At 45.8% G+C, this 218267-nt stretch overlaps 5 protein-coding genes and 1 non-coding gene across 8 annotated transcripts; 2 read left to right on the top strand and 4 right to left on the bottom strand.

The window, feature by feature from the left end:
- The first annotated feature begins 1833 nt into the window (after window positions 1-1833).
- Window positions 1834-18552, top strand: TMEM198 (transmembrane protein 198). 2 transcript variants are annotated; one of them, XM_060262292.1, is made up of 5 exons: window positions 1834-1868; window positions 10471-10721; window positions 11544-12119; window positions 14351-14541; window positions 16959-18552. In XM_060262292.1, exons 2-5 carry the CDS (start codon window positions 10559-10561, stop codon window positions 17103-17105), a joined length of 1077 nt encoding a protein of 358 aa, XP_060118275.1. In that variant the 5' UTR covers window positions 1834-1868; window positions 10471-10558; the 3' UTR covers window positions 17106-18552. The 2 variants fall into 2 exon arrangements, with proteins under 2 accessions (XP_060118275.1, XP_060118276.1); XM_060262293.1 differs by lacking the exon at window positions 1834-1868 and adding an exon at window positions 2108-2205.
- A 2230-nt stretch (window positions 18553-20782) lies between these two features.
- Window positions 20783-109318, bottom strand: OBSL1 (obscurin like cytoskeletal adaptor 1). Its single transcript, XM_060261610.1, has 28 exons — window positions 108244-109318; window positions 103542-103811; window positions 102789-103049; window positions 96886-97191; window positions 95204-95473; window positions 88194-88472; window positions 86017-86289; window positions 79445-79717; window positions 68962-69234; window positions 64724-65002; window positions 64029-64301; window positions 62457-62732; window positions 59341-59616; window positions 47724-47999; window positions 45041-45316; window positions 42061-42336; window positions 37856-38131; window positions 35205-35471; window positions 34644-34913; window positions 33654-33920; window positions 33027-33293; window positions 30125-30237; window positions 29741-29894; window positions 28080-28241; window positions 23691-23795; window positions 22973-23239; window positions 22493-22762; window positions 20783-20988 (listed from the first exon to the last, which is right to left on the bottom strand). The coding sequence occupies exons 1-28, from the start codon at window positions 109283-109285 to the stop codon at window positions 20981-20983; spliced, it is 7605 nt and encodes a 2534-aa protein (XP_060117593.1). The 5' UTR covers window positions 109286-109318; the 3' UTR covers window positions 20783-20980.
- Window positions 109319-119817: 10499 nt separating this feature from the next.
- INHA (inhibin subunit alpha) lies at window positions 119818-123062 on the top strand. The gene is made up of 2 exons (XM_060262111.1): window positions 119818-120103; window positions 122233-123062. The coding sequence occupies exons 1-2, from the start codon at window positions 119818-119820 to the stop codon at window positions 122988-122990; spliced, it is 1044 nt and encodes a 347-aa protein (XP_060118094.1). The 3' UTR covers window positions 122991-123062.
- Window positions 123063-127841: 4779 nt separating this feature from the next.
- On the bottom strand, window positions 127842-136739 carry LOC132589740 (gap junction gamma-1 protein-like). Its single transcript, XM_060262462.1, has 3 exons — window positions 136723-136739; window positions 130055-131215; window positions 127842-128686 (listed from the first exon to the last, which is right to left on the bottom strand). Exons 2-3 carry the CDS (start codon window positions 131196-131198, stop codon window positions 128679-128681), a joined length of 1152 nt encoding a protein of 383 aa, XP_060118445.1. The 5' UTR covers window positions 131199-131215; window positions 136723-136739; the 3' UTR covers window positions 127842-128678.
- A 34610-nt stretch (window positions 136740-171349) lies between these two features.
- Window positions 171350-213042, bottom strand: STK11IP (serine/threonine kinase 11 interacting protein). Of its 2 annotated transcripts, none has more exons than XM_060262826.1 (25): window positions 212788-213042; window positions 212335-212398; window positions 210220-210422; window positions 205059-205133; window positions 203974-204069; window positions 202979-203086; window positions 202651-202722; window positions 197420-197549; window positions 197170-197273; window positions 196807-196896; window positions 195090-195131; window positions 194188-194358; window positions 193687-193768; window positions 193230-193553; window positions 188963-189153; window positions 184637-184747; window positions 184281-184455; window positions 177855-178289; window positions 174606-174718; window positions 174357-174454; window positions 173801-173979; window positions 173235-173319; window positions 172974-173059; window positions 172634-172863; window positions 171350-172242 (listed from the first exon to the last, which is right to left on the bottom strand). In XM_060262826.1, the coding sequence occupies exons 1-25, from the start codon at window positions 212866-212868 to the stop codon at window positions 172102-172104; spliced, it is 3486 nt and encodes a 1161-aa protein (XP_060118809.1). In that variant the 5' UTR covers window positions 212869-213042; the 3' UTR covers window positions 171350-172101. The 2 variants fall into 2 exon arrangements, with proteins under 2 accessions (XP_060118809.1, XP_060118810.1); XM_060262827.1 differs by lacking the exon at window positions 212788-213042 and adding an exon at window positions 212651-212669 and having other exon boundaries at window positions 184275-184455; window positions 212335-212388.
- Window positions 187281-187347, bottom strand: TRNAL-CAG (transfer RNA leucine (anticodon CAG)). Its single transcript has one exon. It is a non-coding gene; the product is annotated as a tRNA-Leu (tRNA).
- Window positions 213043-218267: the final 5225 nt, after the last annotated feature.

Below are 218267 nucleotides of genomic sequence, written 5' to 3'. Positions count from 1 at the left end.
CATCATGCGGAATGCTGGCCTGGATGAAGCACAAACCGGAATTAAGATTGCCGGGGAAAACATCAGCAACCTCAGATATGCAGATGATACCACTCTAATGGCAGAAAGTGAGGAGGACCTAAAGAACCTCTTGTTGAGGGTGAAAGAGGAGAGCACAAAAGTAGGGTTGAAACTCAACATCAAAAAAACTAAGATCATGGCATCCGGCCCCATCACACCTTGGCAAATGGAAGGGGAAGACCTGGAAGTAGTGATAGTCTTCACATTTCTGGGATCCAAGATCACTGCAGATAGTGACTGTAGCCATGAAATTAAAAGACATTTGCTCCTTGGGAGGACAGCTATGGTGAACTTGGGCAGTATAATAAAAAGTAGAGACATCACCCTGCCAACAAAAGTCCGTATAGTCAAAGTGATGGTATTCTCAGTAGTAACGAATGGCTGTGAGAGCTGGACCATAAGGAAGGCCGAGCGCAGAAGAATAGATGCTTTTGAGCTGTGGTGCTGGAGAAAAATCTTGAGAATCCCTTGGACTGCAAGAAGATCAAATCAGTCAGTCCAAAAGGAAATCAACCCAGACTGTTCCCTGGAAGGTCAGATGCTGAAGCTGAAATACTTTGGCCACCAAATGAGAAGGGAGCACTCACTGGAGAAGATCCTGATGCTGGGAAAGACAAAAGGCAAAAGAAGAAGGGGACGGCAAAAGATGAGATGTCTGGACAGCGTTACTGATGTAACAAGCACAAATTTTAGTAGACTTTATGAACATATGAAGCTGCCTTATACTGAATCAGACCATTGGTCCATCAAAGTCAGTATTGTCTTCTCAGACTGGCAGCGGCTCTCCAGGGTCTCAAGCTGAGGTTTTTCACACCTCTTTGCCTGGACCCTTTTTTGGAGATGCCAGGGATTGAACCTGGGACCTTCTGCTTCCCAAGCAGATGCTCTACCACTGAGCCACCGTCCCTCCTCCTGGAGGATGGAAGGCAGGAGGGCCTGGCATGACTTTGCCCATGGGGTCGCAAAGAGTTGGACTCGACTGTGCGACTGAACAACAAATGCAGTCCTTTCCAGGGCATCAGTATCACCTGTCTTTGTGGATTCAGCTCAGCGGGCTAAAACAGATGTCATGAAAGAACCCTGCTACCTTATTTCTAAAGTGTGCCATACTTACACATGGTTAATACAAATCTGATCTCAAATCAGTGGGTAATCTCAAATCTGCAGCATTCAACACAATATATGAAGCCAGCATAGTGCAGCAGTGAGGCTGTTGGACGAGGATCTGGTAGGCTTGAATCCCCACTCTACCTTATAAGCTCACTGAGCGGACTTTGAGACAGCACTTTGAATCGAAGCTGGAAGATCGCAGTAGCCTACCTCATAGGGGGGGTGGTTGTGAGTATAAATCGCAGAAGGGGAGAATGATGTTCTAAGTTTGTCCTCACTGGAGACAAAAAGCAGGTCATAAATACCCAAATAAATGCAAAACATGAGTCGAAAGTGCCCAAACATTTATAGCGGAAGCGAGCTAAGGTGGCCGAACAGGGAAGCAGAGAATGCCAAGCATAACAGGAGCAATAAGAGCGGGTGCAGAGCAAAGCAAACGGTACACAGTTGCTGGAAATGGAAGAGCGGGGGGTGGAGGAGGAGAACCAATAGGACGACTATAAACGCCGCGCAGTTGCAGCCAACCAGAGCCATGAGCCAACCAATGCCCTGCGCTGGAGGCGGGTAGTGTAAAAAAGTCAATGCAAAACAATGGAAAAAATCAGCCGGAGATGGTTCAAGCAGGGCCAGTCAGCGCGTTCTCCTGCCTTAAGGGCGCGGAAGGGAGGCTGCGCGGGAGCCCCACGCATCCGGCAAGGGTGAGTGTCAGCGACAGACGCTCTCGCGGGCGCATTCCCGCCCCCTGCGCCGCCACGCGCTCCGGGGTCATAAGTGCGGGGAGGGAGTTGGGGGCGGCCAGCGGGAGGAGGGAGGCGCGTGCGAGGGAAGGAGGCCGCTTATTTGTTGACCGCGGCGCGCGAGAAGAAGCTCGAGCCTCTCCAGAACCGGCGTCTCGCGAGCGCAAGGAGAAGAGGGGGGGGAGAGAGAGAGCGCGCGCGGGGAAAAAGAGAAAAGCTGCGCGGTGACGTCACGCGGAGCTGTCCCTCAGCACCGGGCCGGCCGGGCCCCGTCCGGGTTGGAGAGCGGGTCGCGCAGGTAGGGGAATCGCTCGCTGCAGGGGCGGGGGGAGTTGGCTCCTGCGAACGCTCGACGCCTTCCTTGCAGCGCCCCTTATCGGCGGGAGCCGTCCGCCACGCCGGGTTGGGGAGCGGATGGTGGATGGTGGAAGGGGGGGGGGAGGTCTGCAAACACAAAGCAGCATTGGCCTGCGGGCTGCGGCCGCTCAGGAGGACCGGGTGCGTGCACGAAGGGTGGCCGGGCGCCCCTCTTGCTCCGAGGCAGCTGCGACTGGCGGCTCAGGCGATGCGAAGAAGTTGGGGAGGAGCGGGGTAGAGCCCATCGCTGTGCGTGCTTCCACCTCTGCATGGTATCCCATTATATTTTACACTGCGCCTTCCTTTATTGCACTTGGTTCTGTATTATTGTATTCACTCCAGATGTGGTGCGATGCGTCTGATCCTTTCCAGCACTGATGCGCCCCTGGGAGCTTGGTCTAGCTCTGGCGACGGAGTGGTCCTGAGGAAGCCCCCCTACACACACACACACACACACGCATGTACACAAAGGCTTCTCTTTGGCTCAGTTTCACGCGAGCCGCAAAGCCCCCCTTTCCGCTAGCCTCCGGGGTTGTAGTACTGTCGAGCTTGGCCCCTTCAGAGAACCGAAACTCTGCTTAGAGGCCCTTCTCCCTTGGGTTTCTACATAGCATTGACACAGCTCCAGGAGGGGGGGAAACATTCTGCCCCTTACTAACTACCGCTGATGTATGTAAACAGAAGCAGAGCAAAAGAAACCCCTCCCCCATTTCCTTGGCTGCATGGGCAGTAGCAGTGCCCTCTCTCAGAAGGAAAACCAGAAGTGCTGATAGCCAATGTAGTACTGTCCTGGCATCTTGCAGGTCCACAAGCCCAGAAATCCTCTGGGGACCCCCTCATCCCAAACAAAGGGAGTCTGATGGGTTCCCCAGAAGGCTTTGCAGCTCTGTTTCCTAGCAACCCTGCAGCTTCTGCCAGTCCCAAACAAGGATGCAACCTGGTCTGGCTTGCAGAATGCCAGGAATAAACTATTAAAGTGGAGGAAGCAGGAATGATGGACAAGGACATAGATGTGGTGGGCAAAGGGAAGGAATGAAGGCAGAGGCCATGATAATAGGAAAATGGGGGATATTGGGCCACTGTGGATTGATGTAGGAGAAAGCAGACTGAAACATTGTGGAGAGAATGGAGATATCACAGGCTTGTTAAATTGCCTTTTTCTTGATAGAAGTGACAGGACAAACACCTGGCTGAGCTAATGGATTTCAGCTACCTTACTGCCACCACTTCCTGGGCCTCTGAGAAATGGAGCTTCCTAGAGTTTGGAGGGCTCAGTGGTAGCTTATTCAACACTACCAGTGCAACATCACTTGTGCTAAAACTGCCAGTCCATTTTGATTTATAGCAATCAGTTCTCTGTGTGGTTTCTGGATGCTAGGCTGGTTCAGCAAATGCAACACTTTGCAGATACTTTGCTAGATAAATACTTTGCAGACTGGGGGCTGGGTGGGCAAGTTTTATACTTTGCCTGGAAAGGTGCACTGTGCCTAGCTATGATCAGTTAACCAGATGGTATTGGATAGGTGGTGCAACATGGGGCACAGTAGTGTAAGGGGAAGATGTGGTGTGATGAGTATCAGAGAGATTTAAGTTGAGCAGGGCAGCGTCAAGTAAAAATTCAGAGATCTGTTTTCCATCATCCCAACCATGCCTCTGATGTTAGAGACCACTGAGTATTAAAAACTTGTGGACCCACTAGATGCCTGGGCAGTGTCTTCCTGTTGTCACCCTGTCCTCATATTTGAGACCCAATGATTACATACAAGCACAAAACACCCCTCTCAGGCTGTGCGTGTGTGTGTAACCCACATCGTATCTTTTATACTAGGCAGAACTGATGCAGGTGCTTTCCATTACAGGAAATTAACTTAAAATAAATAAATAGCTGCAAAATCAGTTGAAATGTTCAACCCTTCCCTCTCCAAACAAACTGCATATCAGTTCTAGCTGCTTCATTGGAAACTGCACAATGTTTTTTTTCCCAGAGTGGCATCAGCCCCAGGGTCTCCTCCTTACTTGCGGAGCATCTGGCAGTCAGCACCCCATGCTACAGCTGCTCCTCACAGTACCACTCCCCTGGGTTGCTTCCAGGTTAATAGGATTCTTTCATTAGGAGCTTTTCTGCAAGCTGTCAAGAGTAATCCCACAGGCAAGAAGAGAATAAGGCATGGAGGATTCCCTTCTACATAAAATGATCCTATCAACAGGTGTGCCGAACCCTCAGGAAAAGTTTGCTGGGATGGCAGCATGCCCTGGCACTGTTCCCTTAGAAGTGCATGGGCTGGCTCCATCCTGGTACATTCTGCATTAATACTCTTTGTTAGGAGAGGCTGAGTCTTACCTTATGCTCTGATAGCTTTTCTTGTCTCACGCCTACCCTGTGAGATTCCACCTTCTCTATAGAGCCTTTTGTTGGTGAAATCCTTACTACCTTTCTTGTCGAAAAAGAAAACCAACCTCTCACTTTTGGCACATATAATAACTCTGGCAATATAGTTCCCCTGTCCCCACCTTGCTGAGAAAATCTCAGACTGTGGTAGCTGTGTAAAACTCCAATGAGTGTGTGACTTGATTTCCAGGACTAACAACAGAGTTCCCTCGTCTCTTTGTGGAATCATCTACTGCTTCTGTATCAAAAGGTCATTCTCACAGCTGTGTTTGAGGAATAAAGTCTGCCTTGGGTGGACATAGCACTTGAAGGGAGCCTGTGGAAAAGTAGGAATTCTAGCCTGCAATCACAGTGAAAGGGGATTAACCAGGGCTCAGCCAACTCCTGGAGTGCAGCCAAGCTGGCTGGCCTGGAACCCACAGCAGGGCTAGTCAGTTTCTCGCACACACACTCAAACACACAAGTGCCTCTGCAGAAGGCTCAAACTTGATTAACGCTAGCAAGCGGTAAAGAGCAGCATTTCACAGGGACATGGACAGTTCTGTCTGGTGTTGGCCAGATCAGAGCTTTCTCTGCTCAAATATTTACTTACAGGTAAAGAGCTCAAGAGCCCCACCCTACAAAGTAGATACCTGGGGTGGTTGTAGAGCCAGTACTGGGCCCACTGCATGCATTAGCTAGCTGCAAACTGCATTGGCCTTTTCCCTCCCTAAGCAACAGCAACATATGCAAAAAAAGATTAGGATAAAAATAGGGGAAGCTAGTGGGGCTTTGCGACAGAGAAAATCAAATGTAAAAGTGGCTGTTTGGAGCTGAACTTTCTACATTTAGGTTTGGACTTATTTGGGCAGATAGATTCTGGCATGGCATTAAATGCTGTGCATAACAGTTTGATAGATTTGTGTTGTTTTTAAGAGATATAAAATACAGGTAAAGCTCTCTGTTTTTTTATGTAACCAGCATCTTGGTAATGTAAAAATATAATGTAAAATAGTCATGCAAAGTTTCAAGATAAATGTGAAGAGTTCTGTGTAGCTCAATGTCTTGCGTACTTTTATACCAACAAAAGGTTGCTTTAATGTTTCCTTTTCTGTGGAGACCTATTTGGCAGCAGTTACGTTACTTACATCGTGCTGCATTTTATCCTCACAACAACCGTGTTAGATAAGTTAGGCTAAGAATGGGTGTTTTCGCATGGTGACTGGTTGCAAGTGGATTTTGCTATTCTTACATAGTAAAAATCCAGTTGCAAAGCGCATTATTTAACGTATGTGAATGCACCCATAGGGGGAGCGGCCCAAGCTCACTCAAGCTTTCATGACTGTGTGGAGATTTAAACCTGAGTCTGCCAGATCCTAGTTTGCCACTCTAACTATTACCAAGCACTGTCTCTAAATGTTTTATTTATTTATCAAATTTGTAGACCACTGCTCCACATCCTGCTTGAGGCGGCTGATAATTAAAATAATAAAACTATACAAAAATAAAAACAACTTAAGCCAATAAAAGCAATAAAAATAGGTTAATAAAACAGACAAAGGCATAAAAGCAGCATAAAGCAACAGAAATCTAAAATTATATTAATAGGATAGTTGTCTGGCCTAGAACAGACTATAAAGCAGGTAAAAAGAGTACAGACAGGAGATGGCTGTTTCACTTAAGACACATTTTTAGCTTTTTCAGTGGCATCTAGCTGGCCGCTGTAGGAAATGGGATGCTGAACTACATGTACTGTTGAGCTGATCCAGGAGAGCTGTTCTTATGTCTGATAGAGGAGACATTTTTCACTTGATAATAGTATATAGAGTTTTGTGAGATATACAAGTTTGTATAGTAACTGCCCTGTAATGATGGCCTAGTATGGATGTCATTCTGTCCAAGAGGTGCTCAGATCACAGGACTGTGATCAGCTATCTAGGCTCATTGCTAATCCAGTAGCAGATACAGGGCTTTTTTTTTAGCAGGGGCGCAGTTCTAGCTGGCTTGGCGTCAGGGGGTGTGGCCTAATATGCAAATGAGTTCCTGCTGGGCTTTTCCACCAAAAAACCCTGTGTGAAACAATGGTGACATCAGAGAGACGATAGCTGTACACAGTGATGCAAACTTGAGCATTTCTATCTTGTCCTCTATGATTATTACTTCTTGATTGTAAATTAGGATTCCTGGTACTTTGAAAAAAGTATCTTGTTCCCCATGTTTAGAACACTTTAGCAAATACCACACCTATCTCCATCTTCCTTTAGCCACGCCGGCTTCACAATCTTGATGTTTGGACTTAGCCTGATAACTCTCAAGTTTGGGCCCTGGTTAGGGTTGCCAGGTTCACCCTGGGCATGGCAAGGGGATTTAGTTGCCAGGTCCAGGTTGAGAAACTCCTAGAGATTAGGGGGTGGAGCCTGGGAAGGACAGGGTCTCAGTGGGGTACAATGCAATAGATTCTACCCTCCAGAACATCCATTTTCTCCAGGGGAACTGATCTCTGCAGTCTGGAGATGAACTATTATTCCAGGGGACCCCTAGGTCCCGCCTGGAGGCTAGTGTCCCTAGTTCATGGTCACTGGTTTTGTGTTTGCTCAGAGGCTGCTGTGATTTTGCCCATTTTACTGTTGTCATACTGCCCTCTAATAACATGTAGGGAACCAGCTTTCTGCTATGCTTGACATAACCTTCCTCATGAATAGTATATTGCTATTGTGACCCTCAGCCCTATTGTATGAACACTGTTTTGGAGTACTTAATTGATTCCCTTGTCATGAGGGCATCTAACCCAGATAGTAATTAGATACAGAGTTGACTTTTTCATCAGTTTCTAAATCACTTGTCTAAAATATCCTTCAATACAGTGAAATTGATTTTACTACTCCGTCCAGCTTCTCTGGATTTCTGACAGAGAGAGAATGTAAGGCAAAATATTCTTGACCATGTGGCAGAATGTTATAAATGACTACCGTGTGGATCAGAAACAAAGGAGTCATGTGGCATCTCAAAGACCAATAGATTTATTGATTCATAAGCCCGTGTGTGCCAGAGACTATAACAACGTAGGCTGTAATCCATGAAAACATATACTTCTGTTAGTCATTTCAGGTGCCACATGAGCATTCTCTTTGTTTGAGAGCTAGCAGACTAACATGCCCAACCCAAGTGGTTACATACTCACTGTAGGACATTACCACTTGGTAGTTGATTGTCATCCTATAGGAATTGCATTACATTGGTTAGGTTAGTACTTTCATTCACTTTTTGGCATTGTGCAATGGAGCAGGCTGCGTTGACTTCAGACATCAGAAACTGAAGCTGCACTTACACATACGTTGAACAGTAGAGGAAAGGGGATCAAAGTTCTTCTCCACTTTGCATGTGGCTTTGCATCCGTGAAAGGTTTCCTTGCAGATCTCCAAGTGTTTTTATCCCAAACAATTTTTGTAATGGACCCCTTACCACCCAGTTGGGGTCCACAGGGGTTAGCATGATGCTGTTGCTCTCAGTTGCTGCAATTTAGATTTGAAAACAGGCCTTCTGATTTTGTGGCAGGGATCGCCAACACTTAGCCTGGCATGACATGAGGCACAGGGATATGGTGAATTGACAACAGTATGATAAACTGGCCAAGATTTCCCCCCCCCCCCCTTTGGTCACAGTGGTAATATATTACAGCCTTTTTATTCTGATCCACAATGATAAAGAGGAAAACTTGAGGCTGGAGTGTCATGAGTTGCAGGAATCTAACTGGGCAGTACAGTTTTGGCATAAGGGGCATTAAAAAAAAGGTAAAGGTAGTCCCTTGTGCAAGCACCAGTCGTTTCCGACTGTGGGGTGATGTTGCTTTCACAACGTTTTCACGGCAGACTTTTTACGGGGTGGTTTGCCATTGCCTTCCCCAGTCATCTACACTTTCCCACCAGCAAGCCGGGTACTCATTTTACCGACCTCGGAAGGATGGAAGGCTGAGTCAACCTGAGCCGGCTACCTGAAAAACCAGCTTCCACTGGGATCGAACTCAGGTCGTGAGCAGAGGACTCGACTGCAGTACTGCAGCTTTACCACTCTGCGCCGCGGGGCATTAGGAGACTATTGAGGAGCCTACAGCTAGGATCAAGGCTGAGGGGGGGGGGGGGATCAAGCACATACTGGGGCAGAGAAGCCAGAGACTGTGTGGTTTTGTGAAGCCATATTGCAAGGGATGGCAGCAGCGGGGCGGGCGGGCTGCATGTGCAAGAAGCAGAGTTGTTGAAACAAAGCAAAAAGATGTAGCTTGGAAGAAAGGCACTCATTTGGTAATTTCCCAGCAGCCAATCAGAAAATGTCTTTGCTCCCTTAGCAACAGAAAGTGCACCAATCACCAGATGGCATGCTTTCTGTACTAGTGCTCATTGGAAGATGTGGCATGGGTGGTGGTGGGGGAAAGAATGAGGGACATATGGAAGATATGAGAGATTTCCAGGCTGCTGCTGACCTATTCCTGGGCAGCAGGGGGAGGGGGGAGGGGCTAAGCCTTTTCCCCACTAGTCCTTCTTTAGGGGCCTCTGTTGGCACTTTCCTCCTCTTCCATCACCCTGTGTGGTAGTGAGCTTAATACTGTGAAAGGGGTTTTCCCTCGTTGAAAGGGGGCATTGTCTGCAATCGGCTTAAAAAAGTGGACACAGACACCCCTAAAACTGTGGATGGATTGGCTTGGTGTTGTTTCCTTTGCCTGGGGAGGGGAAGTTTCTCTGCTACTTGCTCTCTTATCCTGCGTGATCAGGATGTAAGCAGGGAAGAGTTAACACAAAGGCTTTTCTGTTGAGCCTCTTTGCCTGTAGTTCGCCAGTGCTGAGAAAAGGGGGGTGGGGAGCGTCACATGCTCCCCACAGCAACATCCAGATGCTTCTTTTTGGTTTTACAGCTGTTCTTAACGGTATGTGGTGGAGTAGTCAGTGGGTTACTGTAGCTAGTCAGTCCTCTTTTGCCCTGATGGCTGGACGTCGAGTCAGCTAGACATATACATGCATAGGGTTAATGAAATAGGATCTCTGGCAGATGCTTTTCCAAACTGCTACACCACCCCCCTTTAGTGACTCACTCCCCTACCTCACTGGCTCTTGCTGCGAGAAACTGGGGGGGAGGAGTGGAGAGGGGGTGCATGCATGTTGTCAAAAGTATCATCTGTTCTTTCCTCGGTTGCCATGGAAAACATAGGGTGGTGATTCTCTTTATAGCCACTCCCCCCCCCCCCCCCCCCCCGCATTTTGGAAAGTTGTGGCCTCATCCCTTCTCAGCACCTTTCTCTCCCAGAATTGTTCTGAATCTCTTCCATATGATGTAAAGCTGGGTTTGCCTTACTGAAAAGACAGAGGTGGAGAAAGATCTCCATAATTTCCCATGCCATACAAGAACGCTCATGGGGAGCTGAGGGTAAAGACACCCACTGAATGCCTGGGCTCCTCTATGCATTTGTTATAGCCTCAAGACTAAAAAAGGCTTCTTCTGCCTGCCAGTAATGTCTGGTTGGATTTGGCCAAGGTCCAGGGAGTTGGTGGGTGTTCCCAGCTCTGATCTTGTCACGTATTTAGTCTTCCTTATTGCTTGGCTCCTCTCACAGCTTCTATCCAGAAAAAGGGGAGGCATTTGATGTGCTTCAGTGGAGCAGCCCTGAGGAGTATGGAGAGGGGTTCTGTCTTGAGGTCCTGCTAATAGACTTTCATTTTTCTCACTGAGACTGTGTGGTTTTGGTCTAGGGGTAGCTGTGGAGCTCATTTGAGTAGGTCACCCTGCTAGCATGTTTGTCCCTGGAAGCTTGTGCCTCATTTTTTTTTTTGTCCTATCTTCTCTCAACAGATGGTGACGACACCATGAAGCAGTATCCCCTGCTGGCAACGGGGAGGGAGTGGGGAGCCTGATGTCACCTTGAAGATCCTGCAGAGCCATGACGTCAACTGTACAGACTCTGCGCTTTCCACTCCTGCCACATGCACCAGGCCAAGACCGGACACACAGCTGTGACCAGGAGATTGAGCGGCGCTACCAAGTGGTGCCCTCAGTAGTGTGTGCCATGTGCTGCCTCTTCGGAATCATATACTGCTTCTTTGGTGAGAAGGGTTGGAAACTTTGGGCCTTGCTAGGGGTATAGCAGATAATCAGGAATGAGGCATGGGGACTGGAGGCAATTGATTATCTGAATGTCATCACCAGGTCCACAAAGCCCGTTCCGTGTTAGTTTGCCATTTGTCACATTGTCTGCAATGCTCTTGAGGCTGCAACCACAGGCATATGTCAAAAATTTGAGGGGTGGGGGAAAGTATGTTTTTAATAAATAATTTAACGTTGAGCTGCATAGGAGAAGGAAGATGCTGGCTGCCAGCTTTTTTCGAGGCAGTAGTACAACAGCAGGATTCTAAAGGGCTGTTTCAGTGCTTCTGATTCTGCCATTCTGAACTGAAGGATAGCAAAGGTCCCAGTAGCTCATAGCGGGCTTTGCAACTACATCATGGGGCAGTGCCCCAGTAGAGAGATTAGGAAGGTTTCCTGGGCTTCCAGCTAGATGTTACAGAGCTCAAATAGGAGTGCAGAAAGCTGCCCACTTAGAGGGACATGCCTTGGATGTAAAGACTCCACCATCCCCTATTAGATACCTCTTTGTGATATAAGAGCAAAGCCACTTGAGGAGGAGGGTTATGCGTTGGGTAGGTCCCCTGCATTCCATAGAGTGTGTTCCAGTAGAATGGGGATGGTCCTACCCTGCTGGAATGAACAGACAGTTGGATCTGTCTTGTGACTTCATCCTACTCTTAAGGTGCTAACATTTCCTTCCTTCCTTCCTTCCTTCCTTCCTTCCTTCCTTCCTTCCTTCCTTCCTTCCTTCCTTCCTTCCTTCCTTCCTTCCTTCCTTCCTTCCTTCCTTCCTTCCTCAGGATACCGTTGCTTCAAGGCAGTGATGTTCCTGACAGGGCTCATGTTTGGCTCAGTGATCATCTTCATGCTGTGCTACAAAGAGCGAGTGCTGGATACACAGCTGAGTGTGGAGGCCTCCGTGGGCATCGGTCTGGGCATTGGGGTGCTCTGTGGGCTGGTCACCATGCTGGTGCGCAGCGTTGGGCTTTTCATGGTGGGGCTGCTCCTGGGGCTGCTGCTGGCTGTGGCCACGTTGGTGGTGATGGAGCAGTTCTACCACCCACCCACGGTCTGGATCCCTATTGGCCTGCTGCTGGGTGTGGGTATGCTGTGCGCTGTGCTTACTTTGCAGTGGCAGCGCCTCTTTACCACACTCTCCACCGCTGTCTTTGGCAGCGCCGTCATGACAGCCACTGCCGACTACTTCGTTGAGCTCTTCCTGCTGCTGCAGTATGTCTATGAGCGCGTCAAAGTGGCACCTGCCAGGCCCATCTGCTGGTACAGCTGGGTCATCCTAGGTACTTGGCCTGTCCTGGCATTGTTGGGCATCCTGGTGCAGTGGAAAGTCACAGCCGAGGGATACTCGCACACAGAAGGTGAGTGGAGCACTCATTGGACGGATGGGGAGAGGGTTGGAGGTGAGCCAAATTGGATCACTCTCACTTGCAGCATTACCCCGCCATTGTCTCCAGTTCAGATACCAGTCCATTGTGTTTGGGATTATGTTACATTCCAGCTCCGCATCCTCCTCCCATCTAATTGAGGAGAATTCCATTAACTCATAAATGGCAAAATCTTCAGGGCTCGAGTAGTAATTTCTCTCCTTCTAAAAGATTGTGCAGTTGTTTAATGATAGTTTAGTTGAGTACAAATACACTCTTGAGAGTGGTTAAGATGTTATTTGTCAGTTGTCACTGGTGGTGCATGGGATGTGCACGTGGACAGACACTCCACATTATCGTAGCATCCCAGAAAGGCAGCATGCATGATGAACAGGGATCTTTACCAGCTGTGGTCAGGGCTGTGTTGGCCAACACAGGCCTAACTACTGTATACCAGGTTCTGTATAATAGGAGTAGATTTATCTTTGCAATCTGTGGCATGAACAGGCCTTACTTCTGGAAATGGGCAGCCCTTTATTTCTTATGTAGTCATGCCTGTTCAGTCAAAAGTAGGGTTTCCATCTTTTCTGGATCCCTATTGGCTTGCTGCTGGGTGTGGGCATGCTGTGTGCTGTGCTTATTGATCCAAACCCTACTTTCTCACATCCCTTAATGACAGTTCCCCTGAGTAAAATTGACTGGTTTATACCCCAAACAGGGTCTCCATCTTTTCTGCCAGCCTCTGTAGCTGTACTCTTAACAGCATCTCAGTGTGTAGACCCTTTGCAGGTATCTACAGGTAGTTTTTTTCTTAGGTTGCCTAGTCTTACAGACACTGCCTTTATACAGATTTTACAGATACTGCCGATAGTAAATATGATTGCAAAATGCTGAGTGTTGATGGCTTTCTTCCAGGCCAATAAAATATAAAGATTGCAGGTTCACAGTAAACTTTTCAAATCAATTTCTTTGTTTAACTGATAATTGTTTAGTTGTTTGACTTTTAATCAGCCGTATTTTGATACATTTATATATTGCAGAACCCATTGGGCAGCTTTGGTACAAACAGGATACTTCCTTGTAAATGTGTGGATAATCTGAAGTTTAATAAGCAGAAGCTGGTACCCTTGTTTTAGAAGAAAGGCACTCCTTAATGTTTTCATCAGTTTTGGAAATGTGGTATACACTGTTATTGTTAAGAAATCAGGTTTCCAACTGAATAAGTTCAGGATCATCAGTATTTTGAAAACTTCAGGTTCACAAGTTGTTCTCAATTCAGCAGTGTCAGCTTCAGTTGCCTTGGTCGTTGTCACTAAAAGTAAAGCCAGAGAACTTCACTCCACGAGACAAGAAGTGTGTTGACTGCTTTCATACTGAACGGAAAAGCCACCTTTGCTTAACCAACAAATTTGGCTAATGGAAGGGTGGGGGGAGGCACAAAAGTTCCTACTGATTAATTAGAACATATTGTAACGTGTGATAAAAACTTTGATCAATGCAATGAAGATTTCAACGCTTTTGTCCTAATTCAGACATAGAGTATTGTTTATCCTAGAGTTAAACTCCTTATTACATTATGTAAATTGTTATAATTGTAGCTCATCAACCCTTTTTTTTTTTAACTTTAAAACCCACTTCGCTTTGGGAGTGCACAACGGATAGGAGAGGTGACCAGTGTATGTACATGCATGCACTCTTCTCTGCCTGCCATTCTTTCCATTGTTTTTCTGCCTTCAGTGTCAAAAGTGTGCATTTGCAACAGACATGGATGGATGGTTGTTTTTCAGCAGCCTACATTTCCCCCAATAAGTGCAGGTGGCTGGTTAGTAGGTACTGGAGAGGCCACTTCCACTCAGCCATGCTTAGCCTCTTCCTACAGAGTGAATAAGCTCTCCGCTAAGGCAGGGAATACTGCTGCGTATTCATGGGTACCTGCTGGTCTTGACCTCAGGAAGGAGAGAGAGGATTATGCACCTTGCACCTCACATTCCCTTCATGACAGTTCCCCTGAGTAAAATTGACTGGTTTATACCCCAACCACCTTTTAAATTCTTTGTGATAGTTCTGCCAGCTAAGGATGTATCTGAAGGGTTTTTAAAATATCTCAACTGTATTTTAATTTCACAGCGAAGTGTTCAAGCGGTGCCATCTACTAGGCACTTTAGGCCATCTGTTTGTCAGGCTAGGTTTCTTGTCTCACTTCTCTCTTTCTCCCCCCCACCCAGTGATTATCAGCCGACAGCAACGCCGTGTCCAGCTAATGAGGATAAAGCAACGCGAAGAGCGCAAAGAAAAGAAGAAGAAGCGGCGACCGTATCCTCACCCACACCTGCAACATAAGGCCCACCCGCCAGAGCCTGCCTACCGCCGCAAGCCAAACCCTGTGCGTCGCTTCGATGGTGATGTTCTCTCCCCAGTGAGTGAAGGCCCTTCTGTGCATGGACAGGGCAGTGAGGATTTGGGAGTCACAGCTACATTGGGGGAGGGGAATTCCGTCTAGCAAGACATTTATGGAGGGAGTCAGCTGCGACCTTCCTGTCTTCCTCTGCCATCTTGCTCACTCTTCACCCCTGCATGAAACAAATGGGGCACCAGTTTTCTGGAAGTTATTCACCTAATGCTTCCCCAGTTCAGTAACTGTTCTGTACATGATTAGAAAGGCTTTTTGCCTCTGTGTCCACTGTGTGTGGATGAACTACTTGTATGAAGTTCCCATAAACAGTAGAATAAACCAAAGATTAGCATGACTCCAGAACTGTAGACCAATTGAATGAATGCTGCCGCTGTATGCAGTATAACTAGAGCTAAGCCAATAAGGCATAGTGAACATAAGAACTTAAGAGAAGCCATGTTGGATCAGGCCAATGGCCCATCCACTCTGTGTCACACACTCTGTGTCACACAGTGGCCAAAAATTTCTTTATATATACACACTGTGGCTAATAGCCACTGATGGACCTCTATTCCATATTTTTATCTAACCCCCTCTTGAAGCTGGCTATGCTTGTAGCCGCCACCACCTCCTGTGGCAGTGAATTCCACATGTTAATCACCCTTTGGGTGAAGAAGTACCTCCTTTTATCCGTTCTAACCCGACTGCTCAGCAATTTCATTGAATGCCCACGAGTTCTTGTATTGTGAGAAAGGGAGAAAAGTACTTCTTTCTCTACTTTCTCCATCCCATGCATAATCTTGCAAACCTCTATCATGTCACCTCGCAGTCGACGTTTCTCCAAGCTGAAGAGCCCCAAGCGTTTTAACCTTTCTTCATAGGGAAAGTGTTCCAAACTTGTAATCATTCTAGTTGCCCTTTTCTGCACTTTTCCCAATGCTATAATATCCTTTTTGAGGTGGGGTGATCAGAATTGCACACAGTATTCCAAATGAGACCGCACCATCTATTTATACAGGGGCATTATGATACTGGCTGATTTGTTTTCAATTCCCTTCTTAATAATACCCAGCATGGCGTTGGCCTTTTTTATTGCAATTTTAGTGCTACAGATATGGGGGAAAAGATGCATAGAGCACCCATCTCCTGTTTCCAAGTTCTTGAAAGCCAGAACTGCAGAGAAGTGTCTCCAACTTCTTTTGCGATCTGTATGAAAGTTCTCTTCAGCCACAGAGGGATCTTTGCCTGTGTTCGGTAGTGTTGCCTTGGGGCCCTTGTGGAGCTGTGAACACTGCTGATGGGTGTAGGGGACATAAAGTGACTTTCTCTTGGTGTATGTAATAGTGGAGCTGGCATCTCTCATATGAGGTGTGGAATTGTCTTACCTATGAACATATGAAGCTGCCTTATACTGAATCAGACCTTTGGTCCATCAAAGTCAGTATTGTCTTCTCAGACTGGCAGCGGCTCTCCAGGGTCTCAAACTGAGGATTTTTACGCCTACTTGCCTGGACCCTTTTTTGGAGATGCCAGGGACTGAACCTGGGACCTTCTGCTTCCCAAGCAGATGCTCTACCACTGAGGCACTGTCCCTCCCCTGCTCTCCAGGGTCTCAAGCTGAGGTTTTTCACACCTATTTGCCTGGACCCTTTTTTGGAGATGCCAGGGACTGAACCTGGGACCTTCTGCTTCCCAAGCAGATGCTCTACCACTGAGCCACCGTCCCTCCCCTGCTCTCCAGGGTCTCAAGCGGAGGTTTTTCACACCTATTTGCCTGGACCCTTTTTTGGAGATGCCAGGGATTGAACCTGGGACCTTCTGCTTCCCAAGCAGATGCTCTACCACTGAGCCACCATCCCTCCCCAATGCTAACCATCGGCCAATATATCTTTATACCTAGTAAGCCAGTGCTAATTCATTTCCCTAGAACTCACCAGAACACAGCCTAGGACAAGCTGTGGTTTCCAACACCCACTCCCCCCCTGAGATTCCCAGATGCACGGAGAACTGTAGTACTGTGGCTTGGTCACAACTCCATTTTTCTGGTCTGCCAAGGCTGAGCGCTGGCACGTCAAGCCATAGCCTCTCTGACACTCTTTTTCCAGGATTAGGAAAAGCCCTCACCAGGAAGTGCTGTTAGCCTTTCCCAGCCGTTCTCTGTGTGCAAGAGAGAACCCACAGGGCTGAGAAGGAATCCCGTTAACAGCTCAGGTTGGCACGTGGAGGAACCGCATGACCTTGCTTACAAGGCAGGAGCCAAGGCTGAAGTGTTTGGCCAGGCTACTATACCCCCAGCAGATAGTAGAGCCATGCACTTTCTGCCTGAGAGACCTCTGGAACAAGCCAAGGGTAACCTTTCTAAGTTGTGAAGCTACAGCTGGCCACGGGGGAAGGAGGATGGAAGGCAGCGCCATCATTTTCTCTTTTCCTCCATCTTGCAGAGCTACATACAGAGCTTTCGGGAGCGGCAGACGGGCTCCTCTCTCAACAGCCTCCTGGCCAGTGCTCATGCTGCCATTGACATGGACTATGACTGTGGCTCCACCGTGCCCCTGACAACGGGCTCCGGCCCTGCCATGCGGGTATAGTTCAGTATCTGCCACAAAGATGCTGTCTTCCACAGTCACACAGATCCGGCTGTGTGGGTATCTTAGCGCCTGTGCTGCCATCCGGACTTGCAGATGCTCTTCCCTGGCATTCGTGGGTTTGGCCCGGAGCTGCAGATGCAGTCCAGTATCTCTCAACATGCATATGTTGTTATATGTGGATTCTTCCCTAGTGCTACATTGACTCTAACCAAGCGGCCATGGAACAAGGAGCAAGGGAGGAGTCTGAGCATGTGCTTGGGGCAAAGGGCTGAAGAGAGACCTGGTTGCAATCCACCTAGGCAGGGACTGTGGAATGCGGGACTCAAGAGGGAGGCCAGAAAGATGAACAATTGATCATCTGCACCCACCTTCGTGGAAACGACAAGAAACTGCCAATATTCCCCACGCACCTCAACTGGAGCAGCCTGAAGACTGGGTGTTCTTGCGGTGTCTTGCTGCACAATGGACCCAGTCCTTGTCCTGGAGCTTGTCTTTTTTTTTTGTGAACTGACCTCAAGAACTGTCATAGGGGCTTGAGTGCCATTTTGTACTGATGGTGGCAGGATTGGATTCAGTTCACTCTAGTCTGACTGGAGCTAGCCAGCTCAGGGAAATGGGGCCCTCTAGCCCTGGGCCCTTAGCCCACACCAGTGCCTGGCATTCTGTTTAAATGGGCAACTTAAGGAGGGTGGGGAAGAGGGGGGGCATTGGCACCTGGATTGGGCTGCATAATTGTCAAAGTGTGCAAGCGTGCGAGTGTATGGTGGAGCTGGAGTATGTATGGGCATTCTGGCTGGCATCCAGGCAACAAGCCTTCTGATGCTCCCTTTCCCCCTTCCACTACCCTCCGCCCAGCTTCTCATCCTGGAATGGGACAGTGAGGGGCTGGGAGGAGAAAGAGGTGGGGGTGGGGAATACCCATGTACATATCCTTGTTGCCGTTATTTGTATTAATTTATTATTGACAAAGAGCTGGGCCTGAGGAGCTCTGCTGGACTGTCAGAAGTAGGGATACAGAGAGGGGAATAGCTTTCTTTCCCCACAGGCCCATACTTTGGCTCGCCTTTCCTTCCGCCTGTTCTCACGGAGCTACAGGATGAACATGCGCAGGGAGTAAGAGGTATTCCCCTGCATGGTCATATGTTAGAGCTTATTGTTTTGCTTACCTGCCATCCCTATGAGGGATGTCATCTCCATCTTTAAAGGGACTTGGGGGGGGGGGCAGGATCAATCTATGAATGGAATGGGATTTGGAAGAGGATCCAGCACAGCTCAGCAAAGCCTTTCTTCCATGGGGAAACTGCATGTTTCTATCACCAATTGCCACTGTTGTCACCACAGAAAACCTTGCACTCTCGTTTTGTTTCTTTGTTTTGTCTCTTTTTTTGTATATGTGCCAAACGCTGCCGGACTGCGGCTGCGCAAGTAAAAAAATAAGAGCCTTTCAGATAATTGCCTCCGTGAATGAATGTACCACAAGAGATGGGCTGTGGGCAAGAACACAGTATATGCATGTATACTGGAAGTGTGGGTGAGGTATGCCCGACTATAGAATAAGGGAGAAGGAGAGGAACACTGTAGAGATGTGCATCCTACTGCAGGCGGAGGAGCTGTGAGCCGTAATGTGAGTCATCACATGCAATAAGCTCCCCACAAAAACATTTTATACTGTCACTTATGCTTGCTTGGTAGTGGCAAGGTCGTGTCACCGTGTCTCTTAAATCAAGCGCATGCTCAACTCAGAGGTAGTTATGGGTCTGTCAGTCTCTGGCCAGCATTTGGAGCTGTTGTACCTTCTAGCATCTCCTTTTGACAAGGCTCAAATCAGAAAAGCCTTGGGTTTAGCGGTGGGGCGGGGCTCTGGACCCTTCTCCTTCTCCTGCCAGCTACCTTTCGTGAGATAGGTCTGGCCCTTCATGCCTGGTTCTCCCAGGAATTACCATTTAAAGAGCTCCCCGGAGGCAAGACACTTCTGACTCACCAGCGCCTCTACCTCAGGGGCAGGACACACCAGAGTGACAGGCTTACTGACCACTAGGGTGCCTACCAGAGTTTCCAGCGTTCCTGCCTCTCCCCTCCTGTCTTCCTCTGAGGGGCTGTGTTCTCAGTCCACATGAGGCTAAGAAAGCTTTCCATCACCTGCACCTTCCCCCTCCCCTTTGGCCCAAAGTCCTGGGAGGTACTGGCCAGTTGCTGTCTTACACCTGGCCACTTCTTTTCCTCTGCTGGCTTCTGAGGCTCCTGCCAGGCTCAGGAGGCCTATTGCTGGTTGCCTTCGCCCCTGCTCTGACCTCCACATGGAGGACTCTTTGTTGCTGCACTGTCTCTATCATGGCCCCCAGCAGCTCCAGCTGGCTCACTGCTTTCTTCCCCAGCTTGCCTGGCTGCTCTGAGAGCGTGTCAGGCCACCGCACGGTTTCTCCATCACCAGTGGTCTAGGTGACTGAGGCCTTCCCTTGTCTCTCACGGCATGACTCGCAGGCTGCACTGTCAGCAGCAGTAAGTGCAGGGGCATTGTAAATCAGCAAGCCATGTTTTTCTGCCCAGACAACCCCGTCGTCCTAGCAATGTGTGGTTTCTCTCCGAAGTCTACAGACTAGCTTTGCATCTAACGGCATGCAATTCCAAAGACTTAAGCCCTCTTCTGTATTTGGAAGAGCAGGCAGACATTTCTGCTGATACCCACTGCATCCCTGCACTTTATTCCATATGCTGTACCTGAAGGTTCACAGACTCCCAGGAACAAAACTTGGGGGGCTCAGTGGGTTGCAGCAAGAGTGAAAAGTCCTCCTCTAGGAAGGGTTCTGTTTAGAGGCAAGCCTCCCTTTTTGACCCTAGTTTCTCTGCAAGGGGGTAAGCTTGGAAATGCACATACGTATGCACCTGTTCTGTACATGCCCCAGCTTGAGGCTCTTGCCTTGTGTATGTAAAGCTTGATGCTGCCTCTGCAAAAGTGATGACTCGTCACCCTACCAGCTGTGCTGTGGATGGTGCAGTGCAGCTGGACGTGGAGTTTCAGATCTTAAGCTAGGGTGCATTCAAAGATGACAAGCTGGGGTCCTCCACTTCTCCCATGGGTCTACTCAGTTGATGGGACAGGGTTGGCAGTGGGGAGAGCCAGTTTGGTGTAGTGGTGAAGTGTGCTGACTCTTATCTGGGAGAACCGGGTTTGATTCCCCACTCCTCCACTTGCACCTGCTAGCATGGCCTTGGGTCAGCCATAGCTCTGGCAGAGGTTGTCCTTGAAAGGGCAGCTGCTGTGAGAGCCCTCTCCAGCTCCACCCACCTCACAGGGTGTCTGTTGTGGGAGGAGAAGATAAAGGAGATTGTGAGCCACTCTGAGCCTCTGTCCTTGAAAGGGCAGCTGCTGTGAGAGCCCTCTCCAGCCCCACCCACCTCACAGGGTGTCTGTTGTGGGGGAGGAAGGTAAAGGAGATTGTGAGCCGTTCTGAGACTCTTCGGAGTGGAGGGCGGGATATAAATCCAAAATCTTCATCTACCTCACAGGATGTCTGTTGTGGGGGAGGAAGGTAAAGGAGATTGTGAGCCGCTCTGAGACTCTTCGGAGTGTAGGGCGGGATATAAATCCAATATCTTCTTCTTCTTCTTCTTCTTCTTCTTCTTATACCTTGCCTAGCATAGCAGTCTCACAAAACAGCACCAGTGGGGGGAAAAAATCAGGAATTGAACATTTAATAAAGCAGAACCTGTTTCCCTTGGCATGCAGAACAGAGAGACAGTAAAAGGAATTGTCTGTGTGTCCATTCTTCTGTTTGTCCACGCAACCATTAAACTTGCCATCTCCACATTCTCCTGGCAGCCATGACCTTTCTATATCCACATACAACTCTCCTGAAAGCGGGCCGTTCCCAAAGCTAGCACTCTGTAAAGAGAAGAAAACATTAGGGGACATGTGAGATGCAGGTCTCAACCCAGGCCCAATATTGGCTTCCCAGTGTGGGGAGTACAGGTCACTCCCCCTTGGCAGGGTTCTTGGTTGGCCACAATTTGGGGAAACAAGTGCTAGTAAGCCTTATGCCAGCAGTCCGCCCTCAAGGGGAGTTGACCATCAGGCAGTCAAACTGTCCATCAGTTTGCCTCCACCATCCCAATGTGAAGGTAGGGTCAGCACTGAGGGAGGGAACACTCCTTAAAAGAGCTAGTCCAGAACCACTAGGGGCAGATGAAGAAGGAAGACAGGCATGTGGATCAGGAATGGGAAAAGGAGGTGTCTGCCAGCCCTTCAGAGGCTGAGAATGGAAGACAAGGAAAGCCCCATGGAATGGCAACACCAGACAGAGAAGAAAACAGTTGGGAGTGAAGAAACAACCCCAAAGGAGTGTTCGTGGTGGCACATTTCATGATGGAGCACTTAGCGCCTTCCAGCTTCAGCCGGCTGAGAGTTGTACCTACCACAAAATGATTCTGCCAACTAGTTTTGGTTAAAGCAGTTGTGTTGGGTGTTAAACCGCTGAAGCATTTCCCCAGCTGAGTGTTTTTTTTATTGGGGGGTCTGTACCAGTCAAGGATGCCTGCATCTATGTGTTCCTCTTCTGCCGGAGGACATCAAAGAGAAATACAAGCAGAACAGGGATGGAGCAGAGGTACAGTTCAGCAACCATCTTTCTGTCAAAAAATCAAGGGCATTGCCCAGATCCCTCTTAAGAACATAAGAGAAGCCATGTTGGATCAGGCCAATGGCCCATCCAGTCCAACACTGTGTCACACAGTGGCCAAAAAAATTATATATATATAAAAAAAAATTTTGGCCACTGTGTGTATATATATATACACACACACTGTGGCTAATAGCCACTGATGGACCTCTGCTCCATATTTTTATCTAAACCCCTCTTGAAGGTGGCTATGCTTGTGGCTGCCGCCACCTCCTGTGGCAGTGAATTCCACATATTAATCACCCTTTGGGTGAAGAAGTACTTCCTTTTCTCCGTTTTAACCTGTCTGCTCAGCAATTTCATCGAATGCCCACGAGTTCTTGTATTGTGAGAAAGGGAGAAAAGTACTTCTTTCTCTACTTTCTCCATCCCATGCATTATCTTGTAAACCTCTATCATGTCACCCCGCAGTCGACGTTTCTCCAAGCTAAAGAGTCCCAAGCGTTTCAACCTTTCTTCATAGGGAAAGTGTTCCGGCCCTTTAATCATTCTAGTTGCCCCCTTCCTCCGTCAATAACCCAATGCCATGATCAGTCATTACCACACCTTGACTCAGCCTTAGAGTCCAAAGCCCACACAAGCTATAGATTTGGCCCATTTCTCTCATGTCATAGGACAGGGATCTGCAATCAGTTATGTCAGGATAAGAAACTTTGCATTTTCATATTCTGGGACTCCATCCCATCCAACTGTGCTGCAGAGCACTTGTACCTCGAACTGTGAGCCGGGCCTTGGAGCGGGCGCTGCCAACAGTAACCTTCACCATCCCACTCATGCCAGGAGTGGTCCGGCACAGCCTTAACCTATGTATGTATCCCACACTCTCCATTTGCACTTGTGAACTAGGTCGTAACTCTTCCCCATTGAGGCTCCACTGGGGGGTGCATGACCCTGGACCCGATATTTCACATTCAAAGTGTGCTTCTGAAGGAGCCACCACTTCCACGTTGCGCAGGGCCCGCACCACCTGGATCCCTTCAGCTGCAGGGAAAGAGTAAACAGCATTAGTCTCCCCGTGTGACACACAGCAGCCTTTTCTCCACACCCGTACACAGAGCGTCCCATCTCCTCTTTGTCCTCCTGCCCAGTGGGAACACTTCTATGCTTGACCACATCTCCGCTGCTTTGATTGCCAACTCCCTTATAACCAGCCCTGTTGTTTGGCTATTCCACACACATACTCCCACGTACCCTCCACCAGGAGATGTGCTGTGGAGCGATCATCCAGTGCATCGCAAGTATACAGGCCTTCATCCGCGGGCTCAACGCAGTGGATGACAAGAGTTCGGTAACAATCCAAGTTGCAGATTTCATATTTCTGGCCAGCAAATATCTCTGTGTCACCGCGAAACCAGCGCACTCGCCCACGAGACTGAGACACGGTACATTCCAGTGTAGCTTTATGCCGCGCTAACACAGTCTTGTCCCGCAGTGGCTTTACAATGCGGATGGGCAATGCTGTGGAAGAAGCAGATCCTAAGCTTCTGATAATCTTACTCCCCTGGCCCAGACCTTTAACCCTCCCACTTCCATCTACTTGACGATGAGGCTCAGCTCTAGGCAGCAAACCATGAATAGCACCCAGGCCCTTTCAAGGTTTATTTTTTCAGAGCTGTGTGAGTCAAGAGAAGAAGAAATCCCAGCTCACTAAGAGCGAGCCCCACACCTACCCACGCTTGCACATATTCAATCTTCCCACTTGAACTTTCCCCCTCAGTTCATGTATGTAACATATGCCGGCCGCCAACCTTGCAATGCAAGCTTGCTGTTCATCTCCATCCCCACAAACATCTGCTTATCAACTGGTACCTACCCATTAAGACCTGGGGTCTCCCCTCACTTTTCCTCACCTATTTTCCCCAGCCCAATTCCACTAGCTGAGGCTGAAGGTCATCTGTGAAGCCCTTACCCTCCACTTCCAGGCAGGCTTCCGAAGTGGCTGCCTTGGCCACAAATCGGATTTGCCCTGCATCTTCAGGACGGACGCAGCACAGAAGCAGAAAGTGTCGTGTCCCTGGTGAAGAAAGAAATGAGAAGTTACAGTATGCTTATGAGGATGGGTAGGGCTTTGCTGCAACTCCTAGGAGGAAAGGGAGTGGGATTTAATCCTGGTGACATAAGGCAGTAGCTGGAATGGTGTTGGCTGTGGGCAAAGGCACTGTGCGTCCCTGCTGTATTCCTTGTGAAGAAAATGAAAGAAGAAGAAGATATTGCATTTATATCCCGCCCTCCACTCCAAAGAGTCTCAGAGCGGCTCACAATCTCCTTTACCTTCCTCCCTCACAACAGACACCCTGTGAGGTAGATGAAGATATTGGATTTATATCCCGCCCTCCACTCTGAAGACTCTCAGAGCGGCTCACAATCTCCTTTACCTTCCTCCCCCACAACAGACACCCTGTGAAGTAGATGAAGATATTGGATTTATATCCCGCCCTCCACTCCGAAGAGTCTCAGAGCAGCTCACAATCTCCTTTACCTTCCTCCCCCACAACAGACACCCTGTGAGGTAGATGAAGCTATTGGATTTATATCCCGCCCTCCACTCCGAAGAGTCTCAGAGCGGCTCACAATCTCCTTTACCTTCCTCCCCCACAACAGACACCCTGTGAGGCAGATGAAGATATTGGATTTATATCCCGCCCTCCACTCCAAAGAGTCTCAGAGCGGCTCACAATCTCCTTTCCCTTCCTCCCCCCACAACAGACACCCTGTGTGGTGGGTGGGGCTGGAGAGGGCTCTCACAGCAGCTGCCCTTTCAAGGACAACCTCTGCCAGAGCTATGGCTGACCCAAGACCATGCCAGCAGGTGCAAGTGGAGGAGTGGGGAATCAAACCGGGTTCTCCCAGATAAGAGACCGCACACTTAACCACTACACCAAACTGGCTCTCCAGAAGGCCTTTTCAGGAAATCATTTCAGCATAAGAAACAGAATTATTGCATATGCTCCGGACATATTTTTGCAAAGCTGAGCTTCTGCTGTAATTTCTCAGCAATTTAAACCACACTGTGCAGTTGCTGGGAAAACATATTGTGAGCTGCAAAAAAATCAGGTAACTGGATGGTGCCTGGAACAAGTGACCCAAGTTCCCCACTCCAGCCTTTGTGTGACCTTTAGAAATCAAAGCAAGCACAAACAAACCGTGCAGAATAATCTGGCCATCTGCTCCAGCAAAACAGTTATATAAAATCCATGGGAAAGGGAAGTATTCAAACTTTGGCAGGAGTGCAGTGCAGTGCAGCCCAGTGCAGTGATGAGACTGTCTTTCCCTTCGTGACGAGTCATTAAGTGAACTTTCATTCCCCCATTGGAAAAAAAAATTGTTGTACAAATCTTCTGACATATTTCTAGTAAATTTCTTCTCTAGTGCTAGAATATACATTCCCCCTGAACTGTGAAGAAGAAGAAGAAGAAGAAGAAGAAGAAGAAGAAGAAGAAGAAGAAGAAGAAGATGATGATGATGATGATGATGATATTGGATTTATATCCCGCCCTCCACTCTGAAGAGTCTCAGAGCGGCTCACAATCTCCTTTACCTTCCTCCCCCACAACAGACACCCTGTGAGGTGGGTGGGGCTAGAGAAGGCTCTCACAGCAGCTGCCCTTTCAAGGACAACCTCTGCCAGAGCGATGGCTGACCCAAGGCCATGCCAGCAGGTGCAAGTGGAGAAGTGGGGAATCAAACCCAGTTCTCCCAGATAAGAGTCCGCACACTTAACCACTACACCAAACCGGCTCTCTGCAATATCCTCTGCAAGCTACTGCAAAGCTATCCCATGATTAGGGTTTGTAGAATCTTTCGGGCTCAAGTGCCGTGTTCTACTGGAGAAAGTTTTTCTTCCAGACGTTTCGTTCTCAGCTACGGAGAACATCCTCAGTGGCGTTGCAGCTGGAGCAGGCGCTCTGACCTTCTTGGCTGCTGTGCATAGCAGCCAAGAAGGTCACAGCAGCCAAGAAGGTCAGAGCGCCTGCTCCGGCTGCAACGCCACTGAGGATGTTCTCCGTAGCTGAGAACGAAACATCTGGAAGAAAAACTCTCTCCAGTAGAACACGGCACTTGAGCCCGAAAGATTCTACAAACTCTAATGATGTTACCAGCCGTGAAAACCTGAAATCTTTTATATCCCATGATTAGCAAGGGTATCCATCTCCAGGCATTTACAGAAGGATCAGATGTTGAGCCACTGATGCTAGACTGGAGATGGCATTATTCTGGCACAGAACAAAATAAAATCTTTAGATCTTTTTAAGGGTGAAGACACACTTAATGTTTTTAGTCACGGCAAGTTCTTCAACCTCAGTGTTAGTGCTACTTTGCACCTTTTTTGTTGAAATTCTTGCAACTGGAATGTGGGGTCAGCCCTCAGTCCTGCTTCTTTGTTGTGTTCCAGCAGCATAGTTCATCAATTTGTTTGTTTGTTTGTTTTCTGATTGGTACACATATCTATCAGCCCAGCCTTCACCTTAACCTACCCATCCCCAAAATTGGGGGTGTCGAAATGTGGCCCACAGGCTGGATCTGCCCATCCCCCAGGATCCTATCCATCCTTTCAGCTACTGTCCCTCCTTCTTCCTTCTCCAGTTCTGCTACTGCTGCATTGCTTTGCCAGACTCTCTCAATCTCACAGGAGAGAGAGAGACAGGCAAGCCTCTATTCTCTGCATTGATTGGGGTTCCTCCCCCTCCTCCTTCCATGGAGATGGATGGAACGAATCAGAGTTTGCTTCCTGACCAGGCTCCCTCAATTGCACAGGAGACAAAGGCAAGCCTTTCTTCCCTTCCATTGGCTGAGGCTCCTCCCCTTACTCCCCTTTGTTTGGCTGCTTCAGTCACATGGAAGAAATACAAAGCACCTTTGAAACCAATAAAGTTTTATTCAAGGTAAGAGCTTATGTATGCTTTGCTACAGTGTATGTGTTTTGTTGAGCTTGTTATGCTGTGTGTGTTTTGTTGGGCTCATTATGCTGTAGCTCTCCTGGGTGTGACTGGATTTGCCTCCCCTTTATCACTATATTCATGCCCTCCTGATCCAGTCTTTCTCAATACGAAACCAACTATTTAGATAAGGAATAACAACAAGCCAGTTAGGTGGATTAGGCTGAGAGTGTGTCCAGACCAAGTTCATCCAGCACATTTCTTTTGTAGACTGGGGGTTTTAAACCTAGCTTCCGAGACAGCAGGCTGATGATAACCACTATATATGGCTGTCTCTCTATTTTTGCACAGCCTCACAGGAGTTACAGTTATTTTTTCTGGGAAGACTATAGTTTTGTAAACAAGCACATAGCCCTCACTCTGTGTCATGATGCCTTCACATGTTCTTGACCAGCGCACGAAGCAATTTATGTACAAAAGCTCACAATGCCTGGCTATTTCTTGTTTTCCTTTAGGTCCTAGGCTCAGAGCACTGACCATGAGATTTCTGTAATAAGTGTCAATAAATCAAAATGTAGGTTTGCAGTTTACAGATACACACCTGAACAGCATACTCAAGATTGCTACAGCACAGACTTTTGATGCAATAATTCAGAGCATGAGGTGTCAGTATCAGAGACTGTTAAATAAATAAAATATTGCAAGAGTGCCAATGTTTTAAGCATGTTCTTATTTTAAGTTTAAAAAAAAATCTTAAATCGTATTTGCTCGTGTATTTTATGAAGTTTATTCCTCCGCTACCTAACATTACATTTTATGACACAATGGCCTGGCATGACAAAGTCTCATTTGTGTCAGATCTGGCCCTCATGACAAATGAGTTTGACACCACTGCCCTAAATCATTAAAAAATTTAAATGCTGCAAAACTAAGGGCTGCCAAGAGGAGGAGCTGTGCCAATGAAGTCAGCTACTAGCCAGCAGGTGCCCTCCATGGTTCACCACGACCCCCTTCAACACAACCACCCTGTTCAACATAACCAACCGTGCTAAAACCTTGCAGAACCAGTTTCCTTTCATACATCCCAGAGAAGAAAAGAAGTGCATTTGAACTGAATGTGGTAAAACCCATTTTGTGATTGGCACCACTGCTCCAAATACATTGTATCTGTCTGCATCCTAAGCAGACACAACTGGAAATGCATGGAAGAAGACTCCACAGAAGAAGATACACTATTCAATGAGGAAGTTCCTTGCATCAAAACTGCACCTTAGGTCACCTGTGATGGATCCCAAGTCATCTTCCAGTAGACTTCTGATTTATTTTGAGCAGCTGCAGTTCATACTTATTATAACATGGGATAATCCTGGCCAAATTAGAGAAAGATGTAGTACCTTACCACATCCACCATCACCACTTACCTTCCTGCCTTATTTTCACTGTGCTGGTTACTTTGATTCTCTCCCCATCCAGGAACCATTCACCTTTCACTTCTTCAAGTGACACTTCACACATGAAGACAGCATTTTCGTTCTCCCGAACACGCACATCTTCCAGCTCCCGCACAATCTGAACCTGACGTTCTACAGAGAGGGAAACATCCATGGAGTTGGGACTGAGGACTTCCTAAGGGCAACTCACAAAGGTCTAACTGAGAACACGAAATATGATCAGTCTATAGTGCTGGTCAAGGAACATCCTCCAGTGATTACTGGTCCCAGTAGATGGATTCCCCTCTCAGCAAAATATCTTTCCCAATAATTCCCAGCCATGATTTGTAATTCAGGAATAACAATGAATAAAACCAGCTTCTAAGAACATAAGAAGAGCCCTACTGGGATCAAGTGAAGTCCAGCATCTTGCTTCCAGCAGTAGCCAGCCAAATGTTTCCAAGAAGTCCACAAGCAAGAAATCAAGGAGACAACCCTCCCCTGTGATTTGTTGGCAGCATTTTTATTCAGAGATATACTGTGCCTGAGCATGGAAGCTCCTTTGGGTTATCATGGCTAATCACTGTTCCAAGATCTACCCTCTTTTTGAAAGCCATTTAATCACTTCCTGTGTAGCTGATCACTCTCATCTCTGACAAGCCCAATGGAGTTCCTTGCTCTCCAAATCATGCAGTGGACACATTACACATTTCTGGTGGTTTTGTACTGTTTTTCACCACCTTTGACTTAACCCAGAGAATCCTGGAAATGATGGGCTGCTAAGCAATCTGGAATAGATTCCTTACCCCCTAAAACAGAACTACAGCTCCAGTATTCCCATAGTATGGGGCATGACTACTTTGTGGAGCTGATACGCATCTAAACTTTTCTGTTAAGAGGTAGAATGCTTAATTCTAAAATCAGAGTTGTCGGGGTACCACGTGGTACCACATACACTGATTTGGACGTCATTCCCCCTCATTCCAGATCTGGGGTGGGGAGTGAGGGGAACTGACAATCTCTCCCAAGAAATAAGCATGCTCTGCACAAGCTTAGAGGCATTTGTAATTTAAATATGGCTTCTCATGTGTTGGGGGCAGATATGATATTAAAAGCATGTTCTTTCTTGGCTCACATTAAGTTCTGGGTGGCTAGACGTGATCATTCCACCACAGAGTTGGAAGGGGTCACAGTCTTCAAGTTTATAGTTTTTGTTGTAATCCTATGCTTCAACAAACAAAAAAAACCCCCCAACCCAGCACCATCCTGACAGAGGACTGTCAAATTCTGCCATGAAAGGTCTTAAGGACAGAGATTCCACTGCTTTTCTTTCCTGGGCATGCTTTTCCCTTGATGAAATGTTCTTATAGTTAGAATTTTTAAAAAGAACATTTATGCTAAACCTAGCTTCCTGTACAACTTGTACAGGCTTCAAGAACAAGACTCTGACTCATGGCAGCGCTGAAGATGAACATCCCACCTCCGTGGCACAAGAAGCAGCCATCAGGCTGGCAGGCAAGGACATTACAGCATAAGGCAGAGCCCAGCAGACACCTGAGAACAGGAGGCTGGATGGCAATTTATACGGCCCAGTCCCATCTAAACCCCACCCTCCCTTAGGTTTGCTGCTGTATCTAACAAGCCATACATACCAAAAACACGCAGTCTGGCTGAAGCATGGCAGTCGCCAGCGTCACACATGTACTCGCCTGCATCCTCAAGGCTGCAATGGCTAAGCTGCAAGAGGCGTCTGCGACCCACTGAGTACATGCGACAGTTGGGTCCTATCTGTATCTCCTCCCCATCCTATGATAAGCCAGGAAGACAAAGGTTGATTAACGACTGATCAAGGCAGAAGGAAATGGGTTTGAGTGCCACTGTCAGGTTTGCCAGGGGCACAGGTGGGGCACGTAAACCAGTCCCTTTGGCTCTCTTTCACAAGAAGAGGAAGCAGGAGAACCATGGTTCTCAGAAGCATGAGGGAGATCCAGGGAAGATAAGGGAGGGAAGTGCAGGGAGTAGCACTCTCATCTCACCTTGTACCACTTCACCTCAGCCAGAGGCCTGGACAGCTCACACTCAAAGGTGGCCAAGCCTGTCTCAGGAATGCTCATATCCTGGGGGAAGCGCAGCATAGTGACTGGTGGCTCTACAGGAACAAGGACAGAGGCAGGTGCCGGTGGCACAAAGAGGAATCAGACTTGGAGACTGAAAAGATACCAAAGCAATCAAAGTGCCGAGCTTAGCCAAGCCAGAACGCTACCCTGCTCCAGCATGGCACAGCAAATCGGCTTGCAGTCCTCATCCAAGTTCACTTTGGAGGATTACTGCCCAGCCGCTTAAGCCTTCCCCCATCTACAACTCTCCTAATCTGCCACAGCTCTGAGATTCTTCAGTCTTTGTGCAGCACTACTGGAAAATTAATTATTTTTTTCTGTGTTCAATCCATAAAGTGCGAAGGAAAGATGCAACTATCCTAGAACACAGCAGGTGTGCTTGAGACAGCCGCCAAAAGACTGGCGTTGCTGTTTGAGACAAGGAAGATTCCGAGCACTATTAGTGGAATCTGAGGTTTTGTGTTATTGTTTTGCTCGGCTATTGAAAAGCCCAGAAGCGAAGGCACAACTGGTCAGCAGGAAATATCAACACTGCAATTCAAGGCAGATGGTCCACATAATGCACAACTTAAGGCAGACTCACGCCAGAATTTAGCAGCAAGCCAAATAGCAAATGGGTCACAGACAAGAATAGAGCAAAATAACAACAATACAACAGTGAATCAAACGAACAAATATTTCTGTAACAATAATAAGATGTTAGATTTGGATTTATATCCTGCCCTCCACTCCGAAGAGTCTCAGAGCGGCTCACAATCTCCTTTACCTTCCTCCCCCACAACAGACACCCTGTGAGGTGGGTGGGGCTGGAGAGGGCTCTCACAGCAGCTGCCCTTTCAAGGACAACCTCTGCCAGAGCTATGGCTGACCCAAGGCCATGCTAGCAGGTGCAAGTGGAGGAGTGGGGAATCAAACCCGGTTCTCCCAGATAAGAGTCCGCACACTTAACCACTACACCAAATAATAAAACAATATTTAATGTAATGCAATATGTTGTGTGTCAATTTCATCTGTATACTCTAGTGCAAAATAATATCAAAATACCTTTTCCCCCCTCTTTATTTCAATAGAAAAACATACAACCAGACTATAAAACATAATAGTTTTATACCATCAACACTGTTACAAACCCTAAATTCATAGTTACCAACCATCTAGCTTTAATTGCATCGAGGGAATTATATCCTTATCGCACAAAATCTCTAAAACTGGTTTCTATGTTTCATCATACTCTGATAAGGGAACTACCACACGGGAGTCCCCCAAAAATGGATGATGCATAATCCTGCCCATCAAAAATTGTTCCCAGAGTTTCTGGTACCATTGTCTAAGTAAAGGACTTGTGAGGGACTTCCAATTCCCGGCAATAACCAAGCAAGCAGAAGCAACCAATGTTAATAAATATCAAAATACAACCTCCTAAGACAACTTTAGTGAAGGAGAAAATTAAAAATAGAATGTAGCAGCCTAATCAGAAAAGGAATCAGCGCTTTTGGAATTGTTTGAGGCTGCTATGTTCTATCTTTGATTTTTTCTTTCACTAAGTGGGATTGACCATATACATAGGAGGTTTTCAGCTCCTGATAAAGAGTCTTCTCAAAACAAATAATATTGCACGATTGTCAGGATTCAACCAGCAGATGACAAGTCTTAGCGTGAAGTCTTTCCTGATTATACCACAGGTGGATTCTTTGGATAAGTTTCCTTACTTTATATATAGGGACTTCTGCTTCTACAGACTTCTACTTCAGGTGGCCTCTTCTTGATGCAGACTTTGTTGACACATACTTTGAAGATTTTATACGACACTACGTCTTGTCATCAGATTCACTTGGAAACTGATCGCGATGCATTTTGATACCGTTTTGCACCAACGAAATTGACACAACGCATTGTATTACATTAAATATTGTTTTATTATAGCTATAGAAATGTTCATTCGATTCACAGTTGTATTGCTGTTGCTTTGCTCAGAAATCAGCAGCAGTCAGCTTGCTTTTCCATTCAAGGCCGGTCCTGCCTGCTAAGCAAACTAGGCCATTGCCTTGGGCAGCCCAGCCACATGGCTCAGTGAAGGAGGTCTCCCATCCAAATATTTGCCAGAGTTTGCCCTGCTCAGCTTCCAAGATCTGACAAGATCAGGCTTGCCTGGGCTATCCAGGTCAGGGAGCAATTTCAAGTTTCGTGCTTTTCATTTTCCCCACAATTCATCTTTTTTTTTTTGAAAACTGGTTATTAGTGCAGGGTGGGAGGGGCCAGAAGTTAGCCTTGTCTAGGGTGGCAGCTGGTCTAGGGCTGGCCCTGTTTCCATTGCTTCTCCTCCTCCAATCACTCCTGACTCATTATATGTACACACAACAACAACAACAAAAAATGCAAGCTAGTGACCAATTTGCTAAGAAGTATATAGAAATCAGTCCAAATGTCCAAAACATGTACACTCAAGTCCCAAAGTAGTGTGGTGACAAGCCAATCGATTAAGTACTTGTTTCTTTCCAGTCTTCATCAGACCTGGGACCAATATTGATTCAATTATATAGATTCTTTACACAATTTTCAAAAAAGAGGGACGCAGAGCGTCTCCAGCAGCAATTGCACATCGGCTACAGCTCAGTATGTGGCTTCTTGCACATACATGTTTTGGACATTTGGACTGATTTCCATATACTTCTTAGTAAATCGGTCACTAGCTTGCTTTTTTTGTTGTGTAATCCATTATAGTGACCTCTCTCGGACTGTATTCTATTTCATTATATGTACAAGCAGGCAGTTCCCATCCACCAGAGTCCATTTTTTTCCTTCTCCCTACCCGCCCTAGTACCTCGGACCAGAAGACGGGCACTGCTCCGCACAGTGTCAGCAGTGAAGGCCACAGTACCCGAATCATCTAGGGTGAGCCCCATCAGTGTCAGGCTGTGCACGCAGCCAGTAGCGCTCACTCGGCAGGTGGAGCTAGGCTTCATGCGGATGCCATCCCGTGTCCATATCCCAGGCACATTGGCATGTGACAGCTCCAGCTCAAATGTCACAGTTTCCTTTTCAACAGTCTCCACATCCAGTAGTGGTTTCCTCACTGTCACTCTTCGGGCTGGAGTTTGAGGAAAGGAAACATAAGAGCTCAGCATGGGATCCATTTTCACAGGGAAAGGAGTCTGCTCTCCAGGAGCTATAGCAAGTGGGCAAAAATAATACAGGATCTACATTCCCTTCCCAAGGGATGCAGCCCTGACTCCCAACATATCCCTCTCACTGTCATGGAGGACCATTCCCTGCCCAGCCTAGAAATGGGCATTCCATTCTGGCTGGAGCCATGCAACCTTTTCCTAGTACTTGACATTTAACACCAAGACAAAGCTAACTGCTGTAAAAGACAAAAAAGGGCCACTGTTGATGCCAACGGGACTTCTGCAACAGATAGGACAAGAAAGAACCAGAGATCAACACATACGTTCAACACTCAGCTTGGCTTGGGTGCGGTCATGCAGGCTCTCACAACGGTAGGTGCCTCGGTCGGAAAGTTCAACGTTGTGAATGGTGAGGGCTCGCTGATGCCCATGTGCCTCCATGGAGTATTTGACAGATGGCTGGAGCAGGATGCCCTGCTTCATCCACTGCACCTCAGCATTCTCCAAGCTCAGCTTCACCTCCAAGTGCATGTCCTGACCCTCCTCAACCACCAAGTCATGCAGTGTCTGCACAAACAGCACCTGAGCCTCTGCAGGAAGAAGCATCAAGGGTAAGTGCTCAGCACAAGAAACACCAAGAACAGCTATCTTACCTTTCCCAAACACATCTCAGTCCATCATGTCTGCCTCTCTATTTTGAGGGAACCCTGGATTTGTAAACTCCTATATGCTTTTCGTTAGGCCCAAGGCTGGGCATATTTCATATGTTTGCAAACATAGAATTTGGTTCTGGCTTCAGAATTCAACATCTTGAGAAGCTTAGCTTTAATTTTTAATGAGTTTGAACTCAGAACCAGCAGAGCTACGGTGATAAAAACTTGTATGTGGAGTGCCTGGCATAATCCCAGAAGACAAAGGTAGAATCTAAGGAGGACTTCCAATACATTTTAGTAATGTGTCTTTCATGTTCAAAACAGAAAACTGAATTATATCTAATTAGTAAATACAGAAAACTGTTTTAAATTAAGTATAATTTAGTCAGATGACACAATTTTAATTTTCTTGGTGCAGAATACAGAATTGAAGTTGAGAGGAAACAGAACAGGCACCACCCTGCTTTTGACTCACTGTAAATTTGGGAGTCCCATCTTGTACTTGGTCTATGTGTCCGGCATTGTGGATGGTGAAGGCTCGCTGATGCCCATGTGGTTCTATTGATGGACGGCCGGAACAGGATGCCCTCCCCAGCTAGCAGAGATTCCCTTGACCTTTCCCAAAGCTATACGTCTGGTGTTACCTTGGCTCTTACTTACCTTGTACACTCAGCCTAGCTGTGCTCACCAGGCCTTCTGCACTGACAGTTACAGTGCCACTGTCGCTGAGCCGACACTGTCGTATTGTGAGGGTATGGCACAACCCATTTCTCGTTGTGGTAAACCGTTCACTGGATACCACCTCTTGGCCATTCAACTGCCACTTCGGGGCCACATTGTCAGGAGACATCACGACTTTGAAGGTAGCATCATCCCCCTCCAACACTGTTAAGTTGTGCAGCTCAGAAATGATCTCCACGAACCTGGGGACTGTGGAAGAAGTGCTGGGTCTGTATTGGACTCCTCATGCTTACCTCATGCACCTATTTGCACAATTTCCTGCCAGCCTTTGACCAGTAGCTTCTCACAGAACAGTTATAGATTTTATCTAGGCAGGGCCCCACAATGCTCACCTCCCCATGACGGTACTCTTCAGCTTTATGACAGAGCACAGATGTTACCTGCCCTATGGTGGATCTGCCACATCAGTGATGCATAGAGGAACCTGGAAATGGGTTACTGGAATCAGAGGACTGTAACTCTAAAGACATTAGGACTCACTCTGTACTGTGAGGACAGCCAGGGTGCGGTCATCCTTGGTCTCACAGGAGTACTCGCCAGCATCCTCGGGCCTCACATGGCTCAGGGTCAAAGAACGCTCTCGGCCCTCTGATCGAATCTCCCGGCGCTCATTTGGTTCCAGCTCTTGGCCATCCTTCAGCCACAATACATCACCCTTGGTTTTGCACAATTCACACCAAAACAGCACTGTGTCCCCCTGCAGCGCTGGTACATCTGAGAGACCCCGGACAAACTTCACCGGCAGTTCTGAAGAGGGCAAAGAACAGAGCAGCTGCAGAGAACAGGCAGAACAAACGCTAACCAACAGGAAAAGGGGGAGGAGGTGGTCGTCTGGAAACATGCATGAAGCCCTGATCACACTGTAAGTCGAAGCTTCTTAAGAATCCCAAGATCCGCAATTTCCTTTCTTTCTCAGTTTATAGCCTTCACAACAATAAAGAAAGATTTGAGGCTACCTTGGTAGGATTTGCTAAATCCTCAGAAACCAGCAGGCCTCAGATTCAGTGGCAGCTCACAGGAGCATACCTCCTGAGCCTTTCTGAGAGTTCTGCCTCCTCCTTCTGAGAGTTCCACCTCCTTGTCCATTGAATAGCACTGCAGCTGCATAACAATCCCTGGATGAGCTCCACCACCTACTTTTCTACCATATGACTTCTGGAAATCAGAAAGATCTGAAAAAAAAAGATTCCCTATAATCAGGAGGAAATAACTCGCACTCCTTTCTATTCCTCTTCAGTGTCCCATCCTGTTTGTTTTTGCCATCACGTCACAGCTGACTTATCGTGACTCCTTATGGGGTTTTCAAAGTAAGAGACTGAATAGCAACAACAAATTCCCATCCCAAATACTAGCCAAGGCAAACCTGCTTAGCTTCCAAGATCTGATGAGATTAGGCTAGTCTGGGCTATCCGGGTCAGGGCCTGTCCTTACAAACACATTAATGTCAATTCCCCAACCTGCTAAACAAATAACAAAATCGAATAAGCCTACAAATGCACAGTATGCATGCAGCTGTACAATTCAAGCTCAAGGAACTAATGTATATCTACTGTATATCTTGACTGCTGCGTGACTGAATTGTCCCAAGCTACACACCAAGTCAAAATGTCGGTTGCTGCATCATAAAACAAGACACTGTGAAAAGAGATTTTAACTTTCTTGCAGCTGGCGTAGACTGATTTCAAAGCGGGTGAAAAAACAAATGGGAGGTTTAAAAATCGGTTTCAGCAACTTTACAGCTCAAATCCAGATCTAGAGACCAAAAAAGGAAGAAATCCAAAGGGAGATCACCCCGTGAAAGACATCACTGTACTCAGCTAGAACTTGCTGTTGTTGTCATAAAAACTTGAAATGCTAGCTGGATCAGACGAAAGATCCATCTAGCACTGGAGGCCACTTCACAGGCAGACGTCTCTGGACATTATTCCCAAGGCATGAAGGTGATGGCAATTCCTTAGGATTCTATTGCCTTTATACATGGAGGACCCACTTAGCTGTTGTAGCTAATAACCCTTGACGGCTCCTATTCAGGCTACTTCTAAATCTGCCCAAAGGATTGCTCTTCTGCAGTGGAAACTGACAAAACCGCACCCTAAGTGCACATACATTTCTCTCCTACTGACTCCTCTCTACTCATCACTGCTTCTAGCTTTATTTTTATTTATTTAAAAAGTTCTCAAGCTGCTTTTCATAAGGTTCCAAAATGGCACACACAATAAAATAGCAGCAAAACAGCAGTAAAAAGATAAGATGCATTTATATCAATGACAGCAACACAAATAGCGGCAGTAAAATAACTGACCAGGAAATGAAACATAACAATTAATGGCCAACAGAAATAAACTGATTTCTGGGGCCACAACTGAAAAAGCCCTGCTATGTGTGGGGATCATTATAGTATTCCCATAGGTTGGGATTTAAAACAAGGCCTCTCTACCTGACTCTTAATATCAGGGAGGTTTGCATGGAAGTAAATGTTCCTTGAAATATCCAAAGCCCATGAAGTTAGGCCTTTATAAGCTAAAGTTGGCACCTTGAACTTGGCCTGGAAAATTATAGGTAGCCTAGGCAGCTCTTTCAATAACTGTATAACATGGCTTCACCAGCTAACACCTAGCCAAAATTTGGCTGCAGTATTTCACAACTGTTGAAGTTCCTGGTTATTACCGCATGTAAAGTACATTACAGTAGTTTAATCTACAGGACACAAGGGTACAATATCAGTGGCAAAATCTCAGCCAATAGAAACTCCAATTAGAAATTCTGCTGGAGCACTCCAGGCTACTACTGACGCATGGAAATCCAAGACCAAAATAGGTCCCAGGAGCAACCACAGGCTATGAACTTGGTATTTCAAGGACACCATCTCAGACAAAATTTCCCCTAAGACAGTCCAGTGAGTTTCACACCAAAACTATCATGCTGCAGGAAAAGGCTTCACTGTCACATAAGGCAGAAGTCACACCTGCAGGATTTTCTCTTCAACCCATCCTTTAAAGGTAAAGCCATCTCATTACATACAGAGCCTAATACTCATTTCAAGACAAGCCTCCACACTCACTACAGACTGCTAAAGTATATCCAATCTTATAATGGACTGCATCTCATGTTCCCCAACACAGACCTCTCACCTTTGACACTAAGCTCAAAACGCATCTGGTCATGATGGGAATGGCACAGGTACTCGCCAGCATCAGCCTTGCTCACATTGCTAAGCAGGAGACTGTGCACACGCCCTTCTCTGCGTAGCTGGCAGTGTTCTCCTGCCACCAAGGCACCTCGAGGGCCCTCCCAGGTTACCACAGCCAGCTCCTTGGAGACAATTGCCGAGAGCACTGCACTGCTCCCCTCCAGCACCAGTACCTTCTCTGGATGTTCTAGTTTCGGCACAAACAGTACCTGGGCCTCTGGCAGAAAGGAACAAAAGAGAAGAGGGTAATGAGATGCTAAGAAAGAAGGAAGAGGATCTCTTATCCGTGCCCTACATCATTCGTGCTGAAATCGTTTCCGTTTACTTCTCCTGTCCGCTCCCTTCAATTGTCACTTAGACATTACTACAAATTTCCCATGTAGCAACATGAGACATCCAAATCTGTATCAGCCCTGATACTTTGGTCTATGAGATTCCTCTCTGCTCCAATATGGAGAAACTCCAAGTACAATTTGGGGACCAGATAGCTCACAGACATTGGGCTATACTCTGACTAAATATATGCTGCTCCCCTCATGGCACCAATATGCTCCACCTGTTTTTCTAGACTCCTCATCTTTTCCTTGCAGTCCTTTTCATAGGTTTCACAGCCACCTGATCCACAATCAGAAGAGTGTCACCCTCAGTGCAGTCCCTTAAAAGGTGGGCGATGAGGACAAGGTTGATGCCAAAACCTTCTTCTGCTGCACTACCTGTTGATTCATGCAACAGGATAAGGTGATCAGGTCACCACCATGGATTGGTGTGCATGAATCACATTTCTGAATGCTCCCCTACAGAAAACAAAAAAAATATTGTAAAAAGCTGGTACAGCTTTCACCAGTATTTTTCTAGTTCTTTGACCTGGTTAATGTGCATGTGGAGAACATAAGAACATAAGAACATAAGAGAAGCCATGTTGGATCAGGCCAACGGCCCATCAAGTCCAACACTCTGTGTCACACAGTGGCAAAAAATGTTATATACACACATACACTGTGGCTAATAGCCACTGATGGACCTGTGCTCCATACACTGTGGCTAATAGCCACTGATGGACCTGTGCTCCATATTTTTATCTAAACCCCTCTTGAAGGTGGCTATATTTGTGGCCGCCACCACCTCCTGTGGCAGTGAATTCCACATGTTAATCACCCTTTGAGTGAAGAAGTACTTCCTTTTATCCGTCTTAACCTGTCTGCTCAGCAATTTCATCGAATGCCCACGAGTTCTTGTATTGTGAGAAAGGGAGAAAAGTACTTCTTTCTCTACTTTCTCCATTCCATGCATTATCTTGTAAACCTCTATCATGTCACCCCGCAGTCGACGTTTCTCCAAGCTAAAGAGTCCCAAGCGTTTCAACCTTTCTTCATAGGGAAAGTGCTCCAGCCCTTTAATCATTCTAGTTGCCCTTCTCTGCACCTTCTCTAAAGCTATAATATCCTTTTTGAGGTGCGGCGACCAGAACTGCACACAGTACTCCAAATGAGACCGCACCATCGATTTATACAGGGGCATTATGATACTGGCTGATTTGTTTTCAATTCCCTTCCTAATAATTCCCAGCATGGCATTGGCCTTTTTTATTGCAAACGCACACTGTCTTGACACTTTCAGTGAGTAATCTATCATGACCCCAAGATCTCTCTCTTGATCAGTCTCTGCCAGTTCACACCCCATCAACTTGTATTTGTAGCTGGGATTCTTAGCCCCAATGTGCATTACTTTGCACTTGGCCACATTGAACCGCATCTGCCACGTTGACGCCCACTCACCCAGCCTCAACAGATCCCTTTGGAGTTCCTCACAATCCTCTCTGGTTCTCACCACCCTGAACAATTTAGTGTCATCCGCAAACTTGGCCACTTCACTGCTCACTCCGAACTCTAAATCATTTATGAACAAGTTAAAAAGCATGGGACCCAGTACCGAGCCCTGCGGCACCCCACTGCTTACCGTCCTCCACTGCGAAGACTGCCCATTTATACTCACTCTCTGCTTCCTATTACTCAGCCAGTTTTTGATCCACAAGAGGACCTGTCCTTTTACTCCATGATTCTCAAGCTTTCTAAGGAGCCTTTGATGAGGAACTTTATCAAAAGCTTTCTGGAAGTCAAGGTAAACAACATCTATCGGGTCTCCTTTGTCCACATGTTTGTTCACCCCCTCAAAGAAATGCAACAGGTTAGAGAAGGGTGATCCTGAAGATATAATATACTTGGACTTTCAAAAGGCTTTTAACAAGGCACCTCACCAAAGACTCCTGAGCAAGCTTAGAGTCATGGGATAAGAGCCTGGTCGTTTAAATTTTTTAATTTATTTTATTCAATTTTTAGCCTGCCCTTTCCATAGAACAGGCTCAGGGTGGGTTACATCATAAAAGACAATCAAAAGTTAAAAAACCCAATTAAAATGTATAGGAGCTAAAATTACAGAATGACAGGAGAAACTAAAATGGCAAATTCTGCCTCACAAACATGGCCTATTGTCCAGGTCTAGCAGGTCCTACAGCACTGCGATGGAATGAAAGGTGGGGATTATGGATTAAAAATTGATTAAACAGGCAATAGAGAGTGGGAAGCATAATTGGACAGTTCTTGCGGTGGAGGGATGTGAGCAGCAGATTCTCACAAGAATCAATGCTATTTAATTCAATCATAAATGATTTGAATGGGGTGCACAGTATAGTGGTCAAGTTTATAGAAGATACCAAAGTATTCACAATGGTGAAAAACAAGGTGAATTGTAAAGATCTATTAAAACTGGGTGAGTGGGCCACAACATGGTCAATTAAGTTCGGTGTAAGTGTAAAGCGATATAAACTGGAAAAAAATAACAACTTTAAATATAGACTGATGAGTTTCATACTGACTGAGACCAAGATTGAAAAAGAGCATGTGGTTATAGCGGATAGCTCAATTAAAATGCTGACTCAATGTGCAGCAGTGCTGAAAATGGCAAGTTCCAAGCTGGGATTGTTAGGAAAGGGATTGAAAATAAAATGTCAGATACTGTAATGCCCTTTTATAGATCATTTGTGCAGCCATATTTGGGATATTTGAGCAGTTCTTGACATCATATTGCAGAGCTGGAAAAGGACATTGCAGAGCTGGAAAGAGCACAGAAGAGGGCAACCAAGATTATTAAAGCCAGTTGGCGCACCTTTCATATAAGGAAAAGCTGAAGAACCTGGGACTTTTCAGTTTTAAAAACAGACAACTAAAGGAGGCCAAGATAGAGGTTTATAAAGTTATACAAAGGGCAGAGAAAGCAGACTGAGGGCGACTGAGGAGAGCCAGTTTGGTGTAGTGGTTAAGTGCGTGGACTCTTATCTGGGAGAACTGGGTTTGATTCCCCACTCCTCCACTTGCACCTGCTAGCATGGCCTTGGGTCAGCCATAGCTCTGGCAGAGGTTGTCCTTGAAAGGGCAGCTGCTGTGAGAGCCCTCTCCAGCCCCACCCACCTCACAGGGTGTCTGTTGTGGGGGAGGAAGGGAAAGGAGATTGTGAGCCGCTCTGAGACTCTTCGGAGTGGAGGGCAGGATATAAATCCAATATCTTCTTCTTCATCTTCTTCTTCTTTTCCCCCTGTCCCATAATACTAGAACTAGATGGCACCCAGTACAGTTGATGGGTAATAAGTACAGGACAGACAAAAGGAAATACTTCTTCATTCAATGAGTAATTAAATTGTGGAATTCATTGGCAGTGGAGGTACTGATGGCCATGAGCATATGGCTAAAGGGGGCGAGGCATTCATGGAAGAGAGGTCCATCAATGGCTACTACCCGTGATGACTAAATGGAACCACCATATTCTAAATCAATAAATCTCTGAATTCCAGTTCTAGGAGGCAACATCATGGGAAGGCCTTGGCCTCTATGGTCTGTTTTCTGGCCTGGCAGGGTAATTGGTTGGCCACTGTGTGAGAGAGGTTGCTGGACTAGATGGACCACGGGTCTGACCCAGCAGGCTCTACTTATGTTCTTATCAGAGCAGGTTGGGTCAGAACCATTGTCTCTGATGTGCTGGTGTTTTATTTGAGGGATTCTGCTATCCTGTTTTGCCAGCCAGTATGTGGAATTGGCCTGGAATGACATGCCTGGCTTGGGACGCTGAGCATGGGGGCTGATGAACTCATCTTACCTCGCACGCACACTGTGAAATGCACTTCATCATCTCCAGTATCACAGCTGAAGATGCCACTGTCGCCTGGCTCAGCTTGCCTGATGGTGAGGCTGCGCACCAATCCGTTATTACTAATTATTACTTGTGGTCCAGGATAAATTGGGCGCATGTTCTTCAGCCAATGGACCTGAGACTTCTCTTGTGAGAGCCGGGCCACCAGCGTCACGTTCTCTCCTTCCTGTACTTCTAAAGGCACCTGGGCATCATTTTTATTCACAATGCGCACAGGGGGTGCTGAAAGAAAAGAGAGCCCTGTCACATTGGCAGGGTGTTTTGGATAATCTCTTCAACCAGGTCCAGTCCTTGCATAAGGCTGGGTGCAGGAGGCAGCAGATTCTGGAGTACCATTAAAGGGAAGCAAATTTTCTTGTAAAAGCTATTTTTAAAAAGGCATTATTTAAATTATAGCCATGACAAAGAGATATCCTCCTCAAACAATTATTTGGCGGTGTCATTTAGGGACAGACTAAATTTGCCTGGTACAAATTTAGCACCTCCACATGTAATTTTGTGCAATTAATTATTAACATTTTATACACAGACGTTTGGTGCAGTAAGAAGAGATCCCAGTCACGCAGCCAAGCCCTTCAAGAGCAAATTATTATCATTATCGTTCTACTTTTATAATCAGAGGGAGGGGCGGAAGAGGTGCCGCATGGATTTTCAGTCTCAAGCACTGAAATATCTGGGCTCATCTCTTCACATAAGCACGGAATGTTATGGTGATGCAGCATTCAATAGACAAAGAATCTCAGCTTTAGTTTACAATAAATAAATTGTTTGCAGGATTTATTTATTTCTCTTGATGGCGAGAAAGATAGGCTTGAAAGTATGTGGACGATTAGGGTTTCCGGGTCCTCCTTGGCCACCAGCAGGGGATGGGGGCGGGGGGGAGGTTAGGATGGCTGGATCCAGGTTGGGAAACTCCTGGAGATTTGGGGATGGAGCCTGAAGAGGACAGGGACCTCAGTGGCGTACAATGCCATAGATAGGGTTGTCAATCCCCAGGTGGGGGCAGGGAATCCCCCGGTTTGGAGGCCCTCCCCCTGCTTCAGGGTCATCAGAAAGCGGAGGGAGGGGAGGGAAATGTCTGCTGGGAACTCTGTTATTCCCTATGGAGATTTATTCCCATAGAAAATCATGGAGAATTGATCTGCGGGTATCTGGGGCTCTAGGGGGGGCTGTTTTGGGGGGTAGAGGCACCAAATTTTCAGTATAGCATCTAGTGCCTCTCCCCCAAATACCCCCCAAGTTTCAAAAAGATTGAACCAAGGAGTCCAATTCTATGAGCCCCAAAAGAAGGTGCCCCTATTCTTCATTATTTCCTATGGAAGGAAGGAATTGAAAAGGTGTACCGTCCCTTTAAATGTGAGGGCCAGAACTCCCTTTGGAGTTCAATTATGCTTGTCACAGCCTTGATCTTGGCTCCACCCCTAATGTCTCCTGGCTCCACCCCCAAAGTCTCCTGGCTCCACCCCCAAAGTCCCCAGATATTTCTTGAATTGGACTTGGCAACCCTAGCCATAGAGTCCATCTTTTAAAGCATCCATTTTCTCCAGGGTACTTGATTTCTGTAGTCTGGAGATGAGCTGTAATTCCAGGGAGATCCCCAGGCCCCAGCTGAAAACTGGCATCCCTATTATGGCAGGTAAATTATAATCTGGAGCAGGGTTGGGTACGACTCAGTGGTCAGTGGGGAGGTCTTCCTAATTGTGCAGAATTGCTATTTGTCCTCCTTCTAGCTTGCAGGAACAAAACAAGCTGTGCAAAACATGACGCAAATATAATCAGATCCCTTCAATTTGCTCAATAAACACAGATTGCAAAATTCTGCCGCACTTGGTGAAAATCTGCATCACCCTGAAAAACGCTTATTTTTGTGTTTGTTTATTGAAAGCCGTGTAGGGGGTTATGCTGTAAAGGAGTCACTACACATTACAGGTTAGCATACATCAGACGAGGAAACGAGTGATCGAGGGCGGTGCTTAACCATTCCAGTTGCAGGGGGGTGTGAGTGAGGTGGGGGGGGGGGGGATGAATCCAAATGTTTGTCCCAAGAAGGGATTCCTAGCCATGTTAGAAGTATGTGCAGCTGTCCCAGCATCTTACATTCAGCCTTTGGTTTCTTCCTCTTCTCCCCAAAAAGGCACAATGACCAGTCCCTGATGCTGGAAAGAGCACTGCTAAAGCCTGCTGGCACCCCACCTTGTTGGCAGAGACTCCTAGGATCTGTCTCTGCCTCTCTTCGAGGCACCTGTCCTGCTGGGCCAGGCCCTGCCAGCTCCTTCCTGCGCACTATTTTCAGTCACGAAGGTCTTCCTCTTCCTTTCAGTGAGGGCAGCGCTTGTTGGCAGAAAGCGGCAGAATAGTGGCGTCTCCGACGCAGCCAGTGCTAAACTTAATTCTCACACTGGCTGAATGGGAGCCAGAGAAGCAGCTTGATCGCTTCACTCCTTGTGTGACCCGGCCCTCCGGGCCTAGAGACAGGGACAAAGCTCCAGCTTCCCGTAATAAACGCCTAAATGCGGCCAACGAACATTGGAGCCAACATTTTCTGCAGAAGGATCCTTTACTTTTACCTACAACTTTGATTTACTGTTATGCATGTTATGATAAAATGTATTTAGCATTTTATGCGTCATGGGAATTTTACACCCTTCATCTCAGTAACTTTTACTAAATGGGCTTTACCTATTTCCATAGGCCAGGCAGGGAGCTGAGGATGAGAATGGCTTGCCAGAGGCCACTTCGTGAGTTCACGTCTAAGCAGATGCTTGAATCGGGAAAGGTCTTGTCTTCCATTCTTAGCCGTTTATGCGACCACAACTTTTCAGCTAAAGATGGAGTGAGCTAAGCAGTATTTCTGACAAGTCTCACTGTCTGGTCTACTCTTCATGTTAAACTTAGCCTGCCAGTTTGCTCTCTGAGTAGGTCTCACCTGCAACTTCCACTGTGGACACCATCCGGTCAGTGCCTGCATCACAGACGTAGGAACCTGAGTCTTCTGGTTTGGTTCCAACAATGGTGAGTTGCCGGTATGTTCCATGAGCTTCGATATGAAGACGTCTGCTGGGTACAAGCTCCTCTCCATTCCGCATCCAGTGTACAGCAGCGCTAGGCAAAGACACTTGGCAAGCCAACACCAGAGCATCTCCAGCTGTCAAGGAGTGGTATTCTGGCACCCCTGTATTTCCCACAATGGAGATGGGGGGCTCTTAAGACACACGGAGAAAAAGAGAGAGACGTCATAATGCAAGGCAGGGACAGGGCTAAAGCAGGGCACCCACAACCACTGTCAGATACTCACAAAACCCTGAATGCTGAACACAAAATGGCCCAGGCATGCAGATGGACTAGGCAATGCCAAGGAACGCCTACAAAAACAGGCGGCCGCAGGATAATGTTGTTCTTTTGCCCTAACAAGCAAAAAGCCAGACCCATCATGCTTCATGAGGCTCCATGGGTAGGGGGAGAAACTCTTTAAATGGGCATGTCCCATAAAGCACAACAGTAGCACAGATCTTGCTTCAGAGGAAACGTGAGCTGCTCTACAAAGCCAAGGGCAATTTACTCTGGAGCAGCAAGCATCAGATTGCTTAGAGATGGATTAGTATACTCAGGTGCTCTCACTGCCTGTCATTCACTGGCTTGTGGGATCCATCACTCGACACCTCCTTATAACAAGCCAGATCACTGATTTGTCTAGCTCAGATCACTGGTCCTATCAGCAGTGCCTCGCCAAGGTCTCAAATTGAGGGAAGTATTTTCCAACACCTGCACCAGAAATTTTTCTCACTGCAGATGCCAATGACTGAACGTGAGTCCATCTGCATGCAAAGCTGCTGGGGGACTCTACTACTGGGCCACTGTCCTTTAAAAAGTTTTAGAGTTGCCAGGTCAATGGTGGTTTTCAATCCAGGCTCTTGATCACAGAACGCCCTGGGCTTTAAGAGAAGAAGAAGAAGAAGATATTGGATTTATATCCCGCCCTCCACTCCGAAGAGTCTCAGAGCGGCTCACAATCTCCTTTACCTTCCTCCCCCACAACAGACACCCTGTGAGGTGGGTGGGGCTGGAGAGGGCTCTCACAGCAGCTGCCCTTTCAAGGACAACCTCTGCCAGGGCTATGGCTGACCCAAGGCCATTTCAGCAGGTGCAAGTGGAGGAGTAGGGAATCAAACCCAGTTCTCCCAGATAAGAGTCCACACTCTTAACCACTACACCAAACTGGCTCTCTTCCTCCCCAACAGACACCCAGTGAGGTGGGTGGGGCTGAGAAGGTTCTCACAGCAGCTGCCCTTTCAAGGACAACCTCTGCCAGAGCTATGGCTGACCCAAGGCCATGCTAGCAGGTGCTAGTGGAGGAGTGGGGAATCAAACCTGGTTCTCCCAGATAAGAGTCCGTGCACTTAACCACTACACCAAACTGGCTGAACCTGAAGCAGATTGGAAGGCAAATGTATTTATTTTATTTTTATCCTGCCCTCCTTCGAAGTTGCTCAGGGCAGCAACATAGGTTTTCTATTCCCTGCCCCCAACTTTGTCTTCACGACTACCTCTGAGAGGCCCAAGTCATCCAGTGAACTTCACAGCAAAGAGGGAGATTTGAACCAGCTTTCCCTGGCTCTGATCAAGTTGTCCTGTGCCTCTTTTGTAAGTGGGCAGCTTTTTCAGGTCCCACCATTACATACAACCTGTCAGGGGCTTCCCTCCACTCCACAAAAACCTTGTGCTTTTCTGCCACAACTACTATGCCACAAGTTCCACATGGGCTATGCCAGTTGTTGAGTATGTTGTTGAGAATGGTCCCATGTCCAAAAAAAGCAGATTTTTTTTTTAGAAAAAAGAAATTAGCAGTTCTTTTATTTTCATAATTAGTGCCAGTAGCTAAATTTGGGTTTTCTTGGTGCAGAATTTTGAATATAAACATGCAAAGCCCTTGCTATAAATAGAAACACTAGTAGAAACAAGATATAGTTCAGCCTATCACTCCAGATGATGAAAGGTTAATTGTTTCAAAGACCCAAATTATATTCTCCTGTTAAAGATAAATATTATCCGGTGTTACAATACTGGCATTCCAGATAGATGCTGGATGTAGAATTCTGGGAAGTCCAAGTGGGTCCTTATTGGCAATAGGGTTGATGATAAATTAAATCCCACTGGCAAAAAGGAACCTAGATAAGAAAGGAATTTATTGGCTATGAAAATTTGGTGCTCTCCTTTAGAAATGTTATTAGGATTCCTCCAAGATTCTGTTCAACTGAGACATGTACAACAGGTCATCAACATGATAATAGCAGCCGGAATTATAGTTGCCAGAAATAGGAAATAAAGGTAAAATTCTTCTGTTGGAGACTGGTTTTATATAACACAGTATGCAATGATTGTGAGTTAGTTGACCTTTTACAAATGTATGTGGGAGGACATATTCATATCAAATTCTTTTCCCCCCCATGCAGAATTTAGATTACTAGAATAGTACTGAAGCAATCCGTAAACTGAAACATTATGCTCTTTCTGTGTTAGGAACTGTATTTTTAAATACTAAAAACTGGTATTATTTTAAAAGGAAATAGCTGATCTTTCCTCCTCCTTCTCCCACCAGGCCCAGGCCTTACCCTCTACTTTGACGTAGAAAATGAGGCTGTCGTCACCACTGTCACACAGATACTCCCCTGCATCACAGCGTTCTGCTCCCAGGATCACCAGCGAATGGTGTGCCCCATCCTGCTCCAATCGCACACGGTCTGTGTCCTGCAGTTTCTCCCCATCCTTGTACCACTTCACCTCCCCTTTAGGGCAAGACAATGTCACCGAGAGTACCAGATCCTCTGAAGCCAAGCAGCGGTGATGAGTTTGCAACTCATCACGCCCCACTATCCGTACCGGGGGGTCTGCCAGAAGAAACAGGGAATGCAGTTAATCCGCTTCTGCTCTGGTAATTATTTTCATATTTTAAATGTATGACCTTTATCATCTTTATCTTCACAACACCACTTCCTTGTTTTACATAACTTAAGTGTCATTTTGGTTTACTGGCCATGAAGCGAATGAGTTCACTCTAGGCAACATGACTTCATGGAATTAATCATTCCTATACAATTCTGAAAAACCCCAGCTGGCTCAGCGTGCATGATATGACATATGACCTGGGGATAACATGCTGATTGGACAGTCTAGGATCAGTCTGATTGCCCCCCCCCCCCAAATAAGCATAAGTAAGGCTCACTTACAACGGTGTCACAAAGCAAAAGAACCATTCAGGATCCTGAACAAAGCAAGGAATATCACAATGCCCTTTCTTTTGCATTAACATATTGCTTTGCACCGTCATCAGTTTGGTGTTTTAAGCCAACCGGCGCACAGAATGTTCAAGAAGGTTATGACCAACTGAAATCAATTGCATATAGCAACTTCACTACATATGAGACACAGGACATTTTCACGCATACAGCTTTCAGCCTCTCTCCCACTATTAATGTAAGCTCTGATCACTGTTATGTAAAACATATCACGATCACTCAGGGGCTGTAGCTCACTAGTAGAGAGCATGCTTTGCTTTCCCATCCCTGTCATCTCCATCTAAATCAGACAGCAGAGATTAGGGCCTGAAGTCCTGGACAAGTCTTGCAGGCTTTTAGGCAAAATCGAAGACCGAGATACACAATCTTTGAGTTTATTTATTTATTTAGAAGAAGAAGAAGAAGAAGAAGAAGAAGAAGAAGAAGAAGAAGAAGAAGAAGAAGAAGATGATGATGATGATGATATTGGATTTATATCCCGCCCTCCACTCCGAAGAGTCTCAGAGCGGCTCACAATCTCCTTTACCTTCCTCCCCCACAACAGACACCCTGTGAGGTGGGTGGGGCTGGAGAGGGCTCTCACAGCAGCTGCCCTTTCAAGGACAGAGGCTCAGAGCGGCCTACAATCTTCTTTACCTTCCTCCCCCACAACAGACACCCTGTGAGGTGGGTGGGGCTGGAGAGGGCTCTCACAGCAGCTGCCCTTTCAAGGACAACCTCTGCCAGAGCTATGGCTGACCCAAGGCCATTCCAGCAGGTGCAGGTGGAAAAGTGGGGAATCAAACCCGGTTCTCCCAGATAAGAGTCCGCACACTTAACCACTACACCAAACTGGCTCTCCTTTTGCAGATTTATAGGCTGCCCTTTCCCATAGTGGGCTCAGGGCGGCTTCCAACATAATAAAACAATCAAAACAGTATAAAACAATTAAAACAGTTAAAATAATAATTTAAAATTAAAGCGATTAAGCCACCGCTCACATTAAGGTGGCATGGATGGTGTGGACAGATCAGTGCAATCCAGGCCCACCACAAGGACTGCCGGTCTGACACATGCTTGCCAGTCCCTTGCCGAGGAGTCAGTTCCCAGGCACACGAGGCCTGGTTCAGAATTGGATTAGTACTGTGGCACACAGAGGGTGCACCATTTTCTCTACCTGAAATGGCCAAGAGAGAGTACCATTTCAGTGGGGAAACTTTCATGTACTCCATCATGGAGCTAATAGTGCCCTTCCGGTTCAGGCTGGGGAAATGGTGCAGGGAGGGTAAGGCTGAGGCCACTTCTCCTTGAGTCTTGAATTCTACTTCTTTGAATTTATTTCCCATTAGAGAAACCTGCAAGTGTACACTGTAGGGTTGCCAATCTCCAGGTGTGGCCTGAAGTTCTTCTGAAACTACAACTGATTTCCAGACTAGATATCAGTTCCCCTGCAGAAAATGGCTGCTTCGGAGGTGGACCCTATGGCTTTATACCCTGCTGAGATCCCTCTCTTTCCCAAATCTTGCCTTGCTTAGGCTCCACCCCCAAACCTTGAGCAGTTTCCCAACCCAAAGTTGGCAACCCTAGTGGGAATGAGGAGCTGGGGGGGGGAGAGATGTGTGTAGTTAGGTTCTCTGAGATACCTAGACCAATTGCATGATGGTTCATAAAGTTAAAAGGAACATGAACAAACGTTCCAACCAGGTAGGCTTAACATTCACATTACAAAACTGACTGCTTGAAGCATTTGTGAAAACATTCTGAAGGATGCACAGCATATCGGGGCTACATTTCCTTGCCTTCAATACAGTTATCACACATTAGGATTAATTAATTAATCTCACAATGACTGGACACAAGAAACTTGCAAGATAGCTGCTTTTTAGGTTATGAGTCACAGGTCCATATCAAGTGTCCATCTGCAAGAGTTGCCAGCTCTGGTGCAGACATACCTGGAGATTTTGGGTTTGGAGAAGGGCAGGACCTCCACAGGATACAATGCCATAGAGTCCATTCTCCATTTCCCCAGGGAAACTGATCTCAGTAATCTGGAGATCAATTGTAAAAGTGGGAGTTCTCCAGACCCCATCTGGAGGCTGGCCACACCAATCTGACCACAGCTGTGGACAACATACTTCTTGTGAGTCTTGCAATCTGACTCCATCTCAAATATGTTCCTTTCAGGAGATGTCCTTTGCAGAGCTTTTTTTCTGAGGGATCATGGCAGAACAGAGTTCCAGAACCTTTTTGTGAAAACAAAATTCTAAAAAAAAAGTTCAAAAGTTCATGAGGGGCACCCATGTGTTTCTCCTTCATTCCCCTCTTGAGAGTTCTGACACCTCTTTTTCCGGGGTGGGGGTGGGGGAAGCCTTGGTCCTTTGGGACCGCTATGGCTACTTATTGTCTACCTACATCCTCCAAAAACAAAATGAAACGACATCCTGTCTCCTGGCTTCTGTCTCATATCTGTACATGACTTCTGAGAATTGTCTGATAACCACCTCCCCACTAAAACTGAAAAACAAAACTACTGCCAAGACTATACACCACTACCTCAAACGCAGCTCCACCTAGGGGCCAAATGATCATAGCACAGTGCAGGTTTTTCTGTGCGATTCCTCACTCAGCACTCCAACCCATATTAGCTCTTGCCGTATACACCCAGAGGTATAACTACGGCACCTTCTGAAACGAATGCTTAGTTAGTCCCCCTGAGAATTAAGTATTTTTGCTTTCTTTGCTCCCCCCCTCCCCGCCCAAATATACTTCATGCTGGAAAATATATCAAAAGTATTCCTAGTTCTTAATTTCCTGACAGGAATTTGAATCCTTTACCTTTGCGGTCCTTAGCCATAAATCCCAGATGCATGGGATCTGGCAGAGAGGAAAACACCCTTGTACATGGTCGGCATGAGCGGCAAAGTATAATATTGTGGGCTCCATACAATGATGAGGCGAGGTGGTAGTGCATCATCAGCTCTTTATTGATTTCAGCATGCTCAAGGCTAAGCGTAAGACTGCCAAACTGGGCCAACGGGGCCAACTATATACACATCCGTGTTCCCGCGCAAGCGTTTGATTGGTCCATTCAACCAGTAGGGGGCCCATGATTGGAGCAGGGCAGCAGGGTTTAGGATCCTGCTGCCCATTGTTTCCAAGTCCCCAAGCTCTAGTCGTCAGGCGCCAATGAGCCAGGCAGGAACACTCAACTCAGTTCTCACTTGAGTCCACATACATTACATCCCTCCCCTCCTAGTTCACAAGCCCTGACATACATAGTCCTTTAGGTAAGCAGGATTGCGGTGTTCCCTTGTTGACCGCCTGGGTGCCAAAGGTGGCAGTGCGGTGGCCTCTTCGGGCACAGTGGAGGGAGGGTCCAGGGGTGCAGGAGCTTCTGTTAGTGGTTCCTGGCTCCTGGGTGCTTCCGGCTCTGGCAGAAGGTTGGGGGTCGGGATCGCAGCAGCTGCCAGTTCTGGGGCTGACAGAGCCAGAACCGCCGGTGGGTCCCAAGGCCTGCTGTCTTCCTCCACCTCGTCCCCAGGCGCCTCCCATAACCTCAATTGGTGTATGTGCCCCCGCACTGTGAACCCCCCCTCGGTGGTGACCTCGTACATGACTGACCCCAGCACCCTGGAGACTCTGGCCAGAAGCCATGCTGGACCACCCCCAAAGTTCTTGGCATACACTAAGTTCCCCGTATCGAAACCCCTGGCAACTCAGACCGTTTCGGTCATCTCTTGCAGGTCTGGGGCCCAATCGCGGTGCATGCGGTCTAGGAGCGTCGACAGCTGCCGGTCCATGAGGAGCTCGGCTGGGCAGCAGCCGGTGGCAGTGCAGGGGATGGCATGCTGGGCTAGCAGGAACTCAGCAAGGCAGGCCTCCCAGTCCCCTTGGATGCTGCGGCGGAATGACTCTTTTGTGGACTGCACCATCCTTTCCGTTTGGCCATTGGTAGCTGGGTGAAAAAAGGCTGACCTAAAGTGCCAGATTAGATTCTGGCCACAGAGGTCCTGGAATTCCCCTGACGTGAAGGCAGTCCCAGTGTCTGAGACGAGAGTGTCTGGGAGCCCTTGGGTGGCGAAAATCTTGCGGAGTGCTATAATGGCGGCCTGGGAGGAAGTGGAGGCAATTGGGACTACCTCCAACCATTTAAAGTAGGAGTCCACTATTAGGAAAAATAGCTGACCCTGGAAAGGCCCCGCGAAGTCCAGGTACAAGTGGGACCACAGGTTACGTGTGGACTTCCACTGCTGGGCTGGCGCTCTGGGCGGTGCTGGCCGGGTCTCTTGGCATGGTTGGCACTTCGCTACCCAAGACTCAATGGCGTTGTCGATTTTGGGCCACCAGACATAGCTGCGGGCAAGGGCCTTCATCCACACAATCCCCGGGTGAGAGTCGTGCAGTGCAGTGTGGACGCTTTGCCGCAGAGTGGGGGACACCACTACCCAACCCCCCCATAACAAACAGCCCTTGTGGACTGATAGTTCGTCCCAGTGGGAAGCGAACACTGCAAACTCTGAGCCCACCCGGCCCACACCCAGTTGAAAATTTGGGAGTGGATTTTGTCCCAGGCAGAAAAATGAGCAATGTCCTTAGCATGCACCAGGAGGTCCGGAAGGGACTCTAACAACATAATCTGATGCGCTAGCACCGGATTCGGGTCCCTGAAGGGCAACGGCAACCAACTCAAAGCGTCCACATGGCCCATAGACTTACCCGGATGGTATTATAGGTCGTACTGGTACCCCGCTAGGAAAATAGACCACCTTTAGACCTGGGGAGACAGCATCTCGGGCGTTTGGTGGGCAGGGGCAAACAGGCCTAGTAGGGGGTTTTGGTCAGTGAGTATGGTGAAGGGCCAGCTGTACAGATAATCATGAAATTTCTTAACACCGGCAACAATGGCTAATCCTTCCTTATCTATTTGCACATAGTTGCGCTCCGGTTTTTGCAATGTCCTAGAATAGTAAGCCACCAGAACCTCGCGGCCATCCAGCAGCACATGTGCTAAGACTGCCCCCACCCCATAAGGAGACGTATCACAGGCCAAGACAATGGGCAGCCACTTGTTGAAGTGCGCCAGCAGGCTGTTCAATGTTAGAAGGCCCTTCACCGCTTGGAAGGCGGCGGCCTGTCAGCGGCCCCACACCCACAGCGCCCTTTTGTCCAGCAAATGGTGGAGGGGTTCCGCTACCGCCCCCTTGTGGGGAAGGAAGGTGTGGTAGAAGTTGAGGAGGCCCAAGAAAGCTTGTAGTTCTGCTTTACTAGTGGGGGCGGGGGCGTCACAAATGGCCTCCACCTTTTCCTTCAAGAGATGGATACCGTTCGCATCGACTGAATACCCCAGGAAGTCAGTTTTGGGCACCCCCGGCATACATTTCTCCCTCTTCACCTTTAGGCCCGCTGAGTCGAAACATTGGAGTACTGCGTGGAGGCAGGAGGCGAACTTGTCCTCCATGGCTGCGACGATTAACACATCATCAAAAAATGGCTGGACCCCAGGGATACCTTTCAAAACAGAGTCCATTAGGTTCTGGAAGATCCCCGGAGCCACGCTGACCCCAAACTGGAGCCGCTTGACCTTGAAGGTGCTGAGAAAAGAAAGGCCTGTTATCATGAATCAGATGTGATTCTCTGTGTCAGGGTCTTTAATGGCTTAGGAGCAACAACCTTCTTGAAGTTGGGTTTGGTCAGTGCCTAGGTGGCATATAATACCCCACACTGACTTCTATGGTAGAAGAAATGTGGGATACAAATACATTTCTTCTCAGGCATTTATTTAACTGCAACGCCTTCTGGGATAAAGGATGTTTCCAGATGTTATGATCATAAACAACAGTAGCTAGCCAAGAGGAAGGGTAATAGAAAAGATGTAATTAAAAAGGTGCATCTTGTTGCAAGTATTTAGAGCTACCATTGCTGTTATGGAAGATACTTTGTGTAATGTATGTGGACTCAAGTGAGAGAGTTGGGTGTTCCTGCCTGGCTCATTGGAGCCTGACGTCCAGAGCTTGGGGACTTGGGAACAATGGGCTGCAGTATCCTCAACCCTGCTGCCCTGCTCCAATCACTGAAGAAAATGTGCCAAACAGCAGAGTTAGCACACCAGAGCACAAGTCTTCCAAGCAAAGTAGCAGCAGTTTTCTCACACCTTGTCATAAATATTTCTCACCTTCTCCACATGCTATATGAAGAAACTCTCTACACTTTTCATGGTTCAGTGCTTAGCAGGAATAAAAGTTTCCTGAGAACATCACATCCCACTAGGCAGCTCCTGCCTATGTAATATATTTCAGAGCAATAGAAACTTAAGGGGCTGGAAAGGTCTCCAAAACTCACTGAGGTTGCCTTCTGCCCTGAGGGTGAATCCACAGCACCCCAGTCTCCCCTGTAAACTAATCCCACATCATCGAGAGCAGAAGTAGCCAAGGCATCTCCCATGAAAGATCAGCGTAATTTAAAGGATAGGATAGGAATGCTTTGGAAAAGAGAGAGGATCCATTCCTTAACAGGGTTTGCTCCTCTTCACTGCATCTGAATCAGATATACCACATGTTATAGGTGAAAGGCAGGGGAGGAAAGTTAAATTCTACTTAGGAACTCTAATAGAGGTGACCAAGGAATGAGAATTGAACTACTGTCTATCACCAGATAAAATGATCCTCTGGAGTAAATACCATATTCAACCTCTTCCATCAGTCTATCTGCAACTCTCTAAGCAGTGTTTCCCATTTGCAAGGTCATGACCCGGTACCGGGCCACGGAAGCCTCACTACCGGGTCACAAGAAAAGCCAAAGCTAGCCCTGCCCCCCAGCAAAGCTGGATGGTGTCATCACAATGTGCACACAAAAAAAGTCCCCCACCAGCAGCCAGGTAAGACCTGGCAACCCTAGAAAAAAGTCATTGAGCTTCTCTGGTGTCTTCCTTTAGCAATCCCTTTGTTCCTTTGTCATCCAAAGGCCCCACTGCTCCTCTATTTTCCTGCTCTGGATATATTTTTAAATGTTTATTGTTTGTCTGGATGCTTTTAGCAAGTCACTCCTTAAAATCTCTTTTTGCATGCCTAATTGTTAACTGACATTTCTTTTGCCAGAGCCTCTGGCCCCTCCAATTCATTGAAGCAGACTTTTCACTTTTTAAAAGACACCTCTTTACTTTTTATAGCTTCCTTGACTTGCATCGTTAACCACACAGGCGTTCTTTTAGATCTGGCAATGCCTTTCCTCGCCTGTATTTATTCCATTTAGGCTTCAATCAGTGTAGTTTTAAATGGCTTCCAGGCATTCTCTAAGGATTGGACTCTCTTAGAGCAGGGGTGGCCAAACTTGCTTAATCTAAGAGCCACATAGAATAAATGTCAGATGTCTGAGAGCCACAAGACATGAACATCAGATGTTTGAGAGCCACAAGAAAGGGAGGGAGGGAAATAGATGGAGGAAGGAGGGAGAGGTGGAGAGAAAGCAGCTTTAATTTTAAATGCATTCTCCAAGCTGCTGGCTGGCTTGACTTGGAGAAGTGATGTAAAGAACAAATACCTTCTCTGTGCATTAGTGGGGGCTTCAAGAGCCGCACAGTATGTATGAAAGAGCCACATGTGGCTCCTGAGCCGCAGTTTGGCCACCCTGTCTTAAAGGAAGAAGAAGATATTGGATTTATATCCCGCCCTCCACTCCGAAGAGTCTCAGAGCGGCTCACAATCTCCTTTACCTTCCTCCCCCACAACAGACACCCTGTGAGGTGGGTGGGGCTGGAGAGGGCTCTCACAGCAGCTGCCCTTCCAAGGACAGAGGCTCAGAGCGGCTCACAATCTCCTTTACCTTCCTCCCCCACAACAGACACCCTGTGAGGTGGGTGGGGCTGGAGAGGACTCTCACAGCAGCTGCCCTTTCAAGGACAACCTCTGCCAGAGCTATGGCTGACCCAAGGCCATTCCAGCAGGTGCAAGTGGAGGAGTGGGGAATCAAACCCAGTTCTCCCAGATAAGAGTTCGCACACTTAACCACTACACCAAACTGGCTCTCCTAGAAGCAATTTCTATTACACTCATATCAATATTACCCTAAATGTTTACGCAATCATCCCTTTGGACTGACTTGTCCCAAACCAGAGGCTCCCCAGCTCTGCCAGGATTAGTTTTCAAGCTGTTCTGACACCTTTTCGATATTAGTCGCCAACAGCCTGGTTCCCTTTTGGTTCAAGCCTGTCTCTTTCATACAGATTTGGCTTGTCCTAGAAAGTTCCACAGTGCCAAACAAATTTAAACCCTTCCTCCCAGTAGCACTTTCTCATCCACACATTGAGACCCCTGATCGATGCCTGTCTAGCTGGTCCTGCACATGGAAATGGCAGCACTTCTGCTGTCTTTGAGGTCCTGCCTAGTAATCTACGGTAATTTTTTCCTCCAGGACCACATGGTGCCAACTCGCACCATGACTGCTGTCCCTTCCCCAGCATTATCTATCAACCTATCTAAGCAGCATGTGATGTCTACAACAGTTGCACAAGGCAGGCAAGTCACCATGCAGTCAAAACACCTGTCACAGATCCCACTGTCTATATTCCTAATGATGGAATCACCCACTACTAGAAGCCCCCTTCCTCCCCAGCCCCCCCTGGGGTGTCTTTGGTATGAGAGGATATTGGCCATCACTCAAGGAAGGGGTCCCTTTTAAGGGATCACATCCCTTCTACTCAGACTGATGCCCTCCAACCACAAGACTCTCCACAACAGCAGAAGAGCTGTCAACACAAGAATGGGACCGGTCTGGTAAGTTCCTGAGAGTCTCACCATCAAATTTCTTTCTTTGCCTCAGCTTCTCCAGGTCGGCAACCCTAGCCTCAAGGGAATGAATCTGCTCCCTGAGAGCCACAAGCTTCATGCAGTGAGCACATACTCATCATTCCCACACACTGGGTAGATAATCATACATTTGACACTCTCTGCAAAACACTGCATAGCTCCCACTTCCCTGCTGGTTTTCTACTTTCATAATTGGTTAGTAGTTTTTCTAGAGGTATCTAGAGTGATGCAGGGTCACCAAGCCTGATTCCCAAGCTAAGAACCACAGGCCAGGAGCCAAAGGCTCACACCTCGGCCTAGGAGAAGCCTTACAGTTCAGAGGCCCACAGCTCCTACTTCCCAGTAGCAATACCAGAGGGTGGGGCCTGCAATCAGCTCCACGAAAGTAGACCTTGTTCAGTGAGCAACAGACCAAACGAACACCCAAACAAACCCAGACAAAAACACCTCTGTTGTCTGGAGATCAATTATAATTCTGGGAGATCTCCAGGTCCCACTTGAAGGTTGTTTTTATTTTTATTTCATTCGATTTATATCCCGCCCTACCCCACCGAAGCGGGCTCAGGGCGGCTATGTTTCCTCATAGGTTGGGAACCCTATGAGAGTTTTGCTATCTTTCTTTCTTTCTTTCTTTCTTTCTTTCTTTCTTTCTTTCTTTCTTTCTTTCTTTCTTTCTTTCTTTCTTTCTTTCTTTCTTTCTTTCTTTCTTTCTTTCACAAATAAATGTTCCAAGGAAAATAAGGAAGAGTGTCCCTTTTCTCCCATTATCAAGACATCTTCTATCTTGTCAATGATCTACACATAAATCCTGATAATGGAGAGAAGGCTGTATAGATAAACACACCTAGCACAGATGTGTTCATACCTTTGTAAGAGTTCATGTGTGTGTTCTTCAACCCTAAATGTGAAGAAAACCTCTTCCCAAAGCCTCACCTCTGGAACATTTGCTCAGCTTCATAACAGAAATCTTCCTACCCCATCCCTACCATGTTGTTGATGCACATCTTCAGCAATAGCAATCTCTGAAACCTCAGGAAATGGTAGGGGGGAAAAAACAGCACAAGAAGTAAATAACTGATAGCATTCCACTTTATAGGGGTAGAATGTTGCCTAATCGTAGGGCTGTGAGAAACCCCAATATGTTCACGGTCAGTGCGGGAACTTACACACTTGCAAATGTAGCTCAAGGTTACAGCAGCAACGAGCACAAGCTATCGCTAGGCAATGAACAATGCACCCATGGAGAAAGTAGTGGGAACGTGGAAACCCTAGCGATAGGAGAATGCAGAAAGCGTAAAGAAAAGTCAAGGCACACTTCTAGTCAAACAAGGGAGCCAGCAATCCAGTGCAGCCATATCCAAACTGAAGAAGAAGAAGAAGATGATGAAGAAAATATTGGATTTATATCCCGCCCTCCACTCTGAAGAGTCTCAGAGTGGCTCACAATCTCCTTTACCTTCCTCCCCCACAACAGACACCCTGTGAGGTGGGTGGGGCTGGAGAGGGCTCTCCCAGCAGCTGCCCTTTCAAGGACAACTTCTGCCAGAGCTATGGCTGACCCAAGGCCATTCCAGCAGGTGCAAGTGGAGGAGTGGGGAATCAAACTCGGTTCTCCCAGATAAGAGTCCACACACTTAACCACTACACCAAACTGGCTCTCCACACTCAAGGAAGGGGTCATCACTCAAGGAACTGGCAGAAGATTACAACATTTAGAGCCAACTCAAACACCTGCCATGATGGGTCAGAGGGAGGAGGCATTTACTGGTTTTTAGGCATCAAATGTCATACAAGTTATACAAGAGGCTAGATAATATGTCTAAATCTTTGGGAAATAGTACTTTTTAACTTTGCTTGCATTAGCAAATTATAATAGGATTTAGGAAGTTATCCCAGGCACACGGATGCACTGGCTTTAGTGACTCTAGAGCCCTTCTTTGTTCAGGATTTTGGGGGCAACTTAGCTCAAGCTCTTTTCAACAGGCAGTGAAAGGAGCTTGGCCCTCGGGTAAAAGGGGTTGGGAATGGATCAGCATATTAAATATAACCCAGTATCACTGTTTGGGATTCCCATTTTCCCCAACTGCCACCCACCAACATTCTGATCTCAGCCTTCTTCCCTGATGTTGCAGGTCGCTGAGCACCGCACTCACCAGACACCTGGATGGTGAAGGTCATGGTGTCATCAACAGCGTTGCAGATGTATTTCCCAGAATGCTCTGGGCCAGCTGCAGGGATGACCAGACACCGCTGGTTACCCTCCTCCTCCAGGACAAGGCCGCTGTTGGCCTCTAGCGTGACACTGTCCTTAACCCAGCAGACAGGCGCATTCCCATGAGAGAGCACACAGGCCAGAGTCACTGTCTCCCCCGTTGAGACCTTCAGGACAGAAGGAGACCTGCGGGGCCACACGATCTTCACAGGGGGCCCTGAAAGGAGAGGGCAGGTAGCCCAAGTTTGAGGCAGCAACAGGCAACGTTGTCGTTGCTGGCCCATATCACAGTTTTTTTATCAGAAGGGAGCATCTGTGATGGCTGCCCTTATTCCGTGGTGGAAGGGCTCAGGTATACAGGCAATCCATTTTCTTCCCAGGCACCTTGTTAATCCCCATTCCAGTTTAATACTAGGGCTGAAATTTTTGTGGAAACACACTTTCACCAACAGCCACTAGTGCTCCCTGCACCATGCACCGTCCCTTCTCTACCCCCCAAGAAGATAATCAGACTCTGAAAAAAATATGGTCCTCAAAGCACTCTTTGGCTGTATGTTTTTAAACCCTCCTGGGGGAAAAGCAGCCAGGAGGCTCTCCGTTGTAAAGACCCCCCAAGAACAACGAATTTAAATCTCCTCTTCATGGTCCCTGGCTGTATTTTGGTTTTAAAAAGAAGAAGATATTGGATTTATATCCCGCCCTCCACTCCGAAGAGTCTCAGAGCGGCTCACAATCTCCTTTCCCTTCCTCCCCTCCAACAGACACCCTGTGAGGTGGGTGGGGCTGGAGAGGGCTCTCACAGCAGCTGCCCTTTCAAGGACAGAGTCTCAGAGTGGCCTACAATCTCCTTTCCCTTCCTCCCCCACAACAGACACCCTGTGAGGTGGGTGGGGCTGGAGAGGGCTCTCACAGCAGCTGCCCTTTCAAGGATAGAGGCTCAGAGCAGCCTACAATCTCCTTTCCCTTCCTCCCCCACAACAGACACCCTGTGAGGTGGGTGGGGCTGGAGAGGGCTCTCACAGCAGCTGCCCTTTCAAGGACAGAGTCTCAGAGCGGCTCACAATCTCCTTTCCCTTCCTCCCCCACAACAGACACCCTGTGAGGTGGGTGGGGCTGGAGAGGGCTCTCACAGCAGCTGCCCTTTCAAGGACAACCTCTGCCAGGGCTATGGCTGACCCAAGGCCATGCTAGCAGGTGCAAGTGGAGGAGTGGGGAATCAAACCCGGTTCTCCCAGATAAGAGTCCGCACACTTAACCACTGCACCAAACTGGCTCTCCTAGAAGACTGTGTACGGGGGGGGGGGGGAACTATAGGTAGAGTTTGGCCCCCTGTTTGTTCATATAATCAGTCCTTCTCTCCAATTAACATTTCCAGTAATTATCAGCAGTCCTGTTTGAACAGGCCCTAGAAACTGAAGCAACAGCAAAGAGTAACTCTCCATTGTTAAATCCAAAGCAAAGATCTCTTGTCTACACCTCCATTCATATACCACCCGATGATGGAATTATAGCTCTTTATACTGGAGTATCACAGTTTTAAAATCTTATGTCCAAACATTTGGCTAGGCCCTGTGCAGAACAAGATGGGTAGCTGTGTTAGTCTGCCTGTAGCATCTGAAGAGGTGCACTCACGGGAGTGCATAACCTCATGCCCTATCACAAATTTTGTTAGTCTTCAGGTGCAGAACCTTATTCTGCGTAGGTTCTGTGTAGTTGGTTAGATCCTATATCCATTGGAGGGTGCCTCAGCTCTCTCAGGTACAGCAACAGAAGGACGCACTTAGGCTTCGAGTAATGCTGGTTTCCCCAAAAACCTAGGGTGTTATCTGCTTCCTTAGCAAAGCTCTGGCATTTCCAACACTACGCAAAGCCAAGGCTTTGGCCAGCAAAAGCTTGCATACCGTAGGACCTAATTAAGGGTAGTATTTTACAGACCTTGTAGATCTAGGCCAACAGGAATTTCCAGATCGCTGCAAGCAATATGGAGGCCAATCCTCAAGCTATAGATTCCCATCAACACTGCATAACATGCACACATTCTTAACATTAAGCTTTGAACCCTTTTAAGACTTGTTTGTACAAAGGTTTAAAAGAAAGCAAGGGTGGTTCCACACACAACATTTTTTGCATTCTTGACTGGTCCCTTTCCTGCATGAAAGGTGATAACGTATCACCCTGACCTATCCATGGGTTAAACTAAGGCCGTTTTCCCACTGAGCTTACCTCGGAGCGACGTCCTTCTTCACCGCGCAGCATCTGCGCGGATTTCCCACCAACTGCTCCGAGGCTGCTCCGAGTAACCAAGCAGAGTCGCGGCTTTTGCGTCGCTAACGTAAACTGGTTTTTAGCGGTTTCCATTTGCGACGCAAAAGGTCGGGAACTTCCTGGTTCCTCGGAGCAGTTGGTGGGAAATCCGTGCAGATGCTGCGCGGTGAAGAGGGACGTCGCTCCGAGGTAAGCTCAGTGGAAAAACGGCCTAAAAGTTATAAGAGGCATGGAGCTGCCATCACTCTAGATCTCTTTACTCTCTTTCTTATATTGTCTAACCCAAATAGTGCATTATGAGATGCCATCACACATTGCATGTCCACACTCCTATATCTCATAACTGACCAGCAAGGGAAAGGGATGGGGAGATGATGTCACACTACATGGTGTCTGCGTGAGAGAGAGACAGAGACACAGAGAGAGAGAGTGCTCCATGTATAACACACCCTTACTTTTGGCCTATTGTTACTAATGTTTTATAGATATTTATGTATAATAAACGAATGTTTTAATCAGAATGGACTGTGGAACTATATACTACATCTGACAAAGAAATCTCCCAGTTTTAAGGTATGCAAAACCCCAAATTGAAGACTACTGAAGATAAAATAAAACCAAACTGAAGACTGTGCCTAGAACAAAAGCAGAAGTGTTTACCGATCTGCCACATTAGAACAAGGTTTGACTCTGATATTTTAAGAATTTGATAGCCTATGCTGGGTTAGTCTTACTGCTGGGTTCACTCTGGGACTTAATTTCAGAGGTGCAGATCCAGGCCCAACTGCTTACCTGAAACTCTGACATCGAAGGAGACGGAGTCATCCTTGGTTTCGCAGATGTATTCTCCAGCATCTTCAGCTCTGGCCTGCAGGACAACAAGGAGGCGCTTAGCACCCTCTGTCTGCAGCAAGAGGTTGTGTGTTTCATCCACCTCCAGGCCATCCTTGAACCAGCGCACAGGAGCATCAGGCACGGACACCTCACAACTCAGTTCCAGGCGTTCGAGCGCCCACACTTGTTTCTCCAGCGAACGCTCCACTGGCTGCAAAATCCACACGGGGGGCTCTGGCAAACAGACACAGTACAGGAGCATAAGAGGCCTCATCCATTCCCATGCCCAGCCTTACATCATAGGATAGACTTCATGGTACATGGGTGACGTGTGTTTAAACCTCTGTTGCTGCTGTTTCTAAGGAAAAGCAGGTTCTAGAACAGGGGTATCAAACATGCGAGCCGGGGGCCAAATCAGGCTTCACCTTGTGTAGTATTTAATGCCTGGTGTGACATAAGTACCTCGGAGCCCGACTGACACACAGGCAGCCTCAAACCTGTCCGCTCTGCATTCCTTCAATAGAGGACCCTGACCTATTAACTCAGATCCACAATACTTGAAGTACTCCGAATGGAAAGGTCTACAACATCTACGTAGGTATCAAAGTGTCCCAAACCAGCAACTTCCTTCATCCAAAATATTAGAACTCAGGACAGTTCAATTAAAGGGATGGGCAGTGGATTCAAGAGAAACAAAAGAAAAGTACTTTTTTTTCCACACCATGCCTAATTTGCTTGTAGAAAGTAGTCATGGTTTCTAGTTTAAATGGCTTTAAATCAATGTAGGCAATGTCCATCAATAGCTATTTGCCATGACGGCTGAAAGGGAGCTCCATGCTCGGAGGCAACCTTCGAATGCCTCTTGCTGAGGAGCAGCAACTGAGGGGGGCTTTGGTTCGCATGCCCCTTGCTGTGGGCCTTGTGGGGCATCCCTACTGCAACTGTGGGAAGTGGGATGTAGACTAGATAGACCAGGGGTCTCCAACATGGTGCCTGTGGATGCCATGGAACCCACCAGCACTTTTCCTGGTGCCCACCAAGAAAGAGGGTGGGGCCAGGGAGGCTTTTGCCTAACAGGGCTTCTGATTGGCCATTGAAGATCCCATTACTCGGGCAGATTTTTAAAAGTTGGTTTGGCAGCAGTTGCCACTATGGCACAATTGTCTGCAAGAAAGCTGTGTTAATGCGAGACGACATTTTAAAACAATATGCTCATTTTAAAAAGGAACCCTGTTGAAGAGTAACTGCTAAAGTCATGTATGATTTCATTCGTTTTGTGGTTTGTTCTGCCTCCTCCTTCCCACCAACCTGTGTCAGAATTCCAAAGCTGCCTGTAGCAGTCAAAAAGGTTGAGGACCCCTAAGACAGACCACTGTTTTGAGTCAGCAAGGCTCTACGTAAGTTCTTATAACCACCAAAATAGCTCTCATAGAAGCATTAACAGGCAGCAATTCACAGGTCATGGAAGGAGGGAGTATTAAATGGCTATAAATTCTACTCACTGATGCCAAACCTAAGAGGGTCACTCACCAGCAACAAGAACATTGAAGAAGACAGAATCACCACCAGCATCGCACACAAACTCTCCTGTGTCCTGAACCTGAGCAGCAACCATGACCAGACGGCGTTGGGGCCCTTCACTCTCCAACAGGAAGCCATCTTTCTCCTCTACCTCTTCACCATCCTTATACCAGTGAACAAGAGCATCTATGCTGGATAGCTCACAGGCCAGCACCACACGTTGTGAAACCTGGTACACGTGAGCTGCATCCGCATTGGAGCGCACAACACGAACAGGCAGTTCTGCAATTGGAAATACCATAATGGCATGGAACATAAAAAAAATCAGCATCATTTCAAATGTGAGCTACGCATGGGGTAAGAGGAGACGAAAGTGTGAAAGAGGTTCAGCACTGTGCCATTTATTAATTTTGTCTGGAAAGAGATTTGCAGTTCTATCTGTTTCTGGGACTAGAATTCAGTGGAGTGGTTCCTAGGGTACAGTCACAAGAAGTGATGAGAAGTAAAGGCAAAAGATTGGCAGAGGTAAGGCTGGTTTCAAGCAGCGAGGCCTGGTCCAGGTCAAAGGGTAATGGTGGAAAGAAGACCAAGTGGCCGCCCTGAGGCACTGTCTCCAGTTCCAAAGCCTCTCAGATCGGGCAGCAGCAGCACATAAGGACAAGGCACAGGCCCACCCCTCTACCCAAAACTTTAAATCAACTCACCATCCACTGTCACAGTGAAGTCTATGGAGTCATCAGCTGTGTTGCATGTGTATGTCCCTGAGTCCAATGGGCAAGCAGAATGGATTAACAGCTGACGAATACAGCCCTCTGATTGGACAGTGAGGTTGTCATCATTCAAGGGCACAGGATCTCCATCTTTGAACCACTGGACAGGAACATCAGAGGCAGAGACCTCACATTCCAGGAGGAGAGGCATCCCAGCTAGGACTTTACGAAGGCACTGGGCCTCTGACAAAGGAGTGATATGTACCTTAGGAGCTGAAGAGAGACAAAATGAACATGGCTGAAGAAAGGTAATGTAAAATAACCTTAACGTTCCATAGCCAAGCTATGCAAGTTATGTGAATTCTGCTGCAGTGAAATATCCCCCCCCCCCTTCCCTTCATCATTAAGAGCTTCCTCCATATTACACAGATACACAGAAATAGCTTAACTTCTAAAAGAAGAGGTGACAGGGCTCAAGCCAACTTGAATGGCATGTCCAAGTTCAAGTGTCAGTTCCAGATGTGTGAGGCCAACTGTGGTTATTCGGGGATGAGGAAAATACCCTTTACCCAAGGTCAGAGGCACATGATTTTTCTTGTACTGCTTCTCAAATTACAGAACTGAAGACCTGACCACATGCTACGCTGTTTCTAGGCCCACACTGGGCCCTGTCAAAGCAGACAAATGCTAAAAGTTTTGTGTTTGGAGCTCCCAGTAATTCTGGAAGCGTAATTCTCAGGTGCATAGGGGCCTGATTTGGATTTGGCACATGGGTGGAGAGGACTTCCTTCCCTTGGTAATGTTTTCCCAACCTGAAACATCCTCCTGAGAAGCCTCTAATTTGCTGTGCTGGGGAATCCTATGTGTAATGAGACAATGAGTGTAAACAGTGTGATGTGGTTAGAGCTGAATCAGTCTGAGCCATGACGCTGAACACAGGTTCATTGGTGAGTCCCCAGAGGGACCCCAGTTTCCATGCCATCAGCACTTTCTGAATGTGGACATATGAGCAGCAAACAACGTCAGAAAGAGAGCATTGGGCCGTGGAGATGTATAAGTAGAACAACTTCCCTCCACAGTCTTGGTTCTGCTTCCCAAATGAGAACAGGAAGTGAAAGCTGTACGTTACTCCTGTCTTTGTCTGGGCTCTTCTTATGTGGAGTGGGAAGTGTCTCAAGTTACAGCAATTTGTAGTATTGGACAGAGAGTTTTCTGTGAATTGTGATTTGGAAACCAGCCAGAGCTGAACTCAGCTTCCCTCGTGAGGCTGTTATTGGAGTACCCATGAATCTAACAACAATAACAAACCAAACCAAAGAAGTTTAAATTAACTTTACTGAGAAGTTAAAATGAAAGTGCAAAATGTAATTGAATAGCTATTGAATGAAGAATTGATATTCAGAGAGGTCTTCAGAAGATAATTCAATTTAGAATCCACTCTAGTAACTTTTAGGTGAGTTTGTAATTCTCTTCCCTGCCTTGATTGCCAGTTGGGAAAGGATTTTGTCATTATTTTAGGTTTTGCTTTTATTGTTTATTATAGCTATTTATTGTTTGCCACACGTTCATTATATAATATATGTGGGTGTGTGCCTGTATATAACAATGTTAAAAGCTAAGAAACATCACACAAAAAACCTGGCTGGGAGTGGGGAGAAAAAGAAAATAACAACCATCAGACCACTGAGGCTCTATTAATGCTTCCACGGCAAGCCTAGCTGCTTCCAATACTTTTAGAACACTACAAGCTCCCGTGAGGATCCCTAAAGTTGCCCATTAAGCACAGCGCTGTATTCTAGTCTTCACTCCATGCTCATCCAAACCTATTCATGCATTAAGGGGGAAGTCCCTAATCATCAGCTGACTAGCTAGGCATTTCATTCAGAATTTTCATTCCAATATAGTTTTGCTGGAAACTATACATTCATTGTGAAAGTGATATGAAGTCCTTGTCTACCCTGGTCCTGTTGATGAGACATGTTCTGGGAATTCTGGATGCAAAACTTATTTCCCAGGAGCATGTGGGCCCAGTAAGAAGTGAGACGGCATGAGGGAGGATTAAGCCTTCCTCTGTACTGTCTTCTTGACTTCCAGAACAGCTATTTGCCCCACTGGTGAAATTTACCTGCCCTCAAGGGGTACATGTAAGTTGCCCAGCAGGAAACATTGGGGGGGGGGGGTTCTGGTGGAGAAACTGACATAGAGGGAAGATTTAAGCCCCCCTCTCCTTCCATGCACCCGGAGATTAAAGGGGCTTGAGTGTCTTGAGCACAGGTGATGAACAAGGTTGGATGCATTTGTCCCCTAGGCCCCAGACAGCCTCCCCCATGATAGCTTTGGGGCTGAGCATTATTCTCAAACACTAGCACACACCCTTTGACCTTTAAAGCCGTCATAAGGACTAGGCAGTTACTGCAGCAAGCCAGAAAGCACCCAGCATGAGCAGAGATGCTACAGAAGTTCTCCCTAGGCTTGACTGCATACAACTTACTTCAGGGAGAGCCACTGCTGTTGGGCACGTGTCTATGACAGAAATATATACTGTGGCCGATTGCCAATGTGCTGCAATAAAAGAAATATTGGGTTGGGATTGGGAGAAGATTACTCCTTCTGTGTCGCGAAGCAACAGAGTAGACGTTGGCAGCTCATCACATTTTAACTCAAATCTGCCGCGCACAATTTTGTGAGGATAAAAGATTATCAGGATATCTTGCTACTTGCCCTAAGCCCTTGGGATAGGATAAGATATAAACTGTATTGCTGTTATTTATTTCCAGTGGCTGTTAATTTCATTTTCTCATAAACGTCTATTTGGCATTCAATACATATTCAATTACATATCGTACTTTCATTTAAACTTCTTCATAAAGAAAATGTATATTTCTCCAGTTGTCTCTCAGACTGCTAGATAACTCTTGTAGTGTGGGGAAACTACTATTAACCTCTGCCCCTCTCTGCCCTTCTAAAATATGTCAGTTCACTGGAATCCAAGTCCAGCCTCACTCCTTTCCAAGAACACAGCTGCAGAAGAATTTCTCACTCTCCAGCTAAATCACTCCAGCTAAACCACCAGCAAAGTGGGAGGGTGCGAAGGAATTATCTTTTAAGCAAAAATGATGTTGCATAATAAAGCCTCACCAGATATTGCCCCTGCCACTACAGAAACTGCGCCCATTCCACTGACACCACAATTCTATTGATCAGCACAGAACATAGGAAGTAGTCACACTTGTCATGCCATGAGGTTTACTATATGGCCTTAGGACAGGCATACACACTTAGGAGTTAGTCCCATGTCCAGTCAGTGGGAAGTACTACTCTTTGTGGTTCTTCTTCCCTTTCCTGGGACAAAGTTGATTCCAGAGCTTGCAGAACCTGCATGGGGAAATAGCCATGTGGATCAGTGGGCCACAGTGAGGAAGGGAAGAGCGTAAATTTGCTCCCTCCGAGAGCCAGTTTGGTGTAGTGGTTAAGCGTGCAGACTCTTATCTGGGAGAACCGGGTTTGATTCCCCACGCCTCCACTTGCACCTGCTGGAATGGCCTTGGGTCAGCCATAGCTATCGCAGGAGTTGTCCTTGAAAGGGCAGCTGCTGTGAGAGCTCTCTTAGCCCCACCCACCTCACAGGGTGTCTGTTGTGGGGGGAGAAGACACAGGAGGTTGTAAGCCGCTCTGAGTCTCTGATTCAGGGAGAAGGGCGGGGTATAAATCTGCAATTCTTCTTCTTCTTCTTCTTCTTCTTCTTCTTCTTCTTCTTCTTCTTCTTCTTCTTCTGTCTCTTCTGTGGGCAGAGCTCCAGTGATGGAAGAAGAAATTGAGTCAGCCCCCTTTCCCCTCCTTGCTTGGTGCACCGACCCACAGGCCTAGGAATCAACTTCTCAAGGCTGCTGAAAGTAGTAGCAAGTGGGGAAGAAACACAAGTCAATACTTATGTGAACAAATCAGAGGATCCGGCGTCCAATGTAGCCTATAGGCTTATAACAGTAAAACAAAGGAGAAGATTTCATTTATGCTGCCCTCAGGACAAAAGGTAGACAGACAGACAGACTGCCCAGCAGGGCACAATACAGATCACAGGGACTGAATAAAAATATAATTATCAGAATCTGAGTTCATGAAGACAGGTCCTTCCAACTGGCCAAGCTGAGGTTCAACTGGGAATCTGAGGAAAGACACTGTATTATATACAGAAAAGTAGCCCTGAAGGAAGAAAATCATCATATATTGCTGACCTGCAACAGTAACACTGAAGAAGGCAGAGTCACCGCCTGCATCGCATACGAATTCGCCTGTGTCTTCCACCTGTGCTGAGCTAAGGATGAGCTGTTGGTGAGTTCCTTCACTCTTCAGCTGCAAGCGTTCCCCCTCTTCCACCTCTTCCCCATCTTTGTACCAGTGGACAGGAACATTGGGGCGGGAAAGCACACAGGCCAAAACCACGTGTTCTGAGGTTTGATAAATATGGGCCACGTCTGCATTGGAGTGCACAATTTGCACAGGTGCCTCTGCAGTATTACGAGAAAAAGCACAAGGCATTTCGTAAACTTCAGTGAAAAGCTGAAAAGGAAGGGAGAATGTTCTGTTTCCACACCAAGTTCACTTTAGAATGCTGTGGAATTATTCTTTTGCAATATACTGGAAGTGGAATTATAGCTGTGTTTCTGTACTGTATTTACCACCACAGTATATTCTAACAATCCCAGAATGTCCCACCCCCAGTTTGGTGTAGTGGTTAAGCGTGCAGACTCTTATATGGGAGAACCAGGTTTGATTCCCCACACCTCCACTTGCAGCTGCTGGAATGGCCTTGTCAGTAGTTGAATCTACCTTTACACAGTTTGACAGCTCAAATGTGACAGCAGGTGATCTAGCTGGCATGCTAGGTCACAGTGACCTTATCTACAGGCCGGTTCTAGCCGGCAGAGGACAGGTGGAAAGGACCTGCTGAGTCAGCATGACTGTGGACTGCCAGGATTGGCTGATAGAACTATATATGAACTGTGCTTGCAATGCACAGGTCTCTCTTCGAGAGTTCACATGCTGGCGGAGCACTTTGGTCCTGTGTTTAATGTATCTTTCTGCACTAGTGAGCACGTTGTATATATATTGTAAATACACTGTTTTAGCACTAGCTGCAGGTGTCTGGCTCACTTCTTTACTGGGGCTCACCGTTGAGCACCTCACACCGCTCTCTCTGCAAACACCCGCACCGACAGGCCTTGGGTCAGCCATAGCTCTCACAGGAGTTATCCTTGAAAGGACAGCTTCTGTGAGAGCTCTCTCAGCCCCACTCACTTCACAGGGTGTCTGTTGTGGGGGAGGAAGGTAAAGGAGACTGTGAGCTACTCTGAGATTCTGACTGGAGGGTGGGATATAAATCCAATACCTTTTTTTCCTTCTTCTTCAAATGTAAAGACAACAGAGATCAGACCACAGATCTCCAAGGGCTTTTCTAGTTATTAAGCTTAGGAAAGGCTTCCTGTGAAACTGACTAGAATGGAAATGAATTAAGAAATGTAACAGACTCTAAAGAGATGTCATAATAACAATTTCTGAAACATGTAACTAAAACAACATGGACATGAAAAGATTCTCCCAAGGTAAATTAATTCATTCTCTTGCCTGTGACGGTGATGTTGAAGAAGACAGAATCTCCACCAGCATCACACACAAACTCCCCCACATCATGCACTTGTGCTGAGGGAATTATCAGCCGGCGATGGGGACCTTCACTCTCCAGCAAGAGGGCCTCACTTTCGTCTACCTCCTCCCCATCTTTGTACCAGCGCACGGGAGCATCAGGGTGCGACAGTTCACAGGCCAACTGCACACGATCTGCAGCCTGGTAGGCATGGGCCTCCTCAGCATTGGAACGCACAACCCTCACAGGAGGTGCTGTAGCAGAAAGAAAGAATGGGGAGGGACCGAAGAAACAGTCTTATCAAGCATCTCTTCTTCCCCTGATCTTGAGAAGTAGATGGTAACCATTCAAGACTTGCCAATGCTCATACATACGACTGTCTCAGGGCCAAACTACACAGTATGTTTTTTTTAATGAGTCAGAACCAAATTCTTGACTGAAGAAAGCCTTCCCTTGATTGGCTGAGGGCTCCTCCCTCTCCTCCTTCGGAAGGGAAACAGCCAGAGACAGGGAGGGATGGTGTCCCGTGGCAGCAGACCAGATACAGGGAGAGAGGGAAGGAAAGTGAGAGAGAGAGAGAGACTGAAGTCCCATGCTTAAGACAGAGAGAGTGTTGGTCTGAAAGGTATCACTAAAGGCCTTTGAGGGAGAACTCATTGGGGCCAATCCTAACTATGGCTGCCTGTTCCAGGTTAGTGGGAAATTCCTGGAGATTTTGTGGTGGAGTTTGAAGAGAGTGTAGGAATTAGGGCTTCAGAGAGGGCTCTGCCAGACTTGGGTTCTTGCTGTGGAAGCTGACTGGGTGATTTTGGACCAGTCACAGACTTTCAGTCTAACCTGCCTCACAGGGTTGCCGTGCAGATCAAAGGGGAGAGGAGAATGATATAAGTTGCTTTGCCCCCCCCCCCCTCCACACACACTCTGGAGAAAGACTATGCTTTTCCTAGGAAGAGGCTGCAGGGAGGAGGGAGGTGATGAAAAGCTGAAGTCAGAGGGTACATAAAGGGAAGGAGATAGGGTTGCCAACTCCAGGTTAGGATGTTCCTAGAGACCTAAGGGGTGGAGCCTGGAGAGGGTGGGGTTTGAGGAGGGTGGAACCTCAGACAGGTACAGTGCCATACACTCCACCCTCCAAACCAGGCATTTTCTCCTGGGGAACCATTGCTGCCAATCTCCAGGTGAGGGCTGAAGATCACTCAGAATTACAGCTACTCTCCAGATGGCAGAGGTCAGCTCCCCTGGAGAAAATGGTTGCTTTGCAGGTTGGACTCTGTGTCATTATACTCTGCTGAGCCTCCCACTTATTTTTTCTCGACTCTGAGTGATTGGAGGAGCTTCCCCAATCTCTCAGAGCTGAGAAAGAGTGGCATTTCCCTTCCCAAGCATCCTCCAAGGGCGCTGGGGAAGTGAAGGGCCAAGGGTTCTTTTGGTTCTGAGGGATCGGAGAGCTCTCCCGATTCCTCAGAGCTGAAAGAGTGCAGTTTTCCTCCCCCAGCATCCTCTGAGGGCACTGGGGAAGGGAAAGGCCGAGTGATCTGTCCCCATTCAACCGTGTGTGTTTGCGTGGAGGGCTCCGCAAAAGGAACCCTCCACGCAAACAGGGCCTGATTTGGGCCAGCACTGGAGGCCCCTCCCCCACTGGAGGGTGGGGGGCGGAGCCTTGCCTGGGGCAGCAAAAATCCCAACGCCAGCCCTGCTTGTGGGGACAGGAAAGTGAAATTGTAACAGGTGATGAAGAATGGGCAGAACTGCTCAATTCCTACTTTTCCTCAGTCTCCTCTTGTGAGGGAAATGGTGCTGAACATAGCAAAAACAGAACATATGATAAGGGAAGGCAGTTCCAACCTAGGATCAGCAGAGGGGGTACATAAACACCTCGTTTCTTTATATGGAACTAGGTCCTCATGGCCAGATGAACTGCATTCAAGGGTACTAAAGGAACTTGCGAATGTAATTTCTGAGCCTCTGGCCATTATTTTTGAGAATTCTTGAAGAACAGGTAAGATGCTAGAAGACTGGAGGAAGGCAAATGTGATTTGGATCCTGTTACTGTTTGGTGGATCTGTAACCGGCTGACAGATTGCACCGAAAAAGTGCTAGTGAATGGTTCCTCTTCCTCTTGGAGAGGAGTGACCAGTGAAGTGCCTCAAGGATCTGCCCTGGGACCTAAATTGGGAGGGGTCACAACTACAGTAGAAGATTTTATTTGTTTTAGCCCAGTTTTCCAGCATGTCAAGGTCATCCTGTATCCTGTCTCTCAGGATGACCTTGACATGCTGGAAAACTGGGCTAAAACAAATAAAATGAATTTTAATGAGGATAAATGTAAAGTTCTGCATTTAGGTAGGAAAAACCAAATGCATCATTATAGGATGGGGGAGACTTGCCTTGGTAGTAGTATGTGCACAAATGATCTAGGGGTCTTAGTGGGCCGTACACTGAACATGAGTCAGCAGTGTGATTCAGTGGCTAAAAAGGCAAATGCAATTTTGGGCCATATCAAAAGAAGTATAGTGTCCAGATCATGTGAAGTGATGGTATAACTTTACTCTGCTCTGGTTAGACCTCACCTTGAGTATTGTGTTCGGTTTTGGGCACCACAATTTAAGCAGGACATAGACAAACTGGAACGTGTCCAGAGGAGGGCAACAAAGATGATGAGGGGTCTGGAGACCAAGTCCTATGAGGAAAGGCTGAGGAGTTTGGTATGTTTAGCCTGGAGGGGAGATGACTGAGAGGTGATATTATCACCATATCCAGGTACCTGAAGGGCTGTCAAATAGACAATGGTGCAGAATTGTTTTCTGTTTCCCCAGAAAATCAAACCAGAACCTTGCCAGAAGAGTGAGCCGAAGGGCGAGAGCTAAAGGGCTCTTGGCCTGTGGCTCTTAGCCTGGGGGCTCTGTAAGGACCAGGAACCCAGATTCCTTGTGTTCCCAATAAGGTAAGTAGACTCTTCAGACAGGGAGCCACATAAACTAACAGGGTTTAAAAGGGGACTGTATATTTTTAAAAAGCTATCATGAAGGTAGAGTGCCAGCAGGGGAGTGGGGGCTTTCCAGCTATCATGAAGGTAGAGTGCCAGCAGGGGAGTGGGGGGTTTTGCACTGAGTGTCACATGTATGACTATCTGCCCATGGGACAGAAGTCTTGGGTGTGTTCTCGATGCAAGAAGCTCCTGGTCCTCAGGGAATGAGTTCGTACCCTTGAGGCCAAGGTGACTGACCTGGAGAAGCAAAGACAGTCAGTTAGGCACTAGGAGAAGACTCTCGGGGACGTGTTAGATGAGCCCCTCTCTGAATGTGGCAGCCCCGTTGCTGCCAGGGAGAATGAGGGTCAAGAGGGAACACGGCACCGGGCTGAGGATAAGGGGAATGCACCCTCAGAAGGGACCTCTTCTTCAGTTGGTGAGCGGGAATCCTTTTGCGCCAAGGAACCATCTCTGGACAGGGAGAGAAGGGGGGTCTTGGTAGTTGGTGATTCGATCCTTAGGCAAGTAGACAGCTGGGTGGCAAAACCACGTACTGACCGTATGGTGACTTGCCTGCCTGGTGCGAAGGTAGCGGACATTACACATGTAGTAGATAGGCTGATAGACAGTGCTGGGGAGGAGCCAGTGGTCGTGGTGCATGTTGGCACCAACGATGTGGGGAAATGCAGTCGTGGGGTCCTGGAGGAAAAATTTAGTCTGCTAGGCGGGAGACTTAAGGCCAGGACCTCCAAGGTAGCCTTCTCAGAAGTGCTACCTGTTCCACGTGCAGGGCTGGAGAGACAGGCACAAATTAGAAGTCTCAATGTGTGGATGAGACAATGGTGTAAGGAGGAAGGGTTTAAGTTTTTTAGGCACTGGGATGCTTTCTGGAACAAGCGGGAGCTGTACAAAAGAGATGGTCTCCACTTGTCTCCAGATGGAACTAAAAAGGTGGCAGAGCAGTTTTTAAACTAAATCTTGGGGGAAAGCCGACAGGAGATGAAATGTCTCTGGTTCGGGAGGACTCATCTCAAAGAGATGAAGGGTTAGCTGTTACTTTTCTACTGGGTAATGGATCAGAGTTGTCCACTGAGATGATGACAAACAGAATGGACTGCCTGCCAGAGTCTCGAGGCGGCAGGAGGAAGGTGGCGGGCCTAGCTTGCCTGGGAAGTTATAGATGTTTGTACACAAATGCTAGAAGTGCTCAAAGTGAAATTGGTGAGTTGGAATGTTTAGTGTTGGGAGAAAACATAGACATTGTGGGAATTTCAGAAACTTGGTGAAATGAGGAGAATCAGTGGGACACGGTGATTCCTGGATATGTTATATCAGAAAGATAGGGAGGGAAGGGTTGGAGGTGGGGTGGCTCTGTATGTCAGAGAGGGTATACGGTCCAGTAAGACTGAGGTCAGAGAATTAGATTCTCTTCTAGAAATGCTTTGGGTTGAAATAGAGGGCCCAAAAGGAAATTTAACTATGGGAGTTTGTTATCGCCCACCAAATCAAAAGATAGAGGACGATTATAATATGATGGAAGGCTTAAAAATATTGGCTAGATGTAAAAACTGTGTTGTCATAGGTGATTTTAACTATCCGCAGATTGATTGGGTCAATATGTGTTCTGGTCGAGAGAAAGAGACTGAGTCTCTAGATGCTCTCAATGACTGTGCTATGGAGCAGATGGTCTCTGAACCTACCAGGGGTGGGGCGATCCTGGATTTGGTCCTAAGTAATGCCCAAGACTTGGTGAGAGATGTAAAAGTGATCGCACCGCTTGGGAGCAGTGACCATAATGTTATTGATTTCACCGTTTGTATAAATAGAGAGTTACCCCAAAAGACCAGCACAACCACGTTTAACTTTAAAAGGGGTAAATTCTCTGAGATGAGGAGGCATGTGAAGAGGAAACTGAAAGGAAAGGTAAATATAGTCAAAACCCTTGGGGAAGCTTGGAGGCTATTTAAAACTACAATCCTAGAAGCTCAGATGAAATATATACCACAAGTTAGGAAAGGCACAAACAGGTATAAGAAAAGGCCTGCATGGTTAACAAACAGAGTAATGGAAGCTGTAAAAGGTAAGAAGGACTCCTTTAAGCGGTGGAAAGCTAGTCCAAATGAGATTAATAAAAGGGAACACAGGATGTGGCAAATCAAATGCAAGATTGTGATCAGGCAGGCAAAAAGGGACTATGAGGAACATATTGCAAAAAACATAAAGACCAACAATAAAAATTTCTTCAAATATATTAGAAGCAGGAAACCAGCCAGGGAGGCAATGGGACCCTTGGATGACCAAGGGGTCAAAGGATTACTGAAGGAGGATAGGGAAATGGCTTAGAAGCTGAATGCATTTTTGCCTCCGTCTTCACTATGGAAGATGAGAAGTGTTTGCCTGCTTCAGAACCACTTATTTTAGAAGGGGTGTTGAAAGACCTGAGTCAGATTGAGGTGACAAGAGAGGAGGTCCTACAACTGATAGACGAATTAAAACCTAATAAGTCACCAGGTCCGAATGACATGCATCCAAGAGTTCTGAAAGAACTCAAAGTTGAACTTGTGGATCTTCTGACAAAAATATGTAATCTTTCATTGAAATCTGCCTCCATTCCTGAGGACTGGAAGGTAGCAAATGTCACCCCCATCTTTAAAAAGGGTTCAAGAGGAGATCCGGGAAACTACAGGTTAGTCAGTCTGACTTCAATACCAGGAAAGTTGGTAGAAACCATTATTAAGGACAGAATGAGTAGGCACATTGATGAACACGAGTTATTGAGGAGGACTCAGCATGGGTTCTGTAAGGGAAGATCTTGCCTCACTAACCTGTTACATTTCTTTGAGGGGGTAAACAAACATGTGGACAAAGGAGACCCAATTGATGTTGTCTACCTTGACTTCCAGAAAGCTTTTGATAAAGTTCCTCATCAAAGGCTTCTTAGTAAGCTCGAGAGTCATGGAATAAAAGGATAGGTCCTCTTGTGGATCAAAAACTGGCTAATTAATAGGAAGCAGAGAGTGAGTATAAATGGGCAGTCTTCGCAGTGGAGGACGGTAAGCAGTGGAGTGCCGCAGGGCTCAGTACTGGGTCCCATGCTCTTTAACTTGTTCATAAATGATTTGGAGTTGAGAGTAAGCAGTGAAGTGGCCAAGTTTGCGGATGACACTAAATTGTTCAGGGTGGTGAGAACCAGAGAGGATTGTGAGGATCTCCAAAGGGATCTGTTGAGGCTGGGTGAGTGGGCGTCAACGTGGCAGATGAGGTTCAATGTGGCCAAGTGGAAAGTAATGCACATTGGGGCCAAAAATCCCAGCTATAAATACAAGTTGATGGGGTGTGAACTGGCAGAGACTGACCAAGAGAGAGATCTTGGGGTCGTGGTAGATAACTCCCTGAAAATGTCAAGACAGTGTGCGATTGCAATAAAAAAGGCCAACGCCATGCTGGGAATTATTAGGAATGGAATTGAAAACAAATCAGCCAGTATCATAATGCCCCTGTATAAATCGATGGTGCAGTCTCATTTGGAATACTGTGTGCAATTCTGGTTGCCGCACCTCAAAAAGGATATTATAGCATCGGAAAAAGTCCAGAAAAGGGCAACTAGAATGATTAAGGGGTTGGAACACTTTCCCTATGAAGAAAGGTGAAAACGCTTGGGGTTCTTTAGCTTGGAGAAACGTCGACTGCGGGGTGACATGATAGAGGTTTACAAGATTATGCATGGGATGGAGAAAGTAGAGAAAGAAGCACTTTTCTCCCTTTCTCACAATACAAGAACTCGTGGGCATTCGATGAAATTGCTGAGAAGTCGGGTTAGAACGGATAAAAGGAAGTACTTCTTCACTCAAAGGGTGATTAACATGTGGAATTCACTGCCACAGGAGGTGGTAGCAGCTACAGCATAGCCAGCTTCAAGAGGGGGTTAGATAAAAATATGGAGCAGAGGTCCATCAGTGGCTATTAACCACAGTGTGTGTGTGTGTGTGTGTGTGTGTGTGTATATATATATATATAAAATTAGGCCACTGTGTGACACAAAGTGTTGGACTGGATGGGCCATTGGCCTGATCCAGCATGGCTTCTCTTATGTTTTTATGTTCTTAACCAATGTGTTGAAATTAAATCAAAAGAATTTCCAGCTGAACATTAGGAAGAACTTCCTGACAGTTGGAGTGGTTCCTTAGTGGAACAGGCTTCCTTGTGAGGTGATGGGCTCTCCTTCTCTGGAGGTTTTTAAGCAGAGGCTAGATGGCCATCTGATTCTGTGAATTAGGCAGATCATGAAAAGAAAGGCAAGAAAGGTTGCATTAGTGCTTAGTTCTTATGGCCCTTTCTTAACACGTCCAGATAAATGCTGATTGTCACTTTTGGATCAGTCAGCAATTTTTCTCCAGGACAGTTTTGCAAGGGATCCTGGAGATTTTTGCCATCTTCTGGGCATGGAACAGGGGTCACTGGGGATGTATGTGTTTGGGGGAGGTATTTGTGAATTTTCTGCATTGTGCAAGGGGTTGGACTAGACGACCCTGGAGGTCTCTTCCAGCTCTCCGATTCTATGATACTATGGCTCAGCCCAGTAGCCAGAGCAGTACAAAGCTTTCCCAGGGAAAGTCTACTGAGGGAAGGAAGGAGGGAAAGCTAAAGATGGCGGAGACAGGGGGCTGGAAAGAGGTTGGCTAATGGGTAGGAAAGAGATAATGAACCAGGAAATGGGAAGAGGCCATGGGGGCTTTCAAGGAAGAGAAATATGAAATAGTGAGGATGTAGGGGGAAACGAGATGCTCCCTCTGCAAGTCCTTGCAGGTCCTCCACTTTTCCTTTACTATTTCTGAGCTTAAAGCATCAAATTAACTGACCTGTAACAGTAACGCTGAAGAAGATAGAGTTACCACTTGCATCACACATAAATTCTCCTGTGTCTTGAACCCGAGCTGAGGGAATGACCAATTGGTGGTGGAATCCTTCATCCTCCAGAAGCAGGTTCTCACTCACTTCCACCTCTTCTCCATCTTTGTACCAGTGCACAAGGACATTGGGGCGAGACAGCTCACAGGCCAGCACCACACGCTCTGAGGCCTGGTAGGCATGGGCTTTGTCTGCATTGGAGTATACAACCTGCACAGGAAGCTCTGTGGGGGAAAAAGAGAAATGTCAAATGAGGCCTAGAAATCAGAAAGAGCCTTGCAAGCTGAGCCAAACTATCATTTCAGGGCAATCATTCCAGAACTGTGTGCTGGGACACGCTAGTGTGCTGTGAGAAATTAATAAAATAATTGATATATCCTGTGAGTCCAAAGTGCTCATCCATGAAGAAGGTGGCCCACTGTATCTCTGCTTTGACACTGTCTACTTGTCCAATTGGCACGTATGGTTGCCAACCTCGAGGGGAGGCCTGGAGAGCATCTTTTACAACTGATCTCCAGGCTACAGAGATCTGTTCCCCTGGAGAAAATGGCTGCTTTGGGGAGTGGACTCTTTGGCACTGAACTGTCTTGAGGTCTCTCCCCAAACCCTGCCCTCTCCACATATTTCCCAAACCAGACTTGGCAAACTGAACTGGAGGAAGATAATTCTTCCATGTCTTTTTACCAGGTGTGATTGGATCATTCAATCAATTCTGATAACAAAGATGCAGTACTTCCACAGGAGGCTTCCTACTGTACCTCTATAAGAATCATGGCTTAGGCTTTCTTTCAAGGTGTGGCTCATGCAGAAATACTAGATTAGGTAAATCTTATTCTTACATATTCAAAATATCAACCTTTTGAAGTGCAAAATTTAAATAGTTTAAACTGTTCCTCAACTTCTTTAAAATGGAGAAACACTATAGTAATTCTGACTGCAGCCCTGCACTAATAGGATTAGTACCCACTTGGATCACAATGACATCTCCCAGGTCTTTCACAGGCAACTATAAAGGAGTCTGCTATGAGGTATAGCAAGGCCTGGATGAAAAAGGTACAGTAAACCCAAGCACCAGTTAGAGTTTTTTGTGGGGTAGGGTGGACAGAGAAGAAGACAAGAGACAAAGGAAAGGAATTTTCTACTATCTCAAGAGGACAAAAAATCAAGCAGAAGATTAGCAGGAGGCAAGTCTGACCAGTGATAGTGATGTTGAAGAAGGCAGAATCTCCACCAGCATCACACACAAACTCCCCCGCATCATGCACTTGTGCTGAGGGAATTATCAGCTGGCGATGGGGACCTTCACTCTCCAGCAAGAGGGCCTCACTTTCTTCCACCTCCTCCCCATCTTTGTACCAGCACACGGGAGCATCAGGGCGGGACAGTTCACAGGCCAGCTGCACACGATCTTCAGCCTGGTAGGCATGGGCCTCCTCAGCATTGGAACGCACAACCCTCACGGGAGGTTCTGTGGCAGAAAGACACACATTGAAAATTCTTTTACTGCAGTAGAAACACGAAGTGGGGGGAGGGGGACAATAAACTCGAGAATCTTCCTGCTGTGGTTGAGTCTCATGCTGGTATATCTTGTGTTAGTAAAGGATCAGTGGGCTCAGCAGACAGAGCTGACTTGGGTCTGGAAGACCCAGGATTTCAAATTCTGTCTCTGACACAAATGAGCTGTTTGGCTTTGTTGTTTCTCAACCTCAGCTTCCCAATGAAAACAACAGACAACAGTGATCAAACTCACAGGATTGCTAAGGGATGTTCACCTGCAAATACTTATTTCACCATGAAATATGGGCCAGACTAGACTTGAAAGTGTCTTTATGGCCGCCATGAGAAGGCTGTCACCATTTTAGAATCATTTGAAAATGCTGCAGGTACAGTGCAGCACTCTTGCTTCCCCCAGTTTCAAAAGCTGAACCAGCTGAAGGGGGAGGGGGTGCAGCCATTTCAGCACTTAATAAGGGACGGGAGGGGTGAACAAGAGAACCTCACCTCAGTCCGCCATACAGTGGGTCTGATCAGCTTTTGATGGGGCACCGCTGACAACGGCGTCCAGGGTCAAGAGTTTGGGGGTGCTGCTGGAGCCTTCCTTGACAACGGAGGCCCAGATAGCAGTAACTGCCAAATCCACCTTTTTCCATCTTAGGTGAGTGAGGCAGTTGGTTCCCTTCTTTGAGCACAGTGACTTGGCAACCGTGATCCATGCAACCGTCACCTCGAGATTGGACTACTGTAATGCCCTCTACATGGGGCTGCCCCTGTCTCGAACATAGAAACTGCAGCTAGTGAAGAACGCGGCGGCCAGGCTGTTATTGGGGCTTCCCAAGCGGGAGCACATACAGCCAGGGCTGCGGGAACTGCACTGGCTACCAATAGTATGCCTGATTCGCTACAAGGTGCTGGTTATTACCTTTAAAACCTTATATGGGTGGTTTCCGGTAACGGTACAGTGCTAACAGACGTGTTTGTCGGAGCTCCAGCTCTGCAGCGTCTGTGCTGGTCTTTTGGGAGGGATTCTTCACCTGGTAAGAACTTGGTGGTGCCCCTGTTGGAGGGGCACTCGTGCGAAGGAGTGCTCGGTGCTCTGTGCCGGTTTTTCTGAGCATAGAGCCCATTCAACATACTACTTCAAGCCCGGATAGACCAGACGCCTTAATGGCGAATTAGCTGTGACCACCGGAGAAGGGGAGTAGGCGAAGCGGCATTTGGAGGACAAAATAAATGGTAAAGAAGGGGGGGGGGAGTATATCTGACCCTAAACTGGAGACATAAACGAAGGAAAGAACTTACTAAGTGAGTTGTTTTGCCCCTACTTTCGAGTGGAGTCCGAAGCTGGGGGGAAAGAGACTTGGTTTGGCGAATGCACAAAGGCGGAAAGCGGAGGAGTGGTGGAGGACTACCTTGGCAGCAACGGCGGAGGTTGGGAGTCGTAAACTGGCTGTGATTGTAAAAGTTTGTGAAGAGCACTGAGACAGAGGAGGTGAAGAAGGGGGGGAAAGAGGAAAGAAGCAGGAGATTTCTGACGATTTAAGGGGAGCCTTCATGAACTTCTTTTCCTCTCCCTTTTCCCATATGCTTGTGCATGGCGATTTTCTTAAAGAGACAGGGAGCTAAATAAAGGCTCAACGGTGGTTATAATTTACAGGGTGGAAATAAAGTCACCAGACCTTTGAAATGAGTTGAATCTGAAGATGGGAGACTTTTGATGTAGTATAGAGTTTCCAGGAATGCTAGGGTGGAGGTGAGGTGGAGAGGCTGGAATTCCGTTGGCAGAGATGTGGAAGAACAGGAATGGATTTACTGAACTGGTAGCAGAAGAGAGGAGCAGAGACTGAGATTAAGAAGAGGAAGAAAAGGGAGAAGAAGAAGAGGAAGGCAGAAGGATAAGCAGTTGGGAAACATTAAGGATTCAAAAGAGACAGTTAACAAATAATTAATGGATTGAATAATTAACTATTGTTAATTTGATTACTGCTGATTTTCTATATGATTTTCTATATGTAATAGTTAATGTGAATGTTCGGGTGAAGGGTGTTTGGTGGTAAAGAATAATAATTTAAGGATATAAAACCAACTGGCATGTGAGAGTGTTAAAGGAAGGTGATGTATGAATTTTGAGTGAAGTAAGGCGAAGTAGTAGTATATGAATTGGAATTGGGGTGTCAGTAAGACCTTGGACAATAGAAAAATGAGTACGACATACAAGTAAGACAAAACAGATAGGTTAGTCCCACTATTGGCAACTTTAAAACTGATGGAGGTAATGTCCTCACAGGAAGTTATAGAGGAATTGCAGAATTCTATGCAAATGTATTTTATGAATGCATTGAGTCAGGTGCAGGCAAATCTGACAGAACAATTAGATGGAGTAAATAAGAAATTAGATGGCCAGCAAAAGCAATTGACGGAAGAAAAGGAAGAGATTCATGGCTTGACACAATTTGCAAAATATGTGAAAGGAAAGTTGGAAGTAGTGAATGAAAAGTCTGAGGAGACTGAAAAAGTTCAAAAATACGAAGGGGGCAGATTAGTGAGAATAGAAACAGCGCAGGTAGTGCATATTTCAGGAATGCAGAATATTCCAGAGGATAGGTATGACGATATAAAGGAGGTGATAGTAGAGATCTTGACACCAGTTCTTGGTATGAAGAAAAAGGAATTGGAGAAAGATATAGAAAATGGCTATAGAGTTTACCTTATTATTTCAAGGAACACCTTCTGCTGAGAGAGGTTTATATAAGATGTATTAGGAGGAAAATGAAGGAATTGGTCTGCCAGGCGATGAGAGACAAATCATTAAAGTTATATCGTTGGCATATTACACCAATAAAACTGAAGAAAGTGTATTCCGAAATTGCTGGTTGCTTTGTTGCAGGGAAACAAATCGATACCATGCAATTCATAAACAAAGTAAGATGATTTGAAATGCCAATAGTTTTTTTTCTTCTTTTTTGGACCACAGTGTAGAAGAAAGAAAGTTTTTTTTTCCGTTAGTTCTAGACTTAGCTGAGGTAGATACTCTGATGGAGATATTAAGAGAAGAAATTAACAAATAGACAAATAGATAGAAGGAAAATGGAACTTATTGTATGAAAGTGTATTCCAAACTTGCTGGGGGGGGTTTTATTGTTGATGCAGGGAATTAAATTGATACTATGTAATTTATAAACAAAGTAAGATGACTTGAAATGCCAAATGTTCTTTTGGATTACAGTGTAGAAGAAAGAAAGTATTTTTGGTTGGTTCTAGACTGAGCTGAGGTAGATACTCTGATGGAGATATTAAGAGAAGAAATTAACAAATAGACAAATAGATAGAAGGGAAATGGAACTTATTGTATGAATGGTTATGGGGGAAAGATAATAAGAATATAGTGTAAAAAGGGGTTAACTGTAGAATGTATGGTTTGGTTTAGGTTAGAACAAAGAATTTGTATTCTAATGATATAAGTATATAATGCACCCTGCGGTCTACATCCCTAAGTTTATGTTTTGTGTGTGTGTGTATATTGTTGCTGTTGTTAAATGTAATAAAAAGTTAACCCCCCCCCCAAAAAAAATATAAAAAAAATAAAACCCTATATGGCCGAGGACCTGCTTACCTTAGGGATTGTCTCTCCCCACATGCTCCCCAGGGGGTACTTAGATCTAGGACGAAAAATCTATTAGCGATCCCTGGGTCAAGGGAGGCTAGACTACAGTCTACCAGAGAGCGGGCCTTCTCAATTGCTGCCCCCTATTGGTAGACTTAATTGTCGGAAGAAGTTAGGGCCTTGTGGGACCTCGCCCAGTTCCGCAAGGTCTGTAAGACAACTCTATTTTAGCAGGCCTTTAATTTGAGATCGAAGGACTGATATGGGGTGACTGAGATACATCAAATATATACTGAACACCATCTGAAGCAAGAAAACATCAAATATAATCAGAACCAGACTGTTTTAATTGTTAACTGTTTTAATTGTTCTTAACTGTTTTAATTGTTCTTAACTGTTTTAATTGTTTAACTTGTTTTATTGTTTAATTGTTCTTATTTTGTTGGTTGTGAGCCACCCTGAGCCTGCTTCGGCGGGGAGGGTGGGATATAAATCCAATAAACCTTAAACTTTGATAAGGATTTGGCCCTCACAGTATTTTTAAATGATTTTAATCTAGCAGTGGCAGCATACTTGTGGAGGCCATGAGGGTGACATCACATCTAGTTTTGTCCTAAGTCTTGACTGGGGCAAGACTCACTCTCCCAGCCCAGTTCAAAGATGTTGTGAGGCCAAGATAGAAAATAATTATACACAAAAAAATTGCTAAAGAAATCATAAAGAACAAGCAGCAAGGACTCATTTTCCCCTGTCTACCTTCCCCTACAATTTCTGCTTTCCTTTCTCTGGCAGCCCCCATAATCTCTGCCCTCTTCCTGTTCCCTTTTCTCTTCCTCATCCACCAGCCAACCTACCTTTATCTGCCCCTCCCCCTATCTTCAGCATTCCTTTCTTTTCTCCCCTGGCAGCCTCTCCCTGGGAAAAGTCTGGCTAACTTGTGCTGTGGCCACCAGTGACAGGCTGGGCCCAGTTGTGCAGAGGTTGCCAGCAGCACTGGGCCAGACCCAGTTGCTCAGTGGCTGCCACCACCAGGCTGGACCAAGTAGTGTGGGCAGTGATTCTTTGATGGTTGCCACTAGGTCTGTCCCCAGTGAATATTCCTCCACCAGTGGGGACAGAACAATAACAGCATTATTATGCATCATGCCTGTAGCACATTTAGAGTCATTGCTTTATTCATTCTTGCAGTAAATAAAGGAGATTAACAGATGCATTTTACAGGTAACAAATTGAGGATAAAGAAGGAAAAACTTTCCCAAGTTTGGCCAAAGTGTTTATGGTTCAATTCAAACCCAGGCCTCTGAATCCAACATCCTGCTCGATGCGCTACAGTGATTCTGTACAGTGAGTCCTATTTCCATTCTAAAAGATGGACAGAGAAACCTATCCTGTACAGAATGCATGATATCAGCCTGTCTCCTTGTTGAAGAACATGAAGTCAATGAGTTTAAACGCTGTTCAGGTACTACCCTGCCTGACTGCCCCGCTCACTTCTGTCAGTTTGTATAGCGTCCAATATTTTCTGTCTCTTTGATTAAGAACCCGTGCCTTCTTCTGCTAGAGAGAAGCTCCAAAAAAGCCCCTTTGAAATGAAACCTTTAGGTGATGGATAGCAGCCAAGACACTAACGTTTTATCCCTAAGCATTGTGATCCGAGATACAAAGTGGTTCAAATGAGCAGGCTGTTTTTCTTCTTTCCTTCTTGGCCCAAATTTGGAAAAATAACTTTCATGGCAGACAAAGATTTTATGGGACTAAAGAAAGCAAAATTATGGAGGTGAACCATGCACAGATTTATGCCAGTGCCCTAAAACAATTGCACAGAATGCTCCTGAGTATCTCTATCACTTATTGTGAGGTCTTGTGTGTGCCACTTGTTAAAAAGAACTCACAACCAGGGCCCAAGTCAGCATATCCTGAGGTGGGACAGTTGCCAGGGCCCAAAACTTCTGGCAGGGCCCATGGCCACCATCCCACCCACCCACCCCCCATTGCTCCCCAGCCACCCACCCATATGCCCTTCCTACCTTCACTCACACATACCCCTCCAGTGCCTCCTGTGGTCCAGCTGAATACGCTGCCCAGTGTCACCAGGGAAGGAAGTGCGTAGGTGGTGCACAGTGGAAGTGGTGCTTCTGGTCGCCATGGAAGGGGCACTCCCAGCGGCATGCACCACCCTGCACTGTCAGGGAATGAGCTGTGGGCAGTGCAGGTGGCTGTGAGCAGAGGCGGTAGGAGGGCAGGTGAGGGGCACAGGCTTGGGGGTGCACACTGGTGGGGGGTATGGATGAGAAGCACAAGCAGAGGGCCTGGTGGAAGGCAGAGGAGGGGAGGAGGGCCCTTGCCCAGAGCCTCCCAAAATCTGGAACAAGCCCTGCTCACAGCAGCCACTGTTTGGGCTGCAGAAACTTTATTTATCACCATGTCAATTAGCAGCAATGTTCAGTTGTATATTTTCAGTTAATCAAGTGGGATTGCTCATCTGGGCCCTTTGTTGATCTCTTGTTCTGAATGTTCCCATGGTTTGGATCTTTAATCATAAGAGGCTGCTGACCCCCTGGGCTGCAGCCACCTATGAGGAGCAGAAATCTAGCATGCACAACTTGTTGGTACAGGATGATAAAGGATTGTGTAGCTAAGGGACATTTAGAGGGAAAGTTCCTGACCTGTGACAGTGATGTTGAAGAAGACAGAATCTTCACCCATGTCGCACACAAACTCTCCTGCATCTCCCACTTGTGCAGAGGGAATAACCAAGCGACGGTGAGGCCCCTCACTTTCCAGTAGAAGAGCCTCACTTTCTTCCACGACCTTCCCATCCTTGTACCAGTGCACAGGAACATCAGGGCGGCACAGTTCACAGGCCAGCACTACAGGCTCTGCAACCTGGTAGGCATGGGCCTCCTTGGCATTGGACTGCACAGCTCTCACGGGAGGTTCTGCAATTGCAAAGAAATATTGTGATGGTAGAAAATGGACCATCCTCCATAGAGCAGAGCAAAGGGGGCATGGAGATCATTACTAGTAATGATCCTGCACAAGAGTCGGCCTGCAGCGATACCTGAAAGCTTTTAACAACTACTGCCAGTTTAACTCACTTGCTCTAAACTATTCCAAATCTAAGGTTGTGGTCTTTTCTAAAAGTTGGCGTCCACAAAAATGGTATGTAGTCAAGCAGGAAATTGAGCAATCCAAATGCTTTAAATATTTGGGCATAACCTTTAATTACAATCTCAAATGGGCAGTTCACTGTGACAGAATAATAAATATAGCTAGTTGTTCTTCATCTCAAATTAAACAGTTTTATTATAGAAAAAAAAGGTAACCAATGTTTGCCTGCTGCAATCAGAGCTTTTAATGCTAAAACGCTATCACAAAAAAATAGAAAATATCCAGGTTTCATTTCTGCGATAACTTTTAGGAATCCCCAACTGTGTTCCTTATTTTGTAATCTGTTCAGAAGCAGGCCAATCTCTGATTGAAACAAAAGCTTGGACTCTTAACTTTTAAATATTGGTTACGGATATTTTATAGGGCTGAACCAGCTGGCTTGTTCAGCTACCTAAAAAGAGACCCTCATAATGCTGCTTGGCAAGATGGAATCATGTCGAAGCTCAAACACATGGGAATTGCAATTGACGATCTATTTTTACCTGATGAATCTTATAATTTTAGATTTATCAAACAGAGAATCTAGAATCTCATAAACTGTATCCTGTCCATTTTTATACCTGCTCTCCTGCCTCACTTGGACTTGATCAGATGGCCAGGAAAATGGCCAAATATTTATCTGAACTAGATAATCCGCAACATCGGAGAGCTTTTATGCTGGCTAGGATGAATGCATTTTCCTCCAGTGTTCTCTATGGGAGATTTCTTCAAGTCCCCTTTAGCGAGAGACATTGTCTACGCGGGTCAAGCTTGCTGGATTCCATCCAGCATATTTTATTGAACTGCCAACTGCTCCAGAAGGTTCTGTTAGATAGTCTTTCCTCACCGTCTTACATTCAAGAAAATAGGATTGCCGTTTCCTATTAAATGACAACATTATCGATATCACAAAAGCTGTTGCCAAATTCTTGGCTGAAATTGTTAAAAATTATTCTAAGCAAGTTTTATTGTGATCTTAATCTTAGTTTAGCCTTTTATGCATTGAACAGACATATCTGATTGCTGTTTGGTTGGCAAATCTCTGTATATCTCTTTTCGTTATGCCAATAAAGGTGTGATTGGATGTGTACTAGTAATATTCCTAGGTGAGAAGAAAGAGATCATCTTGTAGACTGAACTCCCGCTACTGCTGGATGGCAGAGATCTCACCTCTTGTTTGGGCTGCCAAATGCTTCTTATTTTAAGAGGCATCTTTACTTCAATGAATTTGCCCTCGGTAAGAGCTTCTAAGGCTTGACAGTCCATTGAGTTCAATGGATTTAGAAGGGTGTAACTCAGCTCCGTGGCGCAGAGTGGTAAACCTGCAGTACTGCAGTCCTAAGCTCTGCTCACGACCTGAGTTCAATCCCGGCAGAAGCTGGGTTCAGGTAGCCAGCTTAAGGTTGACTCAGCCTTCCATCCTTCTGAGATGGGTAAAATGAGTACCCAGCTTGCTGGCGGGAAAGTGTAGATGACTGTGGAAGGCAATGGCAAACCACCCCGTAAAAAGTCTGCCGTGAAAACGTTGTGAAAGCAACGTCACCCCAGAGTCAGAAACGACTGGTACTTGCACAGGGGACTACCTTTACCTTTTTTAACTCAGCCCAGGATTGCACTGTGAGGCTATAGGTTCTATTTTTGTGGTTCAGCAGAACTCCCCTTGATCACACCAGCTTCTTTCCCCTCCACTCACCATCCACAGTCACAGTGAAGCTGATAGCATCATCCCCTGCATCACATGTGTAAGTCCCAGAATCTAAAGCGCAGACTGAAGGAATTAGCAGTCTGTGAATGTTGCCTTCTGACTGGACAGCAAGTGCACTGTCATCCGAGGCCACAGGTCTTCTATCTTTGAGCCAGCAAATGGTAGCATCAGGTATAGAGACTTCGCATTCTAGGACCAGTGGCATCCCAGCCAAAAGTTTTTGATGTCGTCTGGCCTCTGGCACTGGGGTGATGCGTACTTGGGGAGCTGTAGAGACACAATGCATGAATCCTATGTTGCTGAAAGAGTTAACTTCGTCGTGTGCCAAGATTTAGCAATCCGCTTGCTATGGGTATAGCAACATCAACTGAGATCAGCTAGGCATGGCCTATGCTACTGTTCTAAATTTTAAGACCACGATGAGTGCCTCTGGCAGAGGTTTTCACAATGGGCTGCGATCATTTCATACAATATGGAATTCAGTCCTCAGTACTCTACCCAGAATCAAGTGACAAATACAGTAACCCAAGTAGCTCAGCATTCATTCAGAAAAGCGTGTTTGTTTTTGGCTTGATGTCCGGGGGGTGGGTGGGGCCTCTTTGTGGAAACAAAAGTTTCAAAAAAGATTTAAAAGTTCATGAGGGGCACCTGTGTATTTCTCCTTCAGGGATGGTGGGAGGGAGGGATGGTGGCTCAGTGGTAGAGCATCTGCTTGGGAAGCAGAAGGTCCCAGGTCCCAGGTTCAATCCCCGGCATCTCCAAAAAAGGGTCCAGGCAAATAGGTGTGAAAAACCTCAGCTTGAGACCCTGGAGAGCTGCTGCCAGTCTGAGAAGACAATACTGACTTTGATGGACCGAGGGTCTGATTCAGTAGAAGGCAGCTTCATATGTTCATATTTTCCTCTTGAGAGTTCTGGCACCTCTTTTTCCAGAAAAAAAGCCTTGCTGGAGATCAACTGTAATAGCAAGAAGCCTCCAGGTGCCACATGCAGGACAGGAGGAAGGGTTATGAAACATAAAGAGCATTGTTATATGCTAATCCATGTCCTCAGAAACACTCTCCAATTCTGTTTTAAACTCTTCTCTACCATCATGACAGATAGAAACCTATTCTTTTTAAAAAATGAAAGCACAGGGCTACAGGATGTGCCACCAAGTTCTGAAATGTCTACTCCGATTCCAGACTGCACAACATGATGGCAATCCATGTGGACTCTTAACGTCTGCTTGTGTTCTCTTCCTGCCAACAAAAATGTTTAAAATGACTGCACTAATGGTCCTACTTCATACAAGAAATTGTTGGGGTATGGGGAAAATCCTATACATGGCATAGGTGAATATTTCACATGCCTTTTGAACAGTGATCCCATGTGTTCGGCAGTGCTACAGAATGGGACTGGCTGCAACGTTGTCATATCTTGCTGTACACCATTGTACATGGATAAGACTGCAAGGAAGGAAGGGAAGGGAATCAAACCTGCTTGCCCTGATATCATGCATAAATCCATTCAGGCCACGGTCTGAACAGAGACTTTGTGCACACCATATTCGTTGGCCCAACTCGAACTGTCACCTGAAGGTCAAGGACAGGGGGACAACTGCATTCCTCTTGCCCAGGAACTCATAACCATGGATAAGGCATACGAATAGAGTATCTCTTCTGAGGCTTCCTGAGTTCTACCAAGTTGGTTTGTGGCACTTTTAATTTTGTACATGAAAAAAAATGACAGCAAATCACAAAAATTGCAAAATAAAAAGGGCTATTCAAACGAAATCATTATGACAGGGGAATTATGTTCCAAAGAGCAAATGTAAACCTGCTGAAGGATCCAAATTCTCAGACCTCACTTGCCGCTAGAAAGGTTTCAGCTGCAGGCAAAATCAAGGGAAATGTGTAACAGCTGGCTGCTCTGGTGCAGGAGGTCTTACTTTTCCCACATTCTGTTCAGAGCACAGCAGGGTTTTTTAGTGGGGGGGTGAATCTGTTGCATCAAAACAAAAGGCAGTCTTTGCAGCACCTTAAAGACTAACTGATTTCCTGAAGCATAAGCTTTCATGGACTAGAATCCATTAAGTCACATTTCATGCATTTCATATATGTACCTCAAGACACCTTTTGCTTTATGGCTGTACCTGTGTCCCGCCCAGCCCGGGCCGGGACTGGCAACCGGGCCACAGGCAACCGGGGGTCTACCCAGGGCAACTCTGGCAGCCCCCACCACCGAGCCCCAACATACCTCGACGGCGTGCAGCAAAGCGACACCGCCTGCAACGCCCACCGGCCCACACAGTCAGCGCGCCCGTCCCCGGGCATGGGAAATTGGCCACCTCGCAGCAGCAGCAGCAGCAAGAAAAGAGAGGTGCAGAAGGAGCTCGACGGGGGAGGAGGAAGGGGCCAGCAGACCAAGCCGTGGCGGTGCCCAACACTCCGCTATGACCGTGGACACCCCAGCAGCCCCAGAGAGGCCAAGCCCCGGAACGCCTCTCCTCGGCATCTGGGCTTATCAATGGGGCAGAGCCAGCTGGGGGTGGGACCTGGGGAGAGGGGAGGGATAAAAGGCCTGAGGGCCAAGAGGTTGGTGAGGAAGCTGACCGAGCAGAGGGGCTGCCAACAGAGAAAGACAGGAGTGCAAACGCAGCCGGAGGGGACAGGGAGCCAGAGATGCGGTAACCCGGCTCCCTCCCCCTATTTTGGAGACACCAGCGGGAGACCACAACAGGGCGGTCACAGGTAGAGGGGCTACAGCCACACAGAGGGTCCCGGGGGGGGGCGCCAGGGGCATGACAACGTGGTGGAGAATGTGGGCACAGACCCTGGCCTAGGATGGCCACGCCCCCATATACCCGTGCCACCGGGTTGGCAACCCGCCAGAACCGTGCCCCTGTCCTTTGAGTCCAGTTCCAGTGAGTCTTCTATGGACGAAGCAAGCGGCGACTCAGTGATAGAGGTGGAGCAGACGACTGCCATGGATACCAACCCTGCCCCCCTAGACCTGGCCCAGTTCGGGCAGTGGTTAGCCGACCAGCAGGCTCAGCTTCTTAGCAATGTCACTCAGCAACAGCAAATGGCCCAGGCAACTCTCGTGCGAGACCGCACGAATGATACCGTGGCTCCGGCCATAGAGGAGGAGAAGACAGACCCAGGAAAGGGCCCATCTACCTCAGATCCTCCCCCAATCGACATCCAGGAGGCATGGCCAGCAGACGCCCAATTCGTGGAGGCCCAGGCGGAAGACGAGGAATTAGACGCTCTGCAGAGGCATGAAGCGGTCCGCGACGGGGTTATCGTGGACAAGCAATGGAGTCGACGACTACCCCAGATCATCCATGAGGAAGGGTTATGGTTTCAAGAGGTAAAAGGGCAGTTAGGCCCTGGTAAACAACTGTTAGTCCCTCACCAGTACAGGCCGGAAGTCCTTCAGAGAGCCCACGATCACCAGTGAGCGGGCCACCAAGGGGTTAAGACACTCTGACCTGGGTCCTGGCCCACTTCTTTTGGCCTTCCTTGGCCCAAGTCATCCAGGCCTACTGTCACTCCTGCGACGTCTGCCAATGCCTAACGTCCTGAGCAGACCCCCACGCTCTGCTAGCCCCCTTGCCCATCGTGGGTACCCCTTTTGAGCAGGTGGCTATGGACTTCGTGGGGCCCCTGCCCCGAACACCAAGGGGGGCACGGTATATATTGGTCCTAATGGACTACGCCACCTGCTACCCGGAGGCCATCCCCCTGCCTAACATGAAGAGTGCTGGCATGGCCAGGGCACTAATACACTACTTCTCCCACATGGGGCTGCCCCAAGAAATACTCACAGACCAGGGAACGCCCTTTACAGCTGGCCTTATGCAGCAGGTTTGTCAGACATTGCACATTAAACACCTTCGTCCACCACCCCCAAACCGATGGGTTGGTGGAACGGATGAACCAATCACTAAAGGTGGTGCTGAAGAAGACGGCTTATGCTCACCCCACTGCCTGGGATCTATATCTGGACCCCTTGGTCTTCGCCATCTGAGAGACATCCCAAGCCTCACTCGGGTATTCCCCTTTCGAGTTGCTGTATGGGAGGCAGCCCCAGGGGATCCTAGGTCTGCTGGAGGAGCAATGGGGTACCCCTCAGTGTTCTCCAACAGTCCGGGTTTGACCACCCTGGTCAAACATAGAGTTGTAACATCCCCGGGCCAAGTAGCTTGTGCCCAGTGGAGGCCCATGCCCCAGAAGCGCTGGAACATCATCGCCCGGGAAGTGGGCTAGATGCACCACCTCAACATCATCGAACCATCCCAGAGTGATTGGCACAGCCCAGTGGTTCTCGTACCGAAACCCAATGGCAGCGTGCGCTTTTGTGTGGACTATCGGGAGGTTAATAAGTTGGCCAAATTCGACACCTATCCTATGCCCCACGCTGACATCCTCATTGACCAACTAGGGAAAGGGCTATTGGCAGGTACTCATGCACCCGGCAGACAGGGAGAAGACCACCTTCGCCACCCCCAGGGGCTCTTTCAATTCAAGAGAATGCCCTTTGGCTTGAACGGGGTAGCAGCAACTTTCCAACGGCTGGTGGATAAGGCATTGGTCCAGTGTGAGGGCTTCGCCTGCGCCTACATCGACGATATAATCATATGCAGCGCAACCTGGGAGGCCCACCTTACCCACCTGCACCAAGTATTGCAAGCCCTGAACGCCGCAGGGCTCCGCGCCAACCCTCAAAAAAGCAGGGACGGTGGCTCAGTGGTAGAGCATCTGCTTGGGAAGCAGAAGGTCCCAGGTTCAATCCCTGGCATCTCCAAAAAAGGTCCAGGCAAGTAGGCGTCAAAATCCTCAGCTTGAGACCCTGGATAGCCGCTGCCAGTCTGTGAAGACAATACTAACTTTGATGGACCAAGGGTCTGATTCAGTAGAAGGCAGCTTCATATGTTCATATGTTCACCTCAGCTTCCAGGAGCTTAAGTATCTGGGGCTCCTGGTTGGGAAAGGGCAGCTGCGGCCCCTGCCAGAGAAAAGCATAACGTTGGAGCAGCAACCACGCCCATGCACCAAGAAACAACTGTGATGCTTCTTAGGGTTCGCCGGGTATTACAGTAAATTCATACCCAACTTCGCAGCCTTAGCCACCCCTTTGAAGGACAGCCTCCATAAAACATGCTCGAACGTCCTCCAGTGGGAGACGGCCCAGGAAGTGGCCTTTGAGATGCTCCGCACCAGCCTTTCCTGGGAACCAGTGCTGCAAAATCCGGACTTCTCTTGGCCCTTTACATTACACACCGACGCCTCAGGGACTGGGATCAGGGCGGCTCTGTCCCAGGGAAACCCCAGGGAAGAATGCCCGGTGTTGTTCATCAGTCACAAGCTATTACCCACGGAGCGTGCTTACTCCACAATAGAAAAAGAAGCACTAGCAGTAAAATGGGCCATCGGGGTATTGAAATTCTACCTAACCAACAATCCCTTCCGTTTGGTAGTCGATCATGCCCCCCTTCTGTGGATGTCTAGGATGAAGGATAGCAACGACCGCATCCTCAGGTGCTACATGTCACTTCTTCCTTTTTGTTTCACAGTGCATCATCAAGCTGGGGCCAACCACCGCATGGCAGATTACCTCTCCAGACTCTTTGAGGACAATGCAGAGAAGCAAGAAACATGGAAGGGGGTGTGTCCTGCCCAGCCCAGGCCGGGACTCTGCGTGGAGCTCCTGCTAGTCTCCCTCCCCGGTCACAGGCAACTGGGGGGCTACTCAGGGCAACACTGGCAGCCCCCACCGCAGAGCCCCAACATACCTCGACGGCGTGCAGCAGAGCGATGCTGCCTGCAACAACCACCAGCCAACAAAGTCAGCGCACCCATCCCTGGGCGCGGGGAGATTGACCACCTCGCAGCGTCAGTGGTGGCGAGAGAAGAGAGGCACGCAAGGAGCTCGACGGGGGAGGAGGGAGGGGGCAGCAGACCAAGCCGCGGCGGTGCCCGACACTCTGCTATGGCCGTGGACACCCCAGCAGCCCCAGAGAGGCCAAGCCCCAGAACGCCTCTCCTCGGCATCCAGGCTTATCAACGGGGGTGGAGCCAGCCGGGGGTGGGACCTGGGGAGAGGGGAGGGAACTCCAAGAGGGATGAAAGGCCCAAGAGCCAAGAGGTCAGGGAGGAAGCTGGCTGATGTTGCAGAGGGGCTGCCAACAGAGAGAGACAGGAGCCCAAGCACAGCTGGAGGGGACAGAGAGCCAGAGGTACGGTAATCCGGCTCCCTCCCCCTATTTCTGAGACCTCAGGAGATACCAGCGGGAGACCACAAGGGGGCGGTTGCAGGTAGAGGGGCTACAACCATGCAGAGGGACTCCGGGAGGGGGCGCCAGGGGCACGACAACCAGGTAGGTGAATTCTTGGCCTGCTGGCTAAACTCAGTTGAAGAAAGAAGTCCTTTTCTCCCTTTCTCACAATACAAGCGCATTCAATGAAATTGCTGAGCAGTCAGGTTAGAACGGATAAAAGGAAGTACTTCTTCACCCAAAGGGTGATTAACATGTGGAATTCACTGCCACAGGAGGTGGTGGCGGCTACAAGCATAACCAGCTTCAAGAGGGAATTGGATAAAAATATGGAGCAGAGGTCCATCAGTGGCTATTAGCCACTTTGTGTGTGTGTGTACTGACCACTGTGTGATACAGAGTGTTGGACTGGATGGGCCATTGGCCTGATCCAACATGGCTTCTCTTATGTTCTTATGTGACACAGAGTGTTGGACTGGATGGGCTATTGGCCTGATCCAACATGGCTTCTCTTATGTTCTTATGTGACACAGAGTGTTGGACTTGATGGGCCATTGGCTTGATCCAACATGGCTTCTCTTATGTTCTTATGTGACACAGAGTGTTGGACTGGATGGGCCATTGGCCTGATCCAACCTGGCTTCTCTTGAGTTATTATGAGACACAGAGTGTTGGACTGGATGGGCCATTGGCCTGATCCAACATGGCTTCTCTTATGTTCTTATGTTCTTACTCACCTTGTACATGCAATACAGCACATTCCTTGACCCCAGTGGCCTCAAATCGCACCTTGGACTCCATGGCCGCTAACTGCACATTGTTGATCCGCATGGTGTGATCCACCCCACTTTGGGTGATCTGGCACTGCTGGTCTTCTTCCTCCAACCTTTTCCCATTCAAGAACCAGCTCCCACTTACAGCAGCTGAGAGCTGCGCTGAGAAAACAGCATCCTCGCCAACGTGAACCCAAACATCTTGTAGTCCTCTTTGCACACGAACCCTGGGAACTGAAAGAAAAGATGGAGCTTCAGGAGGAAAAGAAAAGACTGGATTTATACCCCACCCTTCACAATGGCTCAGTGGTAGAGCATCTGCTTGGGAAGCAGAAGGTCCCAGGTTCAATCCCCAGCATCTCCAACTAAAAGGGTCCAGGCAAATAGGTGTGAAAAACCTTAGCTTGAGACCCTGGAGAGCCGCTGCCAGTCTGAGTAGACAATACTGACTTTGATGGACCGAGGGTCTAATTCAGTATAAGGCAGCTTCATATGTTCATATATGTACCCGAAGGAGTCCCAGAGTGGCTTACAATCTCCTTTTCCTTCCCCTTCTCACAACAGACACCCTGTAGGCGGGGCTGAGAGAGCTTTCCCATAACTGCTCAAGTGGAACACTTCTGCGAGAACTTGTGACTGACTCAAGATCACACCAGCAGGTGCATATGGAGGAATGGGGAATCAAACCTGGTTCTCCCAGATAAGAGTCCACACACTTTACTGCTACACCAAATTCACTTCAAGGAGGTTGGCTTGAGAGGGGTAGTACATTCATGTATACAAGGCAAATGATGGAGTTCAGTTGTGAGAGAAAGTAAATGGGAGACAAGTAGTCTAGGACAGTGCCTAGCAGTTGGACAAACAGGCCAGTCCATATACAGAAGAACAACATTAAAACATTAAAAATCACAATACTCAGAAAACAGTGGGAGAATATATTTTTTTTTTCTTCCAAGAGAGTCTATTGCTGGCCTAAGAGTGGCAGTTCTTCTACAGAGAAGCTTCAAAGAGAGATTACAATGTGAGACTGCTGAATTCATCAACAAGTTCAGGACAATGGACCCAGAGGATTCTTATCTCATTACAGATGCAAATTTTCTACATTTCCCACCTCTATGCATGTCTTCCAGCTCTAATGAAACATTGTACTTCTGCATCCCGATTCTAGCTGACCCTTTTTAACACCCCTTCCACCTTCTGAAGGATCTTCTTACCTCTCTGTATTTGTGAAAGTGAACCAGACACAGTTTCAGGGCATGCAGATGAGTCCCACTGGCATCTCCTATTCTTAGCCACCGACGCTTAGCCAATAATGAGAATATGACCTCTCAAATTCAGGTGCCTTGCCTGAACATGCCATTGTAGGAGGTTCTTGGATGGCCTTCCCCTCAAATGGTGGGAGTCCTCTGACAATCAGGAGTCCTCAGCAAGGAAAGCAAGGAAGTCATAGTATCTATAGTGCTGCTACTACGTAGTGGAAGGGGTCTTTTCAGCTATAGAGATAACTGTGAAGGTGAAGTGGAAGACCAGGGAATGGCCAGTGATTTCATGGTGGAGTGGAAAAATGAGATGAGAAAATGGAGATACCTGCAGTGTCCATGCAAAAGAGGGTGCCCACTCACCATTAGGAAGCAAAGGAGGCTTACCAAGATGCACAGAGCCAGGAAATTCCACGTGCCCGCTGCACCCATATTGATTGGCAGAACACACGCGAAAGCAGTAGTCAGCCTCCTGAGGCACGCCATCACCTGGAACTTCAACTGTGCTGGCAACGTCCGTGGTGAGGCAATGCACCCACTCAGCATCTCCGACCGCTTGCCGTTCCAGGATGTAGCTGCTTGGTGGGCTGCGGTGAGCATCAGGTGGTGGACACCAAGTCAGAAGAGCAGCATTACTATGGGCCATACACATCCTGGCTGCCACAGGGGCACTTGGGGGGATCCTCTTGGCACCTCGAGAAAATAATATGACTTCTGTCATTTCTCAACATATGAACCTGGAAGTGCCATCCATCAGGATATGTCTACTACAGGTCACCAAAATTAATGGATCAGTGCAAGAGCACAGCAAGCTGGGATTTGCAAAACTTCCAGGTCGATTGTATTCTTATTTTTATCCTCCACTGTACTTCGGCACATGCATATACGCTGCCTTCCATATTCTCAGTCCAATTCAGGCATGTAACAAATTAAGCTATGCAACTGTTTTTGGGGGGTGGGAAATCACACCACCATTAACTGATAAGTCTCTAAGGCTCTCATGAGGAGCAAACTACATCTTACAAAGTCAACGTGATTCTCTCCCACCACCTTGCCTGCAAGACAGGTGCTGGGAGTTCCAACTGGACAAAGCACAGCTGCCAGATGCCAGTTCTGGGTTGGGAAATGGTGTAAAGAAGGAAGGCTTCAATTCCCTCTCCCCGCACATACTGCAATTCTGACCCAAATTGGACCTTATGTGCCTGGGAGTTGTTCTGAGTGTTGGAAGGACTTTGTGCTGTCTCTTAGCCTCAGACTTCAGAGGGGGGGCGGGCTACAAGAGAATCGATAGGCTGTTTCTATACTTAGGGTTGATTCTGATTTTATGAGCGTTGAATCTGCCTGCAGAAAACTCCTGTTCAAAAGTACTCTTGTAAAGTGAGGAGCAACTCTGGGGTGAAACTGCTTTCGGTGCCAATTCAAGAAAATGAGTGTATATGACTTAAGATAATGTAAAGCAAGACAGAAGTGATGGCAGAATGCAATGCAGATGAATATTTCAAAGGCGCACTAAGAGAGGATCTTCTGTCAAGTGCAGAAATAGCCGTAGATAGGCTAGGTCACTAAACATTCTTTCCATCTCTCCTCTGATGCTATCCCTTTGATGTGTAGATTGTTACTCTAAAGGAAATGCCCTTCCTTCTGGTCTTGACACCTCTCCCCACTATGCTAGCCTTCTCCATCTTGGCAGCATGAAAGCAGGACATGCCTACTTCGTCTCTATCCATTTTAGTTCGTTAGACTAGATTAGAATGGCGTTCCATTCAATAAAGGACTCTTGTTAGTTTTTCAAAGATAAAGAGGATCTGGGTGTAACTTTGTGTCTGGTCACCACACACACTCCAGATGGGCTTAGCTGCATTTTATGTGCCTTGAGCATTCTGCTAACTAAATAATCCAACACTGAGCACAGAATTCTCAGGGCACATCTGGTGGACTGGAACAAGGCAGACACAGGGTGGAGGAACAGAAGGACTACATAATCTATACTTGGGCCTTCAGTTTCAGTGTTTCTTTGCCAGTCAGCCTTTTAACAGAAGCTAAACACAGGTGCTGTTTCCTTGAGATGCGTGGCACAAATTATTAGAGAGTCAAGCCAAGTACAGACTCTAGAAAGTCAGCATTTGATAAGGGAAGGGAAGATGGCAAAACTGCCTCTCTTTTGTAATCCTGGGCCTGTCTTTTTGCCCCATTATGTATTTTGTGTAACGTTTTATAAATAATAATAGTTTGGGGAGCTGAAGATTGACCACTTGCCATGTCTCCCCAAATCTACCTGCTGTGCAGAGCAATACTCCAGAGCCTCAAAGACATGCCTTTGGAAGGTTGAGGGGGGTGGGCAGGGATGGAGGATGAGAACAATAAAGTGGCAAGTCAGAAAAAAAGGTTATGTAATTTCATCCTTCCTCCACTTCACTCTTTTTGTTTAAAAGGCTACCTACCGTATTTGCATTACAGGCATTTGTGAATAATGGAACGTAGGAGCTCAGAAATTAGCAGTTATACCAGAAGTATGAGGATTTCAGCGTGTGTATTTAAATTTAACTTTTCATAATCTAACCCAGAAGTATAATCTGAATGTGAGAATGCTGAATGTGGGGTTTTTATACTACAATTCTCAGGCTCCTTTTCCAGTGTTGGAAAAAAACAGTTCAAAATTTCTAGGTTCTAGCATCAGATTTTAAAGATATCTCAGCAACCAGGTTCGGGGGGATTTTTCCAAACATGTCCTATTTATTTCCATGAAAGGTGAACATTAGAAGTTGTCCTAATGCAACAAAGGTAGATTCAGGTGAGTGGTCATATTGCAGCGGAACAAAGTTTGAGTCCAGTGGCACCTTTAAGACAAAGTGGCACCTTTAAGACAAAGACACCTTTAAGACCTGAAGCAGCGGAACGAAGTTTGAGTCCAACGGCACCTTTAAGACAAACGAAGTTTTATTCTGGGTATAAGCTTTTGTGTGCATGCACACTTTATTAGATGCATAAACGTTGTTTTAACACAACAGAGTATGCTTGACCCAGCAGCCACTAACCTGGGGCATGAAAGCTGTCCCACAGGTTACTTTTGATGTACAGTAATTAATCTTTGTGTCAGGAAAAGCATGTATTTTTAGTTCACACCTGGTTGCATGAGTGGGTTTTTTTTTTTTGTCTGCTGTACATTGATTGTGGAGCCAAACTCTTCCCCCACTCCCTGCGCAGAAATCACAAAACCCCTGAGAGGGGGAAGGACTGCATCTGATAACCTATGCTATCCTCAGCCTCCATGTGTTAGAGGTCTTGTCTGTACAGGGATCTACCCAAATGCATGTAGGCTCTTATATGCCGTCTGAATCTTGAAAAATGCTTTGAGGATGCTCATGGGAAGGGAGCAGGGCAACCCCAACCTTCCACATACATATAGCTGCACATTCTTTGTGACCATATGAACAATGATGCAGTAGATCCTCATCTGTGTATAAGGGGCTAAGACAACAATCATGATTCTGTTGTATGTGTTATATATACATAGAGGTTTTCTCCTTCCATGCTATAAAAGTAATATAGGAAACAACCATTCTTTTATTCAGAACATTCATTTTCATTTTCTACTGTGACAAGACATGGACTGGCTCAGAGCTTTTCCATATTTTATGGATTAACAGAATGCATTGTGTCACCTATGAAATATGGCATGCCAATTCATAATGGGTACATGCACTATTATATGCACCAAAAAACTGCAGCCAAACATAGCTCTATGTATGCATGAACAGACCTTTCATGTTGCACACTGCTTGTACAATGCGTGTGTGCGGGGGTTGTTTTGTAGAAAATTAGGTGGTGGAGCTCATTAGCATAACCTATTTGCATATGCCGCCCCCCCCCCCCCAGCCAAAAGCAACCCGATGCAAGAAAGGAGAACCCTAGATGAGCAAGGCCTGCTTGGGTTAGCTAGACATCCTGGGGCTCTCCTTGGCCTCCCCCCCCCCTCCCCAGCAAGCCACCCGCCACCCAAAATCACATAAGAAGTGGAGAAAAGGTGGTGTGGGCTTCCCCAGGGGTTAATGAGGGCTGCTGGGGGCATGGCAAAGCCCCTGGTGGCTGGATGGCTGCCCGCTCTCCTAATCCAGGGATTGTTATGCAGCTGCACCTACTATTTAATGGACAAGGTAGGTGGGGAAGAAGAGGGGGAATCCTCAGAAAGGTTCAGGAGCTGTGCTCCCGTGAGCTCCTGCTGCATCTGAGGCCTCTGTGCGTGAATCCATAACATGTGAAGGGGAGGAAGTCCTCAGGAAGGACTTCTTAACCTGCACACCTCCTTGATGGGCTTAGATCCAAACTACAGACTACTAGCAATAGCACATTTCTTCTTCCTAAAAACTGGGCTTAAACCCCGCCCCACCCCCACCTCCGAAAAACAGCCTGTGAGGTTGCCCTTGAGCTGAAGCGGGCACTGGAAGAAAGAGTTGTTCACTTCCCCTCTGCACACACCAGCAGCTGGGGACGGCCAAATTTTGAGCAAACAGCAGGAGGGTTTAAAGGCCCCACCCTCCCTGCTCCAGGGCTGCTTTCCAGGAACAAAACAAATTCATCCATCAGGAGAAAGGAACACATAATCCCAAGGAGCAGGAAGTTATAAAGATTGTTGGACTGCATTAGAAACTGAAAATAAAAAAGCTTCTGTCAGCAAGGTTTACTCTATACGTGATTGGCTTTGTTGCTGATGCATTCTGAATACAAAAACTCTTCACAGATCATGGCCAGAAAGTCTCAGAAGTAGCTAGTTTGTAGATTAGCTGCTTTCATCTTCCTTGTGCTGTTACATTCCACAGCCATTTTGACCCTCATTTCTCCGGAGAAATTCCTCGGAAGATAAGCCCTGGTGGTCTGTGCAGAGTTGCCACAGGATAATAGATAAGAGGCAGCACAAAACCAGAATTCAGGGCTCAGGGCAGACAGGAGGGGAGATTTAACTGAATTTGAAAATTGGCAACATTTTAGAGCTTTAATTCCGCTTTTTGACTTCTTAACATTCTTAATTTTTTACAAATGAAATCTCAATTTCAGTCACATTTTGATGAAAAGGTGCTCCACTCTGGCTACTGAATTTTAGGGCATTCATGTTAAGGATGAATTTACCAGATTAAATGTCCTTTTAAAAAAACACTACATCCAACAGTGTGCATTAGTGATACTGCATAAAATCAAGCTAGGAGACTATTCCAGCTCCCCCTACCCCTACCCCCCCACACACATTTTTGCTTTAAAGAAAATTATAATTGCATTGGAAAATGACTGATGGAAACTGAATCTTCAATCATGTCTTAGTAACTTTGGGACTTAGCACTTCTTCTCATATAATTTATTTATGTCCCATTTACAATATTTATATGCCATCCTTCCTTTAGAAACCCGAGAGCTACTTTCATCACACCTCCCAGAGATCTCCTCTCCATTCAAGTCCACTGGGGTAAGAAGGATCTGATATAAAAGTGGACATAACCTTTGCTCACCACAGACCAACTACAGATATAGGAGCTAAACATTACAATATTGATTTAGCAGCCTGGGCAATTCCTGATAGGGACACCAGCCTCCAGGTGGGACCTGAAGATCCCTCATCTCCAGACTACAGAGTTCAGTTTCCCTGAAGAAAGTGGAGAGTGGACTCTATGGCATTACACCCATTGATGTCCCTGTCCTTCCCAGGCTTCATCCCCAAATCTCCAGGATTTTCCCAAACTACACCTGGAAACCCTAAACCCCATCCCCTGCTGGAAATCAGGGGAGATCTAGCAACCTTACAACTCCATGCTGGGAAATTCCTGTAGATTTGGAGGTGCATCCTGGGAAAAGGGAGGTTTGGAGAGGAGAGAGAGCTCAGCAGGGTATAATGCCTGAGGGTCCACCCTCCAAAGCAGCCCCCTTTTTTTTTCCTTCAGGGAACAAATCTCTGTAATCTGGGAGATCTCCAGGTCCTACCCTCAAACTGGCAAACCCAGTACCAGTTCAGTATAATTTCCACACAAATGCACCCTGATTCCCAATGCCCTCCATTAGTCAAGATCCATCTCTGGCCTACTGTCTGAAGCTTTGCATCACACAAGTTGAAACTGAAACTAGATTCTGGAGTTCCAGTTGGAATTAGGAGAAATCTCCCTTACAGGGGATATCAGCCCCAGATAGAAGCACAAGAAATATAATTGGGAGGTGGGGGGAGACTGTCTGGAGGTCATTCAGAAGCAAGGGGTTATATGATTTGCATGATTTGCTCTCAGTAAGGCTCATCTTCACCTCCTACTCACATTTGACACGGAGCTGAGACGAAGTCTGTGACTCGCCCACTGTGAAAGTGATGACGCCTGCATCATGCCGTGTCACTTGTACCAAGACCAACAGATGGGTTTTACCGAAGCTCCTAATCAGGGTGTGTGGTGCCTCCACGAGTTCCTGCCCATTCCGTCCCCAACTTGACGCCTCCGCAAGTTCCCGTGTCTCCACACAGAAGGCAGCATTCTCCCCTTCCATCACATCCAGCTTCCGTGGCAGACGCTTTACAATCATGCCTGAGGGAAAGAGTTAGGCAATTACAACAGCATCAGGAGCCTCCAACACAATGCAGTTACTTCAGGGTTATCAGAAAGGGGGGGTGTCTGCTGGGCACTCCATTACTCCCTATGGAGACTGGTTCCCATAGGGTCGAATGGAGAATTAATCTATGGCTATCTGGGACTTTGTGGGGGGTTTTAAAGGTAGAGGCACCAAATTTTCAGCATAGCATCTGGTGCCTCTCTTCAAAACACCCCCAAGTTTCAAAAAGATTGAACCATGGGGTCCAATTCTATGATCCCCAAAAGAAGGTGCCCCCATCCTCCATTATTTCCAAATGGAGGAAAGTCATTTAAAAGCTGCGAGGTCCCTTTAAATGTGACGGCCAGAACTCCCTCTGGAGTTAAATCCTGCTTGTCATCAACCTTGCTCCTGGTTCCACCCCTCAAAGTCCCCAGATATTTCTTGAGCTGGCAACCCTAGCAAATAACCCTCCACATTCTCCTCACCATGAACTGAGAGTTCCGCAACACTGCGACCTTTGCCTGCCATCTCACATAAGTAGATGCCATCATCATCAGCCCGAGCATCCCGCACAGTCAGCCGCCGTAGCAAGCCTTGCTCTTCCATCAGGTATTTGGGACTGGGCTGCAGGCGCTTGTCTTCAAGATACCACACTGTAGGGATGGTCTCTAGAGGTACCTGACACTCTAACACTGCATCCTGGCGTTCCAGCACTTCCACATCCAGCAAAGACATCTGGAACCGCAGCCGAGGTTCTATGAGTAAAAGACAGGAAAGGGCTAAGCTGTAGGGAGGATCTGAGCATTGGGCAAGGCCCATCACCACCAAATGCCCAGGGAACTGCAAGGTCCTGCTACAGAGAAAGCCAGAGTGCTGGAATCCAGACAAATGTCACCCCTTTCCTTCAAACTTCCACTCCTTTTATTACCCTCCAACCTCAGCCTTCCTCATCTTTTCTTTCACAAACAACTGTAGTTCCATTTTTCCCTTCAGGCAACATCGTTAGTTTACACAGGGCTCTTCTTCCTACAGTCTGGAAAGACCACCTGTTGAACACCCCATCAATGTTTTTGTGCTGCACATATTATCCACACATACACAAAGGTGCACTTACCCATTAGCCTATTCTGAGAAAGTACCAAGCCCTAAGGCCCTTTGCTGTAGGAAGCGATCAATAATGAAAACATAGAACTTAACGAACAAGGAATCTCACCGTTTATCATGCCCATTTAAACAAACATTAGCAATCTCACCCACCATCTTTGTAGAGTATTTTGTCACCAAATTAAGAAAGGCAGGATTAATATAAGGGCTTTAACACAACTCCCCAAGTTGTCCTGAGGAAATTCATTGCGGCATGTTCAATGGGTGTCTGCTCCTACTTTATTTGTCTTCGGGGAGGCAGAAGAAGGGCTCGTCCTGATCCTTCTCCCAAGGGTTATTCTGAGAGGTAGCAGAGTGCTAAATAAACTGCATGTGGTATCTTTAGCACTCTTCGAGGCCCAGTGCAAGGAACACCCACCACCACACAATATCCCAAGGGGACAGAAACATTTCTGCGGGAACCAACAATAGCAAATAACCCTGAAAATAAACAGAAGTCCTTTGGATGGTCCACTTTAGTTCAGTTAAGTTCTTTTTAAAAATCCAGATTTATTTCAGTTTGAAAACAAGAGGTCAGGACCCAGAAGCCCTTCCCTTTAACCACTCTGAACTTTCTTGTGGGGACCCTCTATAAAGTTTTTTGTTGGAAAGAGAAATGCACTTTCCACCCAATCAAGGACACTTCAGCTTTTATTCGCATGGCCCCAAGGCTGAGAGCTGGAAGTGAGAACAGGCCTGGCATAAATTAAATCCTAGGCGAGCCTCTGTTCATATTATTAGGGCAGGATGACAAAAAAGAATCTTCCAAAGTGATCAAATTTTAAAGAGAGAACACTGTAGAAATAACTGGGGGGATCTGATCTAGATGAGGTGGTAAAGCTAGTATTATTGTACCCAGTTCAGACTGCTGGTAGTAATGACGGCAGTCATGTTTGAACACACCTTCTCCGAAAGCAAACATTTTAGAAAGAAAACTAGTCTAGAACTCCTTTTTTCCAACGCCAAGTTTTTAATGTGTGGGGAGTATTTTATATGGGAGAGGATTCAATCTCACACAGTCCTCCAATCTGCAGTGATATACATACAGTGAAATTCAGTTTTTCCACCTCATTTGTTCTCTGTGTGGTCCAGGTGTTAAATAATCCTCCCTACTATGTCTTCCTCTGTTGACTAGAACTACAAGAATACTGCCTATTCAATATTTTAATAGGCCACTTTGGGTCCAGTTCTTTCCTCTGCCCAAGTAATTCACTGTTACTACCCCCTGCTCCTTCCTAGGGAAATTTTTCTTTCTAGCCTTCATCCCCTCAGGTTCTTGTAATGACAAATGTTTTGCCTATTTTTAAAAAGTTCCGATGAATGTACACACTCCAAACTCCCTGGGTAACGTTCCATAGCATGGCTATTCTTACGGACAAAAAAATCTTCCTGGTATTTAATCTCCTGTTTTGGGTAAGGCCCAATTCCCCCCTCATCTACTGCGAGCTCACAGAACAGTTGGTTTCCTTCCTATTCACGGCAGCCTATGACATATAACTGATGCCTGTTATCACATATTCACCCCCCCCCCTCCATCTTCTCCTGCCAGGCTAAACAAGCCTTCCTCTTGTCTCTCTCCTCAGCCCAGCAGCATTCCATACCTTTTATCAGCACTGTTGCTCTCCTCTGAACCCCCGCCCAAATCCTGGAGTAGGTAAGGGCTTTGAGTCCGTGCCTCAAATACGCCAACCCATATATGTCAAATGTTCCCACGTGCCTTCCTTTGCCTTATTTTAACCAAATACCCTATCGTTCCCATTGATAAATGCAGGATATATGTTATGGAACATAACAAAGAACTTAAGCTTCCATAGGAAAGGGAAGGTCCCCTGTGCAAGCACCAGCTTCCATAAGGGGTGTGCTAAAGGCTCTTGAATACCCCAGACACCAGCACTGGCAGAATTGCCTGTTGTTGACTCTGACATAGCCCGTTACCTTTAACACACTCTTGCCTCAGAGACCAAGGCCTAGATTACCTAAACAACAGAAAAAGGAGTGAAACTGTACCTACAGTGTCTCTAACACTTCAGACTGTTTAAAAGGGAGGAGTCACAAGATAAGTCTCTCCTTCTCTCTTCTCTTCCCCCAGAAGTACTTCTGTGTGAATAAGGATATAGGGTTGCCACCTTTGGGTTGGGATGGGAAATTCCTGGATATGTCTGTGGAGGGCAAGGTTTGGGGAGGGGAAGGACCTCAGCAGGGCATAATGTCATACAGTCCATCTTCTACAGCAGCCATTTTTCCCAGGGGAAACTGATCTCAATAGTCTGGAGATCAGTTGTAATTCCAGGAGTTTTCCAGGCCCCACCTGGAGGCTGGTAAGCCTATGAGGATCACTCCAACATATGTGAACCCCACATGCATCTAGTGGTACAATTCAGGAAGAATGTTTACCACCTCATTTATCATATGTTTGTATGAACTAGGCCTCAGGTTCTACTAGCTTGCAAATTAACTGCCCTTCCTTATGTTTCTGAACTAGGGTTGCCAAGTCCAATTCAAGAAATATCTGGGGACTTTGGGGGTGGAGCCAGGAGACGTTAGGGGTGGAGCCAAGGTCAAGGTTGTGACAAGCATAATGGAACTCCAAAGGGAGTTCTGGCCATCACATTGAAAGGGACGGCACACCTTTTCAATGCCTTCCTTCCATAGGAAATAATGAAGGATAGGGGTACCTTCTTTTGGGGCTCACAGAACTGGGCCCCCTGGTCCAATCTTTTTGAAACTTGGGGGGGGGTATTTTGGAGAGAGGCACTAGATGCTATACTGAAAATGTGGTGCCTCTACCCCAAAAAACAGCCCACCCCTAGAGCCCCAGATACTCACAGATCAATTCTCCATGATTTTCTATGGGAATAAATCTCCATAGGGAATAATAGAGTTCCCAGCAGACATTTCCACCCCCCGCTTTCTGACAACCCTGAAGCAGGGGGAGGGTCTCCAAACCGGGGGCTCCCCTGCCCCCACCTGGGGATTGGCAACCCTATTCTGAACCATGGTTATCCTCAATATGGAGGAGTAGCTTCCTGCCAAACTGCCTTTACAGGCAACTGTCCCTTATGCCATATACCCCTTTCTTGAGATAGGAAACATTTCCTGTCCAGCCTTATACTTGGCATCTGCACTGGCACTGGCTGAATGCCCAAACCACTCAGCACTTCATGGGCACTGTCACTGGCAAGTGACATGTATTTTCCATTTCTGGCAAGACCCTCAGGAATGTACCAGAAGGGTCACCCAGGCACCTCAGCAGACAACTGTCAGAAAGCAAGACTCTGGTTGCTAACTTTACCATTCTTACACACAGCGCAAGGTGGCTGGTGGCGTTATGGACTCAAAGGGCGTTTTCACACTCACCTTCAGCAGGCGCGACCCCCCTCTTCACCGCGCAGGATCTGCGCGGATTTCGCACTAAATGCCGCGGAGCAGCCAGAAGAGCCGGAAGCTCACGTCGCAAAAGCCGCGCAAACGGAAACTGCTTTTTGGCGGTTTACGTTTGAGCGGCTTTTGCGCCGGGAGCTTCCGGCTCTTCCGGCTGCTCTGCGGCATTTAGTGCGAAATCCGCGCAGATCCTGCGCGGTGAAGAGGGGGGTCGCGCCGGCTGAAGGTGAGTGCGAAAACACCCAAAGACTTCCTGTTTGCCAGCTTCATATGAATGCTTCCTAGCCTGTTCTCGTTCTCTCAAGGAGATTTCCAGCTCTGGCACTTGTGCCTCGTTATTGTATCATGACTTTTATTTAAGTAATAAACACTGTGACATTCTGTCCTGGAGCCACTATCTCCTGGTGTTCTCAGTGGGTTGGCCAAGCTTCTATAATTTCATCCCTGTGGATAATATGTAATCTAATAAGAAAACTGCTCTCTCTGTTCTTTAGGAGTGATTGGCTGTACTTTTCAAGTTTTATCCTCCAACGTTTACTAAGTGTCTTCATTTTACTGTCAAAGAATAACTGTCCTCATCCATGGTATTCCCTTCAAGGGAGGGCTGAGACCCAGCCTCCCCAACACATACACAGCATTGTCTTTGCTCCCTATAGGGGGTACCTTTGACATGAAGACGCACTGCGCTTAGTGTATGGCCAGCCGTATTGCAGGCTGTGCACACATAGAGCCCACAGTCCTGTGCTGTGCAGTAAAGCACCTTGAGGATAAAGTAGCCTTCCCTGTCTTCATAGAGCAGATGCCTCCTTCCAGGGGACAGCACCTTCCCATCCTTCTGCCAGACTATCTCTGGCTTGGGCTTGCCAGTTACATAGCATCGAAACTTTGCATGTTTCCCTTCGTTCACAGTAAAAGCCTTTGCAGCGGGTAGGCTTGGGAACACCTCTCCATTCTGCCTGGCTTCTGGTATCACGTTCTGCCCAGGGCGATGTCTCTGCTGCTTATCATCATGTACCTCTGGCTGCTTCTTGAAATGACAGTTTTGGGATGCATTCTGAAATATGCCATTATGAGGCACACACAGTGCAGAGTCTACCAGGAGCGCTGCTGCAGCCACAGCCTCTCCAAAACTGTTCAGTGCCCGGCATACATAGACCCCTGCATCTGGGAGACGGGTGTTGTAGATGTACAGGGAGTGCCAGTCGCCAGGCTCCGCACTCACTTTGTAATGGCTGCTCTCAAAGATATCTGTCAGTTTACGGCCATCCTTTTCCCACTCAAGCTGCCCGGCTGAGACCCTGCAAGCAAATGTCACATCCTCTCCTCGGGTTACCCGTGCTGAGACTGGCCTGTTCAGAAAGATTGGAGGTTGGGTGTCTTGATCTCCTGTGGGTTTCAGTTCTGCTGTCTCCACTTTGAGGGTAGCAGCGGCATAGGTTTCACCCACAGTGTTTTTGGCTTTGCACACATAGCGTCCACTGTCCGCTGGGCCAGCCTGAGAAACCAGGAGGCTGTATGCATCTCCATCAGTCTTCACAAACATCCGACCTGAGGGCAACTCCAGCAGAGAGCCATCCTTCTCCCAGGCAACGCTGGGGCGTGGTTCACCAGCCACCTGCCATTTCAGGATTGCATTGGTACCACTTTGTACTGTGAAAGTGCGAGGGTAGGCAAGAAATCGGGGGGCTCCTCCAAAGGCATCCATTCCTGGATCACTCACAAAGTAGCTGAGGCCAGGGACCTACAGAAAGTCAGATCAAGAAAGGATTATAGCTAGAACTGAACACATTTGCTGACATTTGAGAACTGATAGATCCCAGCGGGCAGCCGTGCTGGTCTGAAACAGTTGAACAAAGCAGGAGTCAAGATGCACCTTTAAGACCAACCAATTTTTATTTAGAACGTAAGCTTTCGTGTGCTCTTAAGCACGCTTCATCAGACGAGGAATCCAGCACAGTGAGCAAAGCCATACATAGCTGAGCAGAGCCATACATAGCGGGTAGGCAGTGGCCCAGAATGCAACATGCTACAGATTTAGGAACCAATGACAGTGAAGTGAAATTATCTGGTAGGCAGTGGTTTAGAATGTAAAATGGTACAATGACAGAATAGTAAAATTAAGAAATTGAGCAAACCTTTGATATGGGTAGCATGAGCATGCGAAAGCAACAAAACAGTAGTATGTCAAAATGTGAGATTGTCTGTCAATGACAATGGGAGATGGGTTCAATATATGTAATGGGATAAGCAACCAAAGTCCCTGTTTGAGTGTGTCAATACAGCTAAAAGAGAAATACATTTGGATAGTGATGTTCTCGTCCACCTGATTTACTTTTTTACATGTAAACATAATTCTAGTTTGCCATAGGGAAAAGGAATACAATAAAATATAGTGAAAATGGGTAAAGCATATGTAATGAGATATACAGCCAATAGCCCTATTTTGAGTATGTCAATACAAATAATTATACTGATACACAATTCTAAAAGACAGACATATTGGAATACTGTGGATGTATAGCTATACTCACTGAGATTCTGGATTCACAACCCACTCTCAGTGAGTATAGCTATACATCCACAGTATTCCAATGTGTTTCTCTTTTAGAATTGCATATAAGTATAATTATTTGTACTGACATACTCAAAATAGGGATATTGGCTGTATATCTCATTACATATGCTTTACCCATTTTCACTATATTTTATTGTATTCCTTTTTCCTATGGCAAACTAGGATTATGTTTACATGTTAAAAAGTAAATTAGGTGGACGAGAACATCACTATCCAAATGTATTTCTCTTTTAGCTGTATTGACACACTCAAACAGGGACTTTGGTTGCTTATCCCATTACATATATTGAACCCATCTCCCATTGTCATTGACAGACAATCTCACATTTTGACATACTACTGTTTTGTTGCTTTCGCATGCTCATGCTACTCAGATCAAAGGTTTGCTCAATTTCTTAATTTGACTATTCTGTCATTGTACCATTTTACATTCTAAACCACTGCCTACCAGATAATTTCACTTCACTGTCATTGGTTCTTAAATCTGTACCATGTTGCATTCTGGGCCACTGCCTACCCGCTATGTATGGCTCTGCTCAGCTGTGTATGGCTTTGCTCACTGTGCTGGATTCCTCGTCTGATGAAGTGTGCTTAAGAGCACACGAAAGCTTACGTTCTAAATTAAAATTGGTTGGTCTTAACGGTGCCCCTTGAGTCCTGATTTGTTCATTTGAGAACTGAATCCTTCTCTGGATTCACAACCACATTGGGAGAGATTTGGTGCTTAATTTGGAATATAGAAAAGTGGCATGGTGAAATGTGAGCACTTCTCTGTGCATCATCTCACAACTATTCCCCCCCCCCCAAAACCACTGCTAAATTCACTTTCAGAAGTTTTGCAGTAGTGTGGAGGTATTTATGTCCACTTGCTTGCTTGTTTGTTTTTTCTTCATTTATAGACACATGTGAATTACAAGTTGTCATTGCACCACATGGCAAATTAACACTAAACCCATATTGCTTTCAGATTGGTTGTTTGAACAATCTCATGGAATGACATAGATCTGTGTTGTCAGCCCAAGCCAATCCTGCTAGATGAGCACCATGGTATGCCTAGATCGGAAAGGATTCAAAATGACCAAGGAGCAAGCTGAGTCAATCCCCGGAGGCTGTGCTGGTGGAAGGGGATGGGTCTTGACCTGAAAGCCTCCCCAGAGGGCAGCAGTAGCAGCAAGGGAAGAAGCAAGCATGTGGTTGCCAGCTTCATTTATGGAAATTTCTCAAGATTTTGTTGTGGAGCCTGGGTAGGGGAAAGCCTGGGGGGAGAGGTACCTCAGTGGGATACAATACCACAGACCACCCCCCCCCCCCAAAGCTGCTATTTCCTCCAGGGATACTGATCTCTGTAGGAGATCTCTGTAGGCCCCACCTGGAGGCTGATCACCATACACCTGCAGTGTCACCAAACCTCATCAAACCTGGCTTGCCTCTGACCATCAGGACAGTGGCCCACTAGGAACTTTCCTATTAACTGAAACGCCCATTCCTGATTTTGATAGTGCCTGTTAATCAATAAGGAAGCTAACAAGCAGAAGATGCTGCTGTGGGACCAGGTGTTAGACTATCACAAAGATCCTAATAGCAGCCCTCCAGTGCTGCAGACAAGTCCTGTAATGAAAATAAGATATCCATAACAGCTCTTCAGGCAGGCAAAGCCCATCAAAATCTCTGCCTGTCCTAAGCACAGCAGCTGCTGCATGTGGCGTCAAGCCAAGGTCATGGGCTGAAAAATGAGCTAAGCAATGCTTTCTGACCCAGAAGAGATCACCCATGTTTTTTTCTTGGTTTGTAATCTCATCATTCCCGCCCCCCCCCCCATCACCACCAGCGTGAAGCCTTGCTCACTTTCCCCCCTTTATTTCCTAGCCATCCAAGATAGTCATACCCGATGGATCAATATGGAAAACAGCAATGTGAGAGGTAGGATTAGGACTCCTACATTATAGGGCGGCCATAAAAGTTTGGAGAGAAATAATTATGCATTCACACGACCTTATTCTTCTGCAACACAAGCACAGTGTTCCCCGCCACAGCTACGATAGTTGACGTTTAGTCTGATTGGTAGAAGACCACCGCTTCACAGAGGTGGCGGTGTTGGAAATGATGCCACTGATTACTTTATTTAGGATATTTCAAGCATTCGCATGTATCACATAGCGGAAGGAGGAGAGCCGAGGTTAGGAGGATAATGGCTTACCTAAGGCCACGCATTTAGTGAGTGCATAGCTGATGTGAGATTTGGGTCGAGTATCTCCCAGCTCACATTCTTTGCCCATACTCTAAAGCAGCCCTGAGGACCACAACCCCCTACCAGCCCTATTTCAGTCTTATCAGGCATTCCTGCCCTTATCATGCTGTATGTAGTGCGGCACTGATTATAGGCCGTTCCTTCCATACTGACCCTGTGGGGAGGAATTCCAGGAACGGCCCAGGATTCCTTCTCTTTCCTCTAGCTCTTATTTAAAAGGTTCCAGTTTGCCACATGAAATTCCTTATATAAAGTTAGCAAAGAGAGCAATGGGGTGTTCTGGATTCTGTTATGGGGACGCCGTGGAGGGGAAACACCTAGCTTTTCTAGAAGACTAACATGCAATATTTGGATACAGGTGTTCCCCACCCTTTTTCACCCTCCAAGGCTTTCAAGTCAGGAAGGTTTTTATTCCTGCTGTTATCTGTCCCACACTCAGCCCCCAAAGTTCCCATTTGAATCATCACTCAATAACCAGGATCAGTCAATTCGAGAGCCATCTTCATTCCAGAAGCCCCATCTGTGTACCATCATGATACCTCTGTCTCCCTCCAGCTCCTCCCATGACCCGACCCATTACACTTACCTAGTGAGGGGGGTGTGAGGCAGGCTGCAAGGGGGGGGCAGCCTGCCTTCCTCTCAGCACTCACTAACCTCAAGCCACCTCCAGCATCCAACCTAGAACTGCACCTCTTTGTCACTTAGTTCCTGCTTCTCCTCTTCCTGTCTGACAATTTCTATCGGCCTATCCTTCCATCGCTCCAGCTGCCTGTCGCCATCGTCAGGGTGCTTGCCCTGTCTCTTTCGGTATTGCATCCAAACTAGGCATCCCTGCTTCCACTCCTGCAGTGGCCCCAACACACATACTCCCTGCCCCTCACAAGCAGTCCCTGGCCTCCCTCTGCCTTGCCCGCCAGGCGTCTGCAAGCTGGACTAAGCGTTACAAATGCCTACAGCTGCTGTCCCCAAAAATACCCTCTGATGACATGGCTGGGCTGATAAGCGGGGGCTGGGGCTTGGCTAAGTATAGAGCCCAGCAGGGAGGAGTACAAAGGCATCCCTCAGCTGCCCAAGGCATAGCCCACCTCAAAGGAGGGAGAGGCAAAGGGTCCCCCTCAGCCTCACAGTGGGTTGGAGCATCCCATCAGCACCCCCAAATTGCCTGAAATGCTTCACCTCATTTCAGTGGTTAAAGTGCAGGATGCCAAGGGTCAATCAGGAGCTAGACAGTCAGCTGAGCATCAGAAAGTATCTTATCATGACAGACTGGAATTGGCATAGGGTACGGGTTGTGTGCTTGGCGTGACTTTGTCCATGGGGTTGCAAAGACGGTGTGACGGTGTGACTGAACAAGATGAAGAAGAAGATGAAGAAGATATTGGATTTATATCCCGCCCTCCACTCCGAAGAGTCTCAGAGCGGCTCACAATCTCCTTCACCTTCCTCCCCCACAACAGACACCCTGTGAGGTAGATGAAGATATTGGATTTATATCCTGCCCTCCACTCCGAAGAGTCTCAGAGCGGCTCACAATCTCCTTTACCTTCCCCCCCCCACAGACACCCTGTGAAGTAGATTAAGATATTGGATTTATATCCCGCCCTCCACTCCGAAGAGTCTCAGAGCGGCTCACAATCTCCTTTACCTTCCCCCCCCCCCAACAGACACCCTGTGAGGTAGATGAAGATATTGGATTTATATCCCACCCTCCACTCCGAAGAGTCTCAGAGCGGCTCACAATCTCCTTTACCTTCCCCCCACCCCCCACAGACACCCTGTGAGGTAGATGAAGATATTGGATTTATATCCCGCCCTCCACTCCAAAGAGTCTCAGAGCGGCTCACAATCTCCTTTACCTTCCTCCCCCACAACAGACACCCTGTGAGGTGGGTGGGGCTGGAGAGGGCTCTCACAGCAGCTGCCCTTTCAAGGACAGAGGCTCAGAGCAACCTACAATCTCCTTTCCCTTCCTCCCCCACAACAGACACCCTGTGAGGTGAGTGGGGCTGAGAGGGCTCTGACAGCAGCTGCCCTTTCAAGAACAACCTCTGCCAGAGCTATGGCTGACCCAAGGCCATGCTAGCAGGTGCAAGTGGAGGAGTGGGGAATCAAACCCGGTTCTCCCAGATAAGAGTCCGCACACTTAACCACTACACCAAACTGACTCTCTCAATAAAAGGATTGTGTGTGACAAAAGATATAGCAACATCATCCAGAAAAGAAATGAAAAGCACAACAGAACATGATATTCTCTCACCACCTCACTTAATGAGTATTCTACTGTTAGGATGAGGTGGGGGTTTTTTGTTTTGTTTTTTTGTTGCTGTTCTTTTGCAGTAACCTGCATTTTTTTTAAAAAAAAATTGCTTCTCTTATTGCAACTATTACCAGCAAAAACGTTCTGGCAGCATTAAAAAGCATTCAATATTATTTGCAATTTTTCTCATTGACTTTTCTACTCAAGACTAGTTTCCCACATTTTCCCAGGGAGGAGGAATCAGCCACTGTCAGCCATTCCCTATTAACACACAGCTGAGAGAGGCAAGGAGTAGAATCCAGGCTGAGGGAGGAGAGGGCCTACAGATTCTATGGTAAGAAAGTAGTAGGGGCTGTTTACACCTTCAGCAGAGTCAAGCGGAAGAACCCGCAAGCGCAGTCTACAGTTCAGGACTTGTCTAAATGCTCTCCCTATGGAAGAAGAATCCCTGGACATAGAAAAATAGCTGTTTGCCATACTAGTGACCTTCTTCCAGACATTCAGTTCTTTTCATGCAGGGAACTGAAAAAGGAGTTCAAATACGCAGTCCTCACCTGTTGGTTGATGTGGAACAGTCTACGAAAAGCTTTACTAGTTATTCTGCTAAATGTATAACTAGCCACAGCTACAACAAGATTGTGAAGCACCAGGAACTGAGGCAAGAATTGAAGCTTGTTACTGATCGCCAAATTCCTTCCTTTCTCAAATTCCTGGACAAAGCAAGAGGAGGGGTATGGGATGCAAGTCCACACTGACCCATGTGGGCTGTTTGGACATGAGTATTGTTGGCCAGCACAGAGGACAGGAAGTACTCTAGACAGGGTGCGCCTCTATCCCAGTCATTCTTATCCCCTCAGGTGGGGAGAGTGGAAATTTGTCATTTCTGAGCAAAACAAACCCAGCTGGGCCTATTCTGTAAGGATCCCAATCGATGCTTGCTTCAGGGCCTAGAATTCATCCACCCTATAGCCCCACTGGCTCCACCTACACAAGCCGTATGAGGGATCTTGTTTGGATCACGGCATAGTTTAGGGTAGACTGAAATATAACCTCAGCTGACAGATGCTGAGCTGCCACGCATTCTAAATTCTTTGTTACATGCTTGGAAACTTACACTCTTTGGAGTCTCCCTCCTTCCCTGGACAGAAATCCCAAAGCCTTTTGTTGAAAGCCAGGCAGCCCTACATACCTCCGAGCAGTAAAAAGGCAAAATAAAATTTAAAAGGTTGTTTTTGTTTACTGCATTTGAATTCCAAATTGCATTTCACATGCTATTGTGGAGGGGGAGGATATGCGGAACTCAAGTTGATTACTGTGTTACCAACTTCCAGCTGAGGACTTGGAGAGTTCCCAGATCTCCAGGCCACAGAGATCAGTTCTCCTGGAGAAGATGTCTGCATTGGAGAGTGGAGTCTACAGCATTATACTCTGCTGAGGTCCCTCCTCTCCCCAGACCTTGCCCTTTTCAGGCTCCACCCACAAAATCTCCAGGACTTTCCCAGTCCAGAATATGTGCCAATTATATATGAGCACACATCCCATGTAGAACACATGTAATGGTTATTAGTGTAAGTTATGAGCTGGGGATCATCTCAATCATATATCCCACTAAGTAGCCCTGGGCAAGTTTAGTAAGCCAGTTTGTTTTTATCCTGCACTTCTTCCAATGAGTTCAAGGCAATATACATTGTTGTGTTCTTAATGCTTGATATCAGAATAAGGAGGCATGATGGTTTCAGACAGGAGCACAGTTTAATAAGTCCAGTTCTTTCTGTGTCTGAGTGGCTGGCACAGTGAGCTTCATGGGTTGTGTGGGGATTTGAACCTGGGTCTCCCAGATCCTAGTCCAGCTACTGGACACTGACAGCCTAACCACTACACTCCACTAAACTGGCAAGCCATTATTCTTTCAATCAGAGCCCCACTACTAGTCATATGAAAATGATTGTATTGGCCTACTTATTACAAGGAATATTAAGATCATTATGTCAAGGCCTTTGAGCACCTGAAATACCCTTCTTGTGCACCTGATCATCACAAATGACCATCTAAATCTAGAGTTATTGTTTTACATAAGGAGGGTAAAGACAAACCGAATACTGCTTCCTACAGACTTATCTCCATTCTTAACCATGATCTTAAAAATTTTTCTTCTATTCCTACTAACAGATGGAACCAAATTATAACCAGTTATATCCATTCAGATCAATCTGGCTTTATGCCTGTTCGTACAATCTCTGACAATATCCGAAAAAACTCTTAATATAATTTATCATTGTACAGCTTCTAGTACCCCTTCTATTATTTTGTCACTTGATGCTGAAAAAAGCAATTGACAAAGTAGAAGTCCCATATTTGCAAACTGTTCTAAAGTTCATGAATTTTGGTCCTAACTTTTTGAGTTAACCATACAAGCCACATACAGCGTTCCCTGCGCTCAAATCATGGTTAATCATTTTAGATCAGATAACTAGTTGTTGACTAGGGGAAACCAACAGGGTTGTCCTCTCTCTCCCATTCTTTTTGCTCTCTCTCTAGAGCCCTTAGCTTTTGCAATTCACAATGACCCTAGAGGGTATCACTATAAATAATTCCACATACAAAATGAGTTTGTTTGCTGACAACACCATTTTCTACATAAGTAATCCCTGACATCTCTGACAAATCTTTAAACAATGATAGACCAGTTTAGCCATTTTTCTGGTTTTACCACTAATTTTTCCAAATCGGAAATATGTCCGATTTTGGTATCCCCTTCGTTGCAGCAATCTATTTTCAAGAAATTCCCATTTAAGTGGGTAGAAAGTCCCTGGAGGCACTTAGGAATTTATATATTCCCTTGAAGATTTGTTCCAATATAACTACACCTCTTTAAGTAAATCTATGAATGTATCATTGATGGAGTGGCAGAAGCTAGGTTTTTCCCTATTGGATAAAATCAAATTGATAAAATATTTCATTTTACCTAAATTTCTGTTTTTATTTCAAAATTCACCTATCTTTGTAAGTAAATCAGTTCTACATGGGTGGCAGTCCCTTCTCAACAAATTTTTTTGGTGTTCAAAGAAACCACGTATTTCTTTTTCCACTCTCTCTAAACCTGTAGACATTGGGGGGGTCTGGGCATTCGCATATTGCAGAATTATTGTGCAGCTTCCCAATTAAAAAACATCCTTTTTTACGCATCTCCAAATAATATGAAAGCATGGGCGGAGATTGAAAAATCCTCTCTTTCAAATTTGTCTGGGAAGTCAAGGCTAACAGGCAGAAAGTCCTGCTTCACAACCCTTTTGTAAAACACACTTTAGAGATATGGGATGCCTTTAGGTCATGTCTAGCTCCTTCTACCTTGACTTTGATGGCTTTTCTTGGGCAATCCTGGTTTCTGCCTGGTCAACAATGCTCGGATTTTAAAATCTGGAGAGAGAATAAAATCTTTAAACTTACTGATATAACAATCAAAGGTAAACTTTTACTCCGCAACAGTTAGAATCCAAATTTAAAATAAATATGCCTTCTATTGGCTGAGGCTCCTCCCCCTCCTGGTTCCCTGGGGAAGGAAGGAAAGAGCCTTCCTTTGCCCAGTTCCCTGGATCCCATGGGAGAAATACAAAGAAAGCTCCTTTAAGACCAATGAGTGCTAATGTTTTAAGCATGTTTTAAGTTTTTTAAATCTTTAATTGTGTTTGCCTGTGTTCTTTATAAAGTTTATATCTCTGCTACCTAATATTAAATAGGTACACACATGGTCACATTTATGTCAGATCCGACCCTCATAACAAATAAGTTTGACACCCCTGTTTTAAATTATGGTGATAAAAATCCAATCAAAAAGCCCCCGAGTGGTAGCTGTATTTGTTGCAGCGAAAGGCTTTGTGATGCCAATGGTTCTCAATAGGCCCGGAGAAAAATGTTCTGTCCCATTTAATATTTATTTTATTTTATCAGATTTATATCCCGCCCTCCCCTAACGGGCTCAGAGTGGCTAACAACAGTTTAAAACCACATAGAATACTAAAAAACAATATACAATAAAATCAATTCTACACATTTTAACCATAAAATCCAAGATGCATGTTAGTGTTTCTCAATATCTATATTTGTCCAGTGGGACTGTCAGTACTGCGGGACATTTGCTACCTCCCCTTAGCTATTGAAGGCAAGCTTCAATAGAGGTTTATGTAATAGAGGTTTAATGAGTAGAAATGGGGAATAGAAGCTTTTCATGGAATAACACCACCTGATAATTGCCTGCAGACCAAACTAATATTAAAGAAACAACTAGAGGGACCAGTTTAAAAGTGGACAATCCTAGTCAAGGTTAATACATTTATTGTGGCATAAACCTTCAGGGACCATAGTTCATTGCATCAGATGAAGTGGGTCCATGAAAGTTTAGGTATGCTAATCTTTAAAGCACAAGAGTTTTGCAGTCTTAATCCACAAGCGATAATAACTACAAAATGAGAGGGTGTTAATTTATGGCATACAAAGGCATGATCTCCTATGTGCATGCCATTGTATGTGTGTTGTTGTTGTAACCAGCAGAGCCTTTCACTGAACAGATTTCTGTGTATGAAACAGCAAGAGGCCCTTTAATCCCCTTAAGGACCCTAAACTGACAGTCCAAGGATATGAATGCCTGGGATGAGTGAAGCTGCTCAGGCTTCAGATCATAGCAGCTGTGAGTGTGTTTGGGGAGGGGGCAAAGCCAGTAAGTATTGTGCCCCCTGACCCAGCACTGCCTCCTTTGGCCTTGACTGCTTCCCCCCCTCCCCTCTCAGGGCATCGTGCCCAGGGGCCATGTCCCCTAGGCAGCACCGTCCTTGCATTCCAGACGTCTCCTCTGTTTTGCTGCCCAGGAGATAATATTCATGGCTGGCAGACATTTGCGTCAGTGTCAGATACGTCTCAAAGTCTCAATGCCATCATGCCCCAGCCTGGCTCAGCAAGGAGGTTGGGAAGCTGAAGGAGTCGGGTGGGTTATGCTCACAGAAGAGCCAGATCACTTTGCACTGGAGGGCAGGACCTCTGCACACACCTGAGCCGGCTCTGTTGCACTGAAACTCAGCCTGGCAAAACCCTGGGCATACACCACCACCCTCCCCAAAAAAAGCCAGTAAGAATTTTGCACACTCAGCACATCGTTCGTTGCACATGCTGGATCAGAGTGTTTGCCATCTCCTGCCCCTCGTCAGCTCCATGCTGACCCTACTGCTGGCGCTGCTGTCTCCTGCTGCTGTGGCTGGCTGCAGCGAGGGTGAAGTTAACCGGCAGCTCATCCTCGCCAAAGTCAAGGCTCATTTCCTGGAGTTCCTTGGCCCTGCCCCCCAAGCCAGCAGGGTCCTGGTGGGCCAAAGGGGGCTCCACAGGCGACATGCTTCAACTGCCCGCAGCTGGGAGGAAAAGGATACATCCCAAGTGATCATCTTCCCCTCCACAGGTAAGAGAATGCCTTATCAGGGAAGGGAGGGTTGTCAGAAGGGCAAAGGGCGGACACCGAGAACTGCTTTACTAAAGCTGCACACCGGGCAGGCGCCCCATTGATAACACTTTCCCACTTCAAAGGTTTGCATTGTCTCTAAATCTTATGTGTTCATTGCTCGCTCTCTCTTTGGGACTTCCCTAAGAGTTCCATCACTTTAGAGCATTGCTACTTCCTGTGGATGCTTAGCCCTCTTCCGTCTGTGTCTGTTCTGAGGTCATATGAACATATGAAGCTGCCTTATACTGAATCAGACACTTGGTCCATCAAAGTCAGTATTGTCTTCTCAGACTGGCAGCGGCTCTCCAGGGTCTCAAGCTGAGGATTTTCACGCCTACTTGCCTGGACCCTTTTTTGGAGATGCCAGGGATTGAACCTGGGACCTTCTGCTTCCCAAGCAGATGCTCTACCACTGAGCCACCGTCCCTCCCCAATCTAAATCCTTTAGATTTTGATGGGCCATGCCTTTTAATAGGGTTGAAGCCACAGCTGGTGCTTGTTTACTCGGAAATTCCACTATGCTCAATGCAGCTTACTTCTAGATATGTATGCATAGGACTGCAGCGTAACAGTGCAACCCTATGCAGAGTTATACCCTTTAAATACATAAGACTTAGAAGGGTAAAACTATTTAGGATTGTACTGTTACAGAACAATTTTTTTTTAGACTGGATAAAAGCCAAACCTATTGCAATTACCAGGCTGGGGAGACAGAGTTCCTAGGGGGGGGGGGGTTGCAATGTGGTAAAAATTATGAAGGAGCAATGACTTAGTTGGGGGAGTGTTTGTTTGTTTTTGAATAATCTTTTTAAAATGGCTTGGCTCTCTCCTCTGAAGCACTGCAGTGTAAATATGCAGGCATGTTAAGAGAAACAAAAATAAGTCCAGCAGTATCTTTTATTGGACCCAACAACTTCCGCTGGGGTAAAAACATGCCGGCCTCTTGTGACATAACAGTCCAGCGTTGGTTTACTCTTGCACCAATCAAAGTTAATGCATCTGATAAAAAAGAACACCTAACCCAATTATAAAGTGATTGTCTATGCTTATATAAATATATGCACCTCTTGATATTTCCCAAGATGTAGCTGGTCAGGCAGGATTATAGGCATCTCCATAGAGGGGTAGAGTCATTTGCAGAAGGCAAGACAATCTATTTGATGACGCTCTTCACTTTCCGCCTGTGTGGTTTCCCCATTGCATTGCAATGGCAATGGGGCTTCCACTTCTCAGGTTTCCCCATATTTTCCCTGCCCCCTGGCAGTGACCACTCCACCCCTCATGGCTTTTTTGTTTTATGTCTCTAATCTCTTTCATTGTGGAGATATAAGGGAGTAGGTATATCTCCATAACAAAAGGGACTGGAGTCTGGACAGTTACATTTTTTTTTTAAATGAAAGCTGGGAATTCAGAGAACCTAGGAGACACATTGTTATAATGCTGTGACATTCAATTTCCAGTTTATAAAACATACAAAAAATCCCTCAGTGTGTATGAGGGGGGGGGGGGGGAATGGAGACCCAAAAGGGCATGGGCCAGGAAAATGGCTACTCTGTGGGCAGGATTGGTAAATCCAAACTTCTCAACAAAGCAAGTTTGGGAAAAAAAATTGTAGAAAACTCAGGGGGTGATGCTGGGGATGGGGAAATTTGCTTGCCAAAAGCATCAAATGTGGGGCATATAGCCTGTGTGAAAAAAGGTCTCTAAGGTAGGTAAAGGAAAATCCAACCCAGCCACAAAACAGACTGCTACAAAGGGATCCCGTAACTATTTTGTTTGCATATTCTACATGCAATTATTCGCATATTTAGTTTTCATGTTATCATAATTTTGTTTGTGTTGTGACCAAACTCTGGATTCAAACGTCTCTAGTGATTAAAATGAGTGATGAGATGTACTCAGCACCAAGCTACATCACAGATGTCCAATTTGATAGGATTGTCGCCTCAGCCAGAAGTAGCAGGCATAAACTTGAAGCTGGGATGCAAGGCAAAAAAATAAGGCAGACAGATTTCAGCATTTTAAAATCTCAAAAGGCAAATTTCCATGAGCTGAGCCACCTCTAATGCCTTTCTCCTCCTTCACAGATATACCATGTGAGCCACCTCAGTCTGATGAGCTCCCAGAAGACTCAGGGATTTTCACCTACTTCTTCCAGCCCTCCCCTCATGCCTTGAGCCGTGTGGTGACCTCAGCCCAACTGTGGTTCTACACAGGTCCAGTGAAAGTGCAGAGCAGCAGCCTCTCAGATGAAGCCTCTAACAGCTCCACACCAGGGGTTGAGATTCTGAAGCTCTCTGAAGAAGGCCGGGTCCCAGTGGCCACCATGGCAGTGCCAGCCGCAGACAACTGGACGGTCTTTCACTTCAGCAACTCCTTCTTACCTTATTTTGCCCAGAAGATATTCGTGCTTTTAATTCGCTGTCCTGGGTGCCCTTGCATGGCAGATGCTGAAAAGATGCCCTTCCTCGTGGCAGCCACCAAACCCAAGAGCCGTGACCGGGCCCCACGCTCCTTGGTGCTGAGGCCATCAGCTGCCCTCAACCTGCTGCAGAGACCCTCCGATGATGCCACGGCCCATGCCAACTGTCACCGGGCCTCTGTAAACATCACCTTTGAAGAGCTGAACTGGAGCCACTGGATCGTGCACCCCAGTAGCTTTGAGTTTCACTACTGCCACGGGAGCTGCTTGGACACCTACACAATCACATCCAGTGTCCAGCTGTGCTGCGCAGCCCTGGTGAGCACCATAAAATCGCTGCGAGTCCGCACCACCACAGACGGGGGCTACTCCTTCCAGTACGACTCCCTGCCCCTGCTCACCCAGGACTGTGTCTGCCTATAGCAAACCAGCCTCTTTGCTGTGCTAACTTTTCAACAGTTTCCTCTCCAGTTGGGCCTATGACCTCTCCTTCTGCCTAAGAGGCACATACTGGACCTAATTAAAGCTACAAGCTTAAAAAGACTGGCAAACCTAGTCAATTCCCTATCAAAGCTTGCTTGAAGGTCCCCGTGCTTCGCCTACCGAGTGCAAAGACTTCCTTATCTGGGATATATTTATTCAATACTCACTCAAGGGTGGGGGGGGGGGGATAGCATGGTCCTCAATGGCATGCTTCTTTTCTTTCCAAAGATCTGGAGCTTTATTAACAGAATAGCAGGAAAGGGTTGCAACACAAAGCAGAAGAGTAGGGAAAGAGGCTGAACTTTTGCCCTTCATGCTATTTTTCCACACTTCTATCATATCCTCCAAGCTGCTTTTCCTTCCATGGGGAGAAAACAGCTATGAAGAGGGTGTGATTTTGAGTACACAAATGGCAGGAATGGGAAAACCAAGCAGCCTCCCCCCACTGCTCTTCCATTCATGACTTCTGCTTCAGAGGCTGAATTTCAGTTAAAATAATCAGATCACATCATGGCCTTGGGGGTTCTGAGTTGATTCCTCTGAGCAGAATCAAGAATTGTGAAACATTCCCATTGTGAAACAATGCCTGGGGAGGGAGTAAATGACCCAAAAATTCTAGAGTTGACCCAGCCCTCCCTTTCTTCTAGCTAGCCATAGGATGCCTAAGCGACATGAGCTTGGGGCCACTCCTGGAATCTGCAACAGGTGAAAAGGAGAGGTCTGTTCAACCTGCCAAGCTTGCTCTCCCCTCATACACAAGGCCTCTGGGGCCAAGTTACCCAGTAAGCTTTCTGGCCTGTAACTGCTCAATAAAGAACCAACCCTCTTCCCTAACACTCCTGCAGAACAAACCCAAATAGAGGACAGTCAGGCTGGACAATCCCAAGAATGCCCAGTTTGCTAATGCCCCTCATTTCTGACACACAGCCCCTTCTACTATGCTACATCTTCTGTATCCTTCTCAGCATCTGTCAAGATCGGCATTCTGCAGGGGACAAAAAAGCCATCCATTACAGAAAGAGTTCTTGTAGCCAATTTCATAAAGAGCATGTTTAAGATCATAAAGAGGGCCGACCCAAAATAAATTCCACCACAACCATCTCTTTACAATTGTAATTCTGATCATTTGCTTTATAGCCTGAATGTACCAGAAAGGGAGGGGGTGGAGGTTCTGCCCATCTCCTGCAATCACTGTGGTTCTTATTAGGGGAAAACTAAATGGAGCACAGAGGCGCACCCATAAGAAACCATACATGCATTTATCAGGCAGACAATCACACGAAGCAGTAGCTGAACATAGACCAGTCTTAATTACCTCTTCGCCTGGCACAGACAGCTTAAATAGGTATCCTTACTGGGTAAACGTTTAGTCTATGGAAGAAAATTACAACTAGATGATTAGAAACGGGGGGCAGCGATTCCAGTTCTTTTGCTGGCCACAGCACACATGGTAGGATGAAGGGAGGCCAGTGAGGGCAGGATCCTCCAAAGGCTCCCAGGTTCTGCTGCTTGCAGTCATCAAATGCCTGCAATCAGAACACGGCATGCTGGTAAGAGTGTGGGAGTCCCCTTGCTGAACTATGTATCACAATCAGTTTTTTGACATGTGTTTCCAAAACACTCTAAATTATATAAACTTAAAAAAACAAAATTAACTAAAATGATTGGTCTGGAAGTTGTCTATCACACAACACATTAGGAAAGATGGTAATCTTGTTATCATCCATTGTGCTAAGCAAAGGTGAGTGAACCAATACAATTAACTCCTGGTTTCACAAATGTGAATCTGTGTATTATGGAATTACTCAAGTACTGGGTGGGGAGCAGGCAGCAGACAAATATAGAGGCCCTGGGTAAGCAGTGGAAAGTGCAGACCCAAGCATCCCACCCACTCCAGAGAAAGCATGTAATGGGCTCATTTCCCAGGTAAAAATACAAAGATTTGGTCAGCAGAGGGCACCAAAGTACTCCAAGCAGCCTGTGAACCAATCTGACTACTAGACGAAGCACAAACTTCCAGCTTGAACTCTCTCTTACTTCAACCAGCTCATCGCTCTCTGAAAGACATGAAGGGTGAGGGGGGCAACAATGCCACTTGCTTACACAGAGCTGTGACTGATAGAGAGAGGAGAAATGCATGGATCTGGTCTGTTTTTCGGATGGGTTTTCACAGGCTGAGATGAGAATCTTCACACAGATCTGAATACATCCTGCTTCTTTCTATCTGCGCTATCCATTCTCTTTGCCAGCAGCAGACCAGGAAAAACAAGGTGCTTACCTATTCTATTTACCAGATTCAGAGCCACAGGTATCAGAGCCAAGGACTGTAAGATGGGTAAAGATATCCCCAAAACCTCTGCTTGGAAATCCAAGTGATAAAAGATTCCAACCCTAAGTCAAGTCAATAATGCCTTCTCTGTTAGTAATGCATACAGAATGAGCTGTTCCTCCCTAGGGACACCAGTAACCCATGAAGATCCTCGCCTTTCATAGGATCCAGCCCAACATTTTCCCTGCCCAATCGGAGGTGCGTGTGTGTGTGTGTGTGGTGGGGGAGTCATTTTCCCTTCCATTTGCTCCATTCCAAGAGTGAGCTGATCAACTGAGTCCTCCCCTTCTCCTGGTCTTACTTGCACACAGCTCAGTCTACCACAAGGGCAGTGGGGTGTGTGTTTCAAATAATGTTTTATAAGCAGAACAAGCTGTACTGGAGATCAGGACAGCACTCCCCTCACAGGGCCTGAACATCCAAAGCACAAAGGGAGGGAGAGGAGGCAGAACTGGTGCCAGTTAAAGTGATGGAGCACATAGTTCAGTCTAGCTATCTCCATCTCGTCAAGTTTTGAAGCCTTGTTCTGGAGAAGCCCCATGTAATAATTTTCAGATTTCTGGTAAAGAAATGTTCCAGCGATTCCCCCACCTTGCCCATATAAGTTTAGTATACCAGGAAGTGTATTTCAGGCCAGCCTTTTTACAGAACTGCTAGGTTTAGTGTGTGGGAAGCATTTTACGTAGAGGAACATTCAAACATTTGTTCCCCCTTCTGAAATCTGAAATGCTTCGGCCTGGTGGCAGATATACCATATGGCTGAGAATGAGAAGAGGCCTAAAGAGAATGAGAACAGACCACTACAGGACACTCTGACTAAAAGGCGCTGCAGCAGAACCCAGCTGATGGGCAGGGTTCTTGGCTTGGAGCTCTTGCTCATGTCTCAGACCAAAGGGAGGGAGCTCACCAGCATTCAGACTTTCCCCTCCACCCTGGGCTCAGCTTCCAGAGGAATTCTCCCTTGCACAGCTACTTCTCAGTGGAATCAGTGTTTCTCTAAATTTGGATCACGACTGTCTTGCAGGTGGGTCACAAGGCCCAGATGGAGAAGAAATAGGGTGACCTTGGAAGGGAGACTCCAGGATATTTCACAGCAAGCTTGGATTTGCCTCTCCATAATGTTCAAAATAGTCTCTCCCCCCCCTTTCTTATAAGCTGCCAACGCGCTACAAATGATTGATGTACTTATAAATGATAAATGTGTTTAGTGTTAACTGATGTCAAGATTCCTGCTATGTTGGGGAAGTTACTTTCCAAGTGGCCCCTAAAAATCACAATACCTTTAGAAGTAGGTACTGTAAAGTACAGAAGTTTAGGAACTAGGGAGTTTAATGCTGCTGTCTGGCCAACACCCATTTCCTGCTTCCTTTACAAATCCTGTATGACTCCCATATCTCACAAGGCTAGAGCTCACAGGATATCTTTCGCCCATAGCAACAGGGTGGGGGCACTTCTCTGAAGTCATCCCCTGACATCTTCGTTGTCATGTTAATATGGTAATTAATTACCACCTGCTTCATCCCTCTTCCATTGCTTTTCCCCAACTAACTGACTCAGATTAAGACAGCTCCTTAGATTATTATAGAATTCATGGGACTGTTTCACTTTCTTATGCCTCTCCATTAACTTATCAGCTGATGAGTTTCAAGGAGTTCAGTCCAGTATCCCATTATTAGATCATTACACACAATCACACATGAAGCTTTACACTGAATCAGACCATGAATCCATCAAGGTCAGTACTGTCTACTCAGACTGGCAGTGGCTCTCTGGGATTGCAGGCAGAAGTCTTTCAAATCACTTGCACGATCGCTTTTAACTGGAGATGAAGATGAAGATGTTGGATTTATATCCCGCCCTCCACTCCGAAGAGTCTCAGAGCGGCTCACAATCTCCTTTCCCTTCCTCCCCCACAACAGACACCCTGTGAGGTGGGTGGGGCTGGAGAGGGCTCTCACAGCAGCTGCCCTTTCAAGGACAACCTCTGCCAGAGCTATGGCTGACCCAAGGCCATGCTAGCAGGTGCAAGTGGAGGAGTGGGGACTCAAACCTGGTTCTCCCAGATAAGAGTCGCACACTTCACCACTACACCAAACTGGCTCTCTTCCTCCCCCACAACAGACACCCTGTGAGGCGGGTGGGGCTGGAGAGGGCTCTCACAGCAGCTGCCCTTTCAAGGACAACCTCTGCCAGACCTATGGCTGACCCAAGGCCATTCCAGCAGGTGCAAGTGGAGGAGTGGGGAATCAAACCCGGTTCTCCCAGATAAGAGTCCGCACACTTAACCACTACACCAAACTGGCTCTCCAGATACTGGAAATTGAACCTGGGACCTTCTGCATGCCAAGCCGATTCTTTACCACTGAGCCATGGCTCCTCCCCAAATACACAAACCAAATACACAAACCTTCCTACCCACCCCTTCCTCTCTTTTGCTGCAAAAAATGTCAAGAAACTCAGAATTCCTAGAAAACAATCTCATTTTTACCAAATATATATATATATATATATATATATGCGCATGTATATAAAAACACAAAACTTCATACTAGACCAGTAAAATTAACAAAAGACAAAAATACAAATACATTGTACGTCAATCGCTGAGATGATCAAAATGTTACTGTGATCCCATTGCGATGGATGGGGGGACCCCAGCACAGCACCCCATAGAGGGCAAAAAAGGCAGATGCTGCCTAAAAGCTGGCATCTTGGAATGTAACTGAGTTATCTTTGGCCCAACCACCAATAACTTCCATAATCTGGGATGGGGAGAGGCAGATGAGAGAGAGGATGCCATGTTTGTGCTTGGCGATGTGGAAGAATCCAGGAAGTTGTGGGCATCTTGTGGTTTTCTCCTCTGCCCCTGCAGTCAATAAACCACCAAGAGGAGCAACAGGGAAGCTGCTACGTGCCCACCTATCCAGTCCCACCTAAAGGAAGACATCAAGGACAGAAGACAGCCAGCAGAGAGGCGAGGCAAAACAGCATCTCTCCAATGTAAAAAAATAAGTTTCCCATTTAGACCCTTAAAGAAAGGCACACATTCACATACGTACACAGAGCTAGACTTCTGAAGGAGTCCTACAACAGCCTCTAAACCCCCAGAAGGACCAAGACATTGAGGCTTGTACAGTTTCCCTTCTCTTTCTCTCAATTATACAAGAGTCTGTCCTCATCATTCCACACACACAGTCAGGGCATTTTCAAACTTCAGGCTAGGAGCAGATGTTCACACTGCCAATTCCTCAGACACTTCCTGTTGTCATCTGTGCAGCTGCCCAGTGAGGCCCAGTGTTTCAGAGACCTGGGGAAACAGAGGGAAAGCAGATCACAATTCTCGTTTTGACCATAGGAACAAGCCTTGCCCCCCCCCCACCCTGTGCCTGTATAACTACCTGCTGGTTTCTCACCCACACCCTGCTGGACACCTGACCATCCTACTCTACCATCTCTATCTCTAACAACTGCTTCACGTATTATGTGGCAGCTCCAGTGTGCCATGCATCTCTGCAGTATGTTAAACACTACATATCTACCACAGTGCATGCAAACACACCATCTGGACACCAATGTACTTGACCTACTGCACAGAGCAGCTATATTAGGTCACAATGCAGAGAGATGAGAGGATTGCTTACTACTTGCACATTTCAGAAATTCCACCCCACCACTCCCTCCCTCTGAGTGTCTCTATCTGCCTTCCTTGGTATTCACTATACCTGCTGTCAGCCACCACTGTTTAGTGTGGACAGATCCCTGGCTTTAATCAAACTATTTTTTGACCAAATTATGTGGAGGAGAAAGAAGTGGTAGAAGTTTAACAGCCCTCCCCCCCCCCCCACTACCCAAAGGAGTCTCGGAGCGGCTTACAATCACCTTCCCTTCCTCTCCCCACAACAGACACTCTGCGAGGACAGTGGGGCTGAGAGAATTCCTCTTGAGAGAACAACTCCGAGAGAACTGTTGCTGACCCAAAGTCACCCAGCTGGCTGCATGTGAAGGAGTGGGGAATCAAATCCAGCTCTCCAGATTAGAGTCTGCTGCTCTTAACCACTACACCAAACTGACTCTTGCCAAGGCACATTCATTCAGTGTGGCCCACTTAGTGCCTCAGAACCCAAATAACAAAACTGTACACCATTCCATGCCAAGAGCACCCTTAACCTCTGTGTCTAAGATGGGAGCATGACAAACTCTTGCCTTCCCAGCTGGAACAAGTTATCTTTGCCAGGATGCCAGAACCAGATGCCAAAAAAGAGCCCCATTGGAAATCCCTGGGCCTAAGGAGGCCAAACTTAAAACAACTAGGGAGCTGGCCTTCTCTATAAAAGCGCCCCAATGGTGGAACCAGCTGCCGGAGGAGGTACGGGCCCTGCGGGACCTCAACCAGTTCCGCAGGGCCTGCAAAACTGCCCTCTTCCGAGAAGCCTTCAAGACGTAACCAGCATGAATATTATGCTGCCTGGATAAATAGAGACTGCAGCACCACTGTATTGTTTTTAGCTCTTAAAATTAATTTATATTTGTGTTTATATTGCTGATTGATTTTACCTGTTATTGTTATATCATGATACCATATCATGTTCTATAAGCCGCCCTGAGCCTGCCTTGGCGGGGAGGGCGGGGTATAAATAAAAACGTTATTATTATTATTATTATTAGCCCAGCTCACCAGTAGTTCGCTCGCAGGCTGCTCCTTCCTTCTCATGTGCCAAGTTGAGACGGTTCTGTTCCGCAGCCAGCCCATTGGACTCAGGGCTGCTGCTACGTGAGGGGCTGGCAGTGTCCAGTGGCTGGAGGTGGAAGGCCATTTCCAGATGCTCCTGTGCCATCCTAAGGTGCTTGCGCAGCTGTTCCAGTTCATGGCTCGGGAGGCCTGATGGAACAGCATAGCGTTCGGTGGCCATGCCAGTCAAGCTCTCTCCAGTGTAAGTCAGTTTGTCCTTGGCCGCCTGGCTCTTTGAGGACTCCTTCTTGAGAGAATGGTAAGTTGGGGGTGCGCTGGGATCCTTTGGGGGGCAGTGGTGCCTATGTGCGACACCGGCATCCTTGTTGGAGCTCCGGAATGCATCCCGGATTCCACCCACCCCAAGGTGGCACAGCTCACAGATGTTGAGAAACAAACAAAGACTGCTCACGGCATACATGATGAGGAGAAAGATTGTTTTTTCAGTGGGGCGGGAGACAAAGCAATCAACAGTGTGGGGACAGGGGCTTCGGCTGCACACGTACGAGGGGTTCACTTCAAAGCGGTAAAGCACATACTGCCCCAGCAGAAAGCCCACCTCCAGTGCAGAACGGCACAGCAGCTGAAGCACATATGCAGTCATCAGTCCATCGTCCTTGATTCGCCGACGGCCATCGTGTCTCTGGCCCCCGGCTGCCTTTACCTCTTTCTCTGGCTCCACCTCCTCAAAAATCATGGGGTCCTCCTCACCATTGTCCTCTTTCTCCTCATAGTCGCGTACTGCACCGCGTCGCACTACAGGCGCTCTGTTTCTTTGAGGGGGCTGGCGCGAGAGTCGGTGCAATGCAAAGCCCAGGTACATTACGGAGGGTGTGGCTATCAAGATGATCTGGAAGATCCAGAAACGGACATGCGAGAGTGGAGCAAAGGCATCGTAACAGACGTTCTCGCAGCCTGGTTGCTGTGTGTTGCACACAAACTTGCTCTGCTCATCATAGTAGATGGACTCGCCACCCACAGCAGTCAACACAATGCGGAAGATAATCAGCACAGTGAGCCACACTTTCCCCACAAAAGTTGAATGTTGGTTGATCTCCTCAAGGAGGCGCGTCAGGAAACTCCAGCTCATCTTGGCTCAGCTCAGGCCTGCAGCCAAGACACACAGAAAAAGAGTAGGCAGAAGGTTAAGCAGAAGTTTCATCATAAGACTTCCTGTCAACTCCCAGTGGCCCTTGGATGAGGAACAACTCACAGTTCCGCCCAAGTCCACAAAACCCACAGGCAACAGTCATTCCTAGCACAATTCCACACACCTTCAATACAATGTGAACCATAAGTTAGTCACAATCCCTTTCATAGAGCCATCCAACTGAACTCCTCAAGGACCAGCAAATCAGTTGCTTCACAAATCATTATTTTAAAAGGTAAAAAACCCAAACATTTTATGAGTACAAAGACACACAAAACTCCATGAATATAAGACTGGCTTCATATTAGGATAATTCCCTATCGTGCATTCAAATTCTGCTCCAAAAGCAGAAGCAGTGGAGCCTCCACATGAGAGGAACTCTTTGTGTTGTTTTCCTTTGGTATCCTCCTGTCCCTATGCACCCCTTCACATCACCCTAAGGATTTCCCCTTGTAGCACTACACTGCTTTAACAATGTACGGATACAGCAACTACTGATTCAATAAAGAAGCCAGCAGAAAGACTGCACGGGGGAGGGGGATAGTGGGTATGAATGAAAATGGCATTGATGTGGAAGGTGAATTCTGAAAATGCATTCCCATCTACACAGTGAGGAGACCCACTTTTCAAACACAGGGAAATGCCATGAGGCGAGGGGGGGGGAGAGAATCCAGGAGAATTATTGCACACTAATGTCATGTGGCACACACACGCCACATAAGCAGCAATTTGAGAGGCAAGGCCAAGCTCAACCTGTGTGGGAAGCTGCCTACATTTGCAATGATATTATACAGATACATGTGCAAGAGACTTGCCGATGAACATGGCTTCCTGCCACAGGTACAAGCCATGGTAAACACAGTCGGTGCCATGTCATATCAGACGAAAGGTAATGACTCACAGCACATCCATGGGAATTTCCTTGGATGCATTTTATCTATCCTCTGCTTCTGCGGTATTTCAATCCATCAAACGTAGACTACTAGATATCCAGTTGCAACGTCTAACTGAGGCAGCTCGGAAAACTTGCTCCCCAAGCTATCTGGGTTTATCCCAGATTCCTGGGCTTTTAGCTCCCTATTTCCTCTTTTTAACTGATCCTCACCAAAGAAGAGCATTCATGCTGGCTAGATTTAATGCATTACCATCGGCCATCCTTTTCGGAAGATACCACAGAATCCCCCGCAATCTTAGACGATGCCCTTGTAGTCAAGGAGTCATCGAAACGGTCCCTCATGTTCTTTTGGACTGCCCTTTTTATAGCAGTCCACGTGCAAGATATCTAGATGCACTGCTTTCTGACCATCAAGGCCTTTTTGACAATGCCAAGGTTCGTTTTTTACTCCACGGGAAACACAACTTTGTCACTACTCACGTTGCTTGCTTTTTACAGGTTGCGATCCAAATCAGAGAGGCTTTTACTCATGCATAGCCTACTGCTATTTTATGTCATTTAACTTTGGCTGGGTTTTTAAGGTTTTATTATATTCTATAGTGTCACTGTTGGTTTTAAAGTATACTGTATTCTTGTATTAATGCAATAAAGGTCTATGGTATGGGACTCACAGCACACTCTTCCCACCCCAAAACTAGTCTCACAGTCATCAATTTCTGAGGACACTGGACATTCGCCCTTCCACCTCTCCTCAAAAAGATCGCAGGGCCAGTCCTGGGGAGCCAATCGATGAAGACCCTCTTCTCAAAAGTCCACAGCCCAGTTTGCTGCACCGCCTGTATAGACGAAACACAAATAACCACAGCACACACAAATGTACAAGTGGTGCTTGATGGAACTGAAAAGAGATAGGGAGGAGGGGGAGAGAGGGGCAGAGATACGGAACCAAGAATATGGTGCTTCCAGTCCTGCCTCCTCACAAAGAGCCAGCAGCCCAGAGGCTGAATGCAGGGGTTTGGCAGAAATGCTTCCCTCGAAGGCCTGCCTCAGCTGTTGGATGGATGCCACATCCTGGTGTGCTGGGATGGGCGTGATGCTCCAGTGGTCATATACAATGTAGTATCCTGCAGTAAAGGAGGCACCCACACGGTAGCAGCCCTGAGGGAGAAGTTGATGCTGTGCTTCTGCTCAGTCTGTACAAGGTGAAGGGCCGGAGGATGCCCAGCTGTTCTGCTTCCTGCCACGAAGAGGGTTTAGGTAGCTGGATAGGCAGTTAAGGTACAAAACCCAAGCTCTGCAATCTCCATATCGGAGCATCACGCACTCACATGCAAAGGGGCTGAGGCTGCGTTCACATCACCAACAAAAGCAATTAGAATGTTGTTCCCACCTTTCCCAGAAGATTATGCTCAGTAAAGTCTACCTTACAAAACACCAGAAGGGTTTTTTAAGCTTGTCACATTCTCAGAGGTGGACAAAGTCATCCTAGGAAGGGGAACAGCAAGAACCGTGCCTGAAACATACCCATGAACAAGATGAAGGTTCTCTTTGAACTATCCGACCGCTCTCTTGAGAAGTCTATACTGCTGCTGCCTTACTTTCATTCCATCAACATTACATTTTCTATTCCAGCGCAGGTAGCCAAAAAGAAAATACACGCGACAGTCGTCAAAGGCACACGCATGCAAGCAACAGCCTCATCCTTTCAAGTCTGCTGCTCACATATATTCTAAGGAAAAAACAGATTTATGTATCTGAAGTACTACAATGCATCCAAATAAAAGGTCCTAATATGAAAAGTTGTCAATCTGAACAGCACACCAGTTAAAGGGTTTGGTGTAACAAGTTCACTTTGTGTGAATACCGCTTCTCTTATACTGAAACATGCAAACACACTCAAGCTTCACAAATGGGAGACCTGGCCTCAGGAAGTCCTGCAATTAAGCCAGCTCTTTGTGGCTTGAGAGGAATGAAAACTATGCGTGATCTGAACTGAACTTTCCTATCCCAAGGCAGTACAGCTATCATACAGGTGGGGAGGAGGCATGAGGACAAAGCACAGCCCCACTGTGGAAACATCTCCTTCCACACCTCCTGCTTTACAGAAGCTATTGAGAGAAAAGGGGAACAGCAAATTTAGGACTGCATGGAAGCTGCTTAAGTCTATTGGAACAGACTGGGATGAGAACTACCAGCCTCACCCTTGCAAAGCAGCCTTCTTTATTTACTTACTTTGTTTCTATCCCGCCTTTCTCCCCAAGCGAGACACAAAACAGCTTACATACCGTAATTCTCCTCTCCTCCATTTTATCCACACAACAACCCTGTGAGGTAGGCTAGGCTGAGTGTGGGCGACGGGCCCAAAGTCACTCATCAAGTTTCCGTAGCAGAGTGAACAAGTGAACCTGGGTGTCCCAGATTCTAGTCCGTCACCCTAGCCGCTACGCTACACTGGCTCTTGCGAATATATCCACAAAACAACACTAGCCCACATCATTCTCTATAAATTCCCTTGATACCCCTATGAGAAATCCCCAGCAAAAGCACAGCCTGGAGAAAAGAAAAAACTAACTATTCTAGTTTATATTAAAAAAATTTTTGCCTGACTGACTGAAGGTAATTCTTACAGAAGATTACCAGATGAGAAGCTATTTACTAGTCTATATTCAAAGAACGTGTCAAAGGCAATCTGAAATTGTGACAGAAAGCTTTGGGAAATTACTCTTCTTCCCCAAACTTCAGTTAAAACTAAGACTCATTCTTTCAGTCAGTACCAGATTTGATTAAATTCAGCACAAACACACACATAGCTGAGGATCAAATCAATACTGGCCATTTGCCTAGAGTTCAGGGGCAGAACCAATCAGGGATCCAGCCTAGCATGAATGCTGAGGCAGAGAAAGGTAGAGAAAGGTTCAGAGTGGATAGGGAAACTATTTCCAAGGCAAGGTCTGCCAAAGAATGAAAACGGAATGCCTTCCCAGTTATCCTAACCCGCCAGGCCACTTCAATTCACCATGCACGGGGCTTCACGTCTAAATCTATGTGGCAGAGAGGAATCTAAAGCTCACTAGGACACCAGGCTATCATACAAGTAAAGAAACAGAGCAGCACCTACATTACGATAATCTCCAGTAAGTCTGGCCTCTCCAAGAAGCTGTGGGACAAGATGTCCTGTTGGAGGGCCACGTCAATTCGGCACCAACTCTTGTTTGCCAACACTGTCCATTTCCTGGGAAGCTGGTGCCAATTCCAGTTCCCTCGTGAGCGTAACTGAACGATGCAAGCACGTGAAAATCCAACACACAGCACAGAGGGACTTTCAAAAGGTGAAGTGTGAAGACACTGAGTCCACTTTGCAAAAACGCATAACGTGACTGTCTTCCATGTCTTCATGGGGCTCAGCGGACCTCCAAAAGTCAGGCTTCAAGAACTAGTGTAGTAGTGTCAGACTCAGAACTGGAAGAGCAAAGTTTAAATATGGAAGCTTGCTGAGTGGCCCTAGGCCAGTCACTCTGTCAGCCTAGCCCACATCATGGAATTGTATTTTTGAGGATTAAACAGAGGTGGAGCAAAGCATGTTATAAACTGCTGTGGGTCCTCTTTGGGGAGAAAAGTGGGGTACAAATACCTAATTTTGCAAAGGGAGCGTTAAAGTCAAGAAAACCTCTTTAGGGGCCACGTCTGGGCTGATGGATCGTAAGCTGCAGAGACACATTCTAATCCAGCCTTTATTCCTTTACTTACCATTCCATCTGGATGAAAAGAACTGTATCCCAATAACAACTATCCCTCTCCCTAAGTAAGGGGCAAGGGGCTTCACTTTCAGTGTTCCAGAAGCCAGGTCTCTCACGTTTCTTAACTGTTTCTTGCCCTAAACAAAGCCACACACAATGGGGGAGGGGGGGAGGGACAGTTGGAAGAAGCACCTCTAAAGCAGACCCAGCCACACAGGCTTCTGCTTTGCTAACCTCAAGTACATCTCAAGACCGCTTATGAGGAACAAAATAATTAGACTTTTTTTAAAATTTCCTCACCAAACGAACAATCAAGGAGCTTTCAAAGTTCATTGAACAAGCACCACTCCATTTTCCCCTGTGAGCGGGGGATTCTAAACAATATTCGTGGCCTGTGCTGGAAAATAACGCCACGGTTCACGAATCTAAAGCAACAGCGACGTGGCTAGAACATTAACCTTGGTAGATTCGAGCCCAGGAGCCCTTTACAGACCATCAAGTTTTTTTTCGGGGTACAAGCCTAAGGTTAGCCCTGTAGCGCAGAGAAACGAAATTCTTCGAAATGCATATGCTAGGAAGTCTTCCCGCCACCCCGAAATCTAGGATTGGGGAGAAACTGAAGGGCCCCTGCGGGAACCAGACACCTTTTTGGGGGGGGGGGGGGGTGCAAATAAACGCATGCGGCTCCCCCAACCCGTAAGACCTCCCCGGCTTCCTCGTTAGCAGCAGGGCGTCCCCAAGCACGCCACCCCCGGCAAAGGGGCAGCCCGACGCCCCCGGACCCAGCCGCCCCAGGGCCTCCCCGCCACCCCCCAGCTTCCCCCTCACTCACAGCGTGGCCGTCGGCGGTGCAAGCTCCCAGGCTCCCGCCTCGCAGCAATGCCTCTCCTCCCGCCCGCGCGAACAAAGGGGCCTTAGACGGTCGCCGCCCCCGCCCCTCGGCCACGCCTCGCCCACCACCCCCGCCCCCTTCTCCTCCTCCCCTCCCCTCCTCTCCCTGCCAGGCAGACTCCGCCGAGAGTGGCGGGCAAAAAGCCCGCGGGCCTGAGGCTGGGGCGGGACACGTCGCCGGAGAGCCGTAACCTGTGCCGCCTGGGAGCACGAGGCAGAGCCACCTTTTCTGCCTTTCTCGCGCTCCGCCGCGGCAGCGCCGTGGAGGGAAAACTTTTTTCCCCCCTTGCAAAGGAGGAGCGCGTTCACAGCGGCTCAGGGTTTGGCGTCGCTGAGGCTTCAGCGTGGAAATGTTGTAAACCGCTGTAGGTCTGGGCTAGGGTTGCCAATCCCCAGGTGGGGGCAGGGGATCCCCCGGTTTGGAGGCCCTCCCCCCACATCAGGGTCGTCAGAAAGCGGGGGGAGGGGAGGGAAATGTCTGCTGGGGACTCTTGTTATTCCCTATGGAGTTTTATTCCCATAGAAAATCATGGAGAATTGATCCGCGGGTATATGGGGCTCTGGGGGGGGGCTGGTTTTTTTGGGTAGAGGCACCACATTTTCAGTATAGCATCTAGTGCCTCTCCCCAAAATGCCTACCAAGTTTCAAAAAGATTGGACCCCGGGGGTTCAATTCTATGAGCCCCAAAAGAAGGTGCCCCTATCCTTCATTTATTTCCTATGGAAGGAAGGCATTGAAAAGGCAATGTGATGGCCAGAACTCCCTTTGGAGTTCAGTTATGCTTGTCACAGTCTTGATCTTGGCTCCACCCCTAATGTTTCCTGGATCCACCCCCAAAGTCTCCTGGATCCACCCCCAAAGTCCCCAGCTATTTCTTGAATTGGACTTGGCAACCCTAGTCTGGGCTTTGGGGGGGGGGGGAGGAACAAAGAAGCTCCCAGAGGAGAAGTTCAACGTGCAGCTCGAGCCTGCAAGTTTCCTTGGGAAAAAGAACTCTTTCCCTTGGAAAGACTTTTAAGTGGAAGGCAGCGGGGAAAGGAGAAAGAGCCGACGTGAGAGGAGCCACTCGAGGGAATCCGCCAGAGCCTCCGTTTGCAAGACCTAAGCAAGGCTGCTGACAGTAGGAAGCTGCGGAGGACATGAATTCATAGGGCTGCTCTGAGTTTGAATCGACTTGGCGGCGCATAACGCGCACGCTTCCCAATCGGCTGTTGCGTAGAGGCCAAAGCGCCTTATGCTGCAAGGTCTGCGACTGGATCGGTCGACATGGATGTTTTTAGAGGGGTTAATCCTTCGTTCCCTCAAGCTATAGTTTACCGTACGAGAAATGGAGGAGGTGGTGTGTTTTCGGGGACGGGGCAATATGAGGAAAGCAGGAGAAATCAGGGCGGCCAGTTCCAAGCTGGGACATTCCTGGACATTGGGGGTGGGGGTGGTATATCTGGGCGGAGCGGCGTTTGGGGAGGGAAAGGACTCCAGTGGCGCATCGTGCCTTCGGGTTCGCTTTCCAAAGTCGCCATTTTCTCCAGGGAAACTTGATTCCCAGCCGCCGCCGCCTCGAGGGCTGGCAAATCTAAGACCTCCTTCCATGAACTCCGCTGCTGTGATGAAACGCAACGCTTCCCGCGTCGCGTGTCGTTCGGATTGCAACATTAAGGAAGGGAAGTGATGTGAGTCAGTGGAATAAACGACGCGCGGGTTGGCAAAAAAAAAAGTTATACATCGGAGACGTTACGCTCCAATGAGTGATCGCTAGCAACCGGATTAAAACAAATTGCAAAATGAATCATCTCTTCTGGAATGCTTGCACGGAGCCTTTCCGGCAGTTCTACGGAACGTTTCGATTTGCAGACGCTCCTCGCGCGTGGAAGGGAAAGTTGCGGTGGAAGCGAAAGCTTTTTCTTTGCTGCCCTCCAACAATGCGCCAGGAAGGAATAGTAGGATGCCCTCGCCCTGTGTGAGGACGGCATCGAGTAGGGCGCGACTGCCCTTCGCAGAAAGTTGCACCCCAAGGATCAGATTCTGACTGCAGGATGCGGGGAGCTTCCTGGGTTACACCAGTGCAGCAGTCTTTGGCTCACGTTAACCGCGCCTGGGGTGAGCGCTGCCCCAAATCTTGCGTGGCATTAGGTGTGGGCGGCCACCCCTTACTCACAGAAACTAATTTGACCCTGGGTTCAGCCGTTGGATCCTATTTTACATGCAGGAGCTGGTTCCAAAAGGCAATTTAAAGCACAGAATGCACTTCTGTGAAATACTGAGTGACTGCAGGTGTTCTGCACATGAGTTGGATTGGAAAGAGAGGCCGGGCCACCTCTCGTTGTTAAGAAATTAGCAAGAAGCTGTTCTGTAAATAGAGATTTATCAGGGAAAGAGCATTTTCCCCTTTCTCAAATTCCTCAGATCAGAGGAATTTTACAGAAAAGTCAGGCAGGCAAACAGAAAGGTCTCCTAGGAATGGGCTTTGATCCACAAGCAGCAGTGACTTGAGTCAACGGCACGCTCAGTCCCAAACAGTCTGCAGAACACTATTTCAAAAGTCAGAACACAAGTTCATTTCTCAAAACAGACCGTATGTTGGAGTTTCAAAGAAACAGCCGGTGACTAGAAAGAAGCATCCCAGGATCTCTTGCTGTGTCGCAAGTAACTCAAGAATTGCAAAGAATGCTGGGGTGCCCCTCTCAGATTCGGAAGCACAGCCGCATGGGGAAACTCTGATCCATGAGCCTTTTATACCCTCTGCGAGTGATATCCTCAAGGCCACAGAAAGAATAATAAAAACCCTGCTCAGAGTTCCCTTCTGTAATATTCTGCAACATAGATCATATGGCATCTGAAAAGACTTAACTTGCATTGTATGTGCAAGACATCCCTAAATATAGTTAACTCAGAGGCAAGTTCTGTTTTACTTCCAACTAAGTTTGCCATAGAATAACTTTTAAGTTAATTCTCCCAACCCCCCAAAGTAGACCCATAAGAAAAAGTGTTATTTGAAAGCTAAATTGTATATTTATTTTCATTATGCTAACCCTCTCATTCTGAAGTGCGAGTTTATCTTGCTTACACAAGGCATATTTCAGGTTCAAACCTCCCCATTTACTGTCTGGCAGTTTGTAAACACTTGTGCATTTCTTTGTAATTGTGTACAAAAGATACACGATTGTTTCACAGTGGCTTAGGAAAATACATTTTTTTTTTCCTTTTAAAAGAGCATACTGGAAAACTGCATTTTGGCATGGGGAGAAGTACTTGCTTATTTAATGCAAGCACTTATTAAGCAAAATATGGCTCCTGATTTTCTTGAATGTCTGGAGTAATACACAAGGGCTACTATGCCCGAAGCAGTAATAAACTTGCTTAGAAGGAAGTAAATCCCATTAAATTTATTGGGCTTTATGTTTCCTGTATGGAGAGAACAGTGATTTCTGCGCTTTGGTTTTTCACATAAGATTTGTTTAGAAATAGTATTTGTGCATGTCACCTTCAACCACATTGCAGCGGGAATTTGTTGAGGTTGGTCTAAGGGTTGTGTGTGTACATGCTTCCTAATACAACCTCAAATATATTCCTGCTGTAGACGTTTTTGTGTTTGATTTCTTGTCTATAATAATTGCTGGAATCATCTACATTTCCCTTGCCTTCTCATTTGTTATTTAGATGTGATTTCATTTTAAAATACCTCTTGATTTCATAGATGCTCCTCAAATCAGAATAAAATAGTAGTAGCTCATTTTTCCTGCCGATACTGGTTGAATATTTGCAATTATGTTTTCTCTACAGTAAGAAACTGAGACTGATTTTTGATTTTTTTATATTTGCTGGGTTTTTATGGGCCTCCCTGGTGGAGTTTTAAACCCTAATTGTCCATACTCGGATGAAGCAAACCTATTGTCCCTAGAAAATCTCATTGCCCATCTAATGCATTTAGAACTACTTTGCATTTGCTGTGTCACAGTAAACAGCAGGGGTGTTTCCTCATATATCCCTGAAAGATCTTGTTGCAACTGTAATGCTAATGAAAACTTATCAGTTGCTAGAATGGGCAATTTTGAAATGGCTTTGTTGGCTGGCTGTACCTCATTTACATGTGTATTCACATAGTGTCCCCCCCCCTCCTCCCTGAACTGATACTAAACCATACACTCCCACATTCTGGAGAGTCTGCCTTCCAAGTGGACATATACTGTTTCCTGGTCCAAAGCCTAGTTCTTGTGCCAACTGTTCCAAATTTTGGTGTCCCCAGGACAATGGCACAGACAGACACCGGGGCCAAGCTGCACCGCAAAACAATCTTTGAACCACCCCAAATTGTCCCCTCCATTAAGACATTCAGTGGTACCTGGTACAAGCACTGGTTCTAGCTCCATGAGCTTCTGTTTGGAATGCCACCAAGAAGCTTGTATTGCAAAAGGAGATTTGAAGAAGGAACTGGAACAGCTGCATACTTTAGAGCAGAGACAACTAGGGGGGCATGACAAAGGGTTATTAAATGAAGCATGGGGAGGAAAGAGTTGACAAAGAAAAATATCCCCTCCCCCAAAATACTAGAACCTGCGGGCATCCAATGAAGCTAATGGGCAGTACTTTCAGGACACACAAAAGGGAAATACTTCTATACATGGAAAGTGATTAAAATGTGGAGTTCGCTGTCAAAGGATATAGTGATGGACACAGCTTTAAAAGGGGATTTGATAGATCCATGGAGGATAAGTCTATCAGCAGCTACTAGCTATGATGACTGGGGGATCCTCCACATTCAGAGACACTAAACCTCTGGATCCCAGAGCCAAGGGGCACCATTAGCCTCTGTGCTCTGCTGTTGGCCCTCCAGAGGAACATAAGAGAAGCCATGTTAGATCAGGCCAATGGCCCATCCAGTCCAACATTCTGTGTCACACAGCGGCCAAATATATATATATACACACACACTGTGGCTAATAGCCACTGATGGACCTCTATTCCATATTTTTATCTAACCCCCTCTTGAAGGTGGCTATGCTTGTGGCCGCCACCACCTCCTGTGGCAGTGAATTCCACATGTTAATCACCCTTTGGTGATTTTTATCCGTTTTAACCTGTCTGCTCAGCAATTTCATGGAATGCCCACGAGTTCTTGTATTGTGAGAAAGGGAGAAAAGTGCTTCTTTCTCTACTTTCTCCATCCCATGCATAATCTTGTAAACCTCTATCATGTCACCCCGCAGTCGACGTTTCTCCAAGCTAAAGAGCCCTAAGCGTTTCAACCTTTCTTCATAGGGAAAGTGTTCCAGCCCTTTAATCATTCTAGTTGCCCTTTTCTGGACTTTCTCCAATGCTATAATATCCTTTTTGAGGAACTGGTTGGTCATTGTGAGAGACAGGATGATCAACTAGATGGACCACTGGTGTGATCCAGCAGTGCTCTTCTTACGTTCTTATGCCCTTTGCCCCCCAAAATAGTATTTGGATCACCACACATCATACACCCTCACATTCAGGGGTCGTCCAGGGGGACATACTCTATTTCCTAATCCAGTGCACAGGCAGACACTGGGGCCCAGAACAAGTCTAAAGTCGGTTTCCAGTCTCAGTTTTGAGCTATAATATTTCAACAGTCAAAACTTCCTTCAGATAAAATTCTTCTACGGCAGACCAACACCACTACCCTCAGCAATTGATAAATCTTCCCCAGAGCTGCTGTACTGTAGCACTTTACATCTTGTTTGATGTTATAGACAAACCACGCCCCCCAAAGTTCCAGAAGAATAGGTCCAAACACTGGTTCTGGTACCACAGGCTTCTATTGCGAGTGCCACCCAGAGGTCTGTGTTGCAAAGATTGTAAGAAGGGACTGGAACAGCTGCATGCTCTCCGCACCCCAAAATAAAGTTCAGACCACCATACGTTATACATCCCCATGTTCGAGGGACTCGGCCCTCTGAGTTTCTGATCCAAAACCCCATTTCTTGTGCCACTTATTCCAAAGTGGGGTGCCCTAAGATAATCACACAGGCAGATACTGGGGCCAGGCTCCACCCCTAAAAATATTTGGACCACTAAAAAAACCCATCCCCATACTCTGGAGACTGTCCCCTACAAGAAGAAACACTGTGGTGCCCAGCCCAAACATTGGACCACCTTACATTCCCATGTTCGGGGGACTCTGCCCCCCAAAGTGACTTATGCTGCCTCCTGACCAAAGCCCAATTCTTGTGCTAACTGCTCCAAAGTTGGGTGCCCCCAGCACCAATATGCACGAAATGATGCACGGCCCCAGTACAGCTTCTGGTACCAAAATTTCTTATTAGAACCACTGAGATCCATAGGTATCCTAGGTCCAGTCCCTCAGTCATAATTAGTTTGAAGTTATTGTTCTGTGCAAAACCCTTGGCTGTGTGGCTATAATTCTGAAGAAAACAGTATAAATTAAATAATCCAACACTGGTATTTGCTGTGGTATCTCTAGGTTATTGTCTCCAATAGTCAGTGTTCTTCTCCTTGGATAGTTCCTGATCTGATGGCAGCTTCTATGATAGTAGTTTTTCTGTTGTTGCCATCAAGGTATGCAACAAAGCCATGACAGGTTGGGACATATCCTTGTGCTGCACACCCAGGAAGTGCAAGAACTTTTCTTGGAAATGAGTCTTGAAAGCCCCAAGGAGCAGTGGGCTAGTGAGGAGGAACCATGTCGAAACCCATATGTTTAAGGATCAACACCTTGGACACTGGTGGCTGTAATACCCTGGAAGTTCATAGCACAGTGAGACCAGTGTATATGGACTGTTAAATAATCAGAGAAATGGAACCACAAACTTGTTTCAGATACACTTTATGAAGTGTCCCTGGAAATTTGAGTCTTCCCTCCAGGGGGTGGGTGGGGGGGAATATGTAGGTACATGACTGATGTACAGTAAAAATGTGATTGGGTAGTGGATGTCTCTTCAGAATATTGTTGAAGACAGCTTTAGTGGCCTCTGTGTTGCCATCTCCTGAGCTCTGTTGTTCCTTCAGTCCATGATATAGATGCCAGTGGCCATTCTTTCAAAATTTGCGAAAGCAAACAAAATGCTGTCCTGCGTTATAAATGATGCCAACAGCTTTGTATATGGAGAAGAGAAGAAATTATTAGTTTTTATGTGTCGTTCTTCAGTTGTTCGAGGCCCAGCGAGCCCCAGGACACTTGCACAACTCACATGGGGTTAACTCAGTCGTTGAACATTTCAGACACCCAGAGGCTCTCCCCAGTGGCACCTTCAAGATTAACAAGTTTGGGGGGTCTGAGGTTTCAAAAGTCGAAGTTCAGCTGGTCAGATAAGAGTTGAAATGGAAATCTCTTGAGTCATCATATCCCAGTCAGATGGTGGGAGGAGGGGTGTTTCTGAGAAAGGAGCAGATACAAAGGTTCAATCAAGTTGATTAAGGAGGCAGAAGGGAAATGCTTGGGTGTAGAACATTAGTATCTGTAGTAAGATAAAATTCATTCACAGCCCTGATGGATCCATTGTTCTGAACTTGTGAGCGAAAAATTCAGCCATCTCAGTTTCTAATCTGCCCTTGAAGCTTCTCTGAGGAGTGCCACTCCTCGGTCAGCAATTGAATGACCTTGGCCCAAGAGTCTGTATGTACATTTGTCCTGGGGCACCCCACATAGGAGCTGGCATAAGAACTGGGCTTTGGACCAGGAAGTAGCATAGGCCCCCCCTTGGAAGGCAAAGTCCTCTGAATGTAGGGGTATATGATATGTGGTGGTCCAAAACTTATTTTGGTATGCAGAGGGTATGTAGCCATTTCAGTTCCTTATTCAAATCTTAATACAGGCTTCTTGGAGATAAGACCACCACACATCACATTCAGAGAACTCTACCCTCTCCTCGGAGGAAACTATCCCATTTCCTGGTCCAAAGTCCATTTCTAATGCCAACTGCTTCAAAGTGAGGTATCCGCAGCACTAATGCTCATTAAATGGTGTCTGGGCCAAATACGGTTTCTGGCACCCAAAGCTCCTATTAAAACTACCCATATCCATACTTTCCCTTGCCCAAGGTATCCTCAGTCCAGCTTCTCAAGGATAATTACTTAAAAGTCATTTGTTGTTCTAAGGATACTGTTCTGAGAATGTACTTATGATTTTTCCCTCAAAGGCTGGATCGTTATGCCTGGTTTTCCAAGGCATTTTCAAAACCATACAAGACAATAGAATAATCTAAAGAGCCCACCTGACATAGGTAAAGAGGCACATTTACTAAACTACTGATATAGCTTTGAAAATGCAATCCTAGTACAAATGGGGCACATATTCTGTCATGTCGTTTGAAGTCCAAAGTATCCCACAGACATTTGCACTCCCCAACTCCCCAGTCATTGCTCATTTCACACACACTGACCGTGTTGTGCTGCATGGCTGTTACCCATTAGAAGTAATGCTGCTTGATTCTAGCACACTAGCGCCTTAGGGACCAGCCACCTTTTGGGTGTATGCACTTTCAAGAGTCTTTAATTATTATGGTTACTTGCTAAGCAGCTCACCTGTATATGTAATCTTCTGTGAAAATTAATAAAATTTTGAATGAAAAAAAAACCCTTTCAAGAGTCAAAGCTCCCTTTGTCAGATAGAATATCCCAATCAGAAGAGGGGAGGGGATGCTGCAAAGAAGGAAGGTAGGATGCCTAGATACAATGAGCATTGTAATCAGCTTGATAAGAGCAGAGGATAAATGCTTGGGGGCAGAAAATTAGTATCTGTAGTGAGATAAGTATCCTGTGTCCTTATTCAGCCCTGGAGGGTCCATTGTTCTGAACTTGTCAATTAAATTATCTTAAATTGTAATCCCCCTGTTGAAGTTTCTCTGTTTGAGGACTGTAATTCTTAGGACAGCATAAGAACATAAGAGAAGCCATGTTGGATCAGGCCAATGGCCCATCTAGTCCAACGCTCTGTGGCGCACAATGGCCAAACCCAGGTGCCATCAGCAGGTCAACCAACAGGGCCAGAACTCTAGAAGCACTCCCACTGTTGCCCCCAAACAACAAGAATACAGAGCATCACTGCCACATACATAGTGTTCCATCTATACCTTTGTGGCTAATAGCCACTCATGGACCTATGCTGTAGATGTTTATTCAGTCCAATCCTCTCTTGAAGCTGTCTATGCTTGTAGCCAGCAATACCTTCAGCGGTGAATTCCATGTGTTAATTACTCTTTGGGTGAAGAAGTTCTCCCTTTTATCTGTTCTAAGCCTATGGCTCATTAATTTGATTGAGTGCCCACAAGTTCTTGCATTGTGAGACTCTCCTGCATAATCTTGTAAACCTCTATCATGTCACCTCTCAAACATCATTTCTCCAAGCAAAAAAGCCCTGGCCCCTTTAACCTTTCTTCATAGGGAAGGTGTTCCATCCCCTTAATCATTTTAGCTGCCCTTTTCTGCACTTTTCCCACTGCTATAATATCTTCTTTGAGACATGGTGACCAGAACTGTATTGCTTCAGTAGCACAGACCCAGGGAAGACAAGAGAGGCCAGATGGCACCAGTGTTCCCTCTAAGCTGAGTTAGTGTGATCGAGCTCACAGTTTTTTAGCCTCTGGCTCACACATTTTTAACGTAACTCAGGAAAAGCGGCCCCAGAGCAAGCTAATTTGTGTAGTAGCGAACAACTTTAATGCCAGTAGCTCATGAAGTAGAAATTTTGCTCACAAGAATCCACAGCTTAGAGGGAGCATCGGATGGCACATGTGTGCTTTGCAGAGCCTATCTTCCCTTGGACCTGGCCACTCTCACCTTCCCTGGGTCTGTGCTTCAGAAGCACAGACCTGAAAGGGGTTGAGCAGGTATGGTGGCGTGGTGTGTGTGCTTGGAGGCGCTCGGAGAATGCCTCAGAAGCAAGTGCACGGGGGTGGGCAGTAGGGTGCAAGCAGGGAGGGGTCACCTGCTCCTGAAATAATAAGGGATGTTACATATTCATCCTTCATTCATTCCTTGAAGCCGTAGTATAGCACCCCCACCATTGTTTACAACAAAAGCTAATTTCCCAGTCTGTTCATGAGCTGTTTCCATCAGCTGGGAGGTAGGCACTAGCCACCACGTGACTGAGTTTGACAGTTTTATTTATAGCATATTGCCCCAACCCACGGCAACTGCCCCAAGAGTTTTGACACAAGTCTAAATTGTGGGTTTTATCTAGGAGATTTCAGCAATTTGAGAGTGAGATTAGATTTGAAAATTCATAACAAGGATCCTTGCATTGCATTCTCACAAACCCTCTGAGCATTCAGGGAACTCTTGCCCTCTTTAGCAGCAAAACACAAAATAGACAGAAAATGGTTTCGTCAACTAGGGATGCCAGTCTCCAGGTGGGACCTGGAGTTCCCCCAGAATTACCCCTCCAGACTACAGGGATCAGTTCCCCTGGAGAAAACAGATGTGTTAGAACGTGGACTCTGGCAGTGTATCCCACTGTGGTCCATGTCTTCCCCAGGCTCTACCCCAAATCTCTGGAAGTTTCCCAGAAGAGGGCAACCCTACCCCCACCCCCTGCCAGCCCTACATCAGCCACTTCACTTCATGAGCTACAAAGAAGTATTCTCTATCAACCTGCTGTGCTTCTGGATAAGTGACAGTGTTTTCCCATTGCTGTATGCAGTGCTGTGCACAGAAGAGAAGGGTAAATATCTACAACGTTGGGACTGTCTTTTCAATATGGGGGCAAGCCCTCAGGGTCTGCAACCAGATCAATTTGATAACATCTGTGGTCACATCATGCAAAGACTGTGCAACGCCGTGACTCAATATCACCAGGCAAGTTTGTGCTGTGGACAGCTGTGTAGGCAAATTTTGAGGAAGGCAACAGTCCCAATCTTATAGACGAGGGTGGGGGAAGGTAAGCTAGCTTTTGAGGTCTTTTCTGTTAAAGATGGGGGAAGGAAAACAGGAATGGAAAAAAAACGATAAGCCTGTCTCGACAAGAGTTTGTGCAATAAAGGGTAGAAAGTTGAGGGGGGGGGTGTTAAGGAGGAGGAGGTAGCCGCTTCCTCACTGCCTACAGTTCAGGAAGACAATACCAAAAAGGCTTGCTCTCTCACACACAGAGATACACTCAGGTCCTATCTTAACGTGATAGTGGCCGACCTTGTAGGATTGCCAAGTCCAATTCAAGAAATATCTGGGGACTTTGGGGGTGGAGCCAGGAGACATTTGGGTGGAGCCAGGAGCAAGGTTGTGACAAGCATAATTGAACTCCAAAGGGAGTTCTGGCCATCACCTTTAAAAGGACCACACATCTTTTAAATGCCTTCCCTCCACTGGAAACAATGAAGGATAGGGGCACCTTCTTTTGGGGCTCATAGAATTGGACCCCCTGGTCCAATCCTTTTGAAACTTAGAGGGTACTTTGGGGAGAGGCACTGGATGCCATACTAAAAATTTGGTGCCTCTACCTCAAAAAAAACCAGAGCCCCAGATATTCGCGGATGAATTCTCCATTATACCCTACGGGAATCGATCTCCATAGGGAGTAATGGAATGCCCACCAGACATTTCTCTTCGCCCCCCCCCCACTTTTTGATTACCCTGAAACAGGGGGAGGGTCTTCAAACCAGGGGATCCCCTGCCCCCACCTGGGTATTGAGAAAAACCTTTGGTCTCTACTTCTATGTAGCCTCTACATATAAACAGTCAATAATGACATGTGAGTGTGCACGCAGGCACTTTAACATTCCAAAGCCTCTACCTTTGAATGGACTGCAATAAAATACACAAGAGTGCATGCAGGCACTTTAACATAACTTCTTTTTCCAAACAGTCTGCACTTAAATGAATCCAAACAATCTGCAGTAGAATAAATCAGAGTGCACACAGGCACTATTAAAAGGTTAAGAGTCTGCATGTGACTAATAATAAAACATCAGGGAACAGTCTGTAATAGATTCTTTCATCAAGAGTGCACACAGGCACTTTATCAAATACATTATCCCACTTCACAGACATGCACTCTCAGTCCACTATTGTTTCAATGAGGTGCTGGGATAAAGAATGAGTTCATCCGCTTAAAACCAGTCTACATTAGTCGGTGTCTTTTGCCTTTATCAAGACTGATGACTTTAAGTGGAATCTAAAAATCCTCTCTCTTCCTCACAAGGCTCTAGCTCATTCTTTGTAAAGACAGAGTGGGTCTTCCTGGCTGGGCTCTGAGGCTGGGAGGAGGCCCAATAAGAATGAATGCCATGAGGGCAAAAGCAAAAGGCAAGGGAAAACATTTTTTCTCCCATTGAGAGCTCTTCTACTTCAACTTGGCTAATCTCATCTTCTTGACATTCTGAGACAGAAGCAGCGTTTTGGGCTCTGTAGGGTACCCAACTAGAGCTGCCAAACCCCCACTGTGGTGGGAAATCTCCCACTACCTGCTCCTATTTACCATTGCTGCTCTGGTTCCAAACCACTTCGATTTCAAACCATAGTCTAAGTGGGCATTCTTTTCTGAAAGCTGCATATGTTGTTTTAATGCTTTTGTAGAATTTTAATCCACTTTTTTGTTTAGATTTCAGATTTTTTTCCTGCAAACCTGAGGCTTCCAGAGAACCGCCCCGCCCCCCCCCCAAATCCATTTTATGAATTATGTATGGTAGAGCTGCCATGGCCGGCTGGGGGTTCTCCCACCCTGGAGATTCCCAACCCGCCAGCCCACATTGTCGATGCAATGACATCACCCACAAGTGATGTCATCGCACTGGCAGCGACGTTGCGCACTGGCCACTCTAGGCGTTTCCGGGGAAACTCTATGAACTAAGAAACTCCCCCACGTAGTACTGATTTGGGGGGGGGGGAGGAGTGGAAAATCAAAATGTTTAGAATATGCTGACATAATCTAAAATGATACCCAAAATTAAATTCCCTCATGACCAACAAAATACAAGTTATTAGACATCTGGAAATGTGGCAGTTCATGGTTTTTCCACAGAAAACATTGATTGTATTCAATATAATTCATTGATTGTATTCAAAAATTGAAAGCAGAAAGCTAGGGTTGCCAGCCTCCAGGTAGTGGCTGGAGATCTCCTGGAATTACAACTGATCTCCAGACAATAGAGATGAGTTTCCCTTGAGAAAATGGCTACTTTGGACTGTATGACATTAGAATAATAGAATCACAGAGTCTGAAGGGGCCATACAGGTTATCTAGTTCAAACCCTGGCTTAATGCAGGATCAGCATTCCCAAATTCCTGACAAGTGTTAGACCCTGCTGAGGTCCCTCTCCTCCCCAAACCCTGTCTTCCCCAAGTTCCACCCCCAAAATCTCCAGGTATTTCCCAACCAAGACCTGGCAACCGTATCTGAGGAAACACATGTAACACAATAAACCCTGAAAAGGGGACACCAGTATGTTTTTCACCTAAAATGTTATCATATCAACCAGCAAAGCCCCCTTCCTTTGCTGAGGCCAAGTCACTCCAAAGCAATCGTTCAATTTAACAAGCACTTCACTAATTTTATAAGATACTGGCAAAAAGAAAGAAGGTCTGGCTACAGTAACTAACAGTTCGGGGCACCGGAGCACAGCACGGCCAAGCTGTGGCCGCCGCCAGTACATGTGTAAAATACGCTGGACCGTGGCCTCCCTGAGCGGCGCGAGGGCAGGGACAGGAGGGGGCACTTCCACAGAGACAGCAGGGATTGGAGCCGGCCCATGTGACACTTGCCGACGGAGAGAGCGCTCCCCGGTGATAGGCTGCTCGCATGCCCCACCCCCCTCACGCACACGCCCAGCCCCATGGTGTGGCTGTGTAATCCTTGTGGAAGCATCCCGTCAGCACTTACCGCTAGCTCCATGGAGCAGGCTACCCACCAAAGGGGTGAAGCCGAGCCCCCGTCAGTGCCCCTCCCGTGAACTGCATGGGCGGATGGCGTCCCAGATGTTGTGGGGGGCCCCTGCCAGGACACAGTAGGCCACCCGCTGCAGGCACCCATACACCAAAGGTGCCGGCAACAGTTCCTGTGGTGGCTTCCACTCGTGCCCACCCACAGAGAATCAAACACCCATGAGGGGCGCAAGACGGTGTCGAAGTGGCCGTGTGCAGGACTCGTCTCCCCCCACTCCCAAATCCCCCTTGAATAAGGATTCAACGCAATGTGCAGGGATAAGATTTATTAAAGCGCTGGGCTGCAGAGGGGCTGCAACCCGGCCCCCTCACAGGAAGCCGCCTCCAGCCATGGTGGGCAGAGGCGGCCGGCCCCGTCAGGGGCAGGCATGGCATCCTGGACGTTGTCCCTGATGGAGCCCGTGTGCAGCATCTCCCCGCCCGCCTTGCCGGAGCGACAGGAGCAGCCCCCTTGCTGCCAACCAGAGACTGGTTGATACTGGCGTGCAGCCACTCCACCCTCGCGCCCCACTCCTGCGACTGCCTCGCCACGGCCAGGAGACTGAGTGTTGTAAAATGATCCAAAGCCGATCGGAAAACAGGCACAGAGACTTGAGTTCCCTTACTGTTTCAACAGTGGCAGGGGGGTCATTATGGATCAACGAGATTTTACCTGCGAAAAAAGTCATAAAAGCCTCACAGCCAATATCCAATTCCCTACAGTTTGGTCTGCCTTGTGGCAGAGATGTAAGATTCCAAATAATACTAAATAATTCTGCCGGGCGTGAATTCACAGATGCAATCTTAGCCGCAAAGTAAGCTTTCTTTGTGGCTTTGACTGCCATCTTATAGGACCTCATAAACTCTCTATAAGATGTTTTGGTCACTTCATCTTGAGTACACCGCCACCGCCTCTCTAGCTGTCTGAGCCTTCGTTTCGTCAGCTGCAGCTCCGCGTTGTACCATGGTGTCAGCTTAGAATGAGGGCGCAGAGGGCACTGTGGAGTGATCTCATCAATGGCCATGGTGAGCCGGTCTTGCCAGGTCTCAACCAGGTCATTTAGAAAATCGCCAGGGGGCTAGGGGTCCCACAGGGCCATCTGGAACCGCACCAGGTCCACTAGGCTCCACGGGCGAGCTAAGATATGCTCGCCGCCTAAACAGGTTTGGGGTGGCACATCCATACGAGCCTTCAGGACATAGTGGTCCAACCGTGGCACTACTCCTGCAGTGATCCAGTCCACTAAGATTCCCGTTGCAAAGATCAAATCCAGCATGTGTTCGGCCTGATGCGTGGGTGTTGTAACAAATTGGGAGAGTCCTAGTGTCGCCATGGATGACACCAGGTCCACCGCCTGACTAGAGTTCACATCATCAGCATGGACATTGAAATCACCCAGGATCAAAAGCCTTGGGTGTTCTAATGCCCAGCCTGTTAAAGCCTCCATCAGGGACGGTAAGGCGCTGGCTGGGGCGTTAGGCGGTCAGTACACCAGCCAGATCACCAAACCCTCCCCAACATCCAACGCCAGACCAGCACATTCAATGCCATTGATCTTTGGAGATGGGAGGGCCTGGAAGGCGTGAGCCTCCCGTATGAATAGGGCCACTCTTCCCCTCCCCCCCCATCTGCTAGTCCATGATTGGTGAAAGACTGAGTATCATGGGGGAGCCACCTGGGAGAGAGCTACTGTCTCCCCGTCTCTCACCCAGGTCTCAGTCACACAAGCCAGGTCCATTTCCTGTTCACACAGGAAATCCTGAAGGACTGAGGTCTTATTATTGATGGACCTGGCATTGCATAACAACAATGACGGAGGCGAGTAATTTGACCTGACCTGGCCTGATATAATATCAAACACTGCAAACTCTAAGAATGATAAGTAATAGCCTTCAAACAAAATAGACCAAGCAACACTTATAACTTTTATCTTATAACACTTATCTTCCAGAAAACCTTCTGATACAATTTATCAATAGTGATCAATCAGTATCATAATGATCCTGTATGTCTGTGTATACTAAAGCTGAAAGATAGGTAAGTTGCCCTGTTTACATAAAATAGTGACCACACATTGCAGGTAGTGTGCTGTCCCGTTACACAAGGTTGCAGTGCAAAAAAATCACAACTGAACAGGGCTTGGAAGATATCTGAAGATTATTTCACCATCCAAGCAGACTAATAAAGGCTGTGTGATCCTGCCCCAGAGTTATTGTTGTTATTTATTTATGGTAGAATTACACATAGGAAGTATTTAATAATATAAAATATATCCCATGCATGGTTATAGGATGAGGGAGACTTGTCTTAGCAGTAGTATGTGCGAAAAGGATCTAGGGGTCTTAGTGGATCATACGCTGAACATGAGTCAACAGTATGGTGTGGTGGCTAAAAAGGCAAATGCAATTTTGGGCTGTATCAACAGAAGTATAGTGTCCAGATCATGTGAAGTGATGGTATCTATATAGTGTCCAGATCATGTGAAGTGATGGTATCTAACGCTTTACTCTGCTCCCTCACCTGGACTATTGTGTTCAGTTTTGGGCACCACATTTTAAGAAGGATATAGACAAGCTGGAACAGGTCCAGAGGAGGGCGACAAAGACAGTAAGGGGTCCGGAAACCAAGTCCTATGAAGAAAGGATGAAGGAGCTGGGCATGTTTAGCCTGGAGAGGAGGCGGCTGAGAGGTGATGTGATCACCATCTTCAAGTACTTGAAGGACTGTCATCTACAGGATGGTGTGGGGTTGTTTTCTGTGACCCCAGAAGGTGGGACCAGAACCAATGGGTTGAAATTAAATCAAAAGAGTTTCTGTGCTCAACATTAGGAAGAATTTCCTAACCATTAGAGCAGTTCCTCAGTGGAACGGGCTTCCTCAGGAGGTGGCGGACTCTCCTTCCTTGGAGGTTTTAAAACATAGGCTAGATAGCCATCTGACAACAATGAAGATCCTGTGAATTTAGGGGGAGGTGTTTGTGAGTTTCCTGCATTGTGTAGGGGGTTGGACTAGATGACCCTGGAGGTCCCTTCCAACTCTATGATTCTATGATATATAATCAAATTGAAACAATGGGTATGCAGACCAATTGGGCAGCTGGGGAAAGCTGAAAGAGTTCTGTTACATCTCTGTGGAAAGCATGATGCTCACATTCCCGTGACAGATGGAAAATAGTATGGTGGGCTGCACCACAATTGCATTTGCCCCATTTAAACAACAGGTCACAACTGACAAAGCCTGTTTGTGTTCTATTAGCTGTCTTCCATACTTTACATGGCCAGTTAAATACTGAGGGCCTCTCACAGGTGTTTATCAGATTATGGATAATAATAATAATAAGTTTGTATTTATACTCCGCCCTCCCCGCCGAAGCAGGTTCAGGGTGGCTTACAAAGCATGATATGAAATATCGTGGTATAACAATAAAACAAAGTAATACAATCAATAAACAGAGCAACATAAATTATACAATATATAAGTTAACATTAAAATCATTAATCTAAAAACAGTATAATGGTGTTACAGTCGCAGTATATACAAGATGGCTTGGTAGCAATGTTCCCTCTAAGTCTTGTGAACAAAAATTCTACTTTGTGAGCTACTGCCATTAAAGTTCTGAGCTGCTGCATAAATTAGTGTGCTCTGGGGTCATCCTTCCTGACAAAATATTTTGTGCAAGACAAACATGTGTGAGCTGGAGGCTAAAAATCTGTGAGCTAGCTCACGCTAACTCAGCTTAGTGGGAAAGCTGCTTGGTAGAACTGTTTTGTATCCATGTTCACAACCATTCACTCCCTAGATCAAAATTTTGTTATTGCGGGATTTGTGCAGATCTTATGCTATAGTTATTGACTTGGGCCACTTTGACACCAGTCTCCATTAGTGCTTTTCTGCAAACAGCCGAATGTCAGACAAGTAATTTTAAACCATACTATAAAAGTGAAAGGGAATGTAGTGATTTAGCAAATATGCTGTCAGGATTCTCCAAAACAACCAAATGCATGAAGAGTTCAATTCTGGAGAAAAGGGCCAGTGTAGGAGCCTATAAGGATAGTATTGTAGTAGGTTGTAAAGGATTAGTATCATTTTCTCATATTAATCATATACAGAGAGACTGAAGTAATTGAAAAGGTATTGCATAACTGAAAGCTAAACCTGCTGGCAAATTACTGGGCCACTCCGAATGATTCACTGAAAGTGGTTGTTAAAGAAAGCTCAGAGTGTGTTATTTCCAAGATGAAATGTTTAATGCTGTGTCACAATGAACAATGCAAAACCTTCATGATTTGCACGCACAATTCTACACAGCTTTCACCTCTTGCAGGGCAGATCCCTGTAATATACCATACTAGTAATAAGGCCTGTTGTGGGGAGAAATACAATGGGCACTAGAAATTTGCTATGGATGAGTTTCATGGCCTTGACAGGGGAGGGGGGCCGGAGAGGGAAGGAAAAGATAGAGAGAGGCAAGGTATGTTGAGAAGGCAGTGGTTGGGAAGGGAAATGGAGAAAGTGGGGAAATGTGGGGTAGGTTATCAGAGAAGGGGGCATCTTCAGAAAGAAGGGATGGGGGGCGAAAGAGATGGGGTAGATTGCTTTCCATCCCCTCCTCCCTCCCTGCAGCCTCTATATAGGAAACGGGCAGTCTTTCTTCACAGTGAGGACCAAAGCAACTTATACCCTACTGAGGTTACCCCCCTATGACAGCCAGTGTGACGCAGCAGCTGGCATTTCAGAGAAGGGTTTGATGAGAGCCAGCTTGGTGTAGTGGTTAAGTGCATGGACTCCAATCTAGGAGAATGGGGTTTGATTCCCCACTCCTCCACTTGCAGCTGCTGGAATGGCCTTCGTCAGCCATTGCTCTCGCAGAGCTTGTCTTTGAAAGGGCAGCTTCTGCGAGAGCTCTCTCATCCTCACCTACCTCAGAGGGTGTTTGTTGTGGGAGAGGAAGGTAAAGGAGATTGTGAGCTGCTCTGAGACTCAAGGTTCCAAGTGGAAGGTGGGGTATAAATCCAATATATCATCTTCTCACATCATTCTCCTCTTCCCCTTTTTGATCTGAACAACCCTGTGAGGCAGGTTAGGCTGAAAATCTTTGACTGGCCCAAAATCACTCAGTCAGCTTCCACATCAAGAAGCTGTGTCTGGCAGACCCTGCTCTGAAGTGCCAGCTGCCATGTCCCACTGGCTGTCTTTTTGGGGGGGGGGGAGGGTGACCTCAGCAGAGTATAATGGCCATTTTCTCTCAGGGAACTGATATCTGCCCATCTGGAGAGCAGTTGTAGTTCTGAGTGATCTCCAGGCCTTGGAGATTGGCAACAATGGTTCCCCAGGAGGAAATGGCTGGTTTGGGGGTGGAAACTAGGCATCGTACCAGCATTTGGCCAGTCAAATCCAGAAGGCTTTTGCATCTGATTAGGGAAGAGGTTTAGGATTGCCTTGCTCCTAGTATAAATATAAAGGTTTAAGAGAGATTGAGAGGTAAGTTCTTAATAATAATTAAGAATATTTTTTTAATTATTCATTTAAAATTTTTAAAACTTACCCACTTCCATCCAGCTTTGTGTTGTAGCTTGCTGTAATCATCATGGTTTATTCTAGGATGAGAAATTCTGAAGAAAATAAAGAGGCCGCAGAAAGCATTTTGCCAGCCATATTCAGAAAGCTTTTGCATCTGTTTAGAGAAGATGTTAAGGCCTAGCTGGCTCCCAATATTAACATAAGTAATAAGCTGATAACTTTGAAGAAAATAGAAATACTCCTGAGGAAGACTTTTGATGAAATGGGCCTACATCCAGGTGCTCATTGGATGGACTTTTCTTTGCATTCTTGTAAAGTTGAATATAATGTGTTTAAAAAGATTTATATGACTTTAAAAATGTTTTACTAAATATACTGTTAGTCAGTATATCACAGTGGGTTTTTTATTTTCTGAACAGGAACAAGCAGCCAGGCCTAGTTAAGTCATACCAGTCAGGTGGCATCAAAATAGGCGTGGAAAGGACCTCTTCCCCCTGCCTTTTGTTGACAGAACCAAGCTTGGCTGTAGGATTGCCAGGTCCAACTCAGAAAATACCTGGGGACTTTGGGGGTGGAGCCAGGAGACTTTCCATTCCCCCCCCCCAAAATAAAAATACAACATTGCCATTCCCCTGAATAAAGTCTTCATTTCCTTGTTCCCCAGCAGCTGACCACACTTGCACTAAATTAAAGTGAACACACACTCACTCTCACAAAGTAGCCAAATAAGCAGTTTGCAAGCACACACTTTTGTGATCTCATGGGGGCAATTTACTCACTGGAACCATCTGCTGTATTTCAACCAACTTTTTAAGACTAACAGGAAAATGAAAGCAGAGCAGCTCCAAAGAAGCAGAGAGGCTTTGCTCACTTTTCTTCCTTTTATACACTTACCAGGAAGATCCAGGAGCCCTCAGCCAATTAGGGGAAGGCTTTCTGTGGCTGTTTCCCTCCTCCTCCCACCCTCAGCCAATGGAATGCAACAGACCTTGATTGATGGTTTGATGGGCCAAAGATTGATGCAGTATAGTCCCAACCAATCAGGGTACTCCATTTTGCCACCATGAAAGGGCTTATATATATATATATAGGATACCTAGGAAGAAAGTACAGATATTTGGTGTAGTGGTTAAGTGCACGGACTCTAATCTGGAAGAACTGGGTTTGATTCCACACCCTCCACCTGCACCTGCTGGTATGATATCTGGTCAGGCATAACTCTCTCAGAGCTGTTCCTCTCAAGAGCAGTTCTGGGAGAGCTCTCTCAGCCCTACCTCACAGGGTGCCTATTGTGGGGAGGGGAAGGGAAAGGAGATTGTAAACCACTCTGAGACCCTAAGTGAAGGACAGGGTATAAATCCAATTTCTTCTCCTCCTCCTCCTCCTCCTTTCCCACTCCATTTGATCAGAAAGAGTCACCTATGATGCACATAGTATATAGAGCAGTGATACATATATGTATAGAAAATTGGTACTCAATTCATTAAATATGCATCACTGTACTTTGTATCCTGCATTCCCTCCTCTGAAGGTGTCAATTCCCCAACATGGCAGATGCGGTTCAATGTGGCCAAGTGCAAAGTAATGCACATTGGGGCCAAGAATCCCAGCTACAAATACAAGTTGATGGGGTGTGAACTGGCAGAGACTGACCAAGAGAGAGATCTTGGGGTCGTGGTAGATAACTCACTGAAAATGTCAAGACAGTGTGCGATTGCAATAAAAAAGGCCAACGCCATGCTGGGAATTATTAGGAAGGGAATTGAAAACAAATCAGCCAGTATCATAATGCCCCTGTATAAATCGATAGTGCGGTCTCATTTGGACTACTGTGTGCAGTTCTGGTCGCCACACCTCAAAAAGGATATTATAGCATTGGAGAAAGTCCAGAAAAGGGCAACTAGAATGATTAAAGGGCTGGAACACTTTCCCTATGAAGAAAGGTTGAAACGCTTGGGACTCTTTAGTTTGAAGAAACATCGACTGCGGGGTGACATGATAGAGGTTTACAAGATAATGCATGGGATGGAGAAAGTAGAGAAAGAAGTACTTTTCTCCCTTTCTCACAATACAAGAACTCGTGGGCATTCGATGAAATTGCTGAGCAGACAGGTTAAAACGGATAAAAGGAAGTACTTCTTCACCCAAAGGGTGATGAACATGTGGAATTCACTGCCACAGGAGGTGGTGGCGGCGACAAGGATAGCCACCTTCAAGAGGGGTTTCGATAAAAATATGGAGCAGAAGTCCATCAGTGGCTATTAGCCACAGTGTGTATATGTGTATATACAATTTTTTTTTGGCCACTGTGTGACACAGAGTGTTGGACTGGATGGGCCATTGGCCTGATCTAACATGGCTTCTCTTATGTTCTTATTTTATGGACTGTAGCTACACTGGGAAGCTCCTTGTCTGTTGCCGTGAAGGTTAAATCTTAGAGAGCTTCTAAAACTCTACATTCCTTCCATCCTGCAGGAGTGGCCTGGACTTCTCCTGGAATTACAATTGATCTCTTCTCTCTGATGGACATGGCAGCTTTGGAGGGCAAGCTCTCTGTTATCACATCACTACTGAGCTCTTGCCCTTCCCCACACTCCCCAGGTACCACCCCCAAATCACAAGGAATTTCCCACCATGCAGTTGGCAACCCTACTGCTAAAATTAAAGCCAAATAGATAACATTACACCTTCCTTTATCAATCGATACTAGGCAGGTTTGATATTCCAAATTGCTGATTATGGATTAGATCCATGACAGGTTTTTTATTCAAGTCAAAGATGATAAATATACAGAGAAATCTGTCAAGAGTATTCCCAGTTGCCCCTTCTGTTTTGTTACCCACTCTGAGCCCATTCTTGGGGACGGGTGGGTTATAAATTGAAATAAATAAATATTTGTATGATCAGTGGAGCTGCTAGTGGAAGGCATCAAAAGAAATGTATTAGTAAAAGGGTTAACCCCACACAAGAAAAAAATATTTGCATACAGATACAGATACCCATTCAAATTATCATTTCTACCAGTGCTGCAAGTAATAGAAGAATATGGCACATATTTAGTTTTCATGTAATGTAGCAGACAATGTCAAATATCATATTAAAATGCGTTTCCAATTCACCGATTAACAATGTTATACAAAACCACTGGTGAAATATGTCAAAAATATCCCTCATATACAAAAAGGTGAAATACAGCCTTAACAGATTGATATATCTGGGCTCATATCTGGGAAATGTATTCATTTACTTCTGCCTCAACTACCATTAGAGAATTAGCTTATAAAATAATAAGTAGATGTTAATACTTTAAAATTATATATAGCAACATCATCCTAAACTTCATTGAAGGGATCTGGATAAATAGGTAATTTTTAAAATACAGTTGATGGAAACATACTACAGTCCATCAGTTTCGAACCAAAATTATTTCTAAATGAGAAAAAGTACTGGCCACTTACAGTACTGCTAGAGAATCTGAACTAATTACCTTCTATTCTTTTACTTGCAACTAAGTTTTTAGTAGCACTGAAGTGGAAAAGTTTATACTCACCTGCTATCAATCAGTGGCATGAATAAATATGGGCCTGCATTTGTTATGAGTCTCATCACAGTTAAGAACAGAAACAGTTCAATGTGCTTGAAAGATTTCCTGTATAGATGATTTCCTTTTCTGGAATACATAGAAAGCTCAAGGAAACAATCTTTTAAGTGTCTGGTAAAATATATCTCTATCCTTTTATAATTACTGAAACCTATTTTTTCTCTACTTCCTCCTCCATCTTGATAACCAAGAAACATTTAGAATGACTCCTCACTATAATCTCATATACAGTTTACTGAGATAATTTATATATATATAGTATATTAGAACACCGTTTCAAATCTTATGAATTAGCGATTACATTTTTAAACTGTTCTTCATTAAAACATTTTTAAAAGGCTAGGCAATTTACCTGGCAGAGGATAATTGGGTACTATAACAGGTGTAAGGGTGGTTCTCCACATACCCTTCCTCCTGGGAATCTACAGTAGGGCCAAATGATGCCACTTGATCGTGAGGTCTGGACTTTTCCACCATAGCTCATCCTAGAGCCCCTTCAGTCCTAAAATTCTTGAGTGTGATATTAGTGTGGGGGAAGGGGTATGTAATGGATACCTTGGAGGCTTTCTTATGTGACTGTGGATTTTTATGTTGTTCATTGAGATAGGTGATCTGGATCAAGTGAATCCCACAGGCTCTCACCTTCTACCCAGAACAATAAGCTTCACAAAATTTCAACACATTCTTAGTATGTACTGTATATAACCTCTGAATGACATCTGACAATACAGCTTCCTCCTCACCTTTACCACATTTTTATAATATATTAGAAGGCTCTCATTACCCTCATTCCAGAGGAAGAGCTCTCTCTCTTTTTTAAAGTAGCAAAACTAGTTTCTTACCCCCCCTTCCCAACACTATATCTGGAATCAAAGCAGCAATCTTCCTGCCCCCACCACAAATAAAGCTAATTCCCTTGTTCTTCTATCCAGTCCATTATGGGCTGACTCGTGGCACTCTTTGTGAGAGAGTCTCAGAAGTCCCCGCACAAAGGGACTTGGCTAGGGAATGTGTTCTCCACTGATCTACAGGAGCTGTGCCTTGGTTGAGCAAGCCTGTGGAAAGTTACTGATTCTCACCACAGCTGCTGCTTATTCCCGCCCCCCCCCACAAGCCCCCAGACTCTTAATGGCTAGTGGCAGATGGGACAGAAGAGGTCACACTGGTTGGGGGAGGGGCAGCCATGCATTATTAACCACCAGCAGCTCATACTGGCTAAAGAGGCACCTTAATCCACAGACAGCCAAATCTCACATGAGGTGAGGCATCAGTTGGGGAGGGCATTATTATACTGCTGAGATTTAAAGGAACTTTGGCTGATGCATCCTCCATCCCAAACTTTCTGTCTCCTTGTTCTTTTCTCACTCATGTTCCAGTCTTTAAAGAGCATTAAAACAAACAAACACTGTAGCTTCGTTTCTGGTTCAGATGGAGGAGGCCTGAGTCAAGTGCGATTTGCTCCTTTACAGTGCCCTGAAGTGGAGATCACTGCAGTATGTTGCGTGACCAGTTAGCTGACCTCCCTGCAGGCTACAGAACAAAGCATGCCTTGATCTACAAATGAACAAGGGACTGACTCAGATGCAGTAATACTGCACAGACAGAGTTTGTGACTTGTATGAATCCACTGCAAGAGGCCAGCTGCTAGGGATCCAGGAGTAGGTCTGCAAGGAAAACAGTCAGGGGGACAGTAGACAGGCAGACCTCCCCCCCACCATATGCATTTTTACAACAAAAACACTGGATTTCCTAGTTCCCACTGTTAAGTAGGGGCTGGGTTTTGAAACATTTAGTCTTATGAAGAACACTTTCCTCCTGCCGTTCTGTGCCGAGTCTTAAAAATGCTACCATGATCTGGCCGCCAATTCAAAAATGGGCAAATGGCATTCAAGAAGAAGAAGAAGAAGATATTGGATTTATATCCCGCCCTCCACTCCGAAGAGTCTCAGAGCGGCTCACAATCTCCTTTACCTTCCTCCCCCACAACAGACACCCTGTGAGGTGGGTGGGGCTGGAGAGGGCTCTCACAGCAGCTGCCCTTTCAAGGACAGAGGATCAGAGCGGCCTACAATCTCCTTTCCCTTCCTCCCCCCCAGACACCCTGTGAGGTGGGTGGGGCTGGAGAGGGCTCTCACAGCAGCTGCCCTTTCAAGGACAGAGGATCAGAGCGGCCTACAATCTCCTTTCCCTTCCTCCCCCCCAGACACCCTGTGAGGTGGGTGGGGCTGGAGAGGGCTCTCACAGCAGCTGCCCTTTCAAGGACAACTTCTGCCAGAGCTATGGCTGACCCAAGGCCATGCTAGCAGGTGCAAGTGGAGGAGTGGGGAATCAAACCCGGTTCTCCCAGATAAGAGTCAGCACACTTAACCACTACACCAAACTGGCTCTTCAGCAATAAAAGATCAGCTTCTGGATGAATGAAGAGCTGCCTTGGCCACCTCTCAAGCCCTGAACACTTTTTTGACCTCATAAGAACCATACAGACCAAGATTGGTTGAGAATGGGTTCCCTTAAGCTGGTTCGTTGCATAGCTGAATAGAGATTTGAAGCTATTCCCTGTATCTGAAGACTAATCACTGTACTATGCTAGCTGCTGTTTTCCTTTGAGAAATCAGTCTTTACATGATGCTGCTAAATTTACTTTTAACTCTTCATTTTTAGGAACAATTTTTAATGCTACTGCTAACGTATCACCAGTGAACTGTTTCAAAAAGTGAATAGGCAGGTCTCTTTGTTCACAATCAGGCACATACAGCCTGTTACTGAATGTGAGTATCTGTGAATAAGGTAGTAATCCTAAACTGGCATTAGAAGAAGTGAGCAGGATATCTACATTTTAAAGTCAAGTATAACAGCAATCGTACAGCCCAGGAATTGTTTTGTAAAAAAATAGGTGGTGGAGCTCACCCAGGGATTGTTATGAAGCTGCACATACTATTCAATGGATGAGGAGGTAGAACTCTTAGAAGGAGGAGGAGGAACTCTCAGAAAGGTGCAGGAGCTGTGCTCCTGTGAGCTCCCCCTGGATCTGAGGCCTGGTACAGCCACAAACCCATTGGGGGTCAGTAAGAAGCCACAACCAAGGGCTATTCAATTTGTACAGGTCTTTTCTGATGGAGCAAATCCTACCCTTTCCTGGAATTTAGCTGCTCTCCTGGATGTCCTATTTCCCCACAGCCCTAAGGTGTCCACCCCATAGCTGAAGAACCATGGCTACCAACTCATACAAGTCTTTTACTTGTGAGGTGAGGGTTTTTTTGTTTTTGTTTTTTTGCTGTTAGAGGTTTATTGTTGGGAAGAGCAGTGGAACACAGAGACTGCCTCTACCCCATAAAATACACATTAACTTGCTATATAAACACTTCCTACCTTGGGATACTGAGGAACCTAACAATGACCAAGGTGGTCTTACATGCCTTGAAGTAGTCAGAGAGAGAAAAGACAGATGAGGTAAGCCGGATATGGCTGATTCACATGCTATGAAGTCTGGGAGGCCTTTTGATCAAACATGTTCTGGAATTACTATAATTCACAGGCATGTATGTGCTCACTTCAGATTAGGACCATGGGGACAGGGAGCTTAAGCCTTATTCCCTGCAGCACTTTCCCCATTTAAAATGGATCTGAGGGCCCTATTTGCCCACTGGGAAAACATGTGCATACATTAGTATTTATTTACTTCATTTACACCCTGCCTTTCTCCCCAGGGGAGACAAAGCAGTTCTCATCATTCTTTAATAAACAATACAGTCAAACTAGGATTACAGAACTGGGAAAAATGCAAACAAAAATACTGTTTGCAAAAATACTGTTTAAATTAAACTAAGGCATGACATATCATAATGAAGAAAGAGGGTTATAAAGGTAATGGACATTCCTGTAAAAAAGAGAGGCGTGATGCATTGCATTGCAATAGACTACAATATTATAATTTATAGAAGTAACCTCTTGAGCTGCTCTATTAGATTATGTGCCATCAAGTCATTTTCAACTCATGGCAGCCCTATGGATTAATGACCTCCAAAATGTCCTAACATTAACAGGCCTTGCTCAGGTCTTGTCCAAGGAGGGACATGGCTTCCTGGATTGGGTCAATCCATCTCTGGTTAGGTCTTCGTCTTTCCCTGTTGCCTTCAACTTCTCCTAGCCTTATTTTTTTCCCTAGTGAGTCTTGTCTTTGCATAACATGAACAAAGCACAAACAACAGTAAAATAAGTAAAGTAATGTTGAGAAGTTGTTTATAATTAAGAAAAGGTGCAGCATAAATGCCTCTTTTTTGTATGTAACAAGCTGTGATGTGTATTTTTGTTAGAATTTGAAAATTGCATTGTTGTAAAATCTGTTGTACAACAGTAAGTTAATAAACGTTTGAAAAGTAAAAAAAAAACACATGAACAAAGCATGATAGCCTCAGTTTAGTCATTTTAGCTTGTACGGAGAGTTCAGGCTTGACCTAGAACCCACTTACTTGTCTTTTTGGCAGTCCATGGTATCCATAAAACTCTCCTCCAATACCACATTTCAAATGGATTAACTTTTTTCCTGTCAGCTTTCTTAATTGTCCAACTTTCTCATTCAGACAAAGTATGGGGAATACTATGGTATGAATTACCTTGATCTTGTTTGCCAGTGACACATCCTTACACTTAAGAACCTTTTCTAGCTCCTTTCTAGCTTCTCTTCCCAGGCTTAATCTCCTGATTTCTTGGTTGTACTTTCCCGTTTGGTTGATGATGAAGACAAGGAATAGAATCTTTAGCAATTTCAGTTTCTTCATTGTCAATTAATTCCCCAGTAGTCTTTACTTTTGGCTTCTTGATGTTCAACTGTAATCCTGCTTTGGCACTTTGTACTTTAACCTTCGTCAATAGTAAGTTCTTCACTGTTTTCTGCCAGTAATGTGGTATAATCTGCATATCTCAAATACTTAATGTTCTTTCCATCAGTTTTAACTCCACTTCATCTAAATCTAATCCAGTTTTCCTTATGATATGTTCTACTTATAGATTGAACAGACAGGGAGAGAAAATACATCATGTGACACTTTTGCCAATTGGAATCCATTCTGCTCCTCCATATTCTGTCCAGTATCCTCTTGTCAAGAGCGCAGGTTGAACATCAAAACAAACATATGTTGTGGCACACCCATTTCTTTTAAAACCAACCATAACTTTTCATGATCCACACAGTCAAAAGATTTGCTGTAATCTATGAAACAAGCTGATTTTCTTCTGAAATTCTCTCATATGCTCCAGTAACCAGCGTAAATTTACAAGATGATCTCTAGTGCGTCTTTCTTTTCTGAATCCAGCCTGAACATCTGGTATTTCTCATTCCATCTATGGTAACAGTCCTTTTAAGATTTTGAGGATCATTTTGCTCATGTGAGAAATTAATGTGATGGCCAAATAGTTGCTGCAGTCTGTGACATTTTCCTTTTTTTCAGAATTGGAATGTAGATGAAGTATTCCCAATTCGTGGGCCATTGTTTTGTTTTTGATATTTGTTAGCATATTCTTGCTAAGATTTTGATGGATTCTGTTTCTGTGGCTTGGAATAGCTCTGTTGATATCCTATCTACTCCTGGTGATTTGCTTCCCCCATCTGATTCACTTCACTATACATTCTTCTTCAATAGATTCTTCTTGGAAGGAATCTGTCATCCTTTCACCTCTTTTGTATAGTTCTTCAGTGCACTGTTCCTATCTGTTCTTTATTTTGTCCAGTTAACATTTTTTCCCTGTTGATCTTTCAGCATTCCTAATTGCAGTTTAAATTTCCCTTGGATTTCTTGGATCCTGTTCTTCCTTTTTTATTGTTCTCCTTGATCTCTTTGCACTGGGTATTATAATAGTTCTCTTCGTCTCTACATGCAAGTTGCTAGGACACTGAATTAGACTTCTGATTCTATTTCTGTCACCTTTTACTTTCCTTGTCTTCTATCTTTAGCGATTTTAAGAGTTTCATTAGTCATCTATTGGGACTTTCCATTTCCTTTGGCTACAGGAATAGTCCTTGTGTATTCTTCCTTGATAATACCTCTCTTTTCAATCCATTATATATTATTCTATTGCCTTTATTAAAATGCCCTTCTGAACATTTGTTCTGCACATTCTGCAAAGTAATAAATGTGTGAATGCCTCCTTGGCCACATTAAGCAGGCTATTCCACAAGGTGAGAGCCAGCACACAGCACCATGAATGAGATCAGTTACTGATCATCCCCATTTGCAGGGCGGCACCTTCACAAGTCTTTGCTCATGTGGGCAAAGCTGTTGCAGCAGGACAGAGTAGCAGTCCTGCAAATATGTGGGTCCAAGGTCATTGAGGGCTTTGTAGATGACAGGCAGAACCTTGAATTGAACTTGATAAGTGATAACCAATGGCGTGTCAGCAGAATGGGCTGTTGTGTGCATGTTCCAAAGTCATTCTGTACCAACTGGAGTCCCCCCCCCTCCCTGCCCCCATGTTCAGATGGACTCTGAATGAGGAAGAAATTCAGCAAGTTAAGAACATAAGAGAAGCCATGTTGGATCAGGCCAACGGCCCATCCAGTCCAACACTCTGTATCACACAGTAGCCAATAAATATATATATATATATACACACACACACACACACATACACACACACACTGTGGCTAATAGCCACTGATGGACCTCTGTTCCATATTTTTATCTAACCCCCTCTTGAAGCTGGCAATGCCTGTAGCCGCCACCACCTCCTGTGGCAGTGAATTCCACATGTTAACCACCCTTTGGGTGAAGAAGTACCTCCTTTTATCCGTTCTAACCCGACTGCTCAGCAATTTCATTGAATGCCCACGAGTTCTTGTATTGTGAGAAAGGGAGAAAAGTACTTCTTTCTCTACCTTCTCCATCCCATGCATAATCATAAGTTTTCATATTTGGGTATCCTTTTCACATCTAACCTAAAATGGGGATCTCATCAGTCATTTTAAAAACAGAGATGGGGACTATGCTTCAGATGCTGTTCAAGTCTTTGGCCTTAAAGTCATTCCTGTTATCTTTTACTGAGTAGCCATAAGGATCGTCTCGGTAAATGAAAACATTTACCATCTTTCTTCTATATTTTCTGAGAAAATAAGTAAACATTCCTTGCTGTGTGGCCGGTGTGGATCTCCAGAAGTAGGCCAGCCTTCCCTTGAGACAAGTGCTTGGTTACGAGCATTTAGACTGTTCATCAAATCATACTTGAACAGCAAGAGCTACCTGGCACTCCTGAAAGAAGACTCTTATAGGCCAACGTGGTTTAAGATGGTCTTGGAGAAACTGTTAGCTCTTGATGTTTACCTGGACACTATCCAGACCATGGGCTTTCATGCACTTGGTTTAGTGAGAAATCATGTAAAATCAATTGATCACCACAGATGGTCAGTGTTTTAATTATTTAGAATGGATCTCCCTGTCCTTTAGGCAAGAGCAACATATCTTTCTGGAGTGTCCTTTGCATGCTAATCTCAGAAGGCATTATATTTACCAGGTTTGCAAGCTCATTCTGACATATATCCCTATGACTTAGTTAGATACAAATATGGAGCAGAGGTCCATCAGTGGCTATTAGCCACAGTGCGTGTGTGTGTATATATATACATATATATATATAAATTATTGGCCACTGTGTGATACAGAGTGTTGGACTGGATGGGCCGTTGGCCTGATCCAACATGGCTTCTCTTATGTTCTTACCCTTTGACTTGGGATCCAAAAAGAACTCTTGCCGTTGAATATGTATATATTTTTTACTCTTTTTAAGTGATTTAACTATCCACTGCTCAAGATCAATGTATTCTAGAGCTTTTATTGAATAAAAAGGATTTTTTTTTTTTGCAGCTACACTAACTTACTTCTCCAGCAAAAAAGTTGGATTCAAAACACCCAGGCAAAAGTCAGCAGTATCAGCTGGACCCCATTGAAAGTAGGGAACACAATGTCCTTCAAGACCTCATCAGCCTTCCCAAACAACATCAGCTTTGTTTTGTCAGAACTCAGTTTCAGGTTCACCCTTAGTCATTTAACCGCAGCAGTTGGGCACTGGTTCAGGACCTCTACGGCCTGGCCTGGCAATTAAAAAAAAAAGAAAAAAGATAGAGCTGGGTGTCATCTTCGTATTGAAGACAGCCTACTCCAGTGTCCCCAAATTTTTTGAGCTTGTGGGCGCATTTGGAATTCTGACACGGGGGGGTGTATACAACAACAAAACCGCTGCTCCTGGAAGTAGGGTCAGCCAAAAAAGTTTAACAAGAGGCATCTTGTTAAAAAGAGCTTCTGCCTAAAATGTCAGAGAGCTACGATCAGAACTATGCACAACCTCACTCACTAACATTTTTTGGCTGGATTTTTCCTACCTAAATGCAGAACTTTACATTAATCCTGGTTAAAATTCATTTTATTTGTTTTAGCCCAGTTTTCCAGCATGTCAAGATCATCCTGTATCCTGTCTCTGGTCTTCTACTGTATTTGCTACCCCCCTCCCAATTTAGTATCATCTGCAAATTTAATAAGCATTCCCTCTATTCCTTCATCCAAAAGATGTTGAACGAAGATCCAGGACATTTTTTGGCTGGATTTTTCCTACCTAAATGCAGAACTTTACATTAATCCTGGTTAAAATTCATTTTATTTGTTTTAGCCCAGTTTTCCAGCATGTCAAGATCATCCTGTATCCTGTCTCTGGTCTTCTACTGTATTTGCTACCCCGCTCCCAATTTAGTATCATCTGCAAATTTAATAAGCATTCCCTCTATTCCTTCATCCAAAAGATGTTGAACGAAGATCCAGGACAGATCCTTGAAGCACTCCACCTGTCACTCCTCTCCAAGAGGATGAGGAACCATTCACAAGCACTCTTTGGGTGCAATCTGTCAACCAGTTACAGATCGACCTACCAGTAACAGGATCCAAACAACATTTTACCAACTTGTCAACAAGAACAGTATGTGGAATCTTTATCAAAAGCCTAACTGAAATCAAGATATGTCTACAGGATTCCCCTGGTCCAGCAAGGTAGTCACTTTCTCAAAAAAAGAGATCAGGTTAGTTTATAGCTGGAATCAATAAGGAAAATGTAGCCAAAGATGCCTGAATCTGGTCTTTCAAATAAAATCAAGACTTGTAGATTCATAGGCTGCCTATTTTCTTATGGTCTTCATTTGGGTACATTGGGTTGCCCTAAAGTGGATGAAGAGCACCAGAAATGTCCAAACAGCAAGAGTGGAAGAGGAGATGGATCCAATGTAGCATTTCTCAATGATCGTACAGCCAGAACTGAAGGCAGAGGGTAAGCTCGCTTTACAAGTAAGCAGCTACTGTCGGATAAGGGCTTCTGAACATAATACCATTTCAAGAGACTAAACTGCTTGGGAAAAGGTTACAGTTTTTAGGGAAAGAGAACTTTCCCGCCTCTTATAAAATTAGAATTCCAATTCACCTAAAGAACTGGTAAGAAATAGATTCTCAATACACAAAAAAAGTTACAGCTTCAAACTGAAAATTTATGGGAATCCACTGCCCCAAAATGCGTAAATATCAGTTAACATAAATTTTAAAAGGGGTGTTGCAGAACATCCATCAATGCATGAACGTTGCTCAGAGGTTGAGATGCTCAGGGGCTGCGCTGGGTCTCCATCCAATGGCATACTGTTCTCCCGAGCCCATCTGACGCCCAAAGGGGTTCCTCACTTTTCTCTGGGTATCCATTTTGCCACCAAGAGGTCGTTTATAAAGTATTCCATGCCAACAGTGTCCGTGTTGCTGCTTATAGGCTACGTTTAGCACCTGCATCTCCTGCTTTCACTCCAACTAGTCTTATAGGCTTTGCAGGGATAGCTTACTGCAGTTGTGCACTCCAGAGATCTAGTGATCTAACCACTCTTTCTCCACAGCCCCTTTCAGTAAAGAGTTTGAATGGTGCTTATTGAGGTTTCAAGAGAACTAACTTCATTGCAAGACATTTATTAAGAAAATGCCCGCACATCTTTCAAGGAGTGGATTGTGCAAAGTTACCAAGTAAAGGGTGCATATACACACCATCCTGTTTCTTGCTGAGCACTCTGTTATTCTAAGGTAGGGTCTTTAAAGTTACAGCTTTCTATCAGTCAGCTATTACCTTGAGTCTTTGTGTGATCTGCCTACCCTTATTAATTCCACATGGTAGTGGCGGCCATCAGGACAAAGCTCAGGTGTGAGAGCTCCATCCAAGTTTTCCCCAAGAAACCACCTTCCAAAATTGACCCCTGCGCCCAAGAATTTATTACCCCTCTCTGCCCCAGCTTCAGTTAATCCTTCTCTCCTCCTGCCCTTTCCAAGAGGAGAACTATCCAGCATTTGTCCTCTAAGTGTCACATTCCTACCAGCATGAGATGGCCCTTTGATTGTTCTCTGCTGGCTAGAACCTTGCATAAATCAAAGCCAGCAGCTTCTAAGATGCACCAAAAACTGGGGAATGCTTGAGAGCAATTAATTTCTCTTTCCTCCTGTTTCCTATCCTTGGACCGACAAAGAAACTTCTTGGAATGAATGTGAGGATTTTGTAACCCCAGAACTCTCAGCAGTGTGATGTAGCGCACAGCGGATTACATTTCTCCACAAGGAGATTAGATAACAAGACTATCCTTTAAGCATGATAGCTAAACAATAAACAGTGTATCTCTGATGGTTAGTTACTGGGGGAGATGTGAATATTGCCTTGATTCCATGTAAACTGTAAAAGATGCAGGACCATATGGACTCTGGATCTCATCTGGCTGAGCTTTATGCTCTTTTTTTTTTTTTTTAAATGTACCCAAAAGTTGCATGACCAAGGCTGTAATCCTAAACAAACTTGCTAGGAAGTAAATCCCACTGAAATAAATATTTGAATATGCAAAGCATTAAATGTCACTCTCCAAGAAAAAAAAAGTAACCAGAGATATATTATTATTAATTGGAGTTGGATCTAGGTGGCTTAACTAGTGAATGACTCAGTAGAGCAGGTCTCTTTTGGAAGATCAAGAAGCCTTCTAGACGAGTTTTTGAAAGAAACAATGAACAAGCTCAATATATAGTTCCCTATTCCAGGTAACTGTAAAAGTAGGACAAAACGTATCAGATCCCTGTTAAATGAAGGTGTGCCCAAAGTAGTAGTTTTATAATTAAGTATGCAACTGTTAACCAGTGTTCCTGTATGAAGGACATGAAGCAATGAGTTGCTCCATATTTACTTCAGGATGACATTTCCTATTACAAAACTGGACAACAGAAGCTGGAGGATGCATACTTTCTCTGGAAATTAAGGGATAATTCTAATTCTACTGGGTTTGTTGGTTACTATCTAGGTAGGGAATCATGGCACAGAGACACTCCAAGGGGGAAATGAAAGTCAGCACTGGACCCTCACCCGTTGAATCCTACTGCTTCGCTAGGTTCAACACACACTTGAAAGGAGCAGCCTTGCTTCCGTCGATCTGCCTCTGACCTCCAACTCCTGCAGCTTTAAGACCACTATGTTATTAAAACTTGCATAGGAAATGTTTAGTGTTAGATAAGAGAAACAGTAATTGCGTGCAAAACCTCACCCATACCTGATGTTACATCACACCCAAGACAGCAGAATTTAATAAATATAACAATTTTTTTATTGAAAATAAAAAGTCTCACAGTTAAAAACTCGCTCAGCTGAGGAAGATTATGGCTTCCAGTGACCTATACCCAGGTATCTTTGCACTCAAGAGACTCCTGAACACCTTGCTCCAATAACCAAAGGAAACCCTTTAAATGGTTCTGCCAATATGTGCAGTTCCTGACCAGCCTAGACAGCGAGTTCTCCATATATACAGATGTTTAGAAACAGTTCTGAGCATCTGCCTTGAGAATACCAACAATGCACGCGCCCCGTTAGCCAAGCTAGCACCATTCAGTTCTATGCACAGTCCAGAACTGGTCTAGTTAGTTGGCAAGCCCTGTTCCAGGATCCCCAGCAACTGCAACCCAACAGAAAGTGACAAGTGCACAGAAGGTTACTGTGGACAGCTTAGAAAGTGACCCAAGGGTGGCACCTTGGTCTTTCAGTGCAACAGGAAGTAGTTTGTGGGCCGACTAAACTCGTCTCCTGCCAAACAGGAAGTAGCCTACAAAATCACTAACAGGTCTTATAGCGCAAATACAAATCTTGCCAAATCTCTGCCAAAACTATTATCTTAGATGCAAGCTGCCCCACTTGCAGTTTTTAGACATTGCTGCTGTCTGAAATCTGGCAAAGTTTAAAACAGTCAGACTGCAGCAGAGATCAGGAGGCAGCCCAAGAAAAATCCTTCTAATTAAACAAAGAAATACAGCAGTCAGAACCCTTTATACTCTTCCCTCATTCACTCCAGCACCTCAAGCACTGTCTTGTTGAGAGCAATTGAAAACATTTCTTCCCAGGGAACTCGCAGCCACTCAACCAGCTCAGCCAGAAGATCTGGACAGTCTGTACGTAAGTGCCAAGTACTCTCCACCTTCAGGACCTGCAGAGGTAGACAGCAGAACAGAAATCAGGAAGTTGGCACACAACATGACACTATGTAACTCTACTCATAGTGCAGTTCTCTGTGGGACTATTGGTGTCGTACCCCTGAAGGCTCCCAAAATATGTTCCCGGCCGGACTGGAACTGTTCTTTTATTCAGGGACAGGTCTTTGTTTTAGTCAAGAATGTACAGGGCACAGAGAGAGAGCAGCAACTGTATCTGAGGAAGTGCACACAAAAGCTTATACCTTGAATAAAATTTTGCTGGTCTTAAAGGTGTCTTGTGTGACTAGTTTCAAACTTTGTTAAACAGTACAATTCTGAAGATGTCACTAAGTGTTTACCTAGTACCCTCCCACGCAAAGGTTCAAAATTTACACCATTCCTTACCTCATCATAAAGCTGCAGCTTCATGTCACAAGGGGAGAAACGGTAGAGTATGACGCCACTGATGCTGCTGATTGGCTGACTCTCTTTCAACTGGAAGTTATTCTTTGGCAGCTTCTCAGTACCACCTTCTGCACCAGAGAAGGGTGGGTCTTTCTGCCTCTGATGATCTTCTTCCACCAAGAAAAGACTGCTATGGGTGCTGAGCAGTGTCACAGGAAAGGCAGACGCTCCTGAGAAGAGAATTACACAGGCAACTGGTGAACTGAGACCAAACCACACAGTTCTTATCGCAGTGGTCAGGTAGACAGCTACAGGAAAAGCAAGCTCACAAATGCCATACCTTGGATGAGATAGGCCAAGAGGTAGAAGAAAGGCTTGGCTGAGCCACCTCCAGCTTCTTTTGCTAGGTCTTTGTCGAGCAATACCCTAAAACACAAGCAACCAGGGTGAGAATGCGAGACAATTCATCTTCAGCTGCTGCTGCCATCCAGTTCACCCTTCTCCACCACAGCTGAACTTACCATGTCATATTTCAATCATACCTACAGCAATTGCCTGCTGGCATCTATCATACTCCATATAAGAGCAACAGGCTACTTACCATAGTGGATGATGTGGACTCATTTCTGCCACGGTAACATCTGGGATTCCTCTCTGGCTTTTGGCTGGCAATTCCCGCATGAGATCTGGATGGGGTATTGGGGGGGACACTATTATGTAACTGATACATCCGCCAGGCAGATAATTTTGCCAGTATGATTGTCAGCAAGCAGAAGCTATTAAGAACTACACTGCACTGTTCCAATAAGAATCCTTCTTCACAAAAGCCCTAAACAGCCTAGGATGCATCAGAACACACTGTGTATAGAGTAGAATGGCATTCCTAAGATTATCTGAGCAAAAGTCGTAAGCCCTTGAAATAAATCAAAATAGGAGGAATCCCATGCCTAAGCAGGGTTATGTTAGGTTACCAGAAGGTAAGCAGATCTGAGGCCAAACTAACAGCAAAGCCACCCACTAGCTTGTGATCAGTTATTTTTCTTGCCCTCCCATTTCAGGGGAGCCACACTACAAGCTCAAACCCTTCACTATCCCCACAGCTGCTGACACATGCATCCCTACCTAGGGAAACACTCACACATCAAGGTATCCAGTACCCTGTCTTACATGTCAGGCATTGCAGGAATCTTCTGCAGCGGTTCTGGTTGCGAAGCAGCAGAGTGTAGGAAGCGCATGGGTTCTCAAAGTCAATGTGCAAGCTCTGGTGGAACAGTCCCACCTCCCAGGCACAGAGGTTGCAGAGGCTGTGGAAGTCACCCTTCTTCAGCCAATCTGATGGCTGCCCCCTAGGCACAGATAAGCCAAATGTGAGTCAGCATATAGATAATACCCACATTACTCAACAGCGTAGGAAGGGAGATGGGAACACAGGATGCCATGTCTAGTAGACACTAGCACTGAGACAGGGGTAAGAGTGTTCTTGGAAAGAGCAGTGATTGAAGAGCCCAGAGCTCCACTGGGGAACACATACTTTGCTAACAGAAGGTCCTAGGTGTGGATAAGATCTCTGCTCAAGCCCATGGAAAGCCACTACTAGTAAACAGCAAGAAAAGTGGACCAATGGTGTGACTTGGTATGTTTAAAACTCTCAACAACTGTAAGCACAAGGGAATGTCAAGTCAGGAAACGAAGCATAACACCACACTGGAAGGCAACTTTTCACCTGATCTCTCCCTTAATCTCCAAAAAATACAGCCGGACATCTGAAACCACCACAAGTGTAAGAAACTCTCCAGGCTGGCCATTCTTCACTACAGCAACCTAGAAAGAGGAAAGGACAGCGTAAGCAATTATCCAGTACTGAAACTCCAAGAGCACCTCCTGTTTCAGGCCATTTCTAAGTAAAAAAAAGATGGTCATATCCAATATAGCCATTTCCGAATTGTGCTGCAAACTGGGGGGGTTTTTATACCTTTAGGAAACACTTGAACTCTTCTGACTTATCAAAGACCTCCATGTCCAAATAAAGCTTGAGACGATGGTCCACGGAACAAAAGTCCTGCATGGTCAACATGGCGTTTGAGGCTGCAAGGTAACAAGCAACAGTCAATGAGGCTACAGCAGTAAGATCAATAAATGTAAGCCTGCAATTTGACAGTCTGCATCCTTTATTATCTACACAGGGCTTAGAATCCCTTCCAATACGGATCCTTCAAGCCACTGGTGGGTCACATTAGCTCAATCAGCTTTGAAGCTACAACTTTTCTTGAGCATGCCTGCCTTTCAAGTTCTTACAAGCAGGAAGGAAAAATGCAGCCATGAGCCCTGTTATTCAGAAGGATGTCGAAGTGCTGCTGCCTGGTCGGCTCACATAAGCACCTCCCCTCCAAGCAGCTCCTTAAGACGCCTGTCTGATCATCCACTCACATATCCTGCAGTTCAGCAACTACGACAGACATCTCAAAATCTTAGGGTATCGAGTTATAATAAAAAGCCTTATGAGAAACCAACTTCCACATCTGGAGTGGGAAAAGGGCATAGGTGGATGCTCACTTCCATTCATTCAATTCAAATGACTCTCAGGACCACATACAAATACATTCCTTCATTCAAGGGGGGCTATGTTGCTGTATAAGCCACAGAAAGATTTGTTACGTTTTAACAGCATTTTCTTTAGACCGTGATGCTGGTCCTTTTCTTCTTGCACCGTATAGCAGCAGTCTTCAACCCATGGGTGAGCACCCTCAGGTGGGGCACAGGGTCCCAACCGCTCCTCTCTAGAGCCGCCATTTGGGAGGACCACAGTTCCTGCTTCCGTTGACGTGCACGTTGGAAAGAACAGCAGTACGGCACAGCAAGGCCACTGAATAGTGGAGACAACTCTTCCACGACGGTCCCTTGGCTGGCTCCTCCCTGTGATATATTTCCTGGTGCTTTTGTTTCCTTACCCTATTTGTTGGTCTGCTACCAACAGCCTTGGCCCTTGACACCACTGAGGTCACCACTCTAGCTGTCACATCGCTCCGCTGTCATGTGCTTGCAGTTCACTGGGCCCTGGATGTGGAAGGAGTGCAGACCACCACTCTCTAGGTCTCACCACCCAATTTTTCTACTCAATGGGCCTTTATCCCCTACTAGGGCATTTTTCTCAGTAACGGCTCCCCATTGGTGGAATCAACTACCAGCCGAGGTTCGAGCCCTGCGGGACTATAATCAGTTCCGCAGGGCATGTAAAACTACCCTTTTTCAGATGGCCTACAAGACTGAATCCTGAAATGACATCCAGCCATCTGATATACATCGTTTTGTATTATAGCACCTTATCTGTTGTGGTTTTAATTAATTAATCTATTTATTTAATGTATTTTATTGTATTTTATCGTATAACGTATTTACTGTAATTCATAGCACTTTCCATGTCTGTGAGCCGCCCTGAGCCTGCCTTGGCGGGGAGGGGGGATATAAATAAAAAATTATTATTATTATTATTATTATTATATCCCATAGAACTGCTCTCTCTGAACAACTACCATCTGCACAACTGTTATCTCATAGGTCTCTTCACAATACCGTCCATTGCCCTTTTTCTTCCTTTAGTCTCTGTGCTTCATTTCTCCTCCCACATTCTGATCTCTTGTCTTCAGAGACTAGAGATCAGAGAGTGACAAAAATGTAATCTGTTTATTCTTCCAGCAAATCATATATTGAAGGCTTTTCCACATATTGGCAGCAAACTCAACTTTCCAACAGTGATCAATAAGGAACAGCAGCCAATCCGGCTCCGGGTGTCTGTATGATACATGTTACCTGTCCCATTACATTTGTGTGTGTGCAGAAAAAGTGTACGTAGGAGCTGGTCATGAGGAAGTCTGAAATACCCTATACAGCAAAACTAGTTAATAGACAAGATACAAGTCTCCCCCATCCTATAACCACGCATTGGATTTTTCCTACCTAAATGCAGAACTTTACATTTATCCTTGTTAAAATTCATTTTATTGGTTTTAGCCCAGTTTTCCAGCCTGTCAAGGTCATCCTGTATCCTGTTTCTGTCTTCTACTGCATTTGCAACCGCACCCAATTTAGTATCATCGGCAAATTTAATAAGCATTCCCTCTATTCCTTCATCCAAATCATTGATAAAGATGTTGAACAAAAAAGGGCCAGGACAGATCCTTGAGGCACTTCTTCCACTGCCAAAGCTGGCAGTGGCCAGGGGACCTGCCAGCAATAGCGGGGGTAGTGAAAGCAGTGAGAAGCAGGCGCTCGTCCCCTTTCCCTCTTTGCCCTGGTGCTTCCTTCTCTTGCTCCGTGCCAAGTCAAAACACCGCACATCTGAATAAGAGCAGGAAGCTGGAGGGGCCACTCCCTTTTCTCTTTGCTCCATCCCTCTCTGGGATGAGGAAGTGCTGTCTGAACTTGCCTGCTGCCCTCTCCTCTCCCATTCTCCTAAACCTGCAGTTGAAGAGATGGGGAAAACAGCAGGGATAGGTCAGCCTTCTCTGTGGAGGGGACTCTGTCATGTAAGGTTTTTATTTATCTTGCAGCCAGCTGCCCAGGGTTTGGGGGTTTTAAAAATTGTGACATCTTTTGTGATGTCATTCTGGGCCCAGTGGCCCCTCCACATAACATTTTATCCCCTGGGCCACCCCCCACCTAACATTTTCTATTTTGGTGTAGTGGTTAAGTGTGTGGACTCTTATCTGGGAGAACCGGGTTTGATTCCCCACTCCTCCACTTGCACCTGCTGGAATGGCCTTGGGTCAGCCATAGCTCTGGCAGAAGTTGTCCTTGAAAGGGCAGCTGCTGTGAGAGCCCTCTCCAGCCCCACCCACCTCACAGGGTGTCTGTTGTGGGGGAGGAAGGGAAAGGAGATTGTGAGTTGCTCTGAGACTCTTCGGAGTGGAAGGCGGGATATAAATCCAATATCATCTTCTTCTATCTATGGGCCTGCCCCTGGCATCTTTCAAAATGGCAGTTGAAAGCTGCTAAAAAAAAAGCTGTTAAAAACAATAATCGTACAATACTCTTAACTCTGACAAACAATGTTCTCTTTAGAGGAATAGCAGTCTTAGCAAGAATACACAGGTATGCTTTGTGGCCCCGAGTGGAGAATGCTATTTCTTTAAATGCTTTCCCATTGTGCTATGAAAGAATCCATTTTTAGCTCTCCCCGCTGCCTCACAGACCACCCCAGCTGCAGTGGCAAAAAACTACTCACGGGGGCTGAGGTTCCAGTGCTCCTCATACTCTGAGCTCAGGGAGAGCTGAGAAGGGGTGGTTCCTCGGGAAACGCTGTAGCCATAGCTCCCCATCAAGCTCCCAGCATTGGTGTCTGTGTGGCTAAGGGAAGAGTAGCAGTGCCGGGAACCCAAATCCCTTCTGGTCCCAGTGCCCCCTTCAGAGCTGCGGGAACTGGAATGCACAGTACTGCCATGGTCACCGCTCAGCTCTTGAGTCCGGGTGCTGGAGCTGGTTCCCGTTTCAGAGTTCTCTTCTCCGATATAAAACTTCCCTGACACGCCTTCCTCTTGACTTTCATCAAGACATTCTTGAGGGGGCAGTGGTACGCTGGGGTGCCTTTCACAGGGTAAGATGACCACGTGGTCACTGAAGCAACTGGGGCAGATCATGGGTTCAGTGAAAGCGGAAGCCGCTGAAATGGGAGAAAACAAAAACAAATCACAAACAGCACCCAAAGAAACTCAAGCATCAGACACCCTGGCAGGACCTAAGTTTAACAGAATGCTAAAGCTCTATGAGTCATTTATCCTTCTTCCTTAGGAACATAAGAACATAGGAGAAGCCATGTTGGATCAGGCCAATGGCCCATCCAGTCCAACACTGTGTCACACAGTGGCAAAAAATTTTATACATACACACACACACTGTGGCTAATAGCCACTGATGGACCTCTGCTCCATATTTTTATCTAAACCCCTCTTGAAGGTGGCTATGCTTGTGGCCGCCACCACCTCCTGTGGCAGTGAATTCCACATGTTAATCACCCTTTGGGTGAAGAAGTACTTCCTTTTATCCGTTTTAACCTGGCTGCTCAGCAATTTCATCGAATGCCCACGAGTTCTTGTATTGTGAGAAAGGGAGAAAAGTACATCCACGTGCAGAAGCATGCTCTCAAGAATTCCCATGAACATAAAAAACATGAAGGTTCTTTCTACCATGTGTGGTGGACTTGTGAAAGAGCGAAAAAGTATTGGCAGATGATCCAGCAAGAAATTTCTAAGATCTTGGGATATGAATTCAAGAAAGTTGCAGAGACTTTTCTGTTGGGATTACAAATGGAAAAATTTCCAAAAGAAGATAGAACTGTAATTTGGTACTTGCTTTCAGCTGCTAGGACATTGTATGCGCAGTTGTGGAAGCAAGAAAAAATACCAGAGAAATGGGACTGGATTGTAAAAGTTATGACAGGGAGTGAAATGGACAAATTAACAAGAACATTAAGAGACTATGATTTAGAAGTTTTTAAGACGGAGTGGAAAAAGTTTAGCAGATATGTAGAAAAAGAGTGGAAAATAAAAGGACATTGGACAATTTTTTGATAATGATTAAGTTTAAAAAAAAAAGAATATAAATTTTTGTTTTAATAGTTAAGGGTACCTTTAAATATTTGCACTTGAAGTAAACACCACCAGCGGGGGTCAAGTAATGGGGGGAGGGGTGGGTAGAAAGTAATATATGGGGTAGATAAAAGAAGTTCTTAAAGATGTAAGAAATAGATTTATTACCACATGTTACCGATAAAATTGTTTTAATCAAAAGAATTCCCATGAACAGACAACATCCAAGGTGTCCCTTACCAGAAGAAATTCAGCTCAGTGTTAAAGCATCCTCCCCCAAAAAAGAAAAGGGAAGCCAAGCAAATAATTGAGACAATGACTAATGGTATATGGGGCTCTGTGTCATCAGCATGATGACACAAGGCTCTATTTGTTTTCATTATATCCAGGCAAGGTGGTAGCATCTTTGAATGCAGATCTGGAATTATGGATGGATTGGATGTTGACTTAACATCAGCCAAAACAATTGTTGGAAAAAGTGGAGGCCTCAGTGGGCCAGTAAGGAAAATGCCTGTCATGGATGACGTCACTCTTGGGTTGCAGCTTTGGGGTATTCTTACACTGTTGATGACATCTCAGTGGCTGTGGCTTGAAGTGCTTTCATCAGCTTCAGCAATACACTAGCTGCGACCTCTACTGGAAAACTGAGGGCTAGCCGGTCATTCATACTTGGCAGCTGTCGGATTACTCTGTGTACTCTACGCAATGACCTGGATAGCCCAGGCTAGCTCCATCTCATCAAATCTTGGAAGCTAAGCAGGGTCAGCTGTGGTTAGTACTGGGACAGGAGACTACCAAGGAAGTCCAGGCAGTCAATGACAAGTCACCCCTGAATGTCTCTTGCCTTCGGATCGCCACAAGTCAGTTGTAACCTGACAGCGCTTTCCACCACCAGTGGACTGTATGGGGCTTCCCTAAGAGATGGCTTAGAAATTTAATCCATTCACAGCATTCTGCATTAGCTGTGCAGGTGTGGATCAGCATACTCATATTACACCTATTTTGAGAAATCTTTACAGGCTACTAGTTTGTTTCTGGGCCCAATTCAAGTTTTAACTTTTAAAAAGCTAGATGGTCTGGGCCCTCATTGTCTCAGGCAACGGTAATACCTCATCTCATATAAACACTCCCCCCCCCCAAACCTACTGTCAACTTCCACCCTACAAGAAGGCTACAACAGCTATTGCAAGAAGCAGGACCTTCACTGGAGGTGGCCCCAGAGTTCTGAAGTCTCCTTCCATGGTAAGGAGGAAGCCAAATAAATCAGTTCTCTCTGCTGTTTAACTAAATGTTCTGTGCGCTACTTCACGGATTTGAAATTATTTAATGCATTTGTGCTATTTAAAAACTTGTGTACTAATATTTAGAAAATGTTTACACTGTCTCTCCATGAATCTGTCCAAGGTGCCTTACAAAATAAAACATGCATTTACAACATATTAACATCCAGCACTGGGCGGGGGGGGGGGGGGTGGACCCAGCCCAGCATAAAAACAAAATTTAAAAAGGCTACAGACTTCTGACAGTAGCAGTGTCTAGACTAAAATATTTTTTTTAAAAAAAAAAAGTCAACCCCTTAAATAAAAAGCCTGGGCTAACAGAAGCATTTTGGCCTGGCATCTAAAAGAAAGAAATGTAGGTGCCACATGAGTCTCAAGGGGAAGGAAATTCCACAAGCAAGTCACTACTACTGAAAAAGCCCGTTCTGTTGAAAAACTATACAGAAGAAATGAAAGGATGACCAATTCCTTCAAAGAAGAATCTTTTGAAGAACCTAGTTTTAGAAAGCAGAGTGAAAGCTGCACTCGGGGCAATTGGGAATAACAAATCACCAGTAGACAGGATATCAGAGCTATTCCACGAAATCGAACCCATCAAAAACTTAGCAAGTATATATTCAACAAATATGGAAAATGAAATAATGGCCCACAGACTGGAAATGACCAATTTACATTCCAATTTTTTTAAAAAAGGAAACATCTAAGACGGCAGCAACTATTGGACTATTGCATTAATTTCACACACAAGTAAAGCGATGCTCAGAATCTTACAAAGACTACCATAGATGGAATTAGAAATGCCAGATGTTCAAGCCGGATTCAGAAAAGGAAGAGGCACTAGAGATCATGTTGCAAACTTATGCTAGTTGCAAATATATTGGAGCATATCATGAGTGAATTTCAGAAGAAAATCAGCTTGTTGTGCAGTGTTAGAGCATCTGCTTGGCATGCAGAAGGTTGCAGGTTCAATTCTGAGAGCCAGTTTGGTGTAGTGGTCTCTTTTATCTGGGAGAACCGAGTTTGATTCCCCACTCCTCCACTTGCACCTGCTGGAATGGCCATGGGTTAGCCATAGCTGTAGCAGAGGTTGTCCTTGAAATGTCCTTGAAAGGGCAGCTGCTGTGAGAGCACTCTCAGCCCCACCCACCTCATAGGATGGGGGGAGAAGATATAGGAGATTGTAAGCTTCTCTGATTCAGAGAGAAGGGCGGGGTATAAATCTGCAATTCTTCTTCTGCTGCTGCTTGAAACTGTGGAGATCCACTGCCAGTATGAGTAGACGACACTGACTTTGTTGTACCAAGGATCTGATTCGGCGTAAGGCAGTTCCATGTTTTCATGCGTTTCAGAGACTACAGCAAAGCTTTTAATTGTATGGATTATGGAAAACTGTGGTTGGTTTTAAAAGAAACTGGTGTGTCACCACATCTGATTGTTTTGATGCATAACTAGTACTCTGGACAAGAGGGTACTGTTTGGACAGAATATGGGGGAACAGAATGGTTTCCGAACTGGCAAAGGTGTCAAAAAGGGATGTATTTTATCTCCCTATCTTGTATAAAGAATGTATCCTAAAGAAAGCTGGATTAGATTTAGATAAAAGCGGAATGAAAATAGATGAGAGGAAGATTAACTATTTGAGATATGCAGATGACACCACATTAATTGCAGAAAACAGCGAACAACTGAAATGACTACTGATGGAGGTTAAGCAGAAAGTGCTAAAGCAGGATTACAGCAGAACACCAGGAAGACAAAAGTAACAATTTACACAAGTTTGTTGATGCTGAAGCAATTGAAATAGTTAAAGATTCTCTATTCCTTGTCCATCATCAACCAAAAGGAAGACAGCAACCAAGAAATCAGAAGGAAACTGAGACAGGCAGCCAAAAAAATCAAATAAGTGGGTTCGAGAACAAATCTAGCCTGAACTCTCGCTAAAAGCTAAAATGATTATACTGAGGCTATTGTATTTTGGTCACATTATGAGAAGATAAGAGTCACTGGAAAAGACAATAATGCTAGGAAAAGTTTGAAAGCAGCAGGGAAAGAGGGAGACCGATACGATTGACTCAATCAAGGAAACCACGATCCTTAGTTTGCAAGAGCTGAGCAAGGCTATTAACGCTAGATTGTTTTGGAGGTCAATAATTTGTAGGGTCAGGTGAGACTTCACACACACACACAGCTCTGAAGGTGGGGGCCCAGAGAGCAGAACTTGTGAAGCACATCTTAACAGGCAGACTGGACAGTAACGGAGGAAGCAGCCCTTCAAGTATCCTGGCCCCAAACCGTCTAGGGCTTTAAAGATAAAAACCAGCACTTTGAATTTTGCCCAGAAATCAATGTAGATATTTCAGCAGTGATATGATCCCTGTGGATCCAGCACCTGCTGGAAAGGCCTTGGGTCAGCCAGAGCTCTCTTATCTGGGAGAACAGGGTTTGATTCCCTACTCCTCCACTTGCACCTGCTGGAAAGGCCTTGGGTCAGCCAGAGCTCTCTTATCTGGGAGAACAGGGTTTGATTCCCTACTCCTCCACTTGCACCTGCTGGAAAGGCCTTGGGTCAGCCAGAGCTCTCTTATCTGGGAGAACAGGGTTTGATTCCCTACTCCTCCACTTGCACCTGCTGGAAAGGCCTTGGATCAGCCAGAGCTCTCTTATCTGGGAGAACAGGGTTTGATTCCCTACTCCTCCACTTGCACCTGCTGGAAAGGCCTTGGGTCAGCCAGAGCTCTCTTATCTGGGAGAACCGGGCTTGATTCCCCACTCCTAATGTTTACTGCCAGATTTAATAGTGTTAGATTTAGAAATGTTTTAATTAATTATTGATTGGTTTTAATGTGATTTTAATGTCTTATTATTGTATTGTTCACTTTTAAATGTTGTTAGCCGCCCTGAGCCTGCTTCGGCGGGGGAGGGCGGGATACAAATAAAATTTTACTTACTTACTGTGTCCCACCCAATGACAATAGCCTTGCTGCTGCATTTTGGATGAACTGAAGTTTCCAGACTATTTTCAAATAAAGCACATAACAGTAATCTAACTTGGACGTGATCACAGCAGGGATCAATGCAACCAGATCACATTTTCCTTGCCATGGCCATAGCTGGCATATCATCCTAGGCTGTTAAAGGCACTATGTGCCGCAGAGCGCCCACCTGTAGGACAGGATCGGGCAGCATCCCAAATTATGAACCTGTTCCTCCAGGAGAGACTCCAGGACAGGCTGTCTCTTTTGTATTCAGAATTCCCCAAAACCCCATGCAAATGCATCTTTAGCACACCCCTCCCAAGAAAAGGTAACTGGAACATTTCAAGTAACCTGATAGTTAAAGGTTTCAAAGCCCCTGCAGCTTCAGAAAATGCTGTGGATAAGGAAAATACAACAGGAAGCAAGTCTGGCAACACATTTTGATTATCTTCTATTTACTGGAAAAGAGAATTCAAGTGGTCAGAAACTGAAATAATTGTCAGGGGCTCTTGTCAGCACTCTTACCTCCTTCTTTAAAGCCTTGGAGCATTACAGCAGCCCTAACTAACTAGGCCAAGATTCTCACTTTACAGTCAGGGAGCAGAGGCTAAAAAGTAGAAAGGTGATCCAGAGCTGGCAAGGGTTACAAAATGAGCTTGCTAGCTTGTCTTGGGTAAACAAAATTACTAGAAAAGCACTGTTAGACCCTCTCCAAACCCAATTCCTGTATTTCAGAGTACCCTGCCCGAACTCTTATGGATCAAATAAAAACGCAGCCACAAATGAAGGTGCGGGATGACACCACAAATACCTCGCTCAGAGAATGCTGGTGTTTCTTCAGCAGGGCCCGGATTCTGCTGACAAAGCAAGCCTGCAGCAAACTCCCGTGTACATTTCAAGCACTGGAGCTTTGGACCTCCCTCTGCCTGCTCTCTGCCCTTCTTCCCATTTTCTTCCAGGGTGGGTTTCAACACTCTCAGCAATTCCTGTGAAGGGCAGCAAAGAATGTGCACAATGGGATTAGAGCAGGGGAGGATGCAACAGACTCAGATCTGCAAGGCTAAGACTACCAAACAACTTTATGGTACACAAATTAATCCTGGGATAGCTAAGGCCTTTACAAACACCTTCCATTACCGCGTACTTAGGCGCCAAACATATCCTCACCTGTACACGAAGCTCAGGATGATCATCCAGCACTATGTATCGACGCTTCTGACGTTCCTTGCAGATGTAGTTGAAATGCAGTGTGAGAACAGGAAACACACACTCCAAGTCCTGTCAGGAAGAGTCAGGCTTCTGATGAGAATACCCTACAAGCTGATTGTGAAGTTTCTTTTCTCTGTACCATCTTCATAGACAGTCTAGCATCTAACCTAAAGATGCCCACAATGAGCCCAGCCGTTGCAGCCATTCACTGTCCTTAAGTGTTCTCTACAAACCTTCCTGCCGAAAATTGTTTTGTGGCCTATATACCTTATGAACATTCAGCAGCTAGTGTAATTCTTTTCCTGTTAGTCACGCAGAGAAGCAGCTGAAAGGGCACTGAAGCTTTGCACCAAAGTGCTCATCCACTGCTCTTTTGGAAAGTTCACAACACACAGCAAAAAAAATTTCTAGTCTATCTTCACATTATAATTGTCTGGCTGCCTCAACCGGGGCCGGGGCCTTCTCAGTCCTGGCCCCGACCTTGTGGAAATCTCTGCCAGATAACATCAGCACCCTGTGGGATCTGATGCAATTCTGCAGGGCCTGCAAGGCAGAGATGTTCTGCCAGGCTTTGCCTGAGGACAGCAACAGTTTGTCATCTGGCAGGCACCTTTCATTTTCCACTCCCCCACCCCTGCTCCAGATGCTTTGTAAGTTCTTTTCCCCCACCCAGGCTGATGCCCTGGCATTCAAGAAGGTAGATAAAAACCCACAGTGCATCATTTGGGCTCTTCAAAGATTTTTAAAATTGAAATTATGTCAGTTTTTACTCTATACGTTGTTTTTATAATACATAATGTTCATTGCCCACGATGGGGCAATTAATCAAGTGCAATAAATAATCATTATTATTATTGTTGTTGTTATTTGATTATAATGGCTAGCTTTTCTTCCCACCTCCCCAAACCTGAGGAGACAGAATGCTGTGCGTCCAATGGAAGATGCACTATGACAGAATCCAGTCACAGAATGCGAACTGCCTTTCAGCAAAGACATGGACACCACAAACATATAGGGTTACCAATCTCCAGGTGGTAGCTGGAGACCTGGGGTTACAACTGATCTCCAGGTGACAGATCAGTTCCCCCAGAAAAAATGGCCACTTTGGAATTATAACCCACTGGCATTATTCCCCACTGAAATTCCTCCCCTCTCCAAACTCTGACTCCCCGCCCCCCCAAAAAACTTCCAAAAGCTTCCCAATCCAGAGCTGGTAACCCTATCACCATACCCCAAAGTGTAACCATGGTGTAGAGACACAGATGAAACAGCCTCTTAAGACACAGAGCATTAGCCAAATTAGCACGAAGTGGAATTCCCCATAGAGAAGTCACTCATACTACTGCAAAAATATTTCCCTCTCCAGTAGATTAACAGCAAATACTAGACAGATTAGGGTTTGTAGAATCTTTCGGGATCAAGTGCCGTGTTCTACTGGAGAAAGTTTTCCTTCCAGACGTTTCATTCTCAGCTGCGGAGAACATCCTCAGATCCACTTTCAACCCCTGGAGTCTACAAAATACCCTGCTCCTGTGGTGCAGTCTACATTGGCACTACCCAACGCAGTTTCAACACCCGTCTCACCGAACACAAGAGACACTGTCGCTTGTTTCAGCCAGAAAAATCAGCTGTAGCTGAACATGCACTTCAAGAAGGAGACCACGTCATCCGCTTTGAAAGAACTGAAGTCCTTTCTACGGTCTCACATTATCATACCCGCCTGAACAGAGAAGCTATTGAGATTTACAAACACCAGCACAATTTTAACAGAAAGGAAGAAGGCATTTTCATCCACCAATCTTGGTACCCAGCTCTGCAAAACACCCTACAGACTATAAATTGCAGAAAGTCTCAGAACAACCAGCAAATTCCACAGAACAATCAGCACAGCCAACAACCATCTTCCTTATCTTCAAACCCCTTCCAACCCTCCCAGCAATTAACACGGAACAATGGTCACATTCAACAGCCAGTTTCCTTATCACTACCCTTCCAGGAAGCCCCACCAAACAATGGGCACATCCACAAACTAATTGCCCTTTCATCACACCCCCTCCAGCCTAGAAATAGCAGCTCTCCAGCAGCCCTGGCCCCACTCAATGCACAGCAGCCAAGAAGGTCTGAGCGCCTGCTCCGGCTGCAACGCCACTGAGGATGTTCTCCACAGCTGAGAACGAAATGTCTGGAAGGAAAACTTTCTCCAGTAGAACACGGCACTTGATCCCGAAAGATTCTACAAACCCTAATGATGTTACCAGCCGTGCAAACCTGAAATCTTTGCTAATACTAGACAGAGTTAAGAATTTTATTTTCTATGCAGGGCTGTTAAAGGGTGTGATGGAACCAACCCGATTTGACCTTCAGACCCAGTCCCGTCAACTCCCTCTTGGCTGTATGAGAAGCCAGCGCCAATCAGAACTGGCAGGAACAGTCTGCTCCCCTAGCACAGCTGCCTTCTATACTCTTTATGAACATATGAAGCTGCCTTTATACTGAATCAGACCTTTGGTCCATCAAAGTCAGTATTGTCTTCTCAGACTGGCAGCGGCTCTCCAGGGTCTCAAGCTGAGGATTTTCACACCTATTTGCCTGGACCCCTTTTTGGAGATGCCAGGGATTGAACCTGGGACCCTCTGCTTCTGAAGCAGATGCTCTACCACTGAGCCACCGTCCCTCCTACATATGAAGCTGCTTTCTACTGAATCAGACCTTTGGTCCATCAAAGTCAGTATTGTCTTCTCAGACTGGCAGCGGCTCTCCAGGGTCTCAAGCTGAGGTTTTTCACACCTCTTTGCCTGGACCCTTTTTTGGAGATGCCAGGGATTGAACCTGGGACCTTCCGCTTCCCAAGCAGGTGCTCTACCACTGAGCCACCGTCCCTCCCCTTTAGATTTTAAAGGAACTGCAGAAGAAGCCCAATAAGCAGCTGTGATGCAGGAGCAATCTCCTACTGCCTCTCTGCTGTTTTTGGATCCACAAGTAATTCCTGAATATATCCAGAATCTTGGGGGAATTTTTTTTCCTGGATACATTTGGAAAGCTGAAAAACACTGATAAGGTTTGGGGAGATAAGTCCTCCCCTACCAATTTTCATGTCTCAGCCTTGGTTGCATAACTAGGCAGTATCCCTCTTGTACGTAAGAACATAAGAGAAGCCATGTTGGATCAGGCCATTGGCCCATCCAGTCCAACACTCTGTCACACAGCGGCCAAAAAAACCAGGTGCCATCAGGAGGTCCATCAGTGAGGCCAGGACACTAAAAGCCCTCCCACTGTTGCCCCCGCCCCCAAAGGAGTACAAGGAGTTGTGGCCTAAGGAATTAGAAGGGAAGGGGGGCATAACTTGAGCCTTCACCAAGTTGTAGGAAAATCCCCAAAACAGGTTAGTGACAACTGCATCACCTGTTCCAAGGGTTAACATACAAGTGGAAGAGATGAATGAGAAATGGCTTTCTCTGCTGCCCAGAAAAGGGTGCTTCAGTCAGATCCCCTTCCCATCCAAAGCTCCCCACTTCCATGACAGCATATTTGTCTGCTACTGGTGTCCATGCCTTAGCATGAAAATGGATCACAGAATGAGACCCGAAGTGTCACTACAAAGAACCAGTAGTTAAAACCTTGATTTGATGGTCAATTTGTTGGTGGTAAGCTGTACTGGGTGGTAGCAGCACGTGGTAGAACCTTTCTCCAACTCAAATACAAATTGACAGAAAGTCTGGATTCCCAGAGACTTTGGCTGGGCCTTCCAGGAGACAGATTTTTCAGAAATCAAGTGACTTGAGATGCCAGCTCCAGCTTCATCTCTGAATATACCAGGTGTAAAATGTAGGCTTCTGCTCAATAGTCAGTGAAGCAGCAGTAGTTTGGAAAAGCCAATGCAAGCAGTAGCTTGAGACAAAAAAACAACAACTGTGCTATCCTTTGTTTTATCCTCACATCCATGAAGAGAAGGGCAGGAGCAAGAAAGGTTATCAGGCAAGAGACTTTAACAAGAAGCCTTGTTGACTTCGCTGCTCTGTCTGACAGAACCTATGAAAAGAGTAAGAGCATGAAGAGCAAGTGGAGGTTAACACCTTTTACAACAATGCTGCCCTACCATCCAGGGCTCTATACTGTACATCCCTCTACAGAACCAAGGACATACGTACAAACAACATGCACCAAATCCCTTTCAGGAGAACCAGCCTTAACCAGCTCAGCCAAGATCATGCTCTTGAGAAAATGGGCAACATGGTGAGCAGATAACCAGAAATTGTCTCCTCCCCAAAAGCCACTTCAGCTCACCAGTCTTCTCCACAGTATCTCCGATGTCTCTATTTTCTGCAGATTTTGCACTTCTAGCCTGTGTACTACTTTGGCTGCTTTCAGTTCAACTTCCATCACATGTCGAGCAGTAACTCGCAGGAAGATCCAGTCTGGGTCTGGGTCACCATCACCTTCTATCTGGCTTACCAGCACCGGCTGGCAGAGGTCCGCTGCAAGGATAAAGATAATTAAGTCATTTGCTGCAGCATTCAGAATCATAGTAACCCAACCCTTTGGAATCTACGTACAGAGCTTTCAAGGCTGAAATTCCATGCTGTGATAGAAATAGTAGCACATATGAAAACTACCGTGCGATAGATGCGTAAAAATTGCAAAGAACTAGGAATATCTTGCCAGAACATGATTCTAATTTTGTCTGAACTAATTTTGAGATTAGGGCATCATACATGTTAGTTGAAAGCTCAGTTCAGATGCAAATCCAGCTGTGTGGACCTGCATAAGACCTTCATTCTCAGCATAAGCTAACTGTCGGGGTGGACATGAAGACAATGCTACTGAGGACAAATCAAGTACACAATGTATGTAACCAGAGGAAGCACCGACTTCCAAGTCACTGCCTACTAAGAAGGGATTTATCAATATTAATGGGATCAGCGCAAGATCAGTGGGCCTTGACAGGCAAGACAGCATTCAGTGGAAAATGGGAGAGGGAGTGCTGGGAACAGCTGAACTGGTAAGAAGCAACCTATTTAGTAAAAACAGAATCTGTCATAAGAGGGTGTATTCTCAAGGAGACAAAAAGGCATGGTATGGTACATGCACTCCTCCCCCAGCAAGCCATGGTTTACTGCTTTGTGAACAAGCCTAATGGACAACTGAACCAAGCCAAACTGTCTGTTCTGTAAAAGTTATTAGGAAAGCAAATAAGGCCAGACAAGCAATGGGATTCTCCTTTTCTGAAAGTAATGTGTAGGCAAGAATAATATCTTGTTCTTTTTGTAGGATCTTTGTGTTTGGTTTTTCAGTAAAAATTCTACTTTATGCAATCTTGTTTAAACAATATATATTTGCCCTTCGAAGAATATTAACAAGAATATTGGAATTTCCTGTTTGAAAATTTTAAGAAATTGGAGTGTGGAGGAGATTTCGTAAAAAATATTCAAGCGATCTATGATAAACAATCAACTAGGATAGTGGTTAATGGAGACTTAACGGATGAGATAATACTTGAGAAAGGTACGAGACAAGGTTGCCCGCTGTCCCCTCTTTTATTTATATTATCTTTGGAAGTTCTGAATAATTCGATTAGGACAAATGCTAAAATTAAAGGAGTTAAAGCGAAAGGAGAGGAATATAAAGTTTTGACATATGGAGATGATATGGCTTTAATTCTTCAAGATCCTCTAGAGTCAGCTGAGGAGGCCTTAAAGGAATTATCTGAGTATGGTGAGGTAGCAGGTTTAAAAGTAAATAAACAGAAATCGAAAATTCTAACGAAAAATATGTCGGACTTAGCATCTCAGGAACTGGAGAATAAGATGGGCTGCAAATTAGAACAAAAAATAAAATATTTAGGTGTAATCCTAACAAATAGATGTAGTACCATTTATGAAAATAACTTTATACCACTTTTAAAAGAGACGGAAATATTGTTTAAAAAATGGAACAATTTAGGATTATCTTTTATGGGAAGGGCAGCCTTGATTAAGATGTGTATATTACCTAAGATCTTGTTTTTGCTACAAATGGTATGCTTTGCGGTTAGAAAGCCGTTTTTTGTTAAAATTACTCAGCAGTTTAGATCTTTTATCTGGCAGGGCAGGAAACCCAGAATTAGATGGAAAATTTTACTGGACAAGAAGCAAAATGGAGGTTTGGCTCTCCCAGATCTAGAAGTATATCACATAGCTTGTGTGACTTTATGGCTAAAAGAATGGATACTTCTAGAGAATAAGCGTATACTAGCGATCGAAGGTTTTGACCTCCAAGCCGGTTGGCATGCTAACCTCTGGTATCTAAGGAAACCTCAGACGTATTTTAAAAACCATTTGATCCGGAAGTCTCTTTTAGCATGTTGGTTCAAGATCAAAAATAAGATTTATGGGGGAAAGACTCCCAGATGGATTTCACCTGAAGAAGCCTCTGTGCAGCCTCAACTATGGGAGACTACAAAACCAATCAGATATAGTGACCTCCTTGACGACATGGACAAATTAAAAAATAAGGAGGAGTTAGACATTCAGGGAATGAAGATAGATTGGTGGACACTGGTGTTGATTACGGCAAAATATAACAGAGATAAAATTACAGGATTTACAAGGCAGAATTTTGATTTTGATAAATTAATACTGTCAGGCCCATATAAATTAATCAAGAGGGTATATAATTATGTCCTACAAATGGACCTAGAAGATGAAGTGGTCAAGGAGACAATGTTAAGGTGGGCTAAGAACCTAGAGAAAAATATTATGAGAGATCAATGGGCCACCTTATGGAAAAACAACTATAAAATAATCAAACCGGTTAGTTTTAGAGAGAATTTCTTCAAAATGTTCCACAGGTGGTACTTTACCCCGTCCCGGTTGAGTAAAATCAAGTCTACGGTCTCACCGAAGTGCTGGAAATGTGAAGTAAAGATAGGTACGTTCTTTCACTGTTGGTGGACATGTGACTTAACGCAAAAATATTGGGTGATGGTTTATAATTTATTAAGGGAGATTTTAAAGGTAAATATACAATTGAAAGCAGAGATGATGCTGTTGTCCTTGGTTAGAGATAACACTCCACGAGAAGACGAATATATTACAGTCCACATTATAACGGCTGCTAGAATTTTATTTGCAAAAATCTGGAGACGGAAAGAAATACCTCAAAGGGATGAGCTAATAAAAAAAATTCTAAGCGTCGCTGAAATGGATATTCTGTCTAATATGATTAGAGGTTTATCTAAAACTGATGCAATTGAAAAATGGAGAAAATTTTATGATTGGCTTAATGAAGAGAGATAACGGAGGGAAGAGTTGTTAATAAGATAATAAAGCTATTGGAGATAATATTAAGTTAATGTAATAAGGAATGCTTACGTTTGTATATTCCACAAGCAACCCCAATTTGTACAATGCATTTATGTTAAAGGTTTTTGTGTAAATTCAAATAAAATGGTTAAAATAAAAAAAAAAAAAAGAATATTAACAGGATAGATTGACTTCACACAGCCACATTTTTAATGTGATTTGTACAATTTGACAAAGTTTGTATAATTGGATTTGCAACATTTGTTTTGTCAGTACCATTTAAGAAAGTTGGGACCAAGGATACTTAAGTGGTCAGAAAGTGTATATAGGTAGGAAAACTGGACAGGAAAGGGACAACCTGCGCTGCATGAAGGAAACCAAGAAAGGAATCCCCATAAGACTACCATGTAAACAATAGTACATTTCAGTTTAGGGGTGCTTAAAGCCAGTTCTTTCAACTGGAGCAAATGTGCTTAAATGTGTCCCATATTTCATTGCACAGACAAACTTCTTAGGTCTATGGTAGAACTGCCTAGGAGTTCAGATTGTTTTCCTCCAACCATCAGGCCTTGACACTCAGTATTTTCACATGAAATGTGACAGGTATAACTCCAGGCTGTCCCCAGGTTTAGCATGAATGTCTAAGTGCTCCAGGCACAGCTGTGCAGAACCCTAGGCTTCTTGCCTGCATTTGAAAGCACTGGTTCCAGAGAGTTACTGAGCCTCCCATTCTGCCAAAAAAACCAGCTTCTTTGGCCAAATAATAGCTTCAAAGACAGAAAATGTTTAATCAGAGGTAATTAATCATTATTGTATGGTGTTGCGTGCAGAATAGTCAGGAGAGCCGAAGATCATTTGGAACCACGAGTTTTAGCTTTAGCTCTTTTGCTGTTATCCAACACTAGGTGGCAAGCTAGACTTGCTTTTAAAGCAAGAGATGGGCTGGAGATGGTTTGCCATCGTCTGCGTCTGTGCCATGACCCTGGTATTCCTCGGAGGTCACCCTTCCATATGCCCTGCTTAGCTTCTGAGATCTGATAAGATAAAGCCAGCCTAGCTGGGATTCAGAGCCAGAGATGGGATTCAGCAAGGACAAATGCAAGGTTCATGAGATCCAAAAAACAGAAAGCCGCAGAGAGGCTGCACTAAAGCCTTCCTACCCCACCCAAGGTAGTACCATGCTTAAGCATACAGTACAACCCTATGCAGTCCGTAAATATCCTAGCCTCGCCCCTCACAGAAATTACAGATCTAAGAGTTACGTAGTTTACCTTCCGGTCTCTCTTCTTCATCTCTTTCTTCTATAGACGCTGAACAATCCGTTTCCACTGCTGCTGGGATAGCTTCAGCGTGTGGCAACTCCAGTTCCTTTCCTTCTGCAACATCAGCAATCTCCTGCTCTGCCGCTGTGCTCTTGATTTGTTCAGAAGCCTCAGCTGAACTGCCCATAGAGTCTGTTGTGGGGCTGCTAGAGGGTGTGCTGGGCCCTGTCTGTCCAGCTTCTAGGTGCCTTCTGTACTGGAGCCAGTGTGCACCAAAACGATCCCGGAAACTGTCCATGCGCTCCATTTCTTCCTGGTGTTGTCGAACTACACCTGGGGTAGGGTGGGAGACGAACCCAGGTAGGGTAGAAGACAAACCCAGAAATTTTCATGTACCCGGCAGAGCCTAAAAATCCTACACCCATTCCAAACCTACATAACAGTCCCACAGTGATTCACTTCTTACCCGCTGAGAGAGGTAGCGCTGAATGTTCATGGTCTGTATCACTAGGCTCTGAGATGCTGGCTCTGCGCACTTTGACTTTCCCCTGAAGCAAAAGATAGGCTGTAAGTAAAAGCTAAAGGGGGCTCCTTTCATGACAGGGTTAAGTTACCATATTGCTATCAATATCTTCACATCTTTTAAAATAAAAGATAAAGCCTTTTAGGAGTGTTTGGCATTTTAGTCCAAGTTAACTTTACTCAGGATAAACAGTTACACATTTAAAAGGTTTCCTATGCAATGAGGTCTGTAAAGGATTTTTCTTCCTTGTGGCAGCAATTTTCAGAAGGCCGCACAAACTACTTTGCTTTTAGACACTCAGCTCTACACCACATACATTCCCAGAATCTTTTTCTTACACTACTGTCAAAGTCTCACCTTACTTGTCTAGCATGAGAACACATACCAAAGCTGCCACCACAAGACAGTCTCCCTGCCCCATCCCTTTATAACTAGTAGGACCACCTTTGTTTTCTTCTGAGGTGGCAGCCTGGCAGTTCTGCTCTCTCCAGCAGATTGGCTATCACTTTGGTCTGCCGCACAAGAACTTTCCAGGGCACTACGGTCTGTCAGGGCCCTCTCAGAAGCAGGTGTATACAGTAGACGAACCACCACCTTATCCAGTTTGGACAGATGCTGAAAGACAGAGAACCCAAGAGGTAAGATTGCCCATTCAAGGTCTCTTCTTTACTTTCTCAAACCTCTTTTAAAGAAACAGCCAGTAGGACAATTCTGTGTACCCTCAGCCATCCCTTCAGGAGGGAGGCATCAAGCAGTCCCATAAGTGATCACTGGCCAGCTGTTATTCAAGTGAACCACTGTACACTAGGAAATATTCAGCATGAGAAAGGCTGATCCAGTAGGAGGAAGCTCTAAGAACATAAGAACATAAGAGAAGCCATGTTGGATCAGGCCAACGGCCCATCAAGTCCAACACTCTGTGTCACACAGTGGCAAAAAATTTTATATACACACATACACTGTGGCTAATAGCCACTGATGGACCTCTGCTCCATATTTTTATCTAAACCCTTCTTGAAGGTGGTTATACTTGTGGCCGCCACCACCTCCTGTGGCAGTGAATTCCACATGTTAATCACCCTTTGGGTGAAGAAGTACTTCCTTTTATCCGTTTTAACCTGTCTGCTCAGCAATTTCATCGAATGCCCACAAGTTCTTGTATTGTGAGAAAGGGAGAAAAGTACTTCTTTCTCTACTTTCTCCATCCCATGCATTATCTTGTAAACCTCTATCATGTCACCCCGCAGTCGACGTTTCTCCAAGCTAAAGAGTCCCAAGCGTTTCAACCTTTCTACACCCATCTCCCTGCCCATCCCCTTGAAAGCTGCCATAATTTCCCCACTCACCCGCAGGTCAGAGGTAGACAGCACTTCTCCATCAAGGAGGAACTGGAATGAGAGAAACAAGTACAGTCAGGACACCAGCACCCCTATCTCTCTATCACTAAAATAACAGCCTCAACAGAAAGGCTGTTCTGAGGCTAGACAATTCTTAATCTTCAAGCACCCTGGCAATAGGTAAATGGGGAACTAAGTCTTGGCATGTTTAGTCAGTCATACAGTCCTTGGTTTATTCTTAACCTTGTATTGGAGGTGGCAAAGGGCAAATTTTGACTCGGAATCTCTGCTGAACCCCAAAGAGCTTCTTTAAACGTGCCCAATAGCTTCAATGTACTTTGCCTTTACCCCAACACTTTTGAAACTGTTAAGAGGGACTTCTGTTAGTGAACCCTGGGGCATGTCGTTTCAAAGGTGGGGGGGACGTTCTTAAAGATTCCCTATCTTGACCAGCCATGTAGACATAATACCCCTGAATTCTGTCAGAGTTGCCACACAGGCAATGACAAAGCAACTTCTCCAACTACTGTACTTGATTCAGAAACATGCATAGATAAGTCATTTGGGAAGGAGGTTTTGTTCCTTATGTAGCTTTCCTCCCTTAATTTATTTATTACTTGGCATTAATTATATTGCTTCAGTATATTGGGACTGTACATCCTGCGACCATAACAAAAAAAGTGCAATCTATGGAGTCTAACAGTGTTTCTGGACAACACCATCATGGAGCACAGCAGCTAGAGGGGAACTTGGATTTAATGGTGGGTGGCATTAAATCCAGGGATTGGTGCAATATAAACCCTGTTTGACTGATAACAGATGACAGACTGTTCAATTTAGCATGTATAGAAAGTTTCCCCAAATGTCCAAGCACAATATATTTCAAAAGGAATTCAAAAGAGGGGATTGTTCTAGATAGATGCTTGGAATTCACAGAAGCTCAGACAGAATGAACATATATATTCAGGTAAAGGTGCGTGGGTCTATACACATAAAATATCAGGCCAAGAAGCTGTTAGTGTGATTAATAAACATTGTCAAGGAGGCCTTACAAGGCAGAAGCCTTCCTTTAAGAAGTCAGACTTATCTAAATGAGAAGAACAAGAGAGGAGCACAGAAAAAAGGCAAGCGAAGATTTTGAGGAGTGCATTGTGAGGATCATTTAAGAAAACAATACAACAAAAGTAGGAAGCCAGATGGACGCACAACTGTTCAATAAAGGAGTGAAAGCACTCTACGCTTACAGATAAGATTAAATAATCCTTTGGGCCGGTCTTCCTACCAAAATACACTGGGCAAATGTTTTACAGAATTGTAATTTTTATGGAGGGAGGGGGAAGAGCTGAATCTTAGTAGCGATAAGAACAGAAGTCTAGGGCTAATTAATAAGTTAAAAACTTAAGACATCAAGTCTAAACAGCATACACCAGTAGGTGTTTAAGTAACACAGATATGAAGTTGCTCATCTTCTAACAGTAATATGCAAAGTCACAAAAATCTACCGGCAATCCGGAAAAAAAAACATGACAGGGAGGGAACCAGGAAATTATCAGCCGTTAGCCTGTAATTGGAAATAAGCAATGAAATAGCCAGGATGCCAGGGGGGGGGGGGGGGGAGACACAGCATTTAATTTTGCATATATTTAAATAGAGTTCAACAATGTTGGGGGAATATGCTATCTATTGTCTAACCTGTGAAACTACAGCATACACTATATATACTTACATCACTGGAAATGACCCTAGGAGATAAATGCAACATGGTAGCTGCTCGATGGTTCTGATCAAACCATAATGGATTCCCTTCCAAGTGCAGCTGGGGGGAGGAAAGAAATTGTATTTGATCAACTGAACAATACAAACTATGAAAGTTTTACCTCCTTTACTACATTTTTATAGCACTGACCACTTATCTTGCTGGAGAAATACAAATTTATCACATTTCTAATGCCACAAGTTCTGTTATTTTGGGGGCCACACAGACACCTCGCGTGCCTCCATGCGTCAGTGTTACTAGGATAACTTCCCCAGCTCTGCAGAATGTTTAGGTGAAAAGGGACCCCATCATGCCAAGCAGCCCTTTACTCACTCTTTTCAAGTTGTGCAGTAAGGATAGTGGTGCCAACAAAGCATGCTCCAACAGCAAGTTATAGGCAACATCCAGGTGCTGTAGACTAGTTAGCTGTTCCACACCTGTAGAAAAGGAAACAGACTATGGTCAAAAGAGTCACGGGGACCAATTTCATTGCAGCCTCAGTTTGCAATCCTCACCCAGTTCTGATACCACACAACCTAGTTTCCCGACCACCCTCATAGCCCACCACCCATTAACATCTCACCATTAATACTGTCAAGCTGGTTGTACCGCAGGATCAGGGCCACCAATTTAGCCCTGCTATGGAGCCCAAGAGCAGGAATTCTGGGCAGAAAGTTGTAGGCAACATTTAAATATTCCAGCTCTGTCAGCACCTGTATTGAGAAGGAGGCAGATCTCAGCACTACTAGTTTATATGCCCCTTTCTTGTATTTATAGATACACACAACCTCTACTGCTATAAATAACTTTCACCAGAAGAAGTCCCATGAACTGCCAGATAAGCTGTAGGTGGCCAATCAAAACAGAAGAATCCAGAAGGTCAAATAATATTACTTTAGAGCATTCTAAACTCTGCTTTTGTCCAAGCAAGTACAAAATTCCATGAGCCCACTCAGGATCAGAGTACTGTCAGTAATACAGAGGAACAGCCTTCATTCAAGAAGGACTGAGAACTGTCCCAACAGAACAGCTTCCCACCTGAGAAGCATTTAATGTAACTGGTAATTTTGTTGAACTCTTTATATACTGTATCTACTGTGACTTCTTGGTGGGTATGTATTTTAAAACACACAGACAAGCACAAGAGAGAAACATACTCAAGAAACCAGAAGGCATCTATGCCAACCCTTAAAAGCAAGGCTGGATCTCACATGAACCCACCACCCCACCCCCAAGATTAATTTAGGTCCCCAGCCTCACTGAGTCTGCTGGCACTTTTGGAATTCAGAAAAAGTAGCGGGTGCAAATATGAAACAGTTGCCATGGAAGAGCATTGCTCTATGTGGGAGGTTTTCTTGGGCGGGAGGGGGGAGAATCCTCATTCAAATATAGTTGAGTTACACAGGGAGAGTGCTGGATTTTTCCTAACTTCTTTCTTTTTTAATTTTAAATAATATTTCTGTTAAACTGCAGGAAAATGGAAGGTTTCCATTTTTAAAGGGATCAAGAAAACTGGCAATAATCACTTGAGTTTGCTAGTACTTATCCAACTGAAGCAGATTGGTGGCATTAGTTACCATCTGCAAGGCTTTGTCAACATCAGGAACTGTGACTAGGAAATCCATTTGAAGTCAGTGCTATGGATTCCATTAGCTTGTGCACACTGGATTTTATCTGACAACGGCTTTCCAGAGGAAGCTGATACTAGGAAGAGGCAATGGGCTTCCAGGAGGGAGAGTAATTCTCCTCTTTCCCTCGTCTGTTTCCTTCCTTCCTGCAAGGAGTGAAGCCACTGTTGGGGCAAAGTAGTTTCAAGGAAACAAATGCACCTACTAAATGCAAACCAAACCAAACCTAAGAGGTGAGCTTAGGGTCCATGTCATTCTTTGCAGGTGTTTAGAGCTTGGCTAGGGTGGGAACAGACTCTCATCACTACTACTGCAATCTCTGCCCTTGCATCATCTGTAGCATACCTCAAAGCCACCTAGAGAAACAGTCTGTGATTAGGGTGAAATCCAAATTCAAGAGGGACAGAAATGGGAAGGAAGGAATGTGAATGGTGGCAGAAGTTGTTGCTTCACACTAAGATGCTACTCCATTCTGTTCGCTATCTGGGTGTTCTGGTATTTTGCCCCAATCATAACCATACCTGGTCTAATATGATCTTTTTGGGAAAGGCTGCAGTTAAGGATTGCTTGTACATCCTCCCATCTATACAGTGTACCCTCCCCCCACCCCAGTACCCATGGCTACAATTTCCCCCCTCACACCACCAAAAGTTTTTTCTCCAAAATCATCAAGTATACCAGCTACAGTTCATTGTTTGTTTTTTTAAATCGCCAGTGGAGCATATGTAGGGGTAAGTGATGGCTGGAGGAAATGAAGTGTATGGAAAACTGCCATGCAAATACTCAACTGCTGCAGCAAATGCCTCTTCATGCACAGCAGCAATGAGGGCTCTATGGGGAATCTTCACTGCTTGCGTGGAAGAAAAAGACTAGAGAAGGAAGGAGTATGAACACAATCCAGGAAGGACTGTGGTAAAGTGAACAAGCACTACAGCACCTGCAGATTCCACACAGTCTCACTGATTTAAAAGTTAGGGCTATGTTATAAAGAAAAAGGAGTGTCTGAGCCAGGCCAGAAATGTCGGGGGGGGGGGGGGGAGCATTCTGTGAAGCCCATCCAGATTGGTCAGTTTAACTATGCCATCCAAGTCGCCTCAAAAGGCTTATAAGCAAATCCACAGCAAATAGCCTGCCCTGCTCAAGTATGGAACCAAGATAGGAATAAAGAAAAACTAGAATATGAACACCAGCCTCTAGCTCTTCTCTCCAACAGACCCACAGGTACCCTCTGCACGAGTTACCAAGGGTTACAAAAAGGCAGTCCAGCAGAGGGACAAATGTGAGCCGTGATGCGAGGGTAGTTTAAGTTGGGAAAACTGACAATGCTCCCTCAGTCTCCAGTCATCAAGCATCCTTGGAGTACAGACTAGGGTTGCCAAGTCCAATTTAAGAAATATCTGGGGGCTTTGGGGGTGGAGCCAGGAGTCTTTGGGGGTGGAGCCAGGAGACATTGGGGGCAAGGGTGTGACAAGCATAATTGAACTTCAAGGGAGTTCTGGCCATCACATTTAAAAGGACTGCACAAATTTTTAAATGCCTTCCTTCCATAGGAAATAATGAAGGATAGGGGCACCTTCTTTGGGGGCTCATAGAATTGGACCCCCTGGTCCAATCTTTTTGAAACTTGGGAGGTATTTTGGGGAGAGGCACTAGATACTATACTGCTATACTGAAAATTTGGTGCCTCTATCTCAAAAAACAGCCCCCCCAGAGCCCTCGATACCCGCAGATCAATTCCCCATCATTCCCTATGGGAATCGTTCATGGAGGTGCATGATGGCTCTGGGGGCGGGGCTTCCCCCGCCGGCCAGCTGGCTGGGGGAGGGGGGGAAGCCTGTAAAACCGGGGGATCCCCCGCTGGGACCTGGGGATTGGGAAGCCTAGTACAGACTAACAGCGACCTATTATTTATTTAAAAGAAACTAATGCTAATTTCTGCTATTAAACACATCAAAACATAGAAAAATTAGGGCATGCCGTTTTCTTAATTGCTTTAGTTGCTGGGATTCTGGAGGGAATGCCCAGAAATAATCTCCTATTTGACAGGGTAGTCACTGAAGCTGGTATTAGAGGAGCCTGGCCTTGGAGATCTCTATATAGAAGAGAGCACCAGTATGAAAACTCAGGGAGCATGCTCCAGAGTTCTGAAGTGAAGTGTCATAAGAATGCTGTTGATACCTTGTTTTATTTTTCCATCCTCAACTAATCCAAGAGCAGCAGGTTTTCCTGAACCCGCATAATGAAAGCATGGGTTAAATACAAGGAATTAACTGAAGCTTAATGCAGACAAAATGGAAGTACAGATGACCAACCATTATTGCAATCTGAGATTGCACGTTGTAAATTACTAGCCATCAGAACTGAACGAAGCTTCCATGCTCAGAGGCAAAATGCCTTTAAATACTAGACAGACAAAAAATGGGAATGGGCGTTCCCATTAAATCTTATAGTTTTATAGAGGCATTTTGGTGGCTGTTCTCTTAAAACAGTGCTGCGTTAGACAGACATTTGGTCTTATCCAGCAGGGCCATGGCCTGTCCCTCCCCTGGAGGATCACATAGAGAGTTTGGGGAGGTTCCTAGATACAGTAGTACTTTTAGTAGCTCAGGTTGCAGCTATTCCCTGATTCAGTTCTATTAGTTGTACCACAAAGGTCAAAGTCTTTCCTTGAAAACCATGCTTTTTTCACCTCCACAATGAATTACTGCAACGAACCCTATGTACAGTTACCCTCAAAATCATTTTGGAAGGTGCAGCCAAAATGGAATCTTCCTTTTGACAGGAAGGTCACATTTGAAAGGCAGACGACAACTCTAAATTGTTTGTTCTGCCTATTAGGCAAGATCTATTAAGACCTAAATAGATCACCACCACAGATGATAACTTCCTAAGGAATACACCTTCCCATTTTCGAGGGAAGCCTGTTTAGGGTCTCTTCAGCTTGCAGTTATGGCGCTAAATATGCAAGAGGTTCAAACCTCTGCCCAATTTACCTATATTTTGGATGCTGTGAGCTTTAAAACAGATCTTCTTTCCCCCTCGGCGCTATAATTCCATCTAGGCATAGCTCATGTCTACCAGTAATGTCCGCAAACCAAAATTCAATTTAGTCTGTTTTTAACCGTCAAGTCACAGCTGACTTATAGCAACCCTGTAGGGTTTTCAAGGCAAGAGATGTCCAAAGGTAGTTTGCCACTTATGGCCTCTGTTTAATACTCTGAACTTCCTTGATGGTATCCCATCCAAATACTAACCGGGGTTGCCCTGCTTAGTTTTTGAGATCTGGCAAGCTCAAGATAGATCAGGGCAAAATTCACTGTTGAATCTTAATTTGGTTCACATATTAACTGAACTGAACTAGGGTTCTGCGAGACAGAATCTTAGTCCTCCTGATGTCTCCTTTTGGTTTTCTTTCTTTCTTTTTTTTTTTTTTTTTGGGGGGGGGCGCGGACAACAATCATCCAGGAATGGTACTTGAACATTTTTTTTCTTTCAAGGAAAAAAGACGGGTCTGAAGCAAGTTTAAAAGGCAGAACACTTAAGTCATGCATGTTATTTGGGTGTCTCCTGGATGGAATGCCACTTTCCAATTTCCCAACAAAGATTTACCTTCAACACACACTATCTACACTCGTTCTTGTGTACCACTAATGTACACTCTAATTGAGAATGACAGGTGAAGGAATGTGAGATAAGCATCTCCAAAGAGGGAGAGAATACAGAGAAGAGCAAACAGGGAACAGAGCACTAAGTGGGTGCAAGATGCCTACGATGGAACAGGAAAGAGCGTGCAATTTTGATAAAAGTTGTACGGATGCAATAGGTGAGCTATATTTTTATTACTGGCCTAGCGTGCAAACTGCTGATCACCATTCCATGTTAGGCACCTCCCAGAAGCACAATCCCCACAACTCAAGTCAAGAATGGCCTTCACTGAGCTCTTTCTCAACCGTCCTGTGACTTTACTGACTCCACAAAATTGAGCACACCATGAAAACAAAAATCAAGTACACTCCAGTGAAAGAAATTCTTATGCAATCACCATCCTATGGAATAGGTAAGACATGGTACAAGGCTGATGCAAGGACAAGGAGCTGGGTCAGTAAAACCAGGAAGAAAAAGGCCAGTATTTCTAAAAAACAAAAGAACAGAATGACTGGATTTGAGTTTCTTGCCAGGTACTTACTGTCAAATAGTCCTCACAGTCCTGGAGGAGATTGTGACTAAGATCCAAAGCCTTCAGGGCATTCAATAATTGCTTGGTTGGGGGGAAAAAAAGTAAGTTGCTGATTATCATTGGAACTAACCCATGAAAAAAGTAGTCCCATGGCAAGGATGTTAATTACGGCACAGAGTCATCCAAAGCCCTATGCCACCTGCTCAAAATCACATACACTACAGGAGCGATATCAAATACCAGCACAGGGTTATAGTTATCCTCTGCCAGTTGCCAATCAAAGAATTCTCACCACTTACTACTTTCCCACCAATCAACCCAGCTGCCCCAAACACACCAGTGAGTCATCCAAGTTAGAGATGGAATTGTAGCTGAAGTTGACAGTCTGCAGTTCCAACCAAGGCAGGGCAGAACTGAGATCTCCTCCACATGCTGATATTATTTCCTGCAGGAGGAAGAGTAAACTGAATGGAGGAAGGGGAACAGAAGCATTATCTGAACGTGCCTCCTTAATCTCTCAGCATCCTGGTTGGATGGTTGGTCAGCTTTCCAACTGGCCTCAGGAGCTGAGCCTTTAATAACCATCTTACCTGCAGCAATCAGTTTGCTATCTTGATTGCCACACCGTGATGGGGTATACTTCTTGCACACCAAGCAGCTTTTGGTACAAAAGCAGGCCAGTTAACAACCTTATCCCAAATATTTCAGATAACTATCTGTGGTCAACCACTCCTAGCTTGAGAGTGTAAACAACTTGTGCTTGTTCCCAGGCATTCACTGAAGAAAAAAGACTGGCTGATCCACCTCTAGCTTTATGCCTCAGGACATATGCACTTTACATCAAACAGCCTCTCAAAAGCTGTCTTCCTTGCAGGATCTTGCCTCTACCTGTAAAGTCAGTAGCATACCCCATTTTAGGATTAATACAGTCTACCATATCAGCCTCATGGGTTGCATTTAAACAGCACTGTGATTTACTTGCGGGAGTAGATAACAGCGTAACAGCAAAGCAATCTGGCCCCATCTTAACTCCTAGCAATGACAGATAGTGCTGATGAGAAAATGAGTTGGCAGAAGGGTATTTCTAAAGATTCTACAGCCTCCAAATAGTTTTGCAAGAAAAAAGCAACCCTTAGACCAAACATCTCTACGAAACTAAGACAGCTTGAATTACAAGACTGTCAAGCAATAGACTGTTCTCACTGAACATAAACACCATGTTTCTCAGTTCTGACATAATTGAGACAAAGGCAGTTTCTCCAGGACACAACTCTAGAATCTACCATTCCTTCTCTGAGACAAAAAGATAAAATAATGCCTATCCCAACTCACCTGCAATGAGCTCACACACTTGGAACAGGTCAAAGCCTCCAATTGGGAATAGATAAATCGTAGTCCCCTCAAACAGTGCAGAGGGACACACTTCAACTGAGTCAAGGAAGGAAAAGGAGAGAAAGGATAACTTAGAATGTTCACACAGGAGTTGTGGAGTTCTTCTACAGACAAAGATACACACTCTAGGATCTCATATCAACCAGCCCCTCTACATTTCTTCATTTCCTCTCACCTTCCTCCTACTATCTTTCAACAGTGTGGATTCCCTAGAATCATCCTTGGAATTAGAAAAACCAGTTCTCCCCAACCTCAATTTATGCTAGAATAAAAAATTCATTTAGTTTGCAGTGCAAGAAAATAAAATTGGTTAGCTATCATGAGAAACTTTTCACTATAGAATTTCTTCTGCAGCCTCATCCACTGTTCTGTGGACTGTCAATGGTTAATGCCTCCCAGAGTCTAAGAACCTTTAAGTGACAGGCTGTTAAGAAATGACAGTTAGAGACAGTTCAGCACTGACTGAAGACTGAGAAGGAGGCAAAGAAGGAGTGAGTGGATCAATGATGATTCCTATTCAAGTCAAAAAGGGAAATTATTTCTAGTTAAGAGAAGTAAACCCTGCCCAGTGAAAATGGAGATAGCTCTTGAAAGAGTGATCCCTGACTCATGTAGGAAGAAAGATTTTGGAAACTGGATTTTGTTCCTGCCTCATAAATTTGAAGTATCAGTGAAACTCAGAAACCTATGCTTGAGTGTTAAAGCAAAAACTGAAAAGAAAGCCTCTCTCAAAGTTTTAAAGACCTTGCTGGATAGCATTTCAGAAACAGAAGACAAGGTGATTTTGTCCCTTCCCTCAAGTCCTTGGCTTGGCCAGCATCAAAATATACATTACAGTGACAGAGTGGGACCACAGACAAACAAAGAAGAAAACAGATGTAGGGGCTGCTCAGCAGGAAAGAAAAGGGTAAATCTTGTGTGTAAGGGAGGGCAGAGGGTGAAATTGCCATAGTGTGCTTTAAAGCTTTTTACCCCACAACCACTACTAAGAACGGGCAAACCATCATGAACTTCAGAGGACTCACCTCTAAACGTCGTAAAGATTTGAAAGGGAAGATCTTCACAACCGTCGGCAGAGGACAATCAGGAACATGAATTAGCTAATAGGAACAAGAAGGATACTGCTCGTGAGCAACAGACTTCAGTGCAATCATGAAGCTTGTTTTACCACTTGAAAATATTACACATCTACAATTAAGCTGTCTGCTATGCAAAAGCTCTATGTGCGGTACAAAACATTCTAGTACCAAAAGTAGAAGATGTTGTATTATAGTTTTACATACAAAACCACAGCTACTGAAGCTTTGATATAAAGTGACTTTACCAAGTGACAAAGCACACGAGGAGTACAAACTGCATTTGATATGGGGATTAAGCCACAAAATGACGCTATTTGGAGCAGTAGGTAAAGCGACAGAAGACAACTGGACCTCTGCTCTACTCACATCACTAGACTGATACAGCTCACTTGCCTTTAACTAGCATTAAAGGGCACCACTTCTCCCCATGCCCTTGCTATAAGATCCAATGAAGCTCAGAAACAATGGTTTATAGAGAGCATTATGTTGTAAAGTATTCTCCTTCTTGGCTTTCTGTAGTAGAAATGTCTTTCAGGCCCAAAATATCCATGAATATGGTCCATTCTCACTTTATACTTTATCGTGCATTTATAACACACACAGTTGGCCGCTTCCTACCACAAAGCAGAACAAAGGCATGCTGTCCCAGGGGCTTAATAGATACATATTCCTGTAAACTAACTGCCAGCAAAGCCAAATACAGAGTAATCTTTGCACTGAAGTGGCAGTGTGGATAAAGTGCCCAACTTGGCCTAGAGAGACCCAGCTTTAAGATCCCCATGAGTTATGAAGCGACCTTGACTTGCTGCTTTTCCCCCCCAGCCTAATCTAGTTTACAGGCTTGTTGCAAAGATAAAATAGGGGAAAGGAGCACATATACATTCCAAGCTCCTTGGAAGAAGGCTGAGATAATACTGTAATAAAAACAGCAATAGCCTAGTCAGAATGACACACAAAAGGCCTTCTAAGAAGCTATCCCTCAGCTTACTCAGTCTGTACAAAACCCAGCTAAAGTATTAAAATTACACCAAATGCAACTCCACCTAATTCTACATAGCATCAAATCTTGAATTTAACAGTTAATTTTTAATATGAGTTTTCTTGGGTTTTGTTTGTTTGTCGGCCAAAGATTATAGGCAAAACCCCATATAAACAGCAAAGCAGAACAAAGAATTCGCAAAGACAGCTTATCACTTTAGCAGAGCACCATATTATTGTGGCAGGTGCAAAAGATATTTTAAAACCCAAAGCAGCTCAAATTGAAACTATGAAACACAATTAAAATAGAAAATTCAGTAACTGCTCAGCCCCAACAAAATATAAATTCAAAAGCTAAGCAGAACCAGAATTCTACTTCTACCCAAACGACCATCAGAAACCAAACTCTACACACCATCACATTAGGAAAAAACCTGCAAAAGTAACAACATTTTGACTGTCCTTCTAAAAGCCTGTAAGCGAAAGATCACATGCCTCTTAGTTGGCAGTAGCCACCCTCCATGCCATTCTTACTGAAGGAACAGTTAGCACAGGGGTCTCAAACTCATTTGTTATGAGGGCCGGATCTGACGTAAATGAGACTTTGTTGGGCTAGGTCATGTTGGGCCGGGCCACATGTGTACCTATTTAAGATTACATAGCAGAGATATAAATTTTATAAAAAACACAAACATATATTTTTAAAAAACTTTAAACAAGCTTAAAACATTAGTAGTCATTACTTAAGATGCTTTCTTTGTATTTCTCCCATGGGAACCAGGGAACTAGGCAAAGGAAGCTCTGGCTCTTTCCTTCCTTCCCCACGGGACTGGGAGGGGAGCCTCATCCAATAGAAGGAAGAGAGGCTTGGCTCGGTAGTTCTGCTGTGCAATTGAGAGAGCCTGGCAAAGCAAGCTATTCCTCCCCAAGTGAGGAGCCTCAGCCAATGGAGAAAATAGTGGTTTTGCTCTGTAGCTCCTGTGTGATTGAGCAAGGCTTGCAAAGCAAGTTGTTACGAGGAAGGAGGCAAGATATAGGGAAAGGGAAACAGATGACAGCCAGTTGCTCGGGGACCTGATTCGGTCCCTGAACTGCATATTTGACACCCCTGAATTAGCAGATTTTGATGAGACAAGTATTATTGGCATATGGGTTCATACTCGAGTAGAAGTTCTCCAGATATCCAGGTCCCAGATCATTAAAGGGTTTTTAAAGGCAAGAACTAGAGCACTGAATTGAACTTGTAAACCAGTGCAGCTGCCTCAGTTTGATGACGATTATATGATCAAAATGGCCAAGCCTTGCAAAAACGAAGCAGCCGCATTTTGCAGTCGACAATGACATGTTTTGAGAGAATCTGAATTGGAAAAATTTCCAGTTTAAATAATGTTAACAAAAAAAGGCAAATATACCACGTACAAGCATGGTATATTATACCACGTACAAATATACCACGTACAAATATACCACGTACAAGCCCTTGCTTCTTACCCCACATCTAGCCCATCTAATGTGACTGATCTGCAACACAACAGGCCTGATAACTATAGATAAACAATACTATATTTACATAGGTAGACAGATTTTTTTCCCCACAAAAAATACAGCATCAGAAATTCTTCTCTTCTCTAGAAAATTTTTCATGCCACATCACTGGCACTAGCTGATACTTCTGGGTTTCTTTTCAAAGACAACACAAAAAGCAGGTTAATCCAACCTAAAGGTTTCAGAAGCATGGATCTAACCAATAAGGTTAGTCATGGCAAATATAACAGCTTACAGTTTCTCCAACAACAGAGCTGGGTCCAGAAGAACCTCCAGACTCTTAACATGTTCCAACAGTAACACTCTCAAAGACAAGACTCTCCAAGTAAAGACTGCAGCCATAGAGGGCACAGATTCACAGCATAACTAAAATGGCTCTGTGTTACCTACGTATCTTTGTCAGAGTTAACATCTTGTGTCCAACACAGCAAACACATCTAAAGCACAAGCCTTGTACCTAAAACAAAGAACACAAAAATGGTGACCCATCTTCCCAGTGAATTGCACAATTACTGAGTAGCACAGAGCTTACTCCCAACGCTGACAAAAATGCTACCTTGAAAGGACAGTACAACAAAATACATTCTCAGTACTTAGCAGATGGGATTTTGTTACCTTTAAGTTTCCCAGGAGACTCTTGCCCCTGAACTGTCTCCATCCAAAAGAGACTGGAGGAAAAGGACAACCCTAGATTGCCATAACATCCTGCACATTAAGTATCTATGTAAACTGGCCAGCGTATACAATTAATGCTGATAGAACTGAAATTTGTAGTGCAAACTTTTAGACTCCTAGCTTGGCTTCTATCGTTTTGTTAACCTTCCAAGAATCACTTAGATTATACTTCACCTTGTCCCATCTCAATCACTACATTTCACTTCAGTTATTTTAAGTCTAAATTACTGAGCATTCATGAACAGCAGCTCCAGCACATTCCAGGTCCTTCAGTCTGTTTCTGTCTGCTTCAACAGATGGCATAAATATACATTTACAGCTGAGAGGAAGCTAGATCTTTTGCCAACCTTCCACCACCTCCTCAGCCTTATGCTACTCAGCCCCGACTGCATCTGCCACTGCCCACACTCTAGACTATAGGCATGGGGTGAAGAACATTGAGCTATTTTATGATTTAACACCAGTACCCCGCCCCCCCATACGTAAAAGTATCAGATTGTTGCAAAGTTCTTTGAGCAAATAGTCATAACTAATAATGGATAATACTAGAAGTACCTGTCATAACTACAACAAAATCATACAGCTTTCTAAGTCCAGGGCATGGAAGAAGGCAAATTGTGATCACAGTTGCAATTTCTCAAGAGAAGTTACTGCCCTAAGTTTTAATTGCTGTTTTTATACAAGCTTTATTTTTGGTTTTAATTTTGTTTTTTAACTGTTAGCGGCTTTAGTGGCCCTGTTTGGGCTGAAAGGCAGCATATAATTTTCTTAAATTAAATTTAACCTTCCACATAAGACAGACATGAGCTTTGTAAACATGCAGACTATGAACAGTTCCCAGAGTTCTCCACACTAGCAAGAATGGCCCATAGCTCTGTGGAAAAGCACAGTTCCCAGAAATCTCATTTTAAAAGATCAAATATTTTCTCTGTTTGTATCACTACAGAAACCCTTTCTGAACCCGGGGAAGTTTATTCCTGGAGTCGAAGGACGAGCATAAACTAACAGGCATGAGTCTAAAGTGGGGAGGGAAGGAGTGAAATTGCCTTCTCCTCCTCCTATTATCACAGCTGAGAGGAATATTCCAGCCTCCTCCCAACTGGAGCCTCTTGACTCACAAGGCTATTAGTCCATGCAGACCCCACTATCCTGAAAACTTTCCATGGATCTGAAAGGACTGCTGAGTAGGATGGGTTATGCAGGAAACATCCAAAACAATCAACATCTGTTGCTGAGAGATCACAAGATCCAAGTCAGTATCTTCAAAGTAGTACCTGTATTTCCCTCACCTTCTGTTTAGTATTTTCAAATAGATATGCTTGACACTAGAAGTTATACAAATGATACAGGCTTTCTTAAGATAGTAAAAAAGTACTGAACAAACCTAACCCTTCTAGGAAGGGATTACAATCTAGCATCTCAGCTATAGAGATCCTAAGGATGATCAATATAATTCCAAAGCCAAGAGTCACTCAATATCTTTAATTATTTTTGTTTGGTCTTAATAAAATCGGTATGCAAGTTTCACATTCTCTGCAAATCTTCATCAGGTTGAGCGCTCAGAACCAGAGAGAGGGAAAAGAGCTAAGATCCAGCTTGGCACTATGTCTCAAAACTATTTCCTTCTTAGTCTCCCTTCCTTTCCTTTCATTGTACTGAGCATCCAGGCCAAAGAAGAGTTCTAAATAATCCAAAAGCTTGTACAATGTTTTCTGATATATTGATTGGTCCTAATAAAACATATTACATGACTTTTTTTAAAAAATGTGTTTGCTGATCAACGCCACTATTTGCCATTTATTTCACCAGCATACCACAGCTACACCACCATGAGCCCAGTAAACCACAGGCATGATGATCACTCCAAAGCACAAACCAAGCACTTCCAACCTCCCACTTCAGTATATACCTTCAAAGACAGTGTCTTCTGCAAGACATCAAAGAGGAACTGGGCTTGAAGGATGGCAGAAGTTTCAGCAGGGTGTGATGAGAGTGCAATAAAGCCGTGATTCTGGTTTCGTGGTATTAAATGCTGCTCAAATATTTGTGTGAGATAGTGCAGTGTGGAGGTTAATAAGGTCAAGGTACTAGTACCATCAAGAATCAAGTCTCCTAAGAAAAAAAGGAAGACCATTAACAAACCCATATTTACTTATTGCTCATTCGTACCCCTGAAGAAAGACTCAGTAGTGTTTTATAAGCTCATCAGCACAATATCTTATCATTAACTGCATTCAAATAGAGTACGAGCTATAATTACTTCTGCTGATGTGTCTCCAAAGTGCCTTGATTCTATACTTGTCACTCACACACAATTCGTTGCTCTCCTGCAATTAACCACCATTTTCTTGCACATACAGGAGGCCAAAGTTCAGTGAAATAACACAGAGAGTTGTCTACCAGTTTTTTTCCTCCTCCCAGTAACTTGGGAACCCAGCAACACACTGGATGCCAATAAAGATCTCTTTTCTCTTGAAAAGGGCTGGGCTCGCATTCAAGTTTGATACTAATCCTACTAAAAAGTTGAAAAATAGAATGAATAGCTGCACTTTAGAGTCAAAGACAGAATAGAAATTGAAGATAATCAAAAGTTTGTTCATTAGAGGCAAATGTTTGTCATAACATCTCTACAATGGTGCAACACTAACAGACATTTCATGCATGGACATATGAACATATGAAGCTGCCTTATACTGAATCAGACCCTTGGTCCATCAAAGTCAGTATTGTCTTCTCAGACTGGCAGCGGCTCTCCAGGGTCTCAAGCTGAGGTTTTTCACACCTATTTGCCTGGACCCTTTTTTGGAGATTCCAGGGATTGAACTGGGACCTTCTGCTTCCCAAGCAGATGCTCTACCACTGAGCCACCGTCCCTCCCCAGAACATAGGAACATATGAAGCTGCCTTATACTGAATCAGATCTTTGGTCCATCAAAGTCAGTATTGTCTACTCAGACTGGCAGCGGCTCTCCAGGGTCTCAAGCTGAGGTTTTTCACACCTATTTGCCTGGACCCTTTTTTTGGAGATGCCAGGGATTGAACCTGGGACCTTCTGCTTCCCAAGCAGATGCTCTACCACTGAGCCACCGTCCCTCCCCTAATATATGCATATGTTTGTGTGTACTTAAAAGACATTGAGACATTCAGGTATGTATTTCATACTTTGGTTTTTTAAAAGGGGTCCCCTCTTACCGCCAAAAAGTTAGGTTTAGGATCATGGGACCTATATGGACAAAAGTCGAGTGGAACTATATAAACTATGCAAAAGAGCCGATTTGATTCAACTCAAAGCTGGCTTATCATTTTATATCAGAACGCACATGAAAACCATCACTGCTAGGTTGTATGTGAATTTAAGCTTCACACCACCCAATGGTGGCAGATTCATTGCTTAAACAATTGTTTTCAACACTGCCTTCAAAGTTCAATTAAGCTGAGCTTTTGAAAGCAATAACGGAATTAAGACACATTGTGGACGTTAACTTTGTCATGGCAGCGACAATCAGGAATATCCCAATATTTATGTATATACAACACTTACCATAACTTTAATAAAGTTACAAGGAACTGTGAAAAGAGTATAATTAGGTTTCGTTGTACCAAATTAGAAATTGCGGTAATTAAAATACAAAATCCTGAAGACTGAAAAGTTACTCAGACTTTTACATTTTCAGGCTAGTTCCTAGAGCTAAAGAAAATTTGTTAAGGCTTGTCATATAGACTCTGGTTTGGTTTCTGTTACCCACCACAAGTATGCACAGTGGGAACAAATACTCGGTCATGTAAGAAGCTACTTCTACACTTTGTTGTATAAAATGTCAGTAATAGTTTTCTTTTCCTAAAAACTACCATTATTGCTGCAGCCTGCCTCATACAGTTTCAGTTTTAAACCTTTGCTAGCACCTTCTAGCCCCAAACCCAGCATACAGCCGCGTTTAATTTTCAAGCAGAGCAGAGCTTGAGCTACAGCTCCTCCCCTTCCACCAGCTCACATTTCAGGGGAGAGATGACAACAGAATCTCACCAGAATCCTGCAGTAGCTGCGCCAAACTCTGCAGCATCATTTCCTTTCGGGTAGCTGGTGCCATCTGTAGAAATCAAGAAAAGGACACAAGCATCATAAACCTCAGAACCAAGGAGTCCACATTGGAATACCTAAAGACAAGCTGCTCTAAAACAACTGCAGGTTGCCTGTAACAGCGATGACTGGATAACCACAACTCCTGCCTGAGGGAAAGCAACGCCTGAGAGCACAGAGACTTTGTATCAACCGCCCCAAAGCAAAGACCAAGCCAAAGCCACAAGCTACAGAGCCAAGCTAGGGCAAACACCAAACAAACCTGTTGCAATAGAGGCACGTGACTGCCACAAGGATTGCCCAATGTCCCCTGTTTTGGAGGCGGGTGGTTCTTACTCCTTCCTCCTTTCCGAAACTCCGAGGCTTACTTGCAAGAGGAGGACGGGGCAACTTATTTACCCCAGCGAGCGCCACCTGATTCCCTCCCGTCCTCCGACAGGAAAGAGGAGACTGGAGCAAGGAAGAGGGCGGCAAGCACATGATACAGGGAGGGCCAGCGGGAAGGGAGTCGCCATAGCAACGCCGGCGCAGCCTCTCACACAACCCTCGCTACCTGGGAAGACTCGGCCCGCGCTGGAGAATAGCAGCCCAACCATAGACACAAAACCACATCTCGCGTCTGGTCTACTTACTTCCGTGTTACCATAGAGCAACGGAACAGAGCGTCCGCGTCAGGCTTAAAAGAGCCCAGCCTCCCTATTCCATCGCTCCGCCCCCTTCCTCGTAATGTAAAGTGTCATTTATTGATGTTGTTATCTAGCGCGTGGTGACTCCCAGCCAAAATAGCCAGTCTCTGTACCTCCGTGTATGGGGCCGTATGTAGCCTTTAAAATATTTGCAGATGAGCACATACTGAAGCTAGCACAGACAAAATACGTAGTCATTTCACATTACATGCTGGCAGACCCATTCACACGTTACAATGTCTATTTATTTATTTATTACTTTACATTTATATCCCGCCCCCTCCGCAAGCGGACTCAGGGCGGCTTACAATATCATAAAACAATCAATTCCATAAAACATAAAAACATAATTCACTTAACAATTTAAAACTATTTGCGCTGTCTCAATCCAGTCTGGCGGTATTGGGTTCTGACTATGATCACCAGCTTCTGTAGGATGTCCGGTGGCAGCCCATTTTCAGTCAACCAGAAAGGCCTGTCTAAACAGTTCGGTCTTACAGGCCCTGCGGAATGCCGACAAATCCCGCAGGGCCCTTATAGCTTCTGGGAGGGTGTTCCAAAGTTCTGGTGCTGCCACCGAGAAAGCCCTGGATCTTGTTGCACATAGCCTGGCTTCTTTTGGGCCAGGGGCAGACAGCAGATTTTTTGTCCCTGATCGCAGTGCTCTCTGGGGGATATATGGGGAAAGGCGGTCCCGTAGATAGGCAGGTCCCTGACCATAAAGGGCTCTACATGGAGTGTCAACACTAGTCGTTCTGGTCGTTTTCTCCAGGGTCCTCGAATAGATAGACTTTCCATGAGTACAAAGCTGCTTTGGAAGGTGGCATTATACCCTACCAAGGTCCAGCATCTCCCCAAACGGGGGAGCTCATCAGGAAGAGCCAGTTTGGTGTAGTGGTTAAGTGTGCGGACTCTTATCTGGGAGAACCGGGTTTGATTCCCCACTCCTCCACTTGCACCTGCTAGCATGGCCTTGGGTCAGCCATAGCTCTGGCAGAGGTTGTCCTTGAAAGGGCAGCTGCTGTGAGAGCCCTCTCCAGCCCCACCCACCTCACAGGGTGTCTGTTGTGGGGGAGGAAGGGAAAGGAGATTGTGAGCCGCTCTGAGACTCTTCGGAGTGGAGGGCGGGATATAAATCCAATATCTTCTTCTTCTTCTTCTTCTTCTTCATTCAGAATGTCAGAAGCTGACATTTCCTGCCAGGGAGCCGATATCTGTAGTCAGCCACTTCTAATTCTGGTAGAACTCCGGGCCCCATCTTGAGATGCGTAACCGTAATCCTACGGATGAAGCTGTTAGCGCACAAGCAAACAAGGGGCTAGAGGAGGTGTAGGTTGTATTTGGTCAGAATGGCAAGGAGAAGACCAAGAACTAGGGGTACAGCCAGCATCTAGGGTTGCCTACCTGTAGGTGGCACTGGGAAATCTGCTATTACAATTGACCTCCAGACAATCAAGGTCAGTTCCCGTGAAGAAAACGGGCTGCTCTGGAAGGTGGGCTCTGTACCATTGCACCATACTGAGAGATCCCTACCCAGGCCCTGCTCTTCTCAGGCTGCATCCCCGAAATCTCGTTAATCCAGAGCTGGCAACCAGCAGCATCACAGAGGCTTGCCTTGGTGTACCTGGCTAGGAGCGATGTGGATTCAGGAGGCAGCGATGGTCATAAGTCATGCCTGTTGCCTTCTCTCATGCTGCCAGCTCTATTGCTACTGCCACAATTTCTTCAGTTGTTTGAGTGAAGAACTAGCCCCGCAGGGATGACCACAGTAATCTGGCACGTGTGCCAGGAGTTCCCTACCTCTGATCCCTAACCTAGTCCTTACTTTCAGGTGACTGACAGGACACTCATAATTAGGGTTGCCAAGTCCAATTTAAGAAATATCTGGGGACTTTGGGGGTGGAGCCGGGAGTCTTTGGGGGTGGAGCCAGGAGACATTGGGGCAGAGCCGAGAGCAAGGGTGTGACAAGCATAATTGAACTTCAAGAGAGTTCTGGCCATCACATTTAAAGGGACTGCACAATTTTTTAAATGCCTTCCTTCCATAGGAAATAATGAAGGATAGGGGCACCTTCTTTTGGGGCTCATAGAATTGGTCCCCCTGGTCCAATCTTTTTGAAACTTGGTAGGTATTTTGAGGAGAGGCACTAGATGCTATACTGAAAATTTGGTGCCTCTATCTCAAAAAACAGCCCCCCCAGAGCCCCCGATCATTCCCTATGGGAATCGTTCATAGAGGTGCATGATGGCTCTGGGGGTGGGGCTTCCCCCGCCGGCCAGCTGGCTGGGGGAGGGGGGAAGCCTGTAAAACCGGGGGATCCCCCTCTGGGACCTGGGGATTGGGAAGCCTACTCATAATGCTAGTTTGTAAGCTGCTTAAAATTATAACTGAGCCCCACCGTGATAACACACTGGCTCTGGGGACAGAAATCGGTGGTGCCAGGGGGTGAGTGGGGCTTAAACAGCATTCTAAAGCCCCTTCCGCCCTTGTGCTGCCAGTGTAATGTTACAGCAGCAAAAATGCTGGCATAAATCTAAACAGTCTCAATTATTCAAAAGGGGTGAAAAACAAATTTCTTCCTGCCTACCTCCCACCGAACCTACATGGCTATGGTACAGCTTTAGGATATCAAGTAAATATGTAGCTGTCCTAACCAGTACCTAAATCCCAGCTCAGATTATAGTGTTGTGGCTATACCTCTCTGACTTTATTTGTGTACATGTGGAATGCAGGTGTGCTCCCATGGAGCTTTGGTGATGTTTTGTGTTCAAACTGAGTATGTGTTTAACTGAGTTAAAAACTGTTTGTGTTAAAACTAAGCAGTCAAGAATCAGAACAAGCATTACAGATAATGGCTTACATTGGCACAGGGTAAGCACACAGTGCGGAAAGGGAGGCCTGTTTTGGAAATATGCTGGCAGGACATCGCCACAATGCTGTGATCTCTTGCCAGTGTAACCCCACCTGCAAGGAAGCCACACTGACATCACCATGGGAACTTCCATGTGTAGCTGATTTGGGGATGTCATCGCCATATCATTCTTTGATTGATGGGCATAGACAGCGTTGCTGTGGCCTTCAGTTTGACGGCTGTGCTGTCAGTTCCTTTTTGGCATTTCTTTTCTCTGCTGGGAGAGCACTGGATACTGATTTGCTATGCCATCATAATCTTGGTGTTGACAATGCACTGATGTTTGGGATTTAGGACTGAGGCATCTGACTGCTCCTCAGGACATAGTTTCTCTTTATTTAGCAAATGTGATACAGAAGACAAACAGTATTTCCTTAAATAGATATTGCTAGGAGAAAGAGGACCCCTGAAATCAAGGAGCTCTTCCCAGAATTCCACAGCATCTTATGAATGAGATTCTCTGAACTTTGTTGTCTCAACGCATTCTGATGACTTTAGTCTTTGCTTATAATATATTAGCATAGGATGCTGCCTTATATGAGTTAGACCGTTGTTTTATCTAGGTCAGCATTCTGACTGCCAGCACGAGGCAGTGTGCTGGCCAGGGACTGTCTTAAAGGGACAGTCACTGACTGGCTACCCCCCCCCCACACCACCCATTGCCCTGTCAGGGGTGGGAACAAGGCAATAGACAGACCATCTCCTTGGAATGCAGGGGGGGGGCTCCAGTGGCATGCAGAGGCTGTGGGAATGAGCGGCATGGCCCCCCGCCCAGCCTCGAGCAAGGGGAAGGGGGGAGGCAAAGTGGGGGTGCATGCTCGCACTTACCTGCCTTTGTGCAGCCAGCCTTGTGCGCTGAGCCTCTTGAGGTCGGGAACCTGTTGGGACTTGGAGAGGTTAGCCACAGAGCAAAGACTTTGCTCTCCTCCTTGCATGTTAAAGAGCTTTCCCTGTACTGTCTAAGTGCCCTCTCTGTGCAGCACTCACCACCAGTGGCTTGCCCTCACTCTAACGCAGTCCCTACCTAAGGAAATGTGTGAGGCTGGAGCAGAAGGTTATCTAGGAGGGGGGAGGGGAGTGGCAATTGGGCATCTGGGAGGGGGCTCATTGAGCCCAGGGCACAAGGGGATTGGTGAAGCAATTACACGGTTCCCTAAGGAGTTTGCGGGCTCGTGCAACAGCGGGGAGGGAAATGTGTTTTGGGGAACAATGGTGCCCATGGGATGCACCAGCATTTCGCAAGGCGTAACTTAGCAACTCTCGAGGGATGGGGGAGTGCGTGGAAGGGCCCAAAATTCTTAGGGAGCCGACTAAGTCTGGGCATGCCCCTGACTCCGCCCCCTCTTGCGCTGGCATCAGCCTCTCCGGCAGACTTCTACCTCCGCTTGGGTACAGGGCTGAGGCACCACTGCCCTGGGGCGAGGGCCCGCACCCACATTAGTCACCTCCACTCCTACGTAAGTGGACTTAGAGTGGTGTAACTCTGACTTACGCAGATAGAGGCCTCAGTTTGTTTCCAAAGGACTCCCCCACCCCTTAGGATTGCACTGTTAATTGCTAAACAGCACTGTGATGGCTCTGGTTCAGATTGAGGCCATTGGGGGGCATTTTTTCTTTCCACTAATCCCAAGCACCTGCTGTTTTACCTGCTGGGAAAACTTTATGGGCAAATTGTACATTTTCCCTGGTGGGGCAACTCCAGAGGCAGGCCATTTGAAATCAGGAATACTGTGAGGGGGGGAATATAACATCCCTTTCCATCCCTAGCATCATCACTCTGATCAACATCGCAGTTGCTATTTAGAAATTTTAAAACATGCTGAAGCTCCATCCTGAGATCTTGTAATGGCAGGTGTGGGAGCTGCAGATATTGCACCTGGGATCTTCTACATGCAAAGGAGAAGCCTGTGATACTCTACCACTGAAATAACATGATGGACACAGTTCAGTTCCTTGTTCCCAGAAGTCAATGGAAAGCCTGAACATCTCATTCGGGGCGGTACTGTTGCAAGGTGATCAGGCTTCAGCTTGGGGTTCTGTATCACTGTATATCCTTATCTGATATGCATCAGAGCTTGCCTGCCTCTTGTCAGCTTAGCTTCTGTTTTTAGATTGAGATTGTGTCTAAGAACTCCTATCCTATTAGGACAGAAAATTAGACAGGAAAACCCAGCATAGCCAAACTTCTTGAATTCTTTGGCCAATTGCCAGAAAATGTTCACAGAATGCTTTTTTTCTTTTTTGCCGTTTAATTGTTCTTCTGATGAAACACCTTAACAGC

Source organism: Heteronotia binoei, chromosome 21 (assembly GCF_032191835.1).
Source record: "Heteronotia binoei isolate CCM8104 ecotype False Entrance Well chromosome 21, APGP_CSIRO_Hbin_v1, whole genome shotgun sequence".
NCBI classification, from domain to species: Eukaryota; Metazoa; Chordata; class Lepidosauria; order Squamata; family Gekkonidae; genus Heteronotia; species Heteronotia binoei.
The sequence above is the reverse complement of the archived record's forward strand: the minus strand, read 5'-3'. Positions and strand labels throughout refer to the sequence as shown.

What these genes read in the sequence shown, in the direction of transcription:
- TMEM198 (XM_060262292.1), top strand. Translation starts at nt 10,559, where the DNA reads ATGACGTCAACTGTACAGACTCTGCGCTTTCCACTCCTGCCACATGCA. An exon ending in AATCATATACTGCTTCTTTG is followed by an intron (nt 10,722 to 11,543) that starts GTGAGAAGGGTT and finishes TTCCTTCCTCAG; the next exon opens with GATACCGTTGCTTCAAGGCA. An exon ending in ATGGTGATGTTCTCTCCCCA is followed by an intron (nt 14,542 to 16,958) that starts GTGAGTGAAGGC and finishes TCCATCTTGCAG; the next exon opens with AGCTACATACAGAGCTTTCG.
- OBSL1 (XM_060261610.1), bottom strand. Translation starts at nt 109,285, where the DNA reads ATGGATGCCTTTGGAGGAGCCCCCCGATTTCTTGCCTACCCTCGCACT. An exon ending in CTTCACCATCCAGGTGTCTG is followed by an intron (nt 48,000 to 59,340) that starts GTGAGTGCGGTG and finishes TTCTTCTGGCAG; the next exon opens with ACCCCCCGGTACGGATAGTG. An exon ending in TTTCTACGTCAAAGTAGAGG is followed by an intron (nt 45,317 to 47,723) that starts GTAAGGCCTGGG and finishes GTGTGTCTTAAG; the next exon opens with AGCCCCCCATCTCCATTGTG.
- INHA (XM_060262111.1), top strand. Translation starts at nt 119,818, where the DNA reads ATGCTGGATCAGAGTGTTTGCCATCTCCTGCCCCTCGTCAGCTCCATG. An exon ending in GATCATCTTCCCCTCCACAG is followed by an intron (nt 120,104 to 122,232) that starts GTAAGAGAATGC and finishes CCTCCTTCACAG; the next exon opens with ATATACCATGTGAGCCACCT.
- LOC132589740 (XM_060262462.1), bottom strand. Translation starts at nt 131,198, where the DNA reads ATGAGCTGGAGTTTCCTGACGCGCCTCCTTGAGGAGATCAACCAACAT.
- STK11IP (XM_060262826.1), bottom strand. Translation starts at nt 212,868, where the DNA reads ATGTGCTTGCCGCCCTCTTCCTTGCTCCAGTCTCCTCTTTCCTGTCGG. An exon ending in AGTGTGTGAGCTCATTGCAG is followed by an intron (nt 203,087 to 203,973) that starts GTGAGTTGGGAT and finishes TTCCTCCTGCAG; the next exon opens with GAAATAATATCAGCATGTGG. An exon ending in GAGATTAAGGGAGAGATCAG is followed by an intron (nt 173,980 to 174,356) that starts GTGAAAAGTTGC and finishes ATCTGTGCCTAG; the next exon opens with GGGGCAGCCATCAGATTGGC.